This window comes from Alligator mississippiensis, chromosome 1 (genome assembly GCF_030867095.1).
Source record: "Alligator mississippiensis isolate rAllMis1 chromosome 1, rAllMis1, whole genome shotgun sequence".
In the NCBI taxonomy this organism is placed as follows: domain Eukaryota; kingdom Metazoa; phylum Chordata; order Crocodylia; family Alligatoridae; genus Alligator; species Alligator mississippiensis.
In genome coordinates, this window is record NC_081824.1 from 42,033,463 (window position 1) to 42,321,820 (window position 288,358).

Genomic DNA, 288,358 nt, shown 5'->3' on the forward strand with positions numbered 1-288,358 from the left:
GAACAGGTAAGGAACAAGAAGGTAAGAAACAATGGGCCCCATGGGACTTGGAGCGGGGGGGCAGCAAAGGCACCAGTCGCAGGCCTCAAGTGCCTATATACTAATGCTAGGAGCATGGGGAACAAGCAGGATGAACTAGCGCTCCTGCTTGCACTAAACACCTATGACTTAGTGGGGCTAACAGAGACCTGGTGGGATTCATCCCATGACTGGGCGGTACATATTGAGGGCTATAGATTGTATAGAAAGGACAGGTCGGGGAATAAAGGGGGGGGGGTTGCACTTTATGTCAGTGAGCAATACACATCAACCCTCATCAAGACAGAATCCGAGGTTGAGGAAGTAGAAGGATTGTGGGTTAGGCTACATGGGGGGCAAGGAGAAAGGGATTTGGTGGTAGGGGTCTGTTACAGACCCCCACACCAAGGGGAAGAAATAGATGCGGGGCTCCTGAGGCAACTCTCGGAGACCATAAAAGCTAAAGAGGCGGTAGTCATGGGGGACCTAAACTACCCGGACATCTGCTGGGAGACGCAGACAGCAAGGTCCCATCGCTCACGCAGGTTTCTAACTTGTGTACAGGACCTCCACCTGACACAGGAGGTGCACGGTCCCACTAGGGGGAATGCCATACTGGATCTGGTATTGGCAACGGGAGATGACATGATAGGGGACCTCCAGATCGGTAGCTATCTGGGAGACAGCGATCACCTTATAATAGAATTCAACATAAGACGGCGAGTGGGTAAGGTAACTAGTAGGGTGAAAGTGCTAGACTTTAGGAAAGCTGATCTCAATGCATTCAGGCGATTAGTCAAGGAAGCACTGCAGAGTAGGAGTTTTGATGGGATGGGTGCCCAAGAAGGGTGGCTGTGCCTAAAGGAAACGATCCTTTGGGCACAAAGCAAGACGATCCCCGAGCGAGGCAAAAGAGGGAAAGGGGCCAGGAGGCTTCCATGGCTGACCAGAGAAATCCAGGGCAGCCTAAGGGCCAAAAGGGGAGCACATAAAAAGTGGAAACAGGGTGAGATCACTAAAGATGAATATACCTCCTCTGCTCATGCTTGTAGGGAGGCAGTTAGGCGGGCCAAAGCTACCATGGAGCTGAGGATGGCAACCCAAGTAAAGGACAACAAGAAATTGTTTTTTAGATATATTGGGAGTAAAAGGAAGGCCCAGGGAGGAATAGGACCGCTGCTAAATGGGCAGAAACAATTGGTGACAGATAGGGGGGACAAGGCTGAACTCCTCAACGAGTTCTTTGCCTCAGTGTTCCTAAGTGAGGGGCAAGACAAGTCTCTCACTGGGGTTGTAGAGAGGCAGCAGCAAGGCGCCAGACTTCCATACGTAGATCCTGAGGTGGTGCAGAGTCACTTGGAAGAACTGGATGCCTTTAAGTCGGCAGGCCCGGATGGGCTCCATCCGAGGGTGCTGAAGGCACTGGCCGACATCATTGTAGAGCCACTGGCAGGAATATTTGAACGCTCGTGGTGCACGGGCCAAGTCCCAGAGGACTGGGAAAGGGCTAACGTGGTCCCCATTTTCAAAAAGGGGAGGAAGGAGGACCCGGGCAACTATAGGCCGGTCAGTCTCACCTCCATCCTTGGTAAAGTCTTTGAAAAAATTATCAAGGCTCACATTTGTGAGAGCCCGGCAGGGCAAATTATGCTGAGGGGAAACCAGCATGGGTTTGTGGCGGGCAGATCGTGCCTGACCAACCTAGTCTCTTTCTATGACCAGGTTGCGAAACGCCTGGACACAGGAGGAGGGATGGATGTCGTATACTTAGACTTCAGGAAGGCCTTCGATACGGTATCCCACCCCATACTGGTGAACAAGTTAAGAGGCTGTGATGTGGATGACTGCACGGTCCGGTGGGTGGCGAATTGGCTAGAGGGTCGCACCCAAAGAGTCGTGGTAGATGGGTCGATCTCGACCTGGAAGGGTGTGGGCAGTGGGGTCCCGCAGGGTTCGGTCCTTGGACCGATACTCTTTAATGTCTTCATCAGCGACTTGGACGAGGGAGTCAAATGTACTCTGTCCAAGTTTGCAGATGACACAAAGCTATGGGGAGAAGTGGACACGCTGGAGAGCAGGGAACAGCTGCAGGCAGACCTGGATAGGTTGGACAAGTGGGCAGAAAACAACAGGATGCAGTTCAACAAGGAGAAATGCAAAGTGCTGCACCTAGGGAGGAAAAATGTCCAGCACACCTACAGCCTAGGGAATGACCTGCTGGGTGGCACAGAGGTGGAAAGGGATCTTGGAGTCCTAGTGGACTCCAAGATGAACATGAGCCGGCAGTGTGACGAAGCCATCAGAAAAGCCAATGGCACTTTATCGTGCATCAGCAGATGCATGACAAATAGGTCCAGGGAGGTGATACTTCCCCTCTATAGGGCGTTGGTCAGACCGCAGTTGGAGTACTGCGTGCAATTCTGGGCGCCACACTTCAAGAAGGATGCGGATAACCTGGAGAGGGTACAGCGAAGGGCAACTCGTATGGTCAAGGGCTTGCAGACCAAGCCCTACGAGGAGAGACTAGAGAAACTGGACCTTTTCAGCCTCCGCAAGAGAAGGTTGAGAGGCGACCTTGTGGCTGCCTATAAGTTCATCACGGGGGCACAGAAGGGAATTGGTGAGGATTTATTCACCAAGGCACCCCCGGGGGTTACAAGAAACAATGGCCACAAGCTAGTAGAGAGCAGATTTAGACTGGACATAAGGAAGAACTTCTTCACAGTTCGAGTGGCCAAGGTCTGGAACGGGCTCCCAAGGGAGGTGGTGCTCTCCCCTACCCTGGGGGTCTTCAAGAGGAGGTTAGACGAGTATCTAGCTGGGGTCATCTAGACCCAGCACTCTTTCCTGCTTATGCAGGGGGTCGGACTTGATGATCTATTGAGGTCCCTTCCGACCCTAACATCTATGAATCTATGAATCTATTTTGCTATAATGCTCATTTTAAATTGATACCTTAGCGCTCAGCGAGTTTCATTATAATGCTTGCGGTTGCTATCGTGGGTCATTAAAAACACTTGCGGTCAGCATCTTGGATCATCAAATACTTTTGGTTTCACTTAAAGCTCGTTTCACTTAATGCTTGTTTTTTTAGGAACCAATTAAGAGTGCTAAGCAAGGGTTGCCTATAGTCATATACTCATGCAGTAGATGGGTGGAGATGGAATAAAAAAAACAAAAGATGTTCCAAGGACATGGTGTAATTTAAAAAAAAAATTATTGTTTCAAAAGGATCATCACATAACTTTTTCATATTTGATTGATGAGTTTGAACTTTGGAGGTTGACACTACTGCTTCATACTGGACTATGTGTTTATAAGAAATATGTGACCTTGTATTACCATTTAATTTGATTTCTTGCACATACTTAAGAGCTGGTCAGACATGGGAATGTTGGTTTGTGACCAGATTAATAGATTTTGTTTTATTAAGCTTTAATTTCATTCTGATTTGTCTCTTCGTTTTTCCATGCCAAAAATTCTCTCATACCAAATTTCTTGCACTAAATGTCTGTTATGCTTCATTTTTATGTCCTTACTAGTTCATTGACTTCTTAGAGCAGTGAATAATATCTGAAGTTGTACTGAAATACAGCAACACCTAATAGGTTCACCTCTTCACAAGACCTGGTGATACTCTTCTTAAGATACCCATGGTTAAGATAGGCAACTATTTTATATTATGCAAGCGTGCATTACTTATTTGCCACTTCCCACAGATTTCAGTATTAAAAAATATAACCTAGGCCAATTTAAGGGTGCCTATTAATTCATGGAGGAAGTGTTGGCTCTCACATGCCTCATCAAGGCTTGTTATGATGTTAAGCTGATCACTTCTTTGTACATCTTTAGAGCTTGTTACTGAGAGGGGTTGCCTTTAACTACAGCCTTGATAGGAGCGTTCTTGGTTTCAGAGCTGCTGACTGACTAGTTGACATGGGTTATGTTGTACAGGCAGTTTTCTGATTACCCAATTTGCTGATGGGCTATATGCAGTTTATCCTGTATTACTAATTAATTACATCATGAACAGTTGCCTTTATTGGATCTGCTTACATTTAAAAGGGGATCCTGGTATATCTACCTGAGTAGGATTGTACCACCTTTCTCTTCCCCCTCCCTGTGTTGCCAGCAAGAAAAAACTTTTTTTAAACCCAGTTCCTCAAATGGAATAAGTCTAGGCCTAATGGTATGAAAGCCATAGTATTGCACAACACCTTGGTAGTTGGTGGAGGTAACACTGGGATTCTTCCAAAAGTTACCAGAATTTGGTTTGCTAGGAGGATCATTAGTTTCCCAGGTATGGACCAGGTACTGATGGTTGGCATGACATGAATGCTGATCCACTGCCAGCCATGAAATAAGTTATATGAACAGAAGGACTAGGTTGTCAGTACAACTTAGGGTTTTTGTTTTTGTAACTACATTGTGGATTAGAGGAAGGTTCCCTCCAAGATGCGTACGTGCCTGGCCATGCACAATTTAATACCATGCCATGCACTAACTTATTAACACTGCGCACCTGCCTGGAGAGGAGCTGGGCTGCGGTACAGCAAGGTGAGGTGGGGGCTGGGGCTGGGGGCTGGAGTGGGCTCTGCCAGTGCCGGGAAACTGCTGTGCTGGATTGGTGCCGCTCCCCATCTTTCAGCTGCTTTTACACCGTGGAGCTGGAGCTCCTCCCCCTGGCCTGGGCTGTGCCTGCCCCACGTGCCTGCCCGCCCACACGGCTTTGTCCGGCAGTGCCTCCTGGTGACTGTGGGGAGCGGTGTGGGCAGGAGGGGCCAGGCCAGGCCAGGCAGCTGGGAGCAGCTATGTCTTTCAGCGCCTTCTTCGGTGGGGAGTACTACAGGGGCCACTTCGAGCTAGGTGAGCAGGGGGCACTGCCTATAGACCCCTGCTTCCCATAGGGGCTTGGGGCCTGCAGGGTACCCCTATGGGGGCCCCACTGCCTATAGGCGCCCCTGCCCCTATAGAGACCCTGCTGCCCCTAGGGTGCCCCAGCTTCCCCTGCAGGGACCCCCACTGCCTAGAGGGTGTCCATGCTCCCTTATAGGGGGGCCCTGTGCCCCCATGGGACCCTAACCCTAACCAACCAGCCCTAACCTGGGGTCCCCTGACCCCCAGTTGTCTTCCCTGCCTGGTGTGGGGTGGGCTGTACCCGATGATCTTCCGAGGTCCCTTCCAGCCCTTACAATCTATGAACCCTATAGACAACATCCAGTGTCCATGCTCCCTTATAGTGGGCCCCTGTGCCCCCATGGGAGCTGCACTGCCTATAGGGTGCCCCTGCCCCTCGTGGGGACCCTAACCCCGAGAATAATGGTGAGGATCCATTACATGAGGATTCTAGTCTAATAGGCTTAGCGTAGTCTGGATCCAGAGTTAGCAAAAGCGGGAGGTGGAACCGAAGTGACACACTCACGGACTGAAACAGCGCGCTCATGGATCACTACACCTTAGAGGGAACATTGGATCAGAGGGTCCCACATCCCTTTCATTCCATTCACACACATGCTGAGATTACACATGCAGAATTTAATGTTTTGCTAGTGCAAAACATTACATTCCATCCAGCCTAAATCAGTACCACTCCAACAGAGACATAGGCCTTAGCCTCATACACAAAAACCTAGTGATATTTCATGAAGGGTTGTACTTGGAATAAACATAGGATATCCAAGAAGAAATAGATTAATTTACTCTTTCAAGTCCTATTATGAGGGACTGTCTCCTAGAAAGCAATGAGTCTAGAAAGGACATAAGGGTTATAGTAGCTAACTGTGAGGAATATACCTTTGAGAGGCTGGGACTGGATATTATGTTAAGGTGGTCTGTTAGACTTCAGACACCAAATAAAGTAAATGACTGTCAGACTTTTTAGCTCTGAGTAATTTTGAGCAATTCATGGCACCTGTTTCAGACAAAAAAAACCTAGTTCTGAAGTACTTCGTATTTGTAGTACTTTTCAGTTAAGTCAAGTAGAGGAGGCTAACAATGAAACTTAACACAGTTGATAAAAGATCAGATGATGATTGGGATATGGAACCAAAAACTCAGGGATAACTGGAAGACCCAGAATTAACCCTTGAAAATTTGCCAAGCAGAGGAAGTCAGCCAGCCCAGCTGAATTTTATGAAGCATGTGCAGTGCTCTAATAATACTACAGGGAAAAGAGACAGAAAGGCATATAAGGCTCAAAGCTGTAGGCCACAGAAAACAGAACATAGGAGCAGCACAGGCTGTACAATGCAAGCAAAGACAATGTCTAGCTTTTGGGGGAAAAATGCAAGAACTGAAACAGATTACATCACATGAAATTTGCAGGCACCAGCAGATGACATGAACATAACTGCCTGTGAGCAATTCTTCATAGGAACAAGGAACAATGTTCCAGGAGTTGAGAAAGGGCTATCAACAGGAACATAAACTAATTATTCATTAATTTTAAGTTGTAAGCAGCTACGCAAGTTAATCTGGTGCCAAGAACAGTGATACTAGCACTAAAAGATAAGCCATGGGTAGTAGAAGGTAAACAACTGAAATTCAAGGTTTATAATGGTGAACTAATCCTTTCTACGGGAGGATGAGAACTAAATGCGTGGTTAAAAAACAAAATATTGGCTGATGAAAAAAACAGGCCTGTGTCAGATTCTGCCAGGCACCTTGTCTTCAAGTGATTTCAGAGGAACACAATGACCAACTGAATATACGGTCCAAGTGTAATGATGTGGCAGATCGGAATAGGAAACTGTCCTTTTAGAGCTGCTTCATCACCTAATGGGCAGATGCTCCAGAGTTCTCTATCACCATCTACTGGTGCATATGGGAAAGACATCAAATACATCAGACCTCACTGGAAGTTTTGGTGAGTGTAAGTTTATTTCTTTAATTTTAGTTGTTTGGCTAAAGTGTTACAAAATTATATTTTTGGTGACAGGTAAAAGAACCCTAAATGCCCAAGATAAGTGGTCACCTTAATCTCTATGCCAGCCTGGCAGGGTTGGAAAGTGGAGTGTGAACCCAAAAGAGAGGGAAAGTGGGTTCTTATCCTCTGAAAGCATTGCACTCCATGGGACAAGGACAGAGTTCTGGTGCAGAGACATGGTGAAGAGAGAGCTTTGCAATATGAGGGGGCTTGGAGGTCAGAGGCAGGCATCTGTTTTGTGAAGCCACAGAAGGCAACAACAGGGCAGAGTGAACTTGGTGAGACACACCACTACCTCCTCATCCCTGTATCTAGCATCAGCTGGAATAGCTATAGTTCTTTTACGTGGAAGAGCCTCAGAACCAGAGCAGTTAATGTTTCCTACATGGGCTGAAGATGGACTTACCTGACCTCTGGTAAATGCTGACAGCTACCAATTAGTGGGCACACTGGAGGGGGAAAATGACTATTAAAGGGTCATTGTACAATAAGGCAACCCAGGAAAGGTATGATTACAAAAGACACTGAAGGTGTTTATACATGTGCTCTGGGAGGCGGGGTGGGGGGGCATGGAGCCATGCTAATTAAAGCACTCAGAATGTCACATTTATCAGCATCCCTGCACTGAAAAATGGTGGCAGGGGCACTTTAACCACCTTTAGTTAAAGTACCCCGCCACCATTTTTTAGCATGGGGACATTGATATACATGATGCTGGAGTCCGCTGGAGCATGACTTGATTAATCGAATCTGCTCCAGTGTGCTGTAATTACAGCATGTTGGAGCAGCCTCCCTGCATGTGTATAGGAGCTCTAAGGGTGCTGACAGATGTGCAGCTTCCTGCTGTAATTCATGGCACTTCACAGAAAGCACCATGAATTACAGCGCCCCCCCCCCCCCCCCCAACTCAACAGACATTTGCTGTTGGGTCTGAGAGGGTGGGGGATCAAGCTCCAGTTTGGAATGGCTGCATGTCTGTAGCCTCTCTCCCCTAGCCCTGCCTCAGAGATGGGGGGGCTCCGATCCACCCACCCCACCCTCCAGTACAGGCTGGACAAATCCCAGCCCCAGGTCCCTCCCCTCCCTTCTCCCCCTCTCATTCTGAAAACAGCACCGGTGGCAAAGCTTGGCTGGATCAGCCCAGCCCTGCTCCTGGCAGAGGGACTGACAGAAGTTAATAAAGGTGCTCTGTTTTGGAGCACCTTCATCTGAACTCTCATGCAACAAAGGTTCAAATTATTGCACGATAGGGCACCTTTAAAGCTCTCTGAAACTGTGCACTTTTGTCAGGGCATAGCTGTATGGCACTTCAGGGTGGCCGACTGCATGACAAAACGTCACTTCTGTCAGTGCCCTAAGTGGCTTAGTATTTTACTTCAATACATATTACAGCTGACTTAGTGCTGCTGCATTTTTATCAAGTTAATGCTGTGTTCCTCTTGTGCCAAAGTGGATTAGCTTTGGTTACAACATGGTTGAGATAGATGCTGGAATACTGTGTGTGGCTCTGATGAGGACCATACTACAGAGACAAAACACAAAAGGGTTCGGGTGGCACAGAAGTTCAGTTCTGGGCCCCTATTCCAGTGTAGCATCACTTGCAGTATGCTGCAATGCACAACCTTAATGCAAAGGGGGCATGATAAACCCTTGCCCATGGAACTGCATGATTTATACTGCCCTAACACTGTCCTTATGCAGGAGCTATGGGACTAGGAAACCTGCTTTATAGCCAAAGACTTGGGGCACTCAATATATTTAACTGTCAAAGAAAAAGATAATGGGCGATTTGATCACAATCAGTTACTGAGAAGATTTCTGAGAGTAAAATGCTTTTCAATCACAAAACAGAGTCTGAAAGCTGAGTGAGATGAATTTATAATAGAAATAAGGCACAGACATTTAACATAACCTTTCATCATAATTAATCATTGGAATCATTTGCACAGGAATATGGAAGTCCTTAGATCAAGATTAGAATGTATTTTATAATGATCTCTATCTCAATCTTAATATAAAGGCTTGATGCAGAAATAAGTGAGTAAAATGGCTTCTGCCTCTGCTAGAAATAAAAGTTGATTATAATGGCTCCTTCTTGCTTTAATATTTATGAATTATATCACTCATCTTATTTTTCCTCTTTCTGATTTTAAAAGAATAAAGTTTTATGAAAATAACTTTAATTCACCATTTTACAGGCAATTTAAAATAAATAATTTTGTAATGATTGCAATATGTTTCAGAAATAGTGTCAGTTTAATAATAAGGTTTAAATTAGCTTGTATATTGATATTACATAGTTGTGTATGTTCACAATATTAAGAAATATGTGAACTACAGCCAAACTGTAGAATGAGAATAGACTGCTTAAAGTAATTTTAATTTGATTTGCTACACTACAGAATACATTTCTTACTTAGGCTTTTATACATGACTGAATTTTCTTTTCTTCTACCTATTCCATCTTGTTGGTACCATCAGAAAGGTATTAAAGGAATTCAGCATCAGTCATCAGCAATAGAATAGTATTTAACTATAGGAATCATTCACACTCTATGTAGCCTATGTGCAGGCCGGGAGCGATCCGCAGCCCGTTTTGTGCACGCGGGCTGTGGCCAGCAGCCCGGGCATGCGGGGTCGGAGAAAACGGGGGGCGAGCTAGAATTAGTCACGGACGCTTAGTGGTTGATTCAAGATTGTTTACTTACACCAAAGATGGTCGTGGTGTAGGCTGGACAGTTTTCCAGGCACAGCTCCACTTAAATCCTCGTTTGAAGATTACGACAAGCTCGATCTCCTACGGAGTTGTCGAAACTCCGTGGGTCCGTCTCTTTTTGCGCGCAGGGAGGGATACGTCTAGGAATCTATCAGCGACGGGGAGAGGCCAGAGGCTGATCAGGCCCCTGTTGCCTTTTAAGAAATGCGTTGGGTCCGTAAGGATCTGCAGCGCTTAGAGATCTTCACGCAAGGCGAAGGTTTTTCTCTCTCTCTCTCGAACTCCGACTTGGGCGGAAACCACCCAAGCTCTTTATACGGCTAGCAAGCCAATCGCTAGCCGCCACGTATGCATAATTTAATGTGAACCAATAATGTGGCTCGAATTTCAATACAAATGGCGGGAACTCTGCACCGAGCATTTCTTAGATGCAAAAAGAAATGCACCCTGCAAAGAAAGCTACAAGTTGGCGGGAATTCTCCGTTGCACCGGGGTTCTCTTCTGCAGCAGAAAACTCCACCATGCAAAGAAGCTGCAATTTAGCGGGAAAATAATTTAGCAGTGCTGAAGCACACACAAAACACAAAATCACAACTTTGGGTTGTGACATCCCCCCTTGCTGAAGGCATAGCTAAATTATGCTATACACTTATCATTCTAGTGATCTACAGCTTTGTCGTGAGTCGTCAAACGAACAGATAAGCAAACAAACAAATAAACAAACATAAAATTCGCTGTCCTGGGATTGGGTTACATAATAATCAACAAACAATAATCAACACAAACACATAATCAGATTCATAACAAAACTACATGATCAGGGCTTCAGTGGGCGTTATGGTGAAGTCGTACATCAGGCCCTCACTTCTTCCGATGATGTTATCCGTCTCAGGGCTTCTCTTCGCCACGCACTCTGAATTCCGGATCTGTAAACAAAACTCTAAAAAAAAATAGATTAACGCATCTTCAACAAATTTACAAAATTTTCATGGAACTTTACTAGTTCTCTAAACCATCTTCTCTTTATATTCTCAATTGGATGAAATCATTGAGGAGCCATCATCTGGTTCCTCTAAATAACGGAAACCTAACTCATAGGCCAATTGCCATTGGCCTGCGTCCCCTAAAATCCGAAGCTGCCGCTTATTGAGTCCAGAACGCTGTAGGAGAAATCCAAACATGTATCGCTCTTCTGGGGTTCTCGGTGGCAGTGATGGAAGATCAGATTCATGATGTTTGGTGCCTTGAAGTTCGGTCGGGTACGAGCATAGTAAGCAGTGGTAACTCAACCAATCGTTGTTGTAGGGAAAGCTGCTCTTTCGGGAGTTGATGTTGTTACAGGCTGAACTGCTGCCACAGGAGTTACTGCTGCTGTTGCTACTTCAGGCAGGAGGGGCGGATGCACTTCTCTGCTTGACTCTTTCCTTCGTCGGCAGGAAGGCGTGGTCGGTAGAGGCGTCGCTGTGTCGCTAGGCGGGGTTGCCGGAGACAACGCTGCGTCGATGGGCGGAGTCGCTGACCGAACTCTCGCTGGTTCCTCCGAAGCTCCACCCTTCTTTTCCGGTTCTTCCACGCGGTCTCCCTCTTGCTCGGCGCCATCTTGGGCTGGCGTTTCAGGCTCCCTTCTCTCAGCCGCTTCTTTGACCGCTTGAATAGCCATCTGCAGCTGGGTTTTTAAACTTAAATTCTGGTGCATTAAATTAGTGATCGTACGAAAAGTTGCACTTAACTCTCCCCCCTTGTCGTAATGCGGGGCCACCCTCTCATCTGCAGCGCGTTCCTCCATCTCCAGATCTTTGTGGAGCTCGGATGGAAGCTCGCGACCCCGTAATCTAGACGCCACCATGAAAGGGGAGAACCGGCCGATTGGCACCGGTTCTTCACTCTCCCGAGCATATCGTAGGCATCGGGCACACTCCCGGGTGAGGGTCGGGTTCACTTCGCTTGCCGGGTTGACTCTGGCGAGGGACACAGTATTGAGGGGCCTGAACAGGACCCACTCGTCCCTCATTATACACCCGAACGCCGCGGGGAGCAAATACACTTCCCTCTCTCTCGGGGCTCCGTCTTCGGAGACTCCCTCTTCTCCCTTCAGCGACAGGTGTCCACTGACAAATCTGTCACCCGTTCCGCCCGCCTGGTGGTAAGCAATATGCGCCTCCAGTTCTTCAAAGCTTTTCACTTGGCGTTGGTTATCGCGCCAAGGGCAGTTCTTAACCAATTCTAGCTCTAACGTGTCTTCTCCTGATCCCATCCTCGTCACCATGTGCGGGCTGGGAGCGATCCGCGGCCCGTTTTGTGCACGTGGGCTGTGGCCAGCAGCCTGGGCACACAGGGTCGGAGAAAACCAGGGGGCGAGCTAGAATTAGTCACGGATGCTTAGTGGTTGATTCAAGATTGTTTACTTACACCAAAGATGGTCGTAGTGTAGGCTGGACAGTTTTCCAGGCACAGCTCTGCTTAAATCCTCGTTTGAAGATTACGACAAGCTCGATCTCCTACAGAGTTGTCGAAACTCCGTGGGTCCATCTCTTTTTGTGCGCAGGGAGGGATACGTCTAGGAATCTGTCGGCGATGGGGAGAGGCCAGAGGCTGATCAGGCCCCTGTTGCCTTTTAAGAAATACGTTGGGTCCGTGAGGATCCGCAGTGCTTAGAGATCTTCACGCAAGGCGAAGGTTTTTCTCTCTCTTTTTCGAACTCTGACTTGGGCGGAAACCACCCAAGCTCTTTATATGGCTAGCAAGCCAATCGCTAGCCGCCACGTATGTATAATTTAATGTGAACCAATAATGTGGCTTGAATTTCAATACAAATGGCGGGAACTCTTTGCACCGAGCATTTCTTAGATGCAAAAAGAAATGCACCCTGCAAAGAAAGCTACAAGTTGGCGGGAATTCTCCGTTGCACCGGGGTTCTCTTCTGCAGCAGAAAACTCCACCGTGCAAAGAAGCTGCAATTTAGTGGGAAAATAATTTAGCAGTGCCGAAGCACACACAAAACACAAAATCACAACTTTGGGTTGTGACACCCTAAAGATGCTACATAAAACAATAATAATATAATATAGAACTGCAATATATAATCATTAATCAGTGCAATTCTCCCTAACATTAACTGTTGAATGGTATTTATAAGCATCCAGTTTTTTCCACGCAAGGTGGCAGTATATTTAAATGAATAAATAGGATAGTGATCAGATGTTTTCAACTCTGCTGCCTTTCTAGTATCTTTATAAGGGTATTTTTCTTTCCACCTTCTTATTCTTATACTAAATATACAAAAATGTATATAGGATACATTTTACTATATTATAATGAATGTACAGAGTTAAAATTACTTGTATCAATAAGCACTACATGCTGGTGTTACAATTACTTGGTTTTGATTGATTACATGTTTCTGGAGCTGGAATTTACTTAGTCTGTGTGATTCGTTTTAAGAAACCAGTAAACTGCATTACAACTTAAAACAATGAAAATAATCTGGAAAGACAAAATTAAAAATGACAGCAGTTGCAGGGAATTTAGAATGCTTTGGTGTTAATAAATACCTGGTGATTTGCATATGTCAATTTTAAATGAGTTTCATTTCAAGAAACAAAGGAAATTAAAGGGATTACAGAATAGTTGCAGTGGCCTACATTTTTGCATTCAGGTGAGCTGCTCTGGATGCCATAAGGCTGAGGAGCAAAGCTGATTTATGATAAACATGCTTGGGGGCTGGTTTGGCCTCTTCAACTCCTAAATCAAAATTGCTTTATTTAGCTTCTGCTGGCATGGCCTCTCAGGGGGTGTGTATTAGCAGCCAAAGACTGCGAAGCTCCAACCACATCATTTCCACATGGTCATTTCCCTTCACTGCTGAGACAGACTTGGCACAGATTGGCTGAGCAACAGGTTTACAGCAGCAGATGTATCAAGGCAGTCACAGTAAGGCATCAGAACCCAGTTTCTTGTTCAGAACTTAGTATTTGGAATTTGTAGGAGTGTTCAGTAACAGTAATGCAAAAGTACATTAAGCCCCCTTAATCATATGTTACATTAAAGTAAGGTTGTGCCAGAATAGCAGGAGTCAGATTGAAGTCCACAAAATGATACTGGCTCTGAAATAAGTTGGAAAAATTCAAACTCGGTGCACATCGTTTTTGTTCCAAAGTAGAGAATATCATCTGATTTTTTTTTTTTTTTGCAAAATCCTTTATTGTTATTGTTGGCTATCTTCAACTAATGGAGAAAGGAATTACGTGTACCTGGTAAAAACCCCCTAAAAAACAATTACACTTTTAACACATTATTTCTGTAAGTTTTCTATGAGATATAAAGTAGCTCTAATGCTTTCTCTTATCCTTAATCTTATTCAAATGTCCTTCTCTTTCCTACATTCACACTGGAATTATGTGGCTGGCTTTACTGGATCAAACTGGGGCAGAGAAAGAAAGGAGCACTTTTTCCACATCTGTTTAAAAGACTTGTAAATATATAGTGCATAAATGCCATAGAGATATCCATAATTTATAAATGACCTTACTTATAGGCAGCCAGATCTTTCATTGAACTGGGTATAGCACAAATGCTTTATATGAAACCGAGCTGCAGCAAACCATTTGTGGCCATAGCTGCACAGGACTTTGAAGGTATCAGGTGCATTGCACACATAATGTGGTGGCATTCTTCTTCAAAAATACAGCCATTTACCAGATGAATTAAAGGAAAGTGACTGTTATTTGTCAAGTTGTTAAAGATCAGCCATTACGTCATAAACACTTCAGCAGATCTGGCATGTTGTGCAGTACAAAGCAGTCATCAGTATGCATAGACACTAGCCAATATATTTAAAAGAAAACATACTCTTCTGCTTAAAAGCTTTAAGTATCTTGTTAAGTAAACATCCATTCATTCTGTCTTATTCGCATATACACATCTTTAAATGAATCCAACATGAATTTTGTGTGTGCACATTTATGCTGCCTGAAAATAGCCCGGTATTTCTAAAAATGCTCAGTGACTTTCTTCTGTGTGTCCAATTTTAGACAGCTTGAAAAGGCTTGACATTTAGGTTATTTTTCAAATCCAACTGTTTCTGTGGTACGCCAACATTTACACATTCAAAATGGAGGTGCCTAAGATAGGTGAGCATTCTTGAAAATTTAAGTCCTAGGTACTTGCCTAGAACGCTCCATTATAAATACCTTGGCATGTTGGGTAAGATAGCACTCAGCAGTATTTAGCACTAAATTCCCAGCCAAGATCAAGGACAGAAAACATAAACCTATGCTGTGCTGACTGTTGGGAAATTAAATCTTCAGGAAGTGGAACTGCTGAAATGTAAGGAAATATTCAGAAAGGGAGAACTGCATCATTATGTCTTACCTTACCCTGTCACCTTGGGTTAGGCAAACTTAATGCTGGGCTGTCACAGATATAATGGGAGAACAGAAGTTCTCTTTCTGTGGGAGTACATACCTGCGAATTGAAGGTACTGAGCAATGCTCAGAAGATGGATCAGATTGTAAAATCCCCTCCTATTTTGCTTTTTTTTAAAAATGGAAGAGATCATAACAATGTAAGGGAAGGATTTCTTAGAGTGATACCTTATATATTGGACAAACTGTGTAGTTGGGATACAGTTAGACAAACTTTCAAATGCAAGACATTCTTCCTCATTCTTCCTTCTAAAAACTTGTTTAACTATCCCAACTACACAGTGGTCCAGTAAAAGATATCCTTGCCCTAAGAAATCCTTGCCCCTCGTGTAGTTTCTGCATAATTTTAATCACAGCTATAACATCACTCTTACACTACCTTCGAGATCATAACAAGACCAGTAATTGAGCCACTTAAGACATTGGTAAGGTTTTTCTGCCTTGTTTAAGGGATGGTGGTTCTCAGAAAAGTCACTGTCCCCATGCTATGTTGTCAGTGTTGTCTCGCAAGAATTTCTGTACCAAAGGTTTCATATAAAGCAGTGGTCACCAACTGGTAGATCCCAGAGCCTCTTGAGGTCAGTTCTGGGCTAGGGGAGCTGAGCGTGTGCATCTCTCCCAGCCCAGCAGGTCAGTTGGTGGGGGAGGGAAGGGGGGGAGGCCTGGGGAGGCATATGCAGCAGGGGTCAGGGCACAAAGCCCAGCCCGCAGTGGGAGCCGCCTCCGCTGCACACAGATGGGGGGGCACGTGCCCCCCCCCCGGGGGGGCAGTGCCAGCAGCTGCAGCAATCACATAGGTAGTGGGGCGGGAACAGGGGCAGGCCCTGCACAGCCAGTGAGGGGATGGGGAGCACGCAGCACAGGAGGGCATGGCGGGCACATACCACTCAATCTGTCTACGGGACTGGGTGGGACAGGTTGCAGGCTGTTCCCCCAGGTTGCTCCCAGCTGGGCTGTGCTCAGGCCAGGTGGTGGTGGTGCTGCAAGTGAGGCCACGTAGGGGGGCTGTAGCCCCCCCAACCCCAACTCCCAGTCCTGCAGCCATCTGCCTCAGGTGCAGTGTAGGCCAGGCCCGGCGGGAACAGCCCAGAGTAGCCTTCCCTTCCCCCTACCCCTTGCCTCCCTCCCCCCCCAGAACGTGGGGGCCAAGGGGCTGGTGGGAGAGGGGGAGGGCAGGCTGGGAGGCTGCACCCAGTTCCCGCTGGGCTGCTGGGCAGCTGCAGCACTTGGAGCAGGGGTTGGGGGGGCTATGGCCCCCCTTTGTGGCCTAACTCCCAGTGCCGCTGCTGCTGCTGCCACCTGGCCTGAGCACAGCCCAGCTGGGAGCAGTGTGACACCACCTAGCCTGCAGCCCACCCCACCCCATGGGCAGATCTGGGGGCACGCACCCTCCATTCCCTTCCAGGATGCGTGCCTCCGCTCCCCATGCCCCTTGGATGAGCCACTCACGTCTCCGTCCCCTGCTCTGTGCCAGCTGTGCTCCCTCCTTCACCGCCGTTGGGATGGGGACGCAGATCAAGGCCCCAGCGGTGAGAGAGGGAGGGAGTGAGAGCTATGCCTCCATCTGCTCTGCCCCGCCCCATCCCCGCACAGCACTTTCCACTCCCCACTCCCCTCCCCACAGATTTACCCACTGGGTGGGGGAGAGGGGAGAGATATTGAGTTCCCTTTAAATTCCAAAAGTGATCTCTGACCTAAAAAGGGACTGCCTTTTCGTAATTGTGGGCTTAAAGACTGTTTCGTTTTGAGAGCCAAACTTATTCCTACCAGTCTGAGTCTTCATCATCATTAGAAAATGTTGTAAGGACCAACGTATGCCCTCACTTACATAAGTTTTATAGCTTTGCTGTAGGACCTGCTCCAAAGTCCTTTGAGGTCTATGGGAATTTTTCTATTGATTTCAATGGACTTTGGATTAGGTGCTAAATGAAACTCCAGAAGGTAAAAGTAGTTAGCTATGCTAGTCTTAAATCAGGCAGAAGGCAGGGTAGATTTGCACCTTATAGACTAACTAAATCAGAGATATATAGTAAGCTCAGGCAAACCTGCTGTCTGACCCTGCCAGGAGCCTGCTGCCATCTTCCCCACTCTGGGCAGCCTAAGTGAAGCAGACCTAAATGGACAAAATCCAACGGGGGGAAGGCTGGGAGGACACACAGTATGCAGCCTCTCTGCTAAACAGGCCTTCCTTGTCAGTCACAATTACACAGGACAGTTTTGTGCAGCTTTGGGTGTACAGAGAATAGACCATGGGTAGCCTGGGAATGGGGAGAGCAAGCTTATGAAGTCAGTCGTTATAAAATGGCATTAGTGTCCTTCCAAGGCATTTCTAATTCCAGAGGGGCAATCTGTCTGTCTCAGGCAAAGCCAGCCTGTGCATAATGGGCTCCAGGTCAGAATTTTAGGCAGGGCCCCACATAGGGGTGAATCCAGGGTGGGGTGCACTGGTGTACTTGCACCCCCTTTTATTCTTGCTCCACCCAAAATTTAAAACCAACTGGCTAGCAGTGGCAGCAGCATTTCTAGTCAGGCAGTGCTGAGGAAGCCTACTGGCTCATCATCATCTACTTGAGCATTTATAAACTCTTCATTCCATAAACATTAACGACCCTCTCTTCTTGTTACTGGTCTTGATGTTCCACCAATCAACCCCTCCTCTGTTCTGCTATGCTGTGGGCTGTTAGCTGATCCTGGTAAGGACGCTCCTATTTCACAGCCTTGAAGAATGTGTTCGTATAATCCTAGAGCAGCAGAGCTGGAAGGGACCTGCAGGGATCATCTAGTTCACAGGTTCCCCAACTTTTTCTGATTGCTACCCCCTTCTAGATTTACCAGCTACCCACATACCCCTACCAATATATGTTTTCTATTTTAACTGTTTAAATGCCAATTATTATCATGAAAAGTAAATCCACTATTACACAGTTTCTGCTGCATCCCTCCCACCCAGGGGCATGAGTATCAGTTTGGGACCCCCTGATCTAGTCCAACTCCTTTCCTAAGACAGGATCATCCATATCCAAACCATCCTGTACACTCCATAGTGTAAATGCTACCTAAGACCCTGTCACAACACAGACTTAACACCTGAACCCAGTAGTCCTCAACATTTTTCCCCGGCAGGCTGAATTGACAGTGCCTGGTCTGACTGTGGGCCAGACGGTGGTTCTGATCCAGCACCTGGGGCTGGTGCGGGGGTCACCCTCTGGCCATGTGGATGGTGGTGGCAGGCAGCCTGCCCTAAGCCCAGTCCCATGCCGGGGAGGGTTGGGAGGAGGCATGGACCAGTCCCCAACCTGGAGCTATGGGAAAAAGGGGTGTAGTCAGCCCTGTGAGGGGAAAAGGGCCCCAGCAGGGCCCAGCCTCATGGAGGGAAATAGCATGGACTGGCTCCAACTGCCTGCACCAAGTTTGGGAATTTGGCAGGGGCGAGGCTGGCCTCATGACTGGCCACCACTCCTTCCCCCACCAAATTCCCTGACCCGTGGGGAGCCCCGCAGGCCAGATGTGATGGCTCTGCAGGTCACACCTGGCCCCTGGGCTGGAGGTTGAGCACCTCTGCCCTAACCTACCACAGGTAAAGCCCAGGGGGTCCTGCTGTGAAATGGTATCAGGAGAGAGAGCCATGGGCTCTGCTACAGAGGAAGGCACCCCCAAATCTGACATGGGGGCACATTCTTTCCTGACCCCAAACACGGGGAGGAGCCGACCCTAACGGAGGGGTAAGAACAACCGGGACCTCCCCCCGGCCGGGCTGCAGCCAAAGCGGGTCGGCAGTCCCGCATCCCGCTGCCGTCCCGTCCCGGCTGTTGCCGCTGCCTGGGCCGCCCCTTTCTTTGGAGCTGGAGAAACAAAAGCCGGGCTGGCGGGAGTCTCGCTGCGGGCTCGCGTGACACGTGGCCGGCGGGGCCGGGGCTGGACTGCGGGAAGGGCCCGGCCCACCGCGGGCGGCGGGAGACTGACGGGCGCCGCCGCCAATCCGCGCCCGGCCGAGCCGCGCCGCGAGGGGCGAAGACGCGCGGGGCCGGAGGAGCGGGTGGCCGCCGGGCCCCCCGCCAGCATCGGCTGCTGGTAGCGGGCGGGGGCGGCGCTGTTGCCAGGTGCCCCGAGCCCGCCCGAGGCTCGCGCCGGGCTCCGCGTTGGGCGCAGCGGGGGCGCTGGGGCCCCTCCTGGGCTATGAGCCAGCCCGCTTGAGCCTGGCAGCATCCCCCGGGCTCGGGGCGTGTCGCTTGCTCGGGGTGAGAAGAGAAAGGCGGGGGGACGGACGTGCAGAGCAAACGTGTGGCGGAAACACGGGCTGGAGTCGGGTCCGGCTGGGCGCCAGCGCGGTCTGGGGGCGGCCGGGGCGGGGCGGGGCGGGGCGGCTTCGTGGCGGCGCCGCGCGCCCGGGACGGCCGGACTGCGCGCTGCTCCGGGCTCTGCCCTGCGGCCGCCCTCGCTCTCCGGACCCTTCCCTCGGCTTCCAGCTCTGAGGTACTTGTGCTCGGCCTGCAGTTGCTTCCACGAGCGACCACGTTCAAACTTCTTGGCAGATTTTTTACACGCGTATAAAATGTACGAGTGTGTGTGTGTCTGTCTGTATGTGCACGTATGTGTATCTGTGTGTGTGTGTGTGTGTGTGTGTATAGACAAACACATACACACATTCGTTTTATATACGTGTGTGTGTATATACATATACGTGACAAGTGCGTAGATAAAACGGGGACCCTAAATTGAAGCAGTGGGTTTTTAAAAACACTGCTTCAGTTTAGGGCGAAGTAAACCCCCATGTTGTGTATACCCATGTCTTACCTGCCTCTCCGGCGGTGGGGATGGGAGGGTGAGCTGCCAGTGCATGGGCAACTGGTGCCTCCCAAGTCTGGGAGAACAAACCAGAAGTGTGTTTACAGTTTTGCAGCTGGCGCTTTCAGGGGGTGCATGTGCACCCTCATGCACTCCCTACACATATCCAGTGTGCCAGTGGGTGGAGTGGTCCATGGCCACATGTAGGGAAAGAGTGTGGATGGGCTCTGAGTGCACCAGGTTTGGGAATTTGAAAAAGTGTACACACGTGTGTGTGTGTGTGTGTGTGTGTGTGTGTATACACATACATTTTACATACGTGTGTGTGTACATGTACAGGTGTGTATATAAGATGTACAAGTGTTTATGTATGTATGGAGGGGTGTGTGATGCATGTACTTCCAATGACTGCAGCTCCTCTCACTCTCAGAATATGTGTCTTTTGGGAGTGCTTATTAAACAAAACATTTGGGGGTACTTCATATCTCTATACAGTCTTGTTGAGCACCAGCCTTGCAACAGGTAGTTAAATCAATGAAGTGTTTTTTTTTTTCTTCTTTTTCTCCTCTTAACACACATGACAGAGAGAGGTTTACTGCTGAACATGAAAGGTGTTAAGCCCCCCCTAGAATGGCAGTTGAACTCAGTTATATTTACGTGGGGGTTATGACCATCCAGCTATTTTGCTCAGCAGCGGAAGAATCCCCTTTTTGCCAAGGTGATCTGTTTGATCTTTACTGCCTATCTGACTTCAGACTTGCTTAATGCATCTTGTCATCTTTGTAGCCTTGGTAATCCAGGAAGTGTTTACATGTGTTCATTTGATGAATGACAGTGTTTCTTTACACACAGGTTTGAAATTTAAGTAGTTCTGAAGGTTGAATTGGGATGGGAACACTTTAATTCAGACTATAGCAACACCGCAACACGTGCCTTTCTCTGTAAGAAGATACAGAGATGCTGTTTTTGATGCACGTACACAAAGCCCAATCTACTTTATTCAGCTCCTCTAAGCAGGTTCTCTATTAGCACTCTTCAGATGGGTTTATCCATTGCCAGATAACCACCCTGGCTCACCTCCGTTTACTGTTATTGGGTATGTAACCCAGAGTAACTGTGCACAGAGTTCAGATGACCTGGGAAAATTCTCTTGGCTTTGTTCTCTTGGCAGGAAAGCTTAACTGGAGACACTTGAACAGACATTTGCATGCTAAGACCCTGAGGGGCAGAGAGCTTGTGCTGCTGATGCTGCACTGCCAGGAGGTGCCTGTGCACATGTGTGTGCTCTGTAAACTTCCTCACTCTGCTTGGAGAACGGCTGCAGTGCACAGGACAGCTTCAATTGGCTACCCAGACTCCTCAGAGTTGGCCGGTATCTCCTTGTAGCACAATGTAGGATTGTGAAGGGGATATGGTCTGCTCCTTAGAGCCCAGCAAGTGACATGCTGTTTCCTGAGGTGATGGGAAAAAAGCACCATGGGATGGTGGAGGATTCAGCTTTGTCTCTTCTCAGAAGAGAACATGTACAGACATTTGTTCTTCCAGGAGAAACTCTCCCAAGAGTGGTTTAATCCTAGTTGTTCTCGGGTTATTTTTCTGAACCTTTGTACACTTGTGATTTCTCTTGGGAGAGTGGCAACTGGAGAAACAGACCGTCTGACTTGGGGAGTTGACATGTATATTCATTGGTAGAGGCCATATTCTTAGCTGGTCTGAATTGATGTAGCTCCATTAATGCCAATGAAGGAAAGTCCAATTTAAACCAGGTTAAGATTTGGTCCAGTATGATTATTTTAGACTGATTTATAAAATGATTTATTTATAAAATGATTATTTTAGACTGGGTCCATGATGTGAGGAAGTTTTACCATGTGATGAGATTAGGGAAGAGTTGAGGTTCTTTTACTGTTTCAATGACATATTTCCATATTCCAAACTTCTTAATTTGTAACTTCTAGTTTGTAGTAATAACCCCCCCCAACATTTTAAAATAACATTAGAGTTTTTTGATTTTTTTTGTTTTGTTTTTTGTTGTTGCTATCTATTTCAATTCCGGCTCTACAAATTTTTTTTCCAGTCTTAAAAAATTGAGAGTGCTATACATATGAAGTAATTGGTAATTCATATTTGGCTGCATCTTGACATGTGGGGGAAGATGGTTTACATTCCATTTCTTTAATTTCTACTTCATTAGAAATATTTGGATTTTGTAAAAAAAAAAAAAAAATAGTATCCAGCTAAGATTTTCAGGTGCACAATGCCATTATTCTTCTTATGCCCTTTTTAGTTAAAAGCATTAGTAAAAATGCCACTTATATGCCTATTTCCTGAAGTACCTTGTGCCTCTTCTCATTGCATTTGAGTCCTAATGAACTGAGCTCCTGTGGCAGCTTTTCCACAGGAAAGTTCCTATGAAGCTGTGAATGAAAATTTAAATGCTTTCTTTCTATATTCAGGTTGGGCAGTAACATAAGATCCTACTGGTAGAGCTAGTAATGATTGTCCCATGTTGTCTTTAAAAAGAATACATAGATAATTGCTGGGGTTTCCCCATCTCCCTCTTTTTAAAAGAGAAATTTTATAAATGTGTACATGGAGTCAGACTATAGAAAAAAAGTACCTGAGTAGGTACACAGAATTTCTCAAATGTGTCCTTACTAAAATCGCCAAATATATATTTTTCTGCATTTTTTTTTTTTAGGTTAACAAAGATAGTTCCAGGTGTACTCTAGGTATTTCTACTCTCATTCATACAACTCCCTTGTGAAAGCTAACCCTATATATAAAAAATGTATTGGGAAAGTATACACTGTATCCTACTGGCTTCTAAAAGTGATTTAGATAGAGAAAAATAGAGGGAAGTAATCTCTCCATGGACTAACAGGAAATATCTGGAAGACTGCTAGTGGTTCTTAGACAGCAGCTTGAGAATCACTAATAGAAGGTAATGAAGTATTGTAAGAGTTTAGTTGCATCCTCCTTCCACAATGGGGGGAAGAGTAATGCAATTATTAAGTGGTATCTGTTCTGTATAATGGATTGTGAATCCAGTATTCTGTCGTTTCCTTGTGTGATAGCAGGGAAATCCATTTTTCGAAGAAGAGTAGAGTCTTGGCATGTTAGAACCAATGTTTTATTTTCAGGAATAGAGTTTTTTGCCCTTATGTTCTATCCAAAATAAAATCAATTATGCATTTTCATATAAGAAGGACTTTTACTTTTGTTCATGTCCACAGACACAATAATGTTTTCAAATTTGAGCATATATGAGCAAAGCGCTTGCTCTTTGTTTTTGTTTTGTTTTATTTTTGAATGAAAAAAATGTGGATGATTTCAGACAGGGTGGTAAAAAATGTCTTGCTAACTTCCTCAGTCCCAGATAAAAAAGTTGATTCATACTTTTACTCTGAAATGCATGAATTAGCAAGACTCTGGGAAGCAATACATAACTGCATAGCATTGTTTCATGTCATACACATTAGCTATTTCATCAGAAAGAGTGAAGTTTAATGTCACATGCGAGGGCAAGCATTTAACCAGAGCAAAAGAGATTGTTTTACTTAAGTGGTGGAGAATAGAAGCTTTATCTCTGAAATATCAATTTCAATGACTTATTGTACCTCACAATACTTGCTACTTGGACCTGAACTCTGAATATATGCTACTGGGTTCCACGTTCGAGGTCAAATACCCTGGTTTCTCTAGGCAGACAAGGTTCTTTGGGTGAATCTCATATTTTTTGTATTAGACCTGTCACAACCCAAAGTTGTGGTTTTTGTTTGTGTGTGCGCTTCGGCACCGCTAAATTATTTTCCCGCTATTTGTCACTTTCTTTGCACGGTAGAGTTCTCTGCTGCGAGAGAGAATTCTGGTGCAACGGGGGATTTCCCTCCAAATTACAGCTTCTTTGCAGGGTGCATTTCTTTTGCATACGAGTGATACACGCTGCAAAGGAGTTCCCGCCATTTGTATTCGGATTCACGCCACATTATTGGCCAATTCCTAATATAAGCACACATGGCGGCTAGCGATTAGCTTGCTAGCCGTACAAAAAGCTTGTGTGGTTTCCGCCCAAGTTGGAGGACTCCACGAACATCAGGAGGAGGGAGGAAAAGAGAGAGATTCTGTGTGAAGATCTCCAAGCGCTGCGGACCCTCGCGGACCCAACGTGCCTCCCCTAAGCAGGCAATAGAGGCAATAGAACCAAACCTACGGAGCTTTCACTTCTAGCCTCTCCCCGTCGCCAATCGCAATCCCAAACGTATCCCTTTCCTGTAACTTCGGACCCGCGGAGCCTAAGCAACTCCAGGGAACCTTTTGAACCTTGAACCGGACCCGCAGAGTCTGAACAACTCCGTGGGAGCAATCAAATTTGTCGTGTTCCTCTAGCGAGGATCTAAGCGGGAGCTGTGCCTGGAAACCTGTCCAGCCTACACCAATACCATCTTTGGGTGTAAGTAAACAATCTTTTCAATCAACCATTACGCCTAAGTAACTAATTCTAGCTCGTGCGTAGCAAACCGCGCTGCCGGTTCTCTCCAACCCCGTGTGCCTGGGCTGCTGGCCACAGCCCATGTGCGCGAAGACGGGCCCAGCTCGCCCCCGGCCCGCACATGGCGGCGGGATCGGGGCCCGGCCTGCACAAGACCAAGGTGAATAGTTGGAAAAAAAATTCTTAGCAAGCTTTCAGGTTTAAAAACCCTTCGTCAGGCTAAGGAAGCATCTGCAATTGGTGTGTGCTCTTCCTGGGTGGAAACTGGTGTGTGCTCTTCCATCCAAGAAGTAGAAGCCTGCAATTTCAATAGGCTTTACTGATATCACTGGATGGTGATGTTTATTTCCAACTATTTGAGTTGGTTTAATAAAAGATATCAGATTCACCCGAAGAACCTTGTCTGCTTATGTCCTTAGACTAACATGGCTACAATCTACACCCCTGGTTTCTCTAATCCTTTTTGGAAGAGTTTAAACCCTTTTTGATACCACTGTTTACCCTTTCTGATACCACTAGGTTGAATGCTAGTCTCATTTTAAAGATGGAGAGATAGGAAGGAAGTTGCTGATGAAGTGTAAAGTACGATCTGGTACAGTTCTCACCTGGAACACTGTTAAAATTGATCTTTTAAATTTACCTTTGCAGTTTACATATCTTTTGATGCTCAATTTCTTACCATTTTTATTATGTTCAATTTTAATTTTTGAATATATTATTATGTAGTATTGCTCTTGTTGCAAATCACAGGGGAAAATTATTTAAGATGTCAGTGATGTCTGTTGATATTGCAGGCTTCTACTTCAAGAAAAGAATATAGAAGTTGCGGTGGGGTTGGGGGGGAAGGAACCTACTTAACATTTTTATCCTTTCCTCTGCAAGTGAAGGTGGTGAAATTTGCTGATGTCAGAGTTCAGAGCAAAATTTGTGCTTCCATGGGAAACTGGAATCTCAATATTTGAAATGGTATTTATATAGCCTTTTGAAGGTTGAAGAACACTGTGACCATACTACTACTATTATTAGGGTTTTTTTCTTGCTCTAGTTGTATTCTTTATAGCACGCCCCCCTCCCCCCCCAACCCCAGGAAATGAACAAACAAGATGAAAGTATTTAACAATTATGTGATGTCCAATGTAGTCAACTGCACACAATCCATTTTTCCTGACAAGAAACAGTAGAGTTAGTTTTCCAAAGGCAATCCAATCCAAAGAGATGCAAATGTTCAGAGTAACTACCTTAGTTGAGAGACAAATACTTTAAAATCAGTGGGACTTGAATTGGATCCTTGGTGAATACATTCATCATTTTGTTTCATGAGAATTATCCTCCAGTGAAAATTTCCATACATCATCAATCAGCTTATTCAAAGAATAACTCATTCCTGCTTTATAAACCAATACTGCCATTAACTTAAATGGAAGGGTGGCACAAGCATTTATTTTGTTTTCTGCTTGTATGTTGGTTTTAAAAAACAAAACAAAGCAAAGTTAATTCCAGGTATTGTAAACATAAATAAACTTGCATTCTTTATTTTGAAAGCCCAGTATGATTTTATTTTTAGAGGTTGTAAGTGATGTGTTGGGAAGTTAGAATGTTTCTCAGAGCAAGAGTTGTTCTGTCATAGCAATCTTGAGTTGTTTGAGTTAATGTCTCATTGTTATGGTTAACTCTCTCTTTTTTTTTTTTTTTTCTCTATTCTTTTTATGTCATGGCTTCATAATCAGATATTGCCTAGGTCTGTGTTGTGATTGAAATTTTCGGTGTGATGTGTGTGACTACATTCTGAATGGAAACTTTACTGGATGTTTAAGTATCTGCAACTCTCTTGCTGTATCGCGAGAGAGCATTATTATGAATGTTACTCCTCTTTCAAATTTTTAGTGAGGAAGTTTGGAAGTGACATCAGTGGAAACAGACCTAAAGTTACTGATTTTTTCTTAGTGAATTTCTTTTCATAGTTCTTTGTTTATCCAAGAAAAAAATAATTGAAGAAATCCTTTGTTAATGTCTTTTTTTTTTTGTATTGGACCACAAACTCTTTGTGCTAGGTGCTATATACAGGCATAAAAAAAGATGGTTCTATTTCAAAAAACATAGAAACTGTCCTAATTTAAAGATATTATTTAATGTCAAGAATTATTTGTGTTTTTGTTTTTTTGATAGTACAAGTATCTGTCTACTTTGTATGGTTATCATTATCATTTTTATAGCATTTCACAATCTTTAATGAATTTTATGTTTAAACACCCGATGAGTTAGAGATCCCTATATTACAGATGGGTGACCTGGCCTCAGTTTCCCATGGAGTAGTTTCACAGAAAGAGTTAGGAATTTTTTTAGATGCTTAGTTTTTGGAGTAGAATCCAGAACCCCAAGTTAAGCACTTAGGACAGTGGTTTTCAGCCTTTTTTGGAAATAAGATCCCTCTCATTTGACTTGAGGCACCTCTCCATAACTTTTTGTGAATTTAGCTTCTGAAAGTGGATGCTACTCATTTATAGATCAGGGGTGGGCAAAATACAGCCCATGGGCCAGATCCAGCCTTCCAGGCCATTCTGTCTGGCCCGTAGGGCCCCTAAAATATTTAGAAAATTAAAGTTTATCTGCTGGCTGCCTGTCAAAGATGATAGGAGTCAGGGGTAGTAGGATCCAGGGGAGCTAGTAGGACCCAGCAGCTGGGCCAGCCTGGCCTGCCCCCCTCCCTACCTGGAAGCCTCTGCCTAGCAGAGTCTTCTGGCCTGGGACCCTAGGGCTGTTCCTGACTCCCTGCACCAGAGGGAAATTCAAGTAAGGGTGGGGGACAGGAGGCAGGGGAGGGCCGTGGAGACCATACCAGTCCTCAGGGACAGGCTGGGCTGGCTCCTGCTGAGTCCCGTGGTCCAGCCATGCAGCTGGGAGACACGTGGTGCAGCAGTGGCTGGTGGGTGGGCAGGGAAATGTTGAAAGTGGCCCCAGTGGCAGCGAGCAGAGCATAGCTACAGTTGGGTGGGAGTGCGGGGCTCGTGCAGGTGTCCCCGGGCCAGGGCCAGTGGGGGCCAAGAGCAGGGTGGCAGAAGCACAGAGACCAGGCCAGCAGGGGCTCTGGAGCTGGGTTGGCTCCCCACTCTCCCTGCTGGTGCAACCTGGCCCGGCTCTATAGACTCCCGCTGGCCCACTCTGGGCCCCACTGGTGCTGGCTCCATGCTGTTGTTGTCCACGCCCGCTCGTTGTCACTCTTACCCTCCCCCCTGCCACTGCTTTCAGTGTTTCCTTGCCCCTTCACCGGCTGCTCCTGCACCATGTGGCTCCCAGCTGCATGGCCAGACCACAGAAGCATGGGGCCTGCACCGGTACCCCAGGGCCAGGAGCGGAAGGGTGTGGTGTGTGTGTGTGTGTGTGTGTGTGTGTGTGTGTGTGCCCATGCAATGAGGGAGGGAGGGAGGGAGGGAGTGTGTGTGTGTGTGTGTGTGTGTGTGTGTGTGTGTGTGTGTGTGTGTGTTTTCGTAGGGCATGTCCCACATGCACATCCCACCATACACATGCACCCACACCCCCCCCCACACTACCATACATGCAGGCCCCCTCACATGCTCTAGTGACCCTCTCCCACACACAATCCCCCACAAACCCCATACCCACCCACACCCCACATATCCACACACACCCACATGCTTTCTCATCCTATGCCCACACACCCCACGCGTTCCCCCTCCCCCACACTCCACATACCCATACCCCCACAGCCCCCCACAAATCTATACCCCCTGATCCACCCCAATATACAAGAGTAATACTTCATTTTAAGCTATTATACAATCACCTCTATGTATACTATACAAATGCATGAAAACCAGGACAAAAATATTTTTTGAAATCTAATTAATTAATGTTGTAGATGGTCGATTTTTAGAATATAATTTAGTATTTTTCTGGTTCTTACCAGAGTACTTTCTGGGGCAAGGGGGGGGACTTCTGGTGGCAAAGGTCAGGGGTTAGCGGGTGGGACTTCTGGTCACAAGATGGTGACTACGGGGTGGGGTACCTGTCAAGGTGCGGGGCTACCCATGTGGCCCTTAACAGCTTGCCAAAACTCAGTAAGTGGCCCTCCACCCAAAATAATTGCTCACCCCTGTTATAGATTATAGTGCTTACTTCCTCACAGAGGGGATGGGCAGTGGGGGTGGAGGATTGGCCAGGTAGGGACAAGCTGAGCCTGTGCTTATCTGCTTGTTTCTGTGTACCTCACTTACCTACTAACATCTCCTAGGACTCTCCAAACGTTTTCACAGCATCCCAGGTTGAGAATTGCTGATCTAGGTGTACAGGAGAATAAAGGAATAGAAATACCCTGGAATCTCAAGCCCTTTTGACCTGCATGGTGAATAGCCAATGGCGCCTAAGAGAGAACAATGATTGTGAGTTTGCTTTTCCATTTCCTGTACAAATAAGCCGGCATTTGGTGAAAACCTAGATCCTTCCTTCTCTTCATCATGCAGCACTTGCCTCATCTCATGCACTGGGAAAGAATCTGCAAAAGGGGTCAGGTTGCTGCAGATAAATATCCCCTCGAATGAAAGGTGAAGCATAATGAAGGGAATCTAAATATTTTGGTCTAGTTCCCAGTCTGCTTTTGGAGCAGAGCAAATATGCATTGTTTTTTGTTCATGGTTAGTTGTAATGCAAGATGCTATGCAATGTGAAAGGTTGGCAGAATAAATACAACTTTTCAGATGCATGGTTTACATATATGTTATCCCTGAAAAATGTTTGTTCTCTAGATAGGTATTCCATGCATTCTGATTTTTGGGGATTTCTCAGAGTGATTTCATGATATTACTAAATAGTGTGCAAATATTAAAGAATATAAATAACCCTGCACAATATGATAGATGCTGTTTAAAGGCAATTTAAAAAAATGAATACCTTGTGAATCATTCTTGGCACAACCTCCATATTGGGTTCCAGCTGTGGTAAAAAGCTGCTGCAACCTGACTGCCTCATTCATGCTTTGTAGATGTTCTTTTTTGTAAGTGAAAGTTTCCAAAATACACAACTTGTAATTCATAAGAACAGCCCCAAAGGCTGTGACCAGATAAGCACGAATGTTGGTTTCCCTGGGGACAAGTAGCAGTGGCACAACTTGTGCTGTTGCTACTTGTCCCTGGGGAACACTCATGCAATGCGCGCTCTGCTGTGCAGCAAGTTACCTTGGGTGGGGTAGGGGAGGCAGGGCCAACAACTTTGCTGGCTCCAGCAGCCTTACGTTGGGGCCTTGGGGAGCTGTAGCCTGGCCAGAAGCTGGAGTGTGGCTCTGGCTGGTCAGGCTCTGGTTTTGGGCAGCGTGTGCTGCTGCCACGTGTCACCCCGCTTTTTTTTTAGCCTGTTTGTTTTTTTTTTCTTTGACCCCAGGATCATCTGGGGTCAAAATACAACCCTATGCTGCAAGGTCGCAATGCGGGGAATGCCTGTATGTGCAGTGTGTCCCACTGCAGATGGGTCTGTGGTGTCACATACTGCATGTACGCGCTTGTCTCTGCAGCCATAAAAAACAAATTGTTCTTCAAATTTTAGTTTGATCTATGCATCAAACTCAACTTTAAAAATTAAAAAAGAGAACTCTATACAGCAAGTTTTCAAGAGAGCTCTATAGTTGTCTGAACCAGGCCATGGTCAGAATGGACACTGGCTTTTTTGATATTCTGGAGAAGAGTCGGCAGGGTTTTTGTAAAGGGAAATCCTGCCTCCCCTCTCTGCTGGAGTTATCTGAGGGTGTTGAATCTCCCTTGTCTGGGTGTTTTTTAACTGACAATATATTTGACTTTCAAAAAGCATTCAACAAGGTCCTTCTCCAAAGGCTTTAAAAAATAAAACAAAACAAAAAAACCCATAGTGTTATGGAATTGGAGGGAAGATTGTTTTCTGGATTGATAACTGATTAAAAGATAGGAAGCAAGAAGTAGGGTGAAATAACCAAAAGACTACTTCTCAGTATGGAGGGAGGTCAAAAGTGGTGTCTGTTGAGGCTCTGTGCTGGGCACAATTTTATTCAACATTTTCATCAGTGATCTTCAAATAGAGATTTCGCTATGCACATCCAGTTTGCAGATGATACCAAATTATTCCAGGTAGCCAAATTCGAAGATGATAAAGAGAAGCTGCAGAAAGGTCTTGCCTAGCTGGATAAGTGGAAATAAGTGGCAGATGAACTTTCATGTTGACAAGTACAAGGTAATGCACATGCGGAAAACTAACCTCAACTAGACATACACAGTGCTGGGTTCCAAGCTAACTATTACAACTTGGGGAAAGAGAACTTGGAATTATTGGGTGCTGACAGATATGGGGGACCCTCCCCTCACCCCCCTGAAAACAGCGCTTTACTGGAAAAGGAATAATTTCAGTTTAATCTGGTTTGCAGCATGTGTATAGCTCGCATGCTTCAGCGGAGCTTTTTGGTGCTTTTATCTAATAGCTGATTCAATCAACTATTAGATAAAAATGCCAAAGCCCTGCTGAAGCGTGTGAACTATACAGATGCTGAAAGCCAGTTCAAAATATGCAATTCCTCTTCCGTGCTAAGGACATCACATGCCCCTGGGTGTGCTGACCTAAAACACTGGGGTTTTTTTCCTCCCATGTCTGTAAGCAGCTGTTGAGCTGATACAGACACTTCTCTAAAAACCATGTGCAGCAATGACAAAAAAGGGCCAATAAAATGTTGGGTATGATTTAGGAAGGGAATTAAACCAAATGGAGAACATTGTCATGCCATTAAACAAATCTTTGATTCACCTACATCTTGAATAGCATGTGTAGTTGTGGTCTCTGCAATTCCAAAAAGATGTAGTAGAGTTGGAAAAGGTACTGAGAAGGGCAACCAAAATGATCAGGGGTGTGAAACAGTTGCCATATCAGGAGAGACTGAAAGGGCTTGGACTCTCTGTTTGGAAAGAAGACTGTGAGGGGATATGATAGAAGGCTTCAGGGGTGGATCCAGGATTTTGTGAAGACAGGTTACAGCATTGCAGGGGTGGCTGCAGATATAGATCCAGGATTTGGCAAAAGGGGGTAAGGTTGCAGGGGTTGCACAGCTGTTCCGTGCCTCCTTCCCCTGCACCGCCCCACACTGGGGCAGGCAACCCCTTAGCTGCTGCTCTGCCACCCTGTTGAAGACCTATGAAAGGCAAGCATTTCCCCTACTATCTTCCCCTTGCTGCTCAGAGCCATTTTTCCATCCCTTCCCTCTCTGTGCAGTTCATCCAATCCCCTCCCATTTCCCCTCTCCTACCTGATGCTGCCAGGTACTCTCTTGGGAATGAGACAAGGTCATGTCCACTCCAGTTGGGCTGTGTTAGAGGGCTGCAATCAGTTACTACATGAAACTTTGTTTAATCAGCTTCATTTTATAAGCTACCACTATCAGCAGTTTCTGCTTCTTCTGATCCTTCATTTTTATCATCTTCATGGACTTCTGAAAACTGAAGATTTTCCCAGACTGAGACGAGCTTCTCTACTCTTTCACATGTTAGTTTATTTCTTAATATAGCGTGAGTATTCCCAAACATAGACCAGTTTCTTTCACGTGCTGCAGAAGATGAAGGACTCTGAAGCAGGTGAGAAGCAAGAGGAGTCAGAGGCGGTGTCCTGCAAAGGCCTTGCCACCATGTTGCAGGAGGGATATACTTGGCAGAATTCGAGACTGCATTCCTGGACCAAATACCTGAAGATGTTCTGTAATGTGCAACATTTGAAAGTGCCTTTCCAACATCAAGTCAAATAGCCGTGATCCAGTCAAATAGCCGTGCTATCATCACTAACATTTCTGCCTTTGAACCTTGGATCCAAGAGATTTACAGCAGCATGAATTGATTGGGAACAAAATTATTCATAGATTCATAGATGTTAGGGTCGGAAGGGACCTCAATAGATCATCGAGTCCAACCCCCTGCATAGGCCGGAAAGAGTGCTGGGTCTAGATGACCCCAGCTAGATGCTTATCTAACCTCCTCTCGAAGACCCCCAGGGTAGGGGAGAGCACCACCTCCCTTGGGAGCCTGTTCCAATCTTGGCCACTCTAACTGTGAAGATGTTCTTCCTAACGTCCAGTCTAAATCTGCTCTCTGCTAGCTTGTGGCCATTATTTCTTGTAACCCCCGGAGGCGCCTTGGTGAATAAAACCTCACCAATTCCCTTCTGTGCCCCCGTGATGAACTTATAGGCAGCCACAAGGTCACCTCTCAACCTTCTCTTGCGGAGGCTGAAAAGGTCCAGGTTCTCTAGTCTTTCCTCGTAGGGCTTGGTCTGCAGGCCCTTAACCGTATGAGTGGCCCTTCTCTGGACCCTCTCCAGGTTATCTGCATCCCTCTTGAAGTGCGGCTCTCAGAATTGCATGCAGTACTCCAACTGCGGTCTGACCAGCGCCTGATATAGGGGAAGTATCACCTCCTTGGATCTATTCGTCATGCATCTGCTGATGCATGATAAAGTGCCATTGGCTTTTCTGATGGCTTCGTCACACTGCCAGCTCATGTTCATCTTGGAGTCCACTAGGACTCCAAGATCCCTTTCCACTTCCATGCCACCCAGCAGGTCATTCCCTAGGCTTTAGGTGTGGTGGACATTTTTCCTCCCTAGGTGCAGCACTTTGCATTTCTCCTCGTTGAACTGCATTCTGTTGTTTTCTGCCCACTTGTCCAACCTGTTCAGGTCTGCTTACAGCTGTTCCCTGCCCTCCGGCGTGTCCACTTTTCCCCATAGCTTTGTGTCATCTGCAAACTTGGACAGAGTACATTTCACTCCCTCATCCAAGTCGCTGATGAAGACATCTTCCTGTCTGTTAATAAAGTTTTTCTCTTTTCTTTCTTCTGTTCTTGGAAGCGGAGATGCACTTAAAATCAACTGTTTTTGAGAATCTATCTGGGTCATTTGGTAAGCAATCTCTGACAAGTGCACTATCTGATTCAGATGCAGTGATCTTTAGAAGAAGTTGGCTTTAGAATCTTCAGGGAGTTCTGCAGCTGAACCCAGAAGGCATCCTCATCAAGTACAGTGTTCCTTGTACTTCTGAGTACTTTTAGATCCTCATTTATTACTGTTTCTTGAAGAACTTCTTTGTTTCCTAGTAAACTTTCAAATGAGATCACCACTCCACCCCATCTAGTTTTACTACAGAGTTTTGAGTGTCACTGTTTTATTCTTTGCATTCTTTTCTTCCTGCTTCTTCGTAAAGACTGCAGCTACAATGTGAGTAGCTTTTACATGTTTTAGGACTTCTTTTGCTCTTCTATAGATCTTTTACAGAGTGTCCAACTTCATGATGTTATCAAGAGGCAAGTTTAGCACAGGGAATGCACATCCTATTGCAGTAATATGTGAATATCCAGTATGATCTCCCATGCTGCTTTCATGTTACTTGCCTTGTCAGGCAGCAAAGCAAATACTTTACCACTCCCAATCTTCTGTAGGACTTGACATATTTTACTACTGATATAGTCTGCAGTATGCCTGTTCTCTCCTGTTTCAATGCTTCTGTAAAAAAACTGGCTGTGGTGTTGTTATCACAAAGTTTATGATTCCTTCTCCCCACACATTTGTCCATCTATCTGTAAATACTGCAAAACACAGTGCTTCATTGATTTTTTTTTTTTTTTTTTTTTTTTTTTCCTTGCACAGATTGCATTGCACGTTCATATTCTGACTCTGAAAGAGGCTTGCTCAAAGAATGTCTGCTGGGGAAATAATATAATGGTCTTAGTAATTTAAAGGTTTCCTGCTAGTATGCATTTTCAGATATTGACAATAAGAATAATATTGCTCTTGCAAGAGCAAGAATATATATGAACCAGGTTCAGAAATGGCCTGGACTGATTCATGTATGATGGATCTATTAGCAGCTGTTGCCTAGGACAGTTGAAGATGTTTCCTCTGGCATCTCTGATGGTGGATGCCAGGGAGGATATTGAAAAGGGGATCACTCTAGAGATATCTGGTTCAGTGCTTTCTCTCTAAAGCATCCACTCCTTTCACTCTTGGAGACAGGATACTGAGTTAGACCAATATAGCCCTTCTTATGTTCTGTTTTCTGCTGGTATTTTTTAAAATTTTCCCTACTGGACTTCTTGCAACAGTTGTTCCTAAAGTTTGTGGGCACTGTCTTCCAAGCAGTCATGGTTCTTGAAGATAAGAAAAGATGTATCAGAAATTTTTTCTTTTCTGTTTTAAGAAATGTCACCAACTTGACTTCCTAGACCATACATTTTCTTACAGTAGCAGTAGTAGAGTATGTAACATGGTCTTTTTTAGTTCTCTAATGTGTGGAAATTCTCCATTTTGTTAAGCTAGGTATTGGCACTTGGATATGGAATAGTTTGTGAAGGGATAGGTGTGTGTCATCTGTAAGTTGGGTTTCCAGGGTTGGTGACTATACCACCTCTGGAGGGAGTGTATTCCACAGTCTGGACACCCTGACTGTGAAGCTTTTCCTAAAGTTGAGCCTGAATTGATCTTCCAGGAGTCTGTGGCCATTACTCCTGGTTTTCCCCTCAGTTGCCCTGGTGAACAGTGGCTCACTGAGCCCTTGATGTACTCCCTTAGTGTAGCAGTAAGCTGCTACCAGGTCCCTTCTCAGCCTTCTTTTCCTTAGGCTGAAGAGTCCCAGATCCCTCAGTCTTTCCTCATATGGTTTGTCTTTTAAGACTCTGATCATGCGGTTGGGTCTTCTTTGGACTCTCTCAAGCTTGTCCACGTCCTTGCTAAAGTGTGGTGCCCAGAACTGGATGCAGTACACCACCTGTGGTCTTACCAGTGCCAAGTAGAGTGGAAGAATCTCCTCGATTTTGCTGGAGATGCATTGATTGATACATGCCAAAGTATTATTGGCCCTACTGGCTACAGCGTTGCACTGCTGGCTCATATTCATACTGTGGTCTATTATTACCTTTCATTTGTGGTGCTAGTCAGTTTGGTGCCGCCAAGCCTGTAGATGTGTTGGGGGTTGCTCATCCCAAGGTGAAGCATTTTACAGTTCTTGACATTGAACTTCATCAGATTCCAATTTGCCCAACTTGCTAGCTTGTCTAGGTTCGCCTGTATCTGTAGCGTATCTTCATGCATGACCACCCCACTTCCCCATAACTTGATGTCATCCACGAACTTGGCCAGTGAGCTCTTCACCCCCACATCCAAATCATTAATAAAGATGTTGAAAAGTGCTGGTCTGAGAACCAACCATAGCCCATTGATTAGTTTTATAGCTCAGGTTATCCAAAAGCTAGAAAAATGTCATTAAGCAGTGGGATACATTCATGTGCAGCTGTTGCGAGGTAAATTCTACTACTGGGTACATGGTAGCAGGGTTTTACAATGCCAGGAGACCGATCTTTTTCACAAATTTAGTTATTTAGTCCTGATAAGAACTTGTTTCCTTCCCCTCCCCTCCCCCCTCTCTTTCTCCTCTCCCTCTTTCCACCTCTCCTCCCCATGGGATGTTGGAGTGCTATGTATCTTTTGAAAAATGATCTGCAATTGGTATTTTTCAGGGTCAAGGATAATGCAGTGGGGAAGCTGTCCTTGTGGGATAGTGGGAAGCTATCCTTGGAAATCCTTCTGGCATCCTATTGCTTTAAGTAATCCTGGTAGCTTCCTGGTTCCACTTTGTCTCAAATAATTCTGCTTATTTACAGGTCACTGTCAGTGTGAATTATTTTTTAAATATTAATTTTTTTCTTTAGATAAACATACCTATTTTTCATATTTAAAATAATTTAAAAGCTTGAATTAAGATAAATGGCACAGGTTTGTCAGTGAAATATGAAAGGAAGTTGCATTGCTGAATAGGTGGAAGTCACTGGCCAAGCAGCTAGAAATAGTGTTTAAAAATGCTAAACCAGCTTTTAACATCCATAACATTGTCAAATAATATAAAGTGTATTTTCTTCATTTCTGTTGGTTCGCTGAGTTCGGTTCAATAACTATTTTGTGCCCAGCTGTAAAACCAATTGTGAGCAGAAAAAGAGGAAAGCTTATTTTTCTGTTATGCTCACTGAATCAGTTATGAGAGAATAAAGTAGTCTGAATTCTAAATTTTGATATGGAAAGGAAAAAGGGCTAAAAGATCTCTTGAAGTTCCTTCCAGCTTCATATTTCCATGATTTTTTTTATGGTGATCCGAAAAAGTAAAGAGCTGTATAAATTTGTTAGCATATATAATTGTTTAAAAAACTGTGTATAGTGATATGTTGGTATCACTTAGTACTTTTTACTAACTATTGAGACAACCTTTCTTTTTGTAAAAAAATGGAGAATTAGATTAAAATCACTAATTTAAATGAAGTATTTCAGCTTTCTGAATTAGTTTGACTAAAAGGTAAGTTATAGAATCGTAGGGTAAAAGTAGGGTCTGGAAACCATCTTGTCCAACTCCCTGGCTGAGGCAAGATGATCCCTGACCAAGCCATTCTAGTTAAGTGTCTGCCTAGTTTGTGTTTAAAAATGTGTCCAAGAAAGGAGATTCCACAACCTCTGAGTAGCTTGTTCCACTGCTTAACCTTTGGAGTAAGAAGGTTCTTCCTAATCTATACCCTAAATTTACTTTGCTGCAACATAAGACTGCTCCTTGTCTTGTCTGTGAAGGCCACAGAGAATACCCTATTTCCATCCTCCATAGAACTACCCTTTGGGTCTTTGGAGACTGTTATCAAATTCTCCCTTTAGAATTATTTAATCAGATTGAAAGAACTAGTTTCTTCTTCAGTAATATATGTTCCTCTTTGCTAGGCTCTTTCTAATCTGTTCATATTTTTTTGAAGTGCCTTCCCCAAAAACTGGACCAAGTAGCCTGGGTGAGGCTGTACTAGTGGCAAGTAAAGTAGGGAAAATAACTTATTTTGATTTGCCAGTGATGTACCTATGCACACAGTATGATTCTGGCTTCCTTTCCCCTCACAAGAGCACACAGGCCAGTATTCAGCTTATGATCTGATTTGTAAGTTTTGATTTGAATCCATCCCCCTCTCTCTCAGAAGAGTAGTGAAAACTTCCCCTCTGTATTCCTATTCTGTTGTATAGGATGTTGCTTTTGGCTTTGTTTGTAAGCTTATACATTACGATTAGATCAGGTTAAGAGCACTTTTGAATGATTATCACAAATTAAGGCTCATTAACAAGTGCTGGATCTGATTTGTATAGGGGCCCCAGGAGCAGAAATAGAAGGAAACCCACTATGTACTTTAAGGTTATGCCATTTTGGGTGAGGATCATCTTTAAGCTGTGCTGGTGGGGGAGAGGGGGTTCCTTTATCTTCCAGCTCCTGGGGTCCCTGCACAACCAGATCTAGCCTCTGTCAGGGCTTGCAAGTGAAGTGAATGAGAGGGGGAGGGGAGGTAAGGAGCTGCCAGGCAGTGTTGAAGTGGTCAAGGTGGGGGAAAGGAGCTGTCAGAAAGATGCAGAGCCCAGTGGGAGGCTGGATCTAGATGGGAGGAGGTAGCATGGGCTGCAGGAAGCTTGGGACCGGGTAGGGAAGGGAACCTTTTCCATGCCTGCCCCTGATGCTCTTCTCTGGGTGATCAGGTTGGCAGGGCAGCAGTCAGAAGGGTGTTGGGATGGAAGGGGGGTGATCCAGGGGTGGAGGGCCTAATCATAGGGTGGAGAGGGAGGTTGAGAGTGAATTGGGGGCCATGGGGTTATTTGGGGATCCAAGCAGCACAAGGGGGCCCATCCCTCTCTTCTTCCTTCCCTGCCTATACTGTGACTATAGAGCCAGTGAGCAGGGCAGGTGTGGAGCAGACTTGCAGCCCTAGCCACACCCCTGCTTACCAGCCCTCTATCTGCATATTTAAGCAGTGTACATTAGAGAAGGTGTTAAGCTGGAATGTGTGACATCACTAGCATTAGCTAACCTTAACACGGCTGTTATTCCTTAGAATTAGGACCTGCTAGCTCTAGTAGCATAATCTAACCCTAAAGGACATCCTATTTTTGCATCATACTATTTTATAGTATTTGATAGGGAGGAGAGATTGTATTTCTGCAGAGGATGGCTTTGGAAGCCCAAATACACTTGCTCTGTCTTCTGATTGTGATTGGGACATCAGGATTAATATCTGAAGTCCAAAAAGCACTCAAAAATCATATCACTGCAAGATAAAAGTTGAATTAATGCAAAGATGAAGTTACAAAGCATCTTTCCATAAGCCACTGCACCTTTTTTTGTACCTTTTATTTGTCATGAATAACTGCGGGGTTATTTAAGGTCAAATGTGGCCCAATGATTAGATTTCAAGGCAGCAAATGGTACAATCACTCTTAAAATAATGCACATTTACAACATTTGAAAAAGAACACAGTTATTTGGATGCCTTCTAGCTGGCTTTTCAAAGATGATGGTTGTTGTTGTTATGGGAAAAATCAGGACTAGTTTAATTTCTGGATATAACTGGTTATTCCATCTTCTAGTTTGAGAAATGTTGGTCCAGTTGATTCATTGGGTTTTAAAAGATATGGAAAATAACTATCTCTACTAACTATATTTAATTTATTTTGCATAGTAATTTGGGTAGAGTAAAGTGTGTTCTTGACATTTTGCAGGTGACAAGTAGGCATGTGTGTTTCAGCTCACCTGAAATATATTGGTTTGGGAGAGGCTTTAGGAGAGTTGATGAGAAATAAAATGAAACACTTCCTCTTTAATTAAGATTAGTAAATCCAAAGCTATTCAGAAGAGTGTTTAGAAAAGTGAATGTGCAACTAAAATTATCAGAACACACTGGGACTCTATTACCAAAACCATCACTCTCCCTTCTAAATCAGACCTCTCCCTGCAAAAACATGAGCATTCCACAGATATGTTTGATGGAAGGGAGTTGACTGGACAGGTTCCTCCTTCTCCCAGAGCTTGCTTTAATTATTCACATTCACATTCCTTTCCATTAAGGACAATTGACTAAGTCAGAGGGACCAATATTTCTTCACTGGGTTCTTGGGTTCCACCATTTCCCCCCAAATACACTATGGAATCATTTTTTCTCCAACAATCTGAGTGCTTTGTGGGATGGTATAAATCCTGTGAAATCCTTTCCTCCTTCACTGCCTTGGTGTTTGTATTTTGGGGCGGGGGGTGGGGCATGGGGAGGAAGAAACCTGGTAATAGTCCATGCAAGATGGGGACTTGGGAAACATAAATTCCAATGCTAGCTCTGCCACTGACTTGGGTAACTTTTGGCAACTTGCTTCACTTCTGCTTCCCCCCTGTTTCCGTTCTGTCCTTTGACTTTCTTGTCCACTTAAGCTGGGAGGTAGTCAGGTCAGAGCTGTCTCTTCTTTTACATCTGTACAGTGCCTAGTATAGTGGAACATTCTTAGACCCCCTGCATGCTACTGTATTACTTCTACAAAATACTGTCATAAGGAAAGGACTTCCTGGGTTCTGGTATTTTTTGCTCCTAGGCTGGATCCAGATGTGCAGGCACGTGTGGTTTATGGCTCTGCAAACCGCTTTGTGGTGCCACATCACGTGCCTGGCACATTAAAATGTGATATGCACTACAGATTTTCAGTGCATGGGCAAAATTTGCTACCAGGAAATCCCAGCAGCCAAACACCCCTTCCCCTACCCCCTGCTCCTGCCATGATAAAAGTGTCATGGCATGTGCCACATGACCACGCGCTTGCAGACATGGAGGCTTGGTCCTCCCGGGAGATGCTCTAACTGCTGGCCAGAGTGTCACCCCTCCTCTAGTTCTGCCCTGGCTCCGGCAGCACGCTGGGAGCTGGGAGGAGTGAGGAAATAGCAGTTTCCCTGAAGTGGGGCATTTCGCCTTGCACCAAAGCCCAAGTGCAGGGGTGTGTACTTTTTTTGTACGTGAGGACATGCCCCTAGGTTGTATCCAGATGTGCGCGGACGTTTGGTTCCCCGGGGACAACTAGCGGTGATGCGCCTTGTGCCGCTGCTAGTTGTCCCCAAGGAACGCCTGTGCTACGTGTGCTCTGGCGTGTGGCAAGTTAGCCCAGGTGGGGTAGGGGAGGCTGGGGACAGCTCAGTGCTGGCCCCAGCACCAACCTTAACCTGGGGTCCTGAGGTCCTCCCAGGGCTAAAGTAGTGGTGATCTTGCTGCACAGAACCTGGCTGACAGCTGTGTGTGGCTCCGGCTGGCCAGGCTTTGGCTTCACGCGTGGCACGCTGCCACCGCTTGTGCCACTCCACTTTTTTTTTTTTTTCCCCCCCAAGAGTGTTTTTTGACTGCGCTGTTCCCTTGCAGTGCGGAGAACAACGGAACGTGCGGTATGTGGCACCACAGACATGTCTGCAGCACCACATAGCACATGGCTATGCTCATCTGGATGTGGCTCTAATATGCACTCTAGGTCAAAATGTGTGGTGTTGCAGAGAGTCCATTTTCACTTTAATGCTGGCCTACTCAAGTGATTAATTGTCTGTACTACATTAAGCGGGGGGCGGAGTGAAGCTTGGCTTCCTCTGTAAGGCAAAGTTGGAAACTGGAAGCTGAGATACGATTCTTGTTCTGCTCTTCCTATAAGTAGAGGATAGAGCCTAATCAAGATTCTCAAACGTTCTAGGGAAAAAAAAAGATTTTTAAAGGGTGCGTTTGATTAGAATTTTTTTAACTAAACCTGTTTCTTATATCTACTCTATATTTAACAAAAAGAATTTCAGCAGAAGCTTGGGAAGGACAATCATTGCGTTTTACTACTTGGACTGTTATTTTTCAAAGTGAACAAAAGAATCTCTGTGCGGTACTGCAAATTATTACTGCAAGGCTAACAAAAGTGAATTATTTGTTGCAAGGGAAAGATACCTCAGCACCAGGCTAATGAACATGCTACCAGTAGTTAACTAGGACTTAGTAATTTCTGCTTCTTAACTGCCAAATGGAAAATGCATTAGGATGACCAGTGGGCGTTCTAGAATTCCACTTGTCCCAGCACACACACGTTGCATTACCAAAAGGAGTTCATGTCCTGTGTAGGCACTGAAGTGAGCTCCTTTTGATATTCTGGACATCTGCATCACAATGGGACCAGCTGGGTATAGAACAGTTTGAACATTTGACCTTTTATTGTAAGTACCCAAATGGGAGATAAGCTCTTTAGAAAAAAGCTTGTTTCAGTGTCTCATACTTAGAAAATATTGGTGAAAATATCAGTAAATGTCTTCTGAAATTAAGGCCCATGTGTACTTTCTTTTTGTCAAAGAAGTTAAGTTATCCAGTGAAAGAAGACCTTGCTATATTTAAAATCAGAGCCCAAAAATGTGGATATGATGCTTATTTTTAAAAAAATTTCTTTTTTTGTAGGGGTTTCATTTCTGTTAAAGTGACCAGAGCATTCGTGAATACAGTATAATGGATGCAGAAGAATTTCCTCCTCCCCCACCACCTGAAGGTAATTGAATAGCCTGCTTTTAATCACTTTCAGCTGAATGGATACATCATGTTCTCCATCAGGAACCTTAGTATGACCTCTCTTTTTTTCCAGGTGTTTTGGTTGTACTTGGTATTATCTTCAGGAACATTTTGTGTTGTTTCTTTAACCCTTACTAGAGAATTGTCCTTCAGGAATTATGCCTAAAACTTGATTCTTGCCTATAATTGTCAGTGATATACTTTCCAGTAACTTCAGTGGGCATTGAATTAAGCTGGAAACTTTTTTTTTTTTTTCTTTCAGTAGTCTCCCAATTTTATAAGTCAGTTGCTGTTTAGTGATGCACAATTATTTACTAAGCGTATTCAGAAATGTCTGTGCTTGCTTAGTTTGGGTGTACTTTTTACTTCTCATTTGTATTCTTTTTAAAAGTAAGATGATTAGTTCCTAGATCTTTTAGACTAGGAAATTCTTGACCTTCAGCCTGGCTGCTGTAGTCCTATAAGAGCTGTAAACGGCATGCTGGGAAGCGGCATGCTAAGAACTTTTTCAATGCAAACACTGCACTAGTCTATCAGACATGGGTCTGCACAAAAGAAGGTATGACAGACAGTCAAGGTTGAAGAGGCTGCAGCTGTAGCTTGGAGTGCTGTGAAGGATTATAGGATATTCCAGACTGGTGCGGGCTCAAGACCCATATGGCTGTCTTCTCTGCCTAACTGCTGGACCTGGGTATGGAGTGGAGTAAGCAGAGCTTGTTAGTTGCTTCCAGTCTTGGACTTAGTGTGGAAGTTGTATATTAGCCTGCAGACCTACTGAAATCATGATTTTTAGCAGCTTTTGCAAAATCTGGCGTTGCCTGTGAAATCTGCAAAATTGGTGAGAGGAAAAAACTTACTGAAAAGAAAATGCTGGCTTCCTAAACGGAGAGAACAGTTCTCAGGGTGCTGTGGCACCCCGCTAGGGTGGGAAAGGAGGGAGGGTCTGCCCGCTTGAAGGGTGGCTGGCAAGATGGCTGCCACCCCCACACCTTGCCACTAATTGGCTGTGAAGGCTGCCTGTAATGTTGCCACACCTCTTTCCAATTCCTAGTGGGGGGCAGGGCCTCATGACAGTCAGCCCTTGCAGCCAGTCAGCTGCAAGGGACGGGGCCACTGAGGCCCCTTGACTAATCAGAGGCATGGGGTGCACTGCACTCCACCTATGAGATGGCTGCGGTGCCCTGTGTTCTGTCCGTCAAATTAATGGGCAGCTGCCCCAATTTTTGATAGGCCACTAACTATGGCTCATACTTGGCCCTATTGTGGTTATTGTAATTTGTGGTAGCAGCCTTCAGTAGAGCCTAGATTCCTGAGGGCACAAAGGTGGAATAACACAAAGTAACCCTTGTTTCCTTGTGCTTGGGCTTGTACATATGTGCTAGCAATGGAATTTCATTCTTAATCTATTCTGTGGATGTATAGGGAGTTCAGTGCAGTATGTAGATACCTTCTTTGTATGCTGTGCATCATTCTGTAAGTTAACAGACTTGAAAAAAAATAGTTTGTCTGGGTGTCAGTCAAATATCTTTCTCATTGGTTTTTCCAGTTAGTGACTCTGATTCTGTATTTGTCAATTCTTTCTCCCCTTGTCTTTTTATATGTAAATTCCACTTTACTTGGTACTGGCAAGATGGCTTATGCTATCATTTTATACATTTCATAGTTTGCAATAGTTGTAAATATTAAGCATCATATATTGATTTTTCTTTAGCAATTAATATGTAGGAACAGGGGTGAATTCAGACTGGTGATCTATTGAGTTTGGTATCTTGTCTATGGCTGTATCATGTTTTATAGGAATGTGAAAGATACTCTGTAATATGTAGTTATGAAATAAGATGCTCTTCAGGGAAAGATTATTTCTGACCTTCATTATTTAGAAGTTGGGTTTTTGGGGGGTTTTGTTTTTTTTGCTTGGAGGACAAGGGTTTATGTCCTTGCAAACTGTGTTCCTTCTCATGTGCCCTGCTCTAAATCCTTCTTATTGTAACTCTGGATGTAAATCTGGGTTTTCCTTAGTGATTTAATTGTGAACACTGTCAGTTGCCATAGAAGGATTAAAACATCCCCAACAGTTGTTCCGTCTTAATTCTTTAGTGGGGGAAAAGTCTGCTCTTGAGGAACCAACACGTTGTATGCAAGCTGCGGTGGCGATTGTTCAAAGAGCTGGGAAAATAAATGTAGCAGCAACAGATTGAGGCCCTGTTCAGAAAAACATTTCAGCGTGTATGTTACACCAGGCATGTGAGACACAGCACTCATCTATTTTATGCTAATTGTAGCTATGGAGAGGTGTTCTGTTCTAGTGCTAAGAAATTCTTAACTCTGGAAAACAAGGCTGGGGCCGGAATATACAGACATCCTAGCCCCTTTGCTGGAGAACTACCCAGATGCCTCAAAAGTAAGCTCCCCTGCCAGAGTAGGCTAGAGGGTCTACTCTTTGCATCTCCGTTCCTTTACGGGAGACCACTGATTGACAGCCTGGCTCCTCCCCTGCTGGAATAGAGGACAGGCTGTCACTGAGCAGCTAGCGGGGGCCCACATGGCTCAACTCATCCCAGGTGTCCTGGAAGGCATGAGGCCACAGGGGAATGACCCTCAACCCCTTGCACAGCTCTAGGGCCACCTTGGTTTTGTGCTTGGGGTGGGAGGCAAATGTGCCACAGCTCGTGCTGTCCCAGAGCCCTGGAAAAATGTTAACCCTGGAAGAAAGTTGTTTTTCCCTCCTCCCTGCTGTCCACCAATTAGTTAATTGGCAGGAATGGTGGGGGAGGAGTTATTTCTTTTGGCTTGACCTGTCCTGGGTACTCCCAGGATGGATCAACTCAAGGGGATGGCCTCCCATCCCTTGCATAGACCCAGAGTCACTGGTGCTGCTGCCTGAACAGTCTGGGGACTCTCCCAGAATGTTTGGGCATTGGCAAGAGGGTCCTTACAGGCCACTTGACAGCTTACCACTGCCTAGGCTATCAAGAAGCCCAATCCTTCATTTCTCCCTCCCTCCCTCCCTCCCCTCCTCTTGGAGGGAGAGAGGGCAGAGAAACTATGTCATACTGGGGGTCTACAAGACCCAAGAGAAGCATGTGGGCATGTACGTTGGGGCCAGAAGAGATTTTTCTAGTTGCAAGTGCAGTTACTTCTTTTGCAGAAGAGCAAGTTTCCCTCTGGTGATAAACCTCCTGAATGTCTGTACACTAGTGATTTTTTTTTTCTTTTTTTTTAAAAAGAGAGAGAGGTATTTCTCCACAAATATAGTGCCTGACCAAACCCCATGTCTCTTAACCAAAATGGGGGCTAAATGTTGTAGCCCCTTTTGGACAGCCTTTCAGATTTTATACTGAGATTAGATTTATTTAAAATGTGTGAAGACATTTATCTGGCATTGCTGTTGATGAAAATCCTTACCTCCCCTCTTTCAAAGAGCTTACTCTCCAAGATTTCTGAGACTGGAGTATCTTTTAAATTAAAAGTATTGATTTAAAACCACTAATGAATCATCAGATTTGAATTTACAGAAGCTTTTTCTCTCTTGTGAAAACGAAGTATTAATAAAAGGCATGGCAGTTCAATTAACCTAAGGCTCTCACATTACAGTGTGATAAACCATCTCAGCAGTCGTGCTGATGTGCCTTTTCATTCATTTCCTAAAGGTCAGACACCAGTGTTTCTAAAACAATTTAGTGACCCAGACTCCAGCTGCAACATAACATGCTTTGCAAGGTGATAAGTCTGCTTATGTTGTGTATGGGATCGTTCCACTCCACCTCAACCATTCTGAACAAAGGAGAATAATGGATTTGGGTGCTAAGAGCATATTTAAGTTCCTTTTGGACACCAATGAAAATGTGGGGTGGTTTGAGCTGTTGCCCACTTAACTTAATTTTTTTAAAGAGTTGCTTGGCCAATATTTTCACATGCTGGAGGTGAAGGCTTATATTTAGACACCTGAATAAAATGTGCCTGCCTTGCAGAAGATTTAAGTTAAAAGGAAGTTAATGTAAGTTCTGTTGTTTCTAAGGACTGTGTCATTGCTCAGCACGTCTGCTGACTTCTTGGGATTTTGTTTCCCTTCTAGGTGTTACCACCATAAATACTTGTTGGCTCTTTGCTGTTTACAATGTGACAAATCTCATATTTTATTTTGGCTCTTTCAGTGATTTTCTTGCCTAGTGTCTCCTGGGAACTTTACCTGTGCTTTTCCATAAGTTAAAATCAGTTCTGTTATCATTACCAACTTTCCTATGGAGGTGTTCTGAAAAGGAATTTCTGTTTATGTAGCTTTTATACTGGCTATGTTTGTGCTACTTAGCACCAAGGTTGGGTGGGAGGGCAAGCATACCACTTGCCCTGAGCTCTGGCTTGGTGGGGTGCAAAAATAGCAGCCACTGCTGCTGCTGGCCTGGGGCCATTGTCCTGCCCACAGAGAAGAACTTCCCAGTTACCTGTCTGCTAAGTAGTATTACTTTGTACACCAAGTATTTGGATGAGGCCCACAATGTTTTGCAATAATTTGTCATATACCTTCTAAAAGTTGCCCTTGGAGCATTCAAAGATGTTTTTCTTTTGAGCTTTTTGAATAATCAGAATTTATTCATAGAACAGAAATAGACTACTTAGTTGTGATAGGCTTTTTGGAAGCCTGTCTATGAGCTATGATCTATGAGCTTTCTCCTCTAGTTGTGATAGTCTCAGCACTGGTAATACATGGTGTACTGTCTTTTTGTTCCTTAAATATCTATCAAAGCATTGAAACTTTGCAGTGTTGTTTAATCAAAAGCCTCTCAAATAGAATATCCCAGTGGTGCTCAAATTTCCAGCCTCCATGGGTCGGATGAGTGGCACAAGACCTGATCCATGGGATGGATTCTACATCCAGGGTCAGCACATGGGTCTGACCCTACTCATCTGATCCTGCCACCAAGTGGCCCCATGTTCTGGTTTCACCAAGGACTAGTGATCTAGTGTGCAGGGCTTCCCGTGGCACTAGAAACTGAACATCAGGAGAGTAGTAAATACTGTCCTGCTCCTCCGCCAACTGCTTCTGCCAACAAATTTCTGAACCCCTTGGGGGTTTGACGCACAGCTTGATTGGCTAGATCTGGCCTGCAGGCCCAAGGTTTAGCACCACTGTAGTATCTTATCCAGCTGCTTTTCCTCACTTAAACTGGTCTCTAATGTTGTAGGGAGGAGAGCTAGAAAAGACTTTTCCCACCCTGTAAATTTTTTTTTTTTGAGATTTCAAAACGATTCTTTGTATAGAGCAGGATGAAAGCAAGACAATTTAAGGGTGCTAGTTGCTTCCCTTCCACCCCACAAATGAGAGAAGGTACTGTTCTGTTTCACATACACTAATGAATGTTCATTGAGTTAGACACAAAAGTTACAATCTTCACTCCAAATCAGGTAGTAGAAGAGTGGCTTAAATCTGGTCTTCTCACACTCTAGGTAAGAATTCTGATTACCCAGGCTGCTTGCTATTCTGTGATTGGTAGTAGTGTGACTGGGGGAGGTGAGTTGTGCACCAGTCCTGGGTGCTGACTTACATGGGGGGGGCCTTCCTCCAGGAGTCTTTGCCATGGTAGGCTCAACACAGCCATAGGAGCTGGGCATGTGTAGCCCCATGTCCAGTCATGTATCTGCGGGGATGGTGGGGGAATGATTGCCATGGGAGGCACAGCTTTGTGCCTGGGGAGAGGCAGGGAGTGAACAAGGCACCAGAAGTGGCTACTGGGAAGCCGTTGCCACTGCCTGTCCCTCAGCTGCAGTATCCTGAGCCTGCACTGCTGTGGCACCATAGGAATGAGGAGAACCCTGTTAAGACTCTTCACCTCCTGTTCTTCTCCCAGCCAGTGAGTGGTTAGCATAATCCTCCCCTCACACTCCCAAACCTCTGCCCCAGACATTGAAAGAATTTACTGTGCCTCTAGTGGTTGGTTTCACATTCTCTGTTTGGCTTGATCAGAAAATCCATCCTGGAGTGCTGAAACTTTCCTGATCAAGAGTTCATTGAAACCATTATGTTATGCAGTTTGGATGAACCTGCATAAATGGTTGAAGTAATATTTTGTTGAAAAATTCCCAACCTGTTTCACTAGTAAGCTTTTAAACAGCTGTTGCATTTCATTTCAGAGATGACTGCATTTCACTGATAGACAAAATGATTTCTGTTCTTTATATGGTATGCACTTGAAGATTAAATGTGCTTCATAAATATAATTCATTTAGCTTATTCAGTTTCTAGTAAATAACATGGAATTTATGAGAGCCCCAAATTAATTAAAAAAACAAACTTGTGTTATGCACAACTCTGAAATATGAAGCAGTTAAACTGTGGCTTTCATAATATTAGCAGGAAAATCGATCACTGTGTTTTTTGTGATTTGGTTTATGGAGGGCAATAGCAGTGTGAGAAATGGGTCCATATTTCAAATTAGAATAGAGTAAGTCACTACTAGAATTGCTTTCGGGGTTGTAATAAGAACATTGCTTTAAATTAAACTGGAACTGTAAAAGCAGTAGAACTCTGGCTATACAGCATTGTTTGTGAGATGCCTATTTTTAAGTAGGCAGACAGTTACAAATGATGGTAAAAAATGGAGCCAAGATTTGAGAAGAATGAGAACAGATTATGAATTGTAGTTATGAATGGTCCCTTGTTTGAGAAGCTGTTTGCAGCTTGTTGGTGTCTGACATCTTATTTAGAATGGGTTCATTTTTTTTTCTTTTAAAGATCATGTTACCCTCAATAAATAAAGGGAATATAATTTGGTTAATTTAAAGACCTATTATCCCATTTTGCAATATATGCAGGTTTTATACTAAGAGTGATAAGAATACTTAGATTGTAAAACTACAAGTGCAACCTCCGACCATGTTGCTACTAATCATGTTTGTTTTCTTAGAGTTGAGAGATGAGTAAATAAAGGAAATATAAGTAAAACTTCCTTCCTATTTGCAGCATCCACTAAACTATTATAGCCAGGACTAATGTAGTTTTCCTGTTCACTTCTTTCAAAAGAATTGACAGATAAGTAGTTACCTATTTATGGCTTAAAAAATTCTCAGATGGGATTTGTACATAAAGCTGTGGTAAGAGAGACTAATTTTATATCTTTTTCTATATAATTTTAAATTTTATCTCTTTTGTGTGAGTCCATACTGCTCTATAACATGAATGTTACACTGTTAGAATGCAGGGGCAAGCCTTAGTTATGTTGGCTGATAGCATGAGACGAGAGACATTAATGGGAGAGGATGACGTGACATCATGTTTGGTCTGAGAAGAATTTTATAACTAGGCTTATTCTATGAAAAAGGAAATACAGGTTTGTTCTATAAAAAGTGAAATACAATTTTTGAAAAAGGTCATTTCATATATACTTGTGGAAGGCTGTGCGTAGGCTGTGTTCTGATACTTGAAGTTAAAGAACCAAACCATACTCGGAAATCATTCCTCCCTCCCCCGTGTCCTCTTTCTTTCTAGAACACGTGACCAGATCTCACTGGAAAGAGAAAATTACTGTCCAGAAGTAAAGGGTTTATGGCATAGATCCAGGAAAATGTGTTAGTAGTATACACCCAGCTCTGAGCCAGTTTAGTGATACCTGTAGTCAAATTTGCATAGGCAGGTTGGGTTCTGTTTCATGTAATCACTTTCCTCCCTTTGCTGGAAGAGTGCCAGTAAAATCTTATTTGAATTACGAGGAGCTGATTAGGGTAGCTGAGTATCAAGGGTAGGTTCTGTAAGGGTTGCATCCCCTCCGGCTTGACCTCCTCCTGATGGATGATGACAGGATAAAAAGAGCCATGCTATCACCCAGCTGCTCTTTGATATTATTCTCTCTCCTGCCACTACTTTGCTTTTACTTCTATTGGGGAGCTAGTTCCTTTGGGTGATACTTTGGACCTTTGAAAGAGTTTCTTTGTGGGCCTCTGCCTTCCCTACACCCCACCCTTATAACTTCTATGATGTTGTTGTATGTCAGTTTTATCCTAGGGTGGGAGAGTGGCCTTTGGGGTTTTGTCGTGGGTTCTGTGACCAGAGCACATATGGCCTTAAATCAGTTCCTTTATTTTTAGCTGACTTGCCAACCAGCCTTAATTCAGTCAGGCAAGCATTGTCTTTGGGGTCAGTGCCCTGTGCCAGTTGCCCTTTTTTACAGTCCTGCTGCAGGCCAACTCAACAAAAACAAATCAACTCAGGTCTCAATTGATCGTAACAAAAAAAAATGAATACGCCTGTTAGTTCATCCCTCATCTGTAAGTCAAGGTTGATTGCCCAGTCCATAAATGCCCTCCGGGTTGCTTTCCTTATCGGTTAGTTTTCAGTCTTTTGTCAGAGAACAACCCCTTCAGGAGGCTTCCACACTAGGCCACCCCTCCCTGGCTCCCAGATCACATGTGCCACCTCTGATCTGATTCCTCTTCAGTTGTGGCAGTCCACTGTAGTCAGGACAGTAGCTCTGACATCCTGGCCCTCAGTACCTGAATTGACTGGCAGTCTTCTGACCGCCCATGCCTGCTGCTTGCGCTCCTCATCCACCACCTGCTGTCAACCAGTACAACTGGAAGATTCTCCCATGTCTTCCACCCCATGATACTGCTGTTTCTCAACATCTGCCCCTGTCCAGGGCCAGAAGTAATTCCCTGGGCTAGCCTGCCACCAACGAGGAGGGAGCAATGGCTACAGAACCGCAGCGTGGAATCCCATTCCCTGCCGGTGTTCCTCGCCCCATGTGGGGAAGTTGCAGAGAGGGGTCACTCTTGGGTTTCTCTCTCCTTCCACACTGAGCTATTAACCAAAGGGCACTTTCTGTCTGGTGCTGCTTTCTTGATTCCCCAGAGAGAGCCACATCCTAACCAGCCTCCAAGGTCTCTATGGACCTAGATATTTTTTGGCCCATTGAGCACAGTCACTGTGTGTCTAAGATGCTTAGAATTGTAAGGATTTCAGGTGCGCAGTGATCCAAACTGACTGTGCGGAATGGGCCCCAAAACACCTAGGTTCTTAGGCTTTTTTGGGGATTGCTTCATTTTGGCCTGAGAATGTATTTAATTTTTTTAATTGATTTTTTTTTTTTAATATGACACCTTCCCAATAAACGCTTATAATAAAATAAACTATGTTTATCATTAAAATTATATATTATAATTAAAAACATTAACCAGATAAACTCCCTAAACAATCTTCTAGCTTAGTTTGTGGGCTAAATGCCTGTCCAAATAGGGAGGTTGATGCTTCAAGATGATGTCCAGTCTCAGGCTCTGGTGGGCCTCGGGGAGGAAGGAGCTCCAAAGTTGAGGAATGACTACCAAGATTAAAAAATGGTCTGAAGGTGTGTAGATGTGGGTGTCCCCAGTTCTTTAGGCAAGCTTAGAGCACACCTAGTGGTTGATGCTGAAAGCATGCATCCAGCTCGACAGAAAATGCAGGTGGGGCATACTTTTTGGCTGGTGATAAGAATACTGGGAAGTAGGAGACCTTAGCTATAGACTCTTGTCACCCTGGTTAGATTCAAGCTCACCTCTCTCTATCTCCCCAGCAGAGTACTCTAAGCACAAGTCTATGGGGTGCCTTCCTCTATTGTTCACTTGAAAGAACTAAGAAGGCAAAATTCATGAGACCAGAAGGAAAGCAAGCAAGAGGAAAGGTGACTATCCTTGCCACTCATCCAGTGACCCTCCTTGGAGGGAAAGAGGTCCTGATTCAGCAAAATGTTAAGGTCTGTCCAGTTTTAAATGGAGATTAGTCCAGTTAAATTTTTTTTTTTTTTTTTTTACTTTAAAACTTTTTGGTTAGTTTTTCACTAACAATTTAATTAAAATAGATGAAAATGTATTTTCCAATGGAAACGTATTCATTAAACATTTTCAACCAGCTGTATCGAACACCTTGAATTCACTTTTAAGCCAAAAATACACAGGGTCAGAATCTGACCCTGTGCTACTGGCACATACTGGGCTGCATGTTGGTGGAAGTGATGAGAGAAGGATTCTATCCATAGACTTTCTTCTCTAAGTGAGATGGTACCTGGAAAAGAAGTGGGGGTCAGTTTAGTAAGCCATTTGAAAGCAACACTTTGTGGGTAATGAGTATCAGGACTGCAGTTGGGAAATGACTCTTTTGTAATTTATTAGAAGATTCTCTTGGAAGTGCCTCTTTCCCTTTGTCCATCTATGTGAGGGTTAGATTATGAATATTCCTCCCACAGATGAGTGAAGGGGGAGAGGGTTCCCAAACGCCTGTGTTTGTGGCTAATGCTGAAACTATAATAAGAATTCATATCTTTATGTCTGTAATTCATATTAGCTGTGTCTTTGATAATGAAGACAAAGAGTTTCTATCAAAAAGCATTACAGATGCTTGAGGAACAGAAAATATAAATAGTATTGAATAGTACAGATCTTTGGGGCAGGAATGACATTTTTCCAGTATGCTGGGGGTTCTGACTTTGAGGCCCGGAAATGCTATCGCCATAAAATGAATACTAATAATCACAGTAATATTCATCATCTTGCATTTAAGCAGAGGACAGATGTTAAAATTGGCCAGAGAACAAGTGGAAGTTTTATAATTGGCCAGTAAAGTTTTTTACTCTAATATTAATTGTCTTTATTCAAGACCAGTTACCTCAGGGATTACCAGGGAGAAGCTTGTTGAAGCAAGGGCTGTATTTATGGATGAAAGTATAAATGCAGTGGGTCTTTCCCCTGCAAAAAAAAATGCATGGTTTAGGAATAGAAAATCTGCCAACAAGCTGTGGGTCAGTTTTAAGGCCGAGGGAGGTTTTGGTATAAAACCTCAGACACGGGAATCTTAGTGAAAGAAGAGTATATTCACAAATTTGCATAAGTTCCATGACATCTGCTTTTTCGATCTATGGTGTGCTGTCTCCAGAGAGAGATCCTGAAATATTTGCACAAAAATGTTAAGAATGGCAATGTTAAGTCAAAGATAACAATGGTTAGTCATTTCTTCCAGTCTTTTTCACAGAGGAATGTTATAGCTGTGAAGATTGTGCTCTGAAAATAGTGCACCCTGTTTTATCATTTCTGTTATTTATGATGCTGTTAGACCATTGTCCTGGCTTTTGATGCATTTAAAAGGCTTTTGCTTTCTGAATGAATATATTTCCAGGAAATAGCATACAGCCCAAATAGGATAGTTTTAGGAAGGAGAGAGAAAATCTTCCTATACTGGACACAGACTAACAATGGAGCAACTGTTACTTCAACCTCAGAGCTGCAATTCATACAGCTGGTGTCCTCCAAAGAGCAAGAAAAACAACAGCTTTTCAGTAGATTCAGTAGTTCAGCTACCCATTGCTTGCTTCAGTAAAACTATACTCAACCATGTTCTCCTGGAGCTGCAGTGAAAATTATCATGTAAGAATGGGGTCAGGTTCTCTCCATGGCTTCAAACCACACCCCATGAAAAGGCTGAGTAATCTATTAACCTGTTGTAATGATTAAGACTGTAGTGGGATGTGGGGAAACTTATGCGCTGCTTATACATCAAGCCAATCTGTATTAGCTAGAGCTGAGATGAATTGGCATGAAGCCAAATGAAGTCCATATTGTTAACTAGTTGAGGCCCATGGGTTGTGTAGAATAAACACCTGAACCTGTTCTTCTACCAGAGGGTATGAAACTTTGTAGATTGGTTCCATGAAGTCCTTATCAAAGAGCCAATATAGAGTATATATCCAAATGCTCAGTTATTTAAAAGCTAAATAAGATAAATGCATTATTTTTTGACAGATAAAATCTGTTTAGGGGTTTAATTTATATTTGAGGGGACAATTTTAGTAGTACATTTAAACAGCTTTTTATCATTTTATATAAATACAAAATATAATCATGTGTTTATAATTAAATTTCATTTGCCTTTTTTGGACCCAGTATAATATTTACATTTCTTTGAAGAATAAAATTATGTACAATACTCTGATTTTACATTTAATATTTTTTTAAATATTTCTTATTGGCATGGAATTCCAGCTTGCATAAGAACATTTACATATGTGAATCTGCATGTGGTTTATTAGTGGAACAAATTCAGATTTCTTACTGTACATAACCTTTTGGAGCACAAATTGTTATTTGTATGGATTTTGCAATAGTCTCCCTAGAGCTTAAAACTGAGTAATTGGTTGCATGCTGGGGATCTCTCCATATTTAAGCAGAGAGGAGATCTCCCTTCTCTGTTCTTGTGCCATATTGTTACTTTAATGGGAGTACTAATTTAGGATTGTCCCCCATGCCAAGAACAAGACACAGAAAGGAAGTAAGGCATTTAATGTGATGTATAGATGGAATTTAGATATTAAAATCCAAAACAGCAATACTGAAAACCCTGACGTAATTGCTACTTGTCCCTGGAGTTGCTTAAACTCCTATGAGGAATTCAATTTTTGGCAGGCCAGAATGCCAAAGGTAAAATGCTGCAAGGGTCCTTGCAGTGAGGAATAGAACCCACAACTTCAATTCCCAAACCAGTAGGCAGGCAGAGGAGTCATTCACTCTAATTTTCCTCTTCTCTGGCCCAGTGAATGTTCCTAGTTATGGCATTTTTCTATTGCATTATTTTCTGTTATATTATTACATAATATAAGTAACTAAAAATTCACTAGTAGCAGTAGGGGATACCTTTGCATCAGAAGTGCCTACAACTTCCTGGTTTTCACTTCCCAGAGAGGTGAGAGGAAAGGGTAGGATATGTCTTTTACAGTGTAGTTGAGATGGAATGACCTGGCGCACTAGAACAAAACTCCTTCTACCTTGAGAAATCTGGATCTGACCAGGAGCCCAAAATTTGCAACTCAAGCTTTTTTATGTCTGTTTATATGAGAGTTTAGGACAGATCTTGCATGGTTCCAGCCTTAGAGATTCCCTAATGGCAGGACCTCTCTGGGAAGATTTTAAGTTTCCTTTGGCTAGAATAGGCTCCAGCACACTTTTCGGTTTCTTGGACATACTCCCTGAGCACAAACTGTACGTCATCTTGGCACAGAAGTGGGACCTTATGGTCCACCTGACCTAAGACCACAGAATTTGTGTAGACCCCCAGATATGCCTCTAGCTTATGCACATACTATCCCAGAGCTCCAAGCTGCTTTACAGTTTATATCTTCAGGGATACATGATAGTTGAAACATATAAGGCATAGAACTGGAAAGGTTTTTAACACAACTGTGTTATCTAAAATAAAGGATAAGACACATACAGGTTTAAACAAAACCATAAAACACCAATATGCAATGCCAAAAACCCTGACTCAATGGTTACCAAGCCTTGGAAATGCCTAAACTGTATCCATGCCTCAGTTTCATCCTCACTCTGGATTTTGTCAGAGTCTACTAGAGCAGGGATCAGCAACATGCAAAGGGATTGGATCTGGCCGTCAAAAGTCTGATCCAGTCTGCATTTACTAAGGTCATGCCAATTCCCCAGCTGCTAGATGCAATCTATGTTTTGCTAATGGCATGATGATTACCTCCAGCTGCTCCAGCCAGCTGATATGGCCTACCTAGAGAGCTACTCTTCCTCTCTGTATCCTGTGCGCATTGCTGCTGGAGTAGCCAGAGGAGATTGGAGGCCTTGGCACTGCCCCAGTTGCAAGTTGTGGTCCGTATTTGCAAAAAGTTGCCAAAGCCTGCATTAGAATGTCAGAGTTCCTGCCTCTGTCACATGGCTTCCGGTTCAGATCATGAAGTTCCATGCAGTTGCTGCTAAAATTGCTTGCATTTTTCCTTCTGGATCAATCGGTGATATGTGACTTGTCACCGCATCTAAGGACTCAGGTACAGCAATTTCAAGACATTAACCAGAATTCATAAATGGTGTGTAAGTGGTTTCCCTAGATCATCCAACAACAATTGCTTTAGCATTTTACAATAAAATAATATGAATAATCAGATGAGATAACTGGAATCAGTTAGGCCCCCTCTACACCTTACAGGTATCACCCAGTTAACTGGTTAATTGTGCAATTAACTCGACCAGCTACACTGCAAAGTAGCTGTTACACCATAAAAAGCTCCAAACAACTATAAAGTTAGACCTTGAAAATGTGTACTAACTTTATAGCTTGTTGTTATCGAGCTTTAATTTGCACATGTAGCAGGGTCTCCCCTGCCTCTGGAGCCCCATCTGCTGACAGGGCTCCCAGCTGCAGGGGTGCACTGTGCCCAGCCAGGGCTGGTAGCCCCACAGCTGAGGGGACTGTAAGCCCCTGCAGCTGCAGACTCTGGGTCCCAGCAGTACGCTGCAGGGCTAAGTACAGACACTCAAAATGCCTGAGGCTGAATTAATTCAGTCTTTGTAGGTTAGTCTAAGCTGCAAAGATTGAACTAAGAAGCAAATGAACAGACATTCATATTTGATTCAGGAAATGGCTTGAAGTGGTTCAAGCCAGAAGTTGGGGTGCTAAATCACAGCTCTCTGGCACACAGCCAGCATGGGTTGTGTGTTTGCTTCGTTTCCTGCTGCCCCTGAGGTCTGTGGGATTTGCAATCCAGACTCACAGCAGCAGGACTCTGCAGGGTTGTTCATCACTTCCTTTTCCTGCTTCCAGGTGCCTCTGGGACTTGTAGACCACAGTCGCAGCCAGCACTAAGCAAGCAGAGGAGGGCAGCTCTGTACTTGGGGGGAACGGAAGTTTGATTCCCCCTCCCTGGCTTCAGATTCCAGCAGGGGTTTGCCCCGGGGGGGGAGAGGGTGAGGAAGTGAGCTGGCCAGTGAGCCAGCCCTCACTACTCCAGCTACAGAGCAAAGGGGTGGGGCCAGCTTCCTCTCTGGAGCAGACAGGCCAGGGCTGCAAAATGCTGGGATGCTAGGGGACTATGTTTTAACTTGAACCATGAAGGGATCTGGGACAGAAGTTTCATGAACTGGTTTGACCTAAATCAGTTAAGTTTGATATTGCATTCAACCAAGATTATCTTAATCCAGTTTCAGCCATTTTGAAACTGGTTTATGCGCACTATAATTCTAGGGCACTTGTGATAAAAATGGCCAATTTTCACAGTTTAATTGCATCACGCTGTACATGTGTAGGGTTTTTTTACAATTTAAATGAGTTTGCATTGAGAGGCCCGATCCTTTTTTCTTTTTTTTCCCCTCAGAGTCTGCCCATGTCTCCTGCAGCTTGGGGGGGGGGGGGGGGAGGGGAAGCTGCTGGTAGGCTGAATGACCCCTGCACTGTGAAGGGCCCCAGTCCTTCCTTCTGTAGCAGTGGTGCCCCCTAGGGCATCTGGGTGGGATGCTAGCAGCGCATGCTGCCCCAGCTCGGGCTCAAAGAACAGTTGGATCAGGCTGGGTGCTGCCTGCGAGCGCTGGGATAGCACTTGCCCATTAGTTGCTCTCCTGGGTGGCCCCAGGGGGCGCTGCCACCATGGAGGGAAGGTCAGGGCGGGGAGAGATGATCAGGCCTCTCGCTGCTTTTTTTTCCTTAGCAAAGTGTGCCTGTGTGAGCTGCCACTGGGCTGTGCAGCCCTATAGCTGGCAGAGGGGCCCGGTCCTTCCCTCTATGGAGATGGCACCCCCTGGTGCCGTCCAGTGGGCTTCCAGTGCTTGGGCTCAGGGAAGAGTTGGATCTGACAGGTGCTGCCTGCAAGTTAGGGCAGCACCCGTGCAGCTAGCACCCCACCCAGGCAGCCCCGGATGGTCGGGGAGAGGCATCCAGGGACCCGGACTGTAGTGGGCTCCAGACTTGCACTCCATGGCGGTGGCACCCCCCCCCCCCCCCCGGGCAGCACCCACCTGCTAGCAACCCACTTGGGTGGCCCTGCGGGGATGCAGCTGCTGTGGAAGGAAGGACTGGGGCCCCTACAGCTAAGGGGCTGCCCCATGGTTGTGGGAGAGGTGGGCAGGCTTTTTAAAAAAAACAAAACAAAAAAGGATCGTGCCCCTTGTGTGGGCCGGGGGCGAGCCGGGCCCATCTTTGCGCACGTGGGCTGTGGCCAGGAGCCCGGGCACGCGGGGCCGGAGAAGACCAGGGGCGAGCTAGAATTAGTCACGGACGCGTAGTGGTTGATTTAAAGATTATTTACTTACACCAAAAGATGGTCATGGTGTAGGCTGGACAGTTTCCAGGTTCAGCTCCGCTTAAATCCTCGTTAGAGGACTACGACAAATTCGTTGTAGCCCCGGAGTGGTTGAAGTTCCGCGGGTTCGGTAGTTTCTCTCCCCCGGAATTGCTGAAGCTCCGTGGGTTTGGTTTGGTTCTCTCCCACGGAGTTGTTAAAGCTCCGTGGGTTCGTATCTTTAAGATGCAGGAAGGGATACGTCTAGGAATTTATCGGCGACGGGGAGAGGCTAGAGGCTGTTCGTTCTTTTCCCCCGGAGTTGTTGAAGCTCCGCGGGTTCGGTTATCAGACCTCTATTGCCTTTTAAGAAAAGCGTTGGGTCCGAAAGGATCCGCAGCGCTTAGAGATCTTCATGCTCTCCCCCTCAAACTCCAATTGCTCTCTCTCCAACTTGGGCGGAAACCACCCAGGCCCTTTATACGGCTAGCAAGCCAATTGCTAGCCGCCATGTGTGCATGTATTAGAATCGGCCAATAATGTGGCACGAATCTTCATACAAATGGCAGGAACTCCTTGCACCGTGCATTTCTTGGATGCAAAAGAAATGCACCATGCAAAGAAAGCTTTGAATTGGCGGGAAATTCTCCGTTGCACTGGGGTTCTCTTCTGCAGCAGAAAACTCCGCCGTGCAAGGAAGCTGCAATTTAGCAGGAAAAATAATTTAGCAGTGCCGAAGCGCACACAAACGAAAAATCACAACTTTGGGTTGTGACACCCCTCAGCGTACAGTAACAGAAGCCCCTAAATTGAAATAGTGGGTTTTTAATTGTTGCAAACCTACCATTTCAATTTAGGGAACTAAACCCCTGCCACATGTACAAGCGGCCCTATTCCGTTACAGGTTTAAACCAGTTTCTGATCACTTAAACCAGTTTATGTGTAGCTTTTGTCCCAAGCCCAGCTGTCAGGACCCAGTGTCCTGCAGTTGTGGATGCTGGGTCCTCGCAGTGTTCCTCCTGGTTCTGGGCCCCAGCTGGGTTCTGGTATTTTGGGGGTGTGGCTGCAATCTCCCAGGCCAGGGATCCATGGACATCTTCCCCCCCCCCCCCCCCGGGCGGGGGGGGGGGGGGTTGGGAGATACAGCTGTCATGATCTCCCAGCCTTGGTTGTGCTTGAAACCCCTGAGGCTGGGAGATTTCAGCAGCTGTGCTCTCCAAGTCTCCTTAACTACCCCCTTCCCCTCCCCACAAGCTGGGAGATTGCAGCAGCTGAGATCTCCCAGCCTTGGGGATGTGGGGGGTGCCCCTGTGGCTGGGTGCTTGCTTCTTGCTGGTACAGGGGGAGCCCAGGATCAGCACGAATGGCATAGTAGGAGGTGTGATTGTGGATTTTGCATTAGGTCCCATTGTGCCTTTACCTGCGTGTGTAGAGTGACACTTAGAAAAAAAACTATAAAAATAACTTTTATTTCAAAAGAAAGTGGTGGCATCAATTCTATTAAAATAGATTTCAGAAGGTTTTCACCTTTTTTTAATGATTTTTAGTTATTTTTTTTCCTTTAGGGAATTGATATAATCGGTGCTTTCATAATTTCCCCCAAAATAACAATATCATTTATAGACATACAAGTAACTTGTACTTAAGGTTGGTGGTCTATATCGTTATTAGCTCTCTAGCAAGGAGAGTCGTGACAGTCAAATAATGTAATTAGTAGTCTAAGATTTAGCACATTCCCAGCAAAATATCCAAGTATGGATCTGCCTGCCTGTCTGTGTGGACACTTTTGCCGTTTGTATCCCTATAGAATCATGCAGATGTTGAATCTCAACACCTTATATTTGTATCTTTTGATATTGATATCTTTGGGTGAATTTGATATCTTTTATTAGACCAATCCAAATGGTTGGAGAATAGTTATTAAGCAAGCTGTCCAGGAAGAGCACACACCAACTGCTGCAGCTTCCTTAGCCTGACGAAGGGTTTTTGAACCCGAAAGCTTGCTTAATAACTATTCTCCAACCATTTGGGTTGGTCTAATAAAAGATATCAAATTCACCCAAGGAATCTTGTCTGCCTATATCCTTAGATCAACACTGCTACAACCTAAACCCCTTTGATATTGATACATTTGTTATATCTGTTTCTAGCCAAATTGTAGCAAAGTGAATGGAGATCCATCAGTTAGGTAAATTATACAATTTATGCAGATGTCCAAAAATGACAATACGTGCATTAAGTACACCTCTAATCGTATATCTGTAACATTTGTCTTTGGTCTAATTGTTGATTCTTTTTTTTTTTTTGTGATGCTGAAACAAGAAGTAGGGAGGACACATTGAAACTTTTTTCAGAGACCAGGTTTGGTTTGCAGCAGGGCAGTTATGAGGTATCAGTCCTAGCTAATATTAAGTAAGCAAGTATGATATGGCAGCCACTGAAAGTAAATACATATGGAACCTCATTTATATACTGTAAATTTCTGGACTGCAGCATAACCATACTTGTATATTTTCTTCCATAGTGATAGAAAGGAATGTATTTAACTTTTTCTTGGTCAAATCATTTGACAGGTTATTTCTTACCAAACTTTTTTCTTTGTTTTGGCACCTTTTGTTTATTTTTAGCAACAACTCTTCATTCTGGGTAGTTTATGAAATTAATGCTCATATTCAGAACTCATGGTAGAGGTGATATCTTTTATTAGGCCCCCTAGATCTTTGCAAAAAAAAAAGCAACTTGCGCTGATATTCATAAACTTCACCTAACTTCAACAGATGCATCTGCTAGAGAAATAAAATGAATTAATAAATGCATTTAGATTGTTATTGGCCAACATCAAATTTCATTTAGTATGCTTGACAAGGCAGTTTCAAGGTTCGCTAAGATTTTTTTTAAATAGTTTTTTTCCCCCATAAGAATATATGTATATTACATATGCTTAACTACATAGTTACTATGCAATGTATATGTGTTCCCAAATACTGAATTAGAGAGAGAGCTTTATGTATTTCCTTGTTGCTTGTTTTGAGTGGAGAGCACATTAATTTGCAAGTTTTTGCTAGTGTTTCCATTATATATGTCACTGCATATAATTATTGTTATTTTCGACTGCTTTCTACGAAGTGCTGGCAATTTTTTAATGAACGCTGGTTATCTTTTGGCCATGTGTGAGATCCTTAATTTTTTAACTTCCTACATTGGGGGCTTTTTTCTATGCCAGGCAGATCCTAGCTGGGGGGCCAGGGCTGCAGAGAGAGTTTTCTGCCAGGTCTCCCCTCGCTGTGGCTGACATCAGGGGCAGGGAGGGGGGAAGTGCGTCCAGCAGCCAGTCAGGTCTGGGTTGCTACTGGGCTGGGGGTTTAGCAGCCTTAGGCAGCTGACCATGAAGGATGATGCGTGTGAGCGCCCCCAGGCTTCCTGGCCTGGTTCAGTGAAGGCCTTTGCCTGTCTTGGCCACACAAACACTGAACATCAGTGCAGTTTGTTGCTGGTTCAAGCTACACAGTTTAGAAAAAACCTGCAAAGATTGAACCAATTCTGCCTCGGGCTTTTTGAACCTGTGTACTTAGCTCTTGTCTTCAGGGCCAAATGAATTTGAACACCCATGTTGTAAAGAGAGTCTCTGTAGACGGAGAGTTACCATCACTAGCTCTATGCAAGCCCAAAGTTCACAGGACATGCGAGAGGAGTGGCTGAATGCCCAGACTCTTCTCAGCTGCCAGAGTGACTCATTGGGATAGCTGCCAGCTGGACACAAATTAAGGTAGCCTCAAGATTAATCTAGTGATTCTTGACCAGGGTGCTGTGGCACACTGTTAACACTGCTAGATGTCTTAAAATGATTCGCATGATAAACCCAGAGATTCAAACAGGAATCCATAGTGTTAAAAACATTTGGACCTGTTGTGGGCTTTTTGAGTTCTTTGCAACAGAAAAAATGCTATATTATTTTTTTTGTAGACAAACAACAAGTGAAAATTGAGAGCTGATGTTTTCTGAGGAGTGCCTCAAGTCTACCCAGGGGTGCCTGAACAGTCTGAAAATGTTGAGATCCACTGCTCTAATATGTACTGGGGCAGAACTAGTGCCTCAAGGTCACAGCTTAGGGGAAGAACAAAAGGCACTGTAGAGCCTTCTTCTATAGTATGTAGCTCAAGTGTAGGAAAAAAAGTTGGCCCACAAGGTTCAAACCTCTTTCAATCAGTTACTTATTCTTCTTGTGGTTGGGGAGCTGCTGAATGTTGCATTTAGTTTAAAATGCCCAAGCTGTGTGATATATGTATAATGCGGTCATCAAGGGCTGCATCCAGGGACCCAGGTATGGTGACACTCAGCTCATTCATGAATGGTTTGTTTGCAGTCTAATCAGAATTAGGAGCTGGGAGAAGCTCAAGCATGGTCAGTGAAGATGGATCCTGCATACAGGAAGCAGGAGGGGGAGCTCCTCTCCCTGTGCCTGAAGAAGGGTATTGATACCTGAAAGCTTGCAAAGAACAGTTTTCCAACTACTGTATTTAGTTGGTGTAATAAAAGATATCACATCTATCCACAGAACCTTGTCTGCGAATGGAATCTTTGGAGTTTTAAGCTTTGTCAAGTTGCTTCTGAGCACATGAGCTATAGTTTTTGAAAGGCTTATCTGAGCAGTTTCTGCAGGAAGCAAAGCCTATATCCTAAAGCAAGACGCTGGTCCCTGACAACTTGCAGGGCCTTGCTTCCCAGCATAGAAACAGGAGATGTTTTTGTATGGGAAGTTGGTATATTCTCCCTCTATTTTTGGTAACACTTAACAAATTTTAGCTAAAACTTAAAAAAAAAAATAAAAAATCAGTGAGGCAGCTAGCTGACATGATTAAAGCTTGAAGTCACTATATTTATTCAAATCTAAGATGAACCTGAGTTTAAGATGATCCCCAGTAATTAGATTCTACACATGGATAATTTATAAATTTGTTAAAATTTCCCATGTATAGAATTTAATTATTGGAGGGTTGTCCCGCTGGTACAGGGGGGCAGTCAGTGAGGAGGCAGGTGGTGTGGGGAGATCAAGTAGCCTGTCCCCTGCATGTGCCTGCCCTGCTACCCCTCAGTTGCTGCTCCCCACTCCGCCCCAGCCTCTGCTCCACGCTGGCAGCCTCTGTCTCCATTCTAGCCTGAGCTATTGAGCATGGGGGGCTCAGCCCAGCCGAGCCTCCCATAGCAGCCATCCAGGCTGTGTGTCACTGCTACAGGATCAGACTGGGGCTGTGCTCAGCGCCTAAGACTGCAGCATGCACAGAGACTGCCTGCATGGACCAAAGATGAGGGGGAGGGAGAAGAGCAGGATGGGCGGGGGATGATTGGGGGGGTGGGGGGGGAGGCTGCAGGGAGAAAATGGCAAGGTATAGAGGCAGTGGTGGGAGGTATGGACAGGGAACAGCTTGATTCTAAGATGGAGGGCTTTTGTCCCCCGTGTTAAAGGGGGGGGGGGGGTCTCTTGTCTTAAAAATGAGTAAATACGGTAATGGTAGCTAAATTCATGGCTGCTCAATGCTTCATATTACAAGATTCTAATAGTAGGCACTGGTGTCAGCTCTGTTTATAATGTGAACATGTTTGTGTGCTATATGCGAGAAAAAATCATTTCTTTTTCTATGCCTCTAATAGAGCTTTGGAGTGAGATGGATAGTCACAGTAACCACTTCTAATGTACAAAGAAAAAACATGACATGTCTCTTTTGGTCTGCTCACATATTAAATACAGCGTGTGAAAGAGACAGTTGCCTAGAATACTATTAGGTGCGGCAAAGTACATCTTTTCCTTGACAAGCTGAAGGCAACGGTCTCTTCCTGCAGAGTGATAATACTACCTCAGAGTGGGTTGCTCTCCTGTTGCTTCAGTTCTGCTGTTGCTTCAGTGATACTTCCCATGTTGTTGAGAGCAGCATTTTCCCAACTCTCCTTGAGCAGTGCCTGCCCTTTCTAGGCACTCATGTATCTTCCTGCCACTGTGTTCCCAAGCTGTCCTTCAAGTAATTACCTGGGGAAGCAAGTAAGGTTGTAAGTATTTTCATTCTTCTCTACAGATGAGAGTGAATGAACTGTTCTTTTGCCTGTTTCAGGGCTCTAAATTCATGATGCCTGATGATTTGCTTTGATTTGGTAAACTTCACAAGGTTTGGCTGCCTTTGTAATGGCTAAATGCATTCCTGACCGGTAAACGTTACAGTAGCAGAATGAAGTTTTATTTATTTGCGGCTATTCAGTAAACAGATGATCATTAAGGAGTTTGAGGTGAAGGAAGCTGGACAAACAGTGTTTCTAATATCTGTGAGATACTATGGATCTGAACATTTCTTATCACATTCAACAGCTTTTCATAAAAAAAAGTATATTAGGCCATACAGAGGTTGGAATGAACATTTGCAGCTCCTGTCAGAGTCTCTAGGCTAGGTATAGCAATGCTACTTTTTATGAAAAATGTAATTTTCCCATCAAAATACTAAATTTAGAAAATGTTAGCCAACTCCAAATGTGAGTTTATAAGCGGCTGTAAGTGACAAAGAAATGTCATGTTAAGACAAAAAGAAAAACTTGCATTCAGCACATCTGCAAAAACAGGATCTTTCATACATAGAAAAGGAAAAAATACGTATATATATTGTCTCCCCTGCCTGGAGCTAATATGTATACTATCCCCTGCACTCTTGGAGCCAAAATCAGCCTTGACTGATCTGTGTCACTTACCACATAAGTTTTTTCCCACTGAATACAAATGTATGTAATTTACATACATTTTGTATTCCTATTCCATTCCAAACAGTTAAAAGTTATAAAGCTCTGGTTTTATATGCCCGCTTAGCACATCCATGTAATGACCAAATTTACAATGGATAATTTGCATCATGATGTTCTACACCACAGTTTTTATCTCGAGCTAGACAATCTATATATAGTATGCCATCCACAAATGGGAGAAGTCTTGCCTGACTGGGTCACAGCTTTCTATCAGGCTATAACTGACTTTGTAGCACTGAAAAGCTCCAGTGAAAATCAGGGGCTCGTGATATTAAGTGTTGTGCAGCCAGATCGAGTAAAGTCTGTCTCTCAAAGAGCTTGACATAGAATTTTAAGATAGGCTGTAATGAATGAAGGTAAGAGGAATAAGAGGGAAGTATAGAAGGAGGATCAAGGTAACTGTCTTAAGAGCACACGACAAGGCAACACTGTGCACATATGCTATCATGGTGAAAAACTTTGAAATGTTTTAAAATTAGCATTGTAAAAAACTATGAAAATTTAACCCCTCACAAAACAGACTGTTATTGACAGCAGTGATGACAGCTTTAATTATACAGTATCTTTCTTCTAGACAGTCCCTAAGGCACTTTTAAGGTTCTAAATCAGGCATGTGTAGGTATGGTTACTTTGTGATGTAGAAAGACCAGTATGTGTTTTAGCAGCCTACGCGAGGTTTTGGGATAGAAGACAAGACTCTGACAATATTAGGTATGCCTTTCCATTATTATTGTTTCACAAAATGACTGATAGTTTAGGAGGTGGATGTTACTTTCTTTTACTGCAGTTTTATGTGGGTGAAATTCCATGGATTTCTGAGCGGTTATTTCTGATTTATGTCTCTGCAAATGAGACCAAGATTTTACTACCTTGTTCTAAATTTTAGTCTTCAATAACTGTAATTTTCCTTTGTCATTAAGGACTGACATCCTACCTCCAAATCCTAGATTTAAATTCTTGAGCAAGTTATTAATGAAATTTGCCTATGTAATCTTGTATTCAACATTCATGTAGCTCTTGGATTTGTAATTCAATATTGTAGCTGCAAATGTTATGTGTAAAGTTGAAGGGATGTCAAAGTAATTGAATGGGTGTGGTACCAGCTGCAGTTTTAAAAACTGGCAGGACATCCAAAAATGAGAGTATTAGTGTTCATCTTAAATTTAATGACATGCAATTGGTCTCCAGGAAAACTCTTTTTTTTTGTTTTTTTTGGTTTTTTAGGCCAATTTTGGAGAACAGCTTACTATTATAATATCAAGTGTTATGTTAACATATATGAGAGTATAATATTTCTTTATCTGACTTGTAAGTGTTTTCATAGAATCATAGGTAAATAGGGCTGGAAGGGACCTCTAGAGGTCATCTAGTCTAATCTTCTGCCTGAGGCAGGATCATCACTATCCAAACCATCCTATACAACCCATAATCTAAACTCTCCATAAGACTACCATCAACTCTGACACAACACAGACCTAACACCCTGACCTGCCACAGGTAAAGCAGGAGATCCACATCAGCAAACATCCTGCTTCTATAAAATGTTGTCAGTATATGCCTAAGAGATCCCTAGTAGAGGGCTACAACCCCACTACGAAGGAAGGCAAAAAACCCCATGTTCCATACCAATATGACTATGGGGTAAAATTCCTTCCTGACCCCAGATATGTTGATTGTTCTGACCCTTAACTGAAGGACAAGTCACTCTAGCCAGGAACCTCTGACTTCAGTCCCAGCAGGAGCATTGGCACACCCCAGTCAAAGTCCCAAGATTTGGCTGTAGCCAACACCCAGTGCCTCTGAGGAAGGCTTAAAAACACCATGAAACATATAGCAGAAAGGAATTTGTGACTGGGGGGGGGAAGGGAGACAGGCAACCAACACAGTCTAGAACAGGGGTGGGCAAATGCGGCCTGCCAGGCCATTCCATCCAGCCTGCGGGACCCCTAAAAATTTTAGAAAATTAATATTTATCTGCCCCTGGCTGCTTGTCATGGCCCTCAATGGTTTGCCAAAACTCAGTAAGCGGCCCTCCGCCCAAAATAATTGCCCGCCCCTGGACTAGAAGGATGGGAAATACTCATAGTAGAACTAGATAGCTATGCCTCGATCATCCCATAACAGTAGCTGTCCAACCTCTTCTTGAACATCTCCAGTGATGGAAAGTCCACAACTTCCCTAGCCTTCTACTCCATTATCCCATTATACTAACAGTGAAGAAGTTTTTCTGGATATCCAGTCTAAATTTACTTTGTTGCTTGTTACTTCAGGCCATTGGTCTGCATCCTCCTCTCTGCAGCAAGAGAAAAAAGGTGCTTTCTGTCTTCTTTATGGCAGCCCTTCAAGTATTTGAAGACTACTATCATATCCCCTCTTATGTGCCTTTTCTGCAAGCTGAACATGCCTAGCTCCTTCAGCCTCTCCTCATATGACTTGCCTTCCAAGCCCTTGATCATCTTTGTTGCCTGCTTCTGGGCCCTCTCTAACTTCTCTATGTCCTTTAAAATGTGGAGCCCAGAACTGCACACAGTACTTTAGAGCAGCATTTCTCAACCCATGGGTCATGACCCAAAAGTGGGTCGCAGTAACGTTGTAAGAGGTCCCAGGGAATCGCATGGTTTCACCATGCAAGTTGCAAGATGGCAGCCTATATGGAGCTGGCACACAGCTGGGGGCATGGTGAGCATGCAGCATTGTGAGAGCAGCTCCAGGAACTGGAGAGGGAGGGAGGGGGCCTGATGCAGCAGTCAGAGGAGTGAGGAGAGAGAGACTGAGATTATGTGGGTCAGGGCCAGAGGGTTGTGGGTCATGGGTTTTGGTAAGCTGATAATTATGCTGGTGGGTCCCAGTGTGAAAAAGGTTGAGAACCACTGCTCTAGAGCAGTGAGTCTCAACCTTTTTAAGTAAATCACCCTTGGCATTTAAAAGCAACCCAAGATCTACCATGTGCACCCCCCCCAACAGTTAAGTCTATGGGGAGGGAAGGGGGGCAGATCAAGGCAGAGGAAGAAGAAATTACTTGGAGGCGCACCCTCCCCCCCCCCCCGGAGGTAAGTCTGTGGGGGAAGGGACGGGGGAAGGGGAAAGGCCCATGGGGGAGGGGTGGGGGGCAGATTGAGGCCCCAGCCCTAGCTCCACTTCCTCACTGCTGGGGTCTTGACCTGCTTCCCCCCTCCAGTGGCAGTGAGGGAGGGAGTGGGGCTGGGGCAGGGGCAGGCCCTGCACAGCTGGGGTGCGGGATGGAGCCACAAGCAACTTGTCCGGGGGTGCAGCAAGGGGGGGCATGCACCCCAGGAAGGCATGGGGAGCATGTGCCCCTGGATCTGCACATTGGCCAGGCTGGTTGCAGGCTGAGGCCGGTGATACGCCAGGCTGCATTCAGGCTGGCAGTGGGACTATGGGGAGGGAGCGGGGGACTGCAGGCACCTGAAAATTTGCCATAGCCTCCCCTCCCAGTGCTGCTGCCACTGACCAGCCCAAGCTCAATGCGGCCCAGCTCCCCACTGTGAAGAATTCTAGAGGATGCCTAACCAGCGTGTCAGGTAGGGAGGCACTATCACCTCATATGTCTTGCACCTGAGTAATGCTTTTACTGATGCATCCCAAAACCATATTTGCCTTTTGTGCAACTGCATCATGCTGCAGACTCATATGTTATCTATCAAGCCTTCCAAGTCATTTTCCATAGGGCTGCCATCCAGCCAGGTGTCACTTGTTTTATATTTTTACTTTTGTCCTCATTCATTTGCACTTCATTCTGTTAGCTGTAGCCAGACTTTCCAATCTGTTGAGATCTTTCTGAATTGCGCTCACTTCCTCCATGTTTGCAGTTCTTTCCAGTTTCATGTTGTCTGCAAACTTGCTCAAGAAGCTTTCTATGCCAGTGTTCAAATAGTCGGTAAACATGTTTGAACAGCACTGGGCCCAGGACAAATCACTGTGGGACTCCACTCAAAACCTCCTGCCATTCTGACATGGACCCATTAATAATTACCCGTTGCTTGCAGCTATTGAGCCAGTTATCAATCCACCTTGTAGGAGTTTTATGCAGCCCACACTTCTCCAGTTCTTTATGAGAAGGTTATGTGGGACCTAGTCAGAAACCTTGCTGAAGTCCAGATACAGTATATCCACAGCATCCACTTCATCCACCCAAATAGTTACTTTGTCAAAGAAGGAGAATCAAGTTTGTTTGATCATAGATAGATTTCATAGATTTCTAGGGTTGGAAGGGACCTTGTAGATCATCGAGTTTGAGCCCCTGCTGTAGGCAGGAATGAGTACCGGGGTTAAATAACCCCAGCTAAGTGCCTGTCTGATCTTTTCTTGAACACCTCCAAGGTAGGGGAAAGCACTACCTCCCTTGGAAGTCCACTCCATATTTTGGCAACCCTCACCGTAAAGAATTTCTTCCTGGTATCCAATCTAAATCTGCTCTCTTTTAGTTTGCGGCCATTATTTCTAGTGACCCTGAGGGGTCCGCTAATAAACAGAGTATCACCTATTCCCTGCTGACTCCCCACGATGAGTTTGTAGACAGCCACAAGATCACTTCTCAGCCTTCTCTTGAGGCTGAAGAGATTCAGGTTCCTTAGTCTGTTTTCATAGGATCTTACCCGCAGGCCCAGAAGTATCACCTCCCTAGACCTGCTCGTGATGCACCTACTAATACAAAAAAGAGTGTGGTTAGCCTTACTTGGTGACTCATGTTCATTTTTGTGTCTACTACGACTCCAAGATCCCTTTCCACTGCCGTGGTACTCAGAATGGTACTTCCCAGTGTATAGGAGAGTCTTTCTTCCCAGGTGCAGCACCTTGCACTTATCCTTGTTAAACTGCATCCTATTCTGATCCGCCCACGTCCCCAGTCTATCCAATTCTGCCTGGATTCGCTCCATATGAAGACAGGAGTCAAGAAAGTGAAAGTTGAGTCACTGACGGGGTGGATGGCCTTAGTTAGACTTTGAAACCAAAGGAGTGGTATATTTGTTTGAACCTGGGTTATTCTAATCCCTTTTGTCTCATGCACAGCCCTGCACAAAAGTAGCTCATCTACTTGTGGTTCAGTGGGTAGCAGACATGAAACAATGCCATGTGTTTCAGCCTGGCACTGCCTGGTACAGTCAGCTCACAGACAAGATTTGCTAACGCCTACTTCAAATCAAAGCCTAGTTAATAGTTTGGGTAAAGGAAGTCATCCTTATATTCAACCTCTCGGCTTCAATAGCACATTTAACACCTTAGAGCTAAGCTTAAGGGCCATCCTGAATTGGGACCTTGACACAATTTGTTTTTCATAAATCCGTGCTGACCACATGTGATCAGCCTTTCCTCCTCCAGATGCTTGATTTCTCATGGCTATAGCATATTTTGCTTTATAAATTCCTGGCTTACTGCATTTCAAATCCCCGAGTTTCTGAGTCCAGATGACTGTACCAGCCCATTCCCTTAGTTTATATAGGTTCACTCTTTCAAAATTAAGTACCTTAGTTGCAGTTTACACTTCAATGTAATTTAAACTTTATCAAAGTCATGATCACATAATCCAAGGCTGTTTTCTATGACCAGCTTTTCTATAATGTTGTGATGTGCTAAAACAATCTCTAAAATAATACCACCTCTTCATTTGTTTAGTAACTTTGTACTGAAGATATTTATTTGAAATATGATCTCTATGAAATACTTCGGCTCTGATTTTATAATCAGGGAAGTTAAAATCTTCCAATATGATACAATTTATGGTGGCATTCATTTGCCTAATAACATTACAGAGATTTTTGTCCATATCTAAATCAGATCCTGGGAGCAGTTGTAGCCCTCCAGCGCTACTCATTCCAATTACTAAAGCAATTTTGCCACTTCGGCATATCCTTCAATACTTGCATTCTGGTCAGGATTGCTATTTTACCATATTTCTATTATCCTTGTAATGTTATACAAGGATAATAGAAATATGGTGTCCTGCACCACTAATTTAAGTTCCTCCATTTTGTTTTCAAGGTTTGGGGCATTTATTTGCAAATATTTCAGTTCTCTTTTTCCGATTGCATATGTGAGCTGGATTAGGCATAATCCTACACTAACTGTGTGGACTATTTGAAACTTACTGTTGTCAGTTTTACTGTTTGCCTTCTTCTTGCAGTCTGTTCTTCTGCCCACTGATACTCCTTTATGCATTAATATATTTTGATCCTCCTGATTTTCCTTGCATCTAGCAGCATAACTCAGTGTGGGAGAGGGTGGTATCCACCCCTAGCATCAAGTCAGGGGCACTGGAATCACAGCGCACTCTTACGAAGTCTGCACCCTGGCTGCATTGCCATGCTGGGAACTCTAAAACAGTTCCCGGCTGCTATTGCTTTAAGTGCAACAGAGTGGGAGTTAGTAGAGCACGCGGGCTGGCAGCTGCTCAGTCTGGACTGTTCAGAAGTTCCTGGTGTGAGTAAGGCTGCTGCCCCCCTCCCCTCCCTTCCCCTCCCCTCCTGCTCTCAGAACCTGTGCTCCCCCTCTCCTGTAGGCTTTGCACTGGGTGCCGTCTTGGTTTGTTACGCCATTTCTTCTGTGTATTAAAATCAAATGCAAGTGATTTTGTCCAAGGTCATATAGGTAGAGACTGTGAACAAGCCTAAATCTTCTGAGTCCCAGTCTAGCGCATTAACTATAAGGCTGTTATTTTTCTCTGAATGGGGTAAATGATGAATATCTTTACTTGTTTGGATAAATCTTGCAAATAAAAGGATTATTTCCCTTCAGTGTTTATGCTTAGGTAATGTGGTGTTCTTAACACATGAAAGTACACCATTTAAAACTTTTTAAAACAATTATAAGAATATATATTGTCATACTTACAAATACACAATTTAGATGTGTTTTCTATATAATCTATGGGCCTTCAAGTTCTGTTGGATGAATCTTATAGTATTCTCATAAAAATACATTTTATGTTATTTTTTTCATTTGACATTCAGTTAAATTTCTGCATAAACATAAAAATATGTATCCATCAAATAAAATAATGTTCCGTAAAGATTAAATGACTCTGAAAAGAAACATTTGTGTTAACTATTAGACTTAAGGGAACATTAAATTTAAGATCAAATAGGTTCATCTTCATATGGAGGAATGGAACAAATATGACAGTGTTGTATGGTAAAAATCTAAGTATCAATTTTTCTTAAGGCGAGTAGTGGGTTTAGAGGGGGTTTGGCAGTACAGTTGCTCCTCCCTTTGGCTGTGTTGTGTATGAGTTCTTGGCCGGAGCTCCTATTTTTGTGTAGCTCAAGAACCCAGGGGGCAAATACAGCCTGTCACTGCTGCTCATCCCCTCCTTACCCCTGCTGCTGAATTCAAAGGAGTGGGAGAAGGCAAATAGCAACAGTGTTCACCCCCTGGGCTTTGGGGCCATGTTAAATTATCATAATATCAGTTTTTTAAAAGTGCCTATATTAGGATGGAAATATTCTGTGTATTCTGGTGTCCCCATAATGTTGTTTGGGGCACTTATCCACACGCCAGTCTCTCTTTCACACCGGTGATCACACAAATAAAGTTTTATTTAGCCTTTGCACAGGTATTGAGACATGAATTTTCCAATAGAAAGGAGAATGCTTTTGAATACTCTATTCAGAGAAAATAGTTCTACCTACCTACATCAACTGTTAAAAAAAAAAACAAAAAAACCCCCAAAAGTCACCCCTTGGCATGTGCCAGAGCATGGAACATAAAGGCATTTTGCCTGGCACTTGTGTTTCAGGAAAGGGGCTGGGGTTGTGCTGCTACAACAAGGATTGGGCCTTTCACAGGTCCCCCACTGTCCACCCCTGGCATGCCGACATCTTACAAGTCAAGGTTGTGGAAGTTTTTGGCACTCTGTCCAAAAACATTGCTGACCCCTGACCTAAAGCCTGATCAAGTGCCCAGTGAATTAGGGGCAGCTTTCCACTAACACCAGTGAATTTGAGCAGCTTTCCAAATACATACATACATACATACATACATACATACATACATACATAAATAAAATAATCACTTAAAGACGTTGCCAAAAAAAGAACTTTCAGCCCAAAACGTAACTTTTTGTACAGTAATAGATACACAGAGGAAAGCTGCCTTAAAATTAAGTGTCCTGCAGACTTTTTAACCATAAGCTATGATAGTAAATGAACAACTAATATATTTTTGTTCCTTAAAAAAAAATTAGCCAATTTTTTCCACACCTCCCCCTCCCCCTACAGAAAGACTGCATGAAAGGTCTTGTTATTGTGTCTGTAATAAAATATGCTGGCTCAGCCTGCGTGAAGAAACAGAAGCCCTGGCAAGAATGCGTATTACCATGACAATCTAAACAGTCAGGAGCTGTGAATTGTGTGGGCTTTATCATAAGGATACAAAACATGTCCTTGCTGGTGGAAAAGCTGATAAAATCATTGCAATTCAGGACAGTTAATACATCCTGCAGGGGTTTGTTTTTACCTCATGTTACCTGATGAAAAACTGGCAAATTACTTCTCTTATATTTTTCAGTAATATATTAAAGTGTATATTTAAAACATTATATTTTAGGTTGTACAATCCTGTTGCTGTAGAAAAGGCCAGGAGGAAATTCAGGGTGGAGAGCAGCAAGGATCAGAGGAGGGAGTCATCAAATTTGTTGCTGCTCTGCTCATGAGGTCCATTCTCCCACAAGCAGAAACTAAGGTTGCTATTGGCATGATCCAAAAGTGAATGTCTGTTCACTTGCTTGTTGTTTCAATCTATGCAGCGTAGACTAACCTGTGAATATTGAATCACTTCAGCCTTGGGCTTTTTGACTGTCTGTTCTTAGCCTATTTGTGCATGTGGGTGTTCCAAGGGCAAGGCTTTGTATTTGTCCTTTTTGAATCTCAACTCATTGATTCCAGACCATTTCTTCAGTTTATCCAGGTTGTTCTAGATCTTATCCCTATGCTCCAGAGTGTCCATAATTCCGCCCAACTTGGTGCCATCTATAAATTTGCTTAACATGTACTAACGTCATCTTTGTCAGCCATTTATAGAACTGGGTTTCAAAGATATAGCCTTTGAGTTGGATATAGCTTGTTGAGCCATGTCATCTGGTCCACAGAGCTGGAACTGTGGTGTTGGGATGAGCAGCAGCCCTGAAAATTAATATTCAGAGCAATTCATGCACCATGTCTCCAACCTTATAGAGAATGCCACACAACTTCTGGCCAGTGGGGCTAGATGAGTTTTACATCCCTGTTATAGACTAAAGAAAATAACTCTCCACTTCTGATTGCAAAGGAGAAATTAACTTATCTGACCTTTTTTTTGAAGATCTGGGGGATTGAAAAAGGAGGTGCTAGATAACCAGGAAGGAACGAGTATGTGTAGAGCAGTTCACACTAGTTCACTTAGTCAAAACTGGCTCAGGGTGGTACAAAGCATAGCCCAGTATGTTGGTTAGATTTTTGATGGCCAGAGATGGATCCAGGAGAATGTACTGTCATGATCTCACCCCCTTCCATAGTGTAGCTCATGTCAGTACCTCCAGTTCTGTCTGGCTGTAGATGACAGGTTCCCTTGTGGAGACCAAGATGTGGCTGGAGCCACAGTCTGATGGAAGACATCCTGGAGAGACAAAGCAGGGAGCAGGTGAGGAATGTGGGAGGATGCCCATCATCTCTGCTTTCCCTAGCTCAGAGGTTCTCAACCCCTGGGCCGTGGCCTTGGCTGGCGGACTGTAGCAAAATCCCATTTTTCATTTTTTTTTTTTCTTTTAAAATGCATTCCCTCCCCTTCCCCAACCATTTATGACTTTTTCTTTCCCTCCCTATTCCCTATAGAGAAGTATAAGTAAGCTAAGATGTATGATAAGCTTTAACATTTTATTTTTGGTAGTAAGTTTTATTTTTCTCTCCCCTCTTTGCAAATATAAGTGCCTTGCTATTTTGATATAGATATCCACTGTTTTATAAGTGATAATTATTATGTTTGTACTGCTTTTATAATGTGTGAGTACTGTTTTAGGCCTATTGTAAGTTAGCATAAGTCATGTCAAGTTTCCATCTTGTAATGTCAAGCCCACATCTTATCCCCATGCCCGGTTGTGTAACCTATGATTCATACTACCCCTCCTATGTAACTTGGTTCTTGAATGAATGGGGATGAATGAGGATGCTTGAGAGACAATGGCAGTAGGTCTAAAAATAGCTCCTTCTGAATGACTGGACCATCAACACCAATACCTGGACCAGCGACCCAGCCCTTGGAACCACCCTCAACATTCAAGAAACAAAAGATGAGGCAACCCACCATTGTGCCAAGGCTGCACATGCTCAGTAAGAACACTTGGAGCCCTCTGGAACAGGACTAGCATTGCCTGGACAGGCCCTCCCATAGGAGATCAGAGGTAGTGTGCCCCATAAAAAGGGTTAGTGAAGACTGACTCCTTGGGGGATGCCCTCTCCATCTGGACCAGCACCACGCCACACCACCTATCCACCCAGAGGTCCTGCGGGCGACCCCCCTCTGGACAAAATCTGCTGGACAAGGACCCCTTTCCAGCCTGGATAGATAGCTATCACCCCCTACCCTCTCTTCAACCAAGGACTTGGAGTCTGTTTCTCTTCCCTACTTGAAATCCAACCCTTCCACTGAGTCTCTTTCTTCTGCTGCCATTGTGAGTGCTTGTGTGTGTGTGGGAGCCAATAACTTCATGGGGCTGTGTAGTATATTGTCTGTTTAATAAAACTGTTATTTGGACCTCTGAGTTAGGTTTGCTTTACTACAGTTCTGGCCCTGCTCCAATCTCTGCTGCTCTAACTTCTGTCTCATCCCCACTGCCGTTTTCCCTGATCTCTGCCACTGTTTCTGTCTCATCCCCACTGCCTCTTGCCTCTGTCTCCTGGCTGTTTCCTCCTTGCCACCGGGCTTCTTTTTCCCTTGCTTCCATCCTGACACCAAGTGACCCCGATTAACCCTGGGGCCACTTGATCTTAAGTAAACCCAAGCCTCAGTTCCTCAGCTAGCTTCTCTCTAGTCCACCAGTTCTAATCCTGATTCTGGCTACTTTCACTCGCTACACTTTAACTCTCTCTCACCTTAACCTTCCCCCAAGTATCCCAGGAACCCCAAGCATACACATACATACTGTACCATCCAAGTTAGGAACTTACTTATGTGTATGAGTAGGTGGGTTGTATATGTGTTAACTGGTGTATGTATGTATGTATGTATATATAAAATCTCATTGTGTGCATGATATACAAATTAGTTATCCGTGTGTGTGTACTGAGTGTGCAGGTATGGACAATTGATTTTTGTCTAACTTTTGGAGTGTATAGTGTATGTGCTTGAATTGGTGATAAGTATGCATGTGCCTAGGCTGGTTTGGATGTGTATGTGCCTGAGTTGGTAGTGTGTATGTGTGTGTATGCGCTTAATTGATTTGTGTGTTTGTATATGTGCAATTGTGTCACACCCTCCGGTCTAACAGCACACTTTTGAGATCCTGAGAGTTGGCCTGACCCCACAGGGCAACAGGACCAGAAGTCTGGAAGTGACTGGCATACTGTGGACCGGAAACCAACCCTTTTTTATGCTTAGTGGATTTAAAAGGGTGAACTGTTAAAATTTTATATTAGTATAAAAATGGGTTGGCTGCTGGTCTGCAGTATGCCAGTCACTTCCAGTCCTCAGTTTGCCGGTCTGCGGGCTAAAAAGGCTGGGAACCACTGCTCTAGTTAATCAAGGTCAGTGCCCCTCCCCTACCCCAAGTCTTACCTGCTTTGGGGGTCTCACAAAAGTGTCCAGGGGGGTTGTAGATACACAAATTGCATCGCCTCCATGCCTTTTTCAAATCTTAGTTCTGCCCATGTTGATGGCCTACGTGAAGGCCATCCACTGTTATCCTGGCACTAATTGATGGAACCAAAGATTGAATGGACAGAGACCTTGAATCATGGTCTTATCCTCAGTGGTGATTGTTCCAGTTCAGTTAAAATATGTTGGTAGAGAAATATGGACTTTGTCACTAATTTCAGTGGGGCCAGGGTTTCTCACTTTTTCTTTTCCCATGTTTATTTAAAATTTGTGTGTGGGGGGGACACACAATTTTTAAAAAAGGATTAAAGTACAATTTTCAGCTTCAGATGTGAATTCATAATTAACTTTTCTAAAGTTTTCAGAAGAAGCTGATAAAGTATGTTTAAGCTTATCACGGATGCAAAGATAAACAATTTGTATTAGCCATGTAATTATACAGCAGCATCTATTTTAAGAGGTTTCCAAATAACTGCATGATCCTTATAGTCAATGGTCTTCTTTTTTAATCCTGAACACTCTAGGATCACGTATTGCATATTTGAGGGTGTTGTATTGCAAACCTCATTCACAACAATGAATATTTACCCATCTCAATCAGTTGCTAGTAAAAGGTAAAAAATAATGTTTCTCTCAGTTCTAGAAAATGAATTAGAAGTCAGTGGTACAAATGAAGATGAGGAAGAAGGGGAGCCATTCGATTTGGATAGCGGAGATGAGATACCGGAAGCAGACAGACAAGCCCTCATGCCACGCAGTTCTGACTCTAGGTGTAATATAGAACATGAAGAGACTAGCTCCACAGGTAAGTCTTCTTATAGCCAGTAGGCCACGGCAATACTGTTTAGGCAAGGATCAAGCCCCTTGAATTTTATGGTGACATGATTAATTGAAGTTACAAAAAAGATTTCCATAGGAAGAATATGCAGGTGATTTAATTCATCTCAGGGGTCTTTCATTTCTGGTCTGTTTAACAAGGTTAACAGGTTTATGGTCTCTGACAGGATTCTTATCTGTTTGTTACATTTGAACCAGAGAATTGACCTCCTCGCTATACATATTGGAGGGATCTGTTGTTACAGGACATGGCTCCTGTAACATCAGATTTGTAACTGTATATACACAGATGGGCCTATAGGGCATATCCAAATGAGTGTGCATGTGTGGTTTGTGGTGCTGCAGACTTGTCTACGGTGCCACAAACCATAGAAACTGAACGTGCAGGAACTAACCATGCTGATAATTTGCAGTGCAATAGGTTTTTCTGACAATCAGTTGTCAAGGTAGAAACTGGTGTTAAAAAACCTGTGGCAAAAAAGCAGGGCACCATGTGTGGCAGCAGTGTGCATTGCCCAAAACCAGAGCCTGGCCAGCCAAAGTCATGCTCCAGCTGCTAGGCAGCCTCTGTGCACACGGATCACCGCTGCTGGAGGCCTGGGAGGCCCTCAGGCCTGTGAAGGTTGCTCACATCTGTACCACTCAAGCCTGGGCATTGCTCAGGTCATCTCTGCAGCTCATAGATTCATAGATGTTAGGGTTGGAAGGGACCTCAATAGATCATCGAGTCCGACCCCCTGCATAGGCAGGAAAGAGTGCTGGGTCTAGATGACCCCAGCTAGATGCATATCCAACCTCCTCTTGAAGACCCACAGGGTAGGGGAGACCTTGGCCACTCGAACTGTGAAGAAGTTCTTCCTTATGTCCAGTCTAAATCTGCTCCCTGCTAGCTTGTGGCCATTATTTCTTGTAACCCCCGGGGGCGCCTTGGTGAATAAAACCTCACCAATTCCCTTCTGTGCCCCTGTGATGAACGTATAGGCAGCCACAAGGTCGCCTCTCAACCTTCTCTTGTGGAGGCTGAAAAGGTCCAGGTTCTCTAATCTCTCCTCGTAGGGCTTGGCCTGCAAGCCCTTAACCGTACGAGTGGCCCTTCTCTGGACCCTCTCCAGGTTATCCGCATCCCTCTTGAAGTGCGGTGCCCTGAATTGCACGCGGTACTCCAACTGCGGTCTGACCAGCGCCCAATAGAGGGGAAGTATCACCTCTTTGGATCTATTTGTCATGCATCTGCTGATGCACAATAAAGTGCCATTAGCTTTTCTGATGGCTTCGTCACACTGCCAACTCATGTTCATCTTGGAGTCTACTAGGACTCCAAGATCCCTTTCCACTTCTATGCCACCCAGCAGGTCATTTCCTAGGCAGTAGGTATGCTGGACATTTTTCCTCCCTAGGTGCAGCACTTTGCATTTCTCCTTGTTGAATTCCATTCTGTTGTTTTCTGCCCACTTGTCCAACCTATCCAGGTCTGCTTGCAGCTGTTCCCTGCCCTCCGGCATGTGCACTTCTCCCCACAGTTTTGTGTCATCTGCAAACTTGAACAGAATACACTTCACTCCCTCCTCCAAGTCACTGATGAAGACATTGAAGAGTATCGGTCCAAGGACCGAGCCCTGCGGGACCCCCCTGCCCACACCCTTCCAGGTCGAAACTGACCCATCCAGCACGACTTTCTGGGTGCGACCCTCTAGCCAATTCGCCACCCACCGGACTGTGCTTCTCAGCTCAGTTCTGGAACTGTGAGTTCCAAAGCAGTGACAAGTAGCAGCAGCATGTGTGCACTCATCTGAACGCACGCATAGTGGCTATTTGGAAGCCACGGCTTCTTTCATACATAGCTTGGGCATCCTGATCGGTGGATTTAAAAGGATGAACTGTTAAAATTAAAGACACTGTACTTGTTTCGTATAATAAAAGAAAGCTTACTTCATTGATATGTAAGGAACCGCTGAACTGTCTGTTTCTGTAAGACTGCCCCATGCTCAGACATTCTGAAAAATACTATGTTCTTCCCAGCTCCCACTACAGTCTTGTGTTTTGATCCTAATCCTGTTTCCTATTCCTATCTTGAATAATTGTACTAACGTCTAAATTAGAGTCAGATGATCTCTGCTGTTAACAATATGCTTTGGCAAACTGGAACCTAATGTCTTCCTTTCCCTGGAAAATTCCTTACTCATGAGGTCCAGCAGCTTGTTTTAGTGGAGTCCTGTGCTTCATTCCTGCTTATGGATCCCCTACACATGCTTGTGTCTTGAGATATGAGGGAGCCTGGAGTTAAATCACTGCTCATTATGCAGAAAGGAAACCTGCCTACTCCTTTCTCATGACAACAATTTAAGGAAGATTTTTCCCTTTTCAGTGAACAGTCTCCTCTTTTTTTTACTATTTTTAATTGCTCCCTGTGTATCTTAAAATGTGTTGAAATGGAGTTTAGTGGTTACAGCATCACCATAGAAGTCAAAGCACTTGGGTACAATTCCCTGTTTGCCAGATACTTCCTGTATGACCTAGGGCATGTCTGTACTATATTGCAAGGTAAATAAGTCTGTGTTGAACTCTTGTGCTGTCGCAATTTAAACTGCTTCCAGTCCATGAGAGGGGGGCTTTGGAACTAGTTTGGGAGTTTGTCTGACAGCATAGACCTATACTTAATTGCTTACTATCTTTCTCTCTGTCCATCTCTTTCTGTGTTTCAATCTCTCACTGTAACATGGAAATAACAGCAGTGCTCTGTCTCACCAGGGTGTTGTCAGGTGAAATATATAAGATTGTGAGGCACTTGGAGACTATGTTAGTGGAGTCCATGTAAATGCCTAAGATATATTTGTTTTATGCAATATCATTATGGTCACAAACAATTAATTATGATAAATGAAAATTAAGTTGCTTTTTTTTTCCTCTTAGGGGATGAAAATGTAGTTAAAACTGAGAGAGTGCAAACATCAGAATCCAGGACACAGGGTGCCCCAACAAAAGTAAACCCTTACTCTGTCATAAATATTTCACCAATCCAAGAAAAGGATCAGTCTTCATCACCAGAACCCAGTCCTCAAGATGAAAGTACAAGCACTAACATGTCAGGTGGATATTCTGTTCCTGTGCCTTGTGGCTATGCTGTACCATCCAATTTACCATTGATACTACCAGCGTACTCCAGTCCTGTTATAATACGCAGTGTTTCTGTGGATGAAGAAGGTACCAGATCTCTTGAATTTACTTTCTATCAAGTTGAATCCTAGTTTAATTTTAGTGAGCTATATTTTTCTACAAATGGATGCATGCATCCTTACCTGAAATCCATGGGGAGTATGTCCCAAAGTATGTGGCTCCTCCAAGACACCTTAAAAGAATTTATGGAGTGAGATTATTCATAAAGAAGTCTGTATTATTAGGACTAGCTCATCTAAGAAAACTAGTGAAGGAGAATCAATACACTGTAAAACAAACAAGAAAATGTATGTAACCCCCACCCTCCCCACCCTTCTGGACCCCAAAACCCAACTACCTTATAAAATCAGCTTCTTTCCTATTTTTGTTATAAACCAATGGTTTCTTTGCCACATACTCCAACAGCCAATACCTGCCACCACCAGTATGTAGAAAAGGATGCTAATAATGACCCTCTCTAAATAAATCATATGGTGACACTCATCATGAGAACTCATCAAGATCCTATTCTAATTTACTTACTACACATTGAGAAGTAACATACTAGTTTTCTACCTACTTAGAGACCGCACAGTATACCCCAAGATTATCAGGGTTCCTGTTCGGTTCGGGAAGAGAGCAGGACTTGCCTTTTTCCCAATAACCTAGTGATTTAGATACTTGTCCACAAGGTAGGAGGCCTGAGAGGGTTATAGAGTCATAGAGAAGTAGGGCTGGAAAGAACCTCCAGAGGTCATTTAGTCCAACCCCTGTCTGAGGCAGGTTCATCCATATCTAAACCATCCCATACAACCAGAATCTAAAATCTATATGGGACTACTGTCAATCCTTCATAGGAGGAGGAGTTTGTGACTGTTCGATTTTGTCATCCCTTGGGGTGCTCTGGTGAACAGATGTTCCCCCAGATCCTGGTGAACACCCCTGATAAACTTATAGGTGGCCACCAGATCACCCCTGAGCCTGCGCTTTTCCAGGCTGAAGAGTCCCATGGCTCTCAGCCTGTCTTCATAAGGTCTGTTTTCCTGGCCTCTGATCATGTGCGTGGCTCTCCTCTGCACTCTCTCAAGCTTCTCCACATCCTTTTTGAATTGTGGAGCCCAAAACTGGACACAGTACTCCAGCTACAGCCTCACCAAGGCTGAGTACAACGGAAGAATGACATCCTGGGATTTGCTAGGGAAGCATCTATGGATGCAAGCCAGCGTTTTGCTTGCTTTACTAGCTGCAGCATCACATTGAAGGCTTATGTTCATCTTGTGGTCAGTTATGACCCCCAAGTCTTTTTTCATCTGTAGTGCTACCCAGCGTAGCACTGCTGAGCTTATAAGCATGCTGCAGGTTTTTCCTCCCAAGGTGGAGAACCTTGCATTTTTCGGTGTTAAACATCTTCCTGATGCAACATAGACCCTAACCCCTCATCTGCCACAGGGAAAGCAGGGAAACCACAGCAGCCAATTACCTGCTTCTATAAAATAGAATACTCTCAAAGAGGTCCTGGGTAGAGGGCCATATCTCCTGCTACAGAGGAAGGCAAAAACCCCCATAGTCCATACCAAACTGACCATAAACCCTCATCCTGAATCCTTCCCAAGGAAGGAGGAAACCTGCAGTTTAGGTCCCATCAAAAAAAAAAAGGAGTTTTTAACCCACATTGGCCACTTCCCAAGAAACTGCCTTAATGACTAAGATAGGGGTTAAACAAGTCTGAAGTTCATTCCTCCTATTGAAGAAAAGTTAAGAGTCTTTGGTCTACAAAGAGAGCAAGCAAGAGGGATCATGACTGTAGCCTAGTGAAGTGGACACTGCCTTGAGAAAGAGGGAAAACAAAGTCCTACTCCCTTCTCCCTTTACTGCTTATGAATTTTATACAATAACTGCTTAATGCAACACCAATAGTGACTTTAAGTAAAAAGCAATATACTTTGTTGCCTGTGGCTACAGTGTATTACAGATACTGGAATATAGCAGATATGTTGGTATTAAGGGTTCTTTTAACGGCTTTTCTTGGACCTGTGTGCCTTAACTTGTTATAGCAACGTGGGTATAATAGTATCAAGAAGCTTAATTATTTTGAGGAGGTTTGGAAAGTACTTTGAGATCTTTGGATAAGGGGCATTTATAATGGAGCAGATTATTTGTTAGTAGTATTAGTAATATTAATTATTTTAAGTAAAAGTAAGGCTTTCAATCCTAGCATTCTGGTAATTTTTTTTCTGATTTTTGTAGCAGGTATGCAGACAGCAGCTGAAGATTGCCATTTTAATTCTTTAAGCTCAGAAGACCCACAAAATAGGTAATTGTGAGTTGATCTGCATTTAGCAATCTGTAAATCTTCAATGAAAGATGAGATTTGTGTCCACTCCATTTATTTTTTATTTTCCTGGTTGTAAATTAGCATTGCTATTTGTTAATAACTCCAATTCTGCACTGTGTGGTACAAAATCATTTCTGTTTTTGTGCCAGAATCAGCACTGATTGAAATCTTGTATTTATAAAGATGGCAATTGACCTTTTGATATCTGCAAAAGTGAGTGGTTTAATTTTCACATCTCTCAGTGGGAGATTGCCAAAGCAGAATAATTCTGTAGAAAATGAATAATAAGCAATTTCTTTATACTAAAATTGGGTTGCTAAAGTTGCATTTCAAATTCCATAATTAGACTCTTAAAATATTTAAAAAAAATAACTTTTCATATTAGGATGATAATACATAAGTTTCCTAGCACTATTTAAATACAGAGGGAGAGTTAAAAGGTAAGAGAAATTATTTATTGATGTTATTGATAGTAATATTTTTAATTCTTTTATTTTTATGGAATTTTTCCAGTGAAGACAACCAGGTCAGTAAAGATAATGATGCTCTAGCCAAATGGGTTGCAGATCCTGCAAATACAGCATGGATGGAAAGTAAGTATCAATGAAGAATAAATGACCACTATAGAAATAGGTGAGCTTTAAAGCTTTTCTTTTTCTTTCTGCTTCATCCTTTCCTGTACTTTTCCAACACTAGAGCTAAATAATAAAGATAAAAGTGTATGCAGTACTGTATTTTATATGTTGATTTTTAGTATCGGGTTAGAGTCTACATGCACATGGTTACTGTTAAGTGAGTGAATTGTATATCAGTATATGAGGGGATTATTTGACCCCGTCTGCTGAATGTGTAGTAAATATAATGCTTGCTTAGGTTCCCAGTTTTTTTTTTCTGTTGCTTGGAAGCATGTTATTTTCCTGAACTGAACATTATGGAAGCCTTTTTCTAGTTTAAGAAGGGATACTTTATCATTGTTTGGGTAATTGTTAATGCTGAAACTGATATTACATTTCTCATACCAGTTTGCCACATGTGCCAACTGCATTTTTAGTGCAGATGAATAAAGAACTCTGAAAGCTGAGTCAGATCCCTCACATACTACTGCAGGATCTTTGCTTTGCTGGATTAGTCTCAGCTTAAAGGAGGAAAGCGAAGGGGCCTGCATGTTCCTTAGGTTTGCCAGGACAAAGCGATCATCTTGTTTAGCTGAACAGTTCCCCTACCTAGCAAGTAGGCAGGAGTAAGGAATTTACTTCCCTGCCCTAACCTATGTCCTAGTTTACCAACTGAAACATTAAATTTATTTTAGTAATTGTCTGTGTCTTGAAAACATTTTATGAGTTCTTGAATCCAGACTGTAGTATGGTGGCCAGCAGCTTAGCACTTGAGAACAATCCAACTGGCTCGCAGAAAAGAAGGGAAAATATTTGGCCAGGAAAATAGACCTCAGTTTCAGGCTCCTGAGGGATTAAAATCAATGATAAAAAACAAAACAAAAAATAACACCATCTTTAGAAAGCATGATAATACCTTCAGTCACACGCATACCAGAAAGAAAGAACGTCTGGGGAAGTGATTCTCAACCATGGTGCCTTAACCCTCTAACTCCATAACCCTCTCAGGCCCCTTACCTTGTGGACAAGTATCTAAATCACTAGGTTATTGGGAACAATTACCCAAGATCCTTTCAAAGGTGCTGAAGTGTAAAAAACAATGTTGTTAGGGTTAGGCATGCAAACATGATTTGTGAAATACAGGTTTCCCTTAATTTATGCGGTACTTGTGTTCCTGGAAAACCGTGCATAAATCGAACTCACATAAAGGGAATCCAGTTAATAATGTAAGAAATAGGGATGCATCCCCACGACAGTGAGGGAGGGAGTAAGGCTGGGATGGGGGGGTGGGGGGAGTAGAGTGTGGTGCAGCCCATCGGCTGCTCCTGGGGCTGCAGCAAGGAGCAAAGCGGAGGGAACGGTCAGTGGGTATGGGGCGGAGTGGTGGGGGGGCATAGCTGTTGCTGCTATGTGCACTCCAGGAATATTGTGGGCGGGGAGGCTGCTCCGGGCTCTTCACAGGAGGCGCGTGCTCCCAAATCTGAAAGCAGGCTGCCACTGCAGGCTGGGGCTGGCAGCAGTACCAGGTTCTTTCTGGTGCTTGGGCTGGGTGGTGGCACTAGGAGGTGGGATGCAGCCACCCCAAAATTCACCATAGCCCCCACAACCTGTCCTTCCTGCAGCGCCACCAAGCACTGAGAAGAGCCCAGTGTCACTGCCAGCCCCAGCCTGCAGTGGCAGCCTGGGGGCACGTGCTCCCCAGGAAGAGCCCAGCACTGCCCCCAGCCTGCAGCCCTCCCAGGGTGCGCATAGCAACAAGAGCCGCACCTCCCTGTTCCGTGCCCTGCAGTCACTTACAGTTCCCTCCGCTTTGCTCCCTGCTGCAGCCCCGGGTCTCCGCTTCTCCCCGCTCACTCCAGCCGCTGCAGGCACCTGACATTGGCTCCTCCCAGAACAGCTAAAGCAGGGGCTGGGGTGAGTGGGGCCCTGGCCCTAGGGCCATTTCCTCTACCCTCACAGACTTACCTGCTTGGGGGGAGGGGGGTGTGTGCCTATCCCAATCTCATAAGAGTGAATTTACCTTGCATAATGAATTTTGGGTATAAAAAAAAGTCATCGAATAAGAGCAAATTTGCATATACAGAACCCTCATAAATTGAGGGAAACCTGTAAACCCAAATAGGAACCAGTAGTGTTAAAGATATGTTGACCTGTTGTGGTTTTTCTAAGTTGTTTGCAGCTCAGGAAGAATTGCTCTATTATTTTTTCCATAGGATAGTTGATCCCAGGTTATTTTATTCTTAGTGGGATCATTTTTGCCCTTCAGAGAAAAAGCTTGAATGTCTGTATGTTTTTGGTTTCCACCAGGAGAATGGGGATTCTTCTGGTAGAAACTGAATATCTATACCTGGCCCAAGTGTGGACCCAATTTTCTTTCCTTCCTCCATGTCCTATTCCAGGACAATACACTGGTTTTTCAACTTCACAATTCTTATGTCCTTATTTTAACTGGTGGAATTTTGGAAAGGGAGCGGTGGTCCCCAATGAGAAAGAGAGAGCAAAAAAGGAGCACAGGAAATAGAATTCATTTTGCAGCTTAACTGAAATTGTTTTTCATGTGCCAGTGACATGAACTTTTCCTTGCTGCTGTTAAATGATAGTAGTCATAACCATGGTATTATGATACTTTATTTGTGATAAAGTAGGACCCAGATTGTTCACGGCTAGATGATTTGCAACCTGAATATTTTGCACCATGTTGCAAATCAAGAATAATTTTAAAGGGCCTGACTTCTCCCACCAGCTGGAGTTCATCAGCTATCTCGCACAGCTGTTTGTTCCTTAGTTCTGTATATTCCTGTTACTTTGGAAACCCTCATCTTCACAGCAGGATCAGAGACCTAACCCTGCAAAGAGTCTGGGTTCTGCTGTATGAGATTGAATGCATGCATGGTAAACAGTTGGTACTTGTATGTAAACAGAAAATGGTTTATGCCTCTCTTATGCATACTTTCCAATAAGAATGCAGTTTTTTGTTGGTCTGGTTCAAATCTAAAAAAAAATATTTGTTCTTCTCTTGCTTTTAGATCCAGATGAAGTAATTTATGATGATGTGCCAAGGGAAAATTCTGACTCCGAACCAGGTTTGAGGTTTTTGTAATTTAAACTATAGATTATTTCACACAATCACAGATTTTATTTTAAATTATAAGAAGCGACCATGGGCATGACCATAAGATGTGTTTCCTGGACACTGATATCATAGGGCTTTATGTGATGTGTTAAGAAGCCCAAATGTAAAAGTGGTTTCACGAATCAACAAATTGTAGACAATTCAAAGTTAGAGTCAGACAAAATTTGGTACTATTAACCTCCTGAAGCATACTATTTAAATGCCTATTCTGTTTTTTATCTTGAAACACAGGGCTAAATACTATTTGATTTTTATGTACAGAAGTGGTACTTAGGGAGCTTTTAGATTCTAATCACCTGTGGCAGAATAGGATGTACACTGCCCTGAATGAGAGGGTGTCCTGGGTTCTGTTCCCAGTGTGTTTTCTGCACCTTGCATTTGTTGGATAAAATTCATAAATAGTAGTGGGTAGGATCCACGTTCAGAACCCAGGGCCCATGCCTTACATGACACAGTCCATCTCACCAAACCACATATTTCCTATAGCTTGCTTGTCTCTTCCTAGTCCCACATATCTAGCCACTTTGATCCCCAGTTGGCCATTTTCAAGAAGAAGGCTTTGGGTAATAATTAGCACATGACTTGGTGGTTACAGCAAGCAAAGTAGGAGGTGCAGGTTTAAGCCCCGGATGGGTGAGTAGGAGCATGTGTGTCCCATTGCCTAGATAAGTGCCCTAACAGCTAATCTGTTGGACTAAATGGTGCGAAAATCCTATCCCTTCGTCTTCCCCTTCCATTGCTAGTTATGGTTTTTCTCTGGCAAAAGTTTTGGACTTGCACAATGTTACATGCATATCCAGGTGTTTCTGTTCTGTCTCAGAGCCCACACTGCGGTCACTGGGCATTTTTACACATGCAAGCACTGCAGCGCCGGGTGCTTTGAAAGTGTCAGGCGCTGCAACACTTGTGGTTGTATAAGCAGCAAAATGCACATCAGCACTGAGAAAATGGTGGCAGTTTGCTTTTGAACTAAAATTCATTGGAGGTGCTCCAGTTCAAAAGCGCACCGTTGCCATTTTCTGCGTGCTAATGCACATTTTGCCTCTTATACAACTGCAACCTGTAACAGTATAGAAATGTTTTTTTTAGCTTTAGACTAGCCTAACTCTTTTACTAAAAGGCATGGGGGAGGGAGGCAGAGGGGGTCAGCACTTGGAATAGTGAAGAGGTAGAGAAAGGAATTAACTCATTTATATAATTTCTTCTCTGGATCTGTCTTTGATTGTTATCCACAAATCAGATTTTGATTAGAACTTTGCTGCTGCTGAATGAGTTGGCTCCTATGAAATCAGCATCCAACTTCTTTGTTACACCCGATTCTCAAACGTTATGGGTATTTTATCTGGATTGATTCCAACTCTGACTGTGATTCAGGAAAGCATTTTTAAGGAAGGCATGTTATTAATGTTAAATGTTTAAATACTTTCAAAGCCTTTATTCTTAGTGTTTTTTGAGGACATTTGATAACAATGTCTTGCATCTTTCTTGATTGTTTTCTTTACTGGGAAATCCTGAGCTAGGCTGCATTTCCTATAGAGTACCAAGGAGCGTTTATAGATATGCTCAGGGTTGAGGCATACCTCCTGAATTTAACAAGCAAAAGCCTCTTCTGCGCTAATGTGTGGGTAGGCAGACCCACTGAATTCATTGGAACTTAGCTTCAGAGCCAAGATCCACTTGTACTGATGTCATTGCAGAGCTGGAACTCATAGATGCTTCTTATAAGTGCTCTCTCATTCATAGTGGGAGTTTCACATGTGGCTTGTGTAAAGAACCTCACTCTAATACACAGACCCTATTTAGATTTAGGATTTGGGATCTGCTGTCATTACAGTGATTTTTTTTTTTTTATTTATTTTTTTTTAATTCCTACTGGACAGTGTCATGGAAGAAATGTGTTTAAAAAAAAGCTTGGTATTTAAAAAATAAATGCAAAGACCAGAACACAAGCTTCAGTATTTAAAGGAGTTTGCTTTTTGTTAATATAAATGCTTTTCAGTTATATTGATGTTACAAAATTATTACTGGTCCAGATTTAGTTTTAACATAAAAGAAACTTTGGACTATACAGAAAGGTTAAAAGTCTGGTTTTTTTCCTATTATTTTTTAAAATTTAAATATAGTAAAAGTAGTGTTCTTTTATGTAAATTGCACATAAAAGAAAATTGCGCATAAACAAAAAAAATTTCCAAAAGGTAGGTCTTGTATGTTGAGAATTACTGTAGAGTGGCTCTAAATGCAAAGTTATATTGTCCTGATAATAGAGATTTATAAGGGAAGAGCATATACACCACTACCTGAAGTGTAATTGGATAAATGATGTCATTTATAATCATGAAAACATCTGCCTGCTCTCTGCTGATTGCTTGGCAACAAAATATATTCATTTCATTTGGAATTAGTTTGTCAAACCTGGTGCTTTTGTCAGCCAAAACATCAGTCTAGGTAGAAATGAAATCTAGCAGGCAGAAATGAATGCAGACATTTAGGGCTCCTATACACTAGACAGACCTCTGCTCCAAAGCGTGATAATTAGCACACAGAGAAAACTTGATTAATCAAGTCTGCTGGAGTGTGCTAATTAGCATGCTCCAGCAGCCTCCACATCACATGCATTCAGCATCCCCATGTTTTAAAATGGTGGCAGGGGCACTTTAACTGAAGCTTGTCCAACAAGCTTTAATTAAAGCGGCCTTGCCACCATTTTGAAGCACAGGATGCTGAATACATACGATGCTGTGGGCACTTTAATTAGAGTGGCTCTCGGAGCCTCTCTAATTAAAGCACCCCCCTTTACTCTGGAGCACATGTATAGATGCCCTTAAAGTGTCTCCAAGTGTCCCACACAATTATATATAACAACTTTTTCAATAAGCAATTTTGGAAACTTTTTCATTCAGCTCTAGCTTTCAGCTCTAGTGGTTTGATTTGAGTTACTTGGACAGTGACATGAAAAAGGGTTAATGATTTGAGCTCTTACTGTACTTACTGAGTCCTTAACTACTCTTAGTGAGCTCTTGAGTTTGTGTCAGATAATACTTGAATTTTTTTTTGACAGAATCTAATTCTTGAGTGCAAGTGTCATTAAGAAAATTATTAGATCATAACATAACCATTTTGGAGCATGGGACCTACTATACTTTAGCTACTTCTTATTGCTTAAAATGATAGTTTGACTCTTGTATGTATAAAGTCTGTCCCCTAACTAAATGCATTTCAAATAAATCATATAGGGTTAAATCCTGTTTTACCACCTGCAAACAAGCCAGGAAGGATAGCAAAGTAGTGGCATACTCCTCTTTGAAAGAGTCATCCTTAGGAGGCAAGATTTATGCCAAGTGTATTAGCTAGGTATACTGCTTCATACAGTTGGCCACATCAGAGAAAGATCTGCCTGGTAGCTTGAGAGCTGTGAATGGTCTTGCTACATTGCACTAGCTCTGCTCTGTAATACGCAGTGAACAAGATCTTTGGAATTAAATAGGAAATTATTAGTAGTGTAATTAAAATATTGTATATTCTTTTGTATTTTGGTGTTAAATGCATGCAGAGGAAATGATTTACGATGATGTTGAGAATGGTGACGATGGTGGAAACAGCTCTCTAGACTATGGATGGAGTTCGAGTGAGTTTGAAAGCTATGAAGAACAAAGTGACTCCGAGTGTAAGAATGGAGTTCCCAGCTCCTTTTTGCGAGGCAACCACAAGAGACATGTATGTAACCCACAGCAGTTCTTTTCCTTACTCCATGTTTCTGATTACCTTTCTGTTCAGCTTTATCTGTCCCCATATGTGTCCCCATGCCTTCTCATGAACCTAGTTTCCAAATTCCAAAACTTTTTTTTAATAAAATGAACCACAAAACAATAAGGGAATTAGCACTGAAGACAATATGTAACAGGATAAAGAACTAATGAAAACATTAAAAGAGGAATCAAGTCTGCAGCCTGGAAAGAAAATTGATTGTTTTCTTGTGGTGGGCTGTTCCTGATCTTTTTCTACCCCTGCAGCTGCTGACATATGGCAAGCAGCAAATGAATATGGACAACAGTCTGAAGACTATAAGTGGGTGGCTGTGGTGGCATTTGTGATTTTCATTAACAAGTTTGCAGAATTCATAAAACTAGCAAGTCTGCAAGCATTTTCCCTTCCTGTTAGGATTTTAAACCCTTATCTGTATATAATACATTTGTTGTTCAGAGGTCATTTGAGCTTTAAAATGCCCAAGGATTTTATTTTGAAGCTGCCATGTATTAGGGATCTAAGATTCATCCAGAAGAGAGCCAGGTGGCTGGTCTGTATATAATATGTGTAGGTCCTGATCTTTTGGGCTGATACCTTTGTTCTCCATTGAGCCTAGAGGCAGTCAAGGGTGACTTCAGTATCTGTAGTTAAGTTAGAGCACCTTCAGGGCTTCTGCTGGTAGTTGTTCTCTAGGACATGTTTCAGAGCCAAGATTCAGCAGCAGAGCACTCCAGCAGTTTCTGGCCAGGTGGTCAGAAGGGAACAGTATAGACCCAGAATTGAGGGCAGCTTGACAGAGATGCACAAATGGGATATGTTGTTGACTGAGAATTTAGTCTACGCATCTTGTCTGTATGTTTGTAGCAAGTTCTCTCTCTCCATTACTCTGCTGTTTTTCCTTCCTGCTGTGGCTCTGGTTGTTATTTACTTAAATTTTAAATAGTTTTGCTTTGATTCTGCCTTTCCGCTGCTCATTTTCTCACATCATCTTCTTCAAACTCTATCGTACTGTTCACAAGAATTCAAAATTAGGGAAGTAAAAATTACTCACCCAGGAAAAGATAACCTCTCCCCCCCCCCTCCCCCATTATAAAACACCATCATCCTACAGAACCTGTATTTTGAATTGTACTACTTTCTTGACTCAGCCTAAATAAAAGCTTTACTCTCCATTTCCCTTCACCATCCATCACCCCCAAACACTCTGCCTGTAGAATTCCCTCCACATGTGTTCAGGAAGCAAAGATGGAGTAGTTAACAGGAGGACTATTTAATAAACAGATTTCTCGTTAAGTGGTCTTTGTTTTTTTTTCCCTAAACTGAAACAAGCTTAAGCAATTAGCCTTTTACAGTCAGGTCACAAAAGCATTGGATGCAGGTGTCGCCGTGGATGTAGTCTTTCTGGACTTCAGCAAGGCCTTTGACACTGTCTCCCACCCCATCCTCATTAAAAAACTAGGCGACTGTGGCATCGATGCCTACACAGTCAGATGGATTGCTAATTGGCTGAAGGGTTGTACTCAGAGGATGGTGGTGGACAGGTCATATTTGACCTGGGGGGAAGTGGGCAGCAGAGTCCTCCAGGGCTCGGTCCTTGGGCCCGCGCTGTTCAATTTCTTTATCAGCAATTTGGACATCGGGTTAAAAGCAACCTGTTCAAATTTGCTGATGATACCAAAATTTGGGGTGAGGTGGGCACGCTAGTAGGGAGGGAAAGACTACAGAAAGACCTGGATAGGTTGCAAGGGTGGGCTAACAAAAACAGGATGTGTTTCAATACTGACAAGTGCAGGGTGCTGCACTTGGGCATTAGTAACCAGCAGCACACTTATAAGATGGGAAACTCCCTTCCTGATAGCACGGAGGCAGAAAGGGATCTTGGAGTCATCATTGACTCCAAGATGAACATGATTTGACAATGCAAGGTCACGGTCAGCAGGGCTAACTGGACCCTATCGTGCATCCACAGGTGCATCTCAAGTAGGGCCAAGGAGGTGATCCTCCCCCTCTGTGACACTGGTCAGACCACAGCTGGAGTACTGTGTCCAGTTCTGGGCACCCTGCTTCAAGGGGGATGTGGACAACATTGAGAGGGTCCAGAGGAGGGCCATCCACATGATCTGGGGACAGCAGGGCAGACCCTACAATGAGAGGCTACGGGACCTGAACCTGTTCAGCCTTCATAAGAGAAGGCTGAGGGGGGACCTGGTGACCATCTATAAACTCACTAGGGGGGACCAGAAGGGTTTGGGGGAGACCTTGTTTCCCCTAGCACCCCCTGGGATAACAAGGAATAATGGCCACAAGTTGTTGGAGAGTAGGTTTAGATTAGACATCTGTAAGAACTACTTCACAGTTAGGGTGGCTAGGATCTGGACCCAACTTCCAGGGGAAGTGGTGCTGGCTCCTACCTTGGGGGTCTTTAAGAAGCGGCTCGATGCCTACCTGGCTGGGGTCATTTGAGCCCAGTTTTCCTTCTGCCCAGGCAGGGGGTCAGACTTGAAGATCTACAAGGTCCCTTCTGACCTGACTTCTATGAGTCTATGAATAATAACTGAAGCATTCCTGAACCAGGATGGATATTTTTAAGTTGAGGTTAAGAAATGCTCTGCCAGTGGGTATATGCATCTTTAAGTAACAGGATATTTTGACTCTTTCCTCCCCTTTACTGTTTTGCAGTCATACAGGGATATATACACATATGCACAGATCAAGGTTTAAAGTATTTTTCCAGTGTTGTAAATATACACTGGGTTTGAGAGTGAAAGGGGTGAACAGCTATCAGGAGTGGAGAAAGTAAAAGCTTCTGCTGGGGTAGAAGCCTGAGAGAGGTTGACTTGGGAGGAGTAAACCTGATTAGAAGCCAGGAACAACCTGATTCCTGGTTAGGAACTGGCATGAAACCATGCTTCCCAGTCTTGAAGTAAGCAGTCCAGAGGAGTGTGCATTAGGATGAAGGAACAGGAGGAACTGAGTAGTCTGCTGGGAATGGAGGGAACTGGATAAGTGGTATGGGGACAGGAAGTGGCAAAGAAACAATAAAGAGAAATAGAAAAGAGAGAGGCTGAGGAGGACAGAAAAAAATGGGCTTTTTAATTGCTTAACAATATAGAGAAACAAGGATTTCTTTGGGTGATAACTTTTATTGCACCGTGTTGCCACTGCGTAGTCTGGCTTCTTTTATTTTTACATGGTGAATTTTCCATAGACAGCAGTCGATTTTAATATCTTTCATGCCTTGCATGTTACAGTAGTATATGAGGGATATTGTAGGCACCTGATGGTCCAGAAATTCAATGGAAAATTGGAAAACTATACCTGCTTTCAATGGAAAATCCACAACCTAAAATATAACTTCTGGACCATCAGGTACCTGTAGGGCTAGGGATAGAAATTACACACAAACTGGTGTAAGGGATCAGAAACCAGTTTAAATATGTAACACAACAGAAATTCAGTGCATATAAACTGCTTTCAAGATGGTCAAAACCAGCTTAAGATAAACCTAGATGGATGTAATATCAGACATAACTGATTTAGGTTAACTTGGTTTATTGAATTTCTGTCCCAGAATCCCTCCAGATTCAAGCTAACTCACAGTCCCCCGGCATCCCACAATGCTTTGTAGCTCCCATGCAAACTCCCCCTCACAGGGTGGGCAGGTTAGCCTTGGCCCAATCTGCCTGCTCCAGCTGAGCAGGGAGGCATTCTCTAGTGCCCCGGGCTTCTGGCCTGTGCCACTGCAGGCATGTGGCTGCATTTCTGGAATCAAAAGTGAATGGCTGTTCACTTGCTTATTGCTTCAGTCTATATAGCTTAGATTAACCTGCAAAGACTGAATCAATTTAGCTTGGGCTTTTTGACTGTGTACTTAACAGATGTGTGGGGGGGCTTTTCTGACATGCTGTAATTATAGCGTATTGGAGCAGATTCAATTAACTGAGTTTGCTGGGGTGTGCTAATTAGCACGCTCCAGCAGCCTCTACATCAGTGTCCCTGGGCTTCAGAATAGTGACAGGGGTGCTTTAACTAAAGCTCATTCAGTGCCACCATTTTTAAGGGCAGGGATGCTGATACGTGAGACACTGGGCTCTTTAATTAGAGCGGCTCTTGGATCTGCTCTAATTAAAGAGGCCCCCTTCCCAGCCCTGGAGCATGTGTAAAAATGCCCATCATGGCTACAATATCACTCTTACACTATCATAACAGTGTAGCTATACTCTTTAAGTGCTTAGGTCTTTAATATGGCTGCATGCCTCACTCACATTTCATTTACCAGCCATTTCACTCGCATTCATCTATTTATAAATCTCTGCCCCACTTGATTCCTTATCACTCCTGTTACCTTGCTATTGCCTGGGGTGGGGAAGAAAGTAACTTTGCTTTGATGTGTATTGTAATACTGTCAGAAGACTTTCCCTTCTGTGGTCCTTATGTGCCTTCAGGGGAGAAGGGTGCTTCCTTAATTATCCATTTTTAGGACTGTGCCCATTGAGATGTCTGAACTACAACTTTGGTGTTAGACGTTGGGTGAAAATCAATTACAGCACACTGTCAACCTTGTGTTTTTTTTAATGTTTTTTTTTTTTCCCTGGGAATGGGGACAGATGTTGGAGCACTTGCAAAATAAAGTACCTATGCTGCTTGCTACAAACATAAAAAAAAAAAAAAAAATTAAAAAATGGAGCTTTACTTTAAGCTCCATGTGCCCCTATGCTGAGTCCAGCACATACCTGGAAGAGGCATCACAGTAATTGGACCCAGCTTGCCCAACCTCTGTATAGATCTGATGCTTCAGCAAGGCTTTTTTGATGTTGAATGCAAAAAAGCCCCACTGAAGTGTGTGATCTATATAGATGCTGCAGAGCCAGGTCAAACTAACGCGTTGCCTCTTCAGTAAAGCATGGGGTTTTTTTTCCTTTTTTTTTTTTTTTTTTCCCATGTCTGTCGGCAGTCCTGTAGTTCACGAGTTATGCTGGTGTAGGGCTAAAGTAATTCTAATGGTCCTAATCACATCTTGGACTATAATGGTATAGCTGAGAGCTAAATTGGCTCTTTTTACAACTTGGTGGGTATTTTTTTTTTATTACATTGATTCTGTTCTAGCAATACTAGAGATGTTGGTCTGTGATGCTTTCCACTGGATTTTTCACTGTGTGGTGCATTGAATGATTTCTTTCTAATATATGTCCTTTCATATGAGGTTCTCAAAGTGCTTCACAAATATTGATTCATAAGCCTCATAGCACTCCAGGTTGCATTGTCACCATCACAAATGGGGATATTTTTGCACCAAATGATTCTGAAGCTTTCCCAAGGTCATACAGTGAATCTGTGGTAGAGGTGGGAACCATATATATAAGTCAGGAATCAGTCATTAGAAGTACTCCTTCCCTAGCAGACCATCCTTACTATTGCTTTGCTTATAAATACATTTTAAAAAAGGATGCACAGTAATTTTGATGAGCTTGAAACAACTCCTACTTCATACTGAAGAAAGCCCCCTTCCTAAGTAAAGCACTTGCTGATGGACTGCATAGTGCCCATGCAGCTCACTACAGTAAATGCAGTGATGCAGAGACACCCAGATAGAAAGTCAAGTCACCATGTGGGTGGTCTCCTAATTTTGGGGTTGGCAACTTTTTACTAAGGGAGGGTTGCCTCTTGCAACTTAGGCATTGCCATGGGTAGTCGGTCCCTGGCTGCCACTCCAGCCACCCGTGTTCCTTTTCTCCCCCTCCACTTCTCTCGAATCCTTGTGGTGAGCAAGGATTTGGAGCGGCTAATTTGACAGTGATAGTGAGCCCAGGCTATAGTGGGGTTGAGGGGGTATGTAAGACTAGCCTTCCTGTGCAGAGCTCAGATGGCTGGAGTGGTGGCTGGGATCAGGTGGTTGTTGGCAAAATGCGGGCTGGATTAGCCAGAAGCAGGGAATCAGCCAGTTGTCCTTAAAACACAAGCCAGATCATACTTTTACAGGCTGGATCCAGCTAGTGGCCCATAGGTTGACATCCTCTCTGTGGTCTAGATGATGACAGGGAGACTGACCAGCATGCATAATACTGTTCAAGTACTTCAGTGTTAAGTTTGCACTACAGGCTTTTTGAAAAGATTGTATCTTTTTATACACTATAGCTTTCTCATGACCTAACCCGTTTAAAGGAGCACTATGAGAAAAAGATGAAAGATTTGATGGCAAACACTGTGGGAGCATTAGAGATTCAGCAACTAAAGCAAAAACATGAGCTGAAGGTAGTGTAGTTAATTTTTGTAACAAGCTACATATTAAATGATTGTTTTTCAAGCACGGACAATGTTATCTTTCTTTTTAAACAGAAGGTTGAATAGAAAAAATAGACAATAACTTTCTATCTAATTATTTCTGTGTGTGCTGGATTATTGTACAGTTTGTCTTAAAAAGAACATTGTCAAGGACTTTTATAGTGCCTGTTCTCTGGAACACTTTTCAGAGTATCAAATAAGACATTATCTTTCCTTGATGACTGAGGCATCTTCCATTCTGACTCATTACTGCAGACCCTGGTGAAGCCCCATTTGACGTCCGTGAGATCAACCCGGGCATAAGGGTCTGCCTGCACTGATCAGATTTCAGGATCAAGTGTCTTGAATAGAGCCAGAAAGGTTTTTTTGTTTTTTTTTTTATAACAGCTTGAGCTTAAATACTGAAATTGCCTTATCTCAGCAAGATACCTTTTGTTTGTGTCCTAGTTTAATTGATGTTGTCAGCACAGTTCTGACAGTAGCACTTATTTTTTGCTGTGGTTGCATTTAGTAAAGGGAGGCATGGAGTCGGCTTTCTTTTTTTCTTTTTAATGGAATATGACTAGTGCAGGGGTTGTCAGCAGGGGGTATGTGTACCCCTGGGGGAACTTGGACCGATCCTAGGGGGTACGCATGGGTGAGCGGGGACACAACGCTGCTGCATCCCAGGAGCAGTGCCGGGGCGAGGTGAGGGTAGCGGCGCCTCTCTGCAGTGTGGGGAAGCCTGCACGCGGTGGCTGCTGCTACCACACACCAGTCCGGTGAGCTTTCCCACCCCACCCCCCACTAACCCTGCTCCTGGCAGGTGGCGGCACTCCATCCCTGCCCACCCACATGCTGTCCCCACCTCCCTGCTCCATGTCTGGCCGTGTACTGCCCGCTTCCCTGGCTTGGCGTCTGGCCACATGCTGCCCCCCACCTCCTGGTGTTTGGTCATGCCTCTCCCACTCAGCGCCTGGCCACCAGGGGTGCTTAGACTAAAAAGGTTGAAAACCCCTGGACTGACGAGTATGCATCTTGGGCTTACACAAATGGTGCACTTTTTATATGATGCGTAAAATATAGCATAACATTTTTTTAAAAAATATATAGGCCTTATTAAACTTTTCTTATTTTTAAGAGTGTTTATTGGACCCCCCCCCCCCCAAAAAAAAAAAAAAAAAAAAAGGTGGAGGAAAAAAGCTCATATTTGAGGTCCAACCTCTGTTACTAGATACTAGATTACTGTGTTCTCTAGGGCGATGGCCATATTCAGACCTGAATTACTTGACAATGTTCTTTAAAGATTAATGTTTTTAAAGCAGCATCTGCTACAGTATGTTCTGTTTTACTTTTATTATTCACTGAATGTGTAGAATGTATTTTTTGCTCTCTTGCAGATGCAAAAACTCATGAGGGCTGCTAGAGAAGGTACCAAAGATGGACTTGAAAAGACTAAAGCAGCTGTGAAGAAGGGTCGTTCATTCATTAGGACCAAATCCTTTATTTCTCAAGGTGTGTACTGAATGTGTTTTATTGAAGTTACTCTTTAAAAGTTGATTATTAGGTGACTGTGTGATGTGCTCTAGCTCTGGATGTAGCTGGGATGCACCTTTGAGAGACGGTTCCAGGGTGCTTCCCCACCTTGCCCATTCTATGGAATGGGCAAGCCTGTATGGTCAAATACTCTTGCATCATAAGTATTGCAGACAACAAATTGTTTGTAATCCAATTTTTTAAAAAGGATGTATTATAAAAAAAAAAAAACAAGAGCAAGCATAAGAAATCAGAATAAACAAACAAAATACCGGAAGAGTAACCTGTAGACCTTAAATCCAAGGATGCAGTCCTTAGCCAGCTTCCGCAGGTTCAAAAGCAATTTCTTCCTCTGACCTCATTGTCAGAGCTTTCTGCAGTTTCTCCTGTCAGCTTCTTTACTCAGCCTAAGGGACTCCTGTACGTGGAAACACTAAAGACAAATCTATATTCTCAGAACATACTTAAGTACAGCTACCTCTTTGGCTATTCACGTAAGTCACCTATTGGATTCCAAGCTGGGGAGCTCATGTTATGCCAGTAACTTCCTGCTCTGCAGAAGTGTGCATTTTCCAGACTACAAAATTTTCCTGATTTTTTTTTTTTTTTTTTTTTTTAAAGACCAGGAGGACATGTGCACCCTTTCAGACATGGAAATTCAGTAATCCAATATTCTGTCTTCCCTCCCACCAATAGTTTGACTAACTAGATTTCAAACTTCTTTTAAAATCTAATTTTAAGGGATACAATAAACAACTCAAGTCAAAAGTTAATTCTAAGCCACTTATTGTTTTTCATCTCAGTGCCAAGAAACTCATTGTTTAATATGTGAAAGTAATTATTATATTGTGCAGTTCTGGCTCTATTGTAACATATTAGAAATACATTTTATATTGGATACCACAAGGCACAAGAGCAATAAGCCAAGATAGAGCTTGATATTACCTTTACATAGAGACTACATGTCATATTAATAAAACAAGCTCAAGAAATCATGTAAGACACTCTGCAAAACACCAGGTTGTATCAGGTGTCTTAGCCTGTTGCTTATTACCAATAGGATTGTGGGTATATGAAATCAAATTTGTGTTGAAAGCATACTTGACAGTTTGGGGTCTGGCAGATCTATGATTGTTTTAAGATTTTGGATGTAACCATGAGAACCTAGGAAATCCTGGAATACTGAGATAGGCTTTTGGAATATATAACTTCCATAGCCATGACAGATTTTACATGGAGCAGTGACACCTCAATGTTCATATGCTGTAGGGCCAATGGTAACATGGGAATTATGGTAAAGGGCTGTTTTCCCACTTCCATCCTTCTAGAAACTCCAGAATGTCAGTCAGCTGCTGAAGAAACAAAAAATCTACACCTTAAACTAGCTGTTATGGCTTAAATTCTCTGTGGAACTGCAGTCACTAAGGACTCTTAAATAATCAGCAATAGCCCTTGATGTTTTTTGTATTAAACAAAGAAGTAAACTGTGTCTCACCTCATTGTTTGATAATTTGATGAAAGCTGACTTTCATTGTATTGGATGGTGAGAGAGAAACTGAAGTCTTGCAGTACCACCACCATCCAAGATGTAACAAGCCAGTACTGGGACAGCAGATTGATTCTTTACTTTAGTAAGGCTTTTGATACAGTCTACCACAACATTCTCCCAAGCAAGCTAAGGAAGTACAGGTTGGATGAATGAACTTTAACACAGATGGAAAACTAGCTGGATCATCAGGCTCAGAGGGTAGTAGTCAATGGCTTGATGTCTAGTTGTCAGCCAGGATCAAGTGGAGTGCCCCATGGGTCAATCGTGGGGCTGGTTTTATTCAGTGTTTTCACCAGTAACCTGGAAGATGGAGTGCACCCTCAGCAAGTTTGTAGATGACACCAAGCTGAGGGGAGTAGTAGACATGCTGGAGGGTAGGGCTGGGATTCAGAGTGAACTTGACAAATTGGAGAATTAGACCAAAAGAAATCTCATGAGGTTCAATAAAGAGAAATGCAAAGTCTTGCACTTTGGATGGAACAACCCTATATACCAGTACAGGCTGGGGGCTGACTGGCTAAGCAGCAGTTCTGCAGAAAAGGACCTGGAGGTTACAGTGGACAATAAGCTGAATATAAGCAAACAGCCCTTGTTGTGAAGAAGGCTAACAGCATACCACACTGCATCGGTAGGAGTGTTGCCATCAGATCAAGGGAAGTGATTTTTTTTTTCCCTTCTCTTCAGCACTGGTGAGGCCACATCTAGAGTACTGTGTTCAGTTATCGGCCCCCCACTACAGAAAGGATGTAGACAAATTGGAGAGTTCAGCAGAGGGCATCAGAAATGGTTAGGGGGTGGGGGCACATGACTTACGAGAAGAGGCTGAGGGAACCTGGGTTTATTTAGCCTGGAGAAGAGAAGACAGAGGAGATTTAATAGTAGTCTTCAGTTATCTGATAGTGGTTCCAAAGAGGATGGAGCAGATTGTTCTCAGGAATAGTAGATAACAAGGACTCTGCTTCAACAAGGGAGGTTTAGGTTAGATATTAGGAAAAAACTCTCTCACTAGGAGGGTAATAAAACACTGGAACAGGTTACACAGAGAGATCTCCACCCTTGGAGGTTTCTAAGACCTGGCTAGTCAAAGCCCTGGCTGGGGTGATCTACTTGGAGCTGGTCCTGCTTTGAGTAGGGGGTTGGACTAGATGACCGGAGATCCCTTCCAACCTGCATTTTCTATGATTCTGCAAGAGGGGAATATCTCTTGTGCCATTTGAGAGTGTGTTGAGCAGTCATTTGAACACTGATTTTCAATGGTAAAGAAAACACTGAGCTGGAGATGCAGTCTGTGGAGGAAAGGTGCAGGGTTTGGATGTGGGTGATATGAGAGTGGAGCAACTACCTTTAGGCAGTGCCAAGGGCTCATGCCCCTCTCACCCACCCATTGTTATGCTACTGACCATTACATCTTAGAGGAAAACTTAGGATCTTTGAGGGAAACTAACAGAGACAAAGACAAAGCTCTACTCAGCAGCAGACCATCAAGATATATTTTGGAAGGGGAATATCTTCATGAATTCAAATGTATCCTTATCCAGAGTAAGTTCTGGGAGCTAGTCTGTTACATCACTCAAGGTGCCAGAAAAGAATTGTTACAGTTGCAAGGAAGGAAAGACTGATGTAGACACGATAGTGTCCTTGTGTGGACACTAAATGGTTCCTGAACATTGGCATTTCAGTACTATCACAATGGCAGAGGACATGCACAAGCTTCCTTGCTTATAAAAGTAAAACTTTGCTCTGCATCCATATTTATTGGAAAGAAAGATTTGCTATTTGGCCTTTGTCAGGATATTTTGGATACATTGTACTTGGATCTCTTAGGGCTGTGTTAGCTCTGTACTAGGGCATTCCCATGTGTGGACTGTTTGAGGCCTCAGTCTGCTACCTAGTCAGCAGGGAACTGGTAAAGAATTGACTGGTTTTTCAGATTCCTTAAGTGTTTATATAGATCTCATTATCTAAAATACTTTAAGAATTTGCTTTTTCTAAGACCTACTTGCTTATACTTTGCTTTCTGTACCATTGCTTTACTAATACCTGTCTGTATACTGCCACCTATCACTGTATTTTCTAAGTGCTTCTTACATAAAATCAGTATTAATAGCAAAGCATATAGGGAGTTTCAGCCTTCTTCCATTTTAAGAGTGGGGAAAAAATTGCTAGAATTCTGTTTTGGTTAGTTGATTTACTTAGGTTTATTTATTTCCTGGAACTGTGGTAGAAAGAATTTTTCTGAAGAGGGAGATTTTAAAGCATTTTTAAAAGGTTCAGATGGTAGATTCACTAAATTTCCTGGAAGTTTGTTGCATAACTGGATCCTCTTGAGCCAGACCTGCTCTGTTTCCAGATGTTATATGCTGTATTTTGGGCTATGAGAAGTAGACCTACTATTTGTACTTCTTGTTTTCCAGAATACTCTCACACTTACTATACCATTAACATGGCTCCATGGCCCCCTCTACATGTTACAGGTATCACACAATTAGCTAGTTAATTGTACAATTATCTTAAGACAAGCTACACATGCAAAGTCACTATCAAGCCATAAAAAAACTCCAACAAGCTATAAAGGTAGACCTCTAAAATGTGTACTAACTTTATAGCTGGTTGCTATTGAGCTTTAATTGGCATGTGTAGCAGGGGTGCACTGTGCCCATTTGGAACTGCAAGTCTCGCAACTGCTGGGGACTTAAGCCTGCTCTGTAGATCCTGGTAGCACCCTGCAGCTGCTGGGTCTCAGCATCCCACAGCTGCAGATGCTGGATTGCCACAGCATGCCTCCCAGTGCCTGGACCTAGCTGAGTCTTGGCAGCCACAGGGTGTGGCTGTGATCATCCCACTCTCCCAGTCATGGGGGTGCATGGCATGAGGGGGCTCCAAGCTACGAGAGCTTGCTTCTTGCTGGTGCAGGGGGAGCGCAAGATCGGGCCTCCCCTGCACTAGCATTAAGGCACGATGGGATCTAATTTATGAATAGCACATAAGATTCCATTGGGCTTATACTTGCACATGTGGAGGGGGTCTGTCAGGGTAACACCACCAGCAACCCTGGTATTGTCACTGATGGAGCTGCATTTGTACATTACTGGCACCTTCCTTTAACATAGAATCATGGGTTCATGAGAGTTCAAATTATATATATTTATATACTTTATATATAAACTTATATATAACTGACACTTTAATTATTTATAGATCATAGATCACTCTGTCTGGAAGAAGATGAATTACATTTATTCATTGATGTAGATTGTATGCATACAGAAGCAATTATGACTCCTATGCCTGAAGGATTATCACAGCAACAGGTACGCGGGTTCTGGAATCTGGACTTGTGTCTGTTTCTTTCCCCCGTCACTTCAGTACTAATAGTATTCAGTTTATTCCTTTTGGATTTGGGCTGAAATTTAAGATGAATTAGGATAGATATATATAACTCCATGGAAATTGAGGAGCATGCACACAGTTCTACCTCGTCAGTTATTGGCCAGAGATGCAAAAAAAATATTCTATTGTTTGAACTTTCTTTTTCCAAATTAAGAATTGGAGTTACCATATTAACTCACATATAGCACACACAAATATTCCATAAATTAATACCTGGAATTAGGATTCATGGCTTTAAGGAGGAAATGTTAGGGAGCAAAAGCCTGATCTTGCAGGAGCCGAACTGTCCGGCCTCTCTCTCTGAGTAGGCAGCTAGTGGTGCTTGCCAAGTTAGCTGAGAGACCACCTAGCTCAAGTAATAGGGCTGGGCAATTCAGCTCAGCCAGTAATGTTAGCTGGGAGCCTGATCTTGCTGGACCTGAAGTGTTTTGCCCCAGTTCTTGAGGCAGGTAAGCTCTGCATCCGGTAGCAAGGGGGTTAAAAAAGTCACAACAGACTTTTGCTCCCTCCTACTGCAGATGCTTGTTTTTTCCCCTGAAATAACATACTTACTGATATTTTCAAGAAAATATTTTTTTTTCTGTCATTTTGCACTTTATTCAGGGGTCTGCACTTTATTCAGGGGCACTTTATATGTGATAAAATATGGGAAATATTAAAAATTAAAGTTAAATTAAAATGAATAGCTTGGAATGAAATACACATGTGCGTGTCCTAAGAGTAGCGCTGGGGCAGGGGGTGCGGGGAGGGTGGGGAATTGGAGGTATGCAAAACATTGCTGTTGGATGAAGAGATATTACCAGTGCTCCTGTTTCTCCATTTTAAGTTTAGAGTATTGGCTGCACCATTGACATTTCTCCTGTTTTGGAAAAATATAGTAATTATGTGCAGCACTGTAAAAGAGAAGATATTGCTATTTCTGGCTGAAATGCTCTGGCTGTTGTGTCTATGAAGACCAGTTAAACAAAGCCTTGTAAATGAACAGACTGGTTAGAAGTATGCTTTACTATCTAAGAAAATACACTCTATGAAATGAATAGTTTTGGAAGCCTCTTTGTTGCAAGAAAATGAGCTACTTTTGGAGATGCTAAGCACTCTTAATTCCGGTTGTAGTCCATTCCTGAGCTGGTCAGCACCATGAAAGAATGAACACCCAGCACTTGAAGTCAGAGCTAACTGGAATAACTTGTTCAAAGTTAAGCTTAATTCCTAGAAAGTCAAGGAAGTCACCAGCTGGTGATCTAAGGCTGTGTTTTCTACTTGTAACAGAGTGTTTAATATAATAGGGCTCTGTATCTTAATCAGGACCTTTTGACACCAATACACATTATAAATACCTGTCCAGTATCATGCAGTTTCACTTTAAGAAACCCAGTAGGCCTCCATCATCAACCCAAATTCTTCCTGCTTTATAAAAATAGGATGGAGATTCTCAGTACTGTTTCTGTCTTTTTAGATATCCAAATCCAACAGAATGGTCTATTTGTTGTAAATTATAATTGGTGTCTATGTAATACCAAGAGAAAGATATCTGTGTATACTAAAAAGTAGATGTTAAGTTCATTTTGGTGTATTTGGATGTTAGTATTACATGATCTCACCTTTTCAGTGCTTGTACGGAAAGGTTTTTACTCCATAGAAGGAAAGTGGCAAAGATGATTTCTATATTCACATCTCTATAAGCTTGGGGTCTGGTTCCAGTCCTGAAAAGAGCCTCCAAGTTTGTTAGCAGACAGTGCACAACTGCTTGCTGAGACCAGCCGGCTGTTGCTGGTTCAAAGTTCATAGCCCACACTGAGCTGGCTGAGGAAATTCATGCTCAATTCAGCTTGATTTGGCAGAGGAAATTTGATGAGTGACCTGAGGAATATAGAAGCAGGCAGGTGGAAGCTGGCAGTTGCACACTGCCAGAGGAGATAAGAAACTAACAAGAAACTAATCCTTGTATAGTGGGAGCCCTTTCTCTGGAAAAAGGAGTATTAAAATTTTCTGGGGACTATCTGCTAGTGGATAAATATAAGGGGAAATGTGGCCTCCAATTCAAAGGAACCTTTCCCCCCCTCGCCTTGTGACAAGGGAAATAAGGATAATATTAATGCCTTCAAAGTTTTGATTATGTGGATATCAAGAAGAAATTTATATGGTCCAGATGTAAATGAATGGTCCCATAACTTAAAAAAGGAATAGTCTGGAATAAAACACTGGAAATGTCATTAGTGAGAGGAAGTAAGGCTTGTATCATTCTTTTGCCCATTGTATTCTTTTGCTTAGGTTATTATATTCATTGTGTATCAAGCATAAAAATCCATATGCTTGTGATTAACATGCATATTTGTGTTATGGCATTTCTTTGTGAATAAAAAATGAAGCAATATATCTATAGGCTCTTGGTAATATTCTAAGCATGTGCTAGTTATACCATATGCAAGGCGCAAGGATTATTTTGAATTATTTCTTTTATTGGACCAACTGTATGCTTCACAAATTGGCTGGATACTAGTAACCAAGGCCTGAACACCTGTATAGATTTTTAGAGTACACTGTAATATACCCAATTCCTGAACTTCTTCCTACATACTACAGGTGATAATCACCCTCCTCCTTTTTGATAGGTTTTGATCTCCCAGTAATCAAGTTTCTTTTCTTCTCCTAATTGTCTGTCTGCCACCGCTGGGAATTTCTTCCAGTTTTTCAGCTCTCCCCACGCTTCTTAGTGGGTAGAGCTGAATTGTGCTTGCTTCCCTCCTCAGACCCCATGTAGAATGCCTTGCATTGAAAGTTTCTCAAGCTTTATCCCAACCATACAGTTAGTCCAATAAAAGGTAACACCTAAAAAAAAATCGTTGCCTCTCATGTAGTTCCTAGACCATCACAACTACAACATCACTCCAATGCTGCCGTTATACCACACTTCTCTTTGTGAATATGCAATTGTCAGCCGCTAGGTGGCATAATAGATACTGTTTAAAACTCGTTCCTGCTTGACTATGTCTATTTTATGTACAATATCTTTCTGTGAGTCTGGAAATGCAGGATGATGGAATTACTTAGTTTCAATTAATTTTAGTTCACTAATCACAGTATTCTGTTACAGTATTTTAAGGGATAAAAGACCTAGTTCTCCCATCTTGCTATTGTAGCAAAAATGTTAGTAGAATGGATTTGTGCATTACACAAATAAAGTAGACCTGTGCATAACACAAAGAATGATATGTGTAACAGGAGGGACAGCAGGGTCACTGTGCTAGCCCCTGTCACCTCCTGTACTGTGCCAAGCTTCGGACTTGCACCCTCCTATTCTTGCCCGCCACGACTTTGATGATATCTGTGTTTTTTATAGGGAGGCTACCTCTCTTCCACTTGGCCACAGTTCTCCTGCTCCGGGTGTTCTGTATCTCTAAGCCTTAGGGGCCTTCTCTGTACGTCGTCCTTCTTACTAGGGCCTTCTCCGTATTGCTGCCCCTCTCACTGGGGCTCTTCCCTCTGCAAGGCTGCCCCCTCTCACAGGGCTCTTCCCTCTGCAAGGCTGCCCCCTCTCACAGGGCTCTTCCCTCTGCAAGGCTGCCCCCTCTCACAGGGCTCTTCCCTCTGCAAGGCTGCCCCCTCTCACAGGGCTCTTCCCTCTGCAAGGCTGCCCCCTCTCACAGGGCTCTTCCCTCTGCAAGGCTGCCCCCTCTCACAGGGCTCTTCTCTGGAGCTGGGGTTTGTACCCCCGAACTCCGTGCCCTCACTGGGGCTGGGGTCCTCACTCTACCGTGAGTCCCCTATGAGGCCTCCTCCATCTCCTTATAGCCTCTCCCAAACCACCGGTGATAAACAACCTGCAACATAAACACAGGTCCCTGGGCTACAAAGCAAACATAAGCCTCCAGTTAAACTGTGCTCAGGCCTACCAGGGTTCTCTGTCACCCGGTGGTGGCCAACTCTGCTCTGGCATCCCAGCTCCGCTTCTCTTTTCTTTCTGGCAGGGCAGTTTGTCTTTTCTTTCTGGCAGGGAGCTCCTTCTGCCTTGGCTGCTGGTAGGGAACCCCCTGCTTGGCCTCCTGCCTGTGGTTTATATAGGCCAGGCCCTGCCCCTTCTTTCAGCCGGCTAGGCAGGTGTAACCCATTAGCCCCTTTTTGTTGCCTTAGCGACCGGCACCTGATGAGCCTTCCTGGCTCTCGTAGTAGCAGGCACCTTAGTGTCCTGCTACAATATGCAAGCAGTATTATGTCTTTTATTATATGTAGTAAAAGCTACAAAACATAGAAAGCACAATATGCTCTGGAAGAAGGTTAAATGAAAGTAATATCTCATAAAACTCATAATTCCATCAAATTGTACATGAATGAATAAGATTTTTTTTTCCTTCTTGTAAACTAATACTTTCAAGATACCTGGAACAGAACATTGACCTATTTCAATACTTTTTCACTGGTAAACTTTTGTAAACATTTTTACTTTCAAGTCCCTATCAGGAGCTTTTATCCATTTAAATTAGTCTTAGTATGTTCCTAAAATTTTAAAGAGTAACATGTGACACTTGGAGGCTGATGCTGAGGACAGGACACCTAAGCTAAGTACATTGAGTGAAAAATCCCAAGGCTGAATTGATTCAATCTTTGCAGGTTAGTCTGAGCTGCATAGATTGAACCAATAAACAAGTGAACAGACGTTCACTTTTGATTTTGGAAATGCAGCCACATGCCTGCAGTAGCTGAGGCCAGAAGCTGGGGGGTGTTGGAGTATACCTCCCAGCGTGGCTGCAGCAAGCAGCCTTTGGGCCAAGGCTCACCTGCCCACCCTGTGAGGAGGGGCTTGCAGGGGAGGTGCAAAGCATCATGGGATGCTGGGGGACTATGAGTTAACTAGAATCTGGAGGAGATCTGAGACAGAAGTAGAATATACCAGTTTAAACCTAGATCAGTTCAGTCTGATACTGCATCTGTCCGGGTTTATCTTTAACTGATTTTGGCCATTTTGAAAGTGGTTTATGTATGCTGAACTTCTGTTGCGTTACAGCTTTGAACTGGTTTTGGATCATTTACACTGGTTAATGTGTAAATTCTGTTTCTAGCCCTAGGGCACAATCTTATTCCGCCTGTAAGGCACCTAAGGATTTAGGTGCCTAAGTGTGGTCCTGTTTAACCATGCCAGAGTCCCTGATAGTCGTTATCGTAAAGATAAAGTTCCAAAAAGCAGTGAACTAGAGGAAGATCTATCCACTGTTTTGATTAATTTCTTCAATGACCTGAGAGGCAGAATAGGTTCACACTTACAAACATAATGGGTGAAATCGCATCTGACTCAAAATTTCTGGCCGTATATCAAGAAATGAAGGTTTCTGTTCTCACCTGTGCTTAGAATAGAAGTTTGCCATACATACATTTGAAATAGGACCCAAATATAAACTTATAACATATGACAATCAATAAATAAAAGATATATTTAATGGTTATACAAGGCACACACTATTAAAAAGTAATTACTTTTAGATTGACAGTACATTTCCTAAATTTATGTAAGGTTACAGAATGTATTTTATTATAGTTTCACTCAGGTATTCTTGTTGAAATTTATCTCAATACAGGAGTTATTACCCTAATAACTTTATGGTTAACTTAATGTGATTCATTCATTGTGTCTAAGAATCTCAATTCTATTTTCCTTGTAAATATAAAGGGAACAAGGGCTAACATTTTTATCTAAGTTAAGTGATTTGTCTGGGTTAACAAAAAGAAAAGGTATCAAATTCCAAATGTCTATAGGATCTCTAGCAGTTATAATAAATCATTAAGTAAGTCTTGGAAATGAGGGAGGTAGTTAGCTACTTAAAGTTTTAGATGTATTTTTTTTATATCTTTAAATAGGTTGTGAGAAGATACATTTTGGGCTCTGTGGTTGACAGTGAGAAGAATTATGTGGATGCTCTCAAAAGAATTCTAGAGGTACCTGAATATCTCTTGGCCTTTTATAGTTTTATAGTTTGGAAAGTCATTAGCTATATTGCGAGTACCCTTGGAGAGGCATCAGATCCAGTATGTTTTCTTTTAAGTGTTAGTAAGATCTTACTAGCTTTTACTTCTTGTGTTAAATTTATGTTTGTATAAATCTGCTTTCACTCTGCAGCAATATGAGAAGCCCCTATCAGAAATGGAACCAAAATTACTGAGTGAAAGGAAACTCAAAATGGTCTTTTATCGAATCAAAGAAATTCTTCAGTGCCATTCAATGTTTCAGATAGCACTGGCCAGTCGGGTGTCTGACTGGGATTCTGTTGAAATGATTGGAGATGTCTTTGTTGCTTCAGTAAGTAAATGCATGTTAATGGATACATGGGGAGAAAAACTTTAAAAGATTATTTCTCTCTCTCTCTGTCTGACTCTCCCTCTTCCTCACCCTTCCTTTACCTCTCTTCTCACCCCTCTTCCAACCAGTTTGGGTGTCCTATTATGGTTTCATGGTTATCACTGCCATTGGCTATTGTCATAGCACATGCATCCATTAGGGTAAGTCTGTGACACAAATGGACCAACAGATTTCTTCCATATGAAATTCACAATGGTTATGTCTTCAAATTGTTGGACTTAACACACTTTAAGACCTGTCTGTATGTTGCATCAGTGTTTTTTCACCCCAGTAATAAGGTCTTCCTAGGTTAATGATATCTAGCCCTTCCTGTGAGCACTTTGCTTCTTACAAGACCACATCCTTAGCTGACAAAAATCCATATAAGAGTGTCTTCAGGTGGATTTCTTTTAACAACTAAGGTTTGTCTTTTTCTCTGTTTCAGTTTTCTAAATCGATGGTGCTAGATGCTTATAGTGAATATGTAAATAATTTCAGTACAGCAGTGGGGATTCTCAAGAAAACATGTGCCACTAAGCCTGCCTTTCTAGATTTTTTAAAGGTGAGTATTTTGAAAGTTTAAACTGTGGGTCAGAGGGATTAATAGAAGTTGCCCATGTTGTACATTAGAGAAAGATTTCTCCAAATGAGGCTGTCTAGAATATAATTAGTGAAGTTGGCGTTCAGATTTTAGCACAAAAAAAGGAAAAAAAAACCCAGATAATATTTTCCAGGGTTGGTACTCAAAATTAAGGAGTCATAACCAGCTTTTTGTTGGTACTCACTGATATCAGGGGGATTTTTGCCTCCATTAGGCCTGCAGTCTGAGGGCTATAATCTTCAGTTCTGACCAAACAAAATGAGGTTCTTGAGGGTCAGAGCTCCAGGGCTCATGCAGTTTCAAAACCTGAGCATTAGAGCTGGTTAGCATTCTTTGCCTTGTTTTGGTATTATATTGGTGGCTTCTTCCTTGGTTACGTTTAAATATAAACTGTTCAAAATATTTCAAAATTTTGAAATTTTTAATGCAAAATGGAACCTTTTTCAAAAAGAAAAAATATCCATGAAATCGTCATTTTATTCAGCTAGCAGTCATAAGAGCCATAAAGAGAATTCTAAGATTTTCCTTCTGAATGTAGAGAGAACTGACTAAATAACTCCTTTCCATTGGTCTCCTTTGATGTTAAGTAAAGACGCTTATGCTTAAGCAGCCTTGAGATTATGACAGTGTACCCAGGCTGCTTTTTAAAATACAGATGCATCAAACATAGATATTTACTACTAGATAATCTGGCAAGACACAGAACAACCTTAGTAGAAAATAATGAACTAATTACTGATTTATTTACAAGATTAAAATCAAAACCCAGAAAGAAGCCCGTGGAACTTTTATGGTTAAAGTTAAGTACATTCTTAAATTAAAAGTAGAAATGTCTTGTATTCCCATTTCAGATTAATGTGGCATTGCTGATGTTTCATCCTATTTCCCTTGTTGTTTTGGGAGGCACTTTTCAGTTTGTTAATTTGCCATAGTTTTCATGGTGAGATTTTTTTTATCATAGGGGGCAAACAAATTTTTCTAAATAAAACTGGGTGGTGGTCGCTCGGTTCTTGTTATGATGGACATCAGTGATGCAGGAAGTTCTGGCAAATGTTTTCATCTTCCAAAAGGTAATGATAGAACTCTACTAACATGAGGAAATGGTGCAACTTTCTCATTACAGCAATGCCAGGAGTCAAGCCCTGATCGAATCACACTCTATGGGTTAATGATGAAACCCATACAGCGCTTCCCACAATTCATTCTTTTGCTTCAGGTGAGAACTGTTCCTTTTGTATTCTCTGTCAATATTCAAGCTCTGCTGGGATTATGTAGGATCAATGGTGTACCAAAGCAGCACATGGAAGTAGGAGCTATTCTTGACTTTGGGGAGCACATATGAATGCAAATTTTAAGTGTGCAAGTATAGTTTCCAAATCTGGGTGCAGTGTTAACCAGTAGATATATTGCAGGAAAAGGTTACTAGTGTGAAGGCCTGGGCAGATGATTCATTTAAACCAGAGCAACTGGCTGTTACATGAAGGAGCAGACAGACAGTGTAAATCCAATGTTTATCTATCATTCAACTGTGGGAATTTTGTCCCCTGAATGAATCACTGCAGGTGTTGTCTGTCCACAGACTACTCTATGCTTAAGGCAAATAAGTTGTCATTTGCTCCCCAGGACCTTGCAATAATATGCTATGTTGACTGTGGCTGCTGTTACTCTGCACAATTAACCTGACATAACTGCTTGTCTATTTGCTCCTGGTCTTGCTATTATTTACATTGGTGTGCAAAACCAATATAAATTATGCTAGTGTAAATATGTTATCTGTAAAGTTTTGGATGCTTTACTTTTGCAGGTCAATAAATAGTTCTTTAGGTATTCTTTATGTACAAAAGCTTTCGTCACGAATTAAAATACCTATGGGTTGCAGTTCTCATTTTAAAGGCAGCCTATACCACATTCAGATAAAGGACCAGTTGTTCTATGAGGGTGAATGTGAGAGAGCTTGTGAGTCATCGCGCAGTGAAGCTGAAGGTCTTTCTGTATAGCTCTGAATTATTGTTCTTTTTTTGGTTGTAATTTCTAAGACCCCACCTAAGAGCTGGTGCCATTGTTCTAGTTGCTGTTAAAAAGCATTTAGGAAAATGCAGTGCCTGTACCCCTCCTTGGAGAATTTGGAATCTAAGAACATAATCCAGGTGAGAATTTATGGCTAGATATATATACGTAGGTAAGTGAGGAAGAATGTAGACAGGTGTCTAATGGGATTTTCCAAATGGCCTAGGCATCGTGAGAGTTAATGTCTGAATACGTTGAAAATATTAATAAGCATGTATAGCTTAACATTTTTAGGCACCGAATACAGACCTGACTTTTCACAACATACCTAAATGAAACTATTTATCAGTTTACCTTAAAGTGCTTGGCGGGGCCTGGAGGCAAAAGAAACAAAAACAAATGGAGTAAGAAGCAGATTATACCATATAATACCACATGATGGACACAGATCATGTTAGTTCCAGGTTCCTTTTTCCTCTAAAGTTGTAGTGGAGAAGCTAATATCACAATATACACAGTATTTATATACTTCATAAATTTCTATATGCATACTTTATTGCATGTAATTTCTTTTTAACCTTTAACCAAATATCTGCACAACATAGCTGCCATGGTTATGTAGCAAGCTTTCTTTCCTTTCTTATCTCTCTAAGAGTGAAATTAGATGTTGCAGTTTGCAAGTGCTAAGTGTAAGAAGTGTTAGCTGGTGTTAAGGTTATTATGAGCTAATGATCAGTGGCATGTTATGGGTTAATACCCTCTCAAATGTACAATGCTCAGACTTGCCATTAGAGGGCTAGTGAGTAGAGGCATGTTTGGCCTGGCTGTCCCTGCTCTAGAGCAGGGAGGAGAGCAGTGTGCCTGGAGGTACAGCAGCATGGCAGGAGGTAGAAAAATATAGATGTGGGGCATGGGGGTTTTATGTAAAAGTTAGTTATTTAAAAACCATTTTTGTTTGATTTAAATGAAATAAGAGATAAAAAAAAATTAAGGACTCTAAACTCACGTGGTTCAATAAATTACAGGTGGTGGGAGAGGCCCAGGCCCTGTAGGCCCCCCTACCCAGGCCCCCCAAGCAGCCACCCCCTTTGGCTTGAGGCTGGGCAGGCCAGAATAGGCTGCAAAGAGGGGAGGCTATCCAGTAGGGGGCTGGCATAGGTCTGGTGGTGGGCACTACAAGAGGAGGTCTCAGGAGCCCATCCACAGTTCTCTGGTGCCCCAAGCATCTCACAGCCCACAATGCTGGTTGGCTGAATGCCAGTCAGCTATTCCAGCCAGCTACTGAGCTTCCTGCTCTTTTGGGGAAGCTGGAGGCAGCTCCTGCCAGCAAAAATTGCGGGTAGGGGGCTGTTGAGGAGGGAACTGGGACTCATGACGCAGAACCCCACACTATTTGCTGGCTGACACCCCCTGCTCAACTCCCCAACACAGGGAATCAGGGCTCAAGTTTTGGCCAGGGCCAGTAGCACCTCCCTCTGGCAATCTTCCCAGCTACTCCTTCAACTTTTAAGGGTCAGTATCTTCCCTTGCAGCAGCTGGGTGGCTGCAGTTTTTCAGAGGAGCAGGTGGGGTGGGGGCATGCAGGACAGGCTGCCTGGAGTGGGTGTGTGGATCGCTGAAGACTGCCCCCCACCCCCCTTGCCCTCTGTAGTTTCCTTCTGGGGTACGCCAGCTACTCTAGAATTCAGGAGGGTGGAAAGTTTGTCCTTGGAGCAGGAGAGAGGGAAAGGCTGGGAATGGTGCATCCCAGGATGCTTCGGGACTCCAAATTGGTTGTTTTATGTCAGTGGAATGCTCAGAAATTCACTTAAAACTAGCTAAGTAACACCAATCGGTGATAATCCTCCAGTGAAGTGACATACGTTTTAGGTGTCTGAAAGGTGCTTAGCAGTAGTTAATGAGCCTGGATGTGCAATCTTTCAAATTTTAAGCACTCTTAAGAGCTAAGTGCAAGGTGCAGTCTCACTGTAAGTGCATCCCTTCAGGTGCTAAGCCTAGTTCTTTACCTGTCAGGTAAAATTTTGTAATTCCCACACATTGATGATGCTTCATGCTTGCCACTTGGGTTTAGCATCTGCAGTTCTTCCTGTCAAGCAATTGTAATCAGTCGTGTATGGATTGTAACCTGCATCCTTAACCAAAAGGAGGATTTTTTTGCACTAGGAGCAAACATTTATTACAAATGGATTTTAAAACAATCATTCATTCTCATGTCCATCTTATTATCAGTTGATTGCTGGCCAAGCAGGCTAGCCTTCTTTAGATAACCCAGATTTCTCTGTCTTTGCATATATCCTTTAAATAACTTCCTACTTTTGAGAGAGTATTCCTTTTTAAACTATTGTAATTCTTTTGATTTTGTGGTTTACAGACCATTTCCTGTCCTGGCATTGTCTCTTAATAACTCTTGAGTGATTGCAGCAAATCGGCTTTCTTGAATCGTTCTGTTTTCTTCTAGCTTAGTTTTCTTTCCAGTTCCTTATTAAAATGATTCAATATATTCATCTACTGAGCATCTCAATAATGAAGCCAACATTCCACATTTACAGAGCAGCTCCAATTCTGTCACACTAGCTGTTATCAATTTCACATTTTGTTGTAGCTGTCACAGAAGGAAACTAGTTTGAGGATGACACCACACAAAGGGTAGAATAAAAAAAGCAGAGATGGTAATGGGAGAGAATTCACAAGTGAGCAGATAGGGCTAGCATTGTTGATGGAGTGGAATAGACAGGGAACAGTGGGGTAAGAAATAATCATACAGACATAGAGATGTATAGAAATCATTGTCAAAGGAAAATATTCAATCCAAATAGTTCAAATGTACACCTTAAATTTGGAAAGAGTTGGAAATTATGGCAGTCTTTAGGAACAGATACTGTTTCTTCCTTTGCAGTGACAGTGAGAAGAACTGTCAACATGTTAGTGAGTTTATAATAATGAAATAAAGGTACACTACTAAATCCTCCATTTTCCTGGCCATTTTGGAGACCACCCACTGAAAAGCCCTTTAGATCATTCAGTTTGTTCATATAAGTGAAACCAATATAAGTTGTAATATCAAATTCAAGAGGAGAGGTACAGTATTGTATTAAAAAACATTGAAAAAAATAGTATACAATACCAACAGTTACTAAATGTAACATTATACTGAGCAGAGATGCAGAGCTGTATTAAATAAAGCTTAAAAAGAAAACAGTCTGTTAATGATATCAACAGTTACAAGTTAGAAAAAATGTTGCTGTTAAGACAACTGGTGGTATACTATAAATTGTTTTAGAATTGTCTAAAAAATATATTATATTATATTTGAGACTGTTTTATTACAATTGCATGTACGAATATATATTAAAATCATATTAAAAGCATAAGATAATGAAGTTAGAAGGGACCTAAGGAAGTCATTTAATCCACCCTGCTTTTTAAGGAATAAACCAGCTTAGTCACATGTCTGTCTAACTTCTCTTAAAAATATCCAAGGATGAAGATTCTGCAACCTTTCTGGGTAACCTATTCCAATGCTTAACCACTCTCATAATAAATAAGTTCTTCCCAATACCTAACCTAAATTTTCCCTGCTACAGGTTAAGATCATTCCTCTTACTCTGTCCATGGTGGCCACAGAGAATAGTTTATATTTATCTTCCTTATACCTGTGCCTCAGTTTTGGAGTGCTGTTATCAAATTCCTCCTCAGTCTTCTCCAGACTAAATAATCCTTATTCTTTCAGCCTATCCTCATAAGCCATGTTTCCTAGGCCTCTAATAATTATCTATCTTTCCACTGGACATTTTTCTACATCTTTTTTGGAGTGCAGTGCCCAAAACTGATCACAGTACTCCAGTGAAGCCCCACCAGTGCTAAATAGAGCAGGAGAATTGCTTCTCTTGATTTACAATTAATATTCCTAATAATACAGCCAAGTATGTTGTTGGTCTCTTTTTTTTTTTTTTTTGCAACAAGAGCAAAATTCTGTTGGTCCATATTTAGCTTATGGTCCATTATGACCCCTAGGTCTTTTCTTTAGTACTGTACCCTAGCCAGTAATTCTTTAGTCTATACATGCGGTAGTTCTGTCCCATGAGCTCAACTGCTCAACAGTTCAGTGGGTAGAAATCTGGCTGCATGGTAGGACCCAAAGAGTTCTCATTAAGTGGCCAGTGGTGTCCCTTAGGGGTCTGTGCTTGGACTGGTGCTTTTCAACATCTTTATCAATGATTTGGATGTGGGGGTGAAAAGCTTGTTGGCCAAGTTTGCAGACGACACCAAGTAATAGGGCAGCGTGGCCATGCTAGAAGATAGGTTGCAGATACAGGCAGACTGGACAGGCTGGGGAGTTGGGTGGACTGGAACCAGATGAAGTTCAACACTCAGAAGTGTAATGCACTCTATCTGGGCGCAAACAATCCCCAACATACCTACAGGCTTGGTGGTGACAATTTGACTCATACAAAGGGTCAAATTCAATTAGAGGTTGGATGAACACCTGTCTGGGGTCGTGTGATCCCAGCGTGTGCTCTGGCCAGTGGCAGGAGGTCAGACTAGATGATCTGTTTAGGTCCCTTCTGACCCCTAACTACTATGAAACGGCTGAAAGGGACCTAGGGGTAGTGATCAACCATTGCGTGAACATGAGCCGGCAGTGTGATGCTGTGGCCAGCAGGGCAAACAATGCACTGTCATGCATTAACCATTGCATCTCATGCAAAACTAAGGAAGTGATACTCCCACTGTACTCTGCACTGGTGAGACCGCAGCTGGAGGTACTACGTCCAGTTCTGGGTGTTGCACTTCAACAAGGACGTGAAAAAACTTGAGAGGGTCCAGAGAAGAGCCACCCGTATGATCAAGGTCTTGCAAGACAAGCCATATGAGGAGAGGCTGAGGGACTTGGGCCTCTTTAGCCTACAAAAGAGAAGGCTGAGAGGGGACTTGGTAGCGGCTTACTGCTTCATCAGGGGAGTACATCAAGAACTTGGTGAACAGCTGTTCACTAGGTCACCCCTGAGGAAGACCAGGAGCAATGGATACAAATTCCTGGAGGGCCATTTCAGGCTCAATTCCAGGAAAAACTCCTATTACATATTATAGTTTGCATATGCTAACTCTATGAAATGTTAGGTTGTATTAAAATTAGCATGTGTGGTGAGCAGTCACATGTTAAAAGCTACATCTCTTTCTGATGTAGAATTCTGACTTGTTGCTAGCAGGTTGGTAAGCAGGGGCATTGGTAAGAGATGCCAAACCTGTCCCGTGGCTCTCCAGCTTTCCAGTGGCTTCCAGTGGTGCCCACCCCCTGCAGATCAGCAACTGCCTGCTTACCTGCCCCACCCCTAGCCCACCAATTCTCCATGGCTTCCCAGTCATCTGTGGCTGCCCAGTTTAGGGCAGTATATGTCTGGATGAATGATTGTCTGTGTGGGAAGGAGAGGCTGAGAGTGGTGTATCCTGGGATTCTGTGGAACTGCGAATTGCTGGTATTGGCTCCATGGAGCAGACCAATGTTACTTCAGCATGAGTTGCTTAACCTCGGCTGAAGATAATCATCCTCTGAAGAGAGTCAAGAGACATAACTTTGAGGCGCTCGGAGGGCACTTAGCTGGTCTTTTCCTGCCTTAACGTTTTGATTCTCCCATTTCACATGTGGGAAAGATAACACCTAACAATATCATCAGTTTTTCTCTTACTCCTGACATACTTGTAAAATCCCTTTTAATTGCCTTTCACATCCAATGCCCGTTGCATCTGAAATCATGCCTTAGTCTTCCTGATTTTCTCCCTGAATGCCCATGCATGCAATACTCTTATACTTTTCCCTAATAATATGGTCAGGTTTCTACCATTTATATGATGTTTCCTGGGGTTCCAACTCATTGAAGAGTTCAGTGTTTATCCAGTCCAGCTTCCTGCTATATTTCCTATTCTTTTTTCATATCAGGATGATTTTCTCCTGCACCCTAATAAGGCTGTCTTAAAGTAGAGCCAGCTACGCTGGACTCTTCTCCCTGCTTCTTCCCCCTCCCCCACAATTTGCTTCTCAGGAGATCCTGCCTATCAGTTCCCTGAGTTTGTTAACGTCTACTTTTCTGAAGTCCATTTTCTTTATTCTGCTGCTCTCCTTCCTTTTCTTAGGACCTTCAACTCTGACATTTTATGGTCTCTGTTATACAAAATACCTTCAACCTGCACATTCTCAATCAATTCCTCCCTGTTAGCAAGCAGCAAATCAAGAAGAGCTGAGGAGTTGGCCTCCCCATCACCATACCAAAAAGTTATTCCTTATACAACCCAAAAACTTGATGGACTTCCTGTGAACTGCTGTGTTACCCTCCCAGCAGATGTCATAGTTATTGGAATGTATGCTGATTTCAAAGTATTTTAATACTGTTTGTGTCTGATATTTTTCTGTATTTTAAAAGCTCTTCCTTATCCACTTCCTACAAATAAGCTGTTCTGTTTCATAGGCCAATTTTTTTTTGAAGAACATTCTACCAAAAAAAAAGATTCAATCGGCTGAAGATTCTAATGGGTTTGTATTTTGTAAGAAGTCATTAATAGCATTGGTCTTATGCTTAATAACCTTGTCTTATGCATCGAAGGAATAATGCAATAACTTTACACAAAAGTTTAGAGACATATACATCATCTGTAACCTATGTAAGATATCAAATCTACACTTTTTTTTCCCCTCTCCCCTCCCCACCAGGATATGTTAAAGAATACTACTAAAGGACATCCTGACAGGCTGCCTCTACAGATGGCTCTTACCGAGCTGGAAACGTTGGCAGAGAAATTAAATGAGAGGAAAAGGGATGCAGATCAGCGCTGCGAAATAAAACAAATAGCAAAAGCCATGAACGAACGCTATCTGAATAAGGTTTGGAAAGAAAATTTAGGAGTTTAATATATTAATTCCCTTTTACTTCCCTCCCCCCCCCCCCGAGCAGAATATGGAATGGCTACACAGAGTAGGGGGCTGCAGCCCTCTCTGTGGTGCTTTGGCTGGTGTGTCTTCTCAATAGCATAGAAGTAATGCTGGCAACAGGATAGGGTCAGATGCAGGGCACCTTTTTGAGACAGTGGGGTAGAAACAGGTGTTGCCTTTTGTCGTCTTTGGGCTGCCATAAATTTTTATGGCAGCAAATAGATGCCCATACCTTTCATAGTTTCATAGTAGCTAGGGTCAGGAGGGACCTGAACAGATCATCTAGCCTGACCCCCTGCCACAGGTAGGAATAAATGCTGGGTTCACAAGACCCCAGACAGGTGATCATCCAACCTCCTCTTGAATTTGCCCAAGGTAGGGGCGAGGACTACTTCCCTGGGAAGTTGGTTCCAGATTTTGGCCACCCTAACTGTAAAATATTGCCTTCTGATCTCTAACCTAAACCTATTCTCCATCAGCTTATGACCATTGTTCCTTGTCACCCCAGGTGGTGCTGGGGAGAAAAGAGCTCTGCCTATTTGCTGTTGATCTCCCCTGATGAGCTTGTAGGCAGCCACCAGGTCCCCCCCTCAGCCTCCTCTTGCTGAGGCTGAACAGGCTCAGGTCCTTCAGTCTCTCCTCGTAGGGCCTGTCCTGCTGCCCTCTCACCAAGTGGGTGGCCCTCCTCTGAACCCACTCCAGGCCGGCCACATCCCTTTTGAAGTGCGGCGCCCAGTACTGGATGCAGTACTCCAACTGCGGCCTGACCAAAGTCACACAGAGGGGGAGTATCACCTCTCTGGACCGGCTTGAGATGCACCTTTGGATGCATGACAAGGTATGGCTGGCCTTGCTGGCTGCGGTCTGGCATTGGCGGCTCATGTTCATCTTGGAGTCAATAATGACTCCAAGATCCCTTTCCACCTCTGTGCTTTCAAAAAGGGAACTCCCCAGCTTGTATGTATGCCGTGGATTCCTTCTCCCAAGATGCAGCACCCTGCATTTGTCTATGTTGAACCCCATCCTATTCTCATCTGCCCACTTTTGTAGTCTGTCTAAATCTAGTTGCAGCCTCTCTCTCCCTTCAAGTGTGTCCACCTCACCCCACATCTTAGTGTCATCAGCGAACTTGGACAATGTGCTTTCCACCCCCTTGTCCAAGTCGCTGATGAAGATGTTAAACAGTGCGGGCCCGAGGACTGAGCCCTGGGGTACCCCACTGCTCATATCTCGCCAGGTTGAGTACAACCCATCCACCACTACTCTCTGGGTGCGCCCCATCAGCCAATTTTTTACCCATCCAACTGTGCAGGCATCAATGCCGCAGTCACTTAATTTATTGATGAGGATGGGGTGGGAGACAGTGTCAAAGGCCTTCTTAAAGTCTAGAAAGACTATGTCCACAGCGACACCATCATCCAAGAATTTAGTTACTTGGTCGTAAAAGGCAATCAGATTGGTCTGGCAGGACCTGCCTTCGGTGAACCCATGCTGATTGCCCCTGAGCATGATCTCCCCTGCAGGTCCCCCACAGATGTGCTCCTTGATGATTCTCTCCAAGAGCTTCCTGAGCACTGAGGTGAGGCTTACAGGCCTATAATTACTTGGGTCCTCCTTCCTCCCCTTCTTAAAAATAGGGACCACGTTAGCCAGTTTCCAATCCCCTGGCACCTGGCCAGATGACCACGAATGCTCATACAGCTGGGCCAAAGGCTCTGCGATGACCCCTGCCAACTCCCTCAACACCCTTGGGTGGAGGGCATCTGGACCTGCAGATTTAAAAATGTCTAGCCCTTCCAGAAGATCCCTAACTACATCTGCACTGACTGAAGGCTTGATAGAGCTATCCCCAAGATTGTCTCTACCTTTGGTAGGTGGGATATCCTGGTCCGTGTTCAGGAAAACCGAGGCAAAGAAACTGTTAAAAATATCAGCTTTCTTGTCTGGCGTGGCCACCAGATTACCGTTTGTGTCTTGCAGGGGCTCTACATTGCCTAGTGCCCTCTTCTTGCTCCCAATGTACTTGAAAAAGGACTTTTTGTTTTCCTTAATCCTGGACGCTAGCCTGAGTTCCATCTCTACCTTGGCCTTCCTCATAGCCCTCCTACACTCCCAGGCTGAGGAGGAATACTCCTCCTTGGTGATAGTTCCTCCCTTCCACTGGTTGTATGCCTCCCTTTTAGTCCTCGGGCATTGCTGAATGCCCTTGCTGAGCCAAGGGGGTTTCTGAGCACTCTTACCCCCCTTGCTTTTCTCAGGGACTGTTATCCTTTGGGCCTGGAGGATTGCCCCCTTAGGGTACGACCATCCCTCGTGGACTCCCATCTCCTCTACCTTCTGGGCCCTTAGTGCCTCCCCTACTAGTCTCCTAAGCTCATTGAAGTTGGCCCTTTCGTTATGCCACAATGTGGCTGTGAGAAAAGGTAGTAATAAACAGGGCAGCTTTATTTCAGTGGACTTCTATTTGCATTATGATGGGAGAGAACAGGCAGCCGAGAGCTGCCTGCACTCTCCTGTTACCCTAGGCAGGTGTTCTCTGGGCTTGAGGGTCCCAGTCCTTCATGGTCTGTGAATTCCCTGTGCAGAATTGGGCTCCTCAAGCCTGGCTTTCCCCATGTGTAGAGATGCACCCCCAATAATATCTGGGGTGCATCTGTGGAAGCAGGGAAAGTCAGGGTTCCCCACTTCCAGAGGCTCTCCTCTGAGATTTCTGGTGTTATGCCCCTGGGAATGGGGAAAATCAGTCCATTGTGGTGCAGTCTTAGGGCTGGGGTTGCCTATTAGCTGTCTACATAGATGCACCTCCAGTAATCTCTAGGGAAATTCTCTGGAAACAGAGAACCCCAACTTCCACATGTGTCCCAGAGATTGGCGGGGTGCATCTCTGTACATGAGGAAAGCCAGGCAGGTGCCCCAGGAGCCCAATCCTGGAGATTGCCAGGAACATGTTTCTGGAAGTGGCAAGGCTGGGCAGGTGCTCTTAGGGGTCCCAATGCTGAACATGAATTCCTGGAGCATGTAGGACTGGGCCTCTCAAGCCTGGAAATTGCCAGTGGTGTGCTTTTGTAAACAGGGAACACGTCCCCCCTTGTCCCTTTAGATTAACAAGCAGGACCACAGGCACCGTGTGTTTTGCCCAGTGAAGTGGATGTGCCAGAGCATATCCTTGACATACACAGGCAGGGTTGATCCACTTTATTTGGCAACATCTTTTTCTAGCCATATATCTACTGGCTAAAATTTTGCTACTTTGTGCATGGTACCAGCAGCTGCACTGGTGTCGCATAAGAACACTGGGGAAAAATGCTGTGTCCATAGAAAATCCTTATATAGATCATTCTCACAAGGACAATCTGGTTTGATTTTGTCCGTGGTCCAGGATTTGGTCCTATATGCAGTGCAATGAACTATTATTTCCCTTTAATGACAAGGTAGTTCCAGTATGCCAGCAGATGTATCCAATAGCTTTTCTGTATTAAGTCTGCCTGTACTACTCAATTTTTTGGGTGGTAAAACAGAAATATTTTCAAGAGAACTGTGAGAGGGACTTAAAAGGAATGGATGCATGAACAACCGTTTTGGCTTTAATCATGAATGCATGTTTGGGCTACCAGCTTCATTGTATATAGTTTCATGCCTGTTTTACTGTGCAAATACCATGTTCCTTCTAGAAAATGAAGTATGAAATAACCGGAAGGCTATACACATGCACGTATGCAGATCAATACTCCTACTTCCTAGCCTTATTCAAAGGAAGAAATAGTGAATGATCTCTAAGTAATTTTCTAAAATGAGGTATCAAGTCTTCTCCATCGTCTAGAGCAGGGGTTTTCAACCGGGGTACACATACCCCTGGTGGTACTTTGGAAGGCCCCAGGGCATACGCGGCAGTGGTGCTGAGAAGCCAGTGGCACTTCTGGTTTCACCAGTGGCACCCCACCCCCTCCCTTCGACTGGCCGCGCTTGTCAACTGGCCTCTGGGGGACTCCCAGCTTCTTGACTGGCTGTTAGGGGTACCTTGACCAAAAAAGGTTGAAAACCCCTGTTTTAGAGCATACAACTGAAGCATGAGGATTTCTAGGCATTATGCAGCACTGAAATCTATTTCAGAAAGGTGGTGCTGATTAATAAATTATAATTGGAATCATTGTAGGTGCATTTTTTAAACTTTTATCTGGTTGATTTAACATGATCCACTGTACTCATAACGCAGGCAGGACTGCTTCTGTGAGACTGCTTTCAGTTCTGGGGATGCTGGAGGTACAGGGATGATTTAAGACTTTTATCTTTCCCCCCTGTGCATTTATACCATAAACTATATTCTGGTTTGTCTAAGTAGCAACATGGTGATTGTGTACAAATAACTGAGGGGGTTTAAATAGAAAGAGAAAGATTTTTATGTTTTAGGTACTGGCACCTGTTTGGGTGCAATACTATGCCACACCACACCAGTGGGAGCTCTAGGTGCCATTGCATCTCATTCATGGCAGCTTCTCGTGCACTGTGAGCACTATGGACATACCAAATTCATGGCGGAAGTGGGTGGCACAGCAGCTCCTTTAATCTTGTAGTTCCCCTGCGTGCTCCCTGATTGACAGAGGGGCCCACCACTCGCTCCTGATTGGCAGGGAGGTGAAAACTACGGTTTTAAATATGGCACCATTCTTGCCTCTGAGCCAGCCAGCAGCAAGTAGCAGGGCCACCAGCGCCAATCAGCTATGGGCAGGGAAGATAGGGAGGTTTGCAGGGAATCCTGAAACGTTAAAGGAGATGCCGCACAGCCCACTTCCACTATGAATTTGGTAGGTCCCTAACTATATGTTTTTATCAGTGGCCAGTCAGCTCTGTGGACAAGTGCAGGCAAAGAAGGTAGCCATTACTCCACACCCTCCTACCTGTACTTGCCTCCTTGGGCGGAGTTGGAACCATGGAGTAAATGTGAATGGGCTGGACTAGAAGAGGGGAGAAAGCAGTTGTAGAAATTTATGGTCATACACTCAAGGATTTATAGCACCATAAAAAGTCCTCAGAGTAGGTGTATATTTCATCTTAAGGCCCCTTTACATTATCAGAATGTTGTAAAGGGAGTTTAGAGCTTGATCCTCAATGAGACACGAGAGACAGTCAATCCACATCCTTACATCCAGCTTTGAATGTGCTTAACAATATAGAAAGAGGTATCCCATTGTATTTTATTGGTTTTCATACTGGATGATGGATGTTATCTGTATTAAATATATGGATGGTTTTTGAACCCTAGTTACTCAGCAGTGGAAACAGATACCTCATACGGACTGATGATATGATAGAAACAGTTTACAATGACAAGGGAGAAATTGTCAAAACCAAAGAACGACGACTCTTCATGTTGAATGATGTACTGATGTGTGCAACAGTCAGTGCACGGTAAGGCTCAGTTTATACTCTTGAAAGCAATCGATGAGAATTACAGATAGTAGCAAATTTATATGGCCCGCACATACCAGTATTTATTAACTTTTAAGTGATCTTGAATGCTGTTTTATTTTTGAAGACTTGGGAATATTTACCTTTTTTTAAGTTATAGGTGAGTGTGATGAGCTAAGTGTAAAATCAGTTTTTGTGTGCATATGAACACACTCTCTCGCATACTCACACAGCTAAAATCGACACAATTTGTGTGCGAAAAAATCAGATCTGGGGTGAAAACATGGCATTGCAGTTGGTGTCAGTGCTCCCATTGACTTCAGTGGGGAGAGAGTTCACCCTTCAAACCTAAAGGGATTAAGACTGATGTTCTTAGAGAAAAACATCTTTGCATGTTTTCTTCTATACTATTGTTAGCTATTATTGGTATCAGCCTATCACTTTCCTGTGTGCTGGGTGTGTTCACACATTTTAGTATCTTGGTTGTACTGTAAATATTTTTTTTTCTTGTGTTGGTAAATGCTAAGAGAGAATATGTGGACCATTAAACCTTTTTCCTTTTTCTAATAGCAGCTTCCCTAAGGCTTACTGTATACACCAACTGTTCTTACATTATGTTACTGAAGTGTGACTATATTAGATAATTCATTACCTATTAGGCAATGTTGCAAGTGCTAAGTCTCGATTTGTATCTGTAAATGAATCCCCATTGCTGTTCAGGAAGATCACAAGCTGGTTTCCTATTAACTAGGAAATGTGATTATTTTCCTTCCCCTTTTATTCAGTCCTGTGGTCACATCTGGATATTTTTTGATTCATTGCAGGATTACGTCTTTTGCTTATATTATTCTGTTCCATGACATCATGTCCTGGATTGTTTGTAACTGTTACTAATGTGGCAAAATGCAGCCTGTTTTTCTTTCACATGTGAAAGGACCCTCACTGAGCTTCAAGTTCCTGAATAAGGCATCTGATGCAATTGTCAAACAGTGTTCCTCTTCCTGTGGGCTTCCCCAGCCTAGTTGGGGATGGTAGTTTTGATGCATGCATGTGATGGGGATTTGTTAAAACACAAAACCTCATTTCATGAAAGCTTGGTTATTTTTTCTCTAGCAGTTGGGATTAGGGCTTGCCTTTTCAACCCACACCTTCTCCATAATAATGTGTTTAGAAAAGCTTTATTCACTTCAGTGAAAGGGCTGCCCATCTCCTACTGCTATGCATTGTAGGACATAGACATAGAAACAATTTATGCTGGATAAAAGGGATGGGGCTTTACTGAACGTCAGCTGTTCCATGGTAACAGCCTTTGTGAATGCTCTTACCTTACAGTAAGGGTAAGCTAAACTACAGTAATTTAGTTCTCAATGCTATGCTAGGCTAAGTTACTGTGGGTCAGTTTCCATTCACTAGAGGGTAAGAGTGTGTACATGGACAGTTATTCCAGAGCAGATGACACATAGTAAAGCATCACTCATTTTTGCCTTGCAGTAAATGTTATTGTATGTCTGGGTCATGTATCCAGATCTGTAGTTGCAGGGTGTCCAGAACTAGGGTTTTTCATAGATTTTCCACAAGTTTTAAGTCTACATAAGAACATTATTTTGATCTGTTCTGCATGTAGCCCAGAAGGTTTGGCTGAGAGAGCATATATTTTAGGATATTTTTATTTCTTTTTGTATCACTATCAGTGGTATAAATCAGTTATGCTGCTTGTACACGGACTTCTACTCATGATAATTGCTAAACTGGTAGTTGCTTGGATGTGTCTGATCTCTCTCATGCTCTTATTATTAATTACTTTTAACTTATGCCACAATGTGGCCATACTTCAGCTAATCTTCTCTTCAGATAAACATTTTCTTTTAGAGTCTCTTTTGTCCTCTGGACGATGGGTTTGATCAAGTAAATACAAAGAAATGGGGAAAAAAAAAGTAAAATGGGTATTAAACTATTTCCTTCCAAAGGGAGCTTCATAGTTAGTAGGGTCGGAAGGGACCTGAGCCAGATCATCAAGTCCGACCCCCTGCTATGGGCAGGAAAGGATGCTGGGGTCAAATGTGACCCCAACTAGGTGATTATCTAGCCTTCTTTTGAAGACCCCCAGGGTAGGAGTGAGCACCATTTCCCTTGGAAGTTGGTTCCAGATCCTAGCCACCCTGACTGTGAAGCTTTCTTGGCATACTATTTCCTCATAAATCCAGATGGAGATGTACATTTCCTACAGAAAGCAAATTACTTTTGGATTGCTTTAAGCTACCTATCCAGACTGGCTGAAAAAGAGCAGTAAGCTGTTGCTTGGGGAGGCAGGAAAATGAGGAATTTCAGACTGTGTTGCCCCCTTTCCTTTGGGGAACTGGGCAGGGAATGGGGGAAGATGTTGCCTTATAATGCCCTTTCATAGAATCATAAAGAAGAAGGGCTAGAAGAGACCTCAAAAGGTCATTTATTTCAACTCCCTGCCTGAGGCAAGATCATCCCTATCTAAACTGTCCTATACAGCTTCATCATCAAGCCTCTTAGCAAAACTAAACAGTGAACCCAAATATACCACCCTAACGTGCCACAGGTAAAACAGGAACCACAGCATCCAATGCCCTGCTGTGCAAAGGTGGTTGATATATGCTCAAGAGATCCCAGGAACAAGGCTTCAGCACCCTTCTACAGAAGAAGGCAGAAGCTCCTAGAGTACGTACCAATCTGACCATGTGGTAAAATTCCTTCCAGTGCCCAAATATGGTGATTGGTCTAACTCTGAGCAGAGGGGTAAGACCCCTTAGCCAGGAACCTCTGGGTTTAAGTTCCAGCAGGAGCATTGGCATGCCTCAGTCAAAATACCCAGCATTGCCTACAGCCAGTTCCTCTAAGGAAGGAAAAAAACTTGATACATATAGCAGGGGAGAGAGGAGGATTCCCTCCCAACCCCATGCAGCAACCAGCAACGCACAGAATCATGGGAACAGGGGTGGACAAAATATGGCTCATGGGCTGGATCTGGCCCACCAAATGCCTTCATCTAGCCTGCAGGGCCCCTCAACAAATTGCAGATGCCTGCAAATGGACTTCCTTAGGATATATTCCAGTAGCTTACTGGGTATAGAGGGGAAAATAACTGGCCTGTATTTCCCTGGATCTTTCATTTTGTCTGCACTACGTTGGCCCTTTTCCAGTCCTCTGGTACCTCACTTGTGTCCCATGACTTCTTGGAGTCTTTAACAAGGATATTCATGATCTCCTCTGCCATTTTCCTCAGTACCCTTGGATGAAGTTCATCTGGGTACTCCAAGAAAACGAAGATGGAATCATAGTTTCATAGTAGTTAGGGGTCAGAAGGGACCTGAATGGATCATCTAGTCTAACCCCCTGCCACTGGTTGAAGCACACGCTGGGATCACATGACCCCAGACAGGTGTTCATCCAACCTCTTTTTGAATTTACCCAAGGTAGGAGTGAGTACCACTTCCCTAAGAAGTTGGTTCCAGATCCTAGCTACCCTGACAGTGAAATAGTGCCTCCTAATCTCTAACCTGAACCTATTCTCTAGCAGCTTCTGGCCATTGTTCTTCATCACCCCAGGTGCTGCTGGGGAGAACAGGGCTCTTCCTATTTGCTGCTGATCTCCCCTAACAAGTTTGTAGGCAGCCACCAAATCTCCCCTCAGCCTCCATTTGCTGAGGCTGAACAGGTTCAGGTCCCTCAGCCTCTCTGCATAGGGCCTGCCCTGTTGCTCTGCAACCAAGCGGGTGGCCCTCCTCTGAACCTTCTCAAGGCAGGCCACATCCTTCTTAAAGTGCGGTGCCCAGAACTGGACTCAGTACTCCAATTGAGGCCGGACCAATGTCACAGAGGGGGAGTATCACCTCTCTGGACCGGCTTGAGATGCATCTGTGGATGCATGACAGGGTGTGGTTGGCTTTGCTGGCTGTGGTCTGGCATTGGCAGCTCATGTTCATCTTGGAGTCAATCATGACTCCAAGATCCCTTTCCACCTCTGTGCTCTCAAGGGGGGAGCTCCCCAGCTTGTATGTATGCTGTGGATTCCTTCTCCCCAGGTGCAGCACCCTGCATTTATCTACATTGAATCCCATCCTATGACCATCCAGCCACCTCTGTAGTCTGTCTAAATCTAATTGCAGCCTCTCTCTCTCCCTTCGAGCGTGCCTACGTCTCCCCACATCTTGGTGTCTATTGGCAAACTTGGACAACGTGTTTTCCACCCCATCATCCAGGTTGCTGATGAAGATGTTGAACAGTGTAGGCCCCAGGACCGAGCCCTGAGGGACCCTACTGTTCACATCCCACCAGGTTGAGTATGACCTGTCCAACACCACTCTCTGGGTGTGCCCCATCAGCCAATTTTTAACCCATCCAACTGTGTAGGCATCCATGCCACAGTCGCTCAGTTTGTTAATGAGAATGGGGTGAGAGACAGTATCAAAGGCCTTCTTAAAGTCATGAACTCACCCTTATGAACTCTTCATGAACTCACCCTTAACATTAGGCAGCGGGGGTGTAACAGGGAGCCTACAGCTCCTCTTTCTTTAAAAGGGGAAAACAGTAGTAAACAGTGCTCAGGCAGCCAAAAAGGGTTAACAGCAAAGGAATAGGCAGCCAGAGGCTAGAAGCTGAGAGTGCCTATTGCTGTGCTAGTTGCACAGCTGCAGACAGAGCTGACAGGTTCTGGATGCAAATTAGGATTGGGGTGTGCTACAGCTCCAGGCAGGGAGGGACAGGGTTGGGGAGAGAAGGGTAGGGAGAGAGAGAGAGAGGATCAGGGCATGCTACAGCTCCAGGGAGGGGGGAGAGAGAGAGATGTGGCCACACCTGGGCCAAGGGCCCTAGGACAAATGGAGCTGTGTCCGTGCTTGCCCCTCCCCTCCCACCATTGACAGCCATGCCCATTGGGGTCTCATAGCCCCAGATTCTGTGGCAGGCACGCTCCCAACCTGGCCTGCCAGGAGCCCCACAGGCTGGAAACTTGGTTCTGCAAGGCATTTGTTTGATGCCTCAGCTTTAGGGATTTTGACTTTTATATACATGATATCTTGATTAATAAATGAGAGCAATCCTGAATCAACATGGCACACATTAAATAATTTGCTGACTGCTAGGTTTTAATGTGTAATTGTACTTTGAGAATTATAACTAAATATGTACGTTTCCTGTGGGGTCCTGCAGGAATCTGGTTTTAGCCTATTCTCCTTAACTTTTTTTATCAGTGACCTCTAAGAAAGCATACAACTCTTATTGATAAAGCTTGCTGAAGTGACACTGTAGCCAAAAGAACTAAGGCATCATTGAAGGTATAATCAAGGAAAGATTGAATAGGAGTAAGGTGCCCATACTACCTTTCATGGGTGGGTTTAGGGGATGCACATGGAAAAGGGGGATGTGCATGGTGAGGTGCATCATCACATACCAAACAACATATGTTATTCCAGTTAAAAATAAACTAGAAGCTTTACTAATACGCTAGGGGTCTTAGGGCTATATTATTCAGTTTAAGATTGAAGACAAAATCAAAAAACTTCATTGGAGTGAGTAAAAACAATCTGAAGAGATACGAAATAGGAGCTTCATTACCAGAAACAGCTATCAGCCAGCAGAATTGCAGAACAAAGGATAGCTTTACTGGTGGAATATCAAGACCATTAAAAAGAAGAGGGTGTTATTAACACCTGTGGAATAAAGAATTTAGAAGGGATCAGGTAGATTATAATAAACCACAGAGTAAATTGACTTCCTCAACACTGCCTGACTAGAAACTCTGCTGCCATGCCAAGCAGTTGGTTTTAAATTTTGGTTGGGCCAAAAATCAAAGTGGGCTACCAGTTTACTCCCTCCCCCCTAGATCCACCCCTGCTTCCTTGCTTTTTGCATAGGTATGACTGCTGCTTGAATACTGTGTCCAGTTCTGGTGGTGCTGGGTCATGAAGAATGCTGATGAAGTGGGTTCAGAGAAGAGCTACAGAAATGATTAAAGGACTGGAAAACTTGCCTTATAATGAAAGACACCAAGAACTCCACATTTCAAAGAAAATATGAAAGCACAGTACAGCAGGGAACAAACATGTGATAATGGACTCCTTGCTTTAGCAGGCGAGGACATAGCAATGTCTTAAAGTTTAAAGCCATAACAAATTTGGACTAGAATTGAAGTCCAGTTGTTTAAGAGTTTTTATTAACCATTGGAACAATTTATCAAAGTTTGCAATGGTTCTTGATTTGCTCACAAATTTTTTCAAGGTTAGATGTATGCTCTGGTTCTCACAAAAAATATTAAGTTTTTTGTCTTGTGGCAAGTACCATAGCTCAGAGGAGATGATTGTAGTGGTTCTTTCTGGCGTATAATGCATGAATCATTATTTCCATTTTGTCTGTGGGCTAACTCATTTATCATCAGAGATGATTTAGTTAATTAGCAGTTCTCTATTAGTAGAGAATGTTTTCTGAAATGTTTGAGCACTTCAGAAATTGTTTATGTCATTATGGACTTTGCTCTGCCTGACACTTACACCTATAACATTTGTGTGTGTGTGTGTGTGTGTGTGTGTGTGTGTGTATGTTTCTTAAATATTATGCACAAGCTACAGACTTCTGTGTAGGTAGATTTTGTAAGTTAAAATAAAAATTGAAATGATTGATAACATGAGCAATTTTTATAATAACTCATAAAATCATTAATTTATTTGTCTTCCAGGTCTTCGTATGAAAGTAGTGGCATTGTGGCAACTGGCCAAAGGTATTTATTAAAATGGAGTGTGCCTCTTGGACAAGTAGAAGTCATTGAATATGGCAGCAGTGAAGGACAAGGAGAGAATTGCAGGTTCCCACCTCAGCATTCTGCAGAGAATGTTGTTGTCAGTGTTAAGCCAAGTGAGCAAAAATCCTAATATCTGATGATTTTATATTCTTTATTCCTTCTGTGGGAAGAGGGAGGGAGAAGCAAAACATACTGGCTGTTTATATAGAAGTACTATCTCCTGAGAGAGACTCTCAGGAGTGGCCCACAGTGGCCACTTTTTTTACTCTGGGAGAAAAATTATGAACTCTGTATACTCGTGGTTTCTTCAGAGAGAGCAGGGACTCTCCTTGGAGAAACTGAATGCATGTCCAAGCCCAAGGTGTGAACTTTTCTTGTTTATTATGGAAAAGAAAGGACACTCACTAGCATTCCTGCTCTCTCTACTGTTGGAGCAAAGTAGGCATTACTGGGCACATCTACATGTGCAGTTAATGCACATGAATAAACTTCGGAGCTTATTTCTCCAGTATTGTTCCTGGGAGCACCGTTTGAATGTGCACCCACCTGGAAGCAATAAACTACAGAGCAATAAGCTCCAGAGTTTATTCAAGCGCAATATGTTGAGCTGGGTTGGAGCAGCCCCAGCTGGCAGGGGATCCAGGAGATATGCCCACTGCATACTTACAAATTATTGCAGCATTTGTAACAACAGCAAGGCCACAAGAGAGGCCTAGGGATACACAGTGGCCTGTTTGGAGGAGCTCATTTATACGAGTGGTCTGTCCCTTACCCAGTTGGCCAGTTCCCAAATGTTTCTGTATTGTGCTGGAACACAGGAACTGTCACATAAAGTCAAGCCAGCCCTATATTCTTCCCATCTCAGTTGCCAGTGCCATCCTTTAGGGAAAGCTGCACTTTCATTGATTCTCCGTAGTGGACATATATGGAATAATCCAGTCATAGGCAAAGTTCATTTTTTCTCCTTCTTAAGTGACTGGATACATTTTTCAAAGGTGCTTAAGTCCCATTTTCAAAAATGTCTTAAGCACTAAGAGATTTCTACTGGAAGGCAGTAGGAGACTAAGGGTTCTAGTTATGTCTGTCTCTCTTGAAAATGGGACTCTGGCTGCTACATCACCTGGATATCTTTTGAAAGTGTTACTCTTAGTAGTCCACGTTAAAACTAGTCCAGTATGTTGTTCTCCTTAGCTGATTTCAAGTACCAAACCTTAAAGTAGCCAGCATTGATTAGGAATGTGCCTATTTTTGGGGAAAGCTCTGCTCATTTCCTATTGCATTCTCCTACCAACCATTCAAGGCAGGATAAGGTTAAAATAAAAGAAACAGATAATGCTAATGGGAGGAGATAAAAGAAAGTAATAGGTTTAGGGTATGTCTACACCAAGTGTTGCAGTATAGTGTGGTGATACTTGACACTCACTCTAAATGAGCTAACCCAGGCAACAGAAACAGTTGAGCTTAGTAGCAAGAGTTCAGTAGCACAGAGCTCTCTTCAGTCTATTTTACACTGCAGTGTTCAGGATAGGCACAGCACTTTGACATAGTGTTGTGTATATGCAAGTAAGCAAATACTCTTCAATAGTAATCAAACACTTGTTCCCTACCAAATCAAACTTGATTAGCAAACACTTTCCCCCTGCTCTTTGTATACCCTACCCATCACTCTGCATCTCGGCTTATTATTGGACACATATGAATCCTGTTTACATTTCCTCTGTAATTCTTAGAGCTCAACTACTAAAAATTGAAGGAGCATGTGAACTTGCAATGTAAAAGGAAAACTATCAAATCTGTGAGCATTTATAGGAGCATCATTATATGTGAATAGGACAATGTTTTTGGTATCAACCAATTTTGACTAAATCAGAGAAAGATAGTCATGAGTCCAAGCTCACTTAATCAGGTGCCCTGAAAGGACATGCATCTGATGAGGTGAGCTTGGGTTCACCAAAGCTTATGCTGTATCTCATTTAGTCTGTGAGGTGCAAATCTACCTTGCCTTCTCTCTCACTTTAGATTAATGTGGCTAATTACCTCTTCCAAGTTAATTTTGTAGTGTTATAATCAGGTATCCTGGTTTTCTCTGTTTAAAAGTCCTGCGTGGGTCCCAGGCTGCTGGCAGGGAGTGAGCTGTGGGTAGGCATGAGCCACTAGACAGTGCTGCCCAGTGGTGGAGCTGTAGCTTCCCCTCCCCTCCAGGGGATGAGTCTGCAGACCTCTCCTGTGCCCTGATCCTGATCCTGCCACAGCACCAAGACTCCCAGCCATGCAGTGGGTCTGTGCCCCATTCCCCTCCCCCTGCCACTTCCCCAGCAGTTGGGCCCAGGCAGGGCAACAGGTTCCCTATGCCTCCATCATGCTTGTGTTGCTGCAGCCCAGACCTGGCAAACTTCTCTGCATTGCTGGGGCCTCCCCAGCTCACCCTGGGGAAAAGAGGAATTTGGTTCCAGCAGGGTGGCCTCTGCCAGACACTGTATCCTTCCCCTCCTGCCCGTGGTGCTGGTGCCATGCAGGGCCTGGTCCTGCCCTGAGGCAGGGCTGAGCACTGGCTAGCTTAGCCTAAGGAGATGCTACAGCAGCTAGAGCAGGCAATGCTGGGTCTGAGGGGTTGCTGCCAGCCCCTTGTGCAGTGAGCATGGCTCAAGGGTATTCCTGAGGGGAAGCAACACAGCAGGGATCCTGGGGATAGCATTAGGGCTGCAACAGCAGCCTCTCAGGCTGGAGCTGCTGGGCTGCTGCCCCTCAGGAATGCCCAGGGGCCATGCTCATTGCGCAAGGGGCCAGTGGCAACCCCTCAGACCTGTTACTACCTGCTCCAGCTACTGTGGTGCTTCCTTGGACTGAGCCAGCCATGTGCTCAGACCCACCTCAGGGCTGGGCCAGGCCCTGCATGGCCCCAGCACCATGGGCAGGAGGAGGAAGGATGTGGCATGCCTGGCAGAGGCCACCCTGTTGGGACCAGACCACCCCCGCCTACCCCAGGGTGAGTTAGGGACAGCCCGGTCTGGCAGCACGGACAAGCCTGTCGGGTCCAAGTTGCAGTGGCACAAGCACAGCAGGAGGCACAGGAAGCCCATCACTTTGCCCAGGCCCTGCTGCTGCAGGGAGGCCAGGCAAACCCACTGCATGCCTGAGGATCTCAGTGCTCCAGTGGGAAGACCCTGCCTGGCCCCTCTGGGAGTTCTGGCACCTTCCTTCCTGTCTCCCTGTCCATCCCCATGGTTTTAGAATTGGGATCCAGGCATGAGAGGTAGGCAGCCCTGGCTTCATCCACAGCCCCAGCCTCAACCCCAGCCCCTGGCTGTGGTGGGGGCAAGGAGAAGCAACGCAGCATTCCCTAGTGGCTCGGCCATACCTGCCTGCCACCCCTGCCTGTGGCTCGTTCCCCACCAGCTCTTGCCCAGTTCAAAGCGGGAAATCTGGGGATTTCTCCTTCAAATGGGGAAATCCACATTTTTCCGCAAAAGACAGAAAATTCAGATCCCTGGTTTCTTCTAGATGCATCATTATAATAACTTTTAGATACTGACAAGTTACCATGGCATTACTATCTATTTATTTACTAATTCTCTTTAGAAGATAGCATAGAATTTTCCAGTTAACCTGTGTGATCACTGTAATATCAGAGTACATCAAAGAGCTGCTATGATGAAGCCTCAAAGTATTATAGTAGTTTTAATAAATCTCAAGGGAGAAAGAAACAATATAATTTTTGCCCACAGTTTGGGATGGTGTGGGCACTTGAAGGTTATTGCTTGCCATCATTATGGAAAGACAAAGAGCAATAAATTAGAAGTAAACAGTACCTCTGGCGCTGCAGAGAAATTTAATAGTATGCATTTAAATTCATCTCGCATCGGTTATAATGCATATTGGTGGAAGGTTTTGTGGATACATGCAATTCAAGCGCCAGCTATAGCTACTCTTGTAAATACGTAACAAGGGCTGTGGGAATATATTTCAGACTCTAGTTACAAGTCAGATGCACCTTTATTCTCAAGAAAAAAGACAATGAGAACAAATACAAATACAAGTGTCAGCTTTTTTCTTGAACAAATGCAAGTCAGATGCACCTTTATTCTCAAGAAAATACAATGAGAACAAATATGTGCCCCCCTCCAAAGGAAAAAGAAAAAAAAATGAGGGGACATAAACTTTGTGTGGTCTAGGCCAAAAGGAAGGGAAATTTTCCTCATTTAGACAACTCTGTTGTGTTGTGGCTCCCAGCTTCCATGGTCTTTTGCCTTAGCTTGGGCCCTATTCCAGTCTCTACCCACATTCTCCATCACCATCCCGGTATATGCAGATATAAGCAGATCACATTGTTGCAAACCTGTGGAAAAACATAGAGAGCCTGCTGGAAGTATGCCAGATATGAAATCAAGATGGAAGTCTGTCAGTGCAATGTGCTCTACTTCTGGCAGCCATTGTCTATATCCTTCAGTTGTGTTTAAAGCAAAACATTTTTTATATTTGCAGCTTAAAAAAATAGCATTTATTTCCGATCTCATTCCTCAAGTGCAAACCAGGGTTGTTTCCTTTTACTTCACTGGTTTATAATAATATACCTGGTCAGAGTTAGACCCACAGGCTATTAAACAGTTTCAGTAAATATATTGTCATGACTGTATGACAAAAACTGTGGTTCTCCAATATGTCTTAAAAAGTTAATGTGTTGAGGTTCTTCTACAGGATAATTTGCAAAAAAAGTTAGGATAAATGTCCCTCTTTAGAATGTGGGTAGACAAAGTTCTCTGGGTAAATCTTTTTATTAGACCAATTTAAATAGTTAAAAAAAATTAGCAAGTTTTCGGGTTTAAAAACCCTTCATCAGGGTGAGGAAGCCTCTGCAGTTGGTGTGTGCTCTTCCTGGATGGAATGACTAGCAAAGAAGCCAGAGGCTGGGCTGGTGTTGAACTCGGTGATCTAATAGGTCCCTTCCAACCCTAAAATCTATTAACCTATGTAAATTGAGGAGTCAGTGGGTGAGAGACAGGCTGGGGGGGGAGAGGGGGAGAAAAGGGGGATGAATGTAGCAGTTGAATGGTGGAGAGGTACCTGGAGAGTCAGATGTAACGCAGGTTATAATGTGTCATAAATCCAATATCTATATTTAGTCCATGATTTTTAGTATTCAGGATGTTGATGAAGTGCAGTTCGTAGGCTCGTCTCTGAGAAGTGCTTTGTAAATTTCCTTTGAGGATCAGGACTGAGAGATTGGGGAGAGAGTAGTTTTCTTGTGAGAAATGTGCCCCCACAGGTAATTGGGTATTCCTGTCTTTGATAGATTTCCAGTGTGCATTCGTTCTGGTGCACAGTTGTTGTTTGGTCTCTCCTTCGTATTTTTCATTGGGACATTTGGTGCATTGGATGAGATATATTACATTTCTGGAGGCACAGCTGTAAGATGCAGGAATGCTGATGGGTCTGTTGTGGGGGTGGTGGAGATGTGTTGGCAGGTTTTGCATTTCTTGTCATGGCTTGGTCTGGATCCATTCAGTGTGTTCTAGGCCTTAGGAAGTTTGCTTCTGCTGATGAGGTAAGTGAGGTTTGGTGCTTGTTTGAAGTCTGGGACGGGTGGTTCTGGGAAGATCTTTTTAAGACTAGGGTCTCTTTCTAGCATGGGTTGCAATTGTGTGAGGATTTTCCATGTGGGTTTGAAGGAGAGGTGATATGTCGTAACCAGCAGCGTGCGGTTAGTGGGGGTTTTCCTTCTGTACTGCATCAGTTCTTCACGTGGTATCCAGGTGGCTCTTTCAGATGTGTGATCACCCACTTTCAGGTCATGTAGTCCATAGGCCTATTCCACTCATTTCTACAGTCATCTCTTTCCAAGAATCAGGCCTTATAAACTATTTACAACTCTAAAGAAGCATTCAGACAGGAAAGTAGGACTAATTTCAAAGTAATCCTTCTTTTGTTAGCATGAAAAGTAATTTATATATTCTTCCTGTTCCTGATATTTGTGTGCCAGAAACATTGTGGTGGTGTTTAAATAAAAGCCTAAGCTAAAAAATAAATGGGTCAGAGAAGGCTTTGTTGTGATATGCCTACATTCAGCTCCTACAAGGTGTTGGAGTTTATTAGTGTTAAACTAGGTCATCAAATGTAAGAAAGAACCACAATTCAAGACCCACAGAGAACTTGGGCAAGTCAATAAATATTAGTCAGAGATTCCTTCTTCTTCAGTGGCCAAAAATCTCTCTAAGCCAGACATTCTTGTTAACTATTGTTCTTCTTCAGCGTGTGTCAGATTTGTGATCCACTGCTTTATGCCACTGCTGAGCACTTAGTCGCCTGATTACGCATACCAGCTTCAGTGGAATTATCTTTGTGTGCATCTGTTTACTAGTAACAGTAAGGACATTCTTGTTTTCAGTGAGGTGGGCTTGGAGGGAGATCACTTCACATTTCTATCTCACTTGCCCCATCTGTAAGAAAGGAGATCATAATCCCAGTCTGTTTACCCTACAGGGGCCTTGTGCGGTTTAATTGCTTTGATATTTTAAGGTCTGCGTGAGTATTCAATAATGTTAATCACTAGTGACTAATTGTTTGTTGTTTGATTACATGTCAAATAACTGACATACTTGTTCTTCTAGGGTTCCTTTTAATATATTCCTCTTAACCTTGAATTGTTTTTGTAATTTATGTCATTAGTTTGGGGATTATTTTCTGCTTTGTTGCTTTTTTTACTTTTTGGTCAATTTTTTTAAGAGGCTGATTGCACATTTAGGACCTCTTAGAATCTTATTTGATCTGAACTGTGTAGAAAGAGCACAAATTAAATCCAGTTCCCTCAAAGGAGGTATACTGAAAGTCAAATACAATGATGCTACTTGCAGTCCTGTCATAAACAAGGGGGTGGGTCATAATATAATTGGTTTAACTTACTCATTTTTGGTTTACTCAGGAAAAATAGTTGTCTTTCCAAAACAAATAGATGAACAAAAGTAAATCACCTTATAGAGTTGAAGTCCAGTTGCAGTAACACCTTGTAACAGTAACAGTAGCAACCAGTTATCAATGGTTTCCCCAGGAACATTTTCCTGAACATGGATTCAGATCAACCTCCTTATAATAGCAACAGCCACTTGGAAACAACATGGTCTCTGGGCCCTGATTTCAGCTATATTCATCAAACACAATATTCCACTCTCTAAGGCAGCAAGTTAAAATCAGCTTTATCATGCATATTTACCTCCGCTGTACATAGGAGCACAATAAATACCAGTGTCCGTGTGGAGCTCTGTTTTTTAAGGAGACCTTTAGGGAAACTGAGTAAAAATCAAATTTATGCCGTTCCAGTTACCCTGACCTAAGTGGTTCCCACCTTGTTCTGACAGATTACATGATTTTTCTACGATTACCTTAAAGCAAGAGAGATCAGGCTAGTTATTCAGTCATGTCTAGGTGGAATGTACATGTCTGCTTTCAGGGTCCTGCTTGCTGCTGTTGTCCTTGTTGATCATTAGTTACCCAGGCAACAACACAACTTATTTTTATCCAGGTGTCTAAATGTTAAATGAGAATTAGAGAAAATGAGATGGACCCATCACTCCTATGCTGTCCATACAGTTCTGAGCACAAGAAATAACAGTATAATAGGAGAAAAATCCGAAATACGTTGCATGCTGTGGGAGGCTGAATGCTATTTTTGCTTCCAGTGCTTCATGAGTAATGGTAAGGACCCTGGCTTAGTGCTGACTAAACTATTTTCTTTTCTCACAGTATATTTGTATTCTCTCACCGCCTGTTTGTGGTTTAGATGTGTGTGCTTTTCATTTGTTGTTGTTCATGGCAGCAGTGCAATGTTGAAATGTAGACATGATTCCCCTCCGCTGAATTTCCTACTGCTTTTTTCTGTCAATTTATGTACGTCTTTGGTTACCATGGAAACAAATGTAGGTGTGAGCTTGGTTGGATCTACATCTTGCTTCTGTTTCTGTTAGTATCTTGCAAAATAGAAAATCCCTTGCAGTATTTCCATTGGACATGACAGGCAGATTCCTTTCAAAAGCAAAAATAACTTCATTGTAATTGGTGCTGATGTAATTGGTGGTGTAGACGTGGCTGATTGCTAATAGTCTCTATAACAAATGTAGAAAGGGGAAAAGGATTAGAAAAATGCTGGTCTTTTTAGTACTTTTAAAACTGGAAATGGGGTTACAGCCATAGTGTCCATAAAAAATGAAGCAAGATGTAAAATATTGTTTTGTATTTTGGTTTGTTGGTACCTAGAAGGGACTGCCTGTATTGATTCCAGTTCCCTGCAACCAGATGTAAGTGGTCCACAAGAGCATTCACTCTGCTCTTTTTCCTGTCAATCAGGAGCCACAAAGTACCCCAGAAATGCTATAGTAGAAGCAGAGACAAAATCCCGAAAGGCCTCAGACTATAGTATGCCACAGAGTAGGAGGGTACTGCCAATGCCTGAATTTAATTGCAGTTTGTGTTGCATTTCAGGACATGGTCACTAGGTATAATACAAGCGAAAAGTGATGGAGAAGTTTCCTTATACCTTGTACAGTTAAAGTACTATTGAGACCGCAGTCGGAGGTGGCACACTAATGTTCATGCATGTAAGGTCATTAATGTGTGAAAGCAAAGAAATACATGCTTCAGATTCCAAGAACAGTCCAGTTGACTGAGGAAATCGGGCAACCTAAATTAATTCTGTCCAATTTCTCTGTTAGCCTGTAAATACTTGTCTCACTATGAGATTAGCAATGGAATAAATGAAGTGGTATGGTTTTTCTCTGCCAGTTATTTGCTGTTGAGTTGGGTTTTTTTTTAGAGAAGTAGGGTTCTTTTATTCCCTCACTCTGTATTTTCTTTTTTAGTGGATGTAACACTTGCTATCTAGCCCAAACAATCCCTCCGTGGGTTTGTAATTCTAGCTATGAACTGTGAGAGAGTTTGGTTTGCTTGCTTCAAAGCATGACTGAAGACATGCTGTCTGACTCCCAGAAGACACCTGCTTGGAGTGAGCAGGAAATGCTGTAACTGAGAGAAAGTGAGAGATGGTTTACTCCTTTGATCACTGCTTCCGAAGGAGTTGTTGGTAACCTGAATCTGAACAGTTTCACTGATGTGTGCTTGTCCTAGCTATACTGCCTTACTTCAAATATCTGTACACTTGCAATTTAGAGAAATAAAATGGTTCAATGTTGCTTTGATTCTCAAAGACCTCCCTCACTCTGCCAAATAGTTCTTTTTTGGATTTAGTTCTCCACCCTGTTCTCTTCTGTCTGGTCCCTACTTCTCTGTCTACCTTGATTGTTTGCTCACTCATCCATATCAGACTTCTCACATCTACAATGTATTTGTATATTTATGCACAAGAACCCATCTGTACCCACTCATAAATGTTCATAAGTGTTCACTCGTATGTTTTCACTAACGTGTTTCATCAAGCTATCCACCTGCAGATGCATCCATCTACATTCATGCACAGCCATATGTAGTCACCTACTCACAGATTTATTCCTGGCTTTTCCCTGTAGTTAAAGAACAGTGGATCATGGGCCGTTTTGCTCCCTCACTATCTTTTCTAGTCTGAAGCAGGAGGTTTTTCAGTCCATCCTATAGGAACAGTAGCCCTGGGTCATTTTGCTCCCAAGTTTGTTTCCTCTGGGTAAATAATCAGCAACTGCATTTGCTGTGCTCAGTGGCAGCCAAGAGGCCAGGAGAAAAGCATGCTAGAAGGAGCATGGCTCAGTGACATGAGCACTGCCATGGAAATAAGAGGGATCTGGGTTCTTGTGCCTGTCCCTATTGAGGCAGAAGCTGTCCCACTGCTGTTTATCCAACACAAAATGCTGAAATACCATGTCTTGGAGGAGCAGGTGCGAGAACCTCAGGCCCTCTCCTTTCTTAGGATAGTGACCACATCACTGAGCCACATTCCCTCTGACTTGCTTACCAGCTCCTTGCCATACACATAGTTTCATAGATGTTAGGGTCAGAAGGGACCTATTAGATCATCAAGTCCGACCCCCTGCCTTGGGGAAGAAAGAGTGCTGGGGTCAGATGACCCCAGCCTGGTGTCTGTCAAATCTCCTTTTAAATACCTCCAAGGAAGGGGACAGCACCACCTCCCTTGGAAGCTTATTCCATATTTTGGCAACCCTCACTGTAAAGAATTTTTTCCTGATGTGCAGTCTGATTTTGCTCTCTTCCAGTTTGTGGCCATTATTTCCAGTTACTCCAACAGGCGCCCCGGTAAACACTGTATCCCCTATTTCTTGCTCCCTCTCTCTCTCCCTCCCTCCCCCCTGTCCCCCGATGAGTTTTTAGGTGGCCACAAGATCACCTCTCAGCCTCCTCTTGCAGAGGCTAAAGAAGTTCAGGTCTCCCAATTGGTCCACATAGGGTTTTTTTCTGTAGGCCTTTAACCAGACAAGTGGCCCTCCTCTGAACCCTCTCCTGAACCCTCATACATCTTTCTCTCCTGGCCGACCTGTGGGATTGCTTCAAAATGAGGGCTGGAAAGCGCTCAAGCCAGCATCTAGCCTAGTGGTTCTTAACTTCTTCAGGCTCCAGGCGCCCCTCCATTCCAACTATTCTGAATTTGCTGATACCCCAGTTAAGGACTACTGCTTCAGTGACATAATTAGTTATTTCCATGTCCTTGGCATTGATGGGGGTGGGGAAGGGTTTGCGCTGAGAGCAGGAGATCAGGGAAGGAGAGGAAGGAAGCAGTGTCTTACCTGCTGCAGTGTGGACTCTCTCAGGGGCTGCAGGCTCACAGTGGGGACCTGGGCCAGAGTCTCAAAAGCTTGCCCAACAGCTCCATCTAGCTGTAGTGCCAGCAGGCTGGCTCTGTGACACCCTTGAAAATGTCTCATCATGCCAGTCGAGAACCATTGGCCTAGCCCATGGACTGGTGGTTAAAATACTTTGAGAAGTGGGAGATGTACCTTTAAACCTCCTCTAGACGAGGGGAACCTGGAATCTGTTTCCCACTCCTCAACCACTAGTCTTTTAAAGTAAAAGGTAGGAGGACCCTCTTCCTCCTACACCTGTTTTCTGTGACTTACGAAGAGTTATGTGCTTTCTTGAGGAGAGTAAAAATTACAATTCATGTTCAAGGTCCAGAATACCACTTATACTACTCATTTAGCCTCATGTATTTACCCATGTAAAGTGAAGTTAATTTTGAGCTTACGTGTCCTATGTACATTACAGTTTTGACCTTTGAAATGCTGACGTAGGGGTGAATGAGGAGTCCTACCGTTACCAGCTGAGATTGAGATTTGTAGGGCAGAATTCTGTTTTAGCTAAAGGACAACCAAAAGTACAGCTTGAAACCAGACTGAGTTACCCAACTATTATGCAAGAGCAATTAAGTAAATGTCCCATTATAGCAACAGGGAGACATTTGTGCATCTCCAAAAGGCAGTTCTGTTCCTATAACAGGGGCACTTATACACCTAGATTAGGTAAGAGAACCTCTCCTATGATTCAGGAGTAACACAGATTTACCTGGCTACACATTAAACATCTGTTATATTGAGGGAGCACCAAGCTGTACTTCAGTCATCCTCTAGCTCAGGGGTTCCCAAACTGTGGTATATGTATCCCTGGGTGTAGACAAGACTGTTCTGGGGGGTACACAGGAGAAATTGTGTAATGTTGCATTTAATTTTCATTATGATAAATAATTGGCATTTAAGGAGTTAAATATAAAATGTATGCTGGTAGGGGTATGTGGGCAGCTGGTAAATCTGGAAAAGGTACACAATAAAAAAAAGTCTGGGAACCTCTGCTCTAGCTGAAATTAGAATTGTGCCCTAAATCTTTATTTTCACTGTTACGTGGCTTTCTTACCTTCCTTTTATGTAACCTGGCTTCTTCTCTCCACAAAAAAATATTTATAGCACTTCTGTTCTGAAATACTCTCTACTTTGAAGACTACATTTCTTCAGTCTCATTCCCAATGAACAAGCTGCTTATCACTTTCTCTTAAAAAGTTCTGCCTTTCTTCATGATTATATAATCCTAGTCATTAAGGGCTCAGTGTTGCAACCAGTATTTTGCATAGTGTTTTCAGCTGCAAGAAATTCCATTGGTATTCAATATTATTAGGTTACTTACATCGATAAGTGGGTGCAAGTTTGGGCCATAATTTTGTGCTCCAGATCTGTCTCCCTATCTAGCACTTCTCTATCTTGAATAGGATTTGTGCGGATAAATGCATTAAAGAGTATGAAATATTCAGATACTATGGTAATGGGTGCCTTATAGGCCACTCTATATTATGTAGTTGTTTAAGTATAATTGGAGTTCAGTCTATAGAAGCTAGTGTGGATAAACCCCAATCCATGCCTATCTATAGAGTCATAGAACCATGGGACTGGAAGGGATCATGAAGTCTGGTCCCCTGCCATGGGCAGGAAGTTATTGGGCTTATATGAGTTGAACAAGGTACTTGTTCAGTCTCATCTTGAACACTTCCAAGGATGGTGACTGTACCACCTCTGCTGGGAGTTTGTTCCAGATTTTGGTGACTCTTTCAGAGAAAAACGTTTTTTCTTATATCCAGCCTGAATTTACCTTCTATTAGCTTATGCCCATTTGTCCTCGTCCTCCCCTTAGATGCCTTTCTGAAGAACCACTCCCCCAGATCTTGGTGCTCACCCCTGACATACTTGTAGGTGGCTATCAAGTCACCTCTCAGGCTTTTCTTACTCAGACTGAACAGGCCCAGTTCCTGGAGTTTTTCCTCATGGCGCCTATCGTCTATGCCTTTAATCATATGGGTGGCCCTTTGTACCCTCTCCAGTTTATCCATATCCTTCTTGAAATGCAGTTCCCAGAACTGGACACAGTACTCCAGCTGTTGCTTCACCAACACCAAATAGAGAGGGAGGAGCACCTCCCTGGATCTGTTGGCAACACATTGGCTGATGTATGCCAGAGTTCTGTTTGCCCTTCTGGCAACCTCGTCACACTGTTGGCTCATGTTCATCTTCCTGTCTTTTGTGACCCCCAGGTCCTGTTCAGATGCTGTGCCAGCTAGCGGAACACCACCCATCGTGTAGTTATGGTGAAGGTTCTTTCTACCCAGATGAAGAACCCTGCACTTCTCCCCGTTAAACCTCATCTGATTCCATTCAGCTCACAAATCCAGCCCGTCATGAGCTCATAAGATTGTAAGGCTGGAAGGGACCTCCTCGGAAGATCATTGGGTCCAGCACCCTGCACCAAGCAGGAAAGATAATGGGGGGGGTCAGGTGACCCTAGCAAGTTGGCTGTAGTCTCCTCATGAAGATTTCCAGGGTAGGTGATTGCACCACCTCTGGAGGCAACTTATACCACAGTCTGGACACCCTGACTTTGAAGAAGGTTTTCCTAATGTTGAGTCTGAATTGGTCTTCCAGGATTTTGTGGCCATTACTCCTGGTATTCCCCTTGGGTGCCCTGGTGAACAGTTGCTCACCGAGCCCTTGATGTATCCCCTTAGTGTCTTTTAAGACTCTGATCATATGAGTGGCTCTTCTCTGGGCTCTCTAAAGCTTGTGTACACATCCTTGTTAAAGTGTGATGCCCAGAACTGGACACAGTACTCCAGCTGCAGTCTCACCAGTGCTGAGTAGAGTGGAAGAATCTCTTCCTTGGTTTTGCTGGAGATGCATCGATTGACACATGCCCCCCCACCCCTATTTACCAGCACGGAGTCTGGGTCCAGCTCCCTGCGGCAACAAGCAGGGACTGCCCGAATCTCCAAATCTCTCTAAATCTTTTCCAAATCAATTGGGAGAGCTTCAAATTGATTCAGACCTTTGTCCACGGCCTTGGCCAGTGGGCTCTTCACCCCCACATCCAAATCATTAATAAAGATATTGAAAAGTACTGGACCAAGCACCCAACCCCTGTGGGACACCACTGCCCCCTTCTCACCAGGATGACACAGATCCATTCACTATGGCGCTCCTTGTCCTATCTTGCAGCCAGTTTCTCACCCACCCAACTGTCTTGGAGTTAAGCCCACAATCCTCCAATTTTCTTGTGAGGACATTGTGGGTTACTAGATCAAAGGCCTTTTGGAAGTCAAGTTATACAATGTCAACCTGCTCTCCCATGTCCAGGTGGCGAGTTACCTGGTCATAGAAGGAGATCAGGTTGGTAAGGCAGGACCTGCCCATGACGAAGCTATGCTGGCTGACATTTAAAATCTTACCTTCTGCAAGCTTATTGCAGGTAGACTTCTTGATGAAATTTTCTAGGATTTTCCCTATGGATGGAAGTTACGCTGATTGGTCTATAGTTATCCAGGTTGTCCCTCCTGCCCTTCTTGTGGATGGGTACAGCATTGGCCCTCTTCCAGTCCTCAGGGACTTCTCCAAAGTGCCATGAGTTGTGGAACAGTTTCGCAGGGGTTCACAATGACTTCAGCCAGCTCCTTCAGCACTCTTGGATGAAGATCATCCGGTCCCACTGACTTTTATATGTCCAATTTTTTTAATTGGTCATATACCAATTCTACAGCAATAGTAGGAAGGCAGTTATTCCTACCATGCTCATCCTCTACTCTACTCTGACATGGTTTCCCCCTTGGTCCGGTGAAAGACCAAGGCAAAGTAATTATTCAGGAGTTCAGCTTTCTCCTGGGTGCCAGTAACCAGCTCTTCTGAGTTATTGAGCAGTGGCCCCACACTCCCATTTGTTTTTCTCCTGTTCCCTATGTACCTAAAGAAGGACTTCTTGTTGTCCTTGAGTCCAGTTGCTAATCTAAGTTCGGTTGCCGCTTTTAGCGTGTCTTATCTGTTCCCTAAAAATGCAGGCCATTGTGGAATAGTCCTCCTTGTGCCCGCCCCAAGCTTCCATTGTTTATAAGCCTCTTTCTCCTTTCTTAAGAGGACCATGATTTCCCTGTTTAGCCAAGCCCTTCTGTTACCTTTTCTCTGCATGGGAATGGACTTCCTTTGTGCTTCAAGGATTGTGTCCTTAAGGAACAACCACTTTTTGTGCACATCTTTTGCCTTCAGTCCTGCAACACTTACCCTACTAGTAACCTAAGCTTGTTGAAATTTGCATTTTTGAAGTTCAGGACTTCAATCCCAGTATCTGATTTCTCTGCCTTACATCGGACAGTGAAGATGATGTTTTCATGGTCACTGTTGCCCAGACTTCCCTCTATATCCAAGTCAGTTACAAGGTTGTCTCCTTTGGCTAGGACCAAGTTTAGCAGAGCGTCACCTCTGGTTGGCCCATGCTACTCCTGAGTCAGGAAGAGCTCCTTGACACAGGTCAGGAAGGATCATGACCAATTCAACTTGGTCAAGTGTTTCTCCCAGAAGATGTCTGGATAATTAAAATTGCCCATGACGACAATGTCATGTGCATGTGCAGCCTTAGTCAATTCTTGGGTGAAGTCCAGATCGAGTTCCTCCCCCTGGTTTGATGGTCTGTAGTATACACCTACAGTTAGGTCTCTCTCACCGCCCCCCCCCCCCCCCCCCCCCGGCGCAACCTGACCCAGAGGGTTTCAAGGTGTCTGTTTTTGAAGCCAGTGTTGGCCTCCAAGGAGGTGTACTGTTCTTTCATGTAGAGAGCAATGCCTCTACCTTTCTTCCCCCACCTGGTCCCTTGTATGCAGGGGTGCCTTCTATTCCTACACTCAAATTGTGTGAGGAATCCTACCAGATCTCCATAATCCCTACTAGATCATAATGCACACTGGAGAGTAGGAGGGCTAGCTCCTCCTACTTGTTCCCCATATTCCTGGTGTTAGTATAGAGCAGGGGTGGTCAAAATGCGGCCCACAAGCCAGATGCAGCCCACCAGGCCATTTTATCTGGCCCATGGAGCCACTAAAAAATTTAGAGAATAAATATTTATCTGCCCCCGGCTGCCTGTCATGCAGCCCTTGATGACTTGCCAAAACTCAGTAAGCAGCCCCCCACCCAAAATAATTGCCCGCCTCTGGTATCTAGGCACAAGTCCTCCTATTGAGACCCCCGTCATCCTGTCCCACTGATGGAGAACTATTCCCTCAGCTCCCACAAAAGTGGTTCTCCCAGCATCTCTATCTACAGGGCTTACTTTTATGTTGGTCCCTGGGCATGATTGAATTGGTGTATCTGCGTCCCCCAGCAATTTTAGTTTAAAGCCCTGTCCAGAAGATCGGCCACCCTGGCCGCAAACAAGGACTTACCTTTCCTCATGAGGTGGATACTGTCCCTTCCCATGAGTCCTCTCTCCCTGAAGTGCACGCTGTGGTCAAGGAATCCGAAGCCTTCTTGGTGGCACCAGCATTGGAGTTGCCGGTTCACTTCCTCAATGCATCCTTCCCTTCTGGGACTGTGGCCTGAAACAGGGGACACAGAAAAAAAGAGTATCTGGGCCCCTAACCTGTTGGGCCCAGCCCCCAGAGCCCTGTAGTCACTCGTGACCTGGTCTGGATTACTCCTGGCCAGGTTAGTAGTTCCCATGAGGACGAGGAGCATGGGGCAGTAATCCGAGGGTCAGATGAGCCTAGGGATCCTTTCTGCTACATCTCGGATGCGAGTTCCTGGGAGGCAGCAGACCTCACGGGCTAGGGGGTCCAGATGGCAGATGGGTCCCTCACTGCCCTGCAGGAGGCAGTCCCTGACCACAGCCACCTTGCGCCGCCTCTCGGGGGTGGCAGCAAGCTGCTTACCTTCCTTCTCTTCCAGTGTCACCATCAGAGCCTCCTTGTGTGGGGAGGGGAGTATACTAGTTGTGCAGGGCCTGGGGAGGAGCAGCCCTGGCCCTGCGTTTCATGGAGCATGCGGTGACTGTCTTCCAGGTTGCTCCGGGTGGGTCTCCTTGGTTAGCCATCATGTTGGCCACCATCTCCATCTTTCATAGATTCATAGATGTTAGGGTCGGAAGGGACCTCAATAGATCATCGAGTCCGACCCCCTGCATAGGCAGGAAAGAGTGCTGGGTCTAGATGACCCCAGCTAGATGCATATCCAACCTCCTCTTGAAGACCCCCAGGGTAGGGGAGAGTACCACCTCCCTTGGGAGCCCGTTCCAGACCTTGGCCACTCGAACTGTGAAGAAGTTCTTCCTAATGTCCAGTCTAAATCTGCTCCCTGCTAGCTTGTGGCCATTATTTCTTGTAACCGCCAGGGGTGCCTTGGTGAATAAAACCTCACCAATTCCCTTCTGTGCCCCCGTGATGAACTTATAGGCAGCCACAAGGTCGCCTCTCAACCTTCTCTTGCGGAGGCTGAAAAGGTCCAGTTTCTCTAGTCTCTCCTTGTAGGGCTTGGTCTGCAAGTCCTTAACCATACGAGTGGCCCTTCTCTGGACCCTCTCCAGGTTATCCGCATCCCTCTTGAAGTGCGGTGCCCAGAATTGCACGCAGTATTCCAACTGCGGTCTGACCAGCGCCCGATAGAGGGGAAGTATCACCTCCTTGGATCTATTCGTCATGCATCTGCTGATGCATGATAAAGTGCCATTGGCTTTTCTGATGGCTTCATCACACTGCCAACTCATGTTCATCTTGGAGTCCACTAGGACTCCAAGATCCCTTTCCACTTCCGTGCCACCCAGCAGGTCATTTCCTAGGCAGTAGGTGTGGTGGACATTTTTCCTCCCTAGGTGCAGCACTTTGCATTTCTCCTTGTTGAATTGCATTCTGTTGTTTTCTTCCCACGTGTCCAACCTGTCCAGGTCTGCTTGCAGCTGTTCCCTGCCCTCTGGTGTGTCCACTTCTCCCCATAGCTTTGTGTCATCCGCAAACTTGGACAGAGTACATTTCACTCCCTCGTCCAAGTCGCTGATGAAGACATTAAAGAGTATCAGTCCAAGGACCGATCTCTTTCTCTTCTTCCTTCTTCTGGAGAAGAGTTTGGCAGTAGCCATCAATGAAGTCTTCAAGGTAGTCCTGGATCTTTACCCTATCCTCTGATGTGCCTGCATTTCCCTGGTATCATCCACAAACTGAATCTGTACTGGATTGTTTCTGTCTATACTGGATTACTCCAATGCTCTGTGTTTGGAGTTAGGCCTGAAGACCACTCCAAAGCTATTGCTGGTGTAGAACATGGCTGGTTAATATGTTTAGTGCTGTTAGCCAAATCGTATGCATCTTCTATTCTAAGATCAGCATAAATTAACTATTCACTTTGGGGTCAAATTCTAGAGGTTGACTTTAATCTGTAAACACCTAGATACATGCATGACTTAGATCTGTGATGTGATGTGAGCACAATTGGAGCCAGGGTGGTCTAAATTAGTCTGTGGTGTAAAGATATTGAGCTGATGAATTGGGTTTATAGTGTTAAAACAATTAGGGCCTCACTGGATAAAAGGGTAGACAGTCTAATTCTGTGGCATGAATTTAAATTTTATGGGCTTGTTTTACAAATATTTTCTTATTTCAGAATCCATATATAGTTTTCTGTGTACTAATGTTTTAGAAGCTTATTTAGATTCTACTACTTCAACTCTAGAATTTGAGAGAGTTTTTTGTTTGGTTTTGGGGTATGTTTTGTGTTTTTTAGTGCAATCCAGTCAGCTGTTAAAGTGTTTTCTCTAACACACCCACTCAGTTTGCAGAGGTAACCATAGAAACAGTAACAGCATGGTATGTAACTAAATTGAAAGACACAATAGGATGACTCTGTTGCAGCTATAAAGAACTTCACTTACATAAGGAAATGGACATGAAATTTGTAGTTCAGTGCCTAAAAATAAAATCCCATTTGTTTATCATGGGCTTTGACATTAATGATGAATTTTCAGAACCAGGGAATTGGAAACAGTGGCCGCATCTAGACATGCAGGCATGTGTGGTTTGTGGTGCCATAAACTGCATTTGGGGAATGTTAAGATGTTCTCCACACTGCAGATTTTCAGCATGAGTCCAAAATTTGCTACTGAGATATCAACAGGAAAGAAAGTGGTGTGGCACATGCAACAGGAATGTGTGCCAGGAGATGCGGAGGCTTGGTTCTCCAGGAGGATGCTATGGCTGCCATACAGGCTGTCTCCACTCCTGCAATTGTACCCTGGCTCCTCCATCACTCCAGAATCCAGGAGAAGCCAGGTAAGGCCAGTTTGCCGAAAGCAGACCAGTTTGTCCCTCACCAAAGCCTATGTGCAGGGGTGTGTGCTGCAGCAAAAAGTAGCGGCACAAATTTGCACATCTGGGCTGTGTTCCCATGACTGGGAATGTGCGTTTCCCCAGGGACAAGTAGCAGCAGCACACCTTGTGCCTCTGCTGTTTGTCCTCCGGGGACTCCTGTACGCTCCAGGATGCGGCAAATTACGCCAGCAGCTGGAGTGTGGCTCCGGCTGGCCAGACTCCGGTTTTGGGCAGTACGTGCTGCTGCCACATGCATTGCCATGGGTTTTTTTAGTGTGGGTTTTTTGACTCTGTGAAGCAGCAGCGTGGGGAATGCCTCCATGTGCAGTGTGTGGCATCACAGATGGATCTGCGGTGCCACATGCCCATGTTCGTCTGGATGCGACCCTGGATGCAATCAGTCAGTTAACTTCAATGAAGCTTTTCCCTGTTTAAGTGAACCTCTGAGAGCTGTTTTTGTTGTTGTACTTTAAGGGAAAAATCAATTTGAAGTGGCTTTGTATGTGGAGTAGGGAGTTACCAGCTTTATTAGGCCTTGATACTTGAAAACCACCTAGTCCTTGATGATGGACACCAGTATTCATTTTAAATTAATATCAATATGCACAAAGTTTATTCCTTTTTAAATTATTCCTTTCTCTATGTATAAGCATCAATAGTAGAATTAAATGAGTTATATTTGAGATCATCATCTAGAAGTCTTGCCATTTGTTTATAGTTATATAATTCTAGTAGAGATATACTTCCTTTGGGATGAGCATACTTTTCCTAAATTCCATGGGATATAAAATATCCACAGAAGTTTCATTCCCCAGAATGAGGCACCTGTAGAAGCAGCATTCAGTTACACTATCAAATAGTATATGCCATTGCCCAGCCTGTCCTGAGCTGAACAAACCTTCTGAATTGGAATACCTTTAACATTTGAGGTTGTAATTTCATTTTTTCTGGTGGGGTTTTGCATTATTCCTTCAGCATGCTGGAGTATCCAGAAATTCAGATGTGTTGTAGGTTTCCCTGAGACAGTAATTTCATAGATATAGCTTTTAAAGATCCCTTTAAAAATGTGAATCCCCCCAAATCCCAGCTTAATCTCTGCATTCAGAATTGAATTAGACTCTTCCCTGATTATTCTCATTCTCATGATGCTGGATTCTCATATATTTCAGTCTGCTGCTTGGTTAGAAGCAGATGGCTTAGTGGGAAGAAGCAATCATGTAGAAGCCATATCAAGAAGCCATATACCCATGGCCTCAGAATCCAGATCAAAACTGGCATGGAGCTTGCCAGAATTTACAGTATCATGTAAAACTTGCATCACATTTGAGGTTACAACTCACTTTGTGGGACATCTCAGCAATTTTGGAATTCTAGCAGGATAAAGGATCCTTTCTCAGTTTGGGGTTATTGTATTTAATGTGGAAGTTATCATCAAATCCTGTTTCGGAGAGGATTTTTATGGTCTGATTCTGAATAACTGGAGGCTTTCCACCTCTCAGAATTGAGCCATTTAATATTTATTACAACACAGAACATCTCTAAGCCATTACTTTTCCTTCTTGTCTTTCTCATTTCATGTCATCTGCTTCCAAGCAATTTATACTGATACTGTATTTTATTTACTGGTTGTGCAGAGCTAAAGTAATTGATATAATTATACTTAACTCATCCTGACAAGCTCTGATTTATTTTGTAATATAAGAGATAGCCAAAAGATTTTTCCACTGATAATTATTGGTACTGATGTGACTTTTGTGAATTTATGTGAACTTTTATATAAACATTCTTAATCTTGAAGGAACACCAAAGGTAGCATTTGGTAATTTTCAAAATGATATATGTGACATATAATTTCTTTTGGGTTTATATGATTATTTATTTATAATAAGGCCCCATATTTGAATGCCAGTTTTGGTTCAGATTCTTAGGCTGTGAGTACATGCATTGAGCCATCTTCCCACTGAACCATCTGCTTTTAACCAGGCAGTGTACTGAAATGTATAAGAATCCAGCTTATTATTATTATTATTATTATTTCTTCCTTCACATTATGATTTCATAATTACATTAGAACAGTAAAGCGAGTGGTCTACTTGCAGAAATAAATGATCACAAATTTATGTAGGGAGTTCAGAGTCTTTCTTTTAGTAATTATTAAAATGGTGAGAATGAGCCATATTATTTAATAGATTTTTAATGCTCAAGACAATTTCAAGGCAGGCTACAGGGGTGGATGGGAGTAGCGAAAAAGGGAAATCCAGACAGACAGTGGTCCTAAGGCAGCAGCTGGTCTGCTTACATTCAAGCTGTTGTTCCTTTGGCAAGAAGGAGCTGCAGATGCTTGCTGTGCTGGTGGAGGAATAGTCTACTGCCTGGTATCTGCACGTGGTGGTGAGATAAACCCTGTGGGGAAGGGAGGGTCAGAAGCCACAGAGTTATTGGAGGAAAGCTGGCTGCCTAAGAAGGGCAAAGCTGTGTGCGAGATGGGGTCCTTTAAGCCTTTGATTTGTTGGCTGTTCCCAATACATCGCTAGTCAGTGCTCTAAAGGAGACACTGAGGTATTATTCCTCCTCCCCACCCCCTTGTCACATGTACTTTTAGATGCTGGCTTCAACTGAGTTATCCCATGCCCAGGGAATTTTTCTGCTGGCTTTCTAAGTGGTGTGATGTAAGTCAGTTTAAAGATTAGGAATGTTTTCAGCCCAAGCAAGATTTACAGTTTTAAAACCACCACACAGATACCTCTGAAAAATGAATAGCTGTTTCAGGATTAAGAACATCTTCAGCCAAGGCAAGACTGACAATTTTCAGGCTGTCATGAAAATGTGCCAGGAAAATGAGTAGTCAAAATGAGCAGTCTACCCTATATCAAAATGTCTCGGCTAAGAAGGATAGGCTTTGATTAAGAAGAGAACATTATAAAAAATACAGCAAAATCAAAGATGCAATTCAACTTTTAACTTTTTTTTTTCAAAGGGTGACAGGATTTTCTAGTGAACAGATATCATTTGAATACAGCTCATAGTGATGAGAAGTTAGGAAATTATTTACTGAGCATGAATTTCTGGCTGCTGGCACTAGATCTGGCTAATAGAATGATTTAATTCAGGGGATCTATGCATGTTGTAGAGAGCATGAAAATATTTCCATCTCCTATGGTGAAATCCTGGGCCTACTGAAATCAGTGGCAAAGCTCCTAGTCCAGCTCAGGATGAAACTCAAGCTTTTTGAAGTTTTTCCTGGAAACACCCTCGCAAAGAGAGAGAGAGGGCATAAATTGGTAAACAGGGTATTCACCTAGGTTGGAAGAAACTAGCTTTAAGTCCCAGGCTGTAATCAGGTTATTCTTGGGGGGATTTCACTTTCCTTTTCTTTTTTCTGGGTAGGACTAGGAATTTCATCCTTGAGCTGAGAAATCATTTCTGATAAAAAAAAACTTTTGTTAAAAATAATATTTTCTTATAAAAAGTTTCTCCATCCATCAGTAAGTTTCTCAAAGAAAAAAAATTGTTAAATTCCTGATGAACTTAGACAATAACCTGTTCTTAATGACCACTTAGCTAGTGTGTAGTATAAACAAAGCCAGTCCTATATCACATCTTGGGCATGTCTACACATAATATTAATGTGACATAAACTCCAGCTCAGTTTGCGCTTGAGTTTATTGCTCCTGGACACAGTGCTTACACATGCACCCAGGACTGCAGCATGTTGACCTGGGGCAGTGCAGCCCTGGTTGGCAGAAGACTCCAGGGGTCAGCCCAGAGCTACTCTACTTCAGCTCAGTGTGCTGCGGAGAGGTTCGCTGGGGCACAAGGGTGCTACAGTTCAGGACTAGCCAGCAGGCAACCCCTGCACTAGTACCCTCATGCCCCAGCCAGCCCTGGTAACTGCCTACGTGTGCACTGTGGCAAAGTAAGTAACTCCACCATAGGATAGTACTTGTGTCAAGCAGTACTATCCTATGGTGGAGTTAGTTAGTTTAGTCCAGCCTAATAGGAGCACGTGTGTAGATGGTGATGCTTTATTGCAGAACTAATTAGTCAACACTGCAGTAAAGCATCTTATGTAAATACACCCCATGTTACCTTGTTGCAGTTAACCCTAAGGGAACCAAATTCATAGTTAGAAATTTATGTAAATATCTCTCTGTGCACAGGAATAATAAGACAGAACAACACCTCTTTCTTCACATTTCCTTCTCCCTTACAGCATTTCCTTGTTGTATCAGGTTTTTATTTTTCATCTAAACTTTCAGTTCTTAATGAATTCCCTAAAATAAATGGCTTTGATTTAATGTATTCTTCATAAGAATCTCAACCTTTGAGTTAGTTTATTTGTTTTTATACCCATATTACTCCCTTTTTATTTCTATTATTAAAAACCTATATAATACACATGATTTAAAGAAAATAGACTGAAAATGTTATCACTGAATCAAATTCATGCAGTGGTTGCAGGGTACGATATTTATACGATCAACTGAAGTTCTAAGAGGAGAATTATAGTAGACATCTCGGTTCCTCAGGCACAAGAGAGCTGTCCACTGCAAGGGAAAAGCTCACCTGTTGTGGTAACAGAGCTTCCTTCAAGCCCATTATAAGGCTGTGTGGAACAAACTCCTACAGGGTCTAATAACTGCCTTGTTACCTATGTTTGCATTCTAAGTGTATGGCACAGATCTCTGACCTTGTCCTCAATAATAAAATAAAACATGAGGTGGTAGTTATTTTTTTTTAAAGCGATATGGACTCTCATATAAGGGATATAGAGAAAACCACTTGTGACAAATGCCAGTCACATTGGTGAATGTGCCTCTGAAAGGCACTAGTTTCTCAGACACTATAAAAATACACATAGGATAAGACTATGGGGAATAAAATAGTGATTAGGACACCGAGGCATAGTCACTAATAAGTTATTAGATAATTCTTTGCAATAGTTATTAGATAATCCCAAACAACGGCAAAAGTAATCAGGCCTACAATTTACTCAGTGATAATGCTAAAGTTCAGTTAAGTATCCCTATTGAAATGGGGCAGGGGGAGGAGGGGGGAGCCTTGCAGCTCAGCTTTTTCAGTTTTGTGAAGCAGGTGAACATGATTGGCTTTTTAATGTTCTGTTAGATCAGGCTCACAAGCTTTAAATTTCTTAAGTAGCGTTTATGACTGTCATTTTAAATATTTGTGTTTTATGGACACAACCTATTGGTACCAGCTTATATGACCACAAATGTCCAAAATGGGAGTTCTGATTAACTGTGCTGAGTGAAAGTAGGTGCATATAAGAAGCAAATCTGGTATAATGTGTGAACTAGCTATTGTAGGTAGATATTGGTAATGGCTAAATTAAATTTTCAATTAAAATATTTACTCAAATCTAAGACAGCCCTGTATTTAAGATACTACCCCCCACAATAATTAGATTCTATATATGAGAAATGTATAACTTTATTATAATTTTCCAGGATTAGACTTTAATTATTGGAGAGTTGCCTTAAATTTGCATCCCCCTGTTCCCCACTGCTACAGCAGGAAAAGCAGTGGCTGGGTGGGAGGGGTTGCAAACAGCCCCCTGTGCCCCCTACTTCTTCCCCCTGCAGCTTTCCTGCCACCTGCACCCTCTCACCCCCAGCTTCCAACCCACTCCCCACAATCTCTGTCTCTTCCCTGCCCAGCTCCCCACAGTCTCTGCTCCTTCCCCACCTTGCTCCTCACAGTCTGGCTCTTCCCTCAGCCCCCTTTACTGTCAGTCGCTGCTCAGGCTCTATTCCTTGCCAGATCACGGGGCACGGCACATGAAAGCGCATCCCTTACCAGGCCATGCAGCAGTTTTGGCACTACTGATTGGGTGGGCAGGGGATGGAGTTTCCCTGTACTCCTTGCTGGGAGGGCATCCAACCCAAGCCAGAGCTGAGCTGGGCTTGACAGACAGGGGGCAGAGGGAAGGACAGAAGCTGCAGAGGTCAAGTGGAGGGGGAGGGGGCAGGAGGCTGCTGTGAGTCTGATTCTGGTGCTGACCCACACTTAGGGCCCAAGCCAGAGCTGCAGCAGCTGCCTGCCTTCCCCTCCCCCCACACACACTTTGTACATAAGGGGCCTTTTTCCCTGTGCTGACTGGGGGGTGAACCTCAAATTAGAGTAAATATGATATAAATATGATATTTCAAAACGTAGATAAGTCAGCTAACAAAACTGTTTATGCATGCGGGGGTGGGGGGTGTGCAGATGTGCATTGTGTGTGTAACATTATAAAAAGAATTCTGAAATATTTGGTACATTGAAGTTGTAACATAGGTCAAGGTAGGAAAAAACCAGGATGGAAAGAACCAGTTAAAGAATATTTGGATGTGAGAGGGGTTTAGGTTGTAGCTGTGTTGGTTTAAGGACATAGGCAGGCAAGATTCTTTGGGTAAATCTGCTATCTTTTATTAGACTAACTCAAATAGTTGGAAAAATTGAGTTGAATTGCTTGCTGGCCCCCTGCAAATGTGATACTTTATGATTTTTTCGAAGGTCTTGCCAAGAATAGAGGCAAGACCTTAGAAAAAATCATAAAGGATCACATTTGCTGGGGGCCAGTGGGTAACTCAATGGTAAGGGGCAACCAGCATGGGTTTATAGCAGGCAAATCCTGCCTGACTAACCTGGTCTCTTTTTATGACCAGGTTACAAAGTGCTTAGATGCAGGAGCAGAAGTAAACATTATTTACCTGGATTTTAAAAAGGTTTTTGACACAGTGTCACACCCAATTTTTACGAGCAAACTGGGTAACTGTGATGTGGATTTTCCCACAGTAAGGTGAGTGAAAAATTGGCTTATGGGACGCACCCAGAGAGCAGTGGTGGATGGGTCGGTTTCTCCCTGGAGGGATGTGGGCAGTGGTGTCCCCCAAGGCTCTGTCCTTGGACCAGTACTGTTTAATATTTTCATCAGTGATTTGAATGAAGGTGTTGAAAGCACCTTGTCCAGATTAACTGATGACACTAAATTGTGGGGTATAATAATTTGACAGGTCTGCAATGTGAGCGCTACTGCTATGGCCATTATGGCAGTTGGAAAAACTAGCTATAAAAAGCTCAGAACTATTAGCATCCTTTTTGGGGATGGGTGAAGTCCCAAGTGACTAAAAAATACTTAAAGGGTCAACATAATACTTATCATTACAAAGGGGAATAGGTGGGGAATTATAAGCCTGTCAGCCTAATTATGATACCCAGAAAGGTATTGAAGCAAATTAAGCAATTAATTTACAACAGCTGGAGGACAGTAAGGTAGGAAATAGTCAGTTTAGATTTGTCAGGCATGCATTCTGTCAAGCCATTTTTTAACAAGGTAGCTGGTTTAGTGGGTAGGGAAAGCAATAGATATAATGTGACTTGACTTCAGTAAAGTTTTTGACAGTCCCAAAAGATGTTCTCATAAGCAAGTTAGGCAAATACAGTGTAGGTAAATTTGTTATACGTTTTGTGTACAACTGGTTGAAATACTGTATTCAGAAAGTAATTATGAGTGGTTCACTGTAAAACTGGAGGATGTATCAACTGGGATCCCAAAGGGGATTTGTCTTGGGGTCAGTTGGAAGATGGAAGAGGGACTTTATTTTAAAAAAAGTTTCACATAATGCCAAGCAGGGAGTAGTTGGAAGGACAGAATTAGAATTCAAAATGATCCTGATATGTTGGAAAAAGGGAAATAAAAACAGTTGAAGGCAAGTACAAAGTATTATGTTTAGGAAGGGGACACCAGATACACAGACACAGCAAGATGGGCAGCAACCGACTAGGTAGCAGTACTATAGAAAGGGATCTACGGGTTATCTATGGGTCCCTAGTGGACCGCAAACTGAATATGCGTCCACAGTATGATGCTTTTGCAAAAGAGACCAATACTATTCTGGGATATTCTAATATTATAAAAGCCTAAGTCTGTCTGTCTGTCTGTCCGGAACGCTTTATTTGCGCTCTGATTGTCTGATGGAAACAGCCAATCAGAGTGCTCCAAGCACAGGGGAGCGCCGCCATGATTCCGAAGTTGCACTGAGGACTGGATGGGGGGGTGGGGTGGGGAGGCCGAGGCCAGCAGCACTGGCTTCGGCTCCCCTACCTCACTCCCTGCAAGAGGCAGAACAGCGGCAGCATGGGGCGTTAGGTGGTGGCACTCCATCCCAGCCCTCCCTCCCCCCCTGCCCCTCATCATTTTTGACGGGCAGTTGGCTAGTATTAACATAAAGCTTGTGGCAGATGTTACACTGAAGACATGATTAACCATTTAATCATGTCTTGGGTAGTACCTTGGCCTCATGTTAATGAAATTAACAGCATGATAAAACAAGGAATAAGCCATAATAAGAAAAGTTATTACATGCGATATGTGTAATAACATTGTGGATGGTTCCCATCATACCTTAAATGGTACATGTGTCCAGGGTGATTTGGGCTTCCAGCCTCAGGAGCACATGGGAGCTTTTGACTCCTGTATGTTTCTGAGGCTGGAAGCAGGGATTAGCTGACTGGTGGCTTAATTGCTGGTGCAGGGGGAGATCACTGCACCCATGCTCTTCCTGCACTGGCCACATGGGACAATGGGGATGTAATCCAAATCCCACAGTCACACCTCCTGCTGTGCATGTGTAGCATGGCAAGAAGTGCAGTTGGGATTATATATCCACAGTGCCTTTAGTTGAACATCTGCCGGGGGCCTAAGTGTCAGATGTACGGTATGGGAGATGATTAATTCTGCTCTGCTTTATCCAGGTGTGGCCTTAATTGAAGTGCTATGTCCATTTTGGGGAGTTTAAAAAAAAGATGTAGGCAAATGAGAGAGAAGGCAATGACAATGATAAAAACAATAAATATAAATCATAAGAGGACAAATTCTAAAACAAAATCCATGAGAAAATGTTTTTTTTAACATAAAGAAAGCAGTGCTCAGTTGTTCCCCATCTTCCCTGAGGTTAAAACCAGAAGTAATCGGGTTTATCTGCAGCAAGGAAAATATAAGTTAGACATTCAGAAAAACTTTTTTATCTCTAAGGGTATTTAAGCTCTTGCACAGGTTGTCTAGGGAGATTAACACAAACATTTGTTGGCAGGGATAGGGAGCAGTGTTAGGTATACTTGATCTTTTCTCAGAGAAAAGGAATTTGACTAGACGATTTCCTGAAGCACCTTCTGCCCTATATCAGTCAGTCAGATAGTCAGTCCTGAGGCCTCACTGACCATTGCGAGCACCTTTGATGTAACAATAACTTTCTTCCATTCTTCCCAGTCTTTTGCAATTCTTGTACAATCAGTCAGTTTTAATCCCATCCAGTCTTTGATGTTTGTGGTCTAGCTTGTCCTAGGTTGTCGTCGTCTTTGTCCATCCACAGCACCCTACTTACCCTGTTGGTAAGGGTGCTGGGCCTTGTTGTTACAAGTCCAAACCACTGCATCTTTCTTCTTAACATTTCTAGTAAGGGTTCATATTTGCTGACTTCTTGTCTGATTTGATCTTTCACAGATTCATTTGTTCTGTGCAGTGAGAGGTATACAGTGCAGAAGTCTTCTGGAGCACTGTTTCAAAAGTCTCATTTCATTTTTCCAGCACCCTAGTGAGTGTTCAGGGCTTGCAGCTGTAGAGAGTTATTAAAATGACAGCAGCCTATAGTAGCTGGAAGTTTGTTTTCATTGTGATGTTGCTGCTAGTCCAGATTTTCTTCAGTTTTGCTAGCTGTCCAATGGCAATGGCTATTCTTGTTTTTACTTCTTGTTCTGATGTAGCATCTTCTGTGATGGTTGCTCAAAGGTATTTAAAGTGTGTTACTTTTTCTAGCTTCTCATTACCAATTTTTACTGATGCATCATCATTGCTACTGGCTGATGTTATCATTACTTTGCTGTTTTCCACAGTAATTTCCATTCCATATCTCTTTGTATCCTTATGCAGCCGTTCCATTATTTCCTTAAGCTCTTCTGCATTTCCAGCTATTAGATCAATGTTATCAGCAAAACGAAGGTTGTTAATTTCTCATCCTCTAACTGACACTGTTCCAGTGAAGTTCTCTAAGGCATCTGGCATAACTTGTTCCAGGTATAAATTAAATAAGCATACTGAGAGAAGACACTTTCTCTTACCATACTCTTGGCATACTCCTACTGATGTTGCTCCAGAATTTTGTTTTCAGGCAGGACTCCACTACTTGTTTTGTTGTAGAGTTCTTCTATAACATTGGTCAGTGTAGGACTGATGTTACACTTCTTCATTGTCAGCCAGAGTGTTTTTCGCCACACCCTGTTCAAAAGCTTTAAAAAAAATATGTGAAATTAAATTGTTTTGTTTTGGGTTTTTGTTTTTTTTTGGGGGGGGGGGAGGTTTGTACAATATGTCAATTGTCTGTTTCCTGTTTTTGATAGTTCTGCACGTATATTGTCCAGGCCAGTTACTTTTCCATTTTTCATGCTTCTGATAGCTTCTTCCTACTGCTAGCGCTATGGGTACTTCTACTACCCTACATGCTTATGTAATAATATTATAATATCTTATCATTTGGCCTTGTGTGCCACAGCAGCATTAATAGGAAATATGAACAGGACGATGCTGAGCACATTGTCACGCAAGTTCTACCAGTCTCCTATTCTCTCTGAATTGAACTTTACTTTTCAAATAGCCCCAATGAAATCAACAACTCCAGTATGAGTAAGAATAATAGATGATGGCCTGTAATACACAAAATGTAAGAGAATAGGAAAGAAAGGCCCACAACAGAGAGAGAACTGTCTTGAATTATCAATGCTGATTTTCTGGCAATAGTGTTATTTTGAAATAGGGGTTAGAATGCAGTTTGTCCTGTGCAGGCTATAGTTACTTTAAGAATATTTCTCATGTACAAAACGTAAGAATACCATGTTAAGTAGACATTCCCTTTTTTTAGTTTCCACTTGAAGTTACTTGTTTTTATTGTACACAGTATTTCTCACAAAGAAAGACTACATTGTGTCTTTGATTAACATGCAGCACAGACAAACAACAGTGGATGAAAGTTGAATCCATTCTGTAGCTATGCAACTGTAGTAAGCCCAACCATTCCCTAGTTGGTGCTCCAAGGTAATAAACAGATGATTACTAATACACTGAGTCAGAAAATCAGTTACCGGAACAACTATAAACAAAAATAGTATTAGAAATATTTTGGGACTAAATGGAGTCTCAGCCTTAGGTTGAGCCTTTTATCAATGAAATGGAGAACTCACCTTAAAACTGATTGCATTCTAGAATCTAAATGTGTTTTTCTTCTTGTTCTAATAGCCTTGGTCTAAGTTGTTTTTTGTTTTTTATAAAAGCATTTTAGAGATGTACATCTTAGGTAGAGGAGACCTTTGGTTAAATAAATAGATCATAAATAAGTGTTACATAGATATCAAACAAAACAGTTACAATTCTGGTCTGAATCCAAATATTGTTTATGAAAACAGGATGGCTTTTTAAAGTACCTATTTTAATAGAGCTAAGGATATATTGGTAATGTCAGCTGAAGTATCCTCAGAGTTCTCCTGGGTGCTGTTACAGAGTCTGGAAGTAAGAGACTGAAGCTGCTCTCATAACATGCTGCTTATTTACTCTGGCTGGCTTTATTATGATGCTTCTCACTCCTTGACAATCTGAATATGTCTGTGGAGTGGACATTTGCATGGCTGCTTGGTATAGAACCATGTCTTTCTTCATTGGGGCCCTTGCCTGCATTTGAACTGAGACTGTACAGCCAGAATGGTATTTTAATAGAACTGAGTCCTCAGTTACCCTGCCCAGGATGGATTCTTCTCTTGGGAATCTTGTATATGAAAACCAAAACCCATGTTTTTGATGAGGGTGGGAAAGCTGTCAGCCAGGTACTTTGCTGTGCGAGCTGCACAACCTATCGAGGTTTCCCAGCAACAGGACCAAGTCGGCTACAGGGGAATGTGCCCTCTTGCCCTTCTAGGTAACAGAGGCGCTGTTCCCATACATAAGAGCTGTACATCTACCCTCAGCCCAGGGCTCTGTCTGTGAATCACAGGAGCAACAGATTTGGCAGCTTTGTGCTACAGAGTCTGCAGAGCCACGATTTGGCTGGTTGAGCAGAGCTTATTTCTAAATGATCCTGTTAGTTTATTAACATTATTTTCTTTCCAGTTTTTATTTATATTTTGTCACATGAAAAAAGAGAAACTGTTTGTTCTTTGTGGTAGTTTTGACATGGTTTTCAGTAACCCAGAATTATAAGTTAAACATAGATTGCAAATAAAATGCTACCTCAAACTTCTGTGCATTGTCTTGGCCCACAGTCTTTTCCTAAATTCATCCTAGTGTTTGATGGAACGTCCTCCTTGATCAGACTAGCAAAGACTGTTGTGGTTTTTACCTTCCTCTTTCATGTGGGGTATTATCTGTGTTTGTTTTACCAAATTTCCCAGCATGGCAGGGGCTTTGGTCCCTCTGCCTCCCTTCCTGTGGCATGCTAGTTCTTAGATCTTTGCTTTTTTATGCTAAGGTTTCTAGTTTGTTGTAAGATGCTATAGGCTACTTTGTGGTTGTGGAGTGAGGAGGGGCCATAATGGATGTTCTTACAAAACCAATTAAATGTCTATTTATAGTTGTCTGTGATTGCAGGAGATTGAGCTCAGTGACCCAGGCAGTGCCTTTCATTGAGTTTTAAATGAAAAAGGTAACATTTGAAATGAACAAGCACAGGGGAGAGACCTGTTCATAATAATGTATGTGCAAATACAATATAACAATACAATATTAGCAATGATAACTTCCAATTATAGATTATACAGAGTTAGTCGATACAGACAGTACATTCTAGGGTGATAGTAATGCTTCCACTTTAATCCAACATTTTTCTGTAGTGGTATGCTGTAGGGGCAGTAAACACAGTGATGGAGTAGTGAAGTATAAGGTCTTGACACAAATACAAATTAAAATACATACCTGGTTTTCAGAGATGCAGAGCACCCAGTAAATCAGTAAATTGCTAGTTTATTTTTTGCTGAACCAAATGATCAAGGCCAGTACTGATTAGCTTGCTCTGTGCACCCAAGATTAAATACCTATACTTGGTAAATCAGTATTTCTCGCCTTTCCCTTTCATTTCTGCTTTCTTTTGACTACAGACTGGCATTTTATTGTATATAATTCCATATTTTTATGTATTTCAGACAAACTGTATATGGGGCCAGGGCAGCTATACCATGATTTGCAGAATCTCTTGCATGATTTGAATGTAATCGGTCAAATTAGTCAACTGATAGGCAGCCTTAAAGGAAACTATCAGGTAACAACCAAAGTTGGATTTATTTTCAGAATATACTTCCAGTTATAAAGCTGTCTGATCATCCTAAGAGCTCTGCAAGGCATTCTTTTGTGCTCTCTGGAGAGATTACAATCATTTTTTAACTCCAATAATTGATTTACTGTTAAATGTTTGGAATTATGAATAAATTACATCCGTCTTCCTAATCTTGTTTTGCTCTATTGTTTTTGTGTGGTGGGTGGTTGCAAGTGTCTACGTCTGCTTGGTATCCACAGAATTGTGGATATTCTGTACCCTCAGTAGCTGCTTCAGGCTATTGTGGATACAGAATTACATTTCAATTTAAAAAAATAAATAAATCTGGTCCTAGAATTAGGACGTGGTGGTGGGAAGATTACTTTACTCTGCACATCTGGCTAAGGCTCTTTATACTCCACCCTGTACTTTGTCATCCTCAGGGTGATAGTGTACTGTAATACTTTTTTACCATATTTATCCAGTTTTATGAACAGTCATTGGAATACTTATGGTGATTCATTTAGGCTTTGTTAAAACTCTTTTATGTGCTTTTCATCATATATTTGAGCAGAGAAATATGGTATCTTACACTGAATAGTCAGAAAGCATGAATCAGACCCTCAAAATCACAAGACTTTTTTTTTAATAGTGATTTTTATCTGCTTTTTGTATTCCTTTAATGTGAACTTATAAGTTTTTTTCTCTGCAGACATGAAGGCTAGAAACTTAAGGCTTTTTATAAATGTAAACTGAATTTCTCACCCAATTTCTTGTCTCCAGAATTATGGCCATTAAAACATAAAGCATTGCAAGATTTATGGTTAAAATTGTAAAAGTAAGCAACAGTAAAAATGCGCCATCAGGATTGTTCCTGGCAACAGCATTTTTAAAATTAACCTGCAGAATACTTAAGGAAGTAAATATCAACAGTCAGGAACAGGAGCGGGCCACTTGTGTTTCCAAGTAAAGCAGCTCAGATTTTGAATATTGAGTAACTGTGGAATGCTTACAGGTAGATGCAGCTGAAATATTAAGGATGAACAATTTATTTGATGAATAAAGCCACTCATGTTAGAAGCCAACAAAAAACCCTATTTTTTATAACATTTTAACTATTGAAATTAACCTACATTAGTATATGGACTGCGCATCCATCATAGCTTTGCTCCTGTATTCAGACCCTGGTTCCTAATTAGACAAATCCTAACCACACATTACCATAGTTCTGTCAATACATATGGTTCAAATAGTTGTGCAAAAATGAATTGTTTGAAAATTGGCAGCACTTTACTTTTCCTAATTTGTTTTTTATAAAAAATATTGCCTTGTATAAATATTAATGAAGAGCAATGTCAAAGCAAATTTGTGTTATTTATTCACGTAATGTTTGTTAATAAGTTTTGCAATATTAAATAAATCCAACTTGGAATAAACTGTTTGAGAGCACATCATAGTATGAAACATACACAACAATTTTTTTGAAATAATTTTACGTAGCTTTTGGTAAACCGTGCTCAGTGTTTCAAGTACAAAACACCTATTTTTCATCAAAATGTTTATATCTTTTCTTTTAATCTTGCAGAACTTAAATCAGTCAGTGGCTCATGACTGGACGTCAGGTTTACAAAAACTGATATTGAAAAAGGAAGATGAAATCAGAGCTGCAGATCGCTGTAGAATTCAACTGCAGCTTCCAGGGAAGCAGGACAAGTCAGTTGTAATCTTAAATCTAAGATTTTATAAATGTGCATAAGAGAGGAATAAGATTTTATGTTGCTCAGTATTTTGAACCATGGCTGTGTCTCATACATGTTGGAATAGGATGTTATTTCATCTTGTAGAGTTACTTGAAAAATAACTATTTTTTCTTTTAATATTGCACAGGTCTGGGAGACCTACTTTCTTTACTGCAGTGTTCAATACATTTACCCCTGCCATCAAACAATCTTGGATCAACAATTTACAAATGGCTAAGCTTGCCCTTGGTAAGACTCGATTGTTTGCTTTAAATAAATCGGAGCATTATATCAAGAATGTACCCTCTTACCACAGACAGTTGCAAGTACAGTATTTTGTATGTTAGAAGATGAAGTTGTTGCTTAAAAGGCTTACTGCAGAAAGTGAGTGCACAGTAGCCATTGATGATGCATGGGGGGGTGCACATACATGCACCCCCTGAGATTGGTGGTACACCCCCTTCAAAATGGGGGTGCACCCTTGCCTGTGGGCAGTTGCCGCTCATCACCACACACCACTGGTGGTCCCCGACTGCCGCTGGCCGCTGCCAATGCTGCCGGCAGCGCCTGCAAGTGTTCACCACCTGTTGGTCAGTGCTTGCCACCCCCTACCCCGACTGTGGCCACCTGCAGGAGCTCACCGCTGCCATGCTTCCACCGCCGATAGTGCCACCACTGCCTGCAGGAGCTTGCCGTGCCCTCCCAGCCTCTGGGGGCACGTGGCGTTCATGCCAGTGGCAACTGTATAACAATGAAGGTTAAAGATGATTTATACCTCAGTGCACATATTATACATGTAACATGTAGCACAGTATTTTTAACAAAGCTGGAAGTACTTGTTACTTATAAGAAAGCTGGCTAATCTGTATCAGAATGAGTGACCATCGTATAGAGAGGCTGTAAGGCCTATTTCATTCTAAAAACAAGGAATTTTGTGGATGATATTTTATTATTGGACTAATTGTGTGGTTGGAATAGACTTAAATAAACTTTTTAGTACCTCAGATCTCAGGAAGGTATTTGGTACCTAAGAGTTCCTCTAAATCTATTCCAGCCATGCAGTTGACCCAATAAAAGATATCAGCTAAAAAAGTCCTTGCCCCTCTCATTTCTTGGAACATCACAGCTACATCATCACTCCAGCACTACCTATTCCATTCTACGTTTTCAGTTCTCATAAACTTTTCAAACATTTCTTTCGGTGTAAAATTTCTCACTCTTGGTTTTATCCTAAGAATGAATTTTACTTGGGAAATTTATAACAGTGCATGGAGCATGTTCTGTAGCTTTCTGATAACCCGTTCCCCAGCCCCACATGTGTGTCCCTTTAACGAAATAGCATTTTTATTCATGGACAAGTCAAATTTAGATTTTTTTTAAATTATTCAACTTGCTGCATCTCTAAACCTTAATGAAAACCAGCTTCTTTAACATGCTTAAAATAATTAGATTAAGTAATGTAATATTGAAGTGAAAGTTAAAAGGACATACCATCAGGCACTGCCTTACATTCTTAAAGCTGTTTTTCTAGTTTCCAGATTTTTTCATAAGTGCCTTGTGATTTTTAGGCAGATAAGGTTTTTTTGGTAAATCTGATATCTTTTATTAGACCAAGTCAGCGTGATTTTTTTAGCTATACAACCTGAGACATCTCTAGGTTTTTTCCTGGTTTTTCAAAAAGGTGCTGTGTAGTTCCCCCAAATTAGCTTTTTTATAACTTGCCTTACAGTAAGACTCCAACTTTTGAACTGTTCGAAGTGGCTAGATAAATGATTTTTTTAAAACTTTTGATTCTGGGTATCCATAGCATAAATAAGATATGTATGTATAAGATATGCATATTAAGCCCATTCAAATACAGATCTATTTGGAGACCTGTGTTTGGCATGTGTTCAGAAATAGTCATGAAAATAAGTGGCCAGGCTTTCAATGTCACTATACATTACAGTTGACACAGTTTTTGTATTTCCAAATTCAGCTTCTTCAAACATTTATAAGACATTTCTATTAAATAAGTGACAGGAAAAGAGACCATACATTTTCCCATTTTTAATATATTATGCCTGATATTTTCAAGCTCAAGAATATTTAATTTTTTAAAAGGAGTGTATTTTTCATAGCTTACAACATTAAAAAAGTTGTCTAAAAATAATTCACTCAATGGAATGAAAAATTGCAAACCAAAAGCAACATCTTTGGCAGTTAGGAGTGAGCAAAAATATAGGCTTAATGGAATGGAATGACTCTATAATTATAGGCTATTTTTATAATAATGGTAAGTGGTAGAGATGGAAGAAGTCTGCAACTTATATTTGGCAGGATCAGAGAGGGATCAGATGATATTTTTAAACAATATCTTTTCCTCTGTTAGGCCCCTACAGACTCCGATTCCCATAATGTCAACCGAGAATTCTTTATAATACCTAATAGTAGCAGTGTTTTATGTAATTACAAACAGACTGAGACTTGAACAGATTCATTCTGTGAAAGGAGTGCAACCAGAAGGCAGATACCTTGTTGCAGATTTTAAGTATTAGGTCAGTGGTTTTAAGTATTAGATGAGTGGTTTTCATCCTTTTTTTCATTTGTGGGCCCCTAAAAAATTTTGAACAGAGGTGTGGACCCCTTTGGAAATTTCAAATGGAGGTGCAAACCCCTTTGAATTATAAGTATGGGTATTCACACACTTTTGATTCATTCTAGTCATCTTTTGTGAACCCCTTAGACACAGTCTGCCATCCCCCAGGGGTCCGTGGGCCACAGGTTGAAAACCACTATATTAGATTATGTGAAAACTGTTGTGTTCCCCTACAAATGCAGATGTCGTAATCAACATTATCCTTTCATAAATCAAGGCTCTGATGGAATAAAACAGTCTACCAGAATTGTTTGTATATTTGATCTGAGATGCTATCAACTATCAAATAAAGCACGGTGATATATTTTGATTTGGTTTCTTTACAATTACAGCGGAAGAAAACCTCTTGGGTTGGTTCTGTGCAGAAGATGATGGCAATCAAATCAAGAAAGAAAAGCACCCCCTCCTTGTTAGACATATGCCAGTCATGATGGCTAAACAACAGGAGTTTAAGGTGAATAGTACTTGATACCTTAATTAATGTAAGTTTAATATATAAAGGGCTCCATATGTTAACTGGCCCTAATCTGGTCTATTTTATCATCTCTCATTATCATTCAGGAGTACATGGATGCCTTAGATTATTCCTTTTAAACAGATTTGTTTTCTAAAGTCCTCATCTTTCACATTGCTTGTTGCAAGATCCAGGGTTAATTTACCACTGTTTGAGCAGTGGGAGCCATCATCAAGTTTGCCCAGATCACAAATAAAGACGCAGAAATGCAACAAATATTCCAAGAGTTGTCTAAGGTGTAGGCTGCCTTGTTTCTCCCTAGCGTGGCTGTCAGCTACTGTAAATCATCATTACCAGAATAGTTTCAGTAACCAAAAGCAAGTCATTCACTGAGACTGCCAGGGGGAATTCTTCATTTTCCTGATTGCTCACTTGACATGGATGGTCTGTTACAGTAGCAGAGGATGACAACAGATGTTGGTTTGATATAGTAATACTTCATCTTCAAGAAAAATATCAATAAATCCAGCTCTACATGTTGATTACTGATCTCCATAGGCTGATCACTCTAGATTGTTGATCTAGTATTTTAAAAGTGGGGTCTGGCAGCTGTGATAGTACTGTCTGCAAACCTCCCAGCTCCCAGCCCCACCACCTTTGAATCATGTTCCACCTGCTTCCAGGATGAGCAGCTCCACAAGACACTACATTGTTCTCAGGCTGGAGTTGAAGGCCACTTACTAGTGCCTCCAGATGCCTGGGCTTACTGTGGAGTCTGGGCAGCAGTGAGCTCAGACATTGGGGTAATGGGGAGCAAGGTATGGCTAGGGCACTTGGGTTAGCAAGGGACATGGGGGAGAGGGCCACCCTCAGAGCAGGTGCAGCAAGGGGGGATGCACCCACAGCTGTCACCAGTAGGAGAAGCCCCAGGGCCCTTCTTACTCTGCTCCAGCCTAGAGTTTTGGGGAGAATCTGAATAGGATGTCATGCCTTAGTGGGGACAATAGCAGTAGCAGGAAGTTTCCCCCTTTCTGTGCTTGCTCCTGGGCCAGGAGGGATCACCAAAACCTGCTGGAACAGCAGTCTGGCTTTATGCGCTGGGTGCAAACATAGTGACAACTTCTGTGTAAACCAGTCTTCTGGGAGTCATGGTCCCAATCCTGTTGGAGTAGCTCCATAAGTTATTGCTCTGAAAGGATCCAGACTTTGACTCCTGAGGCCTGCAGGGCACAGCAGGGACTCCAGTGGAATTGGGTGTCTCGAGCAAGCCCAGAAAGGGAGAAACCAGAGGTTTCTCACTGGCTTGGGGGCTTCAGCTGCACTGTGGGAAATTCCAGAACTCCTCATCAAGGCACCAAATTGGCAAACTGTTTAGAATGTCTTTTAGGATACGTGTTTTGCTATATCAGGATGGACTTGACTATAGGCTTAAATACTTTAGTTAACTGAAACTTAAATCAGGAAGAAGTACAAAATCTGCTTAACGTGCTAACAATTTTTCATTCTTTATTCCAAGATTGAATGTGCTGCATATAATCCTGAACCTTATGTCTCTAGTGAAACTGAGCCAGATTCATGTTCCATGGAGCATGGCTTTCTTTGGGTAAGTTTAATCTTTAAGCACCTGTATGTTTGTCTCATACTTCCTTACTAATTTTCTCTAAGTGTCAACAGTGCACAGATCTGATATACATGCTCATTCTGAATGGCTACATTTTATGAAAGATAACCAGTAGCTTTGAGCTTATTTTTTCATTACTCAGAGGACCGTTCTATGCACGCAGGTAAAAGTGCGATGGGATCTAATGCATGATCCATGCAATCATGCTTTCTGCCATGCCGCATGTCCCCTGCTCCCCATGCACCAGAAGGAAGCAAGCTTACATGACTGGGCCCCCTCAGCTCAGGGGCTCCCAGGTGTGAGGTCTTCATGAACCCCCATGGCTGGGACATCATGGCATCCGTGATCTCCCAGTCCTGGGGCTTCATGCACCCCTGGGGTTGGGAGATTTCAGCCACACCCTGTGGTGGCATCCACAGTTGTGGGGTGCTGCTGAGATCCAGGGTCAGCAGCTTCTCAGGTTGAAAATCCCTTCAGGTGCAGCACTCTCAGCCCCAGCTGGATAGTGTGCATCCCTGTGGCTGGGAAACCTATCAGCTGGTGGAGTTCCCAGCTGCAGGGGAGACCATGCAACACATGCATATTAAAGCCCGATAGCAACCAGCTATACAGTTAGTCCACATTTTTGAGGTCTAGCTTTATAGCAGGTTGGATCTTTTGGTGGCATGATGGGTACTGTGCACATGTAGCTGGTCTCTAGGTAATTGCACAATTAACCAGTTAATTATGTGATACCTGTAACATGTAGAGGGGGACTTGAGTGACTGTCCACATGTGCAAATACACAAATAAATTATTTGCTAGCGAGTTATGGTATATATTTTAAAGTACTTTATATAGCTACAAGCAAATCACATGGTTGATCTCTGTGAGTGCCAGGAAACACATATGAGATCACCCTACTGCATCATCTCTTCCATTTTTTAGAAATGTTTTGAAGAGTTGTAAATTATTCCATTGGGAAATGTATTTATATCCTATATATGTAAAACTATGTTGGCTTAATATTATGAACCAACCACGCAGGCATTTCAGTAAATAAGAAGTTGTAGTGAATGCCTTTTTATAACCTCTAACAATTATTTTCAATATCTTATCTTTTCACCATAATGTTAGGAGTTTAGAAATTGGCAATCATTGAAGCAGAAGATGGGAATGCTTTTTTCCTGTAATATTTTTAGATGTCTTGTAGAATTCACTCTTAGCTTTGCTAATTATGAATAGAGGCACCAAAAAATTATGCCAATAAACTCTTTATACTTCACCGTAATGTACATTCTTTTTCTTTCTCTCTTTCTGCTTCTTATAAAGTGTTCTTATGAACATCTTTCTTTCTTTCTTCCAAAGGTGGAATATTTCCATTCTTCTTATCTCCTTATAACACAGACATAGCAAGCAATTTTGGCACCCTGGTTAGAGAGACTGGCTGCCAACAGACATCCATGCCCTTTTTACACACCACAAATGACCAAATTAGGGCCATGATAAAAGGTAGTATAAAGTTCTCTTGCTAATTGGCAGTGGACATCTGTTTGTTTTAAAGAGGGAGAGTCTGGGCAGTCCAAAGAGCTCCTGGGCCCCTAAATCATGCAGGGCACCTGCCTCGGTTTCTTCATTTGTTGATGTGCCCAGGGAATCTAACTCAAGGCATGCCTTTGCAAATGTGGGAGCACCGGTTTCCCTGCTTGCAGAAGCACACCCCAAGTGGTATCCAAAGGATTGGGCCCTGAAGCCTGGGAGCACCAGGGGCCTGACCCTGCAGAACAACAGGTGACATCTGTTTTACTCAATGAAGCAGATCAGCTGTGCTGGCAGACACATCCTGGCAGAGTTAATCCACTTTATTGGTAACATCTGTTTATAGCCATTGTTGAGTGCTGACGAGTGCACTGGGAGTGGGGAACAAGTGGCTGAGAGAACAGGAGCAAGGAGCTGCTGTGGCTGGTACCCTGCTCACCCACCCCTCTTTAGTTCATGCTATTGCTAATACTGTCTATACTGATAGGAGGAACAAGTATGTCAGTGTTTAGCCTTAGACTAGTGGGAAGATTAAGGTTCAATACAAAGTGATGCCAAAAAATTTACACTTCCTCTTTGGCGTTTACCACTTATTTTTAGCCCTGTTATTATACAAAATCTTTGGACTTTAACTCTCAGTGCTGCCATTCATCATAAGGATCTCTCTCAGATTTCTAATACTTATCAAATATCGTGTTGATATAACACTATTTACATACTGTTTTATATTTATATTATATTACATATGCACAGAGGTATACATGTCAAATGGGCCTCCTCTAGAAAAAGGAAGCTCATAACTATTTATAGAAATTATATTGGCGAATTGTTCTTTTATAATGTTTTAAGATGTTATGTTTGGTATTCAGAATTATTTTCCGGTAACAGTTCATGTCCTAAATATACATATGAACGCTCATTTAAATTGTTAGCTTTTGAGAAGTTATCTTTAATTAGTTTTCTATTTGTTCATTATTGTTAACTCTAATCTTGCTGCTGAAGAATATTAATCTTTTCCTTTTCTCATCTCTCTCTAATTCAGATTGGCAGTTGTACTAATCAAATGGGACAAATTGCAATTGTCTCATTTCAAAACTCCAACCCCAAGGTTATAGAGTGCTTTAATGTTGAATCGCGCATCCTCTGCATGGTCTACATTCCAGACAAAGAGAAACCAAGAGAGTTAAATGTGGTTCCTGAGTCAGAAAATGGGGCTAGAAAGGCTTCCAGTGTGCCTACTATTTGCCTGGGCATGGAAGAAGGAAGGTAATATTCACTTTTAGTAATTTAGATATCTTGTATGCACACTGTACCCATCTAGTGCTACAGTTATATTTAAAACTGTTTTAATGCACCTCTGAGTAAAGTCAATAGCCCAGCAACCATATAGATGTAACAAAAATATCCTCCACAGAGTTTTCAAGTTTTATTAAACATAGAATAAAATTAAAATAAGACCCATGTTTGAAGAAAAATGATTAATTCTGTATGAAGTAATATGGTGCTTGCAAAACTGAGATATAAAATTTTTAGTATACTGTACTGCGTCATAGCATCATTCTAGTTTTCAGGCAAATTTGAAAGAGAGAAAAAAACTAAAAGCAGTAACTTCTTTGTAATGGGAGTGATTAGGGGGATTCAGCAACAATGTTTCATGGTAGTAAATATCATTAACATGTATTAGTTTATGGTATATGAAATGTATCCTGCTATCATGATACTCTACTGGAAAACAGAACAAGGCACGATAAGCTAAGGCGCAAAGTTATATCCCTTGAAAATACAACAGTGTGATTTTTGTGTCATCTTCCTTTTAATATAAATGAGGGACAAATCTTTCTATAAAAAATAATGTGTTTTAATTCCTATATATAGAGCATAATCACATACTAGTGACATGCATATGTGAACTGCTGTTTGTACCAGACTTTCCTACTTAGTTCTAGTGTACAGTAGCAGGACACTGGGGTGTGCCTGCTCCTTTGAGGGAGTTAGCAGCCTGCAAGGCTCCTTGCAGTTGGTGCAGGGAGCTAATGAGAGGTTTATCTGATTGGAAGTGGGCTCAGACTAGAGCTGTATAAGCTCAGAGCCTGAACTGGTCAGGGAGTCTAGCCCTGCCAGCCACAGGGTTAGGAGCTCCTGCCCAGGAGAGCTACCCATGGACACTAGACTGACTACTTTGCTGCCTGCAGGAACAGTGAGTCTCGGGGAGCTCACAATGAGCCCAGGCTGGGAGGTATGCCAGCACAAAGGGTTGAGGGAAGGTTTTCCCTCTTAAAGGGGCAGAGGCTCCCCTTTTGGTGTTTGTTATAGCCTGGGGGCTTAGGGTTTAAGTTAGTTTTATGCTGGCAGTTTGAGTTGGGCCCTGTACAGGTTGTATATGGAGGTCCTGTTTGTGTTCAAGGGGCACACAATCACTTTGAGCCCTGCCAGGGGCAAGCTCAGGGTACAAACAGCTGTTGAGCCTGGAGTGGGCATAGTGTAAGGCCACAGAGCCACACAGGGGCCGGGGTCCTGGCACCCAAGAGAGCCATAACCAAACGGGCCCAGTGCCCAAAAGGTGCTGAGGAACCCCAGTGTTGGTCCAGTTGGACTGGGGCCACATGAAGGCCTGCTGCAGCCTTCCTATTATATTATTATATTTCCATCAAGGCATGGTGGGCAAGAAGGGAAGGCTGTAGGGGCAGAGCGGGGCATGGTCAAGGAGCCACCAAGGGGCAGAGCCGTCACCTCCTCTGGGATCCCAACATGCTACACATACCCATTGTATAGAATCAAGGCATCATGAAAGAGAATTTAAAAACAAATTGAGGTTTGGTAATGAACCATTTCTTTTCCTCTCTCTTTTAGTGCTTGGTCCAAAGCTCTTTGAAGTAACTGAAAAATCTTAAATAGACTTTTATTTAGCCCTTTAGGTGGGATTACTTTGGTATTCATGAAGGGCAGTATTTTGATAGATAATTTCTCCAGATTAGATTAAATCTTCTTAATCCAAGAAACAAACTGATGGCATTCAGTAATAATGAAAATGTCTAGATAAACAGCTAGACGATATTATATTTAAATATAATTAAATATCCACAATACTTTGTTATAACAAAGTCACATGTGAAGTTTTTAATAAGACCCAAGTAAAACATAGTATCACTGATTTTAAATATTTTCTCCTGATTTTGTTTTCCTTTCATAGCATTTCTGTCTACAAAAGTCATCAAGGCTCAAAGAAATTTCGACTTCAACACTTTTTCACACCTGAAAAATCAACAGTCATGAGCCTAGCGTACATGTCCCAGTACTTGTTTGCTGGTTTGGTTAATGGGAACATCACAATCTACACAAAAGCAGAAGGTACAGTGATGATGTGATTTGATGACTTCCTGAGGAACTCCTATGTCAGTATATTTTGGCAACAGCAGATTTCCACTGGTACATTTTTTCCTTTCCTGGAGAACTTCTGAATAAGAATTACTGTGAAAACAGAACTTTATGGCTTTTATTCTTTCCAAGAGATGATGTATATTGTACTTAGTGCTATAAAAACATATAATGACTGACCCCCTGTCCCAAATAAGATTTTAGTAGAAAAACAAATATTAGGTAAAACTCAGTGTACTGTAGTTAACATACTGCAGATGCTAATCTCAAATCTCATTCCCAATATTTGTTTCTAAAAAGGAGAATATCTTATTTTTGCTAGGTTTTTCAGTAAATTCAGATTGAAATCATGACTGCACAGCCATTGCACAGGTGGATGGATAATTTTTAGGCATGTCTTGTGTATGTCACAGAAAGGTTTCATTTTCTCATTGCCCTTATTTGAGGGAGTTTCATGGTGTAGTTTGATTGGGTCAGCAGGGAGCCAAAAGGAAAGGTGGGAAGGATGCTCGCTTCCTAGCAACTGCCATGTTCAGCCTGATAGGCCTTTTTAGAACCTCTCGGAGCTCTCCTCCATAGAAGAGATGAATTAGACTCCAGTCCCTTTTAAGAATATTCCCAATCCTAGATGTGATGAAGACCACAAACAGGCGTTTGTTTTTACCAGTGTAAATTTCTGATTGGTCTGGGAGAGGAAGAGAGCAGTGAGGCAAAAGCCCCTAGCCCCTTCCCCAAGTGGGGGAGTGTCCAGTTTGTGGACGAGATGGGGAGCTGTGGCCCCTCCTTCAGAGGGGAGGGGATAGGACCAGTCACCACTGTTACCTCTTCCCCAACTAGGTACTGCCCAGCTTGGGGAAGGGGTGAGGGGCTTTGTCTTGCTTGTTCCCTTATCCTTCTGGACTGGTTGGGAAGGGAGGAGAGCAACAGGGCAAATACCCCAACCTATTCCCCCGACTGGAGATCCTGGTCTGGGGAGTGGGTGGGTAGCAGCAAGCAGCTACTATGCTCTGCTCCCAGTCCCGGGAATTTGAGGGAGCAGTGTGACAAACTCCCTGCCTGCTTTTCACTCCAGAAACTCCCTCTGCTGGTCTAGGGGGAGAGGGAGCAGTGAGGCAAAGCCCCCTGCCTACTCTTTACTCTGGGGACTCCATATTGAGCAGCAGGCAGCAACACCGCTCTCCCTGCTTGGCTTCTGGTGTCAGGGAACTGAGCAGAGGGGGCAAAGCCTCTTGCCTGCTTCTCATAAAGCGGACTCCAGAATGAGTAACGGAGGTATAGCTGGCAGCTGCTTCTCCTCTCTCCTCCTAGTTTATGGGAGGAGCTACTCCCAGTGCTTTTTCCAGACCAGAGTGACCCCAGTGGCCAGCAGGCATAGAAGCCTTTCCTGTGACTCTACTCCTAGTCCCCAGGAGGAATTAAGCTGAAGGAAAATGTACAGATGATCATTTTCCTGGAGGATATTCTCCCAGTAACGATTTTCTATCTCATTGTAGTCAGGTTATTTTTATTTCTACCTCATTATAGTCAGAGGAGGATGGGGACCAATAGCTTGATGTTCCAGCAAAGTAATGCCCTCCTCCCCCTTTTCTACTGGTTTTAAGCCTTCTTCAAAGGTATTAGGTGTTGGCTGCAGTCAAGGCTAAGGACTTTGGGTGGTGTGTGCAAATGCTCCTGCTGGGATCAAAGCCAGAGGTTTCTGCTCAGTGTCAAACTGATCATCATATTTGGGTCAGGAAGGAATTTTACCCCATTGTCAGATTGGTATGCACTGTGGCAGTTTTTGCCTTCCACTATATCAGGGACACCTGGCCCTCTACCCAGGACCTCTTGAGTGTATATTGACAACATTTTAAAGAAGCAGGACATTGGTTGCCTTGATTCCCCTGCTTTACCTGTGGCAGGTTAGGGTGTTAGGTCTACATTGGGTCAGAGTTTATGATTCTTATATAATAAAGGGCTTAGTCCATCTGTCTGTCTGTCTGTAATGCTTTTGGGAGCACTCTGGTTAGTGAAACAACCAATCAAAGCGTGGAGCGCCGCCATGATGGCAGGGACAGAGGGGACAGAGCAGGGGGATGAGACAGCGCTGGCCTTGCCCCCACCCCTCCCCGCTTCATCCCTGCCATCATGGTGGCATTGCCTCCCTCGAAGCGGGGGAGGGGGGGTAGTGGCACTGCAGGTGGTGGCAAGATGGGGTGCTGACAGAGGGGGATGGCGGGGCAAGCTTTCCCCCTTCCCACTCCTGGGAGGTGGCGCAGGGTAGTGGGTGGTGGCGCTCCATTCCCACTCGTGTGTTTTTTTTTCCCCCCCCCCCCCCCCCGCTTGTCATTCTTGATGGGCAGTTGGCTAGTAGTTTTACACTGAGTTTAGATTATGATTTGTATGGGGTGGTTTGGATAGGGATGTTCCTACTTCAGGCAGGGGGTTGGACTAGGTGACCTCCGGAGGTCCCTTCTATCCCTGCTACTTTGACTGCTTTCTTCAAACACAAATAATGGGCAGTGGATCTACATGGATCCACCAGGTTTGTCCTATCCTTCTTCAAGGCTTCTGAACCTTTGTTATAGCAAACCTATATGAAGTCTTTTCTGCCTCATCTTGCAGTGCCTTCCCCTACAATTGCCTCACATCTGTTATTTCAGCTCACCAAGTCTAATAAAAATTGTACCAGTAATTTGTTTCCATGTTATCATTAATTTTCCTTATAGTTTGCAGCTACAATCGTGTAAGACATAGTGTGCTTATTCAGGCGTAGTCAACCCTAAAGGGGTGTTTTTATGAAGCACTGACCTATTTTATTAGGCAAATGATTGTGAGCGATGGTACAAGAAGGACAGAAAATGTAGTCTAATAAGTGTTCCACATAATTTATCAGCTTAGAATAAAAATATCACTTTTAGATCTATTCAGTATATCATTTTTCAGTTACATGCATGTCCTCATTGAGCTTGCAGTTCTGTCCATAAATGTCAAAAGAAGAGGGCATGATGGAAAAGTAAACTAGAATATGCTTTTTTTTTTTTTTTTAAATACTAGAAGCATCTTGCTATATAGCATGACATTTGTGGAAGGGCAAGTATTAATCCCAGTATGCAGTCTAATTGGTTGGAAAGTGCATCAAGGAGCCCTATGATGTGAAGGATGGAAACCTTTCATGTAAACTTCAAAGTTTCAGCTCTTGTCCCTCTCTCCTAAAGACAGAATGGGACATGGATTTATGTAGTCACTGAGATACAGTGCCTGCGTGTAGCCTCAGATCTATCAAGTTGTGAACCATTCTATTTCTGGTTCACAAATGGTCCTCACCTTCCTAAGTGTTTTCAGGTAGGACAGCACAAACAAAACTCCAAATGATACAGATATTGCAGGTACCATTTATATTGCATATAGATCTACCTTTGTGTGCAGAAAGGGAAGCATTATTTGCTCCAAAATATTTCTAGCAAGGGAAATGAAAAAGGAAAGGTTTAGCCAGCTGAAAGTGTTGCATACCCTTGTGTGACGAGGAGTACTGGAGATTCACAGCCAAACTCACTCTCTTGTATGTTTCTGTAAGGGAAATTATATTTTATTTGATTAAACAAGCTTATCAAAATCTTTTCACTTAATAGTTGCAACCTAGTGAAACAATAAAGAAACGTGGTCATCTTAATAGCTCATTGGTTTCCAAAAGTGACATAAAAGTAGAGTAGTTTGGAGCCTCAGACTTCTCTTGTTTTGTTTTCTTGGTTTTAAAAATGTGTAGCAACAGAACTGATATACAAAACAATGGAAGAGCTTAAATGTTACATCCTGCAGACGTGAAAATTTGAGACTGATCACAACCATAATATTATCTGGGAAAAAGAGAAGCAGAAACACAGCATTGCTGTTATGCTTGGGACTTGGAGACCTACCTCACATTAAAGTTGTCCAGCACTTTACTTTATATGACTATGCATTTACATTATAACTTTGCCAAATGTTAACCCTTTTGTCTAAGCTGACCCATGCTGTATGGCTATCTCAGGCTGAATTATTTTATAAAAGTTCATCCCCAAATCATTCAGCTGTTTCTCAGAATGAGGCTAAGGAAAACGTAGTTTTCCCATGTTTTTCTTTTAAAAAGTCTGATGCTTTTTGTAACAATTGTGGACAGCCAAGCAGATGTGTTTCCTATGTGACATGGTAGCAAAAAAGGTCAATGCACGTTTGTCATTCATTCACAGAGGCACAACCTCTCAGGAAAGGGAAGTAGCACTCAGTCTTTATAAAGGCACTTTCCAGGCACTTCATTGCCATAAAAATACTGACACAATGTAGGGAGTTCCAAGAACAGCAGCAGCAATGAGAGCAGGAAAGCTTGGTTAAATAAGGAGTAAGGTGAAATCTGCAAAGGGATTTAGTTGCTGTGGGACCGAGCAATGCAATGCTTAGCTTCTGCCTTGGCCCTCAGAATGGAATCTTAGAATAGATATTCAGTGCACGTAAACCAGTTTGAGAATGGCTGAAACCGGTTTGAGATAAACCTGGTTGAATGTAGTATCAGACTTAACAGATTTGGCTGAAACCGGTTTATGCAACGTCTGTCCCAGATGCCTTCCTGGTTTAAGATAAACCAGACTCCCCCAGCATCCTGGCATGCTATCTGGGCTGGGCAGGGTTCTCTGCTCCACAGCAGGGCTGGCTCCTCTCCTCTGCTCCATGGCTGGAGCTCCAGATACTCTGGGCTGCTTTCCCCCTTCCCTCACCACTACCTCCTAAGTAGGAATTCCCCCTCCCCTCTGCCTTGCTGAGGAGGTGTCTGTATTTTAGCTAGCAGACCACATGTTGGCTATGGTCTCTGCTGAGACAACAGGTAAAATCAGCAAGTAGCTGGTAATGACCCTCTATTGTCTTCTTAATTGGGTGATAAACACTATCATCAATTCCCTGGTGGGCTTATTAGAGCTTCTGCTGGAGACTGGCTGAGTCTCCCTCAGCTCCATGCTGTGGAAGTAAAGGGAGGGCTGCTCTCGCGCCCCCCGGCTTCTAGCCAAAGCCACTGCAGGCATGTGCCTGCATTTCTGGGGTGTCTGGTTACAAAACTGATTTAGCCTTGCCAGGTTAGGCTAACCTGCAAAGATTAAATCACTTCAGGTTCAGGCTTTTTGAATGTCTGTCCCTAGCCCAAATGGAAGTGAGGAGAGTCCATTGTGTGTGAAGTGCAGTCTGGGCTAAACAAAATTATATCCAAGGAACAACCCTGAATTGACAGCACAGGCACTGTAAAAAAAAAAAAATACAGTTAGCTCCATGTGCTCCTGCTCTTGTTGGTATTTTCTTATATTGACTGGAGGAAATACCTTGATACTTACTACAAATATTAAACGAATTAGCAAATCTAAAGTAAGGCAGACATTTTCAATGCCACCTTTGTAGGTGACCTAAAATGATCTGATATGATAAAGTTTAAGGGCCAGATTCTATTCCACCCATTAGGCATGAAAGTAGACCTATGTCCCCTAAGTGTAATTCTGTTCTAACCTGTTCAAGCCCCTGAAAACAGTTGAAACAAAAGGTGGGTGAGTCCTCCTCCTCCTCCTCACTGTTTGTTTGTTTGGGGGTTTTTGTGACTTAATCTCAAGGCTAAGACTATTTGTAGAAGGACTACTATTAATGTTGCAGAAATATATACATTAATAGGCTTTCAAGGATTGACACAAAGTGGGAGTGAATTGGTAGATTAGGTCAGGCCCTATGATTTTATGTTAGGGCTGCATCCTTTTGATAGGTGGCATTTGTAGCCCACCTGGAAAATAGGTGTGGTACTCCCATGGGTGCATGCACCATAGGGTTTTCTAAAGCATTACATGATGACACTCATACCCAAAAATAGAGAGGCAGGATTGAATCCACAAACTTATCCCCAAGTGATAGTAAATGTGCAGTTTATTTGCAACCCTTCCCCCCTCCCCTTTAAATCCACCTCCTCCTCCTCAGGAAATTAAATAAATCAATAACCACTATTTCTGTACCAAGCAATGTAAGATGTTTGTGCTCCACTGCACAAATAAACTAACAAACACTATTCCCAGAGCTGTGCTGGCAGCATTGTTAGCAACATCAAAAATGCTGCTGAGCAAAAATAAATAAATACACCAAATAAAAAGATGTATGTTAATTCCAGCTGTATTGAAAGCACAGCATGAGGAAATTAATACAAGTTATAAAAAGGCATTTTAATAGGGAAAATTATATTTAATCGGGTTGTTTCATACAACAACAAACAGCAGCAGATACAAACTCTTAAATAGTACTAATTTTCTTCAGAGTATCGTATGGGAATAACAACCAAGATAAAATACCCAGTATTTTGTTCTATGAAGTGATGATGGAAAACATTTATTTTTGCCAGGATTCCAACAACTTAATTATGTTTGAGATGAATAAAAGCATTGCTGATTGTCTAAAATGGCTTATTTGACAATATATACAATAAGCATGCACTCGTACTATGCTTACAGTACTGAATAACTTGAAATATTTGGACCTGTACAATATGCTTGCAATGTTTGTTAATGTCAAAATGTAGACAGACTGATAAGAATATAGCAGTATATTGTCTATTATCATAACATGAACTAAGGCAAGAACCTGCTAACAAAATGTGGGTTACAGAGGACATAGAAACATATTAAGGCATGACATAATAAGCGCTTAAAATTAGGTTTTTGCCTTTTAAATAGTATAAATTCAAATATCAGAAGTTTGATGTAGTGTTCATATACAGCAAAAAAATAAGATATAACTGTGTGTGTGTGTGTATTGTTGTAAGAATATATATATATATATATATACACACACATGCACGAGAACCAGCAATAGCTGCAAAATTAGAAACCAAATATATATATGGCTATTGCTGGTTCTCGTATCTGCAGTATTTATTTATTACCCTAATGTTTAGAAAGCTTGAGTGTTAATAGGTCTATTGGGCTAGAAGCTCCATACCTTTATGGTGGGGGAGAATCTAACATAAGATGACAATTGTGCTAAGATGTATGATGGCCCTTTATGCACTGCAAATATTCCTACTGACTTCAAAGACCTTAATCCACAAAGCATAAAATGGATCAAATTCACAGCTTTTTGCAGGATCACGTGTGTTTAAACAGGGTAGTTAGGTACATGCTTCAATTTTTTCATATACCTAATGTTAAGCGTAAGTACTGTGGTCACTCTTGTAGAGCTCATTGCACTGCTGTTCATTTTCTGGGCAGTCCATTATGTTTCAGGCCTTTTCCTTTGTCTCTCGAGACGTAGTCAAATTATTTGCTCACACTAGGCTGAGACTTGTAGATTTTTGCACCTGTGGTTCTTCACCTCAAGTCATGGACCAGTGGAGAACACTGTGACCAGACAGCATTCTTAAAATCAAAATATTATTTACTTGAATAGCAGAAGCAAAGCATTTAGAAAATACGATTTTAATATAGTCTATATGCTCATCTTCAAGCATGTCTAGTTTACTTAAGGGCTTACCATTCCCTGCTAGAAGCTGAAGTAGGTTCTTTATTCTCCCCAAAAAATGCCCCCCCAAAACTTCTCCCCCCAAACTATCTGCTCTCTAGAGAGTTCATTTTTTTAAAACCCAGCCAGGGTTCTTCCCCCATCCTGCCCTATCCAATTTTTCGGCATTTACCAAACTTCTTAAATCTGTTTAGTAGGGTCTACAAAAAGTTGAGCTAGATTTCTTGGAGCCAGGAGTCCTCTCATTTTACTTAACAGTCCTCAAATGTATGCCGTAGTTCTTATCTTTTGAGCCATTGTTCCATGTGTTGCTTGTTTTCTTACAGCTCGCAATAACCAACAACCAGGTTGACAAACAGTATGTATAACTTATTCCAAAATGGTTCCATGTAGATATAGAACTGAACCCTGTTAGAATAAGGTAGAATCAAACCTGGGTTTCTCCTGATTCCTGGGTGAGTGCTCTAATAACCAGGCTCCTATAAAAAGGATGTGTGGCATCATCACTGCCTCTCTTTAGACAAAAAAAGAGTGAGTAAGACTGCATGCACTTATCTTTGAAGAGGATTCCAGTGTGTGAATCCCAAATGGAAAAAGGTTTCCCTGAAGCCTTGAGTTAGGTATCCAAGCTACAAAGCTACGCAGGATGACAGCCTTATCTGTCTCCTGGCTAGTTTTAGATGACTCGTTGATTAACTTTGCTGGCTTTTGGATCCTTTTCTGAGTTGTCTAGCTCTTCCTATGCACTGTACTTGCCAAAGAGTTCTGGATTCCATTCCAGGGGCCAGGCACCTAGATATGTTAATCAAGGAGGCACCTGACTAGGTTCTAGGTTCTCAATGCCTTTATTGAACTATTCAGTGTCTAAGCCAGGCTTTTATTGAAATTGGTGTGTTTTCATGCCTGCAATAAAGAGATAGAGTAAAAATAGTTTTATTGCTTTCTTGTCTACGTTAGGTAAGGTCTAAATGATTAAGTTTAAAAATAAATCATGATTTAAAATGAGAGACTGTAGGTTACTAATTATACATTTCAGTTATATTTTAGACCAAATTCAGGCATTGCGTCATTCAGTGAATTATTTAGTCTATTTGAATTTGTCTGATTCACTTCTGAAAAGTGTATTTGAAAGAAGGGCAGCTTCTTTCTCCCTGTCTAAATTCAGGCAATGGAAACAGCAAACCTATACTATTTTTACTACTCTTACTCCCGAAGAGACAACATAGCTCTAGGATAGTTCATCAAATATGATTTACATAATTAAAATAAATTGTAAAATTACTTCCAAATGAAGGGCCACTTTACACACTCCTGTTACCTTCAGATTGTGCCCTCAATTATACTTCTGTAATCTCCACCTAAGCACTTAAATTAAGGACAATTTTGTTGCAATGAGGGCACTGCTTGGCCTAAAGCGTCTTTATTACTGATGGCAATGTGCGAGTCAGAAAGAACACAAGCTGACTTTGACATTGCTGGGAGAACTTGCAGGGATGGAATTAGAAACTTGCATACTGAATTTATGAAAACAATTGTGACATAATGAATATGGCACTTGCAATGTAATTTATATGAATGTATTTTAAAATTAGAATCTCATTCTAAGCACATGTCAAGGAAGATTATATAACTGATGCTGTCAGAGGTACCAATATTTTTTGAGTTTCTATACAGTAAAGCATACAAGCATGTGCATAATAATACATTCACCTGTTACTGTTGGACACATTGTATTAAGCAATATGTAAATGAATAACAAACAGTCACTGCCCCCAGGACTGAGTACTTTTCATGAGAGTGTGTTTTAAAAGGTGCTTAAGTTGAATGAATCAATGAATCGGGGTCTCTGACAACAAAGTGGTTATTGTTACTGGAACTTGTACAGAGTGGATATGAAAGTGAGGAGGTCACCTTTTAATATACTTTTTTCCCCTCAAGGCAACTACACATAACAACAAAAGCAATTTTATTTATACTGTTATTAAGATACAACAGACAATACTGCAGAATTGTGGGGTGATATACTGAATGAGTGTAAATGGTTATCTGAAAGGTATGCATTGAATAAGCCAATTATGTGTGAAAAGGTATTAGAATAATTACTTAATTCTTTGTCATTAAACATTTGTTATCAAAGGAACATGTACATGTATTCAAACTAAGTTCATGCTGTTAAAAGCTAAAACTTGGACAAAACAGTTGCTGTGATTTCTTTAATCTTTAATCCGTACTTCAAAGAGTTCTGTAGCACTGGTAAGCAGTAGCAGGCGCCTGCAAGATATGCTTATGGTATTGCTGCTATTTCGGGTGTAATCTGATTTTGGTCTGTTAAGTCCAGTCCACACCAATTACAGTACTGGCTGTCTTCTAATCAGGGTGAATTCTTTTTAAATCTGAAGATGGGGCATGAAAAGAAATTACCTAGTTTCTCTTAAAATTACTGTATGCTTCTGAAAGTTAAAGATGCTACTAGAATGTCCATTTCATCAAGTTTGTTTTAGATGGGTACTTAGATGTGATTCAGTCATTAGTTAAAAAAAAAAAAAAGTCATAGATTACTTCACTTCATCTTCACTTCATACATCTAACTAGGGGTTTTCAACCTTTTTCGGCTAGAGGCAGTCCTTGGTAGAGTGAAGGCACCTCTCCATAATTTTTGTGAACTGAGTGGCACCCCATTTCAAAACTTAATTTATTTATTACAGTGCTTACCTCCTTGCAGAAGGGCCACGCAGTGGGGGCAGAGGCTCAACTATGCAGGGAGAGCGTGAGCGTGCTTTTACCTGCTTGTCTTCTCACACCTGGAGCCCAAGCATGCTCTTATCTGTTTATGTCCTTGAACTTCTTGGGGCAACTTTCAAAGGTTCTGGTGGCACCCCAGGGTACCCCAGCACCCAGGTTGAGAACTGCTGATTTTTAAACTTTGAGGCTTTCTAGGTTGAAAGGCCAACTGTGGGTTCTTAACACAGAGACTACAGTACTATGAAATTATTCTAAATAAGTGCTTTAAGACTTGGGACTGCGGTTAGTTGGAGGGAAGATGAGATTAACATTGAGATTTACTCTGAAAAGTGTCCCTATAAAAATGACTGAGAGGATCTATACTAATAGCATCTTGATGAATCCAAACATTTTTTTTCTGTTGACAATTAAATAGTTTTTCTACCTGCTATCTTCAAATGCAGCCTTCACTTTGAAGTTCAAACTCATTTTTTTCTTTCCCATATTTATCATTACCAAACAGAAAGATGCTGCAGGTTTAGTATCTTAGATGCATTTTTATACATGCTGTGGGATGTGGCACCAGGTACTTTAATTAGCAAGCCATGCTAATTAAAAGCACCCGCAATGTGATGTGTATCAGCATCCCCACATGTCCCCACACTGAAAAAATGGCAGCAGGGCTCATTGAACGTGTTTTATTTCAAAGTGCACCGCTACCATTTTTTCAGTGTGGAGACACTGATACACATGATGCAGGAGGCTGCCAAATGAGTCAGCTTCCATACTCCAGCACATCACAGTGGGCATTGTGCATGTGTATAGGAGCCCTTAATGTTCAGCTTGTGCCAACTGAATCTAGAAATTGTGCCTTGAGTAACTTCTGTACAATCGGATTAGACTTCAGTAGTATTATGCAGGTATAAATAATCTGAAGGGACAGGTTGCATAGGTATGATCAAGAATACAGTGTGCAGAACCTGCAGTGTCACTCTCTTTATTCTATATATACAAGGAAATGGCTGTCTGTTACCAAAAATGTGTGCAAGTTTGATAGATTAGTATTCATATATTAGACTTTTGTGTTTGTCTGCTAGGATTTTTTATGGATAGCTCTGCCACATTGGAGTAAACCATATTGTCTTCAGAGCCATATATTCTTGATGAATATTTAAAACCAGATATACATTTTTATTGTGTGTAATTTTTCTACCTGCTTCTTTTCTTTGTTAAAGATGGAAACTGGAACCCAGAACCTGAAAAAGTAGTAAAGCTAGGGGTTCTACCAGTCAGAAGCCTACTTGTGATGGAAGAGACCATATGGGCGGCATCTGGTGGACAAATTTTTATAATCAGTACTGAGACCCATTCTGTGGAGGTAAATGCTTCTGTAACATTACTTGCATATTTTACCATGGAACCGCATTTTAAAATAATGGTTGATAAAATTTAAACCTTAAAATCCAAAGAATTCTAAGAAACATTGTTTTTAGTTGTTTGGATTTTTTCCTGTTAATTTTCCACTTTTGCTACACATTGAACTTAGATTAGTTTTGCCTCTTTTTCTCTTTAAATTGTCATCTAACTTCTAGAACTTATTTATGGTACAAAGTATATTAAGGGATGAGTCTTGAATTCAGACACAAGTGCTGGCAGAGGAAGAAAGTACTTGCAGAAAATCAGCAAGCAGTAATCAGTAAGGCTGTGAGAAGCTTCAGTCACTGATAAGATTCAGCCTGATTCGGTGGCTAAATCTCCAAGTCTGAATTGAATCAGGAGACCCTCTAATCTCTCCAAATCGAAGTGGAACCCTCCAAATCAGTTCAGAGAGATTCAGTGATTTTGTACGTAGACACAGCTTTAAACATTTTTTCTACATACCTCGGTACCAGGTGACTCGTGAATGCTGCAATGGTGGGACAGATGGAGCATCCCACAGGAGTGCAGGGGGGGTCCCCAGCATGCTTGGCAGTGGACCAGAAACGCTTCTGATCCACTCTCGGGTCCACCGGGTCACCCCATGTCCCCCTGGCTTGATGACTGGTGCTTCCTGGGTCTGGGGGGGCACCTGGACTCTCCTCGCAGCTGATTTTCGAGCCGGAGGAGTGCTGGGAGGTCCCCCAGAACGGTTGACAGTGGACCAGAAGTATTTCCGGTCCACTTCCGGGTCCGACGCTAAGCATGCTGGGGCCCCCCCACTCTCCTGTGGGATGATCCATCTGCCCAGGATCTTAGCATTCATGAGCTGCTCCTGATACCTCAAAGTATGTAGAAAAAACATTTAAAGCTGTGTCTATGGCCGAATCGCTGATTCTCTGAATCAGCGTCGAATCTTCAGATTCGGATTCAGCTGAATTGAATTGGAACAGTGATCCGAATCAACTAATCAAACCACTGTCCCCGATTCAGGCTGAATCCAAATGGAATACGACCTGTTTCGCACACCCTTAGTAATCTGGATGCAGGAATCTTGGGTTTCAGGCAGAAGTTTTGCTTCTGTGTGGCTAAATAGGGCTTCGACCTTATGGACCCTCCTTAATAAACCCATACTGCTCCTGTCACTAACAACCATTCTAGGTCAAGGCAAATTCTAGTAAATAATGCAGAGTTCCCACATTATACAAAACAGCAAGAAAAAAGCAAAACAGAACAAAAAGCCCCAGCCTCAGAACAGAATATGAGGGTCAGCAGTCCATCACTGTTGGCTTAGTGGCCTAACCTTAGAGTTCATAGACCTATGAGACTTAAACCTTAATCAGTCTTTCACCATGCCCTGCAGTTACATGAATCCAGGAGGATAGAAAATGTCCTGCTTTCTCTTTTTTTGCCCTTCTTTGTTCTGTAACTTTTATTTGATCAAGTCATGGGTGCTGCCTTAGTCATGGGGGGCACATGCCCCCCCAGTGACCATTCTCGCTGAAGAGGGGGTGGGGGGGAGGAAGGGTTCCCCTGCGGCCAGTCTCGCTGGCTGGGGTTGGGGGGAAGGTCTGGAACTGACTGCGGCTGCTTCTGGGAGTGCCATAGCACTCCACTCCCCAGCCACTGGCACTCCCACCTGCTCCCCCTGCCCATCACCTAAGTGGCAAGCGCGGCCAGTCAGGGGGTGTGCTGGCACTCTCGGGGGGTGCATGTGCACCCCGTACACATCGTCACTGGATCAAATGTTCTGCTTGATTTTGCTAGTGTGCCTGGCTGTCTACATGTATCTATGTATTACATGGCAAAAGCAAATTGGAATGAGAGATGGAAAGGAAGTGCCAATTAGCATAACTGTAGAAGTAGAAAGGCCCTAGATTCAGGAAATACAGCAACATGCCTGCAGTGGCTCAGGCTAGAAGTCAGGGGCTGAAGCTTGACTCCCTGGCACGTAGCCAGTATGGGCTGTGTTCACTTCCTCTTTCTGCTACCCCTGAGGTCTCTGGGATTTGCAGTCCAAAAGCATAGCAGCAGGACTCTGCAGGGTTGCTTATCACTTCCTCTTCCTGCTTCCAAGTGCCTCTAGGATTTGTAGTCCACAGTCACACTAAGTTTGAGTAGGGGAAAAGGTGTTTAACTCCCCTCCCTGGCCCCAAACCCAGGCCAGGGTTTGCCGGGGGGGGGGGAGAGTCCCTCGTCTGCAGACTGGGCTGCATCCCCAGCTGGGCTTGCCCCCCCCCCTTGTCAGCCCCCCCTTTGTCAGCCAGCTCTCCCTGCTTTCACTGGGGAGCAGAGGGGCGGGGCCAGCCCTGCTCTCTGGAGCAGACATCACAGCCCGACCCAGGGCTGTGAAACTTACTGGGATGCTGGAGTCTGTTATTTAACTTGAACCAGGAAGCGGTTTGGGATAGAAGTCTCATAAACCAGTTTGACTCAACTCAGTTAAGTCTGATACTACATTCAACCAGGTTTATCTTAAACCAGTTTCAGCTATTTTGAAACTGGTTTATGTACACTGAGCTTCTGTTCTGTTACAAGTTTAAGCCAGTTTCTGATCACTTAAACTGTATTATGTGTCACTTTTGTCCCTCGCCTAAAAGTGTTTGTATTTTTGTTTCCGGGCACAGTCTGCACTGGCTGTGCCCCTCCTTTGAACCATGCAAATCTTTCAGGAGCACAAGGGTCAATTGTTGCACTTTGATTTTTGCAGGGCTTCCATGTATTCCTTAGAGCCAATTCAGAATACAGCTGCTAATTTGTTTACTGGTACATACTTCATCTGCCTTGTACTCCATAGGTTACTTTTCCTATAAATTATTTTATTGATTTTTTTTGTGGTTGGTTGGTTGGTTGGTTTTTTTAAAGCACTGGTTTGTACAGGCCATCAATATATTCTGTGCCTCTGTTGGGTTAGGTATGTCTTGCCTTTTAAGAAGCTCATTGTACGAAGTCAACCAACAATCCATACTTTTGCTTTGTGCAAAAACCCATTTCCATCCACCTCTCTGCTTTTTACAACACTCTAAGCTGTTTTTTCTAAGAAGCACGGTTGGCATCTTACACATATCTTTTGGTTCTTGTTCCCTTCCCCACCCCCACCATTACCTTTTTTTCTCATAGATTGAGCTCCTTCCATTTCATTTTGTTGTAATAATAGTTTTTTACTGTAATTTCTCAGTATTTAAAAATATCTCTTATTATACTGCAAAGTATCCAGAGCTCCTTGGAAAGGGAACCTTGCAAAAGAAAAGATTCTCTGTTTTAAAGTGTTAAAGGTCCACTGACACTTTTCTGAAGTGTATGGTTTGTCTTAGTCCTTGGCTACTGTTTGCCTCCCAGCCAAGAAGTGACTACATTTTAGTAATGCTTTTGTGTAGTGATTTCTGTGGGCAGCCCCTGAAACCCTGAAGGGTCAGGTCCTTCACTGTAAAATATACCAGTATTTATATTATAGGATGAAAGTTACCATGTAAATATAAAATATTCTAGTGTTCCACAGCATGACTAACTGCTGAAGAACTACCACTACTTATTTTTAAAGATTAAAGTGGAATTATCTAAAATGTGCTAAATAAACAAAAACTCACTGTGTTTAAAATTATGTTGCCCAAGTACTGTCATTTCTTTAAAGTAGTTAAAGTCATTCTTATTCATGAACAATGGGGCCCATTATGTGGAGTTTGCTGTGCTTGAGAAATCATGGTTCAGTTCCTGGCACAGCTATTAGGGCCTGGAATCACAACTGAGTTTGCACCCTGCAAGTGGGCAACCTCTGAAAAGAAAGTTTTCTACTATGCAGTATACTGTCAAAACAATAGCAGGCCATGTCAGGCTCCACTGTTGTTAAGACTTGCTATGGCATCCAAAATGTGTTCTGTAGCTTTGATGTTGCTATAGAGTTGGAACAACGGAGCCTGACGAGAAAACATGGGCTCTGAATGGAAAAATGGGCTCTGAATGGAAAATGCATAGGGAATGTGGTAGTGAAAACTCAAGAAGGAGAAATGTAAAATCCTAGATTTAGAACTTGTTATTTTTTATAGAAATGGGAATCAGTCATGTTTTGTCACTTACTAGTTGCCCTTTTTGTTCTGTAAACAGCACTCTTTAAAAGGAAAGATCAGCTACTGCATTTCAAGTGGACAGTGTCATCAGTGTAGATGCCAGCAACTAGTTTTAGTGGAAAAGATTTATATATCAGTTAAAAAAAGTCCAGATTTTTGTACATTCTTGCTCCTACACAGTGTAAGAAGGCTATTTGATTGAGAAGAATAGATCTTTTTGTATATTTCCTACGTTGCTGAGGGGATGGGAAGTAATGTTTTTAAATGTCTCTGAATATTTTAACAGATAACTGTACAAGCTGAATGACACTGTGTGGGAGTTTAGTTAGCTGGTAACTACAGAATGCCTATGCAAACTGCTTAGTTATTTTAACAAAATTGCCTTCCTGCTTGTGGTTGGCGCTCAAGGTTAGAATGCCACAGAGTGTTTAATTTTTTTATCATGAATTATGTTCCTGATCCAAACGCCAAGTAAGATGTTGGAAAGATTTATATTGACTTCAGTTTTTAAGAGCATTAAAAACACGCAATCATTATACAAGTTGTGTGTCAGACTGTAAAGCAAAACAGGATTTTGAAGCCTTAGTTGCCATAAAAAAATTCACATTTACTGTGGCTGTTTCAGGAAATTCACTCTTAAAAAGGATAAATAAGTTACCTAATGCTGTGGGAGTGAAACAAAGAAGAGTATACAACTCTTGCTCTATTGGATGCATTACATGCCCATGTTTCTGAATTACACATCTTATTTAAGAAAAAGTAAGAAAAGGAAAGGATAACTTACAGTATCATACAGGTGTCCAGTTTGTCTTATTTAAACAAAAATCTCAATGTAAAGTAGTAAAAATAAATATATACAGTAGAGAAAAAGGAGCTGAAAATGGCCACATCCAAAGTGGAAGTAAAACTTAGGCTATGTAGTGTGTTGAAATCAGAGGCTGTGGATAATCTCTGTCACAGGCTATTGAAAGAATTGTCATGAAATTGCAAATATGATAGTAAGGCTTCTCATTGAACCTGTCAGTTTCCTGAAGAATGACAAAGAAGGTACCTATATTAAAAGGCCATGGAGGAGAAGAAATCCATAACAATATACTCCTGTTAGTTTGACTTCAGTACTATGCAGGAATAATTAAGGGTATGGACATTAACAGAAAACGCAAAAAATGCAACATGGCTTTATCAAAGGTTATGCCAAACTAACAACATATCTTTCTGACAGGAAAACTGGCCTCTTAGATAAGGACAAGAGAGTGGCTATAATCTATTTAGATTTTAATAAGGGGGATTTGATACTTGCCTCATAGGAATTCTCATGTAAAGTGAAAAAGGTGCAGATTGATGCTTTAATTGTAAGATGGATAAGAGGTGTCTAGCAGAGAAGACTGCACTGCGTTATACTAAAAAGGAAGTTAGGATGAAGAGATGTAACTAAGCATATTCTACATGGATCGGCCATGGGGGAAATTATTTTTAATATTCTCACTAGTGTCCTTAGTCCAAGAAACATGCATACTTTGCCTAGTAGAGACCTAGGTTGTTCTATAGATCTCCTTAGACCTGGAGATAACTTTGTGTAAAGCAAGACTTAGGGAAAATGTAAGCACCCAAGACTGTCCACCTTGGTTCCAACCTTCCCTTTTAAGAACTTATTTTCCCCCCTCCTAGAAAGTCCACTGTAGGGTACCTAGAATTCTACTTCTGTGCATTTTTTAATCTAAAAATTTCAGTGTTTAAAAAAGTCTTTGAATTGAAATCTAGGTCTCCTTTCTCCAAGTCCAGTGCTCTTACCATTGGACTAAAGACACTTGCTTTCTGTCTCTGGCCAAAGAGTCTCAATTTTTGTTTGCAAATTTGCCCAGCTTCTGCAGGAAGTGGAAGGCTTCCCTGCTACCAAAATATCTTATAACCAGAAAGTTGGTGCTGATGCTCCATAGTGGATTAACTGCAAGATGGATAAGAGCTGTCTAAAGGGAAGAATGCACTGGGTTATACTAAAAAGGGAGTTAGGATGAAGATAGGTTATTAGCTGGAGGTTGGTGCTTCTACTCCATTGTAGGATAGGATGTAACCATTGATGATGGTAAGCGTCTCCCAGTACACCATGCTGGCTGCTGAGAATCCCATTCTGGGGCACCTAACTCCATCCACATAACTATCTAGCTCAGGCTGTGGAATCCATTTGGAGACCCTAGGGCTTAAAAGTTACACAGTACCTAAATTACATTGTTGATTTCACTCTTAGGGCCAAATCTAATTTCTAAGTACTTGTGTGGCACTTATATAGTGGCACATGTGCAATTTTTGGCACCATTGCAGAGTTGTCCACTTGCTAAACTTGTTCTTCATTTCTCTTTTGAGACTGCTTAAAAGGTTGCACTATGGATATATGACCTACAGGACAGAATAAGATTGTCCAGATAGATATATAATCCATACACTGAGACAAAAATTATCTTGCTACTGTTTGTTTATTTTATTGAACAACTATTAAATGCAAGCTGCAGAAAAGCCACGGGTAGGCAGAGGTCCAGAACCCACAGACCCTTTCTTTTCAAGGCAATGTCCTGCTCACTCAGCCACAGTTCTTTTGCCTTGCTTTCATCCTTCTGGCCCCACAGTTATATTTCCCTTTTGACTTCCAATGGGCCAGCTTCAAGAGGAGGGATGTAGAGCACCCTGGCAATGTCTACCCCCTAGCTTGCCAGTTAAAGTATTATTTTAGGGAGTCCCTGTGGATTCAAACCTCCTTTGAGTGAAGATGGACGGGTGTCTAAAAAATGAATGTCCCACTGCCTGGCAAGTGCTTGTAACCATTAGGCTGTTAGCCGAAAAGATTATAAAATCCTCCGTCTCTTTCCCCTACTTCAGTTAGTTTTGTAGAATACCTGGACAATCGAATCTAAAAGCTGCATACGTTTGAAACATTCCACTCATGCATCTTTTTTTTTTTAAGCATGTGATGCTGCAATGATCACCCAGCAAGGAAAAACATATGTACAATTTTATGTCCAAATTTTGCAGCCAGCTGATTGCCTCAAGTGTAATATCGTGCAAATCCAATACAGTTTCATTACATGCATGGAGACAGCATTCAGAAGTGATGCAGTTCAAAGCTTGAAAGGGGATGTCAAAGTCACAATTCAGTGAGTTAGTCTAGTCCCATCGATGCAACAGAAATCCACATCTGCTGGGAATGAGGCAGACTCATACATCTGTGTACATACCACTGTGGTATGAAAGGTGAAATAGGCACTTTGTCTTAGTGCATCAGTTCCTCATCTGTAAAATGAAGCCAATCATTTTTCACTGCCTTACAGAAGTGTTATATAATCTAGTGCATGAATACTGTGAGGTAGTCGGTGAGATCATCAAAGAAACATAAGCATCTAAAATGGGGCTGATCAAGTGCCAGTTCCAAGAGAGAGATTCATAGAAATGAAATCTCCTTAAGCATAGCTACAGAGTATATGCACAGGTGCTACCATCTTGGCTTAACTAAGTAGCTCAGCACCCATCTCCTGCCAAAGGCTGATTGAGATCAACAATATTAACATCCCTATAAGTAATCGGGACTCAATCTAGTAGGAATGCCCTGAGTTTCAAGTTCAGCACTTAAATCCACTTTTTATTCAAAATCATAGGGAAAGGGGAGGTGTTAGTTATCACCTTTACATGGTAATCTGGTGGTTTTAGAGCATTCACCCAGGAAAGTCCAAAATCCACATGTGACTCCCAAGAAGCTAACATGCAGCTCCCAAGCTCTTGCCTGTTCTCCCACCTATTTTTTCTTTCTGCTGTCACCAGAGTCCTCAGGCTTCCTTTACCTACCTCCACACATGTTAAAGAGACTCTCAAATTGGGCTACTTTCTTAAATTAAAAAAAAAAAATCTCTATAGAACATCAAACCTCTGGTTGTACAGCAGGAATCTAGTTTGTTTGAGAATGAATAACTAAGGCCATATAATAATTTGTTGCATACTTGTTGTGGTTTGATTTTAAGCCATGATTATAAGTCAAGTCTCACACTCCTAGAGCATTCCCTGCTATGTATATTTAGGACCATGAGAGACTGTATTTCCAATAATAATGTCAGTTCATACCCATAATTATATTTAGACTGAAAAGTAGTCTTTAAAAGAAAGTTAGTTGGATATTTTGTTCAAAGAGAAATTTGGAAATGGAGGGCTTTTTTTCCTAGGGATTGTCTTTTATTTCTGTCTTTGAACAGCAGAGAGGTCATGGTCCATGAATTAGAGCTCCTGTGTGCTTTGGTTTTACAAATCACAGTAATAGTCAAATCACTGGAAGACTTTGTACATCGTGCTCCACCCGGGGTGGAGTAATGCCACCATGAGAAGTATGAGATTGAGTGTCTGGACTAAAAAGGCTGTAAAGAGACAATGGCCCCTTTCAAATGCCTGAGGAACTTCTCCCATTTACTGTGTAAAAGAGTGGGCAGGTACAGAAACCAAAGGGATTTAGGAAAGACCAAGTTCCTAGAAGAGCACAGAGTTCCAGCAAAGGAAGTTTAGGTTGCACTGGAAGAACCTAATATAAGCAACTGTTCAGCTTTATTGCATAAAATTCTGTTCTGCTTCCCAAGTATATATTCTACCCTGTAACAGAGCACAGGGTGTGCTCTGTTACTCAAAGGGGCATGAGCAAACAGCCAAGCAGCTTGCAGGTGGCTGCACTCCCAATCAGGCACAGTTGCCCAGCTGTTTATTATAAGAACAGGCCTCTGAGCAGTATAGCTGGCAGTTTGCTGCCAGCAGCTAGAAAGAGAGCATCACCCAGCTAGAGCTGCTGCTCATAATATCTTGGAGGTACAGGAAGGAGCTGTGAGGAAGGTGGAGGCTCCTGGTTCTGGGCATGGGCGACTGGTGCCTCATGAGTTGGGGGGTACTTGCCCTCCCAGTGGCCAGTCACTGACCAAGGGTGGTGGGTTTCACCTGCGGCAAATCCCGCAGACCAGAGTGGGGGCTCCCCCACAGCCAATCCCACCGACCCGCAAGTCACAGCAGCGTGCCACTGGCGTTTTGGGCATGCCTCTGGCACTTCTGGGTAAGCATGATCAACCGTGGGGGGGACCACTTCTCCTAGTGCCCCAACCCCACAGCTGGCGCTCTCAGGGGCAGCACCAGCACTCTCGCCTGCCCCCCCTGCCTGGGAATGCTGGCTGTCAGGGGTGCACCAGCGCTTTCATTGAGTGCATGTGTTAGGCCATGGATTCCATCTGTGAGTCATGGGACATGGTATAAGGGGACGTTTGGAGCCACGTATAGGCCCTTGGCATCAGGGCAAGTAAATGGGCAGCCTCCTGCCTTGTTATCATCTTCTAATTAATATTATCAAAGGTGTGGCAGACAAGGTAGGTGGGCGGTTTGCCTTGAAGTGGGCAGGCCAACATTCAGACCAGCCCCAGGATGCCCACTTGTTAGACACCCAAACCCAATCTGTGTTTATGTTGAGGAGTCTTACCTCCTGGTGGTAGCTCTGCTTCAGGTTTAAGTAGCACAATGGCAAAAACCAGTCTGGTCTCAGCAGACTTTTCTACACTAGTGTTCTTTCTTAAAAAGACAGATATGGAAATGCAGGATTGCTCTGAAGAAAGACAAATTCCCAACATGTTTGCTGTTTTTTTTTACAAACAAAATAAGTTACTGAGTATGCGGCTATAAAGTTTTAGGGGCAAGACTTGCCCTTGGTGGGGCAAAGGGAGTGAGACTACATGGCACTCTATACAATACAGGAGCTTACAGGTAACAATGAATTATATGGCTTTGGTGTACCTGTTATACTTGCTTTGTCTTTTTTTATTATTAGCACTATTTTGAAGCTCATCAAGAGGAGGGGATGGTGATCTCACATATGGCTGTTGCTGGAGTAGGAATCTGGATTGCATTCACATCTGGATCTACACTCCGCTTGTTCCACACTGAAACTCTGAAGCACCTTCAGGATATTAATATTGCCACTCCTATTCACAATATTTTGTCAGGTAACTGCATTGTACAATGTGATCTCAATCTGGATTTTGCTTAATAACTCTTACCTGGCTCAGTAACTGTAACTCTCACAGATGAATCAGAAACCTAGGCGCAAACTGTGCATTTGATCTATATCTAAATCTCAACTATGCAGCTAAGGTGGTTATGACTAGATGGTTTGTCTGCACATCAGTATTAGCTCTGTAAAGTTGGCAGAAATATTGTCTATTAAGGAACTGAAGAGCTAGTTCAGTTCTGCTCTCCGCTCACAAGTGCCAGGGATTCAGTGAACTACTGAACTGCCAACTCCACATTGAAGGAAGCCATATTATTGAGCTGAATATTATAGGCCTCAACCCAACTGAACACTTGCTTGACTTTAATTGTGTAACTAAGTACCAGGTGGTGGCAATGGAACTTCTCTCGTGTTTCAAGTTGAACAAGTCTTAAGTGTTTTGCTGGATTGGGTCCTTAATAGCTAAGTAAAAAGCAATGAGCTTTTTACAAAGGGGATTTGCAGTTATGCTAAGATAAAGTTCAAGAGTACTGAACCTCATACTTCAGGAAGGAAGCTCATAACCAGTTGCCATCAGAAAATACTTCTCTCTCTCCTACCACCCCATCATTCTATGATGACAGAGTAATTAGATGTACTGTGGTGTGTTTGTACTTTCCTCTGAACCATCTAGGATTCACCCCTGGGATAGAGTATCAGGCTAGAACCATTGTTCTGTCCCAGGATCCCCAATGTGCAGATAAGGATTCCCTTTGTGCGAAGTGGTGGTTCTCAAATTTTATAGCCTCAAGGTATCTCTCTATAACTTTTCAGTATTTAGTGGACTCGCGGTTGAGAATCACTGAAGTAGGATTTAGCTGGTACCTGGTAAGGGCAATGGGGACAGGACCTCACCATACCTTGCTTTGTTTTTTTTGCTGTCTGTCCCCTTTCTGCCCCTGGTCTGTACCTGAGGGGTCTGCATTATACCTGCCACCGTGGCTGCTCCTCCAGCAACTTGCATACCAGCAATTAGAGCCCCATGCACCCATGGCCATTCCCACTGGTTCTGGGGGCATGGGAGGAACAGAAGACAAGCCAGGATGTAGTGTGGCCCTCTGGCCCAGCATCTGCTCACCTACCTGTATGTGAGCAGCAGAATGCACTGCTGGGAATACAGCAACTGCCCTGGGGTGGTAAGCAGCAGTAGGTACCACTTGCCTGTGGTATGCTGGATGGGTAAAAAATTGGCTGATGGGGTGCACCCAGACAGTAGTGGTTGGATGGGTTGTACTCAACCTGGTGAGATGTGGGCAGTGGGATACCCCAGGGCTTGGTCCTTGGGCCCACACTGTTTAACATCTTCATCAGCAACTTGGACGAGGGGTGGAAAGCACGCTGATGACACTAAGATGTGGGGCGAGGTGGACGCACTTGAAGGGAGAGAGGCTGCAACTGGATTTAGACAGACTACAAAACTGGGCAGACGAGAATAGGATAGGGTTCAACATAGACAAATGCAGGGTGCTGCACCTGCGGAGAAGGAATCCACAGCATACCTACAGGCTGGGGAGTTCCCTTCTTGAAAGCACAGAGGCAGAAAGGGATCTTGGAGTCATTATTGACTCCAAGATGAACATGAGCCGCCAATGCCAGACCGCAGCCAGCAAGGCCAGCCATACCTTGTCATGCATCCAAAGGTGCATCTCAAGCCGGTCCAGAGAGGTGATACTCCCCCTCTATGCAACTTTGGTCAGGCTGCAGTTGGAGTACTGCATCCAGTACTGGGCGCCGCACTTCAAAAGGGATGTGGCCAGCTTGGAGAAGGTTCAGAGAAGGGCCACCCGCTCAGTGAGAGGGCAGCAGGACAGGTCCTACAAGGAGAGACTGAAGGACCTGAACCTGTTCAGCCTCAGCAAGAGGAGGCTGAGGGGAGACCTAGTGGCTGCCTACAAGCTCATCAGGGGAGATCAACAGCAAATAGGCAGAGCCCTTTTCTCCCCAGCAGCACCTGGGGTGACAAGGAACAATTTTCATAAGCTTATGGAGAATAGGTTTAGGTTAGAGATCAGAAGGCAATATTTTACAGTTAGGGTGGCCAAAATCTGGAACCAACTTCCCAGGGAAGTGGTCCTCACCCCTACCTTGGGCAAATTCAAGAGGAGGTTGAATGATCACCTGTCTGGGGTGTTGTGAACCCAGCATTCATTCCTGCCTGTGGCAGGGGGTCAGGCTAGATGATCTGTTCAGGTCCCTCCTGACCCTAGCTACTATGAAACTGTGCTGGGGCACCTGGCAGGAGGAGAAGCAATTGTTTACCTCCTGGCACTGCAGCATGCTTGGAAGGATCTTGCAGCACTCTGTCTGAGAATCACTTGTATAAAAAAAAAGCCTCATGAAGCCATCTCTGCTACTTGCTGAGAGGTGCCTGGCACAGAAGCTGTTGAATAAGTTAGTGTAGCTCTTAGTGGTCAGGCACATCTACATGCGATGCTTTACTGTGCGTGAGACTAATTTGCTGAGCAGTAAAGTGTCACTGTCTACATGGGCACGGCAATTAGGGTGCAGTAGATTAATTTACTGTGCTGCTGGATAGTCCTGTCAGATACAAGTGGTGTCTGGCATCGCAGTAAATTACTGCACTTAAACGCACATATAGACTGTGATGTCAAGATTAATTTACTCCAGCTCAAATTGAGGTGGAGTATATTCAGTCACATAAATTGTACATGTAGATGTGCCCAGTTAGTTTCAGTTTACATCAGGAAAAAAATCAGCTGTCATCTGCCCTAGCATGCAAGTACATGCTTACAGATACGTCGGGCCTATCCCACTCATCTGATCAGGAAGACCTTGACTCAGTCTGAGAGAATGTTTTAATTTTCCTTTTAGAACTGAATAGCAGGTGACACACAATAGAACCATTTCCCTATTATTTTTGGTATCAGGATCACAGATCAAAGCTGCACATGGAACACCTTTTATTTGAAAGGCGGCTGGAAATGCAGTCCAGTCCTAGTCATATTTCATTAAAGGTTTCTAGTCTCCCTGTGTATAACAACAGTTTGGAAATTAAACCTAGCCTAAAAATGACTCTTGCCAATAAAAAAAAAAAAAATCAAGTGGCTGCTTAGTTTAATTTCTTAATCAAAAAATATCCTGGTTTTACAATGGCACATAAGAGGTGACAGCCCTTGCTTCAAATAATCTTTTGCCTGTGTCAGTTTCCTGCTCTTGCCTTCTGGGACTAAGAAAGTAAGTGGAAAATATGGGCTCATATTAGCAACTGTATGCAGTACTAGTTAAATAAAGTTTGCAGATGCTGACAAATATTAGTTCTACAACAGACATTGTGTGAATTAGGGATGCGAAGGATACTCTCTGTAAACATTCACACCAGGGGCTTTCCAGAATTCCACAGTTTAATATGTGGGGAGGGAGGGGGACAACTGGAATTGAAAAGCAAGCAGGAAGTAATGTTCAGCCCTTTGAAAAGACAGTGGAGAATCTTTTTCTGGGAAATCAAGAGGCAACAAGGGAGAAGAGACTTAGGCAGTGAAAGTCTGGGAAGTGCCAGGAAAAGAAGCAGCAAGGGAGAGGGAGACACTGAAGAAGGATACAGGAAGGACTGGCCATGAATTTAGGTACCATCATCCTTCAGTTTCCTGCAGTGTGGCACTTACCTGCAGGCACTGTAAGTTAGAATGGTTTTTGGTAGAGCTTGGAAAAAGCAGTACACTAAGGAGACAATGTTATCTTCTCATTTTTTCAATGTTTGGACTAAATAATTGGCTGAAGTGAAACACCAGAATTTAGCCTAAAATCTCACTGCATGCCTTACTGAAGTGGCATTTAGGTACACACTTGTTATTCATCTCTTTCACTATGTCTCCTTGCTAAAACTTTCCCAGTCCTAAGTGCTTCATTGCTATTCCAAAAGGTGGAACTTCTTTTTTCTTTGCACCTCTCTCTTTTTCTGTAAATTTGGTAAGGATAGTATTCATATCACTTGTACATACGAGTCCACAAATACAACTCACACTAGAACCAGATCTTGTTGGCAGTGAATGAACCTGCTGCAGTGATATGACTTTACCAGCAGTTAGTTTTCAGCACTAAAACTGTTTTGTTTTCTTAAACAAATTCAGTGTTCATTTTAGTGTATAAAACATTTTAGTATATAAACCTTTAGGTCCCCAAAATAAACATTCTTCCTACCCTATCTTCCTACCCTACATGCTGGATATTGCACTAGCTTTAAACTAAAGTTCCTTTGTAAATGGTCCTGTTAGTACCTCTCTTTACAGGCTATTGTAGCATACAGTGCTTGCATGCAACTCTTGCTAATGAGCAATCAGCAATTTTGTCTTTGCATTCTATTTAAATAGGTCATTTAATTTAATTCGCCCTAATTGTGCAAAGGAATAAAAAGTGATGTGAACAAAAGAGGTAATGCTAAATTAATCTCTCTTACTATTGGTAGAAAGAAAGCGTTGATGACTTTGCTTCTTTATGGTAATATGAAAAATATTTTTCTGCCTATGCGTAATGAAAAAACAAATCTTGAAAAATATTTTGCTTCAGTTGTCATTTCCCTGATAATATAACAAATTGATGTAACTTCCTATGAAGGAGATTTGGCTTGTCATACATCCTCTAGTTTAACTCTTATCACTTCTTAGCTTCTTGGTCTCTTATGAAAAACACTCTAGTGAGCTCAAGGCATTTCCAAGAGTGGAACTGTACAGAGGAAACATTACAGAAAAATCCATTCCAAACATGCAGTGAATTTCAGTTATTTAGCTGCATTTCTTAGGCTTATTTTCAGGATCCCAGTATATTACAACAAAAAACCCTAGATGACAGGGGTGTAGGAGGCTTGCATAATAAATATAGTGAGAGGCCATTTACAATTAAAAACAGCTGAAGAACATATCAGACTGTAATGTAATGGAAGGTAAAGAGAAATATGAAACAGAACCAGAGTGAAAGTACTGCATTTCTAGAAGACTTACTGTCCTGTAATTTATTGTATTGAAGAATTTTAATGGATTCTCAAATGCTAAATTCCTGCTGTAAAATCAGAGGTTTGATGTACTACAAGGAAGCTGTTTTCAGATTTAAGAAAGCAGCCCAAGATGAGACTTTCCTCTGCATGCAACGAGGAAGCTCACTGAACTTGAGAGGAAGAAGTTACTAAGTCTAGAAATGTTCTGAAGGTGCCTTTGGGTGCATATACATGCGCCTCTGCCTGCGCATTTGGTACTGCAGAGTCATTTAGTACTTGCAATACCAAATGAAAGTGCCAGGAGCAACTACTGTGAAGTCTTGGTGACACACAGTTATTTTTAGACACTGTGTCACCGCGGTGATGAGCTACAGCAATGTAGCTCGCTGCTACTGCGCAGTATTGTCGGCATCACGGTTTGTGCCTGCCAATGCTACATTGCCATAGCGTCTTGTGTAGATGCGCCCTTTGAAAAAAGAAATTTCACAGGAGTTTAGAACAGAATACAGTGTCACAAGTTTGTCAAGAATCTGGACTCCTTGAGCTACATTGTCAGCAAGACAAAGAAGCCATAATAACAACTTCATATAAATAATAATAAGTTCTGTTAAAGCAATACTAAAATGAACGCTGAACATAACTTTATTGCCACATGCATACAGCTTTAAACATCTGCCTTAACTGCCTGCCTTTCCTACCACAAAGAATGTGCCTGTTCACTACCTTGGACAAGATAACATTGCAACACAGTGCAGAATACTACTAAGGACAAAATTAAGTGAATTGATGTTGTGAAGTGATTGTCACCAGAGTTTAATAATAATGTAGTAGACAGACTGCCCCCCCCTCCCCGAGCAAACCTGAACCAATAGTAGTGTTGCTTTTTCTATATTGAGCATAGTGATTAATTCTGGCCCTGGAAGTGCCTCATAACTTACATTTAGGAGTGATGGCAGGAAAAAGAAACCTTCCTCTGAGTATATATGAAGGAATAATTTCATATTCTTGAGAGAATGCTCCTGAATTCTCCATGTTTTGGTTGTTTAGCTTTTTACACCACTTAAGGACACAGAAAACACAGGAATGACTAGGCTGCGGAAGTCATCAGTACAGGAGAGCACTCAGCTGAAGAAGCTGCTTGTTATGTCACTGCCTCCCACCCTATCTCAGCCTTGAAAACTTAATGCATTCTAGTTACTCTTGGGTGTATAGGCCCATTACATAGTCAACTGACATAGATTAAACCAGCTCCTAAGCTATTGTGTTGTACCTGCTCTGGGGAATAATGATGTTTTTCTAAACCTTTTTTCTCTACTACACCTAGAAGAAGCTCCCTGCAGCAAAGTCTCTGGTTTTATTGACATGTGGCTGGGTTGAGTTGCAGAAGATCTAGCTGGGGGAAGGAGGAACTCCAAGAAGTGTTACTTTCCTGTACATTCTAAAATAACAGCTATTTAATTGACAGCCTTCTAGTGAACACAGTAAAGTCACAAACTGGGATTTTCAGCACCGAGAGCACATCTCTTTGCTTAAACTGAGGGTAGAACTCCTTGCCTTGCATCAGGAGTAGACTTCTGTTCTTTTAGGGAAAGAATCATAGGAAATGAGGGTTGGAAGGGACTTCAGGAGATCTAGTCCAATACCCTGCTCAGAACAGGACCATCCCTAGCTATATCATCCCAGCTTGGGTTTTATCCAGCCTAGTCTTAAAAACCTCTAAGGGTGAATATTCCACAATCTTTCTGAGTAACCTGTTTCAGTGTTTTACTACCCTCCTACTGAGAGAGTTTTTCCTCATATCTAACCTAAACCTCCCTTGCTGCAGTTTGAGACCATTGCTTAAGACCATCTGTCACCACTGAGAACTGTTTAACTCCATCCTCTTTGGAACCTCCTTTCTGGTAGTTGAAGGTTGCTATTAAATCCCAGTTTAGTGTTCTTTTCTCCAGATTAAATAAACCCAGTTCCTTCAGTCTGTCTTCGTAAGTCATGTGCCCCAGGCCCTTAACAATTTCTGTTGCCCTTTGCTGCACTCTCTTGAATTGTCAACATCCTTTCTGTAGGGGAATGGGGGGGGGGGGGGGGGACTGGACACAGTACTCCGGATGTGGCCTTACCAGTGCTGCATAGAGGAGAATAATCACATCCCTCAATCTGCTGGCAGCGCTTCTACTAATGCAGCCCAGTATGCTATTAGTCTTCTTGGAACAAGAACACACTGCTGGCTTTTATTCAACATATTGTCCACTGTAACCCCCAGGTCCTTTTCTGCAGAGCTGCTGTTTAGCCAGACAGCCCCCAGCATGTACTGGTGCATGGGATTGTTTCATCCTAAGTGCAGGACTTTGAACATTTCCTTATTGAAGCTCATGCGATTTTTTTTTGGTCTGATTCTCCAATTTGTCTAGATCACTCTGAATCCTAGCCCTACCTTCCAGCCTATCTACTACTCTCAGCTTGGTGTCATGCGCAGTCTTTCTGAGGTTGCACTCCAGCCCATCTTCCAGATTGTTAATGAAGATATTGAACAAAACCAGCCCCAAGACTGACTCCTGAGACACTCCACTTGATGCCACTGGCTGCAAGCTAGACATTGAGCCATTGATTAATACCCTCTGAGCCCGATGATCCAGCCAATTTTCTATCCCCCATATAGTTTGTTCATCCAATCCATGTTCCTTAGCTTGCTTGCAAGAATGTTGTGGGAAACCCTATCAAAAGCCTTGCTAAAGTCAAGGTATACCACATCCGCTGGTCTCCCTACATCTGCAGAACCAGTCATCTCATCATAGAAGTGAATCAGGTAGCTCAGGCATGACTTGCCATTGGTGACTCCATGGTGACTGTTCTTAACCACCACTTTCTCCAAATGCTTAGAAATTGATTCCTTGAGGTCCTGCTCCATGATTTGCAGCAACTAGGGGGAGGCTGACCAGCCTGTAGTTCCCTGGATTGTCTTTCTTCCCTTTCTTAAAGATGGGCACTATATTTGCCCTTTTCCAGTCATCTGGGACCTCTCCTGATGGTCATGAATTTTCAAAGATAATGGCCAGCAGCTCTGCAGTCACATCAGCCACGTCCCTCATTGCCCTCGGGTGCATTGCATCTGGCCCCATGGACTTGTGCATGTCCAGCTTCTCTAAATAGTCCCTAACTTGTTCTTTTCCCACTGTCAGCTGCTCACCTCCTCTACAAATTGTGCAGCCAGGTGCAGTAATCTAGGAGTTGATCTTGCCTGTGAAGACTGAGGTAAAAAAAGACATTGAGTACTTCATCCTTTTTTCTGCATCATCTATTGCTAGGTTTCCTCCCAATTTAGTAAAGGATCCACACTTTCCCCAATCCTCCTCTTGTTTCTGACATACTTGTAGAAATCTTTATTGTTACCCTTCATATCCTCTCTAGCTGCAACTCCAACTGCTCTTTGGCCTACCTGATTTCATCCCTGCATGTCTGAGCAATATTCTTATGCTCCTCCCTAGTTTTGTCCAAGTTTCCACTTCTTGTAAGCTTCCTTTTTGTGTTTTAGCTCACTGAAGAGTTCCTTTCTAAGCCAAGCTGGTCTTCTGCCATACTTGCTAGTCTTCCTGTGCATCAGGATGGTTCATTCCTGCACCCTCAGTAAGGTTTATTTGAAGTACAACCTTGATTCCTTTCCCCCTCAGACTGGTGTCACAGGGGATCCTGCCCATCAGTTTCCCGAGCGAGTCAAAGTTCACTTTTCTGAAGTCCATAGTCCGTATTCTGCTGCTCTCCTTCCTTCCATTCCTGAGGATCCCAAACTCAATCATCTCATGGTCGCTTCTGCCCAAGTTGCTGTCCACTATTACATCCCCCACCAGTTCTTCTCTGTTTGTGAGCAGCAGGTCAAGAAGAGGCCTAATTGGCCTCTCCAACACTTGCACTGGGAAGTTGTCCTCTGCACTCTCCAAAAACTTCCTGAATTGCCTGTGCACTGCTCTACTGCCCTCCCAGCAGATGTCATTAGGGAAAGACACTAGGGACTGCTTGTATTAGTTATTTTATTTGTTGTAAGCACCCAAGGCTATTTTGGGAAGGGCTGCCCATAAATGTAATAAATAAATAGATATGGACAAAACGGTTGCTAATGTTTTACGTATTTTCCTGGGTAGGGCAAGCTTGTGCCCAATTACTGCCCCAGATCATGTATGTACAGTGGTTAGTATACATGTGCTCTAATTCACATATTTTAAAATATTGATAATTAAAAATCCTACTGCTCACAGTTCATACCTCCACCAACTAGCTTAGATGTGTTAAGGTTGCATGTAACATTTTATTATTTAATACAGGATGCTGGTATTTAACCATGTAAATATCCTTGAATGCATTATCTTTACCAGATTTATTATTTTTAATCTTTAACTGAGTTTGCTTTTAGAGAGGTTCTGCTGACTCTGATATATCTTATTTCTTTGCTCTTATGGCTAATATGTTACCTATTGAACAAACAGGCAACTTCTGTTTTTCATCTCCTATTGTTACATGTATGCTTCCTGGAAACTGATGAGAAAGGGAACAAAATTTCCTCATTTCCTTTCTGTAGAAAATAAATTCTGCTTTTTTCATTTAAAGTTCCTGCACACACATACACAGTACTTCATTATGTCAGTTTGTTATAACCAAGTAGTAAGAAGAGGGAGAGCAGTTCAGACTGCCTGATTAAATATGCAGTAGTGAAAGGTTTTTAAGACAGTTTAATTTGCTTGTGGAGCCTAATCATTGGATGGATATAAAGACTTGCCCTTGCACCTTTGTAGACTTAACTTCAGTGGGCCCTGTGTGGGTGCAAGGGAGGCATATGCCCAAATTCTGTTGCTGGGCCAGGATCAAAAGCTGACATGAGGAAGATCAAGATTGATTTTGAAGTCCTGTAGAAACAAAGTCAGTGAGAGTACACCCAGAGTGCAAAACTATCCCTGTGTGTAAGCCTGTAAAGAACCTGAGTGTTATTAAGCTGCCCTTGCACGTTTAGCAATTTCATCTCTCCATGGGTACCATTTCATTGGAAAACTTTCCTTTAACTATAATAGTGTTTTACTTTCATGCTTATCACTCTCCCTTGATTGATCTTTACTGGGTGATATTTTTTTTCCTTTGCTTAGGGGATAGAACGCATCCAGTTGATCAAGAGCCATTTCTTTCTAATTTTTCCCTTTAGTGTTTAATGGATAAAATTAAAGTCACAAAACACTGCATTGTAATAAAAAGATAGAAGTAAAAATGTTCACAATAGAAAGCAACACATGGATATTTTTAATAAGTGACTGTTATCATTATGTGTTACCATCAGTTATTTCTAGACAGATGCAGATGTTTCCTGCTTTTCCAAGGATTCAAAGCTAGAAGTTTTTCTTTTGACCTCACATTCAGTGGTTCATGCCTAGTGTTATGTTCTGTATTTAAGACTCTAGGTTGTTCTATACTCACTTGCTGTTTTCACATATGGAAACAATAATGTTACTTCACAGGTGCAAATCACTAGTTGGCAGTCCTTTCTGGGCTGCTGTGTAAGAACAAGCACTGATATTTTTCAGTGTAAAGCACCTAGAGAATGCATTGAAAGCATTACAAAGATAAAAATGGGCAATATTCCCACTAGACTGCTTAAGAAGAGTAAGATTGAACCCCAGTGTGTTTTGTTGGCACTAACATTGATCTGTTTGCATTGCCTATAAGCTAAGCCACAAAATGCAGATCTTGATTCCAGAGGTATGACTGGCAGGTACTGTGCCCTGGGCATTACTGTTCCTTCCCACACTGCACCTTCCTTGCAGCAGTTCTGGCTGAGGCTTCAGCAAAAGAAGAGGGCACAGCACTAGTGGCAGTGCAGGAGTAGCAACTGGAAGTTCGCTGCTCAGGAAGATGTCATCTTTTTGTCACTGATGTGTGTCAAGTGGCCAGAAAAACATGCGTTTTTGACACCAGAAAAGCTTTCAGTAGCTTCAGGATTTGGATAATTTTTGATTCACTATAAAAATAATTGAAAAATAATAGTTGTGTCTAGATCTGGATTTGTATCTCTTTTCATGTAAGGGCTAAATCAAAACAGTTTGTGCTCATTCTAACTGAGCTTCATAAAGCTGTGGAATTGTTAAAGTCAACACAAGTATACAGACACTGCTGCAAAATATCTGAGTATCAAAGTAATGGTAATATTTACTGACTGAGATGGATCAGGTGACTGTCATATATAATTGGCATTGTAGTCCTTTATAATAACCTTTTGTTTAATAAATATGATTTTATTTGCCTTCATTTTGACTAATGGACCAAGGCTGTAGCCTGTGGCATCATTCTGGGGTCTGATGCTTTTTCCTATGATAAATATCTGCTGCACTCCATTTTCATCCAGCTGTGATCACCTCAGTGTCATCCACCCTCTGGCTGCAATGGTAGCATTTTCAGTCTCCTTTAATATTGTCCCTCTGATCAGCTGTGAAGGAGCATTCTTGCATGTGCCACTTCGGAAATCAAGTACATTATATTTAATCTAAAACAACCCCAAAGCTTTGCAAGATGCACAATTATTTCCTTGTAGGCAGGGGAACTTCAGTGTTATTATTATTAGAAACAGTATGATTTTTTACTATCAGCCAGATGGAGAGAAACTAACATCTAGATTGTCTTGGAATTTTCATTATGCCTAATTTATATTTCTAAGTAGGTTTGATATACATGCTGCTAATTCACCCAACTATGTTAGATGTAGCCACAATCTTTTTCAGCCCTAAACAACCTAAATAAAAGTCATCTGCAAACTTCCTTGCCTTAATGTTCATGTGTTATTTCAGAGCGTTACTGAGTATGTTAATTAGTAATCTTACATTTTTGAGATTACTAGATACAAACTTTGTACATACTGTTTCTGTCTTTTGACCAGTTCATAATTCATGGCACAGTTTCACTTCTCATCATAGAAGAAATTAGTTTCCATTTGGGAGAATTTAAATTTTCAAAATGGCCAGTTAGACTGTATCAATCATTTATTTTTAATTTTTTTATCATGAGCTAAACCCTCTTTGTTTTCAAAGGATAAAAACTATAACCTCCCAATGCATTAAGTTGTTTCTGAAAACGAAAAGTAGGGGGAAAGCAGTTGTGTCAGTTAAATATGAATAGTGTTGAGCCTTGAATTCAGTGTAATGTTGTAATTGTATACCACTGTTGTATATAGTAAAATGCATTGTAGCACTGCTACTAAGAATATGTAGAAGTAACCTATTTGTAAAAGCTGCTTTTTGTACTGGAATTTGGCAGTTTTTAGCACAATAAAATTGAATTATTACAACATTTCAGAAGTTTTGGTGCAGTTATATAGCATGTAGGTGAAGTTTTAAGGCTTGATACATAAGAATACTTAAGCATCTACTTAGATGCTTTGCTGACTCAGAACCTATGGGTGTTTATACACATGCTTTAGTAGGTGGGGTAGGGGGTGCTTTAATTAGAGTGGATCCAAGAGCCACTCTAATTAAAGCACCCAGAGCATCGCATGTATCAGTGTCCCTGTGCTAAAAATGGTGGTAGGGCTCCTTAAACTAAAGCTCGTCAAACAAGCTTTAGTTAAACTGCCCCCACCGCCATTTTTCAGCATGGGGACGCTGACACGTGTTGCTGTAGTCGGCTGGAGAGTGAAAATTACCCCGCTCCAACAGACTTGATTAATTGAGTCTGCTCCAATGCGGTTTAATTACAGTGCATCAAAGCAACCTTGATGCATGTGTATAGATGCCCTATAATTATATTATGTGTAACTTATGTTAACTATAGATTACTGTCATTAAGGCAGAGGTTATGACTATGCAGTAATGTAGCATTTTTTGAATTACACAGGACAGCAGCGTGTTTCTGTGACCAGTCTACTAGTATGCCATGGTTTATTGCTGGTTGGAACAAATCTGGGAATTATAGTAGCATTACCAGTGCCTCGTCTGCAAGGAATTCCAAAAGTGACTGGTAAGATAACTCATGTATTTGAGTGTGATAATTTTAAGCTAAGAGTTTGCTCTTCAATATGCTATTTGATGTATATTGTGTAAATATATGTTGTTTTATATGTTGTGTAGATATATAGAGGCTTTATCATAAAACTATTTTCATTAATCTTAATTAGATTCACAATACATCTCTAATATTTATTTTTACTCTATTGAACCAGCACACCTGACAACAACTGGAAGAAGAGCAAGATAGTAGTTCTTCAATTCACATTTTATGGACAACCTGTAGTTTAAGGTTGTAACAGCACTTGCACTACAAGAGAAGTGTTGCTGCCCTATACACTTATTTTTACAAGTCACACTGGAATGCTAATTGTTACGGGGAATGGGAGTGGAGTCAGAGGGATGTTTGTTTCCAGATTCAGGAAGAGTGGGCTTGCATATTTGGAGATTCAGTGATTTTTTTCCTGATTCAGTAAATCATTTTTTGTGATCTGTTTCATCAAAATTGAGACCTTGAAATGTAAAATTGGATGTATTTTTTTATTTTCAGCAGCTATTATTATTTTGGTACATTTTGAAGAATTCAGATACTTTATTTTGGTATTTCTGAAGCACAAGCATCATCATTTTGCAAATACTTCTACTGCAATAAGCAAGGTTAAATAAGAGTGTTAGATGTGGCCTTTGCACAGCTACATTTGAATTTTATAACTCCAGCAGAGCTGCTGAGTTATGGAGGGAAGCAGACAAGCTTTATAAACTAAGCAGTCTGCAACTTTTTTATTTTAACCAAATAATTTTGTCTTTGCCAAAATGAAAACAAAACCTACTATATTCAGCAAAGGGACAAACTATCCAGTAATAACTTCATAGAAAGGAACATAAAAGGTTTATAAAAATGTGGGAACCTGTGAAATGTAATGTTTAGGAGAATCCTTAAAAATAGATCTAATACATGGAAATGCATAGCTAATAAAATCCTTAATTCTGCCTCAGGCACCTCTCATTTTCCACTTTCGTTATGTTTTTGTCATTATAAATGCAGGGGAGATTATGCTTAGGGGCAACCAACATGGGTTCATTCAAGGCAGGTCCTGTCAGACCAATCCGGTGGCCTTCTATGACCAGGTCACAAAATCATTGGACGCAGGGGTAGTAGTAGACATAGTCTTTGTGGACTTTAGGAAGGGCTTTGACACTGTCTCTCACCCCATTCTCATTAAAAAACTAGGGGACTGTGGCATCGACACCTACACAGTCAAATGGGGCACTAACTGGCTGGAGGGCTGCACCTAGAGAGCGGTGGTGGATGGGTCTTATTTGACCTGGAGGGATGTAGGCAGCGGGGTTCCATAGGGCTCGGTCCTCGGACTTGCGCTGTTCAACATCTTCATCAGTGACTTGGACGAGCGGGTAAAGAGAACCTTGTTCAAATTTGCTGACGATACTAATATGTGGGGGGATGTGGGCACACTACAAGGGGGGAATAGGCTGCAATTGGACCTAGACAGGTTACAGGGGTGGGCAGATGAGAGCAGGATGGGTTTCAACACTGACATATGCAAGGTACTGTACCTGGGGACGAAGAACCAGCAGCATACCTACAGGCTGGGGAACTCCCTTCTCATCAGTGCAGAGGCAGAAAAGGATCCTGGAGTCATTATTGACGCCAAAATGAACATGGGCCGACAGTGTGGGGATGTGGTCAGGAAGGCCAACCACACCTTGTCATGCATCCACAGATGCATCTCAAGCAGGTCCAAGGAGGTGATCCTCCCCCTCTCTGCGACACTGGTCAGGCTGCAGTTGGAGTACTGTGTCCAGTTCTGGGCGCCTCACTTCAGGAGGGATGTGGACAACATGGAGAGGGTCCAGAGGAGGGCCGCTTGCATGATCAGGGGACACCAGGGCAGGCCCTACAAGGAGAGGCTAAGGGACCTGAACCTGTTCAGCCTCCACAAGAGAAGGCTGAGGGGGGATCTAGTGGCCATTTACAAACTAGTTAGAGGGGACCAGCAGCTATTGGGGGAGTCCCTGTTCCCCTGAGCACTACCAGGAGTGACTAGAAATAACGGTCACAAGCTGGCAGAGGGTAGATTCAGACTAGACATCAGGAGGCACTACTTAACTGTCAAGGCAGCTAGGATCTGGAACCAACTTCCAAGAGAAGTGGTGCTGGCTCCTACCCTGGGGGTCTTTAACAGGAGGCTGGATGAACACCTTGCTGGGGTCGTTTGACCGCAGTACTCTTTCCTGCCCATTGCAGGGGGTCGGACTTAATGATCTGCTCAGGTCCCTTCCGACCCTACCAACTATGAAACTATAACTTGTTACCTTTCATTTTTAGTTAAGATTGTTTTCCTAAGGGCTTGAAAAAGTTCACAGTTTTAGCTATATCAAATCTAGGGAAGATGTACTTTTATAATATGCAAGTTGAGTATAGGGGATTTGAATAGCAGAGCACTGATTATTTTTTTAATTGACTAACTTCTGACACTTCCTCTAATGGCAATTATGGCATTGTCACATTTTGCATAACATTTCTAGAATCTTCCTTCCTTCCCTTTTTTTTGTGGTAAATTCCATGTTTTTATAAATATTCTGTTTTTTATTACAGCTTAGTTGGCAAAATGCAACATCATTGCTCTTATTTTGGTTGCTGAAAAATACACATATCATCAAGTTATTAACTGTTGATTAAATCCTAAGCAATTTGCTGTTGAGACAATATTATGGCTGATATCGTTAAATCTTTCTTTTTCCCATTCAGTATCCCACCGTTTAAATTTTTTAAAACATTAAATTAGGAATTCATTCACAATTCTCCTATAAATGTGAGGCCATTGATGAGAGCAAATCTGAGTCCCTGCTCCATGGGTGAGGCGAGCACTATTCCAGTGGAATGGATTTGGTTATGCTATGCAAGAAGGTTGGAGTAGAATTAATTGAAAAACAAATATTCCATTGTGAATTGTTGGGAAAAGCTTGCAACGTTGAGGCTGTGACAGTGCCAACTTCAACAAGTCAGCTGAGGATTCTTTTACTCATGCTGTTGAGAAAACAGAGAAAACAACATAAGAGATTATGAACCAAATGTCAGCTTGAATGCAGCATGTCTAAGTTGTAGCTGATTTGTATTACAGTCTGAAAGCATCTTGGATGTACATTTTCTTTTTGTAATTTCTGTAGTGTTTCAGTTCTGTACCTATATGAACAAAATGGTAATGAACATGCTTCTTTGGACAAAGTTATATTAATCTAATGCACTAATTATTGTGTAAAGCATTGGCCCACTATGAGTAAGAGTAATATTACATAACGTTTTTCTTCTTTTTTTTTTTTTTTTTTTGGTCTCAGGGAGGGGAATGGTATCCTATCATGCACATAATGGCCCAGTCAAATTCCTTATTATGGCTGCAGCCCTAAACAAGAAAAACAGAAGCAAATCCAGAAGCAGTCTGCCTCGAAGCACAGAAACTAATGATGATGATCAAAAGAATGCTCTGCGTAATGAGAGACCGGGTTCTGCCTTAAGTAATATTCAGGATACTGGAGTTTGGCTGGGAGGTTCAGCTGGATCCATTACACAAAGGAGTGACTTATCTTCATCTTCTGGGTCCCTAGATCCATTACCTCATGGATCAAATTCCGTGGAACATAGAACTGAGGACAGTACCATATATGAGCTTTTAAAGGATCAAAACATTTCACTTAAAAATAAAAGACAGAGATCCAAGAAAATGAAAGCAAGCTCAGTATTAGTTATTTCTGGAGGTCAAGGACACAGAAGAATAAACAAGAAGTCCAAGCAGCAGAGACAGGATGAACTCGTATCTTCTGTGATGGTTTGGCAGATTCCATTACTAAACATCTGAGTGACTGAAACAATGATAAATAGTGAATTTTTTTTTTTTTTTACAAAGTCATTTGACTTCATTCCTAAACTCTCTGGTTGTTGAAGCTATTTTCTGATGTAAAGAGATTTCTGCTGTAATCTTCTTACAGTGAATGTCAAGCTAACGGCCCAGCTGTGCTGCCTTTACTCAGATGAGCAATCCGTTGAAGTAAGTTGGATTGATCACATAAGTAACAGCTGCAAAGTAGAACCATCAACCATTCAAAACATGCTGCAGTATTATGATAGTGGAAACATTTAGTTGATGATCTGTCTGAAGCTTAAACTGTTACAGATATAGCACTCTTTTAAATGGTTTTAGCATCTCCACTTTATTTATATTCACTTTATATTTGCATACTTATGATCGCTAGCACTTGGGTGAGGGGCAAGGAATACATACTATTTTACATGCTATTTTTTGCCTACGTAAGTCAGCTATTTTTTAATTTAAAGTGACATATAGCATGCACTCTACATTTTAACAAATTAGGAAATATTTTAAACAAATATTCAAATTAAGCTAATGAGTTAATTGGGAAATTGCTATGTAATTTGTAGTATGATCCCATAAGGCATGTTTGGTTTTGGCCAAGAACTTAACAGGAAGATATACCCTGTGTCTCAAAACAAATTAAAAGTACACTAATAATTACTAATGCTCAGCACAGTATTATTCAAAAATGTGTGTTATCAGCATGGATAGGTATGATGTCTATGTTGTATACCTGTAGGATTTTGCACATGATGATTAGGAATAAATAGAAAATGCAACAGAAATTCAGATTGTAGATACAGAATAGATGTGCATTCTAATCAACTGCTTGGTATACTTGTTTGTAGTATGTTCCATTGCTGGCAATGGATTGTGCTTCCAGTATCAAAACTATATAGAAAATATGTGTAATTTTTAAAATGCATACACTTGCATTTTGTAATAGTAGTAAAGTAACTAAAATGAAGAGACTTATAGTTATGCAGTGAGTTTTATAGTGAGTTCATATCGAGCATAAAACCATATTAATATATCAATACCTATGGGAAGTACACATCACCAGTGTGGGTATGCATCGGAAATCAGTTGATGTGCACTTCACACATGACTACAGGCAAATGTCTGTAGACTGATGTGTGTTCTAGTGTACCTTCACACAGGAAGGACGTGGCCTTCTTTTAGAAGTATTTGTCCCTTCTAAGCCTGACAGAATTACAGGTGAAGAGCATTTTCCAAGTTCACAGTATGAAAGTAGAGCTGGACTTGGAACATAATGTAACAGACTCTGTGCTATATTCGTTTTGTCCTGGTGGTTGCTGGGTACTCTTTTAGTGTTGAGTGGCCAGATTGCAAGTAGTACCTTGGTCATATAGCCTTATCTAACAAGTAACTTATAGTCTTTGTTGTATGTTGGTTCATTCATTGAGCGTGCATTCATTGAGGGTCTATAGATCAAATTACTTTATAGTATGGATTTGCCTCCTTTGTGCACATAAAAATGAGACAAAGCCTACAATGCAGAGGACTACCTCCAAGTACATAGTCTTCAGTATGGATGTTTACCCGAATGAGAGGCGAGTTATGAGACATCCTCTTTGTATGTCAGTGTAGTGTGAGACAGAGAGGCCAGGTAAATGTAGCACTATAAGCATTTGGGTTTCTTAAGACCTCTATAACCTATGACCATCAATGTGGTATAAGAGCATAAAATATGACCGGCATATTTCCAACACGGAATGAATGTCAGATGTTTACATTGCTCAGAATCAAGCAAGTAACTTGAGGAGTCCATTGCCTGAATGATGGACGTAGACTTTGGCACTATTCTTATTCCCCAACTTGAGGTGGGGAGGGAAGGGGACTCCATATACTTTGAACTATGTCCATCATTTTTAATACAAACTGCTTAATCTCACTAAGATTTCTTAGAATCTGATCTAAAACAATCAGTGTCACCCATGATTACAGTCTCTTTTCCAAAACATTCAATTCTAGTTTTAAACAGTACAAGAAAGAAAAGCTTGAATCCTGTTGCTAAGCAGTAGATAAACACTTCCAAAATAATCAATATTTCTTTTTGGGGGGAGGGGGGGGAATAGTGATGCCCTAAAATTTAATTCTACAGCTGATTCATTGGGACTTGTTCTCTAAATATTCACAGCATTTGCTTTCAAAATAAAATCCAGAACATTTTTAAAAACTCAAAACTCTTGGTACCATATTGAAAATTTAAAAACACATCCTTCACTCAATTTCTCTTTCAGTGCCATTATCACCTAGGGCCCAAATCTTGCCATCTGTTTTTTTGTGACCAGGGACCTTGTGTCAGCACAGAGCCCCACTGACTTCGGTGGGATTCTGTACGGCTTGAAGGTCAATTGCAGTAATGGGGCCTGTGTTGTCTCTCATGCCCATCCCTGAAATGTATGCTTATTTTGTTTTGTCCCTGGCTTATTTTATCAATGTACTATATTGTTATTAAGTATTGTTTACTTCAAAGTAAAAGAATTTTGACATGCTTTCCTGTGTAAATCATGCATGGTTTGATTTCCCTTTGCTTCTCTGCAAACTGAAGGCCCCAGGCCTGATTCTTCAAGCCTCTCTTGTGTAGGAGGCTGCCTGTGAGGTTTCAAGGGTTGCACCCATTTACACAATTCTATTTTTGGTGATAGTGGGCTGAGCCCACAAACTCTCTGCACTCTGAACTGGAATTCCAGTTCATAGAGGGTTCACAAGATCTAGTGATGGCCCAGGTACAACAATGTATTTTAAAGTTTTAGGAAACAGCCACCATATATTCTAGCTGTAATACAGTTGTCATGCGTTCATAACTGGTAAAAAACATAGCACAATCCTGCTCCTATGAAAATCAATCTGAGTTTTGCCATTGAGTTCCATAGCAGCAGGATTGGGCCTATGATTTCATATTTCTTATAAGATTTTTGCAAATAAGCACTATATAAATATCATTAGGCTATGAGGTAAAAAGAAGCTTTACAGCTTATTATAAAACTATACATCATTATGAATTCAAGCTCTAGCCAGTAACTAAGCACAACGTGCAATGTTTGTTTTGTAATATACTGCTAATTGGTATTACATTGCTTTGAAATCAGATGCAAACCAAAGGTACTTTTACAGCTGACAAGTAAATTTTATACATGTATTTGACCATGTTGCTAAGTAGATTATAATTTGTTTCAATGTCACTTTAATGTTTAGTAATCATGGAACAATATTAGGAGGAAAGGGGAAATAATGTAACCACTATAGTATGTAACAGTATATGTTTTCTAACAAATAATAGTGTCTATGTTATAACATGAGCCATAAACATTATGTATTTATGTCCAAAGTAAACTCGGCAAAATCTTTAATAAAAAACTGTGAATAAAAAATCTCATATGTATTTCTTGGTTAAGTATTTTATCAGTGAGAAACCTACTGGCTACAATATATGGTGCACAGAAATATATAGCAAGAACAGACATCTTTTCAAGTAGACCAACTAGACACACACAAGGGAAATATAGGACTTAATATGTGATTAAGATGCCAAAGAGAGATATTTTTTAAAATTTATTCCAGCTTTAGGGTTCTAGTTGCTAGCAAATACAATATCCTTAGGTGCCAGATACTGAAGACGACACCAGCTTTTACACCTTGGCACTATGATTCAGAGGCAAAATCTTTACCATACTGTCCTCCTGGAATAAAATGTCAAAGTTTGGACAGCATCTAGGGCAAAATATAACTGCAAAATCCATTAATGATTAAAATGAGTGGTGAGGGGGTTTATATTAATATAGGAAATGAGTTTTCAGATTCTGGCTGATAATTCCATCATGGTTAATCAGCCCTGAAGATATAGAGGAGTCTATGATTACAGTACTAGTTTCAGACATGAGGCTTGCATCCAGAATGCATAATTTTAAAGTACATGAGATTTCAGCCTCTTTTGTCTGTATCTGCTCTACTATAAATAAATAAGAACTACTGATGATTCCTTTGCAGAATGAATTTTTATTAAATCAATTATTTTCATTACTGTTTGTTATAATCTATCTTTTCTCTTTGTTGTGTTGATCATTATTGAGTTTTGTTTCCTTGCCAAAGCTTGTCTGTGTCCCTGCCATATATATATCTTCCCATATATTCCTATCATTATGAAAGTACCATTTAACATACAAAATAGAATCAGCCCAGTAATGCAAGGTCTTATTTAGATCCAGGCAAAGCCTTACAGTAAAAGATTCTGCAAGTGAAGAATTGGGTCATAGAAGAAATGTGTTGCCCACAGTTCTTCCACTCAAGGTCTGGCAGAGTAAGGAACTGAAGAAAAATCTCCTGAATCCCCTTCCAGCATTTAAACCACAAAACCATGGTTCCTTTCTCATTCGATTTGGATTTCTTGTTATCTAATAGCCAATAACTATTAAATGTACTTGAATACAAGCAAAGTGCACAAGTCTGAAGAATACAGCTAATGAAAGTGAGAAAAGGATTTAATTTGTATAGTAGCAGGTGACTATCTGGAGTTGTCTCACTCTGTATACAGTTTTACATGTTCAGTGCACTGTAGGAGCCTTGCATAATAATATTCCTCTTAGGAAGTAGATCAGTACTATTCCTATTTTACAGATAAGAAAACTCAGATGGTGAGAACTTAAATTACTTTTCTGGGTCAGCAAGAGAACACAGGACAGAACCACATACTTAGTTCTATGGGTGACTCTGTGGATCCTATCAGTTCTGTAACTGAATCTTGACTTGACTGTGGACAGATAGCACCCTTCAGGGATGTCTATGGCTAGGCTGCTTCCCTGACACCCTTGAGAATGCTACTGAAAAGGATGCCACACCAAACTCCTTTAAGAGCAACAGCAGGAGTGACCCCTGAGGCTTCAGTGCCTCATCTTGGTTTGGCCTATGCAGAGACAGATTAGGTAGACAAGGTTATGATTCTTGGCAACAACCTCATGAATGCTAAGGAAGTAATAGAGGCTACAGATCCTCAGCAGCACCACCTGGTGTTAGAGTGGCACCAGTTTCAAGGTTTATGCTAATTGCCTGCAGGACAGGCTGGGTTTAGTATAATTTCATTAGAGTGGCTACAGTTGTTTCACCAGAGAAGCTAAGGATGGACTGACATGATGGCTGCAGTGATTCATAGATTCATAAATTATAGAGTCGGAAGGGACCACGGTGGGTCATTGTGTCCAACCCCTTGTCCCCCAGCAGGAACGAGGACCAAGGTCAGATGACTCCAGCCAGGTGAATATCAAGTCTCCTCTTGAAGACCTCCAAGTTAGGTGATAGCACCACCTCTCTTGGAAGCCCATTCCAGATTTTGGCCACCCTTACTGTAAAAAATTTCTTCCTAATTGTCTAACCTAAATCTACTCTGCTACTTTGCATCCATTATTCCTAGTTATTACCTGGGGCACTCTGGTAAATAAAACATCCCCGATTCCTTGTTGTCCTCCCTTGATAAACTTATAGGCAGCTACAAGATCTCCCCTCAGACATCTCTTGTGAAGGCTGAAGAGATCCAGATCTCTCAACCTCCCCTCATAGGGTCTTTCACAGAGGCCACTGATCATGCAAGTGGCCCTGCTCTGAACCCTCTCCAGATTCTCCGTGTCCCTCTTGAAGTGCAGTGCCCAAAACTGGACACAGTACTCCAACTGTGGCCTGACCAATGCTGCATAGAGGGGGAACATCACCTCTGTTGGTCATGCATCTGATAATACACGACAAGGTGCAATTGGGTTTGTTGATGGCCTCGCTATACTGCCGGCTCATGTTCATCTTGGAGTCAACTATGACTCCAAGATCTCTCTCAGCCTCTGAGCTGCTGAGGAGGTCATCCCCCAACCTATAGGTGTGCTGGGGATTCCTCCTTTCTAGGTGGAGTGCCTTACATTTATCTTTGTTGAATTGCTTCCTATTCCGTTCTGCCCATTGATCCAACCTGTCCAGGTCGGCCTGTATCTGCTTCCTGCCCTCCGGTGTGTTAACTTTGCCCCATAACTTGGTATCATCTGCAAACTTGAAGAGGGTGCTCTCCACACCCTTGTCCAAATCACTGAAGATATTAAATATTAAATAACACCGGTCCAAGGACTGAACCCTGTGGGACCCTGCTGCCCACCTCCTTTTAGGCCGAGAACGACCCATCCACCACCACTCTCTGGGTGCAGTCCTTAAGCCAGTTGGCCACACACCTGACTGTGTAGGTGTCCACTCAGCCTGCTAGCTTCCCTATGAGAATAGGATGCGAAACTGTGTCAAAGGCCTTCCTAAAATCCAGGTAGATGACATCAGCTGCAGCTCCTGTGTCAATGCAGTGTGTGACCTGGTCATAAAAGGCTATAAGGTTTGCATGGAGGGGAGGGGGTGGAAAAATATCAGTTGCTGCCACACTGGCACAAACACACGAGCAACACAGCAGCAGCCAGAAGTTGTCACTGCTGTGGGCGCCAGGGTGCCTTATTACACCTCTGATTTATAGACATTATATTTTAGGCTCCTCTCAACTAATGATATCCATTACCTCCCTGCTTCAGAAGGAGGTACAATTTACATGGAGCTGAGAGGCTCAGGGAGGCCTTTGGACACTTGAAACAAGCATCTACCTCTACCCCTGCCTGTTTCACCTTGATCCAGTGAAACTTTTGGCTGTAGGGGCAGAAGCCTCCGGTTCTGTCATTGAGGCAATCCCGCTGCTGCGTGTTTAGCCTTGGAACTTCCTACACTCGTGCTTCCTGCTCCAGGAAGCTACCCCATCTGAAAGACATTACATTGTTTGGGACAAGGAACTTCTAGCTGTTAAGGCTGCCTTTGAAGAAGGATGCCAACACCTGGTAGGAGCCAGTTTCCCTACTGAGATTCTGACAGATCCTAATAACCTAGAATTACCTATGTTCTGTTCAAAGCAAGAATCTGCACCAAATTCACTGAGTGCTGTTTTTCACTTGGTTTCTCTTGGTAATCACATATTGCCTGAGTAACCAGAACAAAAAGGCAGATGCTCTTTCCTGATGAAAGAAACACCGTATCTTGTGCCCCAAAGCCTTTTCTCCTATCCTACCACATGAATTTTGTCCTGGGCACAGTAGACCCTGAACTAATGGCTCTAATCCAGGATGTCTCTGGGCAGGATCAACATGCCATTCAGAATCTCTCCCTCTGTCGCACTTGCAAAACCAGGATGCAATCTTGTATCGTGGACACTGGATACATGTCCTGAAAGGGTGACCAAGAGTGGAGGTTCTGCAGAGATGTCACTTTTTTGGTAGGCTGGGGGAGGAGGTTAGGACATTGACTTTGTGATCTACCAGCAGAGAGACTGTCAGACAGAGGGGAACAATTTGTCTTTGGTTCTGGAAGGAATTGTTCTAGCTAGTAAAGGTATGACATCTGACCTCTGCATATTGCTCTCAGACAAAAATGCAGACAGGATGGGTTAACCAGAGCCTTGAACAATACCTATACTGCTTCACAAATGACCATCAGGACAGCTGGATAACCCTCCTTCCTGCACTGAAATTTGCCTATAACAACACTCCTCACGTCACCACAAAATGGAGTCTCTTCGTTGCCAGCTTGGTCTATGTGCTAGTGAGCATCCAGAGCTACATCTCTATCCTTGGTTCCACCAGACATTAACTTGGTTACATACATATATCAAATACAAGAAGAGCTGAAGGAAGATCTACAAGCTAGTAAGGAGCAGGCTGACTAAGGTCACCAAGCCACCCTTATATTTGCTGTTGCCTACAATCTCCGATCTGCCCAAGCATCTACCAAGCTGGACCACTAGTTCCTCTGTCTTTTGCAGATTATCAAATAAATCAACTTTGTGACTTCTAAGCTCAGACTCCTAAATAATACCATGAAGGTTCATCTCACATTTTATTTATCTTTTTAAAAACCATATGTAGCAAACTCCTTGCAGGAGAGGAGCACACTGCCCTCACCAACCATCACAATCTAGGAGCATGAAGAGTATGTGCAAGTCCTGCTGTCCAAATGAAGGAAAGGGAACTATTTTATTTATTGCCCTGCAGACAGGTCATGAAAACCTGAATAAAATATTTATGCCCCTGACCTAGTCCTAGTCCCTGGCACATAAAAATCCTGGTCCAAGGTCCTCTGGAAGGTGTCCATAAGGAAAGGGGGTATTGTTAGAAGCTACAAGCATCTATGGTTGTTTGGGAACCTGGGCTTCTAATGCTACAATTCAAAATGCTAGCATCAAGTTCCTTCATCACCAAGGTTTAGGAGTTTTCAACACCTATATGTTAATTTTGCCCCTCTTGAATGTATAGCAGGCCTTTCATCCAAGACTGCCTGCTATTTGATATGACAGAACTAAGTTGAGGTTTTCAGTATTTTGTAGTTTTTCCCTCTTTCTCAAGCTTATTAAACATAGCATTTTCCTCAAAGGCTCTTAGCAACCAGAGAATTACTTCTGCACCCTGCACTGCTTCCTGATATCATTTGGAGGGAGCTGGAATGAAAGTGAGAAAAGGAGGACAACAGGAGGAGAAAAATAAAATATTTGAGTGATGACGCTAAAGCTTCACGCTGAAATGTCCCTGTATCCTTTAGGTAGACAAGGTTCTTCAGGTAAATCTGATATCTTTTGTTAGACCAACTCAAATAGTTAGAAAATTCTTCTTAACAAGCTTTTGGGTATAAATACTCTTCATTAGACTAAGGAAGCATTTGGAGTTGGTATGTGCTCTTCCTGGATGGAACAAATAGTAAAGAAGCCAGAGGCTCATATGCATTCAAGAAAGCCAGTCAGTGAAGATGTAAATTGAGGAGTCAGTGGGTGAGAGATGTGGGGGGGGAGGAGGGAAGAGGAATGAATGTAGCTGGTAGACAGTAGAGAGATACTTCACAAATCTCAAAAAATTATTTCACTCAACAAGGACACTCCTCCAACATTTTGTAAGGGTGCAGAGGAGGCATGCAAAGCAGTCGATACTACCCCATGTGCTGCTGCTGCCATTATACCTCTGCTATTAACACCCTTATGGGCAGATCACAAAAATCTTACTCTTGATAAGTATCACTTTACATTTAATTTTCCCATTGAAGGCAATGTGAGTACAATATCTCCATCTGGCCTTCAGTGGCTGTCAATCTATTTATGATGTACAAGTTAGTTAATTTATTAGAAAAATACTTTCTTACAAGAAACATACTGGTATTTCGCAACTATTGCAGTTTTCTCAGTGAAGGAAACTGAGCCATGGATGTTTATAAGAGAAAAGAATAGAAAAACCATCTAGGAATAGGTATGACTGGGGCAAATCTTGAATGGATATACTGCAACGAGGAAAAAATGGGGCAAGGATTTAATTATTCTTATTTTATATTTTAAATTCATATTTTTTATTTGAAAAAGGTGGGGTGCTGAGTTCGTTTTACCTGACTTAATCATCTATAGCAGGGTGGCAAACAAACTTACGGCAGGGTTCCTGGAGGGGCCAGGAATTTGGGGCTGGAGCCTGCTGCTGAATTCTGGTGTGTAGAGCCTCACTGGGGGTGTATTTCAGTGGTGGTAGGATAAGTGATGGGTCCATTAATGTCCAGGGACATTTGTACATGCCATGAGAGTTTACTTTGGTTTAATTCTCCCTAAATTGAAGTGGTGGGTCTTTAAAAACACCACTTCAATTTACAGTGAAGTAACCCGCATGTACACAAGGGTTGAGCCCAACCCTTACCTGCCTCTCCGGTGGTGGGGAGGGGAGGGCAAGCTGCCGGCGGGCTAAGCGGTCCCTGAGCTGCTGGCAGGGGGGAGGGGAGAGGGCTGGTGCTTCCCTCTGTGGCAGCGGTGGCGCCCCCCAGGTGGCACCTGCCCACAAGCACCCGGTCCGAGCAGTCCCAGAGGGCACTGCACCTGTGGAGGGAAGCACCGGGCCTTCAGGCAGGTAGGCAGGCTCCGAGGAGGGGAAAAAAAAAGATCAGGATGGCCGCTTTTTTTTTTCTTCAGTGGAGCCTGCCTCCATAAGCTGCCACCAGGTCCCACAGCCACTGAGATGCCTGGGGCCTGGTGCTTCCCTTTGCAGCAAACTAAACCACCTTGGAAATGTTTTATTTTTCTGTGTCCCAAAGTCATTTAACACACACTATGCTGCCAACACGTGCAAACAGCCCGTCATTAAACCACATTACACTGCCAACAAGTGCAAACAGCTGTACCATTAAAGCGGTGCAAAAAGGGCATTAAACCACTTTAAAGGCCAATTTTGTGGTGTGTACAAATGACCCATGACTCCCTGATGCCACTCACCCTGCTGCTGGAAGCAAGTTTGGATTAAGCTCACAGGGAGCCCCACAGTCCAGATCTGGCCTGTCCGACACCTCTGAACTATAGAAGTAATGCACTTTGCTCTTTACCTAGCAATTTGTACCTCATATAGTTTTAACCTTATTCATTAACACTTATTCTACCTTGTTTCTGTTTTGGAGTAATAGGGTTTGTAATTATACATACCTGTGCCTGGTATTCCATCCCCATATAATGCTTGTTTTTTCTTAAGTGAATAGTACTGTCTATATCTGTGGGTCTCTAATGGCTCTAATTCACAAAAATGTGAAAACCCACATTGGAGAGAATCTTCCTCTCAGTACACTCTTCCTTTGCTGCTATAGCTATATCTATTTTAAGACAGTAACTTGTAGCACACACATGCACCTAGCCCTTCTCTTTTCATTTTTCTAATTTAGGTCAGACACAAGGTTGAATGAAAATCAATAAACACAGAAGGCCAATGGCAGATCAGGTAAGTATAAAATGTACACTTACAAAAGTAAAGCTATGTGACATAACTATGTGATATGTCTAAATCAAGTACATGTTTTTCATAGAGATTAAACAAGATGTGACTTCAGGTCAGCATCTTTGGCTGTGCAGCAGAAATATAAAAAGCTAATTCTTTGTCTCTCTCGCACTTGAAACTAGCAACAGTGCGAGAAACAAGCCAACCCTCAAATATGTGTTAGAGTACCTAGAAGATTCTCAGACAAGGATGTAGTGCCCTAAAACTGGAAGGAGAGGAAAAAAATGAAGAGTTTAGTTTGCTGTGAAGGATTTTTTTTTAGTTGATTTTACATTTTCGCTTCTGGCCCAGGACCAGACCTCAGGACACTGCAGAGGCTGGTTTGATTGCATCATGCTACTGTTAGCCCATTGTTATAGATATACTAGTTAATTGCCCATCAAGAATGACGGATTTCAGGGGGTGTTTACATGGCCCCGCCTTGCCCACCGCTCAGCCTTCAGGGCTGACACTATAAAGACTCCCTCTGCCACCACTGCCTCGAAGGATCCCTCCCCCTGCCTGCCTCCCCCTTGCAGTAGGGATTCCCCCCACCTCCCTTCCCCATCCCATTCTCCTCTGTCCGTCCCCACTGCCTCCCCCTCTCTGGCGGCTGTTGTCAGGGCCCCATTCCCGCTCCCCTCCCTCCCTCCCTCCCTCCCTGCCCACCGCCTCCCCCTCCCTGCCAGCTGTTCTGAGGGGGAGCGGGGACGGGCAGTGGGGGGATGCCACCACCATGACCCCACCCTTCGCCCTCAGGCAGGGAAGCATGGGGAAGCCTTGCTGTTCAGGTGGCCGAGGCATGTTCACCGCCACCACAAACTTCCCTGGCAGCGGCTCAAACCTGGGCCTGCACAGCCTGGGCCCACACAGCCAGCCGCCACCTGCCCTCTCAGCGGCACACACGCAGTTGGCCAAAACTGTTACAGACAGACAGACACACTAAGCCCTTTATTATATTAGAATATTTTGTATGAGTATATACCTATAACATGTCCAAGAAAAGCTTCTTACATGACCAGCTGGTGCCTCTCAAGACTAGAGGGCACCATTTGTAGTCGGCAGTGAGCAGCAAGCAGGGACCACTCACAGATGCCCGTGGCAGTGTTGGCAGAAGTGGGGAGGTGGTGAGCAGTGAGCGGGGACCGCCCACAGATGCCAGCAGCAGTGTCAGTGGTAGGATGGCGAGTGGGGACCGCCTGCAGATGCTGGTGGTGGTGTGTGGGGACTGCCTGGAGATGCCGGCGGTAGAATTGGCAGTGAGGGGAATGGGGGTGGGTGGCAAGCAGTGACCATTCACAGAAGTCAGAGACAGCTTCAGCGGTGACCAATTTCAGGGTGAGCACATGCCCCCCCCCACGCATTACTTATGGCTTCATATATATCAGTTCCAGAAATATAAGTCTTGAACAGAGCCAGAAGGTATGGATGTGTGTGTGTGTCAAATACAAAGTGCAAGCTACAGTTTTATACCTATGTAGAGAATGCTAGGTGTCTATTATTTAGATGTGCAATGGGTTTGTCTGCATTATGATTATGACTATGACTGCAGCTCACATAAATCCAAGATCACTTTATTCTAGCTGGCTCACTTGCCACTAGCTGTGTAGCTGTGTCAACATGGAACTCACTGCTGACTGGAAACCCCACCCAAGAAGATAAATACTTGGGCAGATAGACTGTACTCAGCTCTAAATAACCATGGCTGTACTGCTTGCCACACCCAAGATAACTGGTTTAAAGCAAGCAACGGTTTGTCAACACATGTTGCAGTAACAGCAGTGACTGCAAAATGGATGTGCCTCAGAATACCATTTAGTAACAGTTTGAATAATTTCTCTTTCCCCTTCATGATGCAAGGGAAACCACAGGCTTGGTGTCTCGCCATGAAGCACAAGTCAGAGGTTTTTACTTCACAAACCAAGAACCAGACCAAACAGATAGATAGGCTGGTATCTATTTTATCTACCAATGTAGCTAGACAAGACATATGTAACTTCTCCCACTTTCATTTCTAATCGGGACTATGTTTATACACTAAGGAATTATGTCATAAGCCTGTTGCTGTCATTTCTTTTTCGAGTCTAGTAATGCTAAGCACTGCCACTGAAATCACTGCAAGCCAGCACCTAAATGCCTTTGAGGAACTGGGTGTTGTGTTCCTGTGTGAGATGTGTGGGTGATCAGGCCACCAATCAGATACACTGCAAAAATGGATCCAAAATTATATTCCTCCGTCATATGACTACTGTGCACAGCTACCAAGTTTTGCTCTGTCTGAAGTGCTTTGTTATTTAACGATTAAATTTGCAACTGACAGTAAACATCAGCTTTTGGATAAATCAGCCTGTAGCCAGCACCATTAGGGATGGGGTACAGACCTATAAAAAAAAACTTGGTAAGTTTTGATGATGTGTGGCTGGCTACTAGGAGGTGTCTGCAAGTGTTGGGTTCAGCAGATGCTGGCTCGGTAGAGAGAACTGCAGGGGTGGAAGTTGGGTGGAGTTTCTGTGAGAGATTAGAGTTAGTCCTTAGCTCTGCCCTTCTGTCCCCATCACGTGACACCTCCTGTCCTGGTTCCTTTTGCAGTCAGTCATCCTGGCTACTCATATCTGTCATGGAGTAGACACCACAGCAGCTTTTGGTAGCTTAGCAGCAATTATAGTTTATTTCTAGAGCCCTGCTGGACACTTGGGATACAGGCAGAAGTGCAGCTCCCAGCTGTAACAGAACAATTTTTGCAAGGGCTTCTGAGTTACAACCTTACCCCAGACCAAACAGAAGTTCACTTTTGGTTCCAGGGGTGAGGGGAATCTGTGGGCTGGCAGCTTGGAGAACAGTTCCCATAGCAATGGCCAGGGGTCTCTGCCAGTGCTTGCTGTTTCCAAAATGGGCAGGGGGAAAGGCAGTGAAGGGAGATCATTCTTGGGGCTTCCCAGCCATTGCTGAAGGGTGGGGTGGGATGAATTGGAGCCCTCCCAGCTTGAGGGAGGGAGGAAGGGGGGGCTCTAATACACCTTCCCCACCTTCCGGGAGGGGGCTGAAAAACGCCCAGACTGAATTCCCTATGTTCTCTTTCCCCCTTCCCATTCTGAAAACAATATAAGGCTGGGAGCTCCCCAGATACAAGTTACAAAAGATGCTACATTTTGAAACATCTTTATCTGATCCCTCATGCAAAGATGGATCAGATTTTCACCTAATCAGCCATTTTTTAAATTGCCTGCAGCCGTGCACTTGTGTTTGGTCACAGCTATAAAGTGCTTTCTGTGGCCAGATGGGCAAAAAGCGTTATTTCTGTCTGCACCTTTGATGCACCAGCCAGACTACAGGAATGTTTGGCAGAGCTACTAAATGAGCTTTGAGATATTTGACAGTCCTGGTAATGGAGCCTACGCTGGGTACAAAAAGTCTTTACCTTCACTCATAGTTCCATTTAAAATATAGAAAGTTGCTTGATAATCAACTTCACTCTCTAGGCCTCACTTCCCAAAGCAGAACTGAGGTGGTTATTTAACACATACAGGGTGACTTCTAGAGCCCCAGAGAAGAGGGGCAATATCTAAGCCTTCAACGCTTTCATGGGTCATGTACTGGCCATTTTCCAACAATGAGTATAGGTCATCAATGTATTTACGTCAGTACATTGTACTTAAATTTTCTCTGAAAACCACAGCTTAGACCTGTGCATTAGGGCTGTACAAAAGAGCTATGTTCCATTTCAGTTTTGGATTTGGCCATTTCAGAGGACAGTGATTCATTTGGGTGTTTCGGATCACTGCTCTGTTTTGATTTGGCCGAATCTATTCCACAGTTTCAACGCTGTTTCGGAAATTCAGATCAGCTGGGGAGAGGCAGGCACAGCTGGGTGGCTGCAGGTTCTCCTGTGGCTCCTCTGGCTTTGTCTGCCTCTCCCTGGGTGGCGGGCGCTGTGGGAGAAGCCCCCATGGCTGCTCTGCCCAGCCCAATCCCCAACCTGGCCAGCCCTAGCCTAGTCCTGGCACTTAAAAAAAAAAAAAGCCCTGCAGTTACTGACTCTGGCAGTGGTGATCAGGGTCTCTGAGGGCTTTTGGCAGAGCCCTCCCCATGCAGTGCGGGACAATGGGGGGCAGTGGGGATCGCCCCCCCCCCCCGCCTGGCACCCATGCAACAGCTGCCTCATGGCAGCACAGCTTGGCACGGTGCCACGCTCTGTCTGTGACCTGGGCCTGGCATTACTCAGCCCCAGCGGCACCAGCTCCAAGACAGCATGCAGCATCCTGCTGAGCTGCACTGCACCCATGCCATGGGGCAGCTGCCATGCGGGTACTGGATTGGGGAGGGGTCAATCCCTGCTGCCCCCCCACTGCTCTGCACTGTACAGGGGGGCTCTGCCATGAGCCCTTGGAGGCCCTGATCACCGCTGCCAAAGCCAGTGAGTGCGGCGCTATTTATTTTTTTTAAAGTGCCAGGAGGCTGGAGCCAGGTGGGGGATGGGACTGGGCAGGGCAGCCACGGGGGCTTCTCCCATGGCTTCCCTGGCTGTGCCCAGCATGGTCTGTGTCAAGCAAACTCGAGTGCTGTCACTGGGCACAGCCAGCAGTGGCACCCTGCTGTCATCCCACATGCATATCGGGGGCTGCGCCCCCCGGGAGGGCTGCGGGGGGTGTGCTGGACTCCTCCTGCGGGGTGCAGGCCCCTGGATCTGTGTGCAGGATGACAGCAGGCTGCTGTCCCTCCTCCAAAGCACTGGGATTGGAAGGGACCTCAGGGACAGATCGCAGACACTGGCCAGCTACAGATGTCAATATCGGAGCAGTCCTTCTGCCCCTCTTCCCCCCTCCCTCTTCTTAGTTTCTGTTTCCCTGCAAGCCTGGCTCTGAAACATCCGACACATTTCCGAAACATTTTGAATGGTTTCGTTTCGTTTCAGAAATGTTTCGGAGCCTTCCATTTCATTTTGGATTCTGTGTTTTGGGTGCTGAAACAGGCTGAAACACCTCCAAAATGAAATGGCTACCAACATTTCGCATAGCCCTACTGTGCGTTTAGTGACTGCTTGGTATATGGTATAACTGTTGAATCTGAAGATAGTTTAGTAAATTTAATGTTACTTAAAATTATGATATATTTGAAAAGTGTGATTTGGAAGGAACACAAAGGCTCTAACATATGATACCACAGTCTGGTTACATAACACTCATCAGTGTGAATTCAGACATCTCAAGGGGAGACAATACTTCATACATGAAAAGACTGACTAGAATTATAAAAAAGAAAATAGCTACTAAATGCTAGAGAGTTTGTACCACTTCTCCAGTCTGAATGTGAACTTGAGATATACCGCATGTAAAACACTACAAAATAGCAGGAAGGAGATTAGTCCATGATGTGAAGAGTTATTTTTGGCAGACATTTATGCATCTGCTTATACTTAATGGAAGCATCTTCCAGCTACCTAGGAACAAACTACATTAGAGAAGCCTACCCTCAAAAAATGTAAAGGATATGAATTGGGCAAAAGTCAGGAAATTCAGCATTAGACTAAAGACTCTAACCACACCTGCATCCTAGTTATTTAAGGTCTCCTGCCACAGTACATTATTATTTTTTAATCAGGTATTTATTTTAATGGCATCAAACTATGCATTAGGGGTCTCACAGCATAACTAAATGATAAAATACAATTTAAGGGCCCAGTCTAGCAAAGCACTTAGCACAGGTATAACTTTATACATGAGTTGTTTCCATTGATTTCCAGTGCTGACATTTATTCAGACATATAAGTGTTTAACTGGACTAGGGGCAGTATGGCATAGTAAGGCTTGTAACAGGGAAGCAGGCAGGGAAGAGAGCCTGGTTGGGACCACATGAACTATGATTACTCAGCTACATTAACAGATAGCTGGTGGAGCTAAAACAGCTCCATGAATGAATGCCTGGATGGAAGTGGTGTAAGGGAAGACAAGGTAGTTGCTCTGTAAGGCTGCTCAAGACTGGTCTCCCAGCACGGTAAGATACCGGAGAAGCAGACGCATAAGACATCCAAGTTGCAATCCCCACGGGAATGGGAAAGGGGAAGAACCACATGCTAAGAAGGACCAGCATGGACCTGCTAATCATTGCCGACAAAATCTAAACAGGACTTAGGGCTCACAATGTTTCTGGAAACAAAGCATAGCTGCAGTGGGGCATTGCAGCCTCCTGGATTAAGACCTTGATCCTGCATTTGGATCAGCCCAAGGACTGGATCTAGAGCACCTCAGGGAGCACATAGGGGATCCGGACCAAATGACATATAAAGGGGTGGTTGCATAAGAGTGAAGTAGCTGTGATGGCCCAGAAATTATGCAAGCTGCATCCAGAGATTACTCTTGGGCAGACCAAGAATTTTTATATACATATACATATATGTCTCTCTATATATGTCTCTAATATGAGTTAGAGACATATATATATATGTCTCTAACTCCCAGTGAATGAGTGAGACCCGGGTCCTCCAAGCTGAAGCGTCTCTTTATTTCGAGGCACGCGGCCATGAGCCCCCGCGAAAGTGGGTCAGGGCTCTCTGGGAATGCCTTGGGTTTTGCATTCATTACCTGCCTCAAAACTCGCGCGCGGCACATTTTGCACGCCCGAGCTATCGCTGCCCGTGCCTCCCGCGGGGTGGAAAGGCTCCTCCACCTGGCGGCACGGGCGGGCTGTCGCGGCTCCCGGGGGCTGCGCCCCGCAGGTGCCTCCCCACGCCGCCCCTCGGGGCTGCGGCCGGGCGGAGCCGGAGCCTCCCGCGCCGCACCCCCAGGGCAGCCGCTGCATTGCAGCTGGGCCGAGGCAACAGGTCGGCGCTGGCGGGCGAGGGGGCGAGCAGCGCGTGCGGCTGCGTGCGGGGGGTGGGCGCGCACAAAGGCCGGCCCAGCCCCTTCCTCGCCCGCCCGCCCGCCCGCACGGAGCGGGCTGTGCTGCCCCGGCCCCGCGCCGCTGCAGCCATTTGCAGCGCCCGCCGCCGCCCCGGAGGCGGGCGAGGAGCGGGGCCGCCGCGGCGGAGGTGAGAGGCTGCGTCCCCGCTCCGGCGGCCCTTCCCGGCCCGGGGCGACCAGCGAGCCGAGCCCCGCGGAGGGCATCCCCGACCGCCCTCGGGACCCGGGGAGGTGAGTGCCGCGGGGCGCCCCGCCGAGGGGACCTGGATGCAGGGAGGAGCGGAGAAAATGGCAAATGCTGCTTGGGGCCTTCAGCCATCGCAAAGCAGGATTTTTAACTTCAGGCTTTGTGGGGGGGGTTCCTACTGCGGCTTGAATGCCATGCGGTGGAACAATGTCCGTGCCCCTCTCGCCGCTCACCTGGCGGGGAGGCTGAAGAGCTCTTCCTTTCCCCGCCGGACTGACCCACCTCAGGAGGTCCCCGCGTCCAGCCTTTCTCAGCCCCCGGTGGTGACCCAATATGAAAGGGTTGTCAACTTGAGAAATGGGTTTTTCTTTAAAGGAGAAAAACGTGGGAAACGGCAGGATTTCCCTTGCAGGCGGGCGGAGATGCAGCCTGCCAGGGGCTGCTTGAGGCCCCCACGACCCCCCTTCCCACACGCTGCGGGGCTGGGGCCTGGAGGCAGCGGGTCAGGACTGAGAGGCGCTGGCTCAGGACTGGCCATCCATGTTCACAAATGGGTCCTTGTTCAAAAAAGGTTGAGAGCCACTGATCCAGTCCAACCAGGGGGATGAGCCCCAACTAGATCATCCCAACCAAGGCTTTCTCTAGCCCAGTCTTAAAAACCTCTAGGGATGGGAGGTTTACAACCTCCCTGGTAGCCTGTTCCAGCCCTTTTACTACCATCCTCATCAGTTTTTCCTCATATCTACCCTAAACCTCCGTTACTGCAACTTGAGACCATTGCTCCTTGTTCTGTCATCTGCCACCTCTGAGAACAGTTTAGTCTCCATCCTCTTTCGAACCTCTCTTCAGGTAACCTCTCTCTGCCTTTTCTTCTGCAGACTAAATAAGCCTGGTTTCTTCAGCCTCTCCTCATTAAGTCCCATTCCCCAGCCCTCTAACCATTTTTCTTGCCCTTCCCTGGACTCTCCAAAAAGCAGGGGGGGGGGAAGCAAGATTTGTTGAGAGAAACAAGGCTTCCCCATGTCTTCTGTCATTCATATTTCTGCCTGCCCCAGTTTTGGGTGCCCAGCCCCCTTCTGCCAGCAAAGTGCTTCCAGTTCCTTGTTAGTTCCCTTCCCTTTCTCTGGGCCCACTGCACAACAGTTATTCACTCTTTAATTAGGAAATCCTAATGCATGGCAGCTCTCTAGTTAGCTAGTGCTGATGGTATTGTATTACTAGAAACCCTTATGCAAGCAAGTGTCTTGCCCTTGGAAGTCCTCCCTCACTAAAGTAAATTTTACTTCCGTGTAGTGCTGCTAAAGTCCATGAGAACGTGTGTGTGTTAGGGTTTGCAGGGCTTGGCCTTGGCATTGTGAAGACTGGTGCCTTCAGCAGCTTCTTTCGTTTTGCACATGTGCAGCTGTTATTACTCTTCCATATAACAAATGAAAAATCCACAAATAGAAATAATGGCTAAAGTTTTTCACAAGTCAAAGCTTCTAATCTTTTAATGTGTATAGTTTTAAAACTCGTATAAACATTAGGTCACCAGTATTTGGCAGGCACGTTAAATGAAATCCATTAACTGTCGTATAGAAAAACAAGATTATTTTATTTAGGACTGTCCTACACTTTCATCAGAGAAAAAGATCCAGTTAAAGCACAGGACCCAGATTTATGTAAAGATGCTGAGCCTTCTCACTGAAGCATCCAACAGCCTAAAATATCTCATTGCAAGAAGACATTAATGGTAGCTGGCTCCTAAGGATTGTTAAAATAATAGGCCAAGATCTTGGTCCCATGGACTTCCCACCTACCTCCCCACCCCCTTCACTTAAAACAAAGTCAGACTCATTTTTGTCTCCTTTCTGAACCAAAAATGGCTTTGGGAGCAGTTATACACTTTATACCTGGGAAGATTCCTCCCCTTTCCTCTCTTCCCGTAAACAGAAATTAGTAAGTTATTTTCCATCTTCTATATGCTTGGATCAATAGAAACTTTCCTTTCAAGTAATCAGCCCATGCTCACTTTATTTAGCCTTTTTAATTTATTGGAATATTTATAGGTTTCCCTTTTTCCTGTATGTGCCATGAATCTCTGTTTCTTCATGTTCCTACATCAGTTTTTATCATAATTTCTTGTCAGAAAACAGACCTATCTAGTTGCCTTTATCAAAAAATAATTACATACTTACATGTATAATTCTTGTGGTTTGTTGTTTTTTTTACTGAGATCAGATGGCACGAAACAGAAAATTAAAATGCTAGCAGAATGACTTGAAAACAATGTAATTTAAAGGCTACCACTTAAATTTGGCAGAGCAGCAGTTGTGGAAATGAGATCAAGGCTAGAATATGAAGATGCACCTGCCCTCTGCTTTAGGGTACATGACAAGGATGGCTTTCATAACACGGCACAAAAAAATCACTAGCTGTAAGCTAATTTCTTTCTTTGCATGACTCCAGTAGATGTTGTTTGTGGAGGCATGTGTAGGCCAGGGCAGAACTTGGCTTTTATTTGAAGGGGCAGTTGCAAAAGACAAAGGCTTCATTGCCTACTTATGTCCTACAGACTTTAACATTGACACAAACTTTTAGGTCTGCACTTAAGCCTTTGTGTAGCTGTCTCTTTGTCTGACCTGCAAAGAATTGAGCAGTTCTGTAGCTTGACACAAGAACAGTCCAGTCCTGGTAAAATGCCTGGGCTCATTCATGCCTGTAAAAGTTGTTGTGCATATGTTTAAATCTTTGCAAGGTTGGGGCTTCATTAATGTCCTTGGTAGATGCAAGTGATGTTCCTGAGGTCCTTTCTTAGCCCTCACTCTGGAAGACTTTTAGATATGAATGAGGAGCTTTGCCTTTGTAAAGACTGCAGGTAATAACCTTGTATGATGAACAGTACTCTTCTATAATAATTGTTTAACTAGCTTGACCAACATATATCAAAGTACATATAACAATTTGAATGATGTATTCCAATCTTTTTTTACTTAAATGTTAATAATTAATATTACAAATATATACCTATATATTTCCCATCAGTACAGGAAATAGTATACATAATCAACATTTTACAGTCTGCAGAAAAATCACAGTAGAGAGATTGTATCAGGCTTTAGGGTGAAATGGAAGGGCAAGCATATGTTAGTTCTTGGGCATGGCATTCAAAACAATAATACTATTTATTTATTTATTTATTTATTTGTTTTTTAATTTTGAACCAGAGGGAAAGCATTTGACAAGCCTTTTGCTTAACAAAATAAATGTTACAAACGCTGCAAGTTTCTCCCAAACTTTCTTTGTTCAAATTATTTCCAAATATTTACTTGTGTAGTAACAATAATGAATATTATACATTCTTTTACAGATATTAGTATAAATATATTCATATATACTGACCATACTCTAGCTATAGATATACATATGTCTATATTTCTGTATGCAAATGTATAAATTTAATATAATATACTACTGTACTGAGATATAGTACACTCTGGGCGCATCTACATATATGTACATTTACTGTGGAGTAACTGAAATTACTGCAAAGTACGGGTGCATGTCTACACGTGCACGCTTGTACTATGTAGTAAATATGGTGACTTACACTGCCTTGAATGTAAATTTGATACCTGTATCATGAAGGTACCAAATTACACCCAATTAATTACTCCGCAGTAATGCACATGTAGAAAAACTACTGCTTAGTAACCCAGGGGGCCTCCCTTCTGGGTATGCCCAGCCCCTAGGGGGCCAGCCTGAGCCCAGCCCCAGGGCTCCTGGCTGGCCATATCTTCTGGCTCAATTTGGGACTAAAGTTTAGTCCCAAATGCTGGCAGCTGGCTCTGGCTTCAATTTGGGACTAAAGTTAGTCCCAAGTGCCAGGAGCTATGTGGCTGGATGCTAGGGCTCCCTCTCAGTGGCCACAGGGGCACATGGTAGGCTGCTCATTCATGCCTGCAAAAATTGTGCATATATTTAAATCTTTGCATGGTTGGAGCTTCATTAATGTCCTTGGTAGATGCAAGTGATGGTCCTGAGGTCCTACCTGCACATGTAGACGCCAGCCTATTTCCTCTTGCTGTGCAGTAGATTTAAGCTGGTATAAATGCATGTGTAGATATGCCCTGTGTGTGTGTATATGTAATATCAGTAGGTAAGGTTCTTTGAGTAGATGTGATATCTTTTATTAGACCAACTGAGTAGTGGGGGGGGGGGAGTTCTTGGCAAGCTTTGGGATGCAGTCATCCTTCAGGCATAGGGAGCCTCTGCTGTTCTGAGACTTCAAGAAATATATACTAATAATGATAGTAATTCATTTACATAGTCACATAACACAATAATTCAATGTATTAATAGATTTTTCCTAATTGTATCTGCTAAGAAGCATTTTGAATCCAACTTGTGTAGTGAATGAATGCCAAACTTAGCATTTGGATTCATAATTGTATTGAAAGACTTGTGTATCCTGATGGACTGTTGACCTAGTTCAGCCTTCTTTGACCTTAGGTCTGCAATAAAATTGTTCAGTAAATTACTTTGGGGAATGTCCTTTCTCTTACTTTCCTGTAAGCATAGTGGGAAAAAATTAGGTTTAAATGTTGGAGCTAGTCTGTCCCCTGCTATACTGTAGTTTTCTTGACACTTCTTTCCCAGCATTTGCTCCCCTCTGCTTTCCATTCAGTAGAAGCTGTCCTGCACATGTGTAATCACGATGTGAGAAACTGTGGCCCTACTTAAGTCCATGTAAATTTTGTCTTTGACTCGAGTATGCCCAGGATTTTGTTCAGGGAATTCGGCCACACTGAAAGACTTTTAAGAAACTTGGATAAAAAGTGTAATACAAAAATTAGCTATTTATTATTTGAAAACTGCTCATTACGGATGACATGAAAGAGTTTATTTTTCTTAGAAATTATAAAACCAGAATAGGAAATAGTACCTAATAGTGTGGTTGCTGCTATGTAGTTATCCTAAGGAGTATAAGCATCTATAATTTAGGTAAGATGGAGAAATATTCACATAGACTCATAGGACTGCACAAGTTTATACCACTGCCAAATAGATGCAGAATGGAGTTTGCACCTCTGCCCTCTAAATTTCATGATTCTTTTTATACAACGGGATTTGTGTCAATTCATTTGAGTTATGTGCTGCTCTTTTCCTACAAGGTTCACGTTAGCCTAATGGCTGGATAGGATCATCCCTTGGGATGTTCTGGATGTTTACTGGTATGTGTACCTGTAATGAGACGCACCTCGGAGGGTTTCAGTGACCCTTGGTGACCATATTAACCCTTTCCCTTCCTCTCTGGTTACCATCATTATGAATTTGGGAGGCTTTCTCTGGAGAAGCAGAATGTGGCCTTGGGTAGGGTGCTCTGCTCCAGTCTGTTCAGTCCACTGGGCTCTTGTGCCCCTTGCACAGTTCATTAGACTTTAGGCAGTCCATTCTAGAAGCCTTGGGCCTCTGGGCTCTGTCACCACTTACTTTATTCACTGGGGTGTGCTTCTTCCCTAAGCAAAGTCCCAACAGCACCCCTTCCCAGGTGCCCTTTATGGCCTCTGACCTCCCCTACAGCCACACTCATGCCTCACGGGTAAAATAGCAATAAGACCAACATGAAGCACAAATTCACTGAGCTGCAGTATGAGCTCTGTCCCCTGAAAAGTTTCTTAAACCCCAGAGCCTGTAGAGTTCCCACTCAACCTAGCAGGGCTCAGCCTCAAGTTTCATCTCAGGGAGCTGGGCTTATATGGCCCTAGACTCCATCCTCTTCCAGTCACTGGACCCAGGTTTCTCTCAGCATCCCCAAGTCCGGCTGCTTCTCGGAGAGCGTTGTCTGAAAGCCTTGACATCTGCTTTAAGGAACTGATAGTCATATTAAGAAAAGGGGGATCTGATCTGTACAAACTCAATGAACAACCTCAAGTTTAGTATTTGTGTGACTGGTCCAGAAACAATGGGGATAATCCTGGGGTAGCTCTGATTGACATTTATTCCCCTTATAAATATATCGGAGGAGCCACCTCTGTATGTATTCAGGGTGCCCAAGATGATGAATCTTGATGACACCTGGACTGCATTGAGAGCAATGTTATTACTTCAAATAGAAAAGTTGTAGTACTCTGGACTGGCCTGAACCTTCTTCCACTAGAAAGAATAAAAACTCTTCACCTTCTTCAATCACAGTGTCCTAGGTTGGGTACTGGAGCATTAATAACTGTATTAGCATGGCATTCCTGGACTGGAGCCCATTGCTTCTCAGCAGGGCAAATTAGCCAGGGCAGAGTTTTGTACTAACATGGCTTTAATGCTTCTACTGTCCAAGCCAGCTTGTTCATAATTGGCTTGGGTATTTGGGCAGAGTAGATAATCCCATAGGGTATATGATTTAAAGTCGATTTTAATGACAGAAAAACCAGTAGACACAAAAATACCATTTCCACTGTCCACACTAAGTATATGGAATTTCTGTTAAAATCAATGGAAATGTTGCATATAAAGTACATACAGGATCAGGGCAACGTTGGCATATAAGGACTCTTTTTTTTTTTTTTCCCCCGCTAACTAGCTTGCTTTTTCTTAGTGCTGTATTTTCTGTGGTCTAAGATGCAGCTTTTCTCTAAAAAATAAAATGCATCTTACACAGCAAAGCTATATAACAAAAGAAAGGGGGGGGGGGAAATCAACAAAGCTGATCAAAATTCAGTTGTATTTAATGTTAAAAACTATTCTCCATAATTTTATCTGCTTTTGGTGGGTACATCTTTTATACATAGATGTATCTTATTTCTAGAAAATACAGTGTATGATAAACTCATTTTAACATCAACGGCATATAATTCAATAAAGCATAATAGGGTTGGTTTTTTTTTTCTCTTCAGCTGGGTGGATGGACTATGTATTCTGTTAAACCCTCAGTGTTAGTTGCTGTTGAATATGGTCCCACCTCCTGGTGCGAGCAGTGCTGAAAGCCTGCAGGTATCTCTGACACCACTGAATCAGGCCACCAAAAATGCCCGTGACTACCATGTGTTTGTGCTTTGATTTTTTTTTTTTCTCATCCCAGCACAAGATGTAGTAGATCAGATCTCCAGCTGATGTAAATCGGTATAGCTGAAGTGAAGTCAGTGGAGCAGCGCCATGATGCAACAGCTGAGGATCTGGCTCAGTCTTCAAAACTCATTCTCGACTACTAGGAGTGTTATGGACAAGAACAATAAATTGTTGAAATGCTCTTGCTCTAATTTTTCTTAAAAGCAGTATATACATTAGACGCATTGTTATTTTTACCACCTGTTGTTTAGCCTAAGGAAAAGTGAAGATCATTTTAGAAAAGCAGAATGCTGCTAAGTCAGCAGATGTAGAGTTTCAAACAAAACAAATGACTCAACAGTATCTCAAACATTAAAAAAAAATTCAGAAGAAACCCCATGCCCAAGATCAATGAGGCATTCACAGTTGTTGAGATTATAATAAACGTGGTATATCAGACTTGCTGTTCTCGATTTTGATTTATACAATGAAGGGGGGGGGGGGTTGTTTATTTGTTTTTTCACTTCTCCTTTAAGTCTTTGAAAATGTAGCGTCTCCACATAATGCTTTAATGCATTTATAGTTAAATGATGTAATACTTTATGGCTGCTACAGACAGGGGCGGGGTGGAGTGGAGAACAGTGCTTTTAAATTCAGCATGCCCCTGTGATGAGTGCAGCACAAGCCCAGAAGAGGCATTGTATTAGTTGGGCCCTGTTCACCCAATGTCTATAGTTTGGGCACTTCAGTGGGGCTTTTTGACACTTTTTTCTAATAGCTGATTGAATTAGGGAGATTTTTTGGTGCTTTTTTTCTAAAGCTATCTATACAAACTCTGTGGAGCCGGGTCAAATTGACATGTTTCCTCTTCCAGTAAAGTGCTGGGGTTTTTTTTTTGTTTTTTTTTTTTCCAGGTCGGTATTGACCTGGAAGGGTGTGGGCAGTGGGGTCCTGCATGGCTCGGTCCTTGGACCGATACTCTTCAATGTCTTCATCAGTGACTTGGATGAGGGAGTGAAGTGTACACTGTCCAAGTTTGCGGATGACACAAAACTGTGGGGAGAAGTGGACACGCTGGAGGGCAGGGAACAACTACAAGCGGACCTGGACAGGTTGGACATATAGGCACAAAACAACAGAATGCAATTCAACAAGGAGAAATGCAAAGTGCTGCACCTAGGGAGGAAAAATGTCCTGCTTGGAGGCATGGAAGCGGAAAGGGATCTTGGAGTCCTAGTGGACTCCAAGATGAACGTGAGTCATCAGGGTGACGAAGTCATCAGAAAAGCTAATGGCACTTTATCGTACATCAGCAGATGCATGACAAACAGAACCAAGGAGGTGATAATTCCCCTCTATCAGGCGCTGGTCAGACCGCAGTTGGAATACTGCATGCAATTATGGGTGCCGCACTTCAAGAGGGATGTGGATAACCTGGAGAGGGTCCTGGGAAGGGCCACGCGTATGGTTAAGGGCTTGCAGGCCAAGCCCTGTGAGGAGAGACTAGGGCACCTAGACCTCTTCAGCCTCCGCAAAAGAAGGTTGAGAGGCGACCTTGTGGCTGCCTATAAATTCATCATGGGGGCACGGAAGGGAATTGGTGAGGCTTTACTCACCAAGGTGCCCCTGGGGGTTACAAGAAATAATGGCCACAAGCTAGCAGAGAGCAGATTTAGGCTAGACATTAGGAAGAACTTCCTCACAGTTAGAGTGGCCAAAGTCTGGAATGGGCTCCCAAGGGAGGTGGTGCTCTCCCCTACCCTGGGGGTTTTCAAGAGGAGGTTAGATAGACATCTAGCTGGGGTCATCTAAACCCAGCACTCTTTTCTGCCTATGCAGGGGGTCGGACTCGATGATCTATTGAGGTCCCTTCCGACCCTAACATCTATGAATCTATGAATTACACAATATCCCCCACATACCCCCCCCCCAAGATGTCTTGTAGGGGCGTGTGAAGCAGCCCACAGGAAAAATAGTGGCAGGGAAAGCATTGGTTCAGGGGTAGGCAGCCTGGCCCATTCCCCTTGTCTCCCCCCTGCCGCCTGTGATGCCTGCTTCCATCCATACCTTTCTGCTTTACCTTTGTAGTTGCACTTACTCTGTCTGGCTTGGGGTATGGAACACGTTTCCAGGCCAGACAATAGTGGCTTCAGCCCCAAGGGTCAGAGCTGGAGCCAGAGCTGCAGCAGTTCCTCCCCGCTGCTCTGTGCATCTCTTTCCCATGCTCCCCTGGCTCCATTTGCCCCTTTTCTGCACTCCCCCCTGTTTTGGGCTTCCTGGTACTGCCACTGCATTGTGTACCCCTTCGGTGTGCTCCCCATACTACCTCCACTGCCCTTTTTCTCTATTGTTCCCCCTCTATTGTGCAACCCTTACCTATGCTCCCACCAGCACCATGCACCCTTTCCCCTGTGCTCCCTTCTGCACTATGCACCTCCATCCCTGCACTCCCCTTCCCCCTTGCCCTTTCCCTGTGCTCCCTTCACTCTTCGTATCCCTTCCCCTGCATTTTTCCCTGTCACCCTTTCCCCCGTGCTCCCCGCAGCACCTCGCATCTCTTTTCCCTCACTCCTCCCCCTCCACTCACCCACTTCTTGCCACAAGAAACACCCTGGCCCCATCCAAAACCTAGCAGCTGCTTGCCTGTCCCATACTTAAAACTAAAGCAAGGGGTTTCCTCCCATGCTGAATGGGGGAAAAGCCCTCATCTTAGATTTGAGAAAATACAGCACTTTTTTTTTTTTATTACTTCATGTCACTAGCAAGTTTCTCCTCATTGTTTCTTAGCCTGTCTTATTATGGTTTTGCATTTGATTAGCCAGAGTCTGCTTTTTTATTTTCCCCATTAAGATTTGTCTTCCATCTTCTAAAAGAAGCCTTTTTTCTGTTTATTGCCTTTGCAACTCTGCCATTTAAATCACGCTGGTTTTCTTTTTTGTCCATGTTCCTTTTAATATGTATATTTTGACTTGCAGTATGGATTTGTTTTGTGCCTCCAATATGGTGTTCATAAGCAGTTCCCATGCTGCTTGCCAGTTCTGTACCTCCTCAGGGCCCCCTTTTGGCTTTAGTCTAACTAGATTCCTCGTGTTGGTATAGTTTATCTTTTAAAGTTAAAGGCTACTGTGGTAGATATTCTTCTTATCTCCCTTCCTACATAAATGTCAAAACTAATTGCATCATGGCTACTATTGCTAAGTGGTTCAATAATGCTTACCCTTTGCATTAAATCCTATGCACTACTTAGAACTGGGTCAAGAATAATTTAATTGCTCCCCAAAACAGTCTTATGTAAAAAAAACTGACCCCTGCATCTCAGCTTGGGGTTAGATTGATGTAGTAGTCTATTTGTGGATAATTAAAGTTGCCCATTATTACTGTGTGGGTGCATCTATACATGCAATTATTGTGACTGAATAAACTGAAGAGCAAATTGTTCCACAGTAAACTACTCCTGGACAGTGTATACACGTGTACCTGCGACAGCAGCAAATTGAGCCAGGAAGGAGCAGTTTGGATCAAGACTGTTTCTGTCCTGCTCTGTCCCCCCTGCAGCAGTCAGGGGTGCTCCAGACTCCAGCTGCAGTTACCTGGGTGCCAGCCCAAGGCTGGCATAGGGTACAGGGGTCAACCCCTGGCTTTGGCTGGTGGCAGTGGTGTTGCCTGCCGTCTGGGGGACATTTCTGGGCTGGCAGAAGGCATGGGGGTTCAGGCCTGGGCAGTGGGTGTCTGTGTTGGGTAGTGGAGGAGTTGCCAGGACCACAGGGCTCCTGCAGCTATCAAGCCATGTGGCTAGGCAGCAGGTAGGGGTGCTGACCCTGCCTATTCTGACCCTGTTTTTTATCCTTGTTATTTATCATTTCACTCTTGTAAGGTGTGTTGATCTGAACTGCGTGCTCTTCTATACCTGTCAGCTTTCTCCCACTTTTTTTAGTTTTATTTTATTTTATTTTCTTCCACTTTTTAGTTTAAAAGCTGCTCTGCCACCTTTTGAATGTTACACGCCAGCAGTTTGGTACCATTTTGGTTGTGGTGGAGACCATTCCTTCTGTATAGGCTTCCCATTCCAAAAGGTCCCCCAGTTCCTAATAAACCTAAACCCTTCCTCCCTGTACCATCGTCTCGGCCACACATTGAAACTCTATAGCTGTGCCTTTCTACCTGGCCCCGTGCATGGCACTGGAAGCATTTCGGAGAATACTACCGTGGGGGTACTGGACTTCAGCCTCCTAGATGCCCCTCGACCCTTCCAGTAGCTTACCTGTGGTGGACTTAGAATGTTCCCAATGCTAAAACCTCCTCTGGACATGGTGGGCAGGCCAAGTCGGTAGGCAAAGTCATTCAGTTGCTGTTATAACTGATTTTGTTTCGTCTGAACAGTCATTTATTTGCACCAGGGCTGTCTCCAGGATAGGGTCTTATGTCCTCTCAGTGGTTCATTTAAATCAATTCAGGCAGCCATTAAATAGAAAAACCTAAACATTTGCTTTCACTCCCAGTCTCCATTAAAGTTCTCTTTTGCTCAAAACCTTATTAAATACATGTTTATTTTTCTGGTGTCCATGTAAATTAGTACAGTTTTTTCCAAGTCAAAGGACAGATGAAAAATTAACGTAGGGGGCCTAAAGTGGGACATAGGTTTTAAGCACCCAAGTCCAAAATTTCAACCCTGAAACATCCCAGTCAGCCATCACCCCCAGCTTTTTTATTTAAAAGCTCCCAAGCTTCTGCCTTTGCATAAGTCCAGAAACTTTTCTGTTTGAAGGGCAGAGCAGCTCAGCAACTGGGCCATGCCTAAGTCTGCTTGGGATATAGAAAGATGCCATTTGAGGGGTTTGATCCAGTGTCTGTGCTCTGAAAATGCTTATTGTATTTGTACTGGATCAGATTTCATGCAAAATGCCAGGGCAGCTGCTGTTTTCTTTTAAACACATCTGGAGGAGGAGGATTTCCCTCTTTTATTCAGTCAGTCAGTGGTTGGAGCAGTCGTGCAAGCTGTAGGAAGCCAAGGTTCATAGGGCATTCTGTTTGGAGATCTGGGATTGAATCCAGTCAGGCAGAAGAGGGAACTGGATGTAATTCTCCAGGCCCCTGAGCGAGTGCTCTAATTATTAAGGTTCTGTTAAAAAGGAGGAGAGCGCAGCAGCGGCTATTATTTGTTTTTGAAAGGAAGGATATAGGCACTGGTCTTAAGAACATTCAGGGCTATTAGGCCTGCAAAGAAGAACATGCGTGTTGGTAGAGAAGAGCAAGTTGCCTCTGAAGTGGAGGGGGTGAGGGAGAAATCTCTTGGCTAGCTTGAAATAATGCCTTGCCCAGTGTGTTTGCTTTAGGTGGTTTTCCACTCAGTGTGCTGTTCTTTTTGTGGAACACATTGAGAGGTGCCTAACTTTCCCTCTGGGGAGCCAGCATTTTATTTTCAGTAAGTTTCCCCCCTGCAGCGCACACACATTTTGCAGGCAGTGCTGGAGTTCAGGTTCCATAATCATGATTTTGGTAGGTTCCTGGGGATAGACATACTTTCAAAGTCTGCAGTGCTCGGCATTCCAGAACCGAACTGTTTTGGATCTGTTCCAAAGTCACTAGATGGGTAATAGAAATCTTGAGTTACTTTGTGCACATAGTTATAACCTGGAGTATATTCTTACTACCGCAGATCTTGTATTTGAAAAACACCTAAGCAAAACTATAGCAGAACTAACCTGAGTTATTGGAGAAGGAAAGAGATAACAGCTATGGACTGTTTTTCTTGGCCTCCATGAATTGGTTTGTGTGTAAACCACTGATTCACTTCAGTGTCTCATAAGGGGAAAAAACAAATTTCTTTCTAAGTTTCAGATCCAGAATTTGGCTGAAAAGGGTGCTGCAGCTTACTTATTTATAGTTGTCATGGAAATCAAATAAATAAAAATAGTGGTCACTAGGTTCAATAAGTATAAAGCATACAAGAATGAGAAGAACAACATACTTTAATCATAAAGCCGTGTATAATCTCTGCAGAACCTAACAGCTAATTAGCTGAGGGTCCACCTGTAAACAATTTGTTCTAAATTAGGGAGTATCTTTCATTTATAACTTTTATTATTACATCTTCCCTCTTAACAATATATACAAAAGTCAGTTCACACCAAAATCAGTTAACACCCATATACATAGAAGAAGTTACTAGTACTTCACTCTGTGGTGAGTTTTCACCTTCTCGTTCCTATTTGCCCTTTTCTGCAGTTTTTTTAACAAGTCTCTGCAGGCACCTACACATGTGCCTGACGCCTGCTCAGACATGTTCTAATTAGAATGCATTAGAACAGATTTGAGTAATTGATTAATCGAGTCTGCTGGAGCGTTCTAATTAGAATGCTTCAGTAGCCTCAGAGTTGTATGTATTCATTATCCTCGTATTTCAAAATGGCATCAGGGCGCTTTAACTAAAGCTCATTATCCCTACCCACATCTTGAAGTGTGGGACACTGAATACATAAGACACTGGATGTTTTAATTGGAGCAGCTCCCAAGGGGCCTGCCTCCCCACCCCCATGTAGAGATGCCCTGTGAGTCTTTCAGGAGGTTTCACTTTCTTCTTAGACTGAGGTATCGGATCCAGTTTCTGATTTGTGCTTGGTGGGAAGCTTTCCCTTCAAGTCTTGATAGACTTGAGTACTAATACTGGGATTTGATTAACTTGCACTTTTGAACCTGTGCTTTGGCATGTAGTACAACGTTCAGTTACAGACTACCGACTTCTTTTTTCTGAATAATGGTATTTGCATTCATATCCATAAGTGGATTTCTTCCTACAAGGATATGGGTGTTCGTGTGTTCTGGAACAGTTGGTTTCTTCCTAAAAAGACTGTCCAGATTTGGGTTGTGATGGCCAAGACGATCACCAGGAGGCACAAATGTTGTGTCTGCTTGTGCTCCCAGCACACATTTAACTAGATGCAGTTTCTCACAAGACCCAAAATTATTGTCTACAATGAACAGGGGATTTTCTACTGTATCTTTATAATGGGTGTTAGCGATGCATCTCCCTTTCATTGGTATATTTGTTACTTAATAACCAGTTATTTTGAAGTTTGTTGGACTCGCTTTTGTTCTCCATTTTAATATTTTTGTATTCATGCTCTGGTAAAATATTAACTCAAGTTCCAGTAATCAATTTAAATGAGCACACTGTTCCTTGCACTTCCACTGAAAAATCAAGTCCCGGTCCTTGATTTTTTTTTTTTTCCTTGGGTCTACCATATCTATAAGCAATTTCTTTTCCAGTATGCACTTGAGGTGTATGTGTTTGGGATCCGCAGCAGCTGGCAAAATGATTCCTCTTGTTAAAACAGAGCTTTCCAAATGCAGCACAACATTTGGGACCATGTTGTCTTCTACACTTGCTGTCTGACTTATTTACTCTTCTTGCCCATGAAGCACTCCACCCTGCAATGTGACTTTTTCTGGCCACATTCTTTCATGTTCACTGCATTTGGTGCATTCAGTTCTGGGTCCTGGGCCTTCACAGTTTCTTCTGCACATTTGGATAGTCTTTTCTAGGGACAAGTCTCCCTCACTTAGTAGCTTTTCTTGTAATGCAGTGTCTGCAATGCCACAAATAATTCTATAGCTAATCAGAGATTGTCAAATTCCCAAAAGCACAGTTTTTACTCACTCTTAGTTCAGTAACATAGTTTCTCCTGTTGTTTTTCCACACAGAAAAAAAAAATCAATTGGTGTCTTTCAGGAATCTCATTCTTTTTGGCATGTAGCACTTCTCAAATTTAGACAGTATCACAATTTCATATTTCAAATTTTTTCAAAGGTAAAAGCATTATAAACCACTAGGGCCTCCCCTATATGCAAAAAGTGAGATGCTTTGACTTCGTCATTTTTCTGCATCTGTGAGTGTGAGGTACCACTCAGACCCGTCTCTGAATGCCCTCCTATTCTTTGCTATATTGCCCAACATAAAAAGAGCAGGTGAAGATTGTAATATTTCCATGACTAATTGTCCTTTTATTTACAGCTATAACTGTGTAGGAAGATCACTTTTAGAAGCCCTTGTCCTTCCACATGTTTGTGTTATTCTACTTGCTCTGAGTTTCTTTTGAGTTATTTCTCATCCACTACTTCTGATACTAAGGTCTGATCATTAGGTTCAGCAACTATAGGCATACAAGAATGAGGAGAAGAACAAACTTCAATCATGGAGCAATGTGCAACCTCTGAAAACTCTTATTTAAGAATCATCTTTCAATTACCAACTTCCTTTAAATTAGGGAGTATCTCAGCTGCCTGCGGAGGGTTCGGGATTGAGAGTATGGTCGGGGGTAGAAAGGTAAGAAAGGTTTAACGAAAACACAACTATGCGTAGTAACAAGACAAACAATGACAGACAAGAATAACTTGTGTCAGCAACTTATAGGCAGTCCCCTCTGATGCCCGATATACGACAAGTTTCTCTTTCCACAAAGCTCAGCGAAGTCAGGCATCCCCGATCAGTGCTGTCCGAGAGGTACCAGGAAGCACCCTGGTATTCAGTCCTTGGGCTCCTCGAGATCCACGGGCCCCCTGATCCAGGTCAACAGCTAACTAATCCTTTTCACAGAGCTGTATCTTCCTTCAGAATGATTTCTGGATGTTTTAGCCAATTTGTAGCTTCTGAACGGTACTGATAAGTTACAGCCACTCAGATTCTTTTTTACTTCAGCTGTCTTTAGACTGACCAATAGCAGTACAAGCTTTGCATTCCTTTTGATAAGGTTAATTTTAACTACACCACAGGGCCTTACTACTTCAAGCTTTGTTAAATTTACTAGGCCTTATTTTATACACGGCCTTACTATATCTTAAACTTTAATTAGGCTCTTAGCAACAACATATAGCTTAATATCTAAACAAATACAGAAAAACACTTGGTCTAATCTTCATAGAGCCTACAGCAAAAACATTTATCACACAGACATAATTTCAGCAGTCACAAGGGGGTGTATTTAAATTATAACTTTTCTTATTACATTATCCTCCCCCCAAAAGCTCAGGATAGCACACACAAACAAGTAAAAAAAAAAACAAACCCCAACAGATTAAATAATAAAACAATAATCAAACAATTCCCCAAGGAATGTCAAAAGCTTAATTTAAACTGCTAAAAGCCTGCTCCTGAAAGATGGCCAGGTTCAGGCTCTTGTGGGCCTCGAGGAGGTTCCAGAGCTGAGGAGCAACAACTGAGAATGACTTCCCATGTGTTTTAGTCAAGCAGACTTATTGCACACATGGTACTTGCAGAAGGTTGTTCTCAGCTGACCTTAAGAATCTTGATGGAACATAAGGGAGGAGGGTAGTCCCTTAGGTACATAGGATCCAGGCCATTTATAGCTTTATAGGTTAAGCATCTTGAATTGTGCTAGGAAAGCTACTAGAAGCCAGTGCAGATTCTGGAGCACTGAAGTTATGGGCTCCTCATGAACCACCTACATGTTCTGCACAAGCTGCAGCTTCCTACCAGTTTTCAAGGGCAGCTCCACATAAAGCATACTGCAGTAGTCTGGCCTTGTTAAAAAAAGCATGGATGATGGTGGCCAGATCAGAAAGTGAAAGACAAATTTGCAGATTTTGTACCAGATGGAGCTGGTGGAAGTTGCTCCTAGCCACTGCTTCAATTTGATAATCCAGGTATAGCAAGAGATTCAGGAGCACCCCGAGGCTGTGGATTCAGGAGCACTTCCAAGACATGAGGTCTGCTCATCACTTCTGTCTTGACTGAATTCACTTTCAGTTAGTTCACGCACATCTAGTTCTCAGTGGTACCCAGGCACCGGGTAAGAACACATACTGCATAACTGGGTTGGAGAAAAGGAGAGGGAGAGAGCTACGTGCCATCAGCATACTGGAGACACCTCATTCAAAATCTCTGCATGATTTTGCCCAGGGGCCTCAGATGCACATTGAGAGGTGACAAGTTGCAATCTTGGGAGACCCTACAGGAAAGGTCCCAAAGGGAGGACTTTGCACTTGCAGTTCATCACCCTCTGAAATTTTCTTTTCAGGAAACAAAATAACCGTTTGAAAATGTCCTCATTTATACCCACTAGGTTATGTAGACATGTTATCAACACTTCATGGTCAACTGTATCAAAGGCCACTGAAATCTAATAGGATCAATAGGGTGTAATTTCTCAGGGGTGAAGAACATTGACCAAGGCCACAAACAGTCCCTGTACTATATTCAGAATGAAAGCAAGACTCACAGGGATCCAGGGATCCAACAGCATTCAAGTACACCTGTTTAATGGCCTTCAGAGGCTAGAGTTGCCACTGTAGTTGGCTGAAGAGACAATATCAAAAACTGTCTTTTGAGAAGGAACTGGACAATCACAGACTTAAAAATACCGGCACCTTCCCTTCCCAGAGGAAAGCATTGATAGCCAGTAGTGGCCCCAGTCTCCTCAATCTGGCTTTTATAAGCCAAGATGGGCAGAGGCCCAGTTCACAACTGGTAAACTGGATCATCATCCCCCAAGCGCTTTCCCCAAAAACAGTCTCTGTATCAGCGGGTGACAACAATGGAAATTGGTCCATACAAAACCAACAACTGAGGTTTGCTGGCCCTGAAGCTAAACTCTGAAGTTAAACTGGTGGTCCCAGGCTAGGTTTAATGCACCTGATTTTTGCCTGCAGAGCAGGTGGCATATCACAATTTCATTTTCTGAATGCTTTTGTATTAGGAACAAAACTTGTCTTTTTAGCCTAAGTTCCTAGGCTAAATTTAAGAAAAGCAGGATTTTATAGGTATTCCTGCCAAAAATATTTTTTTTTAGTAGCTTGACAGATTGTTTTTGTCAAGCATGTCTCTTGAATTCTGGTACTTTTTCAGAGTTCTAGATTCTGTAATCTGTGTACTCTTTCTGGATATTTTCTTTCCTCTGTGTATTATTTCCTTTTCTAGGAGATAGCTCCAAAGAAAAGTTATTCCTCCCTGGGTGCATCTTCACTTGCACTTTAAAATGTGCAGTAGACTATTTTATTGTGCATTAAAGTGGCACATAAAAATCTGTGGCATTACACGAATGTGCAGTAAAACAGTCTACTGCGCATTGTCACTAAAAAATCATGCAAATGTGATACTATGCATTGGTGCAGCCTAATGTACATTAATTTAGTACCTCCCATTGGAGGTACTACATTTAATGAATATTAGAACTGGTGCATTAATGCATCTGTGACATGCCCCCTAAGTACTTTTTGAAGAGTGCAAGTTGGAAGGAACTCAGTCAAATATTTTCCTTTGTAAGAATGTTTGTCTCTACTAATATAATAATTATGAAAACCTGCATTTTCTGTTATTCACTAGGACTATGCAATATCCTTTTGACTTTATGAAGCAGCCATAGGAGTAATTATTTATTTATTTATTTATTTATTTTTTAATCATTAAGATTTTAACAATATTTCTAATACAAAACAGATCTCTGCCATTGCCCCTTGTTTTTCCTCCTCTAAATTTCTGAAGAGCTGATAACCAGATGTTCCATGTGTGGCTCTAGTCAAGGAAGAACTTACTGTGAAAGTTTATTTTATTTTTATTCAGGCTGCTTGCATAAAACTTGGAGTTATTAGATGGAAGAACTCATACCTCTAGTAAGACTTCTAAGAATAATACAACATGAGAGGTTATGAAGAAATTATATAAGCAACTTGAGAGTGGATACAAAACTGTAAGACACATCCTGTACCTAAGAAAAGATGATGAATTTCCATTATAATCCTAAATTTGACTACCCCTAACTTTCAAGGGGAAAAAGACCTCCCCTCCTTCTTCCTTAACTTTCTTATGTGCTCTGTCGCTAGAGCAAATGTTTCCCCTAAAAGTTTAAGGTTAATCAGCCGAACAGTTACTAAGATAAATAACTTGAAAAAAAGTTCTTTTCTTTTTCAAACTTCTGTTTGTTTGGAAACATTAACATTTGTGTCCACCTAATGTGAAGCAGTTTGCACAAAAACATCGTATTTGTTTTATACATTCATTTTCAAGGAGCATCAGTGCACAGAACGATTTTAATAAGTCTGAAGAGAAAATTTAGGAGTTACAAATTAGATGCTAGATTTTGAATTTCTGGAAGTTGGATAAAGATTCTTGCAGATGCAGTTTCTTTGGAAAGGCTTGCAGAAGTTAAGAGTCATGTAGAGAATATCTGCAAAGTTTATTACTTTCTTGAGATGTGTAGAATGACATTTCCAAGCCATACTGGTGCAGTTATCATGGATCACACTTTCCATGAAAAATGAGCAGCTGAGATGGAGAAGTACTGTAGCTTAGAGGCCTTTTGCCATCTGACTGTCTTCAGATTAACACAGCTAACTAATAGGGCTGTGCAAAGCATTGGTTGCTGATTTCAATTTGGAGGAGATTTGGCCTGATTCGATGGCCGAATCTCTGAAACCAAATCAAATCAGGTGAACCATTCATCTCTCAGAATTGAATTGGAAGCTTCAGAATCTGTTAGGAGAGATTTGACAATTCAGACATGGACAGAGCCTTATGTGTTTTTTCTACATACCTCAACGTACCAGGCAGCTCGTGAATGCTTAGATGGTGGGGCACATGGATTGTCCCATGGGAGTGCATGGGGGTCCCCAGCTCACTTGCTGGCTGACCCAGAAGTGGACCAGAAGCACTTCCGGTCTACTTCCAGGTCCAGAGCCAAGTGCACGGTGGACCCCCCCGCCCTCCCCAGCTTAGCGATCGGTCACCCCGGGTGCACCCCCGGAACCAGGAGGCACTAGTTACTGAGGTGGGGGGGGGAAGGGGCCCCCCCCGTGCTCCGCAGCAGACCTGGAAGTAGACCAGAAGTGCTTCTGGTCCACTTCTGAGTTGGCCACCAAGTGTGCTGGGGACCCTCATGCGCCCCGTGGTATGATCCATCCTCCCCACCATCTCAGCATTCATGAGCTGCCTGGTACCTTGAGGTATGTAGAAAAAACACATAAGGCTCTGTTTCTGTATGAATCGTCGAATCTCTCCTAATAGATTCAGAGGCTTCTGATTCAATTCTGAGAGATTAATGTTTCACCTGATTTGATTTGGGTTCGGAGATTCGGCCACTGAATCAGGCTGAATCTCCTCCAAATCGAATCACAGAATGATAGAAAATTAGGAAGGGACCTCTGGAGATCATCTAGTCCAACCGCCTGCTCAAAGCAGGATCACCCGCAACTAGATCAACCCAGCCATGGCTTTATCTAACTGGATCTTTAAAACCTTCAAAGATGGAGATTCCACAACCTCTCTGGGTAACCTGTTCCAGTGTTTTACTACCCTCCTAGCCAGAAGGTTTTTCCTAATATTTCTAACTTAAACTTCCCTTGCGGCAGCTTGAGACCATTGCTTCTTGTTCTGTCATCTGCCACCACTGAGAACAGTCTTAGCTCCATTCTCTTTGGAATCACACTTCAGGTAGTGGAAGGCTGCTGTTGAATCACTTCTCAGTTTTCTCTTCTCCAGACTAAATAAGCCTAGTTCCCTTTTCTCATAAGTCATGTTCCCCAACCTGGTAACCATTTTTGTTGCCCTCCATTGGACTGTCTGCAATTTGTTCCCCTCCTTTCTGTAGTGTGGGGACGGGGGGTGTGCAGAAACTGAACACAGTGCTCCAGATGTGGCATCACCAGTGCAGAATAGAGGGGAAGAATCGCTTCCCTTGATCTGCTGGCAGCATTCCTACTACTGCAGCCCAGTATGCAATTAGCCTTCTTGGCAACAAGGGCACAGTGTTGGCTGATATTCAGCTTATTGTCTACTGTAAACCCCAGGTCCTTTTCAGCAGAACAGTTGCCTAGCCAGTCAGTCCCCAGCCTGTATCAGTGCATGGGATTTGTTACATCCCAAGGTCACGACTTTGCACTTATTCTTATTGACTCTTATGATATTTCTTTTGGTCCAGTCCTCCAATTTGTCTAGGTCACTCTGAATTCTAGCCCTAGCATCCACCATATCTACTACCCTCCCCCCCCCAGCTTGGTGTCATCTACAGACTTGCTGAGGGTGCATTCTGTGCCATCTTCCAGGTTGTTGAAGATATTGAACAAAATAAGCCCCAGCACTGAGCCCTAGGGCACTCCGCTTGATGTCTAGGTATCAAGCCATTGATCACCCTTTGAGCCCGATGATCCAACCAGTTCTCAGTCCAACTCACAGCCCCTTCATCCAGTCCATACTTCCTTAGCTTGCTGCAAAAACGTTGTGGGAGACTGTATCAAAAGTCTTGCTTAAGTCAAGATATTTCAAGTCCACTGTTCTCCCTGCATCCACAGAGCTAGTCATCTCATCATAGAAGGCAATCAGGTTGGTCAGACATCTTGGTGAATCAGGCCCTTGATGAATCCACGCTGACTGTTCCTAATTGCCTTCTTCTCCCCTGAGTGTTTAGAAATGAGTTCCTTGAGGACCTTATCCATGATTTTTTTCAGGGACCAAGGTGAGACTGACCAGTCTATAATTCCCTGGATCGCTTTTCTTCTGTTTCTTAAAGATGGGCATTATATTTGCACTTTTCCAATTGTCTAGGACCTGTCATAATCACCACTGCCCCTGGCAGTCCTTTCTCCTTAGTCTTGGAGGTCTCTCCATTTTAGAATCAATGAACTCCTTATGGCAGAGGATGCTTCAGAGCCTTGCCACCTCTTGCCTGCTCCCTGAGGGACTCCACCAAGAGGCACCATTTACATTACAGGTACTCCCCCACCTGGCTGTCTCTGGAAGGAAACTGCAAGCCGCAGTCTCCAGAGCACCAAACCAGGACCTGGGTGGAAGTCTTAATGGTGAGTGGACCTGCCTGGGCAGACACCTCACTGGTGCAAGCAGACAAAGAGCTGGCAGTGGCAGTAGTTCTGGGATTGTGACATCCTCCAGCAGTTTCTATGGATCTCCTAATCTGCTGGCTCTCTCTCTTTTCCTGTCCCCTTTCCAACAGACCTTTCCTAGCAAACTCTCCTGTAAGATGGCCTGTTCACTGTTCCTTGGTCCCAAAAGGTTCCCTTTTCCCTGCTAACCTGGTTGTGCTCACCAAGCTTAGAGTGAAGGAAAGCAGGAGAGATTTCCAGGCAAACTTGCTAGCAAAGTATCCCTTGCTCTGGACTCTAGTCAAACAAGGGGCTTAAGTATTGGCCAAACTGCTGAGTTTTAGCTGCTTACACTAAATATATGTAGGTTAGTTACTCTTAATTAAATCTCTTTGCCCTTGATTCCTAACGTTCTTTTTTGGTTAGAATGATGTGGATTAATTCCACCCCCCCTCCCCGGCCGTCCCCCCTCCCCAACAGTTCCTCTGTTGGCTATTCCCATCCTTGTTCATTCTAGTTTTATTAAAGAAATGCAAAGAGCATATTTTCTCCTGAGCAGACCAGTTGGGATGATCTGTGGTCTCCAAATAGCCGGTATCTAACTGCCAAATAGCTCCCATATTCCAGGGAAATTCTGTGCAGGGGCTTAAGCTGGCACAGCCAAGTATATCAACCTCTTTCTGGTCCTCACACTGGCATTAACAATAAAGAATGGAGTAAATAGCTTATGTATGCCCTCAGTATACAGCTGGTTTATGGTTCTTTAAGGACCATCACTATTTCATGTAAATTAGACTGGCTTATGTAGATTAAGGGTTGCACTAATTTATTCGGCATGGGTGAAAGTAGATTGTTTGCTTTCACCCATTGTTTGTGACCTAGAGAGCCAGAATTGGTTCCATGATTAATACTCGTACACATTTCTCTTTGGTACAGGGTCAAAGTTTAGCACACTACACACACACACACGCGCACATGTGAGAGAGACGAACTAGAGTAAAAAAATAATTGGAAACATGCATCTAACTGGATGTTAAGAAAGGGTTGCTGGGTGACTTCAAACCAAGGAAATATTACCTCTAGCTTGTCACTATGGTCAGCTTTCTCTGTCAGGAAAAAAAACAAAAAACACTGCTTATTGTCTGTGTTTCTTTACTCAAGCTGTGTTTCTCAGCTTGCTAAATCAGGGGCACATGTCCAGGACATTGAAAGCATGTTACTGCCAAGTCTGGAGATATAGCTCATGTTTGTTGGCAGATCCTGTGTCCATTAAAATGCTATCATTACATCACCCCAGACCAAACCCGTGATAATAAAAATTGGGTTGAGTCCATTTAATATAGCTTCTATATCAGAGTCTGCAGTCTACTAATGATCCAGGCCTATTGTTGTTGGCAAGAAATGCTAATGATACATGCTTCCCATTTGTTAAAATCATACTTGATTGAAGCCAGCCTGTCAGGACAGGAGTATAAGTGTTTTAAAAAATGAGAGTTATGAATTTTCTCTGCTATTAATTCTGTAATTCTTGACCATTTTGTTGCAACACTAATACATCCTCTTTCACTAATATATATTTGACATAATATGGATGTTTGATTCTAAATGCTAGAAGTGAAGGAAGGAACTCAGTATTATATTCCATCAATTATTTCTCAGCTTCTTCCTGTTTCATGTTTAACCTATGACCTTCATACTTGAGATCCATCATGTTCTCTTGATATTGGAAAGTTTCCATAGCTTCCCTAAATTGTTTCCGTAATTATTTTTATATGATATCAACACTTGGTTTTTAAGTAGACCAAGCCATATTTCCACTGAGATGACCACATTAGAGGCACCAGTTTGTGATCTACCAAATTCAACTTTGGTAGATATTGAAAGTTTAATGTCTTTCTGCTGCGCCCTTTGCAACATAAAATGTATACTGTTTTCACTAAAGTCCTCCTTAGAGTCAGTACACATTTCAAAGTACTAATGGCAATTGGATAGAGTCTTCTTATTCTGTTTGTGTATGGAGAAGCTGGGAAATCCTATATCAATTTAGCAGCTCAAGATTTTAACTTCATACTGTTTATTAGGACAACCTGAGGTGCATCCTTTTTCTAAATAGGGTTTTAGTACTGAGATCAACTTGCAAGCTAAAAACATGAGTAAATATATGAAAAGTTTTGGGTTATTGTTCCTAAGCAGGGTATCATCTTTTTCATGCTGTTTTCATGCTCCGAGTAAATGTAGGAATTTTTAGCCACTTGAACACAATATTTCAAGCTTTTTCTTGTATTTTTTTAATTTTTTTTCCCCATAGGTAGATAATTTTAACTGTTGTTTTCTCATTGCTGTCATTTATATGATCATGAATGTAATGTTGATTACATTCTTTTAATTCTTCCTTTTAATTTTTCCGTTATTTCTTCAACAGAAACACCTAGTAGTAGATCCCTTGAAAGCGCAGACTGCAGGGGGTATAGCTCTTGTAACTCATGGCACTTTGCAGGAATCGATCCCCTGGATCCAACTTATGCTTGCTGTTGGGTCCCGGGGGTTGGGGAATTAAAGCAGTCTGGAACAGCTGTGAGTCTGCAGCCACCCTCCCCTAGCCCCACCCCTATCCCCTCCCTGCTCTAGCACTGTCTTCAGAATAGGAGGGGAAAGAAGCAGAAGGAGCTCAGTCTAGGGGTTGCCTAGCCTGTGTTAGAGGTGGGGACGGGCCTGGGGCTCCAGTCCACCCTGCCCACACTCCAGGAGAGGCTGGGCACCCCCCAGGTGGAACTCCTTCCACTCCCTTCTACCTCTCCAACTATGAAGACAGAACCAGGAACAGGGCCAGGCTGCATCAGTTCAGTCCTGCTCCCAGTGCACACTGACACAAGTTAATGAAGGTGCTTTGCTTTGGGGTGCCTTCATCTGAATCCTCATGTAATGAGGGTTCAGATTGTCATGGGACTGGGCCCTTTTCAGGTGCTCTGCAGCTGTGCCCTTCTGTAAGAGTGCTTCAGGGGCCTGATTGCATGACAAAACGTCCCTTGTGTCAGCTCCCTGAGTGTGATTCTATCCCGAGGTGATGAATCTGTTGAAATTAAAACTTGATTGATTTCCTTTTGCTGAGAATGAATGTAGGCCATGAAGAGAAGGTAGGAAGAGCTGGTCACAAAGGCAGGGTGTCTGGGGTCCTTGGAAGTATCTACCATTGAAAACTATAGACATAATTCATCCTCAAGGTATTAAGACTCATGGGGCATGTCCAGATAAGCATGGAATTTTGTTTCCCCAGGGACAAGTAGCAGTGGCACACCTTGTTCCCAGGGAATGCCCATGCCAAGCATGCTCTGGAATGTGGCAGGTTACCCCAGGTGGGGTAGGGGAGGCTGTGGTCAGCAACTGTGCTGGCCCCAGCAGTTTTACCTGGAGGCTGCAGCCATGGCACAAAGCCTGGCTGGCAGCTGGAGTTTGACTCCGGCCAGCCAGGCTCCAGTTTTGGGCAGTGCGCACTGCTGCCACGTGTGCCACCCCACTTTTTTTGGCATTGGCATGGGATCTCCTGGGGTCAAAAAACTCCCCCGTGCTAGTCTGGATGCGCTCACAGAGTCTTAACAACTCAAGTGCTTACCCAAGCCCTAATGCACATGGCACATTACAAAGGATGGTATAACAAGGGCTGGTATAATGGCACTCAGGGACCCCATGAAAAGGCAGAATTTACAGTATATATCAAACACAAAGTCTGTCATCATTTTAGACACTTGATCTGTATGCTATATGATAAAAGCTTTCCAAAACTTTCCTGGCAAAATCCAAGGGCTTAGCCTTTTAGAAAATTTTGACAGAACAATCTGTGGTCTTTGGCATTTTTAAAATGTCAGTTACAAAGCTTACTCTAGAATGAAGCTGACAATCAGGATTTTCAGGAAACCCTCAAACAGAAGCTATATATATCCTCCTGGCTCCACTGTGATATTTTAAGTGGAAAATAGCTACTTTGTGAATTTAGGAATATGAAGACTGAAAAATATATTCATTATATTAGATGCCCTATGTGTCTTGAATGTGTCGCTGTATTTTACATGTATACCTCTATGCCACCTCTTCAGAATATTGGAAACCTAAGAAGCTGCAGCAATCCAGTGCCTCTTCCACTGGCTCCTCCACTTGCTGTTGCTACTCCTAAGATTTGCCATGCATGGAAGAGAGTCATTGCAATCTAGGACTGGCACAGTCCAAGTTACAAAGAGTGCAGTGGGTCCTCTGGTAATACTCAGGGGAGTGAAGGAGTGTACATAATGTCTGGCTAAGCAGGGAGGAGAACAAAAGACCCATTGCTCTATTTCCAGGGACCTAGGGATCAGCAGGAGCAAATGCATTGTGTTTCCTTGTGGTTCAAATATTCACAAGAAATAAGCCCACTATTCATATACCATCCTTCTAAAAGGACCCAAATGCCCTAAAAGTCCTCAGCGAGGACTTTGCAGAATAGAAACTCAGTTCTCAAGTCCTTACAAATAGTCATTCATATCTGTATCCATACAAGTTATCTCACTGAAGTGAGGAATGTCAGTTGGGGCTTGCAGGTTTCAACTCCACATTTGGGGCTTCTAGACAAAGCTGTGTTTGAGTAAAAAAACTTCAAGAGAGCATCTTAGAAAGTTTCATTTAAAAAAATGTTTTTGACCTCATAGCTGCAAAATTCCTGAGTTAGCTTAACACTTAAATCATTTTGTCTAGCAAGAGAACATGTGAAATGTTTTAGGCAGAAATTAGTATTTTTGATGAAAGTAGAAAGTGGGTCATATTGGAGTGGCAATGGAGAATGAATTGTAACTTTAGCTGTGGGGTCACTATTGTAAATGCATATATTATTAAATTAAATGTATTTGGAAAACTTATTAATATGCTCTTACCATTCATCAGAATTTAAACTCGCCACCATGTAAAAATGTTATTAAAATTCTAAATTTTAAAGAACAGAAAGATTGATCTCCAATCTACAGCACTTCTACTGTAATCTGGAAAACTAATATGAGTTTCACCTATGGCCCAAAGACTTCAGTTTTCTAGTAAATTGTCAAGTATCGACCAAACTTCGGGTGCAGATCTGTATTTTCTGAATTTTTGCCGGATTCTTACTCTTTATGAACAGAAGCCATGGGCATTTCCCAGCTGGGTCAGACTAGAACACTTCATGTATTATTACATCAACATAATGCACTGCACAGTTAATCCATGTTAGTTACGGACATACTAGTTAATAACTTTTTTTGACATGGTATCAAGTAATCCTCCAATATGCTTTTCTTTAAAAAAAAAAAAAAATTGTGATTTTCATTAACATTACTTTAGTCAATTCCAGAATAAATTTTCAGGACACAGTTTCCTTCATTAAAGGAAAATGTTATGAGAGTTCAGCTTTCCCCAGGATAAGGCCTTGGGTGAAGAGATAAGGCAGCTAGACAGCAAACTGGTTTATTTTAAACTAACCAACTTTCTATCATTTCTTTTAAACAGGAGGAATAACAAATTTCTATAATTCTCTGTGAAACAGTGGACTGAAGAAACTACCTTGAAGTTCAAGTAAAGAAGTCTGTACCTCCAGGGACATCTTCAGTGATGGGGAATCTCATTCCAAAATTTATGGGTTATGCTAAAAGAACTGCATAAGGTGAATAAATATTGGATTTAACAGTATTTCAGATGATCCGATCTTAAATGACTCCATTCCCTTGGTACCCAGTCCAGTCTGTTGAATAATCAGTATAAAAGGATGCCATGTATCAGGTGGTGGGGCAGCAGTTGGCAAACTGAACTTTGATGCCTCTTGCTGCACTTTCCAAGGCAAGAAAAAGTCCCACCATGGTCTTTGGATCAAATTTGAGGAACTGAGACAACACAGTGAAATTTTCCAGCTTGGGGGCTGTATTAACTGGATTGGGAGATGCAGGAATGATATGTGAATCTAGGCAAATCAAAGGAAAGACACCTGTTAAAACCCAATACTGTTTGACTCCCTGAAGCACGTGTGCATCTTACTGAGGGGTGTTGGGGAGGAGGGGAAAGCAAGCTGAAAAAGACTAGTAAAAGATTAATTTGGGCCAGGAAAGAACCATAAACTTGTACTTACCCCAACAAATAGAGCACTTGAATGCACAGTCAGCACATGGAGCACCACCCAAGGGGATGATGGGAGAATAAGCTGCAGCGAGTAGATCCTGGGCACAGACATTCATTAGGGAGAGAGTCAAGGTCAATAGTTCAGCAGCGAGTGGCACAGAAGAGGCGCCCAGGGCTGCAACCCACGCCCAGATTGCTTGTGTGCCAGGAAGGGAAGTTGAGCAAGAAAGGCCTACAACAGCATTCAACCACAAAGATACACACAGGGGGCGGGGGAGGGAAGAGCTGCATCTAGCACTGGTTGCAGCCATGGAGAGCTCAGTGCTGTCCTGTGTCCTCTACCCAGGTGATGGGAGCCTTGGCACGGAGGGGCTGCGTGGGCAGGTGGAGCAGCCGCAGCAGCAACTAACAAACGTGGGAACAGCTCCAGGGGAAGCACAGAACAGCTACTGCAGCCACCTAGTTGGTCCCATGGAGGGCAGCACAGCAACCACTGCTGCGGAAGAAGAGAAGAGCGGTGGCACCCAGCTGCCCCTGGCGGCGCCTTGTGGCTTTAGCTCCTCCCTGTGCTTTAGTGCACCTGGAGGAGCAGACTCAGCACCACGACAGGAGCCTGGGGCTGCTGCTGCCGCCTCCCCATCACCTTCGCCATCGCCACCATCCTCATCGTCCTGCAGCCGTGTAGTGAAAAGCCAGTGGGAGATCAACAGTGCGGCATCAGAGTCAGAGGAGGAAGAGGAGAGTGAAGCAGGTGAGGGTGGGCCATGCTGCCTGCGGCCTGGGGAGGAGCCGGACTTGGTGATCGAAGTGTGTGGGCGGCGGGTGCGGGCGCACAAAGCGGTGCTGGCAGCCAAGAGCGACTATTTCCGTGCCCGCTCATCACGGGACGTACTGCGACTCAAGGGAGTGAGCTACGGGGCGCTTCGCCTCCTGCTTGACTACGTGTACACGGCACGCATGGGTGGCATCCGCCACGACAACCTGGCTGAGGTGGTGAGCGGCGCCCGTGTGCTGCAGATGCCATGTGCCCTGCACTGTGCTGCTGAAGCCATGCGTGCCCAGCTAAGCCTCCAAAACTGCTACCAGCTGCTCTGCCTGGCCAAGAAGCAGCGCCTCACGGAGCTGCGTGAGGCCACCTACCGCTTCATGAGTGACCACTACCTTGAGGTGCTGCGGGAGCCCAGTGTTTACGGCCGCCTCAGCGGCGCTGAACGCGATCTCATCCTGCAGCGCCGCCTGGATGCCGGCCGGCCCTGCCTGCTGGTGGCCGAGGTGAGCGATGCTTTGGAGAGGCTTGGGGGGGTGGGAAGCCGGCCACAGAGCCGTGAGAGCAGCCGGCCACAGAGCCCCTCGTCTGTGGTATCCCTGGAGGACAGTGGTGCACTCATCTATTGCTACCAGGAGGTGACAGGTGAATGGCGGGTACTGACACGCCTGCCCGATGAGGCCAATGCCAAGGGCTGTGCGATATGTGTGCTCCACAACTACCTCTTTGTGGCCGGGGGCCTGGCAGCAGCAGTGCCAGGTGAGCCGCGTACTCGCCCCTCGGACAAGGTCTTCTGCTACAATCCTCTCACGGACAACTGGAGCCAGGTGCGCCCGCTAGCCCAGCCCCGGGCACAGCTCAAGCTGCTGGCACTGGACGGCTACCTGTATGCTGTGGGTGGCGAGTGCCTCTTCACCGTGGAGCGCTATGACCCACGGGCTGACCGCTGGAGCGCTGCTGCACCCCTGCCCAAGGGTGCCTTTGCTGTGGCCCACGAGGCCACCACATGCAACGGTGAGATCTATGTGTCAGGTGGCTCACTCTTCTACCGCCTGCTCAAGTATGACCCCAGGCGGGACGAGTGGCAGGAGTGCCCCTACAACAGCAGCCGCCGCCGCTCTGCTGACATGGTGGCCTTCAAGAACTTCATCTACCGCTTCGATGTGAGTGGCGGCCGTGGCGAGCAGGCTGGCAGCAGCAGCAGTGGTGGTGTCGAGGTCTTCCGGTACAACACAGTGGCTAAACGCTGGAGCCAGTGTGCCTCCCTGCGGCCCAGTGGTAGCAGCGCACTGCAGCCCTTCCGCTGTGCTGCACTGGGCCGCACCATCTACTGCATCAGCCGTGCCGGTGTCCTGCGCTTCAGCTTGGCGGCTGATGGTGAGGTGGAGTCAGACGGTGGCCTGAGGGGCAGCTTTGATGCAGAACTCCTCAGAGCACCCCAGGACAGCAAGGGCCTTCTGTTGCCCTTTGTACTGATGCTGCCAGATGGGGCAGACCGAGTCGGGGAGCAGGAGGGCACATCCACACCATGAAGCTGGCTGGAGCAGGGCTGGCATCAGGAGTGGGCTCTGGGCTGTGCTCAGTAGCATGGCACTGCTGTGTGGGGCCTCAAGAGGCATCTCCAGGGTGGCAGGACAAGGTGGTGCTGGGGTGGGCCCTTGGTAGAGCTACCCTTGGGGGAGTGCTGCCAGTGTATGAGCATGCACAAGGCAAGATGGGGCACCCCATCTCTCACTGATCTGGAGCCATCCCATTCTGTACCAGGCGCTGTGCATACCCAGCCATGCGCATTAAGGGAGAAGGCTGCTAAAAAAGGATCATCTTTGGATAACATTAACGCCAATTCTCAATCTTGGAAGAGAACTGCGTGTTTTTTTTGTTTGTTTGTTTGTTCCCCCCCCAGATATGAATCCCTGAGAGTAGAGGCTTATCACGATAGTGCCAGTCTCCTTTGTATGCCCTGTTGCAAAGAGTGGCTGCTTCCTTTTGTTTTCTCTTCTCTCTTGGATGTGAACAGTGCTGGCAATATAGCTTGAATGAATTCTGTTTACCTTTGATGGTAAACTAAACATTTTCCTGTGTTAGAAAAGTATAGGGAGAACATCTGAATCGCAGCCTTTCATTTTTATTTCTGTTTTTTTCTTTGGTGCAGTAGTTTCTTTAATGAAGACATGGCACGGTGTGGCCCCAGGAATTTCAACCACAATGAATGATTTAACAGAGACCAGACTTGGTCTTTAAGCAACACAAATGTCTGCCACATGTTCCTATTTGGAAAAGAGGGGGGAAAAAGTCATGTTACCTTTTAAAAGATGACATATTATTGCAGAAGCAAAGTTCTGTGGCAGGATGAAGAGGCGATTTCTGTAAATAATGTTTTTTATCACAAGTTTTAAATTATAACAAATATGAAGTAAAGATATTTAAGCCATGACAGGCTGTGTATGCCACTGTGTTCTGGAAAAATGTTTTGTAATTCACTTCTCTTTAATTAACTGTAAATCAAAGACAGTTAATCTAAACCAAATGCAAATCCCTTGAAATCAACTAAGAACATTTAAATCCTTCATCTTTATGTCCAGTATCCCATAGCAAGATACTCTTTAGCACAGTACAAGGCTATCATAGGAGAACAAGCTAAAAAAAGCATTTGCTACGAAGGCCAGCTATACTTCTACGTTAGCATGATGTTAATATTCCCCCATCTTTTAATTGCCAGATTGGTTTATTTATTTCAAGTTAATGATTGCTGTAATTACTAATATACTGGTCAATTACAGTACATGTCAATATCATATACCGTTGTTTGGATTTTGAACCCCATGGAATATTTTTTTTGTGGAGCAGAATCTTGAGAATGGAAAAATGTGATGGATTCTCTTTGCCTGTTGGAAGTTGGAACATGTGTTTTGTTATGTTATTCAGAACTAAAAATGTAGACCACCTGGGCAGACATGCTATGTTAAAACGGCACTAGCTTTTATTTTCTATATTTTCTATATAGCCATTCAGCACAGGGATAAGGCAAAACTTTGTAGCTTTACATTTAAGTCAATTTGAGAAACCATTTCCTAAAATAGACCAAGTGTTTTTACTATTGGTAATTCAGCCTGGAATTGTCACTTGATTATGGAAAGGAATAGTTTGAGTATTCATCTTCTAGAAGGGTACAGAAACTTTACATAAAGAGCAGCAGGAGACGAGTTTTCTCACGTTTGATTAAAATGTCCTGCTTTAAGCAGAATACCGACAGTAAAATTCTTTGGTAGTTCTAAAGCAAGGCAACTGATTCATCTATAGACAACTTCATCTTGACATAAAGAAAAAGAGTAGTTTACATTTTATAGGGTTGTGTTTTTATGTTTCTTTTTCATTTTTTTTCAGTTTTGTTCCCCCTCCCCCCCCGCCCATGGTTTTGCAGAGTTAGTCTGATTAGACATTGTTTAGAAATTAGTGGTCCAAACAGAAAGCTTTCAGTGAAGCAGATCTATCTGCCCCAAGTAAATATATGGGAAGTCTTGCCCTGGGTAAGTACCCCAGGACTATGCTATATGCAGTGTAGCCTGGCTTGAGTACAGGTTGCTAGAGGGGGATTCAACACTGAAGTTAGAATTTATTTTGTGTATTCACTCACATATTCGATACTTGACTTGCTGGTCAATTTCTCATTTGGAAAAATGTCATTTTGAGTTTTTGCTCTTAATTTAGTACCACTTTCTAAATAGTAGCAGAGTTGTGAACGTTAAAAAAATGATTTATGTGTATTGGACTGTCTTTCATCTAACTAGCAATCAGAGTGAATATTTAACATGCTGTGTGCAAACACTTAAGCAATTAAGTGAAGTAAAAGCTGTCCGTAAGTGTTTGCTGAATTGGGGCTTTAACCAGTATAGGGATCAGATGCATGTACTGATAGATCCCTTTTAGCTTTGATAGTACAGTTCCTGACTTATTTCAGACCTTATTTAGTACAGTGCCTGTACGACAGTTCTAGTGAAGAAGCTAACTGTTTTGTATTCTTTTTCTTTCAGGTTTAATGTGATAGCATTTCCTGAAAATGTCCTCACATTTGTGGGAAATCGCTGTGACGTCCAGTCATAAAAATAATCCACAGGCTTTCCACAAAAGTTTGAAAATTACCTTTTCCCTCCTAATAAAAATGTTTGCTGATGTAGTGTACTAGAAAACAAACAGCATTTACAAAACCAGTAATTAATAAGAGTAAATCAAAAGTGCTGCAAAAATAATTTTAAGGCACTTTTTTTTTGCCATTACGTATGTTAGGAATGATCGCATTGGGCTGGAAACTGCTTTTACTATTTACTCAGTGTAAGTGAGAGCAGAATCTGGTCTTCATTAGTAGTAGTTGGGCAAGTAGAATTTCCTTTATACACTATTTGCATAATTGCAGCCAGATGATTGATTTCTCTGACATTTTCTAGCTGGTTTCCTATTCCATGGCCTCTGTCTCATACTCTCTAAGCCTAAGCATGCCTACTGTGTTTTCTCCCCTTCTTTCCATAGTTGTATCTTGAGTGACAGATTGAACAAGTGAGCTGAAGTGATGATACACGCCTTTCTAGCAAACATTACCAGCAGATGTAAATCTACAAACCAGTTGCATTAAAAGGAACCTTTAATTGCTGTAATTCCATTTGTATGGATCTTGTTTATACCTTAAAACTAATTCAAAGGAATTATTAGCAAAAGAATAACTGTTTTCTCAATCAGTGTAAAAACCATGAAATAAAATGGCAATGCTGTGGACCAAGGCTGTCCAACTTCTGGAAAGCCAGAGGCTGCAGGCTCAGGGGCCACACACTGAATGGGTAGAGTGGGCACCCTGACCAGTGCACCCCTGCTGTATGCACAGTGTGGGCAGTCTGGCTTCCACCTCTCTTGGCTGCTCACACTGCACTGGCTGCCCAGTGCCCCTCTGCCCCCACCACCACATGCATAATAGCATGGGCAGCCCCCACTCTCATGGTACCAGCAGTCTGACTCTCCCCTGCTGCATGCGCAGCAACCACTTAGTGTGGATAGCCATACTTCCTTTGCCACATGTGCAGCTCAGGTGCTCCAGCCCGTTCCTAGCTCCTGGGGCAGGACCAACTGGGGGGAGGAGGAGGAAGAGTGGCAGCCAGTAAAGAGACCATGGACTATATGCCAATGTTTTAGGGGCCTCTTGCGGCCCACACACCACCAGTTGGACAGCCCTGCTGTGGACCATACCTGTTTAATAATATTTATGCAGTAACAAATGTGAATTCCATGCAAAATGTAATCCCTTGTAAATAAATATCTGCGAATTTCAATTCCTAAAAAGAATAAATTATTCACATACAAGGTGTACCTCTCCTATGCTGTTTGGTTAGCTATCAACATGGTTGCTTTCAGTACCTCTGCTTATCTATTGTTTAGGAGTAGCTTTTGCTTTTCTTGCTTTATGGCATCCATTTATGTTGCCTGCTCTACAGATGCATTATATAAGTGCAGAGCTTAAGGTTGGCTTGTTCTATGTCTAGTGACACCTAGCATTTTTCACTGGAATAAAAATCTGAAGTTTTAGAGAGCTATATTTTTCCTAGTTTGAGCCTTTTGCAGGGATTTTGGTACAGTTGTAAAAATTAAAAAGGAGGAAGAAGAGGATAACTGTGGTATCTTTAGAGTAATTGTAGTAAGAGTTGCTTAATAAATCCGTTTTTAAATGATTTATCTTGCAATTGTTCTGTGCACCAAACCTGCATTGGATTGAATAGGAGTTTTATGTGTATTTTGAGAAAACAGCAAGGGCTTAAATCATTCTTTAGAAAAAAGTACCACTTAATTTAAATAGGAAAGTTTGGCCAAATACTGCTTTCAGGCAATTCACTGTAAACATGGAATAGTTCCACTAATTTCCACTTCTACAGCTTAAACCATTATTTGGTATGCACACTCTCTAGGGATATTCTGCATTCATAACCTGTGCAGTCTCATTCTCTATTCATTTTGGCTCAAGAAATGGGAAGTGTTGGGATAAATTTACTAATGGGAAGTGCTGGAATATACTTACTAGAATTAGTACGCTCTTTTGTATATTAGAAGCTCTCTCAGCTTCCCAAGTTACTACCATATGCCCTGTAGGAAGGAGAAAAGGTAATATCTCGATAGAAAAACAACAAACTACTATATATTTAACCAAAAACAAACTAAAATAATGGTAGATGGGAGGGGACTAAAAGTAGTATTTTTAGCCAGAAACGAAAACACCGCCAACCTTGTTAAAATGCTTTACTAAACATGGTCTTATGTGAAACTATGTTAGGAAAGTGTGTATATTTTCATAACGGAAGCACATCTCAAACAAATAGTGTTTTTCAATAAGCTAGTTTATTGCAGCAACCTGTGCTTTGCTTTTAAGTTTTAATGTTAGTGATGGATAAATACTAGGCAAATTTGTGAAAATTCAATGAAACCATGTTGATGCAGCCACTTATCTGTCACAAATTAATTGATGCAATGCTTCAGACACTGTGCACAATTCAGGTGAATTACATGTATAACTGATATATTAAACAGTTTGTTTTTAAATTGCAGGCAAAAAAATCACTGTAAAGCTTTTTATGTACTCCAATTTATGCTGTAGTGGAATAAATAAATATAAAAAAGAATATTCCCCCTTTAGGGCTTTGTGGGTAGTTAGTGTGCTTTTTTTATCTGCCACACAATTGCTACATTCTTAATATGTACATTTTGATTACATTTCTAGGTTATTGAAGGGTTTTGTCCAATGACTGCCTCATGTAAAATGCATAAGCAGTCCTGGGAGCAAGGATTGCAATCAGGAGTTCTCTTTTTTTCCAAGGGAATACCTTCATGACTAGGTCACAGTCATACTCTCTGGCCCGGTATATTATGCACTCCTTCCTACACAATGGCACAACTTCTGAAGGAGTTGTGATGAGTGTAATTTCAGACACACCCTTCAAGACTGGGGGATAGGATGCTTTCACCAAAGGTCTAAGGAAGGGATCAAGCCCAGGTTTCACCATTTTCTAAACAAATGCTCTAACTACTAGTCTATCACAAAACATGGGTTTTGAGACCACCATCACCATCTTAATTGCTTAAAAAAAGCAGCTGTAACTGTATTTTGTGATGGTTCTGATCCTTTGATGTGTGGTAGGCATGACCTACTCAGAGGATGGGCCTATTCAGAGGATTTTGGTGCCATTCTGCCCACTTCCAGAATCCCAATAGACTTCAGTGGGATGTAGGTGCCCAGCTGTAGTCTTTGGGCATGCTCAAAAGTAATTAAGATAACCTTCAGGTCAAACAGGGAAGAATCTAATGGCTACTGAATGTGTGTTATGTTCTGCTTTGGTTTTTTAGTCTTGGATTTCAGCATGTCAGGTTTGACTATTTTGTTTGCCAGTGTTTTTCTGCATCTGGCCTAGAGTATGTTAATGCAATCCCCATTTCTCAGCTACCCCAATTTGCAGACTACACCAGTTTAGACTTCCTTCCATTTACTTGATGGAACATTGCCAGTGAAGGTCAGTGTAAATCTGACTTCTTACCTTTCTTGCCATTGTGCCCTTCTGCAACCCCTTGTATGTCACCACTGAATTTGGATCCTCAAGTACAAGGGAATTTATTCTGATGCAACTCACTGAGGATCCAGAATAAAGGAGTGTAGCAAGAAAACCAACTAAGCAGATGATACAAAAATGGGTAAGATGTAATTGATGATCCAGTTTGGATTTGCTCTTTTTTCTGTTTCATGGCATATCAATTCCTATGCCCCATTCTACTCGCATGTCCCAGCTGGTGCACCTAATCATGCTTTTGTTCTGACCATAAGCGCTGCCCCATGCTGGATTTGGCCTGCAGACTGGCCCTACATCACTCTTCCAGTCCATGGATCCAGAAGGTTAAGTACCACTGAACTAGATCTTGGCAATTTCGGGGCTGCTATTAGAGGTATAAGGGCTCTAAGAAATAAGGTAATGAGCCTTAATGAGGTACAAAATGGTTACTGCAGGTTACTCTTGTAATTAGTGGGCATGTCTATACATGCATCACAGTTTGGGCCTGCCAGCACTATGTCACTGTAGTGATGAGCTGTGTCTCCATAGCTCATTGCTATGGTGATGTAGCATCTTATGTAGATACACCCAATCAGTATTTCATACATTGAAGTGGGGTGAGTACATAGTCTTTTTTCAGTCTTTAAGCTATATAAAGCAGTTGGAGTACAATGTATATTTTATACTGTCACAGTAAGAAATACATGTGCCAGGCAATCTTCAGGCATAGAATGTGACACCACTCCTGCCCTGAGGAGTTTATCAATTAAAAAGAGACAAAGAAAGAAATGAACACCTTTGGGGTGTGAAAGATAAAGAATAATTATTACTATAATATTTATTTGTTAGTGTGACTGTATTTGCATCTTGGGGAGCTTTGGATTTGCAGCTGAATACAAGGCTATAGCCTGTGGCCCAGCAAAGCTGCTAACCACAAGGTAGAATGATATATTAAAAGTAACATTGCAAGACACTCGGGCAAGCATTTCCCTAATAATGTGGTAGTGTGTTGGACATATGACTCATTGTGTAAAAGGAACAAGATGCAGCCCACCAGCTATCATTAGGAGATGAGCAGAAATGAGACCTTGGAGATGGTGAAGAAATCAGCAAGAAACCACAAGTGACCGAAAGAAGCCGAGGTTTTAAGCATGCACTCATAGCAAAAAGACATGTAAATAAGTGAAATGCATAGGTAATTCCATGCTAATGAACTAAACAGTAAACAGAGGCAGAGCTTGAGATAGGAGGGAATATGGGTGGAACAAAGGTGGAGTAAATGTTAATGAGTATGAACCAAGGTGTATAAGTATGGAAAGAGCTAATGTTCGTAGCGGCTCCCTGGTTTGTTGGAGCTAGTCTGAAGCTGTCTCCATTTTGAATGAAGCTGTTGCTAGCAATGTGTACTAGTGTTTGCTCTCTGAGCAACTGGATCATCGTCTCCCTAGTCGTTGGGTGCCATGTGGAGTCGGGGTCTAACATTATCGTGTACCACTATTATGGTAGAAACTTAATACTGGATCAAGGTTGTTTTTTGTTTTGCAGTGTGTAAATGCTGAACAAAATGACAATCTACAATTGTGTGTTCAAATAAGTATTATAAATGTGGCAGAAGAGTTATTCCTGTGTCATTACTCCAGTACAATAGGGCAAATTAGCACATTTCTTATGGACATTAAACATGTTGAAGGTTTGTACAGATCTCATCTTGTTGTGCTATAAGAAACAAATAGTATTTAATATTCTCAGTGATTGAGCAGAAAATTAAGTGTGGTGACTCAGCAGTGCCACCTACTTGCTAACTTGGAGAGACATTAAGGGCCCTGAAGGGGACTAAATTTAAGATTTTAGATCTGCAAGACAGCTGTGGTAACAAGATGTCTATGGAGAGGAAGGGGAAATCCTGTAATGTTCCCACAATCACTCCCTATCGCCACAAAGCTATGCTGACAGTTACAGTTCTAACTCCAATTCTCTGGCATTCTTAGAGGAATTTTGAAGACTATAGCTGTTTTTTTCCCTTGAAGGTTAGATTGTAATACTGTTTCTGCACAGTTCTTCAGATAGGTTGCACTGGAGGTGAAAGAACTCTGCCAACTCAGTGAAATCCTTCAACTTCCTGTTGGAATCCTGCAACATTCTTTTTTAGCAAGTGGAAGAAAATGTCTTTCCTGATTGTACAATTTGGTTCTGCAGAAAGGAATGCTAGTATAGCTTGCCCTTCAGCAGAAGGTTATATTAAAAATGGGAGCTGTTTATTATGCATACTAACAAAGCCATGCGTAAAACCAAATTGATTATAGGCAGATGCAAGACAATGCTACCTAGAATTTTATCATTTAATTGGACTAACCTATGCTTTTAGTATTAAAATGTGGTTAGTGAGGTTCCTGCTAAAGCAAGGTGACTGCAGGATGGCCTCTATGAACATGCAAGAAGCTGCAGGGAGCGGGGGAAGAAAGGAAGAGTATAGATAGACTCCTACACAGTTTATAAAGAATAATCTCAGGTTAGGAGCATACTCATTAACATTTGATTACTCATGCATCCATTTCCATATGTGAAAAGTAAGGACAAAATGAATGGGTGGGCCGCTCTCATCTGATAGCACCCTTTGCAAAGGTCACAGGTAGATGAATATATTGGTGTGCAGAAGCAAGTTAGATCTCTCACCCACCTTCCCAGGTAAAGGAAGAAGAGGAACTGTTTGACTAGCATTAAGGAAAATGAATCTCAGATTCAGAACTTCCTGCCTTTTGAGGAAGAGATGTGAAAAGGAATTTTACAGATGTCTCCTATCTTTTCAATCTGTACCAAAACGTTCAGTTGAAACAGCTGACTCTGGTGTATGGGGGGTTATGAGGGAATGAAGAAGGCATTTGAAATTTGGCTGCATTACTGGTTTATAGAATTAATGTTTTATTGTCTAGGCCCCTTTTTAAATTTCAAAGTCAATGGAGCCATGTCATAGAAACATAGAAAATTAGGGTTGGAAGGGACTTCAGGAGGTCATCTAGTCCAACCCCCTACTCAAAGCAGGACCATCCCCAACTAAAACATTCTAGCCAAAGCTTTGTTTAGCTGGGTTTGGAAAACTTCCAAGGATGGAGCTTCCACCACCTCTCGGGGTAACCTGTTCCAGTGTTTTACAACCCTCCTAATGAGAAAATTCTTCCTATTATCTAACCTAAGCTTCCCTTGTTGCAGCTTGAGACCATTGCTTCTTGTTCTGTCATCTGCCACCTCTGAGAACAGTCTAGCTCCATCCTCTCTCAACCCCCCCCACCCCTGCCTTCAGGTAACTGAAGGCTGCTATTAAGTCCCCTCTCAGTCTTCCCATCTCTAGACTAAATATGCCCAATTCCCTTAGTCTTCCTTAATAAGTCATGAACCGCAGCTCCCTCATCATTTTTGTTGCCCTCTGCTGGACTCTCCAATTTGTCCACAACCTTTGTAGTGGGGGACTGAACGCAGTACTCCAGATGTAGCCTCACCAGTGCTGAATAGAGGGAAATAATCACTTCCCTTGACCTACTGGAAACACACCTACCTGTGCAGCCCAGTATGCTGTTAGCCTTGTAGGCAGGAAGGGCATACTTATGGCTCATATTCAGTTTATTGTCCACTGTAACCCCCAGGTCCTTTTCTGCAGAGCTGTTGCCCAGCCAATCACCCCCAGCCTGTACTGATGCATGGGATCGTTTCATCCTAAGTGCAGGACTTTGCACTTGTCCTTGGATTTCTTTTGGTCCAATCCTCCAACTAGTCTCAGTCACTCTGAATCCTAGCTCTACCCTCCAGCATATCTACTGCTCCCCTTAGCCTGGTGTCATCTGCAAACTTGCTGAGAGTGCACTCTATGCCATCTTCCAGGTCGTTGATGAAGACATTGAACAAAACCAGCTCAAAGACGACCGACCCCTGGGGAACTCCCCTTGATACCAGCTGCCAGCTAGACATTAAGCAATTGATTACTATTCTCTGAGGACCTTACAGTCCATTCATCCAGCCCATACTTCATTAGCTTGCCTGGGAGAAGGTTGTGGGAGACCGTATCAAAAGTCTTACTAAAATCAAGGTACACCACATCCACTAGTCCCCCTGCATCCACAGAGCCAGTCATTTTGTCATAGAAGGCAATCAGGTTGGTCAGGCATGACTTGCTCTTGGTGAATCCATGCTGACTGTTCCTAATCATCTTCTCCTCCAAGTGCTTAAAAATGGATTCCTTGAGGACCTGCTCCATGATTTTTCCAGGGACTGTGGTGAGTTTCCTGAATCCTCCTTTGTCCCTTTCTTAAGTATGGTCACTATGTTTTCCCTTTTCCAATCATCCGGGACCTCTCCTGATTGCCATGAGTTTTCAAAGATGATGGCCAGTGGTGCTGCAATCACATCAGCCAACTCCCTCGGCACCCTGGGGTGCATCCCATCCTGCCCCATGGACTTTTACATGTCCAGATTTTCCAAGTACAGGCAGTGCTCGACTTACAATGTTTCCAGTTACAACATTTTGCACTTACAACATTTATAAATTGACTCCCTGTTTCAACTTGATGACATCAGTTTCAACTTACAACGCTTGATCTGATACAATGCCATGCCAGCAAACAAGTTTGCTGTGTTGCTCATCTCCCTGGAGAATATCTGTCCAAACTTCCTTGGATACTTTCTTTAAGAAAGCAGACAAGACTCCAGAAAAACCTGCAGCCAAGACTCCTCAGAAGACTCCAGCCAAGAACCCTTCAAAAAGTCCAACCAAGAGCCTTTCAAAAAGTCCAGCAGAAAGAAGTCCTTTTAAATCAATATGATTGTTATTTACAATATAAATACATTAATGTAGCTATATTACTCATCTATAATTGATCAAGTACAAAATTCTGGGGTATTTTTGGTGAAAATAGGGTATCGGGCCTTGGTTCAGGAACCAATCCCTCATTTATAACATTGTTTCTTATGAGAAAATTGGTTCCAAGTTACAACGTTTTGATTTAAGATGCGGTTTTCAGGAACCAGTTGTGTTATAAGTCCAAGGCCTGCCTGTAGTCCCTAACCTGTTCTTTCAAGTAGTCAATTTATTCCAGCTCAAGCTCTGGTTCTAGTAGTTAGTGCATTCACTTTGTATAATAATGGTGGAAGTTTTGCTAAATCACATATGAAACACTTTTGAGAATACTATAAAATCATAACTTTAAAACCTTCTGAAACCTCAGAATCATACTGACTCATTTTAATCAAGAGACAGAATGGCAGAGGAGGAGTGCTGTATATAAATCCAGGCAATCTAATTAAAAAGAAGAATTTCACATCTTGCTTCTGAATTGTTAATGCAGTTCTCCTATGTTCTTGTCTGTCTTTTAATTAAATGATGATATTTGAGTCATCTTTCACCTTCAATATGTGTTACTCAGTTTAGTAATCCAGAGGTATTATCCTTGAATGATTTCATCATCCCTCATATGCTTCCAAAGTAAAGTTTGCAGAGCTGTGCTGGCTCTGTATGCCAAGAAGCAACTGAGAAAAGACTGTCCCAGGGACACACTTCCTGAGGAGCTTTTCTTTACTTAATCTGTAGCTATCGTCAAAGCCCTTTCTGTTTTTAACTAATCGTGACCCTGCTGGGGAGCTACATTGCAGTCTTTACAAGGATGAAGCCTCTGGCTAATCCTCACTTAAATTGGCCTTTCAAAACCAGCTCTTAAAGACATGATGCTAGAATGAATGAACTAACATATGCAAATTGCTATGTTTAAGAAGCCTTGTATATACAATAGTGTAACAGAAACTCAACTGGTTGAATTACAGCCTTGCTTCTCCCCCAAGCTTTAACTGAGCAAGTTTAGGTGTGCTAGCTTTAACATGCCTAATTCACTCAGGTAAAGCTCAGGGTGAGGATGCCTACACAAGATGTTTACTGCATAGTTGACTAATTTTTTATAGTAAATGTCTCAGTGTCTATACACGTGCCCCTTTTAGGGCATACAAATTTATATAAACTCCACAGCAGGGTAGTACTTTTAAATACAAGTACTATCCTGCTGCAGAGTTTTTTCATGTACAGCAGAATGTGTAGATGCTGACTGGGCTGGCTAGGGCATGAGGGTGCTCCAGTGCGAGGCCTGCCTGTTGGCTATTGGCTAGCCCCATGCTGAAGCGCCCTTGTGCCCCAGCCAGACCCTTCACAGCCCACTGAGCTCAGTCGGAGCAGCCCTGGACTGGCAGGCTGACCCCTGGACCTCCTGCCAGCTAGAGCTGCTGTGAGCTGGCTCTGTGTGCTGCGGTTTGGGTGCACGTGTAAACTGCACATTTGGGAGCTTCTTGGGAATAATAAACTATGGAGCAATAAGCCCCACCATTTATAGCTGTATGTTAATAGCATGTGCCATCACACCTGTTAGAGCCAAGGCTGTAACTCATACGGTTTAGCCTGTGTTAAACTACTCACTGCCTTGTCTCTATGTTGGATCTTTTAGTGAACAACACTATGGTAGTCTGTAAAGTGTATGGTAGCTATGGCCCCATACACCTTACAGACTAGAAGAGCTGGCATAGTGGAGAGAAAGAGCCTAGTTATACCTTACACTGTAAGCTGTGCAAATGTTAATCCACTTAGTATTGTTTGGCTGAGTGGAGCAGTCGCACCTTAAGGTAGTGCTTCCCAAACTTTTCCTCAGCATGATCCCATTTATGACCCCATTCCTCAGCATGGCCTGTCACTCCAAACCTGCAGCCCTTCACCCTCCCCCAGCTGCCCCCACACTCTCCATCCACAGTCCCCTGGCCCTGCCAGTGCCCCTCACACCCAGCCTGCAGCCTGCCACCCTCCCCAGGTGCCCCAGGGCCAACAGCCCCCTGCCCCTACTCCCTGCATTGCCTGATCCCTGGCTGCCCAGCCAACCAGCAGCCTGGGGTGGGGGTGGGGGAGGGATGAGCTGCTCTGGGGCTGGGACGTGTGGGGGGTGAGGTGCCATGCTCAGTCCTGCTGCCCCCCACTGTTCCTGTTCACCCTGACTCAGAAGGGGGCCACTGCATCCTGGGATGCTGGGGGACTTGAACTTGGGTGGAGTAGCTGTAGGGAGTAGCCACACCTTAATGGAACAGGAGCAAGATTAGGTGGATTAGAGATAATTCTACCCTGGAGTGGCATAACTTTAAGGCAAATATTGAATGCTTTAAGACACTTAAAGGTTCAGCCAATCCAGGGATTCAGAGCTCAAGAAGTTGCCTACATTTACTGCAGAATGAGGTCCAAAACTGACAATAAAAAGGAGTAAAGTAACTTATTCCTTTACCCATAACAAGGGGCAGCAAGAAGGAGCTCTGGCTGAGTTACAATTCCTTAGTTGTTCTGGGCCGCCTCTTATGCAGGTTAAAACATAGCCCTTACTTCCTCGTCTTACACATGGTTACCAAGAACTCAGGATTAGTGGCTACGTGCAAAATGGAATCAAAAGGTAATATTTATATTGGCTCTTTCTATATCATACTAATTTTGCAAAAGTATTTTTAGCAGTTGGAAATTGGGACCAGAGCCAAAGAAGGACTTAGGTGCCTAAAACAGGGCAAATACAGATTTCAGATGTCTATTTCTAAAACTCCAATCCAAAATGACTTCCCTCAGCAGCCACCTAATCCTGAAGCGTTTGACCACAAGAGACTGTAATTCTTTCCTGTGCATATGGCCAGAATTACTCTAATTTGAGCAAGGAAGCACCAGGTTCCTACTGAAGCCTGCTTAGGATCCAAAAACAAGGTAGAACAGCCTCTAAATCCCCTGAGGGGCTTGACTCAGAAGAAGTACTCGGAGCACACTTAATACATACCAGCATGATCTGAACTTCTCACAAAGTGCAATTGCAGATAGTTTTTATTTCAAACAAGTCAGTGCTTATTCCACTGCTTTTTTTCCCCCTGAGCACTCACCCAGGGAGACAGATAATTTAGTTAAAGCACCTCTTACATATGGGGGTGCAAAGGGTCAAATTCACGTTTCCCACCTCTCAGGAGAGTGCTCTGTCAAACCAGAACTGCCAAACTACTCTCCTACTGAAGCTGTGTCACTTGGTAGCCTCAAATGACAAGGAGAGAGACCACAAAAGAGAGCCTGACTTCAGCTTAGTAGTCAGGACTCTCATTTAAGTGGTTGAATCTTGTTTTGAAACCTGTGATTCTCTGCATTCACTGGATAGGAAGCCGCAGTGGTTAAATCTATTGCAATCTTTCTTGATTCCTGTCTGGGGGCAGATCTCTACAAGTCAGACTAAGTTCTTTTTTGGAACTAGTGCAGGCCCTGTGGTCCAGATCACTGGCAGGGGGCCAGTCTACAGGCTGGACTGGGCCTATGGGCCTGCCCCCCCCCGGCCCAATGCTAAATCCACCACATGTGGCACCTGTTTCAGGAACTCCAGGCCCCATGCTGCAGCTGGGGCAGGTATTGCATGTAGCACAGATCTTGGATCATCTGGAGCTGTTCACCTACCCATCCCAGCTTGGACAGTGCTGTATGCAGTACCTGCTCCAGCTGGTCCAGGAACCACACTGGATGTGGCACCTGTGAGTACTTTGTGCAGTCCGAGTCTCAGACCAGCTGGAGCAAGCACCACATTCAGTGTGTGTCTCAGACCAGCTGGGGCATGGAACCCAGAGCAAGGTAAGTGTGGCACATAGGTCAACTTAGACTCAGGAGCTGGATAACATGGGCCACTGGCCTTATCTTTCACAATCCTGGTCTAAGTGCATGCTTTAAGTACATGCTGTAGTCTACATAGCAGTCTAAAGGTTTTCTATACCACCTAAAATCTACATGCATGTAGATTCAGTAAGTCTATTTTTTGACCTGTCATTTGAGGCCATAAAAAGAATGCACATAAGCCCTTGCAATGGGTTGTCTTAGCAGTAGTTTACCTTTCACAAAAGCAGAGAACCCTGAGCACATTTTTGACAAATCTTGGAATATCAGTGGAGAAGAAAAATAAGAGGAGAAAAACAGGAAGTGAAAAATTAAGAAAAGTGAAGATTGAGAGTGAGCATCATCAGTCAGCAAGCAGCAATGGTGGAGGGGTGTGTATTAGTGATGGAAGGATATTCTGGGAAATATTCGGTAATCAGCAGTGGGTGGCAGCAGCTGGAGGTCACTGCTGTTGAGGGAGGAGTTGTCACCCGATATTTTGCAGCCAAGAACAGGAGTTTTTATTTTCCATTCGACATAGGCATCTGCAGCAAAAAGAAAAAAAAAAGAGAGAGCTGACATCTCTCCTTAGCTTTAGCTATGCTCTTGTGCACTTTCTGCTGCTGGAGTCCCAGCCCTGCAAAGAAAGTACAGGGGGAGAGGAGAAAAGGAAGTGCCCAGGGCACAGTCCTGACCAGTTACACATCTGGGTGCTTTATTACTTTTTGATGTAACATCACAATATTGTAGCTTTTAATGGGGTTATTATTTTGGTTATTTTTATTTTTAGGGTATTGATGCAGCTTTGATAACTCCCCTCTTAAGTTGTGTGTAATTTCTTTTATCAAGAAAAAGCTGCTGCACATCAGCTTCCAGATGATTCTTGACAGAATGGAACCTTAATCTAATGACAAGGAGGCCAAGACAATTGGAGATCCTGTTCTGCTGCAGCCTTTGTCTGTCTTCACACCTGATGAGATTCTAACATCTTTTCCTGCCTGCTCCACTGTGGAAGACTTGTATACCCATGGCTGGGGGCTGGGCAGGCTTATTATAGTAGTGAACTGTACTCACCGTGTCACAGCGCTATCAACAGATATAAATGGCTTTTCAGTAGGGAAAGCACTGCCATCTGCTTTCCCTACCACATCCTGATGGTACTGCTGCTTGATCTATAACTGCTTATTCATCAGAGTTACCTAGACTCATTTTGCAGTTACCCTTTCCTGAAGGTCATTCCTCTATCCACCACTTGTGGATGCACTGGATATCAGTACAGCTCTGCCACTGGAAAATTTCTCCAACACTCTTGATATTTCTTACTACTGTGCCACATCTGACCACTAACAAGCTTCCACTTGGAATGGGGCTAAACTACTGAATGCATGATAAACTGTTTAATCTCAGCTGACTCTGAGCTAAAACCAAGACCACTGCCACCTCAATCATTTAGCTCCGGTACACTGATGATGCTGTCGTCTGTTCTCACTCGGAAGCAGACCTTTAGGCAATCATTGATGTCTTTACCAAGGCATACAAGAAAATGGGACTGACACCTAACATTCAGAAGACTAAGGACTTCCATCGTAGTTTCGTAGTTTCATAGTTGGTAGGGTCGGAAGGGACCTGAGCAGATCATCAAGTCCGACCCCCTGCCATGGCAGGAAAGAATGCTGGGGTCAACCGACCCCAGCAAGGTGTCTATCTAGCCTCCTTTTAAAGACCCCCAGGGTAGGAGCCCGCACCACTTCCCTTGGAAGTTGGTTCCAGATCCTAGCCGCCCTGACTGTGAAGTAGTGCCTTCTGATATCTAGCCTGAATCTACTCTCCGTGAACTTATGGCTGTTATTCCTTGTTACTCTTAGTAGTGCTTGGGAGAATAGGGACTATCCCATTGCCTGCTGGTCTCCTTTGGCCAGTTTATAGATGGCCATCAGATCCCCTCTCAGCCTTCTCTTGTGGAGGCTGAACAGGTTCAGGTCTCGTAACCTCTCCTCATAAGGCCTGCCCTTCTGCCCCCTGATCATGCGAGTGACCATCCTCTGGACCCTCTCGATGCTGTCCATATCCCTCCTGAAGTGCGGCGCCCAGAACTGGATGCAGTACTCCAACTGCGGCCTGACCAATGTCATATAGAGGGGGAAGATCACCTTCTTGGACTTGCTTGTGATGCATCTATGGATGCATGACAAAGCGCGGTTAGCCTTCCTGACTTCCCCACATTGGCGACCCATGTTCATCTTGGAGTCTATAAATACTCCAAGATCCTTTTCTGCTTCTGTGCTGATGAGAAGGGAGTTTCCCAGCCTGTAGGTATGCAAGCTCTTGATACAGCTCCAGTAATTCAGATTCATAGTGACATTGGAGAATGTTAAATATTTTCAATACCTTGCAAGCCATCTCTCACAGAAGGCTGATATTGATGAAGAAATCCAACATTGCCTCAAATGTGCAAGTGCTGCATTCAGACACCTGAGGAAACAAGTATTTGAAGATCATGACATCAGATCCAAAACCAAGCTCATGGTTTATCAAGCAGTTATGATCCCCACCTTACTGTATGGAGCTGAGATATGGACAACATACAGGAGACACCTCAAGTCATTAGAGAAGTACCATCTGTGCGGGCCAGGAGCGGTCTGAGGCCTTTGGGGGCGCGCGGTGGGCTGTGGCCAGTAGCCCTGGCATGTGGGTCGGGGAATGCAGGCCGGCGGACTAGAATTAGGCACGGACGCGTAGCGGTTGATTAAAGATTATTTTACTTACACCGTAGATGGTTGCAGTGCAAGCAGGAGAAAACTTTGCTTAAGTTGCAGTTACAAAACTCGTACGAACAAGACCAGTAGAAAACTCGAGCCTCTTGAAATAACTCAGGCAGAGCTCTGGATACACACACACATGAAACTTGTTAGGCTCCGTGGAACGAGCGCGCAGGGAAGGGTACGTCGAGGGATCAGGCGGCGACAGGGAGAGGCTAGAGGTTGATCAGGCCCCTATATCCTTCTTAAGGCACACGCTGGGTTCGTTAAGCTCCACAGCGCGCTTAGAGTTCTTCACGAGATGTGAAGTCCTCCTTCTCCTCCTCCGAGATGGTTACAGAGTCCTCCCTTGCGGGGTTCTCCTCGGAGTTCTCCGACTTGGGCGGAAACCGCTCCAACCTCTTATACGGCTAGCAAGCCAATCGCTAGCCGCCACGTGGGAATAATTTAGAAACAGCCAATAGTGGGACACAAATTTGCATGCGGGTGGCGGGAACTCCTTTGCAATGGGGTTTTCTCCATGCAACTGAGAATTGCACCGTGCAAAGACAGCTCCTCGTGGCGGGAAATAATTCTGCAGTGCCGAAGCACACACAAAATCATACACTTGGGTTATGACATCCCCCCTTGCTGAAGGCACAGCTGAATTATGCCATACGCTTGTCACTTGGGTCATCGAGAGCTCTTACCACGGGTCGTTGAACTAAACGGGTAAACACAAAATCAGCTAACATAAGAAGTTCGTCCTCCAGGGATCGAATCAAATAATAACCAGCACAAATACATATACACATAATCAGATTCATAACAAAGAACTGCACGATCAGAGCTTCAGTGGGCGTCATGGCGAAGTCGCGCGTCAAGTCCTCACTTCTTCCGATGATGTTATCCTTCTTGGGGCTTCTGTCCGCCACGCACTCTGAATTCCAGATCTGTAAACAAAACTTTCAAAAAATAAGTTAACGTATATCAAAATATTTACAAAAACCCGCACACAATACGGCGGTTAGTTGAACTCAAACTCCATGGACATGAGTTCGAGCCATGAGACTATAGCCTCGTCAGATTCCATTTCAGATTCTGTGTACAGCTCCTGTAACTCCGTCCAAGCACGAATGTGACTGGTGGCGGCATCTTGTGCATCAGTCACTGGGTTGATCGTTGCTACAGGACGAGCTGTTACTTCGGGAGTCGATGTTGTTACAGGCTGAACTGCTGCTGCGGGAGTCGCTGCTGCTGTTATTGCTTCAGGCAGGAGGGGCGGATGCACTCCTCCGCTCAATTCTCCCTTCCGTCGGCAAGAAGGCGTGGTCGCCAGAAGCGACACTGCGTCGGTGGGCGGGGTTGCCGGCCGAACTCTCACGGGTTCTTCAGAAGCTCCACCCTTCTCTTCCGGTTCCTCCACGTGGTCTCCCTCTTGCTCGGCGCCATCTTGGAGTGGCGTCTCAAGATTCTCTTTCGCAGCCGCTTCTTTGACCGCTTGAACGGCCATACGCAGCTGGGCTTTCAAACTTAAATTCTTTTGCATTAAATCGGTTACAGTATGAAAAGCTACAGTTAGCACTCCCCCCTTGTCGTATCCTGGTGCCACCCTCTCATCCGCAGCGCGTTTCTCCATCTCCAGATCTTCACGGAGCTCGGATGGAAGCTCGAGACCCCTTAATCTAGACGAAAGCATAAAGGGGGCGAACCGGTCGATCGGCACCGGTTCTTCACTCTCCCAAGCACATCTTAGGCAACGGGCACACTCCCGGGTGAGGGTTGGGTTTACTGCGCCTGCCGGGTTGACTCTGGCGAGGGACACAGTGTCGAGGGGCCTGAACAGGACCTGCTCATCACTCATTATACACCCGAATGCCACTTCCCTCTCTCTCGGGGCTCCATCTTCGAAAGCTCCCTCTTCTCCCTTCAGCGAAAGGCGTCCATGATAAACCTTTCACCCATTCCTCCTGCCTGGTGGTAAGCAATATGCGCCTCCAGTTCCATGAAGTTATCTACTTGGCGTTTTCCACTGCGCCAAGGGCAGTTCTTAACTAATTCTAGCTCCAGCGTGCTTTCCCCGGATCCCATCCTCATCACCATGTGCGGGCCAGGAGCGGTCCGAGGCCTTCGGGGGCCGTGGCCAGTAGCCCTGGCATGTGGGTCGGGGAATGCAGGCCGGCGGACTAGAATTAGGCACGGACGCATAGCGGTTGATTAAAGATTATTTTACTTACACCGTAGATGGTTGCAGTGCAAGCAGGAGAAAACTTTGCTTAAGTTGCAGTTACAAAACTCATATGAACAAGACCAGTAGAAAACTCAAGCCTCTTGAAAAAACTCAGGCAGAGCTCTGGATACACACACACATGAAACTTGTTAGGCTCCGTGGAACGAGCGCGCAGGGAAGGGTACGTCGAGGGATCAGGCGGCGACAGGGAGAGGCTAGAGGTTGATCAGGCCCCTATATCCTTCTTAAGGCACACGCTGGGTTCGTTAAGCTCCACAGCGCGCTTAGAGTTCTTCACGAGATGTGAAGTCCTCCTTCTCCTCCTCCGAGATGGTTACAGAGTCCTCCCTTGCGGGGTTCTCCTCGGAGTTCTCCAACTTGGGCGGAAACCGCTCAAACCTCTTATACGGCTAGCAAGCCAATTGCTAGCCGCCACGTGGGAATAATTTAGAAACAGCCAGTAGTGGGACACAAATTTGCATGCGGGTGGAGGGAACTCCTTTGCAATGGGGTTTTCTCCATGCAACTGAGAATTGCACCATGCAAAGAAAGCGCCTCGTGGCGGGAAATAATTCTGCAGTGCCGAAGCACACACAAAATCATACCCTTGGGTTATGACACCATCAACACTGCCTGTGCAAGATCCTTCGAGTCCAGTGGGAAGTATAGACAGACCAACATTAGCACCTTCCTGCAAGCAAACACCGTGAGCATCAAGGTGATGGCCATCGGACATCAACTTCACTGGGCTGGCTGCATCATCTGAATGTGTGACTCTAGACTCTTAAAGCAAATTTCGTTCTCCCAGCTCAGTCAAGATGTACACTGAAGAGGAGGGCAGAGAAAGCACTTTAAGGACATCTTTAAGGTCAACTTTAAAAAAATGCAACATCAACATCAACTCATGGGAGATTATCACCTAGGACTGCTCCAAATGGAGGAAGAGTCTGCTTCAAGGATCTCAGTACTTTGAACCTTTACAATGATAACAGGAGACAGAAAAGTGGCAGTGGCAGAAGCAGTGTGCTGTGGACCACATCAAGAATCCAGTCACCCACCCCACATGGAAATGTACTTGAGTTGCAACAGAGTCTGTCAATCCTAGGCTGGCCTCATCAGCCATCTTCAGACCCACAGACTTTGCAGGAGACAATCTGTGGGATTGCTGAAGATGATTTTTAGTGTTTTACTAATGTACTAATTTTAGGGTGCTGCTAATGTACTAATATTAGTTCAATTTTTAGTCTTGATGTAATTCTGCTACCATATGTCACCATTTTAGCATTTTGGTGTGAATTGTCATAACCAGTAAAGCAATAGAGTGATGGAAATATTATTTAAGCTGAAGATCTGCTATCAGAATTATAAAGCTTCACATTCAATACATCTTCCATGTGGGGTTGATTTGACATTGAAGGGAGAACCAAAATTGATTGATCAGTTTCTTACCCATTTTCTCATCAAGACCTTCCTTTCTATGTAGCTCATTATCATAAGTTGTGCAAAAGAATATGGAGTTTCAAAGGTGTCAGGGTAAAATATATATCCCTTGAAAATTCTGTTTCTTTTATCATGTTTCTCACTTGTTTTCCCTGGGTCAGATATATCATGAGATAATTAAGGCAACCCACAACCCTGTTTAGGCACCATTCTTTCAGAGATGATGCAGCAAATCTATCTGCAGGTTAAGGGTACAAGAGGAGAACCTCTTAGGTGAGGGGGTGGCAAATTTCTGGCAGTATAGCCTGGAGCTTGTGACACAGTGTCAGGCAACAGTTTTAAACCTAGGGCCTTAACTTGGCCAACAGGACTACTCTTCCAGGTTTGATGTCACATAGCTGGCCATCCAGGCAGGGCAAAGTTGGTTTGAAGCCTTCAGCAGGGCTTAACCCTCTGCCCACTCCCTGTCACCAGAGTGGATGGTCAGGGTCACCTGACCTTCCACTTCCCTCATATAAACTCTTGGCAGGAACAGGAAGTGTCTGAGCAATAAGGTTTAACTTGATCCAAGACCACTTTGTTGTTCTCTGCTCCTTGCTTGACCTTTTAGTTTCCTCCTAGACCCTGCTTTTAGATTGACTTCCTGGCTTCCTGACCCAACTTGTCCCTGGATTCTGTTTGTCCTTCCTGATCTTGGTGGGCACCTTGATTCCTGCGTGGCCACAGACCAGGCTGCCTATGTCCTGGTATAACACCTAGCCATTACTGAAGGCTGCAAGTCTTTGAGGCCTGTGCCCTGCTTCACCTCCCTCTCCAGCTCCCTCAGCATAGCCTTGGTGCAGATTCCTTGTTCCTCTGCAGCAAGGATAAACCCAGATGTGGCAGAGCAGCAGTCTCTGCACTGCAAAGTAATGCTGCAGAGGGGTCAGATAGCATGGTGCATCTCCACGTCACTGGTCCCCTGTGCTGGATAAGACTTACATGAGTTAGATCAGATTGCTTTGTGGGCTGGATCCAGCTGGTGGTGGATAACCCCTACCAAATGAACCAGGGGAGTGACTGTAAATGTTCTTTAATTTAGGGTGAGATTACCTGCAATGATTATACCATATTAAGAACACTTAAAACTTGAACAATTGTATGCTAAAACTTGCTAACAAGGTCTCAGTGCACTCTAGGCATCTTAAAGTTATACCAGTTCAGGTGAGGATTATTTCTCAGCTGTGCTACCTATCTTGAGTTAAATCAACTTCTGGGCATGATAAAACCACCAATTTGTGGTTCTCCACTGTCCCAGGAGGCACTGCTTCCAGGTGGACTAGTTCTCATCTAGGACTCTATGGTGCCAGACTGACAGCAGGGGGCAGCAGGTGAGTGGGGAGGAGGAGCAATGGGAAGGAGGGGGAAGGGGGAGAGCAGGTAGGTGGGGAACTGCTGGGCTGCTGCCTCTTCTGCCCCCTGAATTGCCCACTGACCCCAAAATTGCCCTCTTCACCCCCATGCTGTACCCCTGCCACCTAGATTGCCCCCTCCACTCCTGTATTGTCCCCCTACTCAGTTTGAGGGTGCTGCTGGGTAGGAGGTTCCCTCACCCTGCCTGCTCCTGGGCTCCTTGCAGACCATGCTTCCCCAGTGTGCCTGGATCTTCCTTGTCCCTGTGGCTGAAGGGAGGCAGGGGAAGTGAAGAACTGCTGGGCAGCTTCAGAGCCCAGTGGGGCTGGATCCAGGTGGCATGGGCTGCAGGGAACCTGAGATCAGGCAGGAAGGAGAAATCCATCCCGTTGCCACTGCCACTGCTCTTGAGCTGATTGGCCTGGCAGGAAGGCAATCCAGGGCTGGAGGGAATGATTGAAGGCCAGGGGGGCAATCTGGGGACAGAGGGGTTGTTCCAAGAGGTGTGGGTGGGGACTCTTCTCCCACTCCTCCCTGGCCTGTACTGCAGCTAGAGAGCCAGTGAGCAGAGCAGGCATGGAGCCAAGTTGTATTTCCTAACCACATCCCTGCTTACCATCCCTTTAGTGGCAGGTCTGAGCTGTGCGTGTTAAAGAGGTTATTACCTCCTAATGTGTGACTCATCATAACACAGACTAACATTCCTTACAATTAGCACCTGCTAACTCTAATGTGTAACTTCACCCTTATGTTCATAAGGTTTTAGTGGACCAAATTGGTAAGTCCTTACATATGTAACTGCACAGAACTGAGTAAACAAAGTCTGGGAATTTGGCATCGTATCATCAGTAGGTTTGAATCAAGCTTTGAATTTTATAGAAAATTCCGATGGTCCTTCAATAAACTTGTGGTTTTCCTCATATGTTTTATTAAAGAGACAGGGGTATGTTTGTCATCTTGTTTTCTCTGCTTCATGTTTTTCTTCTTTGTTGGTTCTCTTTTTGATCCTGGGAAACTTCCCCTTGGAAGCAACATACAAAAATTGGTCTGTAGATGAGTAATTTATGTTGACATTGGCAAACTAATATTGAACAAAGGTAAGTTTAAAGGATCCCTCTTTTTCTGGGTTCTTTTCTGCTGTTTGAAAAAGACATGAAATCTTTTTTTAATGGAATAACATATTTGTTATGTTAAGTGATATGCAATTATTTAAAACCTATTTTCTGTGCAGCCTGTTTGGACATAGAATAATCCATCTTCTTTATATTCTTTTCTGCTCAGTGTTGTTTTTCATGGGCATTCCCCTAATGACCATGGCTCTCAGAGTAGCATAGTTCCAGAAGTTCACCATTTTAAAGGCTTTCTTAAAATCTTGATTAATTGCACACAGACTTGATACTCTAGTCTAGGTCTGATCTTAGGAAGATGACGTTCCCAATAATTTTCTATAGATCCTTTGTTTCTCTTCACTATCTCATTGTCCTTTCTTCTTACCTTATTATTTGCAAAGTGTCATTGGTGAACATCACCTCAACCAAAAAGGTTCTTTTTGAAGAAATATATTTCTAATATTCAATATTATAACAGGCACTCTAACAAGTAAATTTCATTCTTTGATTCACGTTGCAAAACCTAAAATGTAAAAAAATCTGCTGTTACACCCACCCAAACGCACACTCAAAATCTCCCAGGAAACAAAAGCTGTATTTATGCTAGTTTCTTTTCTCCTTTTTCTTCCTTACTAAATGGTCCCACTATTACGCTAGTTTATCAATGCCACTGGCAGCAATATTTGATGTCTCTTGTCGAGAACTTTTATGGCCTTATCTTCTCCAACCCTTTAACCCTGCTCTGAGAAAGTTCAAATGAAAGAGTGCTTAAATTCAAGCTGTAGTTGGTACCTTGTCTGTATTAGTGTTCTTATTGAAGATTAATCCTCAGAGACCACAAATAGCAGCAGAAAGAATTGGAAATGTAGCAAATATTTTCCAGCACAGAACCAACAGCATTCTGTTTCTGCCACAGGTGATCTTCTCACTGCTAAAAGAACTAAATTTCTTTTCTTGTCTTTTCATATCCATTAAAAAAAATATATTGTTAAAGGAAACAATATAGGTATTACCTTGGTGATAATGGGCAGAATATAAATCTCTATGCAGCAGGCTAGCACTAAATAAAGCACGTGTCATAAAAGAGCAGTAGAGATGCATAAACCCACAAGTCCAGGAACTATATAATAGAAATAATTAAATTATTTGAATAGTGTGACAGATAATGATCTTATGCTATAGAATCCAAGAGAGCTGTTGAATGTAAGCATTCAAGGGAAAATACATATCTGAGTCTATTCCCATTTCCAGTATTCACTTTCCTCTTCCACCTGCATTGCTAGCTGTTACACAGTTTTTAAATAAAATAGAGATATATGGGTGACTTGACAGATTGGATGAAAGGTTTTAGGTATTGTACTTGAATATTGCAGCTAGCATATGCTTATATTGGAAAACCAAAGTACAACTTGTGAGTCACATTTCTGGGTTCACTATCCATAGCAGTGACCATATCTACATGAGACTCTGACTGCTCAGTTGTTACTGCTCAGTCATTTAATACTTGTATAACTTGCCTAAACAAGTACAGGAGACCCTCCCCATTTGCGGGGGATACGTTCTCGTATAACCCGTGAATGGCGAAATTCGCAAATAAGGCACTGCGTTTATGAACACCATCTGCATTTATGAACATAGTGCCCCTGGTGGCTGGGGTGGGAGGGGTGCAGCAGCAGCGGCGGGAGCCCAGTGGTGGTGGCGGAAGCCCAGCAGTGGCAAGTGTGGAGCTCCGGAGGAGCTCCTTTAAGTGTATTTAAATGCAGGTTTGGCATTCACGAATATTTGAAACCGTGAATGCCAAACCCATGAATAGCAAGGGTTTTCTGTACTAAATGACTGTGCAGTAACCTGAGTTACTGCGCAGTAGTGCTAATGAACACCATTTTTGTGATGCTGTCATGTCATGGTTTTTGCTACGTGACACTACTATGCAATGGTACTGGGCTACTGAGCACTTAGCATCTTGTGTCGCTGTGGCCATGCCTCCTCGTATATCAAAACATAGAAAAACATTTTTCTTCTGTGGTTAAGCAGGGAACAAAAATAACCAAACCACCTTTGAATTTGGTTTGTTTCCTAATGTTTTTGAGTATACTTTTAATTTGTTATTGAATGTTGCTTGAAAAAACTTGAAGAGCTGAATGAAGAGGTAGAAAGAAAGTCTTAGGCTTCATCTACATTTAAAAGTATGGATGATGTAGCTTCAGCCAGCTGGGAATGCAAGAAAGCATAGCATACTGGCAGATGTCCTGGTTCAAACACACTTACATCAGCAGAATAACGCCTCAAAACAGGAACAAAAATGCAATCCTTATGTTGTGTAGCTTATTTTGTTTGAGGTCCTCGTACAAGTTACCCCAGGAAAACAAGTCTCTTTACTATTAGAAGCTGCAGCTCTACCAAGAGGGTTTCTGAATAAGATTTACTGATTAAACCCTTTTTAGTGCAGGCAAAGCCCAATGTTTAAGTCACCAAGAAGGCTTAGGTATTGCAAAGGTCCAATGAATAATTAGTATGACAAGCTGAAATACTCATTACTTTAGGAAATGGACCCTAGTCTCTTATTGCCAGGTGCATGCCCTAACCACTAGTTATGGAATAAATAAACATTCTTTGGCCCAGATAGAGAATAATGCTATCTGAAATGGAACAGCTTCACCAGACATGGAGGGAACCCTGCTTCAGGATATCTGATAGTTGGGAATTCTGGCTTACTTCTTAGAGATAGAGGATGTAGTTTCAACTCTCTTCAGGCAGAGGAGGAATTTGAACCTGGCTTTTTCAAATTATAGGTGAAGAGACTATTGCAGGGGTTGGTAATGTATAACTGGTGGGTTAGTTGTGACCCAGAGAGCTGGGGGACCTTGGTAGCATTCTGATTGTGGGGGGCCTCGCATGTGCCACACCATGACTTGGTGGTGGGGAGTTTTTCCCATGCCATGCCAGAGCTGAGCAGTGTGGAAAAGAGGTGGTAGCTGGATCCTAGTGTCAGCCATCCTGAAACCTGAGCTGGGTACTTATGGCCTGTTGCCAGAAAATGTTGCTTACAGCAGGGCTGTTGCAAAGAAAGGGAACATTGCCTCTCTCCATGTTTTGTGCAGGGCTCAGTTCAGTAGACATATCCCAGGATGCTGGCTGGATTAGAGCCCACAGGTAGAAAGACTGAAAGAATATCTTGCTTATGGATCTTGACAGAGGTTAGGTATGAGCTAAATTCTCTATCTAGCATTGCTGTGGCTTGTATAATTCTGATTATGGCCAGAACTAAGCTTTTGGCACATACCCTAATTCCCCAATAAATATTCTTATGTCTATGCTGCAATCATGGCATCTCCTGGGATAGATACTCCTGAGCATACCCCAT

The 288,358-nt window shown here is 43.1% G+C and overlaps 2 protein-coding genes across 8 annotated transcripts; both read left to right on the plus strand.

Moving 5' to 3' along the window:
• Positions 1–18,902: 18,902 nt before the first annotated feature.
• On the plus strand, positions 18,903–216,608 carry ARHGEF10 (Rho guanine nucleotide exchange factor 10). Of its 6 annotated transcripts, none has more exons than XM_059730148.1 (29): positions 18,903–19,320; positions 41,651–41,738; positions 77,003–77,170; positions 80,113–80,403; positions 82,606–82,669; positions 83,204–83,283; positions 86,331–86,387; positions 89,988–90,151; positions 96,317–96,433; positions 97,843–97,957; positions 102,726–102,838; positions 108,768–108,845; positions 109,027–109,206; positions 109,691–109,807; positions 110,970–111,062; positions 118,560–118,730; positions 124,039–124,184; positions 130,885–131,060; positions 163,205–163,320; positions 164,900–165,027; positions 165,202–165,302; positions 168,024–168,145; positions 169,662–169,748; positions 172,327–172,550; positions 174,475–174,632; positions 186,107–186,249; positions 196,182–196,356; positions 209,206–209,328; positions 212,673–216,608. In XM_059730148.1, the coding sequence occupies exons 2-29, from the start codon at positions 41,699–41,701 to the stop codon at positions 213,188–213,190; spliced, it is 4,065 nt and encodes a 1,354-aa protein (XP_059586131.1). In that variant the 5' UTR covers positions 18,903–19,320; positions 41,651–41,698; the 3' UTR covers positions 213,191–216,608. The 6 variants fall into 6 exon arrangements, with proteins under 6 accessions (XP_059586131.1, XP_059586142.1, XP_059586123.1 ...); XM_059730140.1 differs by having other exon boundaries at positions 18,904–19,320; positions 82,603–82,669; XM_014610440.3 differs by lacking the exon at positions 18,903–19,320 and adding an exon at positions 19,445–19,555 and having other exon boundaries at positions 82,603–82,669.
• Positions 216,609–230,685: 14,077 nt separating this feature from the next.
• Positions 230,686–266,512, plus strand: KBTBD11 (kelch repeat and BTB domain containing 11). Of its 2 annotated transcripts, XM_059730182.1 has the most exons (3): positions 230,686–231,173; positions 258,478–258,631; positions 259,427–266,512. In XM_059730182.1, the coding sequence occupies exon 3, from the start codon at positions 259,552–259,554 to the stop codon at positions 261,376–261,378; it is 1,827 nt and encodes a 608-aa protein (XP_059586165.1). In that variant the 5' UTR covers positions 230,686–231,173; positions 258,478–258,631; positions 259,427–259,551; the 3' UTR covers positions 261,379–266,512. The 2 variants fall into 2 exon arrangements, with proteins under 2 accessions (XP_059586165.1, XP_059586159.1); XM_059730176.1 differs by lacking the exons at positions 230,686–231,173; positions 258,478–258,631 and having other exon boundaries at positions 258,638–266,512.
• The last annotated feature ends 21,846 nt before the right edge of the window (positions 266,513–288,358 follow it).

Bases quoted from the DNA above. Each gene is read 5' to 3' on its own strand.
- ARHGEF10 (XM_059730140.1), top strand. From the start codon at position 41,699: ATGGATGCAGAAGAATTTCCTCCTCCCCCACCACCTGAAG. The intron at 41,739-77,002 runs GTAATTGAATAG...TGTTTCTCTCAG, and splicing joins TCCTCCCCCACCACCTGAAG to TTCTAGAAAATGAATTAGAA. The intron at 108,846-109,026 runs GTACCTGAATAT...TTCACTCTGCAG, and splicing joins CTCTCAAAAGAATTCTAGAG to CAATATGAGAAGCCCCTATC.
- KBTBD11 (XM_059730176.1), top strand. From the start codon at position 259,390: ATGGAGAGCTCAGTGCTGTCCTGTGTCCTCTACCCAGGTGATGGGAGC.